Source organism: Pempheris klunzingeri, chromosome 7 (genome assembly GCF_042242105.1).
Source record: "Pempheris klunzingeri isolate RE-2024b chromosome 7, fPemKlu1.hap1, whole genome shotgun sequence".
Taxonomy (NCBI): Eukaryota; Metazoa; Chordata; class Actinopteri; order Acropomatiformes; family Pempheridae; genus Pempheris; species Pempheris klunzingeri.
In genome coordinates, this window is record NC_092018.1 from 19,080,263 (window position 1) to 19,353,857 (window position 273,595).

The 273,595-nt window shown below is 42.9% G+C and overlaps 14 protein-coding genes across 16 annotated transcripts; 8 read left to right on the top strand and 6 right to left on the bottom strand.

The window, feature by feature from the left end:
- The first annotated feature begins 10,429 nt into the window (after positions 1-10,429).
- On the top strand, positions 10,430-17,888 carry myo1ha (myosin IHa). Its single transcript, XM_070833138.1, has 31 exons — positions 10,430-10,576; positions 10,660-10,775; positions 10,910-11,108; positions 11,207-11,287; positions 11,806-11,985; positions 12,073-12,171; positions 12,258-12,371; positions 12,463-12,534; positions 12,641-12,760; positions 12,846-12,913; positions 13,121-13,226; positions 13,339-13,419; positions 13,504-13,595; positions 13,912-14,006; positions 14,102-14,148; positions 14,407-14,487; positions 14,909-15,014; positions 15,101-15,218; positions 15,318-15,431; positions 15,522-15,598; positions 15,682-15,750; positions 15,853-15,937; positions 16,029-16,191; positions 16,281-16,364; positions 16,462-16,555; positions 16,633-16,688; positions 16,768-16,903; positions 16,992-17,062; positions 17,353-17,450; positions 17,531-17,630; positions 17,737-17,888. Exons 1-31 carry the CDS (start codon positions 10,454-10,456, stop codon positions 17,761-17,763), a joined length of 3,072 nt encoding a protein of 1,023 aa, XP_070689239.1. The 5' UTR covers positions 10,430-10,453; the 3' UTR covers positions 17,764-17,888.
- A 263-nt stretch (positions 17,889-18,151) lies between these two features.
- On the bottom strand, positions 18,152-22,588 carry kctd10 (potassium channel tetramerization domain containing 10). Its single transcript, XM_070833450.1, has 7 exons — positions 22,505-22,588; positions 21,163-21,376; positions 20,900-21,069; positions 20,164-20,250; positions 20,001-20,053; positions 19,608-19,803; positions 18,152-19,491 (listed from the first exon to the last, which is right to left on the bottom strand). The coding sequence occupies exons 1-7, from the start codon at positions 22,505-22,507 to the stop codon at positions 19,273-19,275; spliced, it is 942 nt and encodes a 313-aa protein (XP_070689551.1). The 5' UTR covers positions 22,508-22,588; the 3' UTR covers positions 18,152-19,272.
- A 259-nt stretch (positions 22,589-22,847) lies between these two features.
- Positions 22,848-31,685, top strand: ube3b (ubiquitin protein ligase E3B). The gene is made up of 27 exons (XM_070833572.1): positions 22,848-23,396; positions 23,592-23,760; positions 23,948-24,065; positions 24,260-24,319; positions 24,410-24,514; positions 24,607-24,703; positions 24,813-24,898; positions 25,018-25,100; positions 25,233-25,338; positions 25,444-25,564; positions 25,695-25,872; positions 26,215-26,381; positions 26,491-26,658; positions 26,756-26,927; positions 27,013-27,131; positions 27,235-27,349; positions 27,472-27,571; positions 27,653-27,772; positions 27,871-28,047; positions 28,145-28,255; positions 28,363-28,500; positions 28,595-28,660; positions 28,748-28,806; positions 28,906-29,088; positions 29,274-29,385; positions 29,475-29,567; positions 29,682-31,685. Exons 2-27 carry the CDS (start codon positions 23,600-23,602, stop codon positions 29,871-29,873), a joined length of 3,207 nt encoding a protein of 1,068 aa, XP_070689673.1. The 5' UTR covers positions 22,848-23,396; positions 23,592-23,599; the 3' UTR covers positions 29,874-31,685.
- A 940-nt stretch (positions 31,686-32,625) lies between these two features.
- Positions 32,626-36,248, top strand: aldh3b4 (aldehyde dehydrogenase 3 family, member B4). The gene is made up of 10 exons (XM_070833571.1): positions 32,626-32,684; positions 33,277-33,472; positions 33,560-33,670; positions 33,958-34,078; positions 34,169-34,254; positions 34,907-34,988; positions 35,083-35,472; positions 35,571-35,737; positions 35,846-35,945; positions 36,049-36,248. The coding sequence occupies exons 1-10, from the start codon at positions 32,626-32,628 to the stop codon at positions 36,246-36,248; spliced, it is 1,512 nt and encodes a 503-aa protein (XP_070689672.1).
- Positions 36,249-36,644: 396 nt separating this feature from the next.
- mmab (metabolism of cobalamin associated B) lies at positions 36,645-38,306 on the bottom strand. The gene is made up of 9 exons (XM_070834217.1): positions 38,180-38,306; positions 37,934-37,992; positions 37,747-37,840; positions 37,590-37,647; positions 37,421-37,493; positions 37,227-37,324; positions 37,071-37,135; positions 36,906-36,965; positions 36,645-36,822 (listed from the first exon to the last, which is right to left on the bottom strand). The coding sequence occupies exons 1-9, from the start codon at positions 38,281-38,283 to the stop codon at positions 36,738-36,740; spliced, it is 696 nt and encodes a 231-aa protein (XP_070690318.1). The 5' UTR covers positions 38,284-38,306; the 3' UTR covers positions 36,645-36,737.
- Positions 38,307-38,530: 224 nt separating this feature from the next.
- On the top strand, positions 38,531-47,037 carry mvk (mevalonate kinase). Its single transcript, XM_070833750.1, has 10 exons — positions 38,531-38,824; positions 39,133-39,280; positions 39,530-39,674; positions 41,192-41,347; positions 42,150-42,253; positions 42,419-42,464; positions 42,560-42,650; positions 43,057-43,176; positions 43,392-43,545; positions 45,371-47,037. The coding sequence occupies exons 1-10, from the start codon at positions 38,747-38,749 to the stop codon at positions 45,520-45,522; spliced, it is 1,194 nt and encodes a 397-aa protein (XP_070689851.1). The 5' UTR covers positions 38,531-38,746; the 3' UTR covers positions 45,523-47,037.
- A 43,171-nt stretch (positions 47,038-90,208) lies between these two features.
- Positions 90,209-135,614, top strand: fam222aa (family with sequence similarity 222 member Aa). The gene is made up of 3 exons (XM_070833838.1): positions 90,209-91,061; positions 115,900-116,042; positions 132,151-135,614. The coding sequence occupies exons 2-3, from the start codon at positions 115,946-115,948 to the stop codon at positions 133,638-133,640; spliced, it is 1,587 nt and encodes a 528-aa protein (XP_070689939.1). The 5' UTR covers positions 90,209-91,061; positions 115,900-115,945; the 3' UTR covers positions 133,641-135,614.
- Positions 135,615-143,441: 7,827 nt separating this feature from the next.
- Positions 143,442-156,029, bottom strand: trpv4 (transient receptor potential cation channel, subfamily V, member 4). Its single transcript, XM_070833640.1, has 17 exons — positions 155,862-156,029; positions 154,686-154,767; positions 153,780-154,228; positions 153,031-153,206; positions 151,755-151,907; positions 150,311-150,451; positions 148,170-148,468; positions 147,895-148,074; positions 147,500-147,658; positions 146,954-147,046; positions 146,748-146,821; positions 146,208-146,373; positions 146,050-146,116; positions 145,544-145,848; positions 144,143-144,270; positions 143,949-144,070; positions 143,442-143,824 (listed from the first exon to the last, which is right to left on the bottom strand). The coding sequence occupies exons 2-17, from the start codon at positions 154,692-154,694 to the stop codon at positions 143,724-143,726; spliced, it is 2,622 nt and encodes an 873-aa protein (XP_070689741.1). The 5' UTR covers positions 154,695-154,767; positions 155,862-156,029; the 3' UTR covers positions 143,442-143,723.
- A 2,889-nt stretch (positions 156,030-158,918) lies between these two features.
- Positions 158,919-162,192, bottom strand: gltpa (glycolipid transfer protein a). The gene is made up of 5 exons (XM_070834481.1): positions 162,090-162,192; positions 159,723-159,781; positions 159,504-159,637; positions 159,244-159,394; positions 158,919-159,101 (listed from the first exon to the last, which is right to left on the bottom strand). The coding sequence occupies exons 1-5, from the start codon at positions 162,190-162,192 to the stop codon at positions 158,919-158,921; spliced, it is 630 nt and encodes a 209-aa protein (XP_070690582.1).
- Positions 162,193-163,438: 1,246 nt separating this feature from the next.
- On the top strand, positions 163,439-168,372 carry tchp (trichoplein, keratin filament binding). Its single transcript, XM_070833085.1, has 13 exons — positions 163,439-163,543; positions 163,911-164,105; positions 164,925-165,135; positions 165,226-165,282; positions 165,627-165,695; positions 166,051-166,224; positions 166,312-166,424; positions 166,518-166,584; positions 166,685-166,857; positions 166,948-167,029; positions 167,127-167,312; positions 167,445-167,588; positions 167,688-168,372. The coding sequence occupies exons 2-13, from the start codon at positions 163,915-163,917 to the stop codon at positions 167,718-167,720; spliced, it is 1,500 nt and encodes a 499-aa protein (XP_070689186.1). The 5' UTR covers positions 163,439-163,543; positions 163,911-163,914; the 3' UTR covers positions 167,721-168,372.
- A 123-nt stretch (positions 168,373-168,495) lies between these two features.
- On the bottom strand, positions 168,496-184,083 carry git2a (G protein-coupled receptor kinase interacting ArfGAP 2a). 3 transcript variants are annotated; one of them, XM_070833084.1, is made up of 20 exons: positions 183,750-184,083; positions 180,159-180,292; positions 179,710-179,822; positions 179,448-179,553; positions 179,246-179,332; positions 179,003-179,133; positions 178,801-178,895; positions 178,492-178,537; positions 177,934-177,985; positions 177,772-177,844; positions 177,509-177,606; positions 177,285-177,396; positions 177,043-177,185; positions 176,801-176,950; positions 174,602-174,850; positions 173,617-173,706; positions 171,945-172,027; positions 171,558-171,749; positions 170,587-170,650; positions 168,496-169,942 (listed from the first exon to the last, which is right to left on the bottom strand). In XM_070833084.1, the coding sequence occupies exons 1-20, from the start codon at positions 183,799-183,801 to the stop codon at positions 169,730-169,732; spliced, it is 2,283 nt and encodes a 760-aa protein (XP_070689185.1). In that variant the 5' UTR covers positions 183,802-184,083; the 3' UTR covers positions 168,496-169,729. The 3 variants fall into 3 exon arrangements, with proteins under 3 accessions (XP_070689185.1, XP_070689181.1, XP_070689184.1); XM_070833080.1 differs by lacking the exon at positions 174,602-174,850; XM_070833083.1 differs by lacking the exons at positions 168,496-169,942; positions 170,587-170,650; positions 171,558-171,749; positions 171,945-172,027; positions 173,617-173,706 and having other exon boundaries at positions 174,203-174,850; positions 177,934-177,982.
- A 965-nt stretch (positions 184,084-185,048) lies between these two features.
- ankrd13a (ankyrin repeat domain 13A) lies at positions 185,049-192,130 on the top strand. Its single transcript, XM_070833922.1, has 15 exons — positions 185,049-185,524; positions 185,906-186,041; positions 186,394-186,518; positions 186,626-186,671; positions 186,973-187,116; positions 187,221-187,410; positions 188,372-188,438; positions 188,556-188,637; positions 188,792-188,853; positions 188,955-189,085; positions 189,184-189,341; positions 189,437-189,568; positions 189,672-189,832; positions 189,946-190,010; positions 190,175-192,130. Exons 1-15 carry the CDS (start codon positions 185,417-185,419, stop codon positions 190,371-190,373), a joined length of 1,806 nt encoding a protein of 601 aa, XP_070690023.1. The 5' UTR covers positions 185,049-185,416; the 3' UTR covers positions 190,374-192,130.
- Positions 192,131-198,164: 6,034 nt separating this feature from the next.
- Positions 198,165-205,023, bottom strand: slc6a4b (solute carrier family 6 member 4b). Its single transcript, XM_070833672.1, has 13 exons — positions 204,798-205,023; positions 203,648-203,782; positions 203,272-203,491; positions 203,000-203,138; positions 202,747-202,881; positions 201,396-201,499; positions 200,075-200,202; positions 199,886-199,998; positions 199,498-199,629; positions 199,208-199,307; positions 198,998-199,098; positions 198,336-198,503; positions 198,165-198,245 (listed from the first exon to the last, which is right to left on the bottom strand). Exons 1-13 carry the CDS (start codon positions 205,021-205,023, stop codon positions 198,165-198,167), a joined length of 1,782 nt encoding a protein of 593 aa, XP_070689773.1.
- Positions 205,024-208,921: 3,898 nt separating this feature from the next.
- sgsm1a (small G protein signaling modulator 1a) lies at positions 208,922-235,033 on the top strand. The gene is made up of 25 exons (XM_070833929.1): positions 208,922-208,970; positions 209,112-209,155; positions 217,940-218,015; positions 222,593-222,755; positions 223,014-223,166; positions 223,263-223,330; positions 224,216-224,361; positions 224,939-225,076; positions 225,444-225,568; positions 226,126-226,193; positions 226,358-226,521; positions 226,932-227,067; positions 228,008-228,137; positions 228,655-228,719; positions 229,490-229,635; positions 230,471-230,599; positions 230,686-230,868; positions 231,352-231,423; positions 231,699-232,847; positions 232,956-233,080; positions 233,561-233,643; positions 233,787-233,896; positions 234,049-234,145; positions 234,570-234,737; positions 234,886-235,033. Exons 1-25 carry the CDS (start codon positions 208,952-208,954, stop codon positions 234,972-234,974), a joined length of 3,846 nt encoding a protein of 1,281 aa, XP_070690030.1. The 5' UTR covers positions 208,922-208,951; the 3' UTR covers positions 234,975-235,033.
- Positions 235,034-273,595: the final 38,562 nt, after the last annotated feature.

The following is a 273,595-nucleotide window of genomic DNA, read 5'->3' on the forward strand; positions in this document are numbered from 1 at the left end:
AGTTGTCTATTTCTAAAACAGATTTTATCACAATCTCTATTATCTGATCGCTTTCATTCGAGTATTTCCAGGAGTGTTTAGAGGATCCCCAAAAATGGAAAAAGTTATATTATATAAACAAGAAGTTCAGTGGATGGTCCTCCAAATTATACATCTCACTTTAAACAGTTAGACAGGACATCAGCTTAGTGAAAAACATCTCATTCAGCACAGACTTCTTTTAATGTGAAACCTGTTGGAGATGAACATTTTGCGGCCGGAAATTAAAAGGGGAATTCCTTAAAGTGTGCAGGGAGACCGCAGTGACAGCAGTATCAGCCCCATGGGACCCTACAGATGGTAAATCGGTCTGTCACAATAGGCACAATCAATGATTACATGCATGAACGTAACGGACAAAAACAAGACCATCCTCAGAGAGCAGACTCTGAAGGTCCTAAAGCCCGCGGGGTTGTGATCTGGAAACCGGGAGGCTCTGATTGGCAGGCTGAGCTCGTGCTGTGTGAGAGACTGTAGGCCAAGACTTGGTGGGGAAGATGCTGATAATAATAATAATAATAATAATAGTAATGATGATGATGATGGTATGATTTGAGTAGCAGCTTCACCTCAGCCAAAGTGTCCTTGAATAGTTTATTCATAAATTAGGATCTGACTAGTATCTGAGTACCAGCTGCAGGGGCTGGACAGAAAACATTTGACTTGTTACACCTTAAAAATCATCTGCAGCTATTTTGATTTCCGATTAATAACTTCAGTGATTGTTCCACTGTGTCATTTGTGGGGAGATTCTGTTTTTTTCTCCGTCTGATGTTACAGTAAACCAAATATCTTTGGCTTTAGGACTGGGCGGAAAGAAACTAAGTACTTTTACTCAAGAACTCATGAAGTAGTTTTTCTATTTTATGCTACTTTTTGCTTATACTTCAGGGAGGAATGTTGTATTTTTCAGATCATTACATTTGTTGAAGAGCTATAGTATGTTATGTATGTAAGTATGTTACTGAACAAACCACCATGAGTATAAGAATGAATCAAAATTATCTCCACTGTGGCAACATTACAATAGCACCTCATAATAATGTGTTACATCGTTAACTATAACAGTGTAACACTGACAGTAACCACTCTGCATAATGAGTTCATATACAGTGTTATTGCTACTTTTACTGAAGTAAATGATTTGAGTACTTCCTCTTTTTTAGAGTGTTGCTCTGAGAAAAAAAAAATAATAACAGGATAAATTGATGAATGGAGAAAATATCTGATTGAGCAATAATAGAAATACTTTTTAGGTGCAGCCCTCTTCAAAATACAGTACAGTAGCAGTGCAATTTAAAAAAAAAAAAAAAAAAAAAAACACCAAATTTGATTTTCTGTGGCTTTTCGTTCAACTTGGTTTTTGTAGTTCATGTTGCATATCTTTCAGACCAATGTGTGTCTATTCTAAGTCTCTGCCGTGTACTATTCACCATGTAAAAGCAATTTTTTGGATTAGATATGATTAGTTACGTCTTAGCTCCACACCACACTGCCTAGCTCTGTAAGGGTTTTGCAACTTTTTTACATCATTTAGTTCAGACGGCAACGGTTTATAATAAAACTTACATTCACTGCTAAGTTGTTTCTAACTTGATATGACTCCTCAGCCATGAAGTACAGAAAAAAATGATGTAATGTAAAGAACATTTAACTGGACATCTACATTAAGCACGGCCTCAGTAGAAGTGGCAGTTTCAGAATATCTGGATATATTATGTAACACCATGATAATATTATAATACACAATAACAGAAACACCTTACAATAAAACAGTGAGATAGAAAACAACTCATACGTGTATGATGTTACTTTTGTAGGCCTTTAATATGGAGGAAAAAAGCTGCAGAGGTTTTGTGGCAGGTCAGTGTTTCAGATGTACTGTACTGTACTTGTCTTTCTCTTTGTCAGCAAAGTCTTCTTGCTTTCTGGCCTGGCCACATTACATCATTTGTCATGCAATGGAAAAGTAACATTGTGAGATTCTGAATATTCCAATAGTGTCATTGTTTTATTGTTCTGTATACTTCTGTGCAAGCCTTTCGTGAACATCAGCATAACGGTCATGTTGCATGGCTGCATTTACATGGTGCTTTTATCCATTTTGCTCTTTATTCACCCATTCACACAGTGTATGCAGTGAGCTGCCACGCAAGGTGCTGACCGGACCATCGGGATCAATTTGGAGCTCAGTGCCTTGCCCAAGGACACTTCGACATGTGGATAGAAAGAGCTTGGGAATGGACTGCCCACCCTGCGAATAGTGGACGACTTGCTCTATACATACACTACTCACAAAAAGTTAGGGATATTCAGCTTTCAGGTGAAATTTCAGGATGAACCTAAAATGCATCCTAAACTTTCCAGGTGAACTTAATGTGACCTTCTCTAAACTTTTGAATGCACATGTCCAACTGTTCAGTGTCTCAGTACTTTTTGCACAAGTTGCTGTTCTCTAACAAGAAGCTTAACAGCAACATTCACAACAGGTTTGATCCCTGAATCCACCAATACATTTCCTGCTTCAGTTAGAATTGGTATTTAAACAGTCCTCCTCATCCTGCTGTTCACATTCTGACATCATGAGACCAAGACGACACCTAACAGTTGATCAGCAGCACCTCAACACTGGGGGCTTCAAACAGGAAGTCCTCAGACGGAGGTTTTCACTGAGCTTAGAGGGTCACAGAGTGTCATCAGGAGGTTGTAACAGTGATACAGAGAGACTGGAAGAGTCACAGAAAGGAGAGGAGTGGACGTCCTTTGGCCACATCCCAATTTATTGAGGCACTGAAAATTTTTTGTTGTGGTATACCCACCACTGATTTTCTTTCAATAAATTGTTTAAGATGAATAAAATTACCATTGCATGCTTCTACTTAAATGTCCTACTTTCATGATATAATATCACTGTAGCATTCACTTTTTACATTTTCCATATATTTCACCTGAAAGTTGAATATCCCTAACTTTTTGTGAGTAGTGTATGTGTGATTAAATATTTATATTGGCCAGGTAGTGGCATATTTACTGTCTAGTTGATTGAATGACTTGAAAGCTTCACCTGGCAGTGTGCGATGCATTCAGGAGAGAGCACGAGGACTCCCTGCAGCTCTGGAACACAGAGTGACGGCTCTCCTCTCTCATGCCTGTCCAGGAGTAATGGGGAAACAATGGGATCACCGCCTGAGGGTTGGCCTGTGTTTGTAGCCCGTGTTTTTGTCTTGCACCAAGTGTTTACTCAAAACACATCGGCCCCTCTGAGAACGGGGTCAGTTCATCCCTCTAATCTCCTCGGCAGGCAGAGACACAGTGTCCCCCCAGAACAACATGTCACCCAGAGTGACCCTCCGGCCACACAGAGGAAGCTGCTGTCAGCCGGGCTCAGCTAAGGCGCAGAATCGGTGTCCTGCCAAACACTTTTCTCACTCAAGCTTCAACCTGGACGGAGCAGAGTGTTCAGGCCGTCGGGCCTCGGTTTGCCCTGTCAGAGGTCAGTCAGTCAGACAACTTACGGCAGGTTTCAGTGTAGCTACACCTGTAGTCTCACAGAGGGACAACATGACATAACAACAATGAAATGAGCCAACATCAGCATTAAGGAGTTAATTTAATCTCACATCAAAATTCGACCGAGAATTAGGTTTTTTTCTATATAATATCATAAATAATGCTATCTATCTATCTATCTATCTATCTATCTATCTATCTATCTATCTATCTATCTATCTATCTATCTATCTATCTATCTATCTATCTATCTATCTATCTATCTATCTATCTATCTATCTATCTATCTATCTATCTATCTCACTACATTCACAGTGTCCATCTGGATAGTAGTTTTGATACTTCCAGTTGGTTTTGCTAATATTGTTAATATATATATACAATCTATATATATAATATGTTGCTAATATTTTTCTATATTGTAAACTGCAGCTGGACAGAGTTCAGGAAAATTTCCCCACGGGGAAAATAAAGTATATCTTATCTTATTTTATCTTATCTTATAATAAGGACACTTTCATGTAAGTAATAAAGTTTTTACAAGTAATGCAGTATTATACAATGTTGCTGAATATTTATTTTTCCACTGCCAGACTTCAACACCACAAGTTTTCACTATCAGCCACACAGTATCTGTCAGTGTTGACCCTGCAGGTCCTATAATACCATTTTCTTCTACGGACAGATCGCTGGACTCCTGTTGTCCAAACGGTTTAGAGAGGTCAATGGCGTTGACCTCTGAGTGACCTGTGTCAACACCAAAGCCTCTGGTCTGAGACGAGGTCAGTCCTTTTCAGTGCCCTACAGGGTAAAGATGGAGCAAAAGTCCTCTTCTTTTTCACAGCCAATTGAGTGTAAAAGAGCCTCCTGTCCAAAAGAGCTCTCAGTAACTTTTTTTATGTGTCACAGCAGGCACACGATGTCCCCTAAGGATGGCACTCAGACGCCCCCAAGTCAAGTTGTCTGAATTACTGTGCATTTAGTTTTTGCAGTGACCTTTGAGAGTTTATCCAAGCTGACAGATATTTCATTCCTGGTGTGTAAGCAGGGATTGTGTAAAGAAAATTGTCAAATTAAGCGTAATGCAATAACATATTTAAAGGTACAACACATTAAACAACAGGACAAAGTGAAAAATCACAATCACACAAGGAACAAAATGATGCTACATATCATTCTCTCTCTTAAGCAAGAGAGAAATAATATCTAATGTCCAATGCGCGGTATGAAGTAACCTCCCTGACCCAGCATTTTACTACTGAAATGATGACGGGGCCCGGGCTTCGTTACGCTGCTCTGAAAAATTAGAATAATGGACTATGAAAGAAGGAGAGATGCAAAGAAAGGGACAGGGGAAGAAAGAAGGTCTTTGGGAAAAGAAGAATTAGATAGGAAGAGAGGGAGAAATAAAAGGGAGGGAAACAGTGAAATGGAGACAAAATAAGGGCAGAAGAGAGAGAGAGGGGGCAGTAGCGGTGTGATGTGAGTGTTATCATCAGCTCTCATTCTCAGCATGGAATCTATAATGGGAAAATCAACCTCTCTGACTCCTGTGTAATTGGATTTGCCGGGTCTCGTGCTGAATCAGAGCCCAGTGGGTAGCACAAAGCTTGTTAAGATTGGACAAGCATTGCTGGGCCGCTGGGCCGGGGGAGAGGTGGGGCGACGGCGGAGGTAACCTTGACAACTTTTCTGGCGTGGAGAGTGAATAATTCAAATATGTTGAACACTCAACTGGTCACCTGTCACAGATATATGGCTGAAAGCTTTCCAAACATTAATCAATCCATTAATTGGGTGAAACCTGATCTTTTCTCACATTTGGGTCACCAGAGCAGAGAGAATAGACACCTGTGATGCCTTGGAGGGAGTGTGTTTTCTAATGGTGGTTACCAGGTTACAGAAGTAAACACATTTTTTCTCACACTCTCCCGTCAAGGTGCAGCTACTTTAAGGAAGGGCTCCATTTTTGTACGCAAAAGAATTAAAGACATTCATTCCTGCACCAAATCCTCCAGTTTAATAGTGGTGTATCCATTTATGTCATCGTGTTGGTGCATATGAATAACCTCCACTGTTTCAGCTAGTCAGAGAGTGATTAAGCATTATGTGTTTAAACTTCTCACTGGAAAAACCAAGGCTGCATTTTTGTTCCCTTTCTGCCACTGTGCCAGCTTTATGTGACTGAAATATCGGAACAAATTCTGAACAAACATTACGATAAATCCTGATGACTTTGGTGATCCCCTGACTTTTCCCCTTTCGTACCTGCTAAAATAATGACGTTTTATGTTTGGTGCTATCAAATGTTAGAATGCTAACACGCTAACATATTATACCCGTGGACCGTCAGCATGTTAGCGCTGACCCCTTTAGTCTTCTTAGCACTGTCAAATTCAGTGGCCGTGCCAAAATCTTTCTTTTCTGTCATTTGCAAAAGTGTTATATAGAGTGTGACCTTGTTTTAGCATATATTTTACATAATTCTTGTATTTTATCATGTTTCATGTTTGAGGCAGTAAACACTGCAATAAAGTTGAAGTAGACAGTCGATTATAAACTTAAAGGCACTGTGTCGGCCTATGGGTTTAAGGTGCTGACCACAAATCTAGGTGTGTCCAGATTCTGTTGTTGCCCTTTGTCATTTGCCATCTAGCCAGCTGATATAAGTCTAAAATGCCCAAACAATACTCGGCGCTGTTATCTTGCAATTGTTGTCACCCAAGCCAAAAATGAGGTAATTGCAACTGGGCGTCAAACCAGTGGCATTTTGCAGAAGCACTGAGCATTGGCAGCTCAGGCTACCACTCGAAACAATGGTGCTCTTTTGACCAGCATTGTTGTTCTGAGTAATAAAACAGGTGGTGATTAGCCTGCAATGTATCCATCTAATCAAAGATCAGTAACCAGACCTAGACTGTACCAGCAGGGAGAAGGGGACTTGGGGCTTTTTTGCTGTTGGCAGTGATGTAATGGAGCTGAGAGAGACAGAGATAGAGATACAGAGAAGAAGGAGAGAGGGAAAGGGGGATGGTTGGAATGGAGTGGTTTGGATCTTGTTTCTGTATCGTTATGTTACACTCAGTAGAACAGTAGATACTCAGGTGAGCACTGAATAAGATCTCTCTGTCCCTCCACCTCCCACGACATGAATGATTAAGCATCCAGCCCACAGTGCCCTGAGCCTGGGTCAGGATGATGTGCACACAGGCCTCCACACAGCATCACCAACACTACTCTTCCAGCATATTGGATGAATGAGCCACTAGACAAACCAACGGAGAGGACAGTAAATGTGTTATTTTATTAGTATTTCACAAGCTGGACTTTTGCCAACTAACTGTCAACAATCCAGTGTTTACAGGTTCACTGATTGTCTCCATGCAAGCAGACACTGGAGGAAAGCCTATTCTCATCTAACTTCTCTGGAGAGAAGGGATTCCCCCCCAGATTGGATCCTCATTGAGAGTCAGCATCTGACAGCAGAATAATTCAACTTCAGAAATGCAGGTTTGAATTTTCTTTTGTGTTGTAAAAAAAATTGCAATGTGCTCTTTTTGTCACAAGGCTTAATTTTGTTCCATTTCAAAGTCTAGTTGGGTTATCCTACTATAGTTACTGCCAAAGAGTTTAAAAGCCAGTACAGGAGGCTTGACAGTGGTGTTGAGACCTTGGGCCCATGATAATAAGTTTATGGTCTAAGATGACTGATCATCGCCTCAAAAAGTGTCAAATATGCCTTCAGCAGCCGGTTAACATATTCAGTTTGAAGGTAACAACTTACCAGTGCCTCTATTGCTCTCTAATTAGCACATTTTAACTCATTTGTTTAATCTATGCAAAAAACAAACTTTAACAATTTGCCATTTCCCTGTTTCCAATCTTCCAACCTAAGCTAAGCTAATCAGGTTCTAACTATGACTTCACATTTAATGGACAGACATGAAAGCGATGCTCTCATTTAATTTTCCGCCAGAAAGAAAATAATTATTTTTCCCAAAATGTTGGACTATTGCTTAACGATACTATCGGGAAACAAGGCCCTGGTCAGTTTAACCTGAGCTGAACCAAAACTAAAAAAAGTGTTGGATTCTTGGTTGCTGGGTTAAGTGGAGATATCACCAACACATGAGATAATCAGACAGAATCCTCTTTAAGAGGGAGATAAAGTTCCTGTCACTTGGTTGGTGAATTGCTGTGTCTTAGCTCCCCCCCTCCCTCCCTCCCTCCCTCCCTCCCTGAAGCCACCTCTACTGCTCACACAGATGAGGTCAGTCTGTCTCAGGCAACACTGACACTCTAGACCAAGATGAGGGACCATCTCTTAATTAAAATACAATTGGCTGTGCACTGAGGTAGCAAGGCAATTCACCTGATCTGACAATGGCTTAGCTGGCTCATTACGTAATTATTCTTTCCGCTATGCATCAGGTTGGGCTATTGATTGTTTAATTATAACTAGAATTACAATCCACTACACTTGGTTTGTATTATAAAAACTACAAGTAGCACATGCATCGTTTTCTATAGTCAGGTGCCTTCTTCAGCTGACACGTCCTTGTCCTTCTGGACTGAGAACGCCCATTCAATGTTCAGCCTTTCTAGCACAGTGTCTTTAGAAACACTTCTGCATGCTGCAGACAGCTTTCTTAAAAAAGAAATACCTGCAGGACACCAAAGGAAACCTGAATGGAAAACAACAAACCTTTAGAATTTCTCAGTGCTCTGAATGAAAACCTAAAACATTAGCATTATCATCGCCGCTGAATTCATTAATCCTCCCCTTGACAGGAGCTTATCTGTTCATGTTATTACTTGTAATACTGTATGGCAGATCCCTAAGTCACGCTGTCCCACCATATTGTCTGCTTGTGCTGCCCTGAGAGAAGTTTGTTCCCATGAAGAAAGGGGGTGTCACAGATACCCCACACCAGCACCACTACCATCACATCGCCAGATTGATTCTGACGTCCAAAAAAGGGTTCCTTCAATGATATTGTTCACCTGTCTCACTGGCTTAAAGTGGGTGGCTGGGAGGGGGGGCGGCTATGGGAAGGGGGTCGGGTGAGGGTTATTGGTGGGGACACGGGGTGAGGGGTATTGTTGAGGAGAGGGGTGAGAGCATTGGGGGTGCGGGGCTGACAGGTGGAAAAAAACACTCTCATCTGACTAGCCTCCTCTATCTTTCCATGGGGCCCCGTGTGAGCAAAGTAATGAAGTCCAAATTACAGCACAGGATTGCTAAGAACAAGCCTCTATTGTTTGCCCTTGGGGCACACTAAATGAGTGTCACAGCAAGCAGCGGGGCACAGACCGTTACTGCACTATTTAGTCTGTCCCGTTGTCTCAAGACGGCCCCGTTTCAGAGGTTCTCAGATCAGACAAATACTGCTCCCCTGCTACCCCCTCTTCGCCTTCACCCTTCCTCTGTACAGCCAACCCCTCCCCAACTCCTCACCCCAAAATAGGCCAAATCTCCTCTATTGTGTTTCGACTGCCTAGTGTGAAATTCACTGTGACGTTAAATGTTTTCTAATGAATAATTACTGAATAGATATGCAGGGGGAATTTGTGTAATGGATTGTAGACTGCATTTTAAAGACGTCTTTTTTGTCTCTGCTCCGTGGTATTTACAGGACAAAAACACTTGGCCTTTCTCAGAAGAAATGAGGGCCATAGGCGGAGGATAGAGGCAGGGGAGGAGGAGGGGCGGAGGGCTTTGTGTCAATTAGATCCAATGGATTATCTTTTTTAATGTTTTTACAGAGAGAGTTGAGAATCAAAGGACTTCTGCTTCCAAAGGAGAGAGAAAAAAAACACAAAACCAACAAAAGCTGTGAAAACCTTTGGTCTAAGTGTTGGTGCTGAGAATGCAAAACAGATTGGTGGAATTTTTCCCACTATGCCTCTTAAATGTGCCGCTGTTTTGGGCTCCCCAAGTCCATTTGCACAGTGTGTTGTGTTTGGTCGGTGCGTCAGCTCTAGCAAACTACGGGCTGCCAGCCAAGGTCCCTGTGTGCTGTGTAGCGATCATTAGCTTCTGTCTGTTCGTCTGCACAATCACAGAGCTTTGCTTAAAAGACACATAGGACCTCTAGACCTCCTATTTCAATAGAACTAACAGGGACCATGTTTGTGCTTTTTCTGCTGCTTTTTTTCTGCTCCGTCCTCCCCCGTGGAGACATTTATTCAAACATTCATTCATCCAGCCGTATTTGTCAAAATACATGGCTGAGAATTTTGAATATCATTGTTATGCATGCAACATGTGTTACACTTGTTATTGTTGAGTCTGCTTCCTCTAAAGTTTAGAATTAATCTCACTAATAAAAAAGGAAATCTTTAGATTATGATGCTTAACCTCTAAAGACCTGGCGTACACATGCGTGGACATCACATTTTGGGTTATATTACCATAGTAGTTAATTCTGCTTAGCTGGGGCCGTATGGACATGCATGTGGGCAAAATTGTTGATATTTCATATTGTTTTTTGCACCGTGATTTTCAAAACATGTTCAAAATATGTTTTGTATGTGTTATAAATACATGCAAAAGCAGTCAGGAAAAAAAACTGCTATGTTCAGGGTGGAAATAAAGAGTTTTGCACAAAGGTGACTTTATTGTGTTTTCTGGAAATTAAGACCGATTGTCCACATATGTGGACATAATTTTTCTCTAAAACTACACCATGTAAAAAGATGATGCTTAGGTTTTATACTTATCAGGGTCCAATAAGCCCAAATAGCAAGGAGAAATAAAAAATGCATATCAAACAAGAGCTCGGGTCTTAAGAGGTTAAGACCACAAATTTGGATTTAGACTTTTAAAAGTTATTCCCACTGCTCTTAGGGTGTACATGTTGATGCCTTACTGATCCAATTTGTTGCACAGGGTCAACTGGACATGGAGGGCGCCCTGACTGCCAGGGACCGGGTCGGAATCCAGGATTTTGTCCTCCTGGATGAAACCACGGACGCGGCCTTCCTCAGCAACCTCAAGAAACGTTTCAGCAAAGATCTCATTTACGTGAGTCTTGCGAAGGACTTTGTAAACCCTGCTGTCAACAAGGGAGTGTGCATTTTAACTATCAATATAACTCATTCTTTTAGACGTACATCGGCACATTGCTAGTGTCTGTCAATCCCTACAAAGAGCTGGACATCTACAATAGCAAACAGATGGATCTCTACATGGGGGTCAACTTTTTTGAGCTTCCACCACACATGTAAGTGTATCTGTATCTGTATGGAAACCATGAACATTTGAACATGTGTGTCTTTACTCAATGAAAGGCACTTGATAGTAACTTGAGGCGTTCTGAGGTTCAACTGTGAAATATTCTGATTCCTCTCCCTTCAGTTACGCCTTGGCAGACAACGCCTACCACACTATGCTGACAGAGTTCAACAATCACTTCATCCTCATCTCTGGTGAGAGTGGAGCGGGCAAGACAGAGGCCTCCAAGAAGATTCTGCAGTATTACGCTGTCAGCTGTCCGAGCACCGCTCTACTGAACACCGTCAGGGACAAAATGCTCATGTCCAACCCCGTCCTCGAGGTCTGATGGTCACTCATTGTTATGTCATTGTGATGGCACACCAAAAAGCAGGTCATGCTAACATTAATGAGTCTGTATGGTATGCTGTTTTCCCACAGGCTTTCGGCAATGCCAAAACACTCAAAAATGACAACTCAAGTCGGTTTGGGAAGTATATGGACATTCAGTTTGACAGCCAGGTAAGAATCAAGGGAGAGATTCAGAGAGAGGCTTCCAAGAAATGCATCAATTAATTCTGATTAAGGAAGAAAAAAATCAGGAAGTTTATGAGAAGTCGTTTCTGTTCTAAAATCTCAGCATTAGTCTCATCCAAACTGCACCGAGGTTCTTACAAAGATGCCTTCAGATGAAAATCTAACCTCTTCAACTGCACCCCAAAAATGAGAGTAAAAATTAGTCAAGATATATCTAAAGAATGAACGCTTGTATGTAACTTGGAGGGTTGACATATGTGAAATAAAAACGACAAGCTAAGTTTAAAAAATAAACAGCCAAATTTGAAAACAACTGCAAAAATTACAGAAAAAAGGTTCAGTCAAATACTTGATGGAAAGTAACTTTCTTTTCATAGGAATGAAAATAATAGCCTTCAAAAACAAGATATTTTTTCCCAAGAAGATCTTTTTAAGTCTGAACCATATTTAAGTTTTTTCTGCAAGTTGTCGAGCTGCTGTCTTTAGGATCATAATGCCCACAGGGGGATGCTGTCGGAGGCCATATCCTGAACTACCTGCTGGAGAAGTCGAGGGTTGTGCATCAGAATCACGGAGAGAGAAACTTCCACATCTTCTACCAGCTGGTGGAGGGGGCAGAGGAGGACCTTCTGCACCAGCTGGGCCTGGAGAGAGACTGCCAGCATTACAACTATCTAACTCAAGTATGTATAGCTGGGTGACCCTGTTTTAATAAAGTATATTTATTAGACAACAGTGAGCTTTGACTATCTGTTTGCTGTTTCTGACAGGGAGAGTGTGCCATTGTGTCTTCCATTAATGACAAGAACAACTGGAAAACAGTCAAAAATGCTCTGCAAATCATCAACATTGATGAGAATAACACGAATGTAAGTTGGATGCTGAGGCTCTGATTTAAACCACTTACTCTTTCCTAATAGTTTTGCACTGCCTTACAAAATGTAATTCTGTGCAGCACTTGTTTGGGATTGTTGCAAGCGTTCTCCACTTGGGGAACGTTACGTTTGACTCCAACAGTAAAGGTCATGCCATCCTGAACGACAATGCAGAGCTGCGCTGGGTCTCAAATGTAAGGAAATTAAAATGAAACGTCTTTAGATATCCAGGACTATTTCAAAAAGTTAAAGAATGAATTTACCTAATATTGTTTGTCCCTGCAGCTACTGGGAGTTGATGTTCACGGCCTCCAGGAGGGACTCACGTACAGGAAGATAGAAGCCAAAAAAGATCAGGTGCATGCATGTTAAAATGTCCTTTAGCTTAATTTAAGTTTGTGTTTCTACTCAAACTTTCTATGTAGTGTTTGAAATTTAGATGTTATTTTTTCTCACTGTAAAGATCCTCAGCCCATTCACCATCGATCATGCCATCTATGCCAGAGATGCCCTCGCTAAAGCCATTTATGGACAGACCTTCACCTGGCTGGTCAACAGGATCAATGAGTCCATGGAGAACAAGGTGGGAAGAAGAGTGTGTGACAAATGATAAATCCCAGGCAGTGGGGGACGTGTATTTACTGACTTTCTGCTTTTTTCTTTGCCAGGACCCTTCTAATAAAACTGTAATTGGACTTTTGGACATATATGGATTTGAGGTTTTCTATGTAAACAGGTGGGCAGAAATCTTTCCCATTCTTACATCGTAGCACTGCTCTGATTATGTTTGATGCCCTCATGAAGGCTGTTTTATCCAATAATGGCTGTTTACTCAATACTAGACATACTTGACAAACTGCAAAAACACAGTTTATAATTTCAGTGATTCTGTGATGATTATTTTTGCTGAGCTTGACCTGTTTGTCATGACCCATGTCCCCAGTTTTGAGCAGTTCTGTATAAACTATTGCAATGAGAAGCTGCAGCAGCTTTTTATCCAACTGACACTCAAAGCTGAGCAGGAAGAATATGAAGCCGAGGATATCGAGGTAATCCTGTAGACCTGAAACAATAACTTAATGAATCAATAAATCTATGAATCTAGAATATGTTTATATTGCCTGGTGTTGAGTTCATTCTGTTTTTATCACTTTCCCACAGTGGGAGCCGGTTCAGTTCTTCAACAACAAGATCATCTGTGACCTGGTTGAGGAGAAACACAGAGGCATCATATCGATACTGGTGTGTATTCACTGGAACTGAACTATACTGGACTTTCATATACTGAAGCTGAAGTATTATCACATGTTAATGACAATCCTGCAGGATGAGGAATGTCTCAGGCCAGGGGATGCTACAGATCTCACCTTCCTGGAGAGACTGGAGGACAAGATGGGAAATCACCCTCATTTTGTCACGTGAGTTTAAACCAAACAGTAATCTAGCACACACTCCCGCCGAGTATTTCATTAGTAGGGTGGTGTTGAAACTAGCTTTCCTAAAAAGATGTTTAGAGTTGCACAGTTGATAATGAACCATTTGTTTTAATTAAATATGAATTCCATCTAAATGATATTTGTAATTCTCAACACCGAACTCCAGTCATCAGCGTTCCTCCGGCTGGTGTCTTGCGAGTGAGCCGACAGTGAGGCGATAGAGACGGAGGATTAGGATTGGTCTAAAAAGCCTCTCACTCTTCATCCCTCTTGTCTCTCTCCACCTCTTTGACTGCAGGCACAAACTGGCTGACAAAATGACACGTAAGACTCTGGAGAGGGGAGATTTCCGTCTCTTGCACTATGCCGGGGAGGTCACCTACTGTGTTGTGGGTAAAAGAAACCACAATGTCAGGTCGTGTAACTCAAACACCTTTTTTTTTTCAATTTTCAACTGACTAACAGACCGACTATTTTTGACTTTCTAGGTTTCCTGGACAAAAACAATGACCTATTATATAGGAACATAAAAGATGTAAGTCTGCAAATTAACATTTTATATTATATGAGGCAAAGAATGGCAATATGGAGGAAACTATCCTATAGTAAAACAGTGGTTCCCAAACTTTTCTTGATGGCCTTGCTAACATCAGGGCACTCTTATTTCTTATTGCTCCCAAATGAATCTTATTCATAGACCCTTTTCACTCGATATTATCACTTGTTGTAGCAGAAACTGCACAACTTTAGTTTCATAGTTATAATCTGTGTGTGTTATCCCACCTTCTCATAGCTGATTAGTCAGTCCAAAAATGCCATAGTGAGAGAGTGCTTCTCCACAGTGGATCCAGACAACAGGCGAAGACCAGAGACAGTGAGTACTCACCATGTTTGACCCTCCATGTTTTTGACAGTGTCACTTAGAAAGCTGATCTTATATCTGTTGCATTGACTCAAATATGGCTCCAGGTTACAAGCCATGTATACACGTCACATCATTTTTCCCTATGTAGCACCCGTGATGCACAAATCACATGGCGTACTGAAGAAAATACACTGTAGCCCAAACAGCAAATTCTTAATTTTTTTTCAATTTTTTTCCTAAAGATAAAAAACTCTTTAAAAGTAGAGATTATCAGTGAGAAGAAACAAATTGGTAAGCGGTCCGGATAGAGTGAGCACTGAGACAACGACATTTCTTCTCTGTCAGTGGCAGTCTGACTGTGTCATCATTAAGCCATGTGTATCTGACAGATGAACTGTTGGGGATTATGACCCTCATGTTGTGTCTGTAGGTGGCGACCCAATTTAAGAGCAGCCTGCTGAAGCTGACAGAGATCCTGATGGCTAAAGAGGCCTGGTACATACGCTGTCTAAAATCGAATGAGTCCAAGCAGCCAGGTACTTCAATTAACAGAAGGTACATGCAGCTATTTTGGTAACAGGTTGGAGATATTTGAATTTGATCTTATCTCACACAAACACAGGCCAATTTGACGAAGCACTGATCAGGCACCAGGTGAAGTACTTGGGCCTGATGGAGCACCTCAGAGTCAGACGAGCTGGTTTCGCATATAGACGCAAATTTGATGTCTTCTTAAAGAGGTATGGAGGCTTGATTTTTAAATTAAAAACTTTAGTTTAAGTAGTTCCTCTCCTGTGCATTTAAAACATACTGAAGGGGTTGTTTGCTGCATCTTGCAGATATAAACCCCTGTGTCCGGCCACTTGGCCTCACTGGAGAGGAGTGCCCGCTGATGGAGTGGAAGTGCTGGTTCAACATCTGGGCTACTTGCCAAATGAATACAAAATGGGACGGTGAGGACGGCACCTCCTAAATACAACAGAGCAAGCACACTTAAAGCCAGGACTAACCAAACATTTAAAAAATTTTCCCCTTTGCTTTAGTACCAAAATATTCATCCGTCACCCGAGAACACTTTACGCCACTGAGGATGCTTATGAGAGATGCAAACATGAACTGGGTGAGAGCAAATCAACTGCTTATTATGAAATGTCAGTTGTTACTAGTTGCACAGTGGTTTAATATTATGTCGTGAATTTGCAGCAACCAGGCTCCAGGCCAAATACAAAGGATACAAAGCGAAGGGAGAATTCAGAAAACAGAAGGAAGCTGGTAAATGCCATAACGCATTGTGTAGACCGAGTACCATGCTGCATTATTATGTGATTAAAAGATAATTACACACACATATTGATATATTTTTTGCATCCTCAGCCACTAAGATTGAAACTTGTTGGAGAGGGGCCCAGGCTAGGAAGGAGAGAGAGAAGAGAGCATGGGCCGTAAAAGTCATCAAGCAGTAAGAAAGAAGCTAAAATTCTAAATCACTGCACGGCTTCTCTCAGGGTCACATTTTCAGTCGTATTACGCTATTTTCTGATTTATTTCAGATTTATCAAAGGCTACATGACCAGAGGGCAAGCAAAAACCACAGATAACTCCGAGTATCTGGCCTTTGTCAGACAAAATTATTTGAACAGACTTAAAGACAATCTACCAAAGACAGTTTTGGACAAAACAACCTGGCTATCTCCTCCACCTGTGCTCACAGAGGTACAATAATTAATCCGCTACATTGTAAAACAGCTTAAATACAAGCTTACATTTTACTTTGACTGCATGCCCTCTTTTGTTCCTGTCAGACATCAGAGATACTGCGTAAGCTTCACTACCGTCTGATGGTGCGGAAGTATGTCAGAGGAGTCACACCCCAGAAAAAAGCACAGGTAACACACATGGAAATACGTTATATGAGCCTGGATTATCACATGTTTTTTTTTTTGGTAGTGGTCAACTTCATTATTATTTTTTTGGTCCTTTCAGTTTCAACTCAAGCTTCTAACCAGCTCCATCTTTAAGGGAAAAAAGGACAGTTATCCCCAAAGTGTCGCTCAACCTTTCGTGGACACCAGAATCAGTAAGAAATCGCATACGTTGGCACAGTGCTATTTTCTTTTAACTTTTAAATCACTTTACATGATTTAATATCTCCAGGTGAACAAGACATAAACATAAGGGTTGTCCAGATGATTCGCAATGAGCACATCAAGGTAATAAACTGTCATTATATCTTAATAAAGTCAGAAATACAGCAAACAACTCACCGTGCTGTAATGTGTGATTCTTTAGTACAGCGTCCCGGTCATTAAATATGATAGAAATGGTTTCAAACCAAGGCCACGACAGCTCATCCTCACCCAGACAGCTGCATATGTGATAGAGGAAGTCAAGATCAAACAGAGAGTGCTGTACACTTCTCTCAAAGGTCAGGGCAATATCATAATATACATTTCACCTGCCGTTAAGGATGCTTTCATACGGGGCTAAAAGCGTCTGTTGTTTACTTACTGCAGGTATTTCTGTCAGTAACTTGACCGACAGCATCATCGTATTCCACATAACATGCGAGGACCCTAAGCAGAAGGTACGTGGATATATGTAAGACCCAGGAGATATTTGGGCTTGTCAGAAATGCCTCTTTTTTTACTTGGACGACAAACACGGCGCTGGGAAAATGATCAGATAGGGTTCAGCAAATCAGACCTTTATAAAAGTTTTTGATGCTCTGTTTATAGTAGTAGTGAGAAAGACAACGCTGAGTAAATTGTTGAATCATCATCATTTACACAGAGAAGTCTTCAGAGAGTTCCTAAAAAAGCCACGTGCTTGAATGACATTTTGTAATGCAGGTGTATTATATTTTGATTGTTTCAGGGGGACCTTGTAATGCAGTGTGACCACTTGTTTGAGTTTTTGACCAAACTCAGTGTCATTGCTAACAAACAGAATGCAATCAAAGTGGTTCAGGGCAGGTGAGACTGCGTTTACATCACAACTGAAGAGGCTGGATTTGATATGCGTGTTAGTCTAAAACACTTGTGTTGATTTTCAGCATCAAGATTGAAATCCAGGCAGGTAAAGAGAGTGCGGTGGACTTCGGCACTGGACAGGAACCCATGGCGTACAAGGCCAAGAACGGACACCTCATGGTGGTGAGATGAGTGTGTTGTTATGATGAAGAGCGTGCTTACTGCTCTGGTTTAAAATGAATCTGCACACAAAAAGGCAGAGCATGAATTAAGCTGTTTGTCGCTGCAGGTTGCCACTCGGGCGAGGACACGGTAACATGCGTGGGGTTGAGAGGACACATAAGAAGGTCCTGCATATTTCATCAGGAGACCCCTAAGGGGAGATCAACACTGACCAGAAACAGCTGCACTTAAGAAACCCTATATGAGCTTGTTTTTTATTTATACCTACCAAACATGAATTTCACTTTCCCACCATAGAATAAGGAACTCTCATGAAGTGTTTAAGGAAGGATTTGTCTCTGCTTGCATTGGACTGCAAATCAAACGTTTAAATCTACAAAACTATTAACACTCAACATTAGTCATAAACTGCTTCAAAGAACGTGTTATGATGTCTGAACAATGAAGCCATATGTATCATAATTTTGTATGTCAACTGATAACGGAGGAATTAAAAACAGAACAAAAGAATATCTGTAGAAATTTATTTGTGATAAAGTATGTATAAATATAAAACATACATATATGTTCACTTCTGTACAACAGATCTACGAGTACTGTGATTGTTAGACATATTTCAGCTCAAACCTATTGTGTGCAAAAGGTACATTCTTCGATGAATGCAGCGATGAAGGACAGGTCTAATTTCTCTCCCTGTTGTAGAGCTTGTAGACAGGATTTTCTTCCTGCCAGGGAGATCTCTGGTTACAGTCATTCACTTCAACCTCAGCATCCATCATTCAAACACTTCAGTACATTTAACACCTCAGGTCACAGCTCAAGTTCCCTTCCACTGAAAATAATGATCGTTTAGTGGAGTTCAGGGATGCATAAATGTTAAAACTAAATATGGCAGAAGCACTACAGTGAAATGTTGCGTCCACCTGTGATATCTTAACTATCAAATATCATTACATTTTTAAAAAAAAAGGTTTAATTGCTATTATTTGCAGGCTAAAAAACAGCCTTGGTAACGTCATCTAAGAGTAAAACAGTGCCGCCATGTGGGCCCATTGTGTACAACACCTGGTTAATCCACTGATGACTTCACAGTGGACCCGTCAGAACCACGGGAAGGAGAAGCAAAAACTTTGTACATTAATATTTAGTTGCTAACATGATATAATTTTTGTTCTCCTGGATGTAATGGAGTTAGGTCCTCAAATAACAAGGTTTATACTGACAATACTCTTCTTTTGTTCCCCACACAAACATACTGTGGGCACCTGCAGTGCTGAATGCAAAAACCCACATGTATGGGTTTCTGCATGCTAGCAGAAAACAGTGATAGAAGTTATCATGACTAACAAACGGAAAACAAAACATTACAGCCATTCAGACGACACAAAATAGATGACAAGTGAACACACAAAATCACTTCACCACTACACACTGTTGTATGACACTCATCTCATAGTAGTCTTGTGGAGGAAAAGCTGGTAAAATAACGAGTGGAGATGGGAGAGAGAGAGAGAGAGATAAAGAGAGAGAGATAAAGAGAGAGAGAGAGAGAGAGAGAGGCGCTGGGTGATCTAAGGCACAAGTGCGGTGCAAAGACTGTCCAGGGTCAGAGACACAGGCTTGACGGGTCGAGGGAGAAAGGTCACTGGTGGTGATGTGTGCGGTCATCTGGCCTTTTGATATGAATCCTACGAACGCGCTCAATTCGTTCTCGCTCCTCGTCCTCATCCAGATGATGAGATCGTCCTGCGGCGCCCCCTGTGGCCTCCAGCAGGGCATTGTCTGGACCCCTCCCATCATGGGACTCATACAGAAGGATGTTCAGGGTCTCCTCATAGATTCGAGCCTCAGGGAACTCCACCTAGGACAGAAGAAAGAGTGTTACACAAGAGACTGGAGACATATTTAATCAAACTATGCTTACAAAAGACCAAAGAACCCGTGGTCTTTATAGGCACATTACAAATACATTCTTACCTTTGTCTGCTTCTTTTCTGTGGCATAAACAATAGAGGTGCAGCACACTTCAGCAATCTTGCGCCCCTGACCATAAAATGACCAACAGCAGATCTCATCCCCAATCACATCTTTGATGAAGAGTACTCTACCGTTGAACCGCAATGACAGCTTGTCAAACAGCTCAATATTTTTCAGCATGTTGTCATCAGAATTGCTGGGGGAAAATGTTGCAGGACAGTCATTTATTAAGACAACTTCCATAATCAATTATATTACTTATTTAACCTTGAGTGTCATGAAAGGCGCCCTTATATAAAATGTATCATTATTATTATTAATAATAATAATAATAAAAATTATATAATAATTAAATAATAATGAAGCTATGTGTCTCCTGTTATGAGGACTCACCTGGTATATGAATATTTGTTGTTACTTCTGTTATACAGCAGTTTGACAGTAGGCTGTGAAGACAAAGAGGATTGTATTCTAAAAGAAAAATCAAATCAACAAATTTCTCTTGATTTTGGACAATAGAGATTCAGGACATTATGTAAAAAAAACAACCACCTACCTTATTTGAGGTTGCAATAAGCTTCTGCTCTTCCTTTGACGATGTCATCAGAGGCACTTTACAAAGGGGTTCGTAACTTTCTTTGTTCTGGGACGGACAAAAAAAAATCCATTAAAAAAGAAAATTCCAGCTGCAAAGCAGCAACAAACAGCACATAGTATGTGGAAGGATGCCACCTGGTGGACCAGAGTAGAAAAGAGAGATGGAACCTCTACCTCAACAATAACTTTGACTCATTGTTTTAGTTACTGTCTCAGAGAAAAGGCTTTTTTTGAAGCACTCACAGACTTAATGTCCTTCGTAGTACTTGAAAAAGATTTTCCCCTGTATTTCAGTAAATCATTTCTAATATTCATAATATGAATGTTTTTAATATTACTTATTATAACAGATAAATGGAGGTTAGATCTTTTTTTTTTTTTTTACAGAAAACAAAAAGTAAAAATCATGATGAGACCTCACTATTATCAATAGTCGGGTGGGAGATACAGAATGGTTTAAGAAAAAAGTAACTGGACAAAGTTGGTCAGATATACAGTGCAGTCAGCTGAAATTAAGACTTAAAACTTCATCAATACTCTAATTAAAACTAAAGTGCTTAAGTATCAGAAATGGGACAAAATATGATTCATTCTGTAGAGCAGAGTTCTGTGTATGAAAACTCTGATGACATGATGATAGATGAGGTATTAATCAATTGGCCTGCCTAACTGACAGCCCTCTGTGGTCAGAGTACCTGCAAGGCAGCTGTACACTCATCAGCGAGGCCCTGGACAAGGTAATACTTGGCTTCAGCCAGCAGCTCCTCGGTTTCACGTCGGCTGTCTGGGAGCGGCACTGCCCCGTCTCTAAGGTAGTTAAGGATTGTTCCAAAATGTTTCCCACAGCGATCAATCAAGATCCAACCTATGGACAAGAAATTGTGAAACATTAGATCAACCACTGCCAATGCAGGGAGGATAGAAACCCTAATAATTAACATGTTCACCAACAGCTCACCTTCGCTGTCTGTGAGGACCTCCATCCTGCCACTGAACATAGCTTTGAGCATTGTGTCCTGCTTGGTTAGTGTCTGCATTGTAGTGTAGTACAGTGCCCCACCCACATTTAACTTGACATATTTGGAGCTGGGGCTGGAGCCCTTGAAGGATGTAGTCCGGGTTGTAGCTGCTGGCACTGCCGAGCTCACCACACTCTCTCCTGACATCTCTTCCTGCGACACAACAACATAAAACAAAAAGTGTCACCTGACTCAGTCAACTGCATTATCTTGGTTTTGTGGAAAAAAGTTATGATTATTTACACGCAGAACGTTGTTAATGCAGTTAGGTGTTTTTTTAAGGATAAGGTTGGTGTTACACTATAAATATAAATTAAATACACTATATTTTTCAGCCAACTGCACTCTGGCTTCCCCAACCTGTCTATGGCAACGGCTCAAAGCCCATTTGTTGTTACTAAGGAGTCAATTCTTTTAAATCAGGCCACAAATATAGTATTTCATTGTTTTTAAAGGCGCAAGTAGTATGCACAGTGTATGCAAGTGTTGACGCTCATGGTGATTAAGGAACCTGCTGCTAAGGTGTGTCTTATCTATAAGATTTTAATGTTTTTAAGACCACAATAGAGGTCTATGGATCAGACGAATAAACCATTTGGCTTTTGCTACAGACAGTAAGATCAATCCATTGTTGATCGTGTAACGAAATTTGTTCAAACTCATAATTAAGTACATGAAGTTACAAAATGTCTGCAAAATAAAACGTGTTTTTAAATTCTGACACTTCAGCGCTTTAACTATACTACTCCAATTCTAAGACCAACATAAAAACTGAGACAATTGTCTTGTTAAAATATGGGCCAAATGTTTGCATAATACAAACGCATGTTATTCTTCATGTGACTGTAGATGTGTGGTCACAATATGTCAATGAGAGAAAGAAGCTGTCGTTGTCCTGCGGTCTTTCGTTCTAATAGTACAATCATAGGAGATGTTTCTCCTTTCATTAGTATTTCTCTTCAGGTTGCCACGATTAAGTTATGAAAAAGCTAGAAGCAGGCTTTTATTTGCTCAAAGCGGTAATAATGAGCGTTATCACGTTAGTACGAAACACCAAACCGTAAGGTTATCCCTCAATCCATCCAGAAAGTAATAATTTGATTTTAGACAGCACGGCTAATGAACTAGCTAGCTAGTTAGCATTAACTAAAGTTACGTATTAATTCAACAAATTTGACCAAAGATATACACATTATGACACTAACTATTCAAACAACTTCCTCTACATATCGTTAGTAGCATGTTAATGGTTGGATTTTGATAAAACATAAGTAAATTTACCATAGAACCCGTCGCAGACTTGGTACTTGTAGCTTGCTAACGTCAGTCAGCTAAGTCAGCTACACCCACTTCCTTCCGGTCCAGCGCTGCGCAGTTATAATAATGACGTCAACGTTCATGCGCTCTGTTTAAAGGGACAGTTCACATTATTTTGTTATCCGTTACATAGTGTTACAGGGTGTTCACTGTGAGGCAAATGATACCCAATGATCAATGACCATTTTCTGTCCTACTACTCTTACGTCACACCATGAAGAAAATAACTTTAATTACATTAGCGTTAGCCTGCACATTTCCGCTGTTGAAGGAGTAACAGTGAAAACAGTCCCCCGCACCACCCAACCAACACACTGGACGAAAGCTTCATGCTCCCCCAGAAATAAAGTTCCTGTTGTTACAACACGAGCAAATATGGTTTGGCATATGTCACACCTTCTATGGATAAATACTCTCATATAAGGATTTATACACGTAGACAAACACTACCCGGACTCATTTAATGCGACACAGGGGATTAATGGCTGCAGTCAATGTACGGATCTCCTCTCATTGTTTACATTTCGAAACGGTATGTCCTCTGTGTTTTTAAGGCTGTCAATGGCACACGAACAAACCTAACACCACAGTGATGTTTAATACCGCTAAATTAACGTGAAAAGGTTCTCCCTGAGACGGTATCAAGCCGACCAGCGGTGAACTAGCCCTTTGTGCTAACTATCCCAGCTCCATTTTCACTGTAGCGTCCGCTGCTCCAGCAGAGATGACAAGTTAGTCTTCATCTTTCGATTGACTTTCCTCCTGCTTGGATCTCAAGGACAACCAAATGACTTTGGTATATAGCTTAAGGTGAGCCTAAAGGCGGGACAAAATCGTCATTTGAGGAATATCGCAGGTAAATTCACTATTATGTCCACTGCAAACAATGTGATGATGTGCCGTAGTTAGGATGCTCTAGTATCGCAGTCACAACGTTCACAACGCGAAGTTAAATGCTCTAAGTCAACATCAAAATGTCATCCATGCAATGACACTGCGGATGAACAGTGTATAGTTTTGTGAAACAGCGGGTTAAAGTCTTCCTCTCCAGGGTGCACGATGTTCAGTGTACCTCAAAGCTCCAAGTCCGAGTTCCTGGACAAAGCCAGGCAGGCCAGGGAGGAGAGGAAGGGACACAAGGACAAGGAGAAAGCAGCAACCAACATCCAAGCCCTGGTCAGGGGATTTCTCTGTCGCTGCAGACTCCAGAAGCAATTAAGGTACCCCCTACCTTTATTAACTGTAGGTTTACCAAGTCACATGTGGTTTCAGGAGCCTTGAGTTCAGCATGTTTCCCTTAAACACCATGAGTAAAAGAATAAACATGTGGCTGAAATAGAACCGTTGTTACTTAGTTTCACGTTCATGTAATCATTGGTCCAATGTTTCCTTTCTGTGTCTTACCAGGAAAGAGGTTGATGACTATTTTCAACCTTCTGAAACTGGGACATCAAAAAGAAATGCATTGTCAATTTTCAAAATTGCTCGGAAATTACTATTCATATATCGCCAAGATGACAAGACGGTGAGTCTGTGATGTTCAGACTGTTAGCAATTAATAAACCAGTAGTACAAGTTAGTTTACTTCTTCAATTATGTTGTTTCTGATACCAATTCTTACTTTTGTAAAGACTTTTGAGGCTGCTGCAAACTTTACACTAGTAGGTTACACACTTGGGCTGTGTGACTCAAATTACTGTAATCTTGTTTGTCTAACAGAGGTTTGAGAAGCTCTGTCGTGCTATTATTGCCAGCATGGAGGTTGAAAATGAACTCAAAGTGAGTGTGCATGTGCTTCTACTCTCCACATTCCAGATATTTTTTACATGTGATTTTTGTCTGAGTGACTGTTCTCACACTTTGCATCAGGTCTGGTATGTTTCCTTGGCTCTCTCCAAAGACCTCACCATTCTGTGGCTCAAGCAGATAAAGGATGTGCTGTGGCTCTGCTGTCAACGACTGAAAATTTTAAAGGTTAGTTTTGATTTAAAGCTGGAAAATGTTATCTTGATATTCATTTATTGACTTTAATTGTACATATCACTGCCTTCTTTTCTGATTTGCAGCCTGATATACTTCAGGACAATAAACTGGTAACGCTGTACCTCACCATGCTGGTGACCTTCACGGACACCTCAACCTGGCGGATAGCCCGAGGGAAGGGTAAGTCTCAAGTCAAGCTGAGATTGTTCATCATAAACACAAGTTTTTTCTTACTGCAGGACTTTGTTTCTGCTAAGAAACACACAATATTTTCCTCTCATTATTTTAGGAGAAGCTCTCAGACCCCCTTTGATGAAGTTTTGTGAAAATATCATGGGCCATCTTAATCAAAAGGGCTTCTATTCAATACTGCAGGTTCAGTATTACTGCTCACATTCAAATTAAGTAGCGTTTCATCTATTTTCTTCAGCAGTGTCAGTTGTCATTTTTACTAAAAATGAACATTGTATGTCATCTTAACTTCTCTTGTTTAGATCTTGCTGACCAATGGCTTGGCCCGTTCTAAACCGTCCCTCTCCAAAGGCACTCTAACAGCTGTCTTCACTTTGTCATTAAGGTGAGTTTAATATATGAGGTGGGGGAGACATGTTCAGTCCAATTCTCTTATATCTATATATTTGCTTTGTATTTTTGTGGTTTTATTTTGCAGGCTTTTTTTTTTTTTTTAACTAAATCTAATGTTTTGCAGGCCAGTCATTGCTGCGCACTTCTCCGATAACCTGTTGAGATCATTCCTCATTCACATCATGTCAGTTCCAGCCATCGTTTCCCACCTCAGTGTGCTTACCCCAGAGGTAAATGCCCCGTCATATACCACACGTTGCTGTTGGATAGTGGTACTGTATATAATAATTTGGACTGTTAGACACAAGGTTTTAATATGTGCTGTGTCTCAACAGAGTATTGCATCCATCCAGACGCACGACCTGCTGCGGAAGTTCATTCTGTTTCTCAGCCGGGAAGAACAGTGTTCGGACATCTGTGTGTGTCTCGAAGGCAGCCACACGCTTTGCTTACTTGGTATACTATTTTGGATAAATATGGGCTTACACTTTGATTGATGTGGCCTTGTTGTGTACAGATGAGAGAATCGTTGCCCTGCGGACTGTGATTTTTATCATTGTGACCATAAATTTCTCTTGTTTCATAGCCAACCTGATTCACTTGGGCTACCTTAATGAGAAAGTCCTTGAAGAGGAGGCCAACCATTTTGTGAAGGACCTGACCGACATGCTGTCCTACTGCCAGAGATATGTATCCCAAAAGAAGTCCAACCTCACCCACTGGCACCCTGTCCTGGGCTGGTTCTCCCAAACCGTAGACTATGGGTCAGTGGAATACTTTCTATTTGCTTGAATGAATTTAACAGCTTAATGTGCACCAGAAAATAGAAAAGTGAAAAATACGCATAAGAAAGGTTTGAGATCATTTATAGACTTGATAAAAGGCTGCCTGATCCTTCCTGAAGCTTGAAATTTGTTGGCTATGTAAACTGCATATTACACCATCATGTGCTGAAGGCATTTAAAGCATAATTATTTGTGTATCTTTTGAACCAATTACAGTTTTACATTTGAATTAAAGTAGTTTCCTTTGTTAACAAAATAATGCCAGACACACATGCTTGACTTTGTCTCCACTCTACCATGTCTGTCTCCTGTTTTCTGTAGTCTGAATGAGTCAATGCCGCTGGTCAACGACCAGCTTCAGCACCTGTGGGGCGTTTCTGTCATTCGGACGCTCTTCAGTGACGTTCTCTCTAAAAAGCTGGAGAGTCAGGAGCCCACTCCCCCGCCCCCACAACCTAGCACATCACAAAACAATCTACCAGTTAAAAGTGAGTTATGAACACAAACTTATTCTAATATTTTAAAATAAACACAATCTGTTTGAATGTTCTTGACGGTTCTCTGCTTCCCCGGTGTGTTGTGTTTGTGTTCTGACAGACCTCTTCAAGCGAGCTTTTCAGAAGTCAACTTCTGTGCGTAACATCCTGAAACCAGTCGGTGGGAAGCGCGTTGACTCGGCTGAAGTTCAGAAGGTGTGCAGCATCTGTGTGCTCTACCAGACTGCTCTGTCTACACTAACGCAAATACGACTCCAGATACTCACTGGTCAGTACCAGAGTCATTTTTCTATCATACAAACATACAGTGTTTTGGAAGCATCCTGGAGTAATGCCTCAATGTGTATTCTCTTGTTTTCCTGCAGGTCTGACACATCTTGATGACCTTTTGCCCAAACTCTGGGCCTTTATCTGTGAGCTCGGTCCTCAGGGAGGCCTTAAACTCTTCATGGAGTGTCTGAACAATGACACAGAAGAGTCCAAGCAGCTCCTGGCTATGCTCATGCTCTTCTGTGACTGCTCGCGGCACCTCATCACGTAATCTCCGTAATTTTTACTGTGTAGTGCATAAGGCGCCCAATGTGACCGCAGAATTTTATGACACACCATTAATGTGTTACAGAATTCTGGACGACATTGAAGTCTATGAAGAGCAAACGTCTTTCAAGATCGAGGAACTCATCACTATCTCCTCATTTCTGAACACATTTGTGTACAAGATGATCTGGGATGGCATCTTAGGTGAGTGTGTGTGGCCTCACTGATTCTTGAAATTTATGGTGCTTGATGATGGTGCTTAATTCAAAAGGTACATGAGTATTGTTTTGTGTCTTGTTTCTAATAGAAAATGCTAAGGGAGAGAAGCTGGAGTTGTTCCACAGTGTTCATGGCTGGTTGATGGTGCTTTACGGACGGGACTGCAGGCGACGATTCACCCCTGATGACCACTGGCTGCGCAAGTAAATACAAACATTTAAAAAGTTTTGATATCCTAAATGCATCAAACTTCTGTTTGAGGTCATGCTGCTTCGTGGTTACGTTTAAAAGCTCGCCTTTTAAATCTTTGGGGTGTCTCACTCAGGGACCTGAAGCCCAGCCTCTTGTTCCAAGAGCTGGAAAAAGGCAAGAAAAGAGCCCAGCTTTTACTGCAGTACATCCCACATGTCATTCCACATAAAAATGTGAGTAAACAGGAACCTCTCAATGAAGACAGAGTGTGGCTTTCATTTTCAGCTGTATAATTACTTCCCCTCTCATTTTAGAGGGTGCTGCTGTTCAGGAACATCGTTACAAAGGAAAAAGAAAATTTAGGATTGATAGAAACAAGCTCTGCTTCACCACATGTCACCCACATTACCATCCGTCGCTCACGAATGTTAGAGGTATGGTATAACAGATCAGACAGACTTTTAAAAATGAAAATATCACACTACTCTATGTCAGTTGTTCCGTAATAACACTTGCTTTTCTCTGTCCTAAGGATGGATATGACCAGCTCCGCCGACTGCCAGTGAATTCGATAAAAGGCGTCATTCGTGTGAAGTTTGTCAATGATCTGGGAGTAGACGAGGCTGGTATTGATCAGGATGGTGTGTTCAAAGAGTTCCTGGAGGAGATCATTAAGAAAGTGTTCAATCCTGCTCTCAATCTGTTCAAGGCAAGTCACGCAAACGGAGAGCCGTTTTTAATTCAACACACCCCCCGCTGCTGACATTGATTTTTTTCTGTTTTGTACAATATGCTTATTTTTTCAGACTACAAGTGGAAATGAAAGGCTGTATCCTTCACCTACATCGTACATTCATGAGAACCACTTACAGCTGTTTGAGTTTGTGGGGAAGATGCTCGGGAAAGCCATCTACGAGGTATAGTTGTGCTCTCTGATTAATGCCCCCATTTGCTGCTTTCAGTCTGAACACAGTGTTTTGGGCAACCTTAGGTGAGTGTGTAACTTTCACTTCTGTCTACCCAGGGCATTGTCGTAGACGTCCCTTTTGCCTCCTTCTTCCTCAGCCAAGTCTTGGGTCACCACCACAGCACTTTCTACAGCTCCATTGATGAGCTGCCCTCGCTGGACTCTGAGTTCTACAAGAACCTCACCTCCATCAAAGTCAGAATTACACTTGGACAATTTTGTTCCTCACTAATTTGTCACATTTTCATCTTCATCTCACATCTTTCATTGTATTTGGGTTTTTTTCCAGCGCTACGATGGTGATGTAGGAGATCTAGGACTGACGTTGTCCTATGATGAAGATGTTATGGGGCAGGTAAGAGTGAAAAAAGTGGAAGATATGATACAGTGAAGTTAAATGCATGAATTCCATAAGTTAAAAGCTTTGTATGTTCCCCTTCAGCTTGTCTGTCATGAGTTAATACCAGGGGGAAAGACCATGCCAGTCACCAATGAAAACAAGTATGTAAATTCACATCCAATTGACAATTTGTATCTTAAAATGTTGCCCCTTTCCAGCAATAGAAATCACTGTCTGACACTGTCTCCCATTTCCTGCAGGATCAGCTACATCCACCTCATGGCTCACTTTAGGATGCACACGCAGATTAAGGAGCAAACGGCAGCTTTCATTCGGGGCTTCCGTAGCATCATTAACCCGGAGTGGCTGCACATGTTTTCCACACCTGAGGTTCAGCGCCTAGTCTCGGGAGACAATGCTGAGATTGACCTAGATGACCTCAAGTATGTGACTTCTCAGACATCTTTAATGAGCAGAAGGACTAAATCCTTCCTCATTTGCTGTGCCACTATAACACTTATACTCAATTGTCACTGAGGTTTCCCCAATAAATGTGCCTCTAACATGGCAGGACCATCTGATTTCAGGAGGAAAGATGCTCATCCTTGTCTTCCTCTCTCTTTCTCAGGAAACACACGGTCTACTACGGAGGTTTTCACAGCAGTCATCGTGTCATCATCTGGCTGTGGGACATCCTGTCCAGTGACTTCAATGCTGAAGAGAGGGCTATGTTCCTTAAAGTAAATTATTGTTTGTTTGTTACAGCCAAGAGCTTTACATTTCTACCAGAAGGTGGTTTGTCATTGTCTAATTTATTGTCTTTTTACAGTTTGTTACCAGCTGCTCAAGGCCGCCTCTTCTAGGTTTTGCCTACCTCAAACCACCTTTCTCCATCCGCTGTGTGGAAGTTTCAGATGATCAGGTGAGAATAAACAAGGAGGAAAGGAAATGAATGCTGCTTATAAGTTGTAGTGTTTGTGTTGTAGCTGGCATCTATGTGTTGCCGCTGTACTAACAGAGCATTCCCTGTATCCAGGACACTGGAGACACCCTTGGCAGTGTTCTTAGGGGCTTTTTCACTATCCGCAAGAAGGAGCCTGGAGGTCGACTTCCCACTTCATCGACGTGCTTCAACCTGCTGAAGCTGCCCAACTACAGCAAGAAGAGCATCTTGCGTGACAAGCTGCGCTACGCTATCAGTATGAACACAGGCTTTGAGCTCTCCTAACTCAGTTGCATCAGGACAATCTTCACAGGAGGGTTGTGTCAAGCATACTGAACCAAGCAAGAGGCTGGGCTTATCTGTACTGGAGCTTGTCACGTCAAAGGGGGCATCTACTAAACTACAGGGGTATCATGAAGGATCTACAAACTCTGCTTTTGGCTCTTTTTATAACTGGATGAGCTCTGCTCTACTGCAGCCCACTCCCTGAATCACAGGGGATGCTGTTTCTGCAGCACAATCCAATTTTTAGCATCTCCCTTTGCCACTCCAAAAATCCAATATGTTGTGAGTTTAACTTGATGAGATACGGATATACGGTGGCTAGATCTCTGTTTCTCAGGCCTAACAGAATCATTCTCGGACCTAACACTCCCATTTTAAGCGAACTGGAAAGCAATACAGATGCAATGCAAGCCATTAGACACGTGATCGACTCACTCCAGTGAAACCAAGCGATGCATTGTTAATATACTTACAAGCTTGGAGTCCATTATCCCAGCAACTTTAAGCTGATATTGGATGAGTCGTAAAATGTTTTGCAGATCATAATGCATCTTTTATAAATGGAAGACAAATCAATGTCTTGTGTTCAACCTCCGAAGGAGGAGAGGCTCACAATGGTGATTCTGTGTCGATTACGTTATGTCTCATTTCGAGGAAACCCATGCTGCCCTTACTCCATTTCTTCCCACTTAATGATCCTGCAGCCTCCTGAGAGATACGTTGGCCCTCCTTTTTATCCTCTGAGTACATTTGGAAATCTAACATCTGCCTCAGTTCTGGTGACGCAGCAGAATTTCTTGACATGGAAAAAAATCAGATTCTGCTGTTGTTTGATGTCCTTGCTGTAGCATTTGACTCTTGAGTTAACAAAAACTGGAAAGTTTTGTCACTATTTGTATCCGCCCAGTAAAGCAGATACAGTTGTTCATTGTCACACATCTGTGCTTGACCTCAACTCCAAAAAAGACGAGTGAAGTTAATCAGTGTTAGTCTTTGTACCCAATACTAGTAAAACTGAAGATTTCTCACTACACCTTTTGAATAACGCTGAGTGCCTCATACAATGCCATCCCCCTTCTTCTCACACGTCTGTACTTCAACTGTAACCAATAACCACGTATATTGGAAACAAGCCATAGAAACGGGGGCTATGTTCCTGGACTTACTCTCTTGTCCTACTAACAAAAAGCGCAGAAACCCAACCACTCTACTATCACTACAACAACAACAACAACCGAGGAGGGTTGAACTACGATGCCCTCCAGTCTCTGTGGACTTTTTAAGCCATGCGGAAAAGAATCAGAGGTTTAAAAACCTCTCAACATGATGTCATGGACTGGTTCATCAACCAAATGTGACTGCTTGATTTGATGTTCCCTTGGATGGAAATGTTGCACTCCTGTCTGCTGTTTGTGGGGAAAAGGGACATGAGGGTGAATGTTACCTTAACATTAAGGCCTAAGTATGTTCAGCCTAAGTATTACTTCACACAGGGTTCAATTACATCTTAAAAAAAAATAAAGAAGAGACTTTTTGGACTCCAACTTTCCAAGAAAGAGTTAAAAGAAAAATATCAAATCATTACCAAGTTCTTTATTATGCAAAAAAATGTTTGCTGTCATGAATGAGAATGGATACTTTTGTTAATAAGTAACACAAGATATAGAACATATTGGTCATTATTGCTATGTTTTTAACTAATAACATTATGGCCACTAATTTGTGTGGAAACAACACAAAAGTGATAATTAAAATTCAACCATTATATATATATATATATATACATATATATATACATACCTACATATATATGAATAACACTGGTTGGATTGGATTTACCTGCAGTCTACTAATGAGATTAAAACTTTAAAATTTTAAACTCTTGACAAATCAGTCGGGAGGATTTCCCTTCAGCTCTCCTCCTTTTAATCTATTCAAGCAAGAAGTGGAAACACTGCGAATGGATTCACACGACACACCGCACAGGAGTGTGTGTTCAGTGTGCAAGAGGGATGAAGATACCTCACAAGCTTGTCTGTCTCGTCTGATGAGGTCACTCATCTGTTTTAAATGATGTCAAGAGTAGGCTAGGCTTTAAATGTACCAGTGGACTGATGATGCTGACTTTGAATATCCTTTCTTTTAGTACAAAAAAACAATAAAAAATTATCCTGGAAATGTTCCCACCCTTCCTGTGAAAGTTCTGATCATTTTTTCCCCCCCAAGTGTCTTTGAATCTGACTGCACCACAGTGTGGAGTGTTATTGTAAAAGGGAGCATCCTACATGTGTAAAACTCCTTTTCACCCCTGTAATGTTAAATCATGTACATCAGTATTATATAAATCACTTTACTTTAAATCATTTACAATACAAAGAGTGTTTTTTCCTCTCCAAAGGCACTGACTGACCCTGATCACTTAACTTTGAATTAATGAGTGTATTACAAACACCTGCTGACTCTGCTAGGACGCCTTGATCACACAGTGAAGCTACGGATGGGACTGGAAACACGTCTGAAACAACAGGATCCAGCGGGATTCAGAGTAACACCTCATCTCTGATTCCCCTGGCTGAAGTGCATGGCGGATTACGCGGTAAATGCGCACCTCTGACTCAAACCCTTGGCACTGAGTGCACGGTCCCCGCGCTGTGTGAGGCTCCTCCATCAGAAGTGCTGCTGGGAGGATTTCCGCACCACTTGTAACTTCCTCGGCTGCCAACCTGCGTGCATCCAAACCTGCTGATCGACCATGAGCAGTCCGAGTGAGCCGAGTCCTTCTCCGGCTCGATGGTTCAAAGCGCTGCGGAGGTAAAGTAGCATGGACACAGGGACTAGTTTCCCTTCTTTGCGCGCTTTGGAGGGAGGTGAAGTTGTGCCAGAAGTCCATATTCTGCTTCTAAAGTGATATCAAGTAATGTTTTCTAAAAGTAATGATCCCGTTTTGGCTTTAAAATAATCAGAATTTGCACAAGAAGCTGCCAAATGAAGTCATTTTAATGTTTTTGTGTCACTGACTGGAGCCACCGTGTGAGATCAGTGTGCTGTCCCTGGTTCACCTCTACGTGATGCCTTGTGTCTGGGTAAAAGATTATTAGACTCCAGCTTTGTTAGTTTATTCTGTGCATCACCTGATTGGCTGGGGTTGTTTGGATTTCCACTATCCTCCTCATCAGTGGGGCTTTAACTGGTGCACAGGCTTAACTGCACACTAACTCCATTCACAAAGGCCAGCAGTGGAAGTTTCTTGACAGGACCAAACATGAGTGTAAAAATAAGGGCGTGCAATGCTTGTCAGAGGAACGGCCGGTTAACCTGCAGAAGGTAAAGTGGCAAGCCATGGGGTGATGTCTGTTTTATTGCCCTTGCGATGGTGAGACTTGCGATGTGGCTGCTGTTTCAGGACCAGGCTGGGGGAGCCGTGCTTGAAGACCTACCCTCTGGAGTGTGTGGATCTGCTGAAGAGGGCGAGAGTTGCCTTCAAAGCTGGACGCACCCTCAAGGAGGACTTCAGGCTGGCCCAGCTGGACGCCATGGTGCGGCTGCTGGAGGAACATGAGTGTGACTTTGTGGACGCCCTCGGAAGGGACCTTCATAAGGTGAGGGGTGAAACAGTCGCCTGGTCCAAATAGTCATTTCTTGGCACTTTTATCTTCATTCTTTATTTATTTATTTTTATTAACCAGCCACGGTTTGAGACAATCGTGTCAGAGCTGATTCTCATAAAGAATGAGGCTCTTCATGCCATCAACAACCTTAAGAAGTGGATGCAGCCGCAGCATGTGGAAAGAAACCTGGTGAGACAAAAACATCCTCCTACTATTAGCGTTGGGATTATTTTGGACTTGCACAACCTTTTTAGAGAGAACATTCTGTCTCGCTGCTACAAAGAAATGTATTGTGCCTCCAAAGCAGATTAAAACTTAAGTTGCCTTGCCCTTTGTGAAAGAATGAAGGGGGGTGGGCTGATGTTTTTTTCTTTTTCTTTTTGTTAGTCAACCGATTAGTCACCGATAAACTCTGCTCACTTCCACTCATGAGAATTCTGTTATAACCTAACTTTGAGCTTGACTAATTGGTGTAGTCCACCACACTGGACGAGTGTCTGGTGGTCAGTGAGCCGCTGGGAGTGGTGTTCATCATAGGGACCTGGTGTAGTCCTGTCCAAATGTGTCTGGTGCCGCTGGTAGGGGCCATCGCAGCAGGTGCACAGACTCACTCATTTGATCAGTTTTAAGTTTGCTATTATTTTCCCTCACGCAGACTCACTGATGATATTTTATGAACTTGTGTAGGAAACTGTGCATTCATCAGCCCCTCTGAGTGCACCGCTCACACAGCAGAGCTGCTTCATCGTCTCATCCCCTTCTACTTGGACAATGTGAGTAATTACATAGCACGGAGGATGGTTGGAGTATTTTCATTTGACAAGTCACAGCAGACTTTTTTTGTCTTGAAATTTCCCAAAGGTTGACTCATTGTGGGTTTTTTTCATTCAAATTGTGTGGTTGAGGAAATGCTTAGTATGTACTTTGACAGAAAAGATAACCTGGGAATATTACTCCCCTAACTCATTTGTATGAATGTACTTAAGAGGACAACTTTTGGTCTGGATGCTGCAAAAGAGGGCATTTGTTCAGACATGTGCATGGTTCATCAATAAGGCAGCTTGCCTGCTGGCCCAGGGCAAGTAAAATGCCACATTGGGCTAGTAAACCTAGCAACTCAATCTACCAATCAGGCGGGGTTTTTCACATGAAACCTGATTAATAGTTATTTATGATTTTAATAATTTTTTATTGTTATTTGATAACTGCTAATAAATACAAAAATATATAGGGGCAAGTAAAAGTTGACTAGGGGCAAGTGGATTTCTGACCCATCTGGAAAAAACCTTAACGTTGAACCTTGAACTTTAGAGGAGCATCAACCTTTTGGCTAAAGGCATGCTTCATTTATTGGTAGACAGTAAGGACTTACAACGCTACAGTTAAAATGTTATGATCTGATCTAAAATTCTTGTTTTCCTCAAGGAATGCTTCCATGTGATTCTTGCAGGCACGAATGACTTGCCTGAAGTTGTAGAACTTAAATTTGACCATGTCTTCTTTACAGGTAAAACCAAGCTTTACTATAAAATCACATTGTGGTTATTTATTGATTATTGTAATTAATGAATACATTCTTAAGTTTGTCTGTCAATTCCCAGGAAACAGGGAGGAGGGAATCAGAATTGCTCAGGCTGCAGCTCGCACACTCACACCTGTCACGCTGATTTTGGGTGGCAAGAACCCCTGTTATGTGGACAAACACTGTGAGATTACCACCACCGCACAGCGCATCACCTGGGCATGTTTTCACAATGCCGGCCAGAGCTTGGTGGCTCCCGACTACATCCTTTGCCACACAGATGTGAAGGCACGGCTGGTGCAGGCCCTGAAGTGCTGCCTGATGCAGTTCTACGGCTCAGATCCCAGAGAATCCCGCAGCTATGGCCGAATGGTCAACCTAGAGGTCTTCAACCGTACGAGAGACTTGCTGTGGAGATCTGGCAAGGTGGCCGTGGGTGGGCAAGTGATAGAAGCAGAGAAGTATATCGGTGAGCATCCTCTGTGGGTGGGGGTCTCTGAAACAAAGCCAACTGTGTCATGTGTGTTACACTTAATGCTGTTGTAAACTTTACTTTTCTGTCTGAAGCCCCAACAATTTTGACAGAGGTAGCAGAACAAGATCCCATCATGCACCAGGACATTTTTGGCCCAGTTCTTCCTATTCTGACTGTAAACAACCTCGATGAGGCAATTGCCTTCATTAACAAGCAAGAGAAACCGCTCTGTGTGTACGCATATTCTAGCAACAGCAAGGTACGTGAAAGTTAAGACACTCGTATTCGTGTGCACTCGTGTTCACTGCACAAGCCTGGTGAGGCCGCTGTGTATTCTGATCACGTTTTTGCCTTCCTGACAATGCAGGTCATCCAAAGGCTAATGAGTGAGACCTCCAGCGGAAGCTTTTGCTCCAATGACAGCGTCCTGCAGAGTCTGATGGTGAACCTGCCTTTCGGCGGAGTCGGTCAGTCAGTGGCAGCAGAGCACAAATTATGTCAATCATTGTGGGGTAATAACATTACCTATAATATCTCTCCTTACACTTCTATTTTTTCCTTTTTTGACAGGTGGCAGTGGAATGGGTTCCTACCATGGCCGCCACAGTTTTGACACCTTCTCTCACAGGAAATCATGCCTGCTAAGAGGCACACGGTTTGAGTGTGTAACATATCTGCGGTATCCGCCCTACGAGGACCGCAATCTGTCTCTAATGACATGGGCCAGTAGCCTGTCCCAGAAGAGCCAGGGCTGGTGCCAGATCCTGTGACTGTGTGGGTGGGTGACAACAGAGCCACGTTGGAAGAAAGCTGAGTGCCCCCTAAGTCCTGAACAGTCCTGACATGCAAATGTATTGTTAGTGTATTAAAAATGGATAAGAACAAAACCTACTGGGGCACAGCCACATGTAACAGAAGAACAATATTCATAGTAGTTGTTTAATCTCTGGGTGATGGCAATTGTAAAACAAGCAAGAGGTACTCTCCACATTTTATAGTTTCTCTGCTGCAGTATCAAATGTACTTCAGTTCGACTGAATGTATGTTCTTTGAAGTTTTGGCTGAATGGTTCAAGATTTAAGTTTATTACTGCCTATATTATCCAATATACTAAGAAGAAAGTGGCATCAAAATAAAACAGTTTTGGACCTCATTTATATTTATTAGTTTAGAATAAAAATTACATATCTGTATCATCAACCCCCCCCAAAAAACAAAACAAATTAAGCCTTTGTTGTCTTCTTCATGTAAGAATTTGGTCATTCCGGCCTTTTGTAGATTGTCTCCTGGTTGCCTTCTTTCTTGGCTGCATATCTGGCCACAGTGAACAGGTAGTCGCTCAATCTGAGTGAAAACGTTGGAAACGTTTAGCAGATGTGTGATGGATTAACCACGTTTGCATAATAGTTCTAAAGCACTGGACCGACCTGTTCAAAAACTTGGCAACATCTGGATCTGCCTCGCCTGACCGCACAATAGGAGCAACACTATGAAAAGAACACAGATCTGTCAAAACCAACCGTGCTGGAAAAACAAAGATAAAGGAAGGAGGTAATTTTACATCGTTCAAGGCAAGGAACGCTGCTTCTGACCTGCGCTCTGCTCTCCGACACACTGTCCGAGCTAAGTGCAAAGCCGCGCTGCTCTTCCCTCCAGACTGTGACATGCAAAGCACAAGCGTTAGTGCAACAGGAAAACCTGGACTCTCATAAGGGGTCGCTGTCATTCATATGCACAAATAGGCTTACAGGTAAAATGAAGTTGGTCAGTGGAGGGAGTTCTGCTGTAAATTCATCAATCCAAGTTTCCAGGTCTGTAATTGGCTGAGCAGTAAATTTAGTTCTCTCTTACAAAAAGAAACAGATAAAAATAAACCCAAGATATCCTCAAGCACACAAGGCAATATTTGACTGTAATTGTAGACTAGCCAGCTAGTGCATACTCATGTGACTTTCTCTTGCTGATGACCGAGGGGTGGCAATGTTGGAGCCCACGTCTTGTAAAATGCACTGTATCTGCAAGGAAAAAGCACACTGTCAGAAATCTTCTATCTGGCCAATGTAAAACCTCTGCAATGAAGGGGGTCAATAAATGCAACATGAAAATCAAACCTTATCCAGCTGATATATGAATGTGTGACCTTTATCCAGGCAAAACTCTCTGGCCAAGCTGTAACGTGCAGTTTAACATCGGTCACTCCAGGTGAAGCAGATTACACAACAACTGTGACATCTGAATAGTTAATTAGTTGTTAATTGTTTTTTTTACCCAATAACTGATGACAACTCATCTGTATTTCCTAAGGCTTCAAAAACATGATCTTCCTTTGGCCTCCTTTCTCCCGTAAATGTGCTGGAGAAACCTTTAAGGGGGCACAGCCAGAGTCAAGTCAACTTTAGTTCACATCTATTCACTGTTAAAGTGCTGTAACATGTCTTTGTCTCAATAAAACAACCTTTGTCTCCAGTTTTAGTGTATATTTTGGGTATCCTGTCGTCTCCCTCAGTGGCATAACTGTTGGGGGGAGAAGAAAGACAGTTAAAAAAGGGAATGACGTTAATAGTTGTTTTCAATATAAACTTCATACATACCAACAGAGCGTTAATGTATCCCTGTGTAGCAGCTACCTAGCCTACATTTAGCTGTTACATATGCAGTTACATGTATGACACTTTGACAATGAACACGGATGTACAACTACCTTCTTTCTAAACACAGTGTTTTCCTTGTCCGACACTCGCTTAGGAGCCTGCCCGTCCTTACAACACAGCGCAGGTGAGCAGGTTTGATGATAGACATGGCCATGTTTGATATTAGACGCTAGCAGCTAAAGGTGAAAAATATCGGGTAAAGTCTTTTGTCCCTCCGTGGGGTCCGTACTCAATGGGCGTTTCGTTTTCATCGCATGATTGGTCAACTCACCGAAAGGTGGGCGGGTACTTGACGCTGATTGGACAAAACAGTATATGTTCAACTTGCTGCGGCGCTGATTGGATACTGAAAGCTTAACCAATGTTCGTCACTCCTCCTGTGTGTCAGCTGTGTTTTTAACATGTTTTTATCACGCCGCGTGTTAGGCAGCCTGTCCCTCTACGTTGACCAAAAAATGCCTCGTTAAACTCTTTGTATCCTCCGAGTCTTCATGACAAGCGCGGAACCGTGGGGCCGCTTTGCTTGTAGTTGTTGCTGAGGATTAAGATTCGCTGAGGGTGGCTAAGCTAGCTAATAACTTAATAACACTGTCAGTGTCAACTCTGGAAACTGAGAAATGCAAGTCAAGGACTGCTTCGTGTCTGCTCCAGGGAAGGCGATCCTCCACGGAGAGCACGCAGTTGTGCACGGAAAGGTAACCTGAAAGATCATTCAACTGAATGTATGAGGCTTTAAAGTGGAGCTGGGTCAAGAGAAATCTTTTATGCATTCAGTTTTAAATGCAAGTTTTTCCATCTTCCAGAGGCAGTCATTACTTTGCATTCATTGAAGGACACTTCTGGTTGGGGTGATTTCCCCACTGTACTGTAAAAAACATTCAGTAGCCAGTAAGATATAGTGTTACTTGAAAAATTAATGTAAAATATACATACCTGTACACTAACTGGGCTACAACTTGAAGTCTTACCATTTAATCACCCTGTGCTCTCTGCTCCGTTACAGGTGGCTCTTGCTGTGAGTTTAAACCTGAGAACATATTTACGGTTGAAAGCCACCACGACTGGAAAAGTTTGCATCAACCTCCCAAATATTAACACATTCCTCTGCTGGGATCTGTCTGAACTGAAGCCGCTTGTCTCTTATTCCTGTGGTAAGGCATGATGCAGCACTGGGGACCATTAGCACCAACATACACTGTAATCTTTACTCTTGCATCTGTATCACATATCCCATAGTCCAGTTCATACAGGGACGATTCAGTGTTGGTACATTATGCATGTCGTGTCAACATATGTGACTTGTTGCCTATTGCAGCATTTCTCTCTATATACACTGGTCAAAATGTGTGTTTTGTGGTGTTATTTCAGTGATTTTGATGGTTGCCCTGTCTTGTTAACAGGCAAGAGTGAGGAGGTGAAACGTCTGGATGCTGAACTCGTGTGCAGGCTGCGTGAATTTGTCGGTGTAAACAATGGAGACTTGGATACTTGCAACATGGCCACCTTAGCCTTCCTCTATATCTACATCTCATTGTTTCGATCAGGGTGAGAAAGAACCACTGCTCTTCTCAGCATTTGTCCATTTTTATTATTGCAGCTAGTCGGCTCAAAGGTCCAGAGACCGGCCCCCGTGATTATCATCTGTTTGCAGACCTGCAGTTTCAGTCTGATCTAGGACGTGACAGCAGGGACACATGAGAAATACATTGGTAGACATGCCGATTTGTGTGGCACGTTCACCACCTGCAGGCAATGAGTGTTGGAGCCTCTTTTTATAGCTAATGTGAGTGTGTGTGTGTGTATTAAGGTTTAACATATTTAACTAACAGGTGGTACAAGTGTTAAACTATATAAAATCTCAAAGACACACTATCAAAAAATACAGTTTTTAAAAAAACTGCAGCTGTAACATTTAAAATGTCAGCAGCTGTTACTTTCGGTGCCTGTAGGTGGTGCACATCAAGTGTCTAAACTAGTCTGACAATGACAAAGCACTTCTATTTTGTGGAAAACTGAATTAAATCTGGCTTATTTAAGTTATTTATCATGTGTAGCATGGTGTACTGTACTGTGTCATGCTGGAGCTAACTTCCTTATGACATGTTAGCCTTGGCTCGGGGCAAATTCACATGCCTACACTGAAATACTGAGTGGTTCAGTTCTTGTCTCAACTAAATGCCGTAAATCTAAATGAAACGAGTTGAATGGAAGCTTGTTACATTAGTGCCTCTGCCTTACTGCTCTCATGAGGTAGAAAAGCAGAAGTCATTCCAGCTCTTTTGGAAATACTTTATCTGTAAAAACAGACTCGCTGTTGATGTAGACGTGTTCAGGGAGTTGAGGGCCATTTTCACTGCATCTGAAATATGTCCCTCTACCTTGAAATGAAGTTAGTAAAGAGAGGCAGACAGAAAGACCGGATGTTAGTTTTAGCAACTGCCGCAGCTGTGAACAGGGAAGATGCTCAGGAACATTAGCAGTGCAGGTTGTCGGGCGGTTTAATCGGCGTTGACACGGTGCTGCCGTGTCTGAGAGAGGTGATGGGTTCTGACAGGATGGCCACTAATGAGAGTCTGGCACTGGGCCACACTGCGGCCTTTAACAAGTCTGGATGTGTTTTTCCCTGGAGAGAAAAGCCGGACAATTAGTTTAGAGTATTCTCCTGTCTGCCCCAAAGCAGCTTCCCTGACAGACATCGACAGAAATGTCAAGCAAGTCTCTGTTGCATATAGGAGTGTATGCATTGCTATTTATACACTATAATTGAGCCAGTTAATGTGATTATAAACAAGGAGACATTATGTTTTTTTTGTTTTTGTTTTTTTTTATAAAAAATGCACAATAAGAGAGGAATTTTTTTTTTTTAACTCCAAATAGTAAGTCTCATAGGTTGTGTGTTTTTTCTAATTTTGGTACGGAGTTACTAATTCCTATGACCTGTGCAATAATCTTACCATCACAATCATCTGCAGTCACCTCTATGCAACTGTAATAAGTAAAAGATACAGTATTTAAGTGTTCATATGCAAAGAGAAGCTTAGTTTTTATGTGTCTTTTGTCAGCGAGCTGCCCAGCTTGACGGTATCTGTGTGGTCGGAGCTGCCGACCGGAGCAGGACTGGGGTCAAGTGCTGCCTACTCTGTGTGTTTGGCTGCAGCTCTGCTCTGTGCAAGTGGAACCATTCCCACTGCTCTCAAAGAGTGGGATCACACTGCCAGGTAACCGCACTATATTAAAGGATGGTTTATTTTATGAGCTGTGTGTTTAGATTTTGTTCACCACCGTCGGGCATAGACAAAATTATTCGGCCTGATGAGCTATAAAAGGGGTTGTTTGGTTTGAAGAGAGCATGAAAGACCCTAAATCTCAACATTATGCTTCTTAAACAGATGGTTTGGGTTCAGCACTATACCATGAATGTCCGTGTAATACGATCCAAAACAGTATCCTTCAATGCAATAAATAGATAAATAGTATCTTTGAGAGGTTTATGATGTTAGATTTTTGATGAACTTTTACAAAAACTATGTTTTTGCATGAGTGTTGAAGCTGAATAATTATGTCACACAAACCAACACAAAACAACCTACAGGGAAATGAGAGGAATAAAGAAAAGAGGGGGAAAAAAAACATTCTCAGAGATTAATCAAAATAATACACTTTCCCATTTCAGTCCTTTAATAGCCTGTAATTTTGAAATAATGCATATTAGTGATTTTAAATAATTGGAGCTCATTGTAAGTACATGGAGCTGCACACATGAATGCTCTTTTACCATGAACCACTGAGAGCAGAAAGTCCTGACCGCTTTAGTATGAAAACCCATCGCTTCTTGAGTTTTTATGTTAGATTGCATTTATGTTGGTATATCGTACCCCCTAGAATGACATTTTAGATACAGCCACACAGAAATTTGAAATATCTACTGAAGTATGAAATCTTCCTAAGACAAATCTGTCTGATGAAGAAACAGTTAGAGATGATCTACAAAGTTCTCCCTCAGCTTATGAATAATTGCAGGTGGTGTCAGGAGGAGCTGGAGCTGATCAATAGCTGGGCTTTCCAAGGGGAAATGATCATCCATGGCAATCCTTCAGGAGTAGACAACGCTGTAGGAACATGGGGTGAGGCCTGAAATTATCTGGCGTACGGTACCGTCCATATGGTGCCACTGTTTGTCTCTGTGGACACGGAGCACCCTGTAATGGAATCACCAGAGTATTGTACCACCACTGTTCATTATCATTTGATAATTATCTATTTGATGACTTACCTTTCCCTCTATGTAGGTGGCATGCTGAGATTCTTGGCCGGGAAGATCATACCACTGAGCAGGTATTGTCTCTTATTACTCACAGAAAACAAATGTCGTCCAGGCAATACAAACTTATACAGAATAGTGAACTCTGATTTGTCTCATTCACTTCCAGGGTGCCGTTATTAAGAATTCTCCTCACTAACACCAAAGTACCACGCAGCACCAAGGTTCTTGTTGCCAGGGTGAAGGACAAGATTAACAAGGTACTAAATGGTTTCTTCCTCCCCCGTGTGTTACTTGCAGACACTGTAATTAATATAATATGCGCCGCTTTTGCATGGCAGATACTCCAGAGCCTGGTGTTGAGTGCCTTCATAAAATATTGAAATTAAACTCTTAGCCAGCACCCCTGTGTGCTGTTGCCTTGGTGACACCAGCAGGTGTGCAGATTTCTGCCTCAGACATAGATAGGCCTGGGTGGTGTTGTGGCAGTGTTGTGATCAGGCTGGAGCACAACCAAAGTCAAACCTGTCATTTTACCATCTGCAGTTTTCAAACATGCGCACAAAGACACTTGTTGTCTCACACGATCTGCAGTAACGGCTTCGTGCAGAAACGCTGTCCACAAGTGACGTTGGTTCCTTTTGTTTTTGTTTTCCTCTCCTGTAGTTCCCTGCTATCATGACCCCAGTGCTGGACTCAGTTGATGGCATTTCCTGCACGTGTGAAAAAGTCCTCTCAGAGATGACCTGCGAGCCCATCACAGGAGAGCACTACAATATTCTAGAGGTACAAAATATCAGATTGCGTACCTCTAGTCTTCCATTATAAATGTATCAGTCAGATGTTACACAGATACGGTTGAATTCTTATTAAAATACACTACCATAGTTCTGTTGTAATATAAAATGTCTGAAACCACAGAGCCCATATTCACATCCATGTGACTAATTCTCTGTCAGTAGTAACAGGTGTTAACAACAGTTGTGTCATATCATTTGTAGGAGCTCATTGACATTAACCAGCACCACCTGAATGTGATGGGTGTGGGACACCCTGTCCTAGACACGCTGTGCCAGGTCACGTTGGCCAAAGGGCTCCACAGCAAGCTAACTGGTGCAGGTGGAGGAGGCTGTGGCATCACCCTTCTGAGACCAGGTACTGTAAGCCAGTTGTTCAACTGTGTATGTCACAACACTGTTCATTTAAAATGTTTTTGTAGTTAAGATTTTTTTGAAGCGGGATTGTATGAAGTACCTACCCATAGTCAGTCTATTATCTAAAATACAGTCAGCTTGCCCCCAGTTTTGAGAAGCAAGTCCCAGCACAGATGCTAAGCGATGTACTGCTGTGGACGGGGGCAGCAGAAAAATTTATTTTAGCCACCCAACAAAAAAATCAATATCAGACAAAAACAGTCCTTTTACCTTGCAGAACACTTGCATTCGCTGAGCTGCCGACACCTCATCCAGTGAAGTAATATGTTAGTTCTGATCCAAACTAACCATTTAAAACACCAAAGTCACACACTAACACAAGCAAACTAAACGATCAAGGCATCATTAGAGGAGCAGCTACTCTGGAATAAGGGCAGCGACCCAATTCGACACAGGTGTCAGATGGCCACAAGAGGCGAAGTGAGGGGTCAGAAATAGACACCCAGGCTTAGTGACTCAACAAACAAACAAATAAAAACAAAATACAAGAACATATTACAAGAATACAACCCACGCATCAAAATTCAAACACTACATGAAAGAATTAAAACTAAAACTATCATTAAGTGTTGAACCTTTTTACCAGTTATTAGATGTTTTAAGCTCTTAAAGTATTACATGGTGCGCACATCTTAAGTCACCTTTCAGAGAAGTAAGCCAATTTGAATGGTCAGTCTTGTGGAAAGATTTAAACAAATGATCTTTGACGAGAGGGTGACCTTCTGTAAGGGAATAGAGGTTTAAGTGATCTCCTGAAGCACAGCCTCAGCATACAGGATGTGCCAATGTTTCTGAGGTAGTTCCTAGTTTCTGCAGACCAGTGATTTAAGTCAATGACCAGTGGTTCATTTTGTTTCTCTGTCTTTTCATGGAGCAAACCTTCTCTTTCGCTTTTTTTTTGGCGCACTGAAAGGCAGCATCAGTCACCCTCTGTTTCTAAACTGCTCACACATATTTTATTTTGACATTAAGTCAGCAAAAGATGAGCAGTTTTTTAAGTAATCTTAAGAACTGGTATGAGTATGATCACTTGGTTTATGCTGGATAAAAGTTTGAATTGTTCTCCCCTAAAAATAATCTAACTTGGAACGCGCACTTGCTACCTTTTTTTGATAATTTATCTGCTGTTGTAATTAACTCTCCGGTTTCAATGACACGTATAATTGATTAATCTCTCTATTTGTCGAGGCTATGCTGCATCCTCCGTTGGATTTGTCTTATAATGAATTCAAAACGATGAGGGAAGTTTGATGAGCCAAACTGTCAGACTCCTGCTGACAATAAATGTTGCGTTTTCCACAATGCTCCCTTGCTCTTCCTCTCAGAAACAAGGCTTTGAGTGGCAGGAAATGATGAGAGGTCTTTGGTGTGCGGGTACTACCGCGCAGTTGGCTATAAGGAAACTTTCCATCAGCCACTCTTTAACAAAACAAACAAAGAACCTGCAAGTTCAGTTTCTGTTTATGCCTGCAGCCTGTAGCATGCTGAATTTTAATAAGTTAAAAATCCTCTAAATAGATTTCCAAATGCTCTCTATTTGTTTTCTTAGCAAGCATTTCTGTCCGTGTGAATTGCAGCACTATTGCAGCTCTGTCTGTCTCTCAGACGTGTGGAAGGGCCGCTCTGGCTGTAGAGACCTTATTTTCCTACATCTGTGAGATTACTGACTTAACTGACAAGGTTATGACAGCTGTCCCTTTTTTTTTTTTTTTTTTATGTCTCTGCATGACTGCCGTCCACCTTGATATGGCTTCTTTATTTTGTAGAATCCGACTCCTCCGTTATCCAGGCTACAGTGCAGGACTTGAGAGACTGCGGCTTTGACTGCTGGGAAACAAGTATTGGCGGGCCAGGCGTCCAGCAGCACTCTCCCCTCTCTGTTAAGGAGGAAGTTCTGGAGGCTTTAAACTATTACTGAGACTCACCTGTGGCTGAACAAGAGGACAGACGGGCTGTTGCTGTTGCTGTTGCTGTCGTCACCACACGACCTGAGACATGCTCAAATAACAGCGTGAGCCAAGTGGACCAAAGAGCGCTGGACAAAGCTCCTTAAAGTCCTATTGATTTTCATAACTGAAAAACACAATCCTAATCGGTTTGAAACTAACAACAAGGCAGCTGTGTTTTTGACAAATGACTGATTTTTATTTTGAACTGTGGGAAAATTAAGTGGATTTAATAATTTTGTGGAAGCATCCTCTTAAGTGTTTGCTTTTTCAACATACTCAAGCGTGCAATTATATGTGCTGAGCGCTTCGGCCACTAGATGGCATCAGAGTTGTACAAATGCTTTTTATGAAATAGGATTTGAGGTAAGAGGCTCTGACAAATTGTTTAATGTGTAAATGAAGCACTGGCAGAATTAATTTACAGTTTCATTAGTTTCATCCAAATGCATGAAGCGGTAGGGCCAAACTACCTTAATGGATAAAAGATGATCGTCAGACATTAATTGCTCACTCCCGGCATTGTAACATGCAAAGGTGTCGGATAAGAGCGGTCATCTGTCGAAATGATTTTTCAAAAATGAATTAAATAAGCAGAAAATGAAAATGGAGAAAAGGTTTGATGATTGATTGAATTGTTTTGTGGTTCTTTCACAAAACCCAGTGACTATTATTCAGATTGTTTTCTTTATTCTTCACAATTCTACAAAGAGGTTTATGAAAGTGATTTGTGTTTTAATATTTCTCTACATCATGAACAATGCTGGTGAGAATATGTCTGAGCACGGCATGGCCAGGAAATAGTAGCATCAAAAATATACTCTGAGGACTATTTGCATTTAATGTGACTCCGTGTTATTACAATGACAAATGTACAGTATGCTGCCTTTGATGCTGCAGCGCTCTTTTGTTGTACTCTACTTTTATCAGAAAGGTGCTTAAACGCAAAATGATGCTGAAACCAAAGGAAATTCTGTGATTTATTAATTGAATCCCTCAACGACTCATATAAAATATTTGCTAACAATGTTATTTCAGAGTACTGCACGCCATGCGCTGTTCATTTCTGCAGTTAAAGACCAACTGGCTGTGTTGTTTTGCTAACAGAGGATGGGGAGAGGGGGACAGCAGGAGTGTGTGGCCTCTCTGGAGCCTCTGGATTAGCGCCACTATAATGTGAATCAACAACAACCAGCGTCCTTCTGTGAGTCACACATTTGTGCTGACACATATGCACACACACACACACACACACACACCAGCTTTCCCAAATTCTTCTCCACCTAATTGCTCATCCTCCCTAAGCATTACAAAATATTCTGCGCATGCCGCAGATACAGAAGACTGATCTGTTTAGAATATCCCTGATTTGGGGAAAAGGTCATTGCGGGATTCGGTTGAGTCTGAATATCCATTTCATTTTCTGTTTTTTAAATGTCATGAAGATTGAGTAGTATGAATCTGGCAGTGTACGTGAATAAACAACATTTGTCACCCTCCCTCCTTTTCCGCCTGGCCCCTTCTGTCCTCTTGAATTGTGTCATCTTTATGTCAGGGCAGCCCCCCCGTCAGTGCGCCACACAGTTGCCCCTAACCCCTGCTGGAATTTAATTACCACTGCGCTTTTCAATTGAAATGGCATTGACGAGGGGGGACAAGAGGGAGACAACAGAGCCTGTTTCATTTGAAGCCCCTCTCTTTCTTTTCTGTCTCATTCTCTCTCACTCCTTTTACCCCTGCAAGGCACAGATGGTATTTTTTTTTATCAATGTCAGCGCCTGCTTCTTTCTGCTCTGATGAATAGAATCTAAAGAGGCCCTGAGATTATTTCAGATAACAGAGGGAGTGAAAAAAGGGGGTCAAGGATAGAGGGAGAATGTCAGAATCAGAGAGATTCGGTGAAAACCCTGTGCCATCCCAGCAGTGAGGAAGCAGACGTACAAATCATTTAACATTTAACGTTTAGGGAGTTTTGTCTGCATGGATCAATGTGGGAGAATCAAGGATGTATAATTCATTTTGTCCAAGCAGGAGGAATGAAATGTTAAATGTGAATTTGCTGAGTGGTCATGCTCAGTGTGGCACGTTCCCTCTGGTCTCTCAGTCGACTGGTGAAATGCTTGTCAGGAGCCATTACGTTTGAATACAGAATTAGACCTGACTGACAAGATATCATGCTGCTGTTGGCCACTGGTTTTACTAACAGGGATTCAGTGTATGACTTCCTACTGTGAGCATTTGCATTTACATACAGAGGCCTCTGGGTGACAATATGTCCGGGAAAGTTGCGTGTGCTTATTACAATTTATGTCATGATATTTGTGTCAAAAGGGGATGTGGGATTGGCCACAGCGGGGAAGATTTGTGCAACCATCCCCTCCCAACATTCATATCGGCACACTGACGGAGGCAACATCAACATCATGAGCTCTTCTCAGTCATGATGGGCTGTATGATCCTCCTGGGGGTGTTTGCCCTTTTGGTAAGTCGGAGGGTGGCGGACGGTGTTAGTAGCGGGGGTCCAATTAAGACAGCAGGGTACAAGGGTGCTGTCAAAGAACTTGCTGGATTTCGTTTTTCAGGGAGAAGACTGACTCGTTATTTTAGTCACAGCTCTTCATAATACATCTGTTTATCCAATGTAAAGGATAAACTGTCCTTGAAATATGCTGTTAGAATATAGGGTCATTATTTTATTTTTTTTAACCTGTTGTGTAGAATCCCCCCCCCCCGTTTTATTGAATTAATTTTTAGAAGCCTAAAGATGAAACATTATCCAGAAATGCATATATTCACAGGAAAACAAGACTACAGCTATGCTAGCTGCATAGCGAGGCTGCACCCAGGCATCGTCTTCGGAGCTAAATGTCAATGTGGTAAAATGCTCAAAATGACGGTGCTAACATGCTGATCCCCATCAGACTGTATGTCCACCTTGTCAGGCTAGCATGCTAACGGTTGCTAATTAGCACTAAACACAAAGGACAGCTGAGGCAGATGGGAATCATTCATTTAGGGTATTTGCTCATAAAGCGAAGTAAGAAGCACATGAATGTCTGTGCAATATTGTATGACACTCCATCTAATAGTTATGGTGACATTTCACTCACTAAAAATGTGAATCTGATGACGGCACTGGAAGAAAAGTCAGGGGATTCAGACCCGTCCTCTGGGGACCATGAATATTTGTGCTATAGATTTCACATACTTGAGTCTGGAAAAGTCTCAAAACAGTAACCTGATTTTGTGTGGCAGAATTTATTTATTTTTTTCTGCTTTCCTGTTCAGTTAATGATCTCATGACCTTTCATTTATTCTGCGACCCCCCCCGTGTGGCTCCCAGTCCTCAGAGTGGGAGCCTTTTCTTAACTTTCACCTTTTTAGACAAAACCTCTCAGCTGGGGTTTCCACCTGGGGGATCGGCTTGATCTGGAACTGGGCTTCATTCATGTTTATGTGATGGGCCCAAAGTGTATAGACCCGCTTGAGCTGTATTATTGTAAACATCTGAAACACATGACACAGAGCGACTCCCTGTCCACGTCCCATTTTCCATCATGGAATTGTATCATGTTATTGTATCGATCCTGTAATTGATTCTGTGAAGTCGAGGGCACCTACAACATACTCTGTCATTCCTCAGTGCCAGGAGTGCTCTTGTTTAATTGCAGGCTAAGGCCCTGTTTTTTCTTGTTGCCTTTGAAAAGCCTCATTGATTTTTATACCACCCTTCATTCTTGCTGTGCTCTGTTTTAAGAGCAAATCCCTTGTGTCGAAGTTGCCCAGAATGTAAAAGTATGAAATCTGTCAGCGCTTTTCACAAGGTTTCCAGGTGCAATACAGACACGTTAACACTGAAGTTTAAAAAAAAAAAAGCTTCTGTGGTTTTTTAAAATGTATGTTCACGCAGAAAATGGAAAAAGGGAGGCTGTGCTACATGCTGCTGGTCTCTGTCTCATATGAAACCAGCTGAATGTGAGGCTGCGTAGGAAACACCCTGATCAGACTGGGAAGGTCAAAGTTCATCGCTTAAGCTCTGCCTGATGATGGGAGAAAAAAAAGCCATATCCAGTATTATGGGATAAATAAGAAGTGTAGTAGTTTATTCCTTTTTTTTTTGTTTCCACAACAGTGTTAAATCAGTTTAATTCTGTTTTTTGCTTGTGTGATGTGTATGCATTCATGGCTCCTGTACAAGAAACACATTACACTTTGATAATACATTGCAGTTATTAATCTGAAGCCCGTAATCCAAACAGGGATTGCAAATTTTTTTTTTTCGTCAGGCTTTAAACTGCAGTTTAGAAACTGGCACAGAACTGTATTCAGTGCATTAGGGTCTATATAGAACAAAAATATCCTAAATGAAATTTGATTTGCATTAATTTGAGAAGCAGCTTATCTAACATTCATACATTGAACTTGCTTTGAATTAGAAATAGGTTTTCATCATTTCCCTGGGATAGCAGCCAATTTATTGGATTCAGTTTTTTTTTTTCCTCAGAGGCTCGGGGAGGAGGATGATCTCAAACTGTTATCACATGACACCACGTGATTGATGGACCATTAAAATGTCAGCCAGATGTACTTAAAACCACAGCTCTTAGGTTGATAAATCATGGCACAAATGGATACATAAAGCTGTTAGAAACAAATATTCCCATCTAGAGCTATCTGCAGTCAGATAGTAATGGATGTTCTATCTGTTTGTCTGTCTGTCTCTCTGTTTCTTTCTTCACATTTTCCCCCTCTCCCACTGCATCTCTCGACCACTGCAGTCATGTAATTACAATGGGACAGGTAGGAGTGTTCATATTTCATCTGCTGCATTCACGATAACATCTAATAATCCGAAAGCGTTGCAAAATTGGTATCTCGTTGCTCATGCATTATGAATGAGTCACTGATTGCTTTTTGCATAGATTAGCAATCATTTCACAGAAATCTTTCATATAAAAATGTGCCAGGAGGGTTCTATCTCTTTTTCTGAAGAGCTGAGGTGACACATCCCGCCGCTTTTTAAGATAAGACAGATCAGGTGATACCACTTTCCCCCCCTTGCCCCTCTGCTCCTTCTCTTGCTCTCCGACTTATTTCTCTATGCATATCATCATGGGGGGGATAAGTGTAATTTTCAGCCCACTTTGCAACTGATTGCTCACTTAGTGAATATATTCAGCATCTGCAGTGTTATTGTGTTTGGAGCCAAGTGGCTAAGTACCACCGAGATTCTCTGGCATCAAAGTAAACATTTGCAGACTCCAGAAGTGCATGGAGAGAGGCAAATCCTCTTCTTCAAAGCTCTAAGACTGTGCGCCCTACATATGGATTTCCGTGACCTCTGGTTGTCCTGACTTGTAGCCTCAGATTGGCATAGCACATAAGGGGCTCGTATGGTCTAGTGGTTAGGAAAATAGGCTGGTGACCAGGTCGCAGTGTAAAGTCCCCGGTGACGTTTACATACCACTTTTGTTTCCTGTCAGGCAAATACTGTTTCATAGATGCAATGATCTACAGCACATCATCCGATGAAATTTCAAGTCAAATGTATTAACTTCAAAAGAGTTTTACAAGCAGTGTGAGCAGAACCACTATGCCGCTCTGTTTCTGAGAGCGACATTTAGACGTAACATAAAACAGAAACTGAAAAGTTCTCATACGTAAAAAACCCTTAATAGCACTTATAATTAAAGCTTTTGTTCGTGTGGACGTGAATTTCAGCTGTGCTTTTGTGCTGATTGAATAGCGAAGGAGAAGTGTCAACAGTACAAGAGCGCATGAGGTGTGTGGATGTGTGGATGCCTGTGTTGCGTCTCCCATCGTAACCCCTGGCCTTTGCCCCCCTCCCCCAGATGGGCAGACTCTCAGCCAAGGCCCTGTGGAGGTTGGTGCCCTCTGCCTGACAGCCTGTCACTGTGCTATGGTGGTGATTTTTTTCTGCAGGAGATGGTGTCTGATTGGGAGCAGTGTGTGAATAGCCCTGTCACACTCGATAAGCCAGCAAGACGACCTGTGACGGGGACATATGGCATGTTTGACAGGGAGAGAGGGTGCGAATCGCACTGAATGATAAAATGGTGTTTTTCCCCCTTCGGCAATGTCATGCTTTCAGGCAAGCGTGTGGACCATCGCTCACTCAAGCGGCTGACTCCGGCCTCCTTGTGACATCTCCTTCAAGGTCCTGGGTTTCTCTGCCTCGTGTCTGGCCAACTCTGACACTGCAAGCCTATGCTGCTTACGGCTGCTCCGTTAACTTGTCGATGTGGGCAACATAATTGGATATCAGTTTAGTTTAGCGATGCAGACTGGGAAATTCATCTTAAGAGCCTGTTCGTCAGAGCTCCTCTTAAAGCTCTCTCACTGCAGCCCTTCATCCTGTCCCTTTTCAGCACGTCACACGCCTCACACTGTTGATTAATACACACACACAGTCTCATCAGACGACTCTAATTGATGGGTTCAGCCTCCTCGGGACCCTGATTTATTTAAAGGGCCATGAACACTGAAGAAAGGAGAAGAAAGAGAAAGGCGGAAGGAGACAAACAGGCTTGGATTTAAGTGTGTCGGGGAAATTATTGAGTTGAACTGCACGCCTCTCATCCTTACTGTCAGCTGGGTCTTGACTTCTGGTGTTGCAGCCTCAACTCCTATCCTGTCAAGTGTCACATTGTCTGTGTTTGTGGCCGTGACAGACAGCCCAGGTGTCACACTCAGGCTTCAGTGCACCATCAGGCACCTCTGCTCCAGTCCCCAGTGGCTCACAGTCAGAGAGACAGCACAGTCCAATAACCCCTCTCAAACCCAGCATGTCTCACTCCCCGGGGACTCCCCTGTGGAGTTTACTCTCTGTCCATTGGGCCAGAACTTAGAAACTCTGCCAATGGTCACATGGTCCCGCTTTCACTCTGAATGCTAATTATAGCACTCCAACTGCTACAGTGCAACTTCTCCCATTATCGTGGCTATTTCTGCTGCTTCTTTCTATTAGAAACAAAGAAGTAGGGCATGCCCCTGAATGCTGCGGTTGGCGTTGATGAGGGGCGGGGGGGGGGGGTCACAAGAAGTTTGGCATCAGCTGATTTTAGAGTGAGTCAGTTGGATGGGTCAGAGCAGCGAGCTCAAGTATTTTTAGAGCCTTCAGAAGGTATTTAAACATTTGATCAGCTGTTGAATTTATTCATGACCAAATATTAGTAATTAGTATTATTTTGAAGCAAAAAAAAAAAACTTTAATATTTAATCTTATCATGTTATTATTCTACAAATGTCTATTTTCCAAATTATTGATAAACTTTTATAGAGAGTCTGGTCTCATGTAATCTGTAATCTAAGCAATTAGGTGCATTTACTTCATTATTGTACTTCATTATAACTATACTTACATTTTCTGCCACTCTGTATTTCTATGCGACTAAATATCATCAGAGTTTTACTCCATTACCTTCAGCGATGTTTACTAATTTATTTGCAGGTAAACTTTTTACAGACAAGACACATTATCAACTTTTAAGATATGAGCCTTGCCTACAAATAAAACTATCCACCATGTTATAATGTAGTAAAAATCTGTACCTCCTTAACTTATTGTAACATCAAAATGCTACTTACCTCTGGATGCCTCAGAAATACAATACTCGGAAAGAGTGCTTTTATTTTTGAAATCTTAAGTTTGTTTTGCAGTAAAAGTCAATGGAGTCTTCGTTTCCACAATGTGATGCTACTTTTACTTTAGTGACATATCTGAATATAGTTCATTTCTTTGAATCAATTGGATTATTTCACATGTGATACTGCATACATGTACAATGTTGTAAATCAGAAGTTAACTTATTATTACCATATTGTGGTAATGGTTTTAACTATATTTCCCCGTCTTGGGTTTGTCAAATATGAAAACTGAAATTGCGGAAACATTTTTATTTGATTACTTATTTGATCAAATTCATATCTTTCTTTTTTGAAAGTAACTACAACGTATAAACACTCCCACTCCCTGTGAGCGTTTATATGTTTAGAGGGTGTTGTATAATTCAGTCACAGTTTGGCCTTGAGTCCTTGCATATCCATAAATTGTGTTGACGTTTTCCCATTTCTCAGAACTGCTGTCCGTGCCCGTGTGAGCACTTTGTGACAGCTGCTGTTCCACTGGACACAGTTTCAAGCTGAGCAGAGATAGGCCAGGACCTTCACTTACTGACCCCGCATCAAATTTTTTTGTTCTGGATTCCATCAATAAGGCTTGAGTGGCAGGCTGTTCTCTGTCGAATGCTAAAGCAGACTCAGCCTTGGAGCCAGAGATGACATCAGTGTTGTGATTGTAGCTCTGTACTGCCATCAGGGGACAAGAAGGGGTCTTCATCATCTGCTGCACATTAGTGGTGTGCCCTCTCTCAGTGTGATGATTGTTTGCCAGCCGTAAGGGTCCTTGCTCGTCAGAGGAACTTTAGTCAAGCGGCCATTTTAAGGATTACATCATGTTTTGTTTCATGCGTTTTCCTAGAGGATTATAGGTGGGGGCTGGCACTACAACAATATTCATAAATATGCATCAAACATTAGAAACACAAAAGTGGCCATTTTGCATGATTGCACTCACTTAGAAGAGGATAATACTGTGGTGGAAGCAAAGAATCGTGAAAGAAATCAGCTCTTTGATTAGCCAACAAAATCTGTGACTGTTATGAGAGAGAAGGTGGAAGGAAAGAAGACACTTTTCCGATGTAACAAATACACGAGTGTAACTGACGGAGGATGGCAAAGCAGTAATATAGAGTGTCGCTATATATAATATGGAGTCAGATTATAGTGCACAGATTATACACAAATAATGATGTGATTCTCCAATGTTAATGGAATGGTAGCAAGTCAAAAATGTGATTGTAGGAGATTTTCCGGATAACTGATAAACTTCTACTTAAGGAGAGACAGCGTGGTCATTTTGAATATCTTATTCCAATATATAATATTATTCCAATACATTTAAAATGATGCATTCATTGTCGTCTTATTGTAATTCATATTAAATGCCTTATAGCTACATCTATAAATGATTTAGCCTGCATTTAGATCTCATACTTGATGTCTCTCTCAGTTTATTTCATTGCAATGTATTTTGCTTTAAAATGTATTCATTTTTAAGGAAGTGATAATGAATTCAAATCACTTTAATACTTCAAGAGAGTATAACTGATTTTTGTTTTAAGCAGAAACTGATTCAGCACTCGCTGAACACATTTTAAAGTATCGTGTCCTTACTAATCACGTATTACATCCATATCAGGAAGCCAGTGATTACTTTTTTCTCCCTGGACTGATTTTCATGTACTTGTGATCTTTTCCATTAGATGTGTAGTAAGAAGGGGGGGAAAAAAATCACAAGTGCTGAGGATGAACACTAAAGTATTTAGTCCTCGTCTGTAGTCATGAGGGCAACAGCACTGATGAGCATGGTCAGGGTCACAGCACTTAACTCTCTAAAGGAGGACCAGTGCTTGTAATCACATAATATGTATGATCTCTCATTCAAGTGGAGCTGACATTCGGCAAATGCAAATGGTTCATGGGCTGTGGAGCTGTGAGAGTTTTGCTCTCTGTATGCTTGGTTTGACATGTAAATGCTCAATATGTGCGTGTGCCACATGTAGGCTATAATGCACAGGTTGGAAGAATGATTGACAAAATATTGACTATTATTTTTGGCGCACTGTGTGAACTGTTATGCTGCAGTAGATGTTCAATTTGCCTGTGTTCTGTAGTTAAGAAATTGAGCCCGGGGGGATCGTGCAGGAGCTGCAGCCCCTCACTGGGCTGTCTCTCCCCCTGTGTAATTAAGAACAACATTCTGTGTTAGATTATAGGGAGACCCATCGTGCCATTGAACTGGTCTGCCTGATTAATAAAAGGCAGCTAATTTCAGTGGAGGAAGGCAGCGCTCCAAAATGGCTCCTAATTACACATTAGGAGTGTGAAAGGCTCCTGCCGCTCCGGCCTCAATCCTCCACCCAATCCGCAACCCCTCCCCAGCCGGGGTGCATGTGCTGGCCCACCAGCACATTAACGCTGCTCCCAGGAGTGGCTAATTCCAGCCAACCCGTCGGCACAATCAGTGGCAGATGTCAGGAATCGAAGATGATGAATTATGAATATCCCGGAGATGTGGATAGGATACCAGCGTTGGGGGGGAAAAAAAAAAAGATTCCTTTTTTTTCTTTCAGCCAAATAAGCAGACAGATTCAGGAGGAGTGTGCAGTGGTTGGAGTGATTGATTTCTATTCGTCATTATAAATGGGGTCCGACTGAAATTGGATGTTTTAGTGAAGTCGTCAAGGACTTTATGAGTTGGAGGGGCTGTCTGGCAGTGTGGGGACTGTGCCTGACTGTGATAGCAGTAATGACTTCCTCTTCTCCCTCCCCTGGGTGGTCAACTCAAGGGCTCAGGCAGCTGGGAATGATGTCCCAGAGAGGGCAACATGAACCTCTTAGTGCACAGCATTTGCATGGCTACATGATTACAGCTGAAATGGAGGAGGTGTGGTGAGGGTCGGGCCGGGGCTGGAAGGTGGTGACAGTAACAGCTGCAGAGAAGAGGACAGGAAATGGAGAGCTGTTTTTTTTGTTGCCGTTGAGCTGCATTTACAGACACTAAATGGGAATGTTTTTATAAAAAAAAGAACTGATACCTCCGCTCCAGGGATTTAAAATGCAGAATGGTACTTGATGTAATTACATAACTCGTGGCTCTTTCCTCCTGATTAAGACTCAGTTTTAATAAAGACTGAGTTGAACTGAGCTTAGTTTTAATAGATAGTAGCAAACAATCAAAGGTATTTCTCTTAAGCAGGAGGCAGCTGCAGGTGCTTAAGCTGTGCCTGACCTTTAAACATACACTGTTTGTATGAGTGGAGAAGCAGTGGACACTATCTGCTGTATCCAGGGACCTTGAGACACACTGATGGAAATGGATTCCTTGTCAAAACAGATGTCAAACTGATGTTGTGGTCTATTAGTGACTGACCAGCCGACTGATGAGCTGGCTGCCGATATGTGAATGTACACCTGGACATCTGTGGGGGGTCACAACCACGGTGAGGTTCGAGCCTGGGGCAGGCTGCCAGGCCAGACTTCACCTTGCCACTTCCAATGAGCCCACAGCACATTTGCTCAGCCTTCCTGCCATTCATCACCACACCATGACAGGCAAATTCATCTGAGCAGGAAAGAGGAGCTAATCCTCTATATCTGAGACAGTGATAGACTTGCTGCTCCACAGGACCAATGAAATTAGGCTAAAACTGCTGTGGGGGTTCACAGGAAATTGGCCTTGCCAATCATTCGCAGCAACCCAGTGTTGTACCACAAGCTTCAAATTTAATGTCAATCTAGCCTGCATCTGTTCATTTACATTGCCCTATTTTCATAATGCAAATGTATCCATGTCTGACTTTGATTGCCCTCTCACTGAAAAGTTGCTGTTTTCCCTGGCGCGATGTAGAGATTAATGCAAAGAATGTTTTGATTGCATTATTTTGGACATCAGAGGTAAACAGTAGCCCTATGTCCATAGTAGGGGATCAAGTATATTTTATTTTAGATCTCTCCAACTCTCTATGTGGCTGTATTGATGTAATTTCAACCCATTTTCCTGATGAGTGCCTCAGTTCTGACGCCCCCACAGCTTCTCATAATCGCAGCGGTCAGCATATAAGTGGGCTCTCCACCAGCAACTCAGCAATATTGAAAAGTGAAAATCTATTCATCAACATGTTTTTCCGTTAACTACATCTGAATGCAGAGTGGAAGTCCCAATAGGGTTGAGTCATTACTTTCAATAAAATAACTCCATTAAATAAGAGCGAACACAAAACTGTCCCCCACACGCAGCCTCTACTTCTCCCCCGAGCTGTAGTCCCTCCTGCTGTCTCCCAGAGCTCTGGGCTCAGAAACACTAATACTGTCTGCCAGTTCAGTTCTACATAGATTTGTGAGGAGACCAGGGGTGATCATTTCTTCCCCCTTTTTTTTTTCCTCCCCTCAGGTGACACTCTGAAATATATTTTGTGTGCCCTTTCACTTCAGACGAGCTCAGTGTGGAGGAAGCCCAGAGGAGACTAATGAGAGAGCGCAGGGGTATGGCTCCGTCTGCCTCCATGCCTCATTTTTCTTGATTTCAGCCGCTCCAGTGTCGGCATGGGCTCCTGCTGGTCAGGTGATGGCGGTGCCAGCTGGTGCATCCAGCTCGGACGGACAGCGATTCATTTCCCCCAGCTGGTGATTTATGGCACGGCAAAGCAGAGAGAAGCTGGTGTGCATGGCACCAGGCAGCCTGAGTTAGTGCACTGTCCGGCCCCGTCATGCTTTACCACACAGCGGGCTGGACTGCCTAATTTACGCTGGCAGACAGTCACATATATCACACCCCGTCTGGCCAATGAAGATTGGTGGTGTTTGAAAGGGTCTGTATACACAGTCGATTTTACCCACGTGTTACTCCCTGCCCAGCATTGCACCAAGGAATATTGTTTTTCTTTTCCTCTCCTTCTTTGTCTATTTGATCTTTCATGCTTCATTTCTGCACCTCTTTTCGTTCTCTCTCATCTCCATCTTTCTCTGTCACCCCTCTCTCAGCGTGTGGACGTAATGTGAAGTGACTGTGTTGGAGGGAGGCCCTCTCTCACTGGACTGGCTCCTAAGGACTGTGCCCTTCTGTTCAGGGAAACTGGGGGAGGTCACAGTAGGTAGCTCCCTCGAGCCATGGCGTATTAATGCCTGGGCTGACCTCGGTGATAAGAAGGAAGCTTCGGGCGCATATTTGATTCATGAGTCCATCCTCAGTGGGCCCTGGGGGGCTTTTTCCACTGCTGTCCTTTTACTGGCAGGGTGGAGGGTTGCTGCAGGGGAGATCAGTCCTGTCTGTCACAGAGAGGTTGGGGTGTGATAAAGGCACAGGGGCTGGGAGTGGGCCAGAGCACACTGATCGGCCCCTGTGTCGGGCACAAGCAATGACTTAATGGTGGGTGGTGATGCGACAGCCAAGTGTTGAGGGATATTAGAACGGATATCAGCGATGGGGCCTGACATCATGAGCACCCCACCTGCCTGGAGGAGGGTTTGTTCAAGAGTGGAATGAGAAAGTGAGTTGAAGGGCACTTGGCAGCTCCACTACTGCTATCTTTTTTTCTTGTCTATATTTTACATTTTCTACCATCTCAAAATATTGGACGTGTCTGAGCGCTGGCAAAAAGGAGTTAGATGGCTCAGATGGGGTGGAAGATGGGGTTTGTGGGAGTAAGCCGACACAGTTTCAGTTCCAGCACATATCTCCAAATTACATCCTCTGGAGTTTGGTTAGGGATTACTCCTGTCTAATCCTGACAAATGCTGCAGAGTGAGACACATCTCTGACAACAGAGCAACTACACAGCCTGCGATGACCATGGTGATCGGTTTAAATAAGTGCAGGGTACAGGACGTACTCTCATGCACTCACAACATAAAAAGCTGCACGTGCTGTGATGAAAATTTGGACGTCGCCATTAACAAAATGAAAACGGCCAACAATGGAATCACAAATTCGACTTTTTGCCAAATTTTTGGGATTTTCTGCTCACTAAATGGTCAGTGAAACATTAGTCAGTGCAGACTGTGTGTTTTCTGGCCATGGTTGCATGCCTTCATAAGAAATGGTTTTTCTAAAAGCCCAGATCTGGGTAATTACAGTGCACAGAGAGAGAGAGAGAGAAAGAGAGAGAGAGAGAGAGGCACATCCTTGAACAACAGTATCTTGCCAGACACTTCAGAGCTCCTAATGCCAGCTGTTTGAATGTGGCTATGTAATACATAATCCTGATTTGTGTTCCTTTCAGTCACCAAAAGATCTGTACATGCCTCAAAGAAACTTGTCAAGGCTTTTCAGCGCACATTGCCTTCTCACAATCAAGTCGATGCTTGTCAAAGCTACTGCTATCAAAATAGTCACAGTAGGGAGGGGCAATCCACTTTTCACATATCCCATTGCTGTCACCTCCTTCTGCCCGTCACTAATCTTTAAAAGCTATTTGCAGTTTTAATATAGATCTCAAATCCTGTTTCCCTTTCTCTCCTCCGCTTGTACACACACGCACACACACACACACATTCATTGTTCTTCTTTTGTGGTTTTCTGAAGAGCTGGGTTTGGTGGTTAGTCCGAGCCTTCTCATTCCTTCATGCGTTCCCATGGTCGAGCTTTTGTTTTAGCTAAGCTGGTGCCCCCGGATTAAATTGAAAATAATCCTTCTCTCATTGTTGTTTTTGTTTTGAAAACCTGCTGAAAAGCGATCTGTTGATTTTTCTCTCATCTTTCACAGATTAAGTTTAAATTGAACGATGAAAGGAGAATTTACTGGTAATGTCGGTTTATGTTTGTGCGCGCTAAGGCGGGGGTAACATTGACTTTGTTTTTTCTGGTGATTTCATTTCAACGCGGTTGAGCGAGGGAGCTCTACAACCTTTTCCAATTTCACAATGTGTAATGCACATTTGCGGTGAAATGTGCTGTATGTTTAATTCATCCAATCTCTGATTCATATCCACTTGAATTATTGTCTGGCCCAGCAGCCAAACTACCCATTTGTGTCAGATGGCAGACTAATGGTGATATTAATGAAGTCATTGCTTTAGTCAGAAAATCAATAGTCACTCGAAACAGTCAATGCAAGCGAGTAGGCTTGAATGGTGACCTAGTTCCCATGTAATGACAGCTCCTAACCCATTCTGTATTGTTTGATGCACACAACATCTGCTACCATACGACCATACCATCATATTTATGCAATGAAACAGAGTAAAATATAACGCACAGCTCCGCAGAGTGTACCAACAGAAAATTGGGGCAACTGTAATGTCTTTGTTTGTATGTGGCAGTCAGCTGCCAAGAAAAAAACAAATTTGCTGATGCTTCACACGACTAGTAATACCAATATTATTCCACATCATTGGCTGTGAACAAATGACTCCAAGAAACATCAACCCAGCCTTCTTCTGGCCACAGAAGGCAGGGGCCAAGTGGGGCCAGGAGGTTAACCTGGATTTGGCATTAAACAGCCCGACTGTTATTGTCAGGTCTTCTGAGTCTGTAAAAGACCCAGCAGCGTTAGAGTTGGAGTGGGGCCACGCAGAGGTCAGCAGGCCTCAGTGGTCAACTGAGCAATGAGGCTAAGGTGAGGGGGGGGGGCCTGTATACCAGCTCTGGTTCCTGCTTACAGAAGCAGCCCTGTGCCTCACTGACATCAGTCAAAACTCATGACTGTGTTATTACTGTGTTCTGTTGTGCGCTCTGAGATGAATAGGCTCTGCATTCAGTCTAACAAAGAGCCTTGGCATGCATACAGGAGCAGGAAGTGGGAATTCTAATACTGCTTTATCATGGGCAGTAAAAGAAGACAATGCGAGCTGTCCCCTCTGAACTGGTTTAGCGAACACTCAAATCCCTATCTTCTGTAGAGAGACACTCCCTGCAAGTCATTTCACAGAGAGGACTTTTTTTTATTCCAAAATGGCTTACAATGGCATGAGCGCATACTTGTTCCAGTGCTGCTAGCTCCAGTGGGAGTCAGTCACCATAGCTGTAGCAGTGTCAAGTCTTATGTTATCCCTGGGGTTACCAAACAACAGTCACACTTTTCTGAACAGGACAATTATCTCTTTACACTCTTGTAACGGTTTATAATATGTTGTCATAAATTGCTCAACTTTCCGCTTTCCACATACGTATTATTTTCATGAAAACAGAAAATATACTTGATATTTGATGAAGGTTGAGTGGATGTTGACATCAAGCAGTCTATCGTGCATTTATACTATCAATACATCTATCCTACTCCACCAACCTTCGATTCCCACTTTCAGTTAAGCAAACAAAGATACGCTAAGGCTTTTCTCTCTTAAAATGCCTCTCTGCTGTGACCTTCAATGCCACTGCACTACCTCATAGTATCTTTTCATACAAATACTCTCTATACAGTTTCGGTATATTTATATATGTACGTAAATATGACTTGTATATACAACCATACTGCTCAAACCGGGTGAAATATAGTAAACATTGTTGCTCAAAACTGAAATTGTTCTGTAACAACGCTGAGGTTAAAATGTGAAGAGCTTAATAATAATGATTGTTTGTGCACAAAGGGCCATAATCTGTGTCTGTGGGGCTAACTGAGGAACAGCTACGCAAGTCAGCGTCTCCTCTGTGGGCTGCTGAGCAGATGCAACTAAAATGCTGTTACCAGAGACAGCCAGGTCCTCAGGCTAAGCTCAAATACCCAAATGCCAACCCCACACCCCCACCCCCTCACTCCCTTCAGCAAAACTTCCACATTTTAATCCAATAGTGTGCATAGAGCTCTGGGAAATGATATTTAGGAGACAATGAGTGCCCTGCAGAGAAAAAGAAGGGAGGGGGGATTAGAGTGTGTCTCTGAAGTGGCTTTGACTCCCCTACTGATGGAGAGTAATTAAAGCAGCCTACTGTGTTGTCGATGTAGCTAAAGGGGGATAATAATGAAACATCACAGCTCATAGAGTTCGGGCCTGCAGCACCTTACTTTACCCTAAAGCCCTGATTAGGAGCACAGCTACTATGTAGGTTGTTCCTAGACTCAGAACTTAAAACACACACCAACATGCTACTGCTTTCAAATGTTAGGTCTTGTTAGGTAAGCTAGATTCAATTAAAAAAAAAAATCTCAGTAAATTACTTGTAAGCAAAGGTAGTTGAAATGATCACAGGCTCCTGTGTTTCTGATTCATTTCGGATCAGATGATACCTCAGGCAAACGTACAGACTGTTTGGCCCCTTCATTTACTGCTGAGCTGAGTGGACATTAGTAAGTATTAACGTTTACTGTCACAGTTCCCTAAGGTCACTGTTTCCCCACAGGCCAATTACACACAAACTCTGTAAAGTCTGTGACTCATCCTCATTGTCAGATTCCTCTTATCTTCCTTTAAGATAATCTGGCAAGCCCTAAATGCCACTGCTTGCACCTTGAAAGATGTCAGTGGACTCAGCAAAGTGTATCTTTGATACAGCACGGAATAAAATGGATGACTGACTTACACATAAAGCCCAGACTGAGCTGTGGTGTCAACCAAACACCTGTGCTCTCCTGTCTTCTCTCTGCGGGTTACTGAGGGTCACGCCAGCTGAGGGGCCTGAAATCTTTACCGAAACCCATAAAACCCATATGGCCCTCAGACGCCTGACTACCGAAGTGACCATGTATGAATGTATTATTGAATTAGTAGTGTGTTTTTGTCAGGACATTGAGTCAGTCTGGGTGTCATCATTTTGCATTTGGCTCAAATCAATGTGTTGGTCATAGTGGATGTAAAGTTTGGATAAACAGACATTAAATCCACAAGACTTAAACTAAGAAATTTGTGCCTGAAATAATGATACTACTACTATTTGATTGATCATTCTATGAATAACACAACAACAGATCACAAAGCATATAATAGAATTGAAACAGTGGTCATAAAGAGATGTTAGAATAAGGTGAAACTTGTTGTTGTGAATTTGTTTTTCCCCTCTTTATAAGGGCACAGGGCCATTGTGAAACAGACAGGAGTCATAGCTGTTGCTGCTTTAATTCAACTGAAGTCAGCAACATTTAATTTCATTTGAGTTGAGCACAATATTACGATTCCAAGTTTGGAATAAAATGCATTCAATCCATTTATTCAAATGTATTCAGCCTTAGTGGTGTTTTTTTTGTTTTGGCTTGTCTCAGAGAAGAAATCCATATGTTCCATATTCATCAGGATCATGCTGATCAGGTCTGTACTTATGATTCTTTCTTTATTTTTATTTTTCAAATGAACCACAAAACAACACATTTTCTTTATCGCTTGTGGTGCTATTTGAATCATATAGATCAAACCAATGGAGCATGTAAAGGAAATATGCATTTGTTTCAAGATGAAAGCAAATATTCATATTCATAGGGCTGTCTCTAATTAGCATGTCTAATTTTGGACATTGTTTTCTATTTGCACCATGATATATTTTTTGTAGAATGTCATTAATTCACATTAGTCGGATCCTCTCTCATCTTTTGCACCTAGATGTTTGTCACTCTTGAGGCTCAAGGTAAAGGGTTAAATACAACATCTGAGCAGGAGGAGGAGGCCTGTTTCCTGTTGTAGTTTCCTCAATCTGTATAAAATATCTTTAGAAGATGATACCACACATTGTTGCACATGCATAGTTGTTCCCTGAAGGCATCTACTGTATGTGGATAAATGACAGATTCTATCAGTAGAGGCGGACTCAGCCAGAGTCTTCTCAACAGTGCAGTTTGGTTTGCGCATGGTTAAAGAGTGGAGAAGGGGATTGCAGATGAGAGACAATTGCAGATCTTTACCTAGACTATTTCCGTCAAGATCAACAGTTGCCTTCTCATCGTAAGTGGTTCAGTTCAAAGCGTGTTAAAGCAGAGATCACAGCTACAGAAAGGAACAGCTGGGATAGAGCTCACTCTGCCCAGACACATGTGGATAATGGATAATTTTCATTCCAACTCCCATGCGTTTACGCAAGTTAGGGGGCATAGAGCAGGGGTGGAGGAGTCAGCAGATGTTAAATTAAGCATGGAGTGAATACATAATGAGCTATTAAGGCTGGAAAACATGTTCTATATACGGTGGTATTTTGCACACAGATCCCAAATGGTCAAAGGACTCTATCTCAAAGCCTCAACCCCTGCGGTGGTCCTGGCAGGGGCGAGGATATGGGGAAGGTTGATTTTGAAGAGGGCAATTCTGGTGCTTTTTGAATTTTGAATTTCAGCATTTAGGTCAAACTTTACCTCGGGTCTTGCAACCATCTGCTCCTGGGATGCAGGCCAAGGCCATAGGGCAGGCTTCTGGTAGCAAGGAGGAAGCCAGCACCATCTCAGGCTCTATAAAGAGGCCCCATTGAGCTTAGCATATCCCTGTGATGTGCCCTCTCCCTACCCTGTGTTTCAGGTGTTTTCCCTTTTTAGCTGCATCCTCCAGGGAGCCAGCTTTAAAATGGATGATTGCCTGCGACCGTCGCATTAAAAGCATTAATCCCGCTCTTATCAAGCAGGGAATGATGAATTAGGAGCGTCAGCTCTGGGCTCACCTTTGTTGTCATTTGAACAGAATCAAAGCTTTAAATCACAGGGCTGCACCTGGTAATAGGAGGGGGGATGGCGTTATAATACTGTGTGTGACAGAGCTGCGCTGCTTCCAGCTGATTTAATAAGTCCAGAAGGAGGGGGTGGTGCTGGGCTAAATGAAAATTTGAGCAAGGTTTTAAAATATATGATTGCAGGATGAAATGACAGTTGCCCTCATTTCTCTTTGGTTAGTGTTCCTTTTCCCTTGCTGTGTTATACAAGTCAGCTGAATTTGAGCTGTCATTCAATCATTGTCAGGCCAGTTTTGATAAGGTTTGTAACAAAGCGGCACTGTGTGTGCTCAGGGTATGATACCTGCTCTGCCTTTTCTTGTTGGGGCCACTGGTAATTCAAGTCCTCTTTGAAAGATCAGACTGACTTGCTGATGTTTTTGACAGTTTTCCACCTGGAGAGGCCTTGTTATAATCAAGGTTGATTTGTTTAGTGTGTGACAGTGCAGGAGCAGAGAACACGCTCTACCAGGGGTTGGACATTCACTCCCAGTAGGGCTGAGCTGCTGCAACTATATTTGCAACTCACAACAAAAGCAGATTGAACTGCTCTTATAACACAGACTACTGATCTGATACAAAGGTGGTGTAAATTTTACTGATTGCATTTTATATTGAGGTGACAGAGTTCAGCTATTGAACATAACAAAATATATCAGCCCTCGCTTTTTATATGTACTTGTTTGCATATTTTAATGAAATTAAATTAATGTGTTTATGAGCAACATTTAAGCAGCTAACGGCTCGTGTTTGTGTAGTGCTGCCGTGTATTTATGATAAAAACATGTACGGAATTAAGCAAGTGCTTTAATGAGAAAAGACAATGCAACTCTATTATTAAAATTATTTTAGCACATTCATTTCTGTAAATTCCAACATCAAAGCAGCTCATTACATTTTGTTAATTAAACCTAGAATAATTGAACCTCACTTCAAAATGCAGGAGTATGAGAATAGATTTCTGTTGTTCATTGAAATATGGATTGAACTTCAGTAGCCTAGTTTTCTGCAACATCTGAGGCAGCTATAAGTGATTTTCCACTTTCTAAATTATATTATAATTCCCCTGTCCCCAACCTCTACTGTATACTCTTCCTATTTTTCCTCTTTTCTCTGGCTCTGTCATTTCTTTTCTGAACACCCACAAGGTCTGTAAAGCACTCAGCCAGCTCAATCCATACCCTTCAAGAAGCATGGAGACCACTCTCCTTTAAGTCTGTAAATGCTGCAGAGAAATATGTGAAAAGACAGTTATGTTGCAGTGAATATGAATGGCTCTTTGAGTGCTTGCTCCCTGGTAAACAGAAGGATTGAGTTGACATGTAGCCAAAGACATAATTTAAATCTGGGGAGGTCACAGGAAACATTAGCAAATTATCTACCCAATGCCTTCCAAGATCTCCCGGCAGATAATGGAAAAGCCAATCTATTTGGCTGATCGGTATCTTATCGGAATAGGCTGAGAAAAGCTCACAGTAATTTCACTTGATATGATAGAAGATTTCCCTTCACTTTGAGATTAGGTTTGCCTCGGGGGTCTGTGCTATAATTGTAAGCGTCTAACAAGGTGAAACATTGGTGGAATTCACAACTATATATCTCACGAAACATACAGAGGGAGGGCGGCTCTGTGTGAAATGTGCATGTGGAAATAAACAGGCACGTCTAAGGGACACGGCGGCTCGATGATTATTGTCCTTATGCCTCATTTAATGCAATGTAACATTTCATTTTCAATACTGGAACGCCACGTATATGTTTTATAATCATACTTTTCTAATTATTTTGACATTTTACAGTTATTACACTAATGAAGTAGACCCAGTACACGGGTTATTGAAAAGTTTCTTTAGTTATGATTATATACATATACATGACAGAAACATATATTTCGCTGAAGATAAGTTTTTGTCTTGCATCAGTCATAATGCCATAAGCTGTATAAAATAAGACTAAGGGCCCTATCTTACAGCCAGCGCAAACCGGCACACGGCACAGTGCAAGTGTCATTGCTAGTTTCCCACTGATGCAGATGTCTTTTTTTGTGGCCACATTGGATAAGAGGAAGATGCGCTTGCACCCATCTGTGTGCCCATGAGCATGCTGGTCTTAAAATGAGGTGTGGTCAGGGGTAATTCTGCAGAAAGCAAGAATTTGCAGCAGAGTGACTCTAAACACACCTATGGTTAAGAGACTAAATACAACCTCCATGCACCATTTAACAGTTGGGCACTCCCTAAATGCACTTATGGCACGCACTGTAGACCATGCGATATAAATATAATAATATCACCCCACGAGTTTGAGTGTTAACGTCAGCATGATAACACACTCACAATGACAATGCTTACATGCTGATGTTTAGCAGCTAAATTGTTACACTGTCACCATCTTAGTGTTACCGTGCTAACATTGCTAATTAGAATTAAACACAAAGTACAGCTGATGTTGATGTGAATTTCATTAGTTTTGCATGTGTTTGGTCATAAACCCAAGTTATTTGATCAAACGAGGTTTCTAGATGAAGGGGATCACCAAAGTCATACAGATTCTTCCTTTGGTGGGCATGGGTATTTGTACAAAATTTCACATCAATCCATCCAATAGCTGTTAAGATATTTCAGTCTGGACCAAAGTGGTGGACGGACCGACTGACAGCCAGACCAACATTCCCATCCATAGAACCATGTTAGCAAGGCTAAAAATTTCTAATCCAAAACAGATGGTTGCATAGATGGATGGATGAGAGGAGAGATGAATCATTAATTTAATCATAATGTTTTCCTTACTGTGGCCAAAATATCATACCAATCTGTCTAAATTATGTTTTACTACCATTATGGGGTCATTCATGGTGATAAATATTTCCAGTTGCTCTTGGTAAAAACTGCTGTCTACGACCTTAAAGATGTGGAAATGAGCCATCAGTGAACTTGAAGCCATCTGTTGCACATCTGCAGACTGTAGATCCATCCACTTCCAGAGGAAGAGCAGAAGAGAGAGGAAGACAGTGAGGCACAGACAGACAGAGGGGAATCTTACCTTAATCTTCTGTCTATCCAATCAGATTCCGTCAGAGTGGTTTCTGCAGCATATTGCTCTGCCCTCTAAGGTTTTGTTTTAGTTAAGCCCAGCTGAGCTTCCTTCAGAAACGGTGGTCCATCTTGATGGGAATGAGCTCTGACAGCTGTGGCTATAAAGTGGAAACAGATCTGAGGCCTTCTCTATGGCCTCTGGAATTCCAGAGCTCTCTGGAGCCAAATCAGCTGTCCTTTACACCTATCGATCCAAGACCATTGATTCCTCTGCCGATTTAATTTGCTTTCTGGTGTCTGATTAGTAATGATTTACAGAGGCCTTTGTTCTCTATGCAAAACCTTAAAACAATCCTTTTGATGAATTATCTATTTTTTCTGTGCCCTTTCATGTATGAACCTTAAAAATTCATAGGTTATGACCCCACCCACCAGAGAAGAGCGTGTTCTGCCCTCTGGTGAACAGTGGGAATTGGAGGAGCTTGTTTTCACCTCACCACAGTAAATCTAGTAGCAAAGGTCATCAACTCAAGTGACTCTCCCATGAAAAGGCAGGCGGACAGGTTTCTGCTGCTGGCCCACTAAACTATTGACAACCGCACAGGCTTAAAATGTGGGTAGAGACTGATTTATAATGACTATTTCTATTAATGTGTGTGGTGTATGTATGTCTGTCTCTGGTTGCTATTGAATGAGTAGCTATGGAACTGCATTTTAGTGAAAGGTGGTGTCAAGGAGTTGCCAGATATCCTGCAGTTTCAACAGCTCTGAATGTTTCTTATTGGTAAGAAATTACACACAATTTCATGCAGTTTCAAATTTTTCTTTTTTTTTTTTTTTTTTTTTTTTAAGCAAAGGGAGGTTTCTGGTCAGGTCATCTGACACATTTCAGTTATCTAGGTATGTAGGTAACCACTTACATTTTTACAAAAACAAATTAGCTATATATACAGTATGTTGACCTTAGGAATGCTAACCATATCTTCTTTACACACATACTCGAGGGGAAATGGTTCTCATTCCAAAAAGACATGTGCATAATGTCCATGATGTTGACAAGTACCATGATTTAAACTGGTGTCAGGAACATTATAGAATCATATTGGTGTCATTTCTGAAAAAACAGGGGCTGAAAGTATCATTGGTGAATGTACAAATATAGCCAACCAACCCTGCATGCCATGCTTTCCGCTCGGTGTAACCTCCTCCCACCATGGGGTGCAGAGAGACCTCTGAGGTCACAGCTGCAGCATGCGGGGGATGTTAGGGCAGGCTGGGTGGAAACCTGGGCCTGAGAGGAGAGGTTTTGTTGAAGGGAAGATTTAGAGACTCTCTCCTGCTGTCAGGATGGAGGGCAGGAAGTGAAACTTGTACCAGAGCTTCACAGCTGGAGCGCTCCCTCCAGCCCCCCCCACAGGGGCCTGGTGACTCTGCTGTGTTTACAGCCCAGTGATAAAACATGAGAACAACTTGCATAAGCAACAAAATATTGACATGAAAACTAGGAGCTACAGGTCCTGCACTCCTAGGAGAAGCTTTTACAGTGACCATGTTGGCATAAAGTCATTTTTCAGCAATTTTTTTTCAATTTGCGTCACAGTACTGATAAAGTTACTGACAAAGAGACCACATATTGTAAGAGATGAGTCGATACAGGTAATGAAATATAGTGAGATGAGGAGATGATATCAGTCATGTGTCTGTGCTTGAATTGTGGACCTGGAATCAGGAGGTTGGGCCTAGCATGAAGACTTGGGAAAACAGCCAACCAACACATCCTCCCTGAGAGCGCAAATTCTTGCTTTTGGAATTTCTCTTGGTGCATGAATTAAACAAACGGGCTAAGTGTTTTGAGTGAATTAGTTTTTTAGGTGCTGACAGGCCTTCTTTTTAGTGCTGTAGACGGGTTAGCTGTTAGCAAAGCCCTGTCTTTAAATATTGATACTCTTCGCAATATGATGTTGATGTTTGATTCAAAATGATAACATTGCCTTTAAAACCTAGCAGGTTTAATTAGATAACCACTGGATAGTAAAGAAAGTCTTTGTTTTATTCATATGCATTGTAATGATATCACCATTACAGTTTGAAAATTGGAGCTGACAGTGCTTTACCCAGCAGTGTGTAAGAGTCAGATTTCCATATGGAGCGTCGCTGATGTGAAATAAAGGAAAAGCACGTAACCTCTGGTGTGTAAATGTGAATGTTTGCCCCGAGTCATTTGCCTGCCAACAGACATGAAGACTCGGGGGAAATGAGGTGTGACACACGGGCCCACACACGCCAGGTTGTGGCAGTTGTTGCTTTGATGATCCTGCGAGCTTATGGGTCTCCAGGTGAAACGCAACTCCTTGTCCCAGACGTTGACTGTAAATATCCTACTGTTGTCTACACCACACAAGTAGGGGTTTGACTTTCCCTTCACACCCTTTCATGTTATTTCACCTTATGTGTTATTCACAGTCTTGCTGAGAACTTCCCAGATTTGTTGCATTACAAAGCAGCAGCTCAGTAGATTATTATCCTTTGTTTGGTGCGTTCTGGACTGTCTGCACGGAACAATGGTGGAAGATCATCTGTGATTATTTGCAGGCAGCTGATAATTGATTATGGTTTTTTGTGCCTCGTCTGCAGCAGCCCAGGAGACTGCAAACTCTGTTGAGCAACCGGCTTGATGATAACCCCACACCTGGCCTGATGGTGAGATAGAAGCAGAGGCATCCTTGATCAGCCCAAGATACCTTCAGATTATTTTTAAAATAATCTGAAGCACAACAGTTGAACAGTTGGGGAAAACAAACTTCGCAGAGATAAAAAACAGTCTGTGTTTGTGCATGCCTAAAATCAAAGACCACTTATGCCTCTTGGTATGTAAGATCATGTGCGGTGGCATTAGTAATAAAAACCAATTTGTTTTCAATCAAAGAGAACATCTTGTGCCGAGATTCCTCTGTGTTTCAGACACAGGCCTTGATTATTGTTCTGCCCTTGCCTTCAAAGATAGCTTCAATAACACTGCCTCACTCGCAGGTGTCAAAACTACAAGGCCTCCGAATACACACTGTCACATTCTCTCTTTCTGTCAAATGATCTCTCCCCGTCTTTGCACTTTGTTTGCCATCAAAAAAACATCAAGCAGCGACCGTGCTGTTTTCAGGCTTCAGTTTGTGTTTGTATATGTTATTGTGTGAGTGCATGCATTTTATTGTATGTGCACAGTTGGTGTGCACTCGAACACATAGCAAGCTGATGATGGTTTGTGACGGCCCAATTGATTTCTGTCCAAAATAAAGCAAGGCGAGGCTGTGCCGAGACAGCAGGTGGAGATTTCTGTTAATGGCAGAGCGGCCCAGCCAGACTCCACTGAGACACCTGGAGTGAGTGCAGCTCTCTTAAGGTCAGGGAACAACTGTGTGTGTGTGTGTATGTGTGTATTCTGCAAGTTGAAGACACACAAACAAAGAGATTTGCTAGAGCACGGCATAATGTTTGATAGAGGATGTGTTTCTCTGTGCTGTAGAAGGAGAGATACTAATTTTATCAAGAGTTCGGAGGGTGGTGTCTTTTTTCCAACCTCTCCAAAGCAAAAAAATCAAAGAGCGGGATTGGAAGGAATGGATTAAGCAGAGTTTGTGTGTTCTAACGCAAACGTAAATCTTGATTTGGTCCAGGATTTGGGGATGTTCACACTCCAGCAAACAGGTTATCTGAGACTGTTGCATTCACTAAACACATCGGTGAGTCCTCATCTTAACAGCCTTTCCTCTCTAATGACCAACTAGCGCTACACTGAAGAACAAGGGTGTTTCTTTATTGCAGACGATGGTGACTTTTTGACTGGGACTTTAGCTTCAGTTTTATTTGCCACTATATCATGTATGAAGCCATCATGAAGTTCTCATTTTAAAACTATCTACTGGAAACAACAAAAGAAATTCCAGCAAGACCAGAGAGGGCATTTTCAACTAACTCATGAAGCTATTGTTAAATATTTAGCTAGCTACAGCGAGGAAAGCCAGCGACAGTTGTCATTTCAGCCAACAAAATCGACAGTCATCTGATCAAATTACATTTGAAATTTGTGTGGTAAATCTGCCGCTGTTATCATAAACTCTATGTGTTGTGCGAGATCGGAAAACTTGGCGTGGTAACAGTAACTAAGACGGGGGTGGGTCTTAGCGAAGGTCAGATGTGTCTAAGAAGAACCCTTTGTGTCCTGTCTGTCTGCTGTGAAGCAGCTTCCTGCCTCCACCCATATTTTTCTCCCTTTTCCTCTCCCTTGCTGCGGTGGTTGTGGTCGGGTGTCCTCTCACCTCTCCTCCCCAGAGGGCCCTCTCCCTTATTCAGCTCCCCCTTATCTGCCACATCAAAGGATCTCATTACGAGCTGTGACACCAACCCCACCCTGAGCCAACCTGTTCCTACCATCACATTTAAATAGCATCACATTGTATTCATAATAGGTAATGTCATGCACTGCGGTCTCTGATGTCTCGCAGATCCCCGTTTCCTTTCCTTGCTTTTCTACTCCTCTCTCCCTATTTCAACCCTACATGCCCGACAGACGCCCCTCTATAAAATTCTCTTTTATTTATAGCTTGTTTGCTTTTTATAAGGCAGCTGTGTAGACCAAAGTCGCTCGTCTTGTTTGATGTGCACATCTCTCATCTGTGATTACGAAGTGAATCTTAAAAAAAAAGGACAGGCTGTTAAATGAAACGACTGGAGTGGAGCCTCCTTAGTGAAGATTATTCTGCATGCATTTTATTTGCCTTCTCTCCATCGACAGCACATAATTTGTGTCTGAGATCCTGTCTGAAGACCCCCAGCACTCTTTCCAGCAGACAGAGGAGCCTGGCTTGGCAGTCCCACCTGGAAACTTCAGTATCCCGGACCTTACCCGTGCTCATGAGTCCCAGAGCTGCAGCCGAGGCCATAATTAACAGGAGTGGGGTTCTACTCTTGTCACTTGCTGCCCTCATTTACCCACTTAATTTATTTACTAAACAGTGCAGTGCCATTGGCTCAGCTCCGCTCATGTTCCGGTTAACGCTCTCCACACCTGCAGGGCTGTTTAAGAACAGAGCTTTCCTTGTGTGTCGTAAATAATCTCCACGGCAGACTTTACTGGGGCCACTGAGCACAGCCAGAGATGAATCTGATTGTAATAGCGGATGGGGAGCTTTCGTGAGCAGCATTTATCATGACCGATGCGAAGACAATAGTGCCCAGCAGGAATGATGGATCTTTAACTTTGTCTCCTCTTTGTGCACACTAGTTTGACAGATATCACTCATTCGCCACCTACTGCCAGCCAATTAAATCGGTATACAGTGTAAGTTCTCACTCGACTGACCCAGCTACAGTATGCAGGTGTGTGCATGCACGCTGTGTGAGTACCGTATTGGTGGGGGAGAGGGCACATGCAGAGTTTAGGCAGAGAAAGCACAACTGCAAGGACAACTTCTCCATCTCTTCCAGACATTTATCTGACACTTGAGAGTAATAGATGAAGGTTGCAGCATTTTTGGAAGGGGATGCCAGAGTTTTATTTCACAGGATGTTTTGTTTTTCCCGTAGAGGATTTATTTTGGCAGGGCTGTTACTCAGAAGCGCTGCTCTTTCCTCCCTCCTCTCTTCCTCTCTATCTATCTCTGTCCTCTCTTCATCTCCATCCTTTATTTCTCTCTGAGGCGCTGTCTCTTTCTTACAGCCTCCCCTCCGTTTGATAAACTTTTGAGATTTTGTATAACAAAGCACACAAGAAACAGCAGCCACAAGAAAAAAAAAAGGACAATCACACTGTCAAGGTGCTTTGAAGAGCAGAGCACTGCAGCAGCAGATTAATGTCCTCATAAAGCGAGGGAGCTGATTTTGATGGAGGACTTTATAGATTTTGTAGGTGGACCACCTCCTTTGGGTGATATTTCTTTTCTCTTTTGTTCTACATACTTGAGGTAAAAGAGAGAGAGGGTGGGAGCGAGGACAGGGGTTGATGGTGACAGTGACAATAACCAGATCAGCAACACAGTCAGTCATGTATATGAAAATCTCCGCCTTGTGGGAGAATGGCATATTGTTTCAATGATTATTTCCTCTCAATAGAGAGCAACAATAGGCAGTATGTTTCGTCTTTAGCCTTGTCCTTCTAACAAGCACAGACTCTCTCTCTCTCTCTTTCTCTCTCACACACACACACACACACACACGCATAGACTGACTTTTCAGAAAGTTCAAAACTGCCACTGATATCGCACCATCAAGGGGCAATTGTCCAAGAATGATTGGCCCCTTACAAACAATGAATCACTAGTTACTATGGAAATGCAGTCCAGAAGAAAACAGCAGTGGCTATTGACGTGGGCAGGTAATGAAATGATAATACCCTGCAGATGGAACGGCTGTCAAGGAGTCATTGACCTTGATTCCTCCCAGAGTTCCTTTCTGTTCCCTCTGCTCAGGGTTGATAAGAGCAAACAAGAAATATCAAATCAATTGTCTCCTGGCACATTTAAAATATGATGCAAATGTAAGATGTTTCAGAATTTTACACACACTCGATGTGCCCAATCCTAACCTGGGAACCAAACGAATCTGCGAGCTCAAGTTTTATTTGCTCTGGCAGATACATCTGGTCCCCCAACCGTTCACACAGGTCTCAAGCCGTACTGGCCTGCGTTAAGCCAATCACACAACCTTTTACCTAATATGAAGCGGGCTTGATACTATTATAATGAAAGCATTTTCATAAACAATCAAGGTGGCTGTGTCTGGTGTGGAATATACTGTTAAATCCACTATCATGCCAGTATTAATCAAACTGGAAATTATATTTTTGTCTTAAAGATGAACAAACAACTGCATCAGCACTTTTGTAAGTGTAAGTGCAGTTGTAAGAAACAGTTGTTACAAAAGATATGTTTGCCATACTTCAGACAGGATTTGGTAAAAGTTTAATTTACACGCAGCACTATGTCACATGTTTTGTTGCTCTGATTGCGTCCGGAGGCATTTTGGGCTCTGTCCGTTGACAATGGCCCTTGGAAATCCAAAATTAGAAAGGTTCAAGACTAATTTGCATTTGCGAATAGTTCTGATGTTAGGCTCGGTCTATCCTCTACTGGTGAGCGAAGATCGTGTTTGCTTTTTATGAAATCAAAAGCAAACAGCAGCCTTAACATTTTTTATATGTGATTGCATGATTGTTTGGAGGGCAAGGAAAGAGTCTGTGGATTACAAAAGCTTTTTGCTATAAATCTTCCCTTTTCTGTTGAGACCTTTTAGATGAAATTCAATTTGATGGCCCAAACAGCAGTAAAAAGAGAGGCTTGATGGAGGAGAGTTGAGGCTGAGCCACGCTAGCCAGGGTAAGGAGACCTCCCTGTGGGCCTGGCAGCCCAATCCAGTTTATTGATTTTCTGTCCTCTCCTTCAACATCTGGAATGCGCCATACCCAATAGATTATGACAAACGTGCCCACCAGAGACCAACAATCCTCTAATTGAACTTGATGGAGTACAGTTGAGGATCAAAGGTTGGGAAAATTCAGTGACGTAGCAGGTTTCTGTACTCCTCCCAAAGACACTCCTTCAAAGTCTATAAAACAGACTGGGGTCTCAGGGAAAAATGGTGTGTCTTCCGTCCAACCGTCTCTCCTCTCTTGCCTCCTCTACGGCCGCGGACAGCTAGACTTTCACCGCACCGCTGAGCACAATGGAGTCAGTGCTTTACAATAACAACCTCCTGCCAAAAGCACAAAAAAACAAGGCAGGAGAAAAGCTCAGTGCTCTATTTTGATGAAAGTAACAAGCACAGCTTGTTGTAAATAGGCTTTCTGAAGCCTGAGGCAGCTTTTCTCCCCAGGGGACGTGCTTTCTGCATCTCTCCCAGGGTTGCTGTCGCCAAAAGGTTCTCTCTGTAAGGGAAAAAGGAGGCACAAACAAGAAGTTGCTTCAGCTCTTCTGGCAAGAGGAAACCATCCTCAGTAGGGCACGCTAGCTGGGATTTACCATCCATTCAGATTAAGAATAAGATGTTTGGGTTACAACGCACGATTGGGTATGGACCTTTCTGTTAGCTGCATTGTTAGGATTACAGTCCAGGTGCACAGTGAGACACATTGTTAGCTGAGTGTGTCGAGGTGTTGAGCTACTGAGGAAAGAGGTAGCGCCCTGTCTGCCTGTGAGCTCTTCCTCCTGATCCCTGATAACTCGGATGTGTGCTTATTCAAATGGGTTTTGCTCCGGGCACCCTCTTGCAAATCAGGTGCCATCCGCTCTGGCATTGTCACACAAATTAGAAACGGATGTTTTGGGCAGAGCAGAGGTGCAGAGTCTGTGGACATAGTTAGCTCTGGTTTCTTTGACGTGTTAGTGTCTCTCTTCACACCTCCACAGGAAGCTCAACCACAGGACCTAGTCTCTCTCTCTCACCTCTTCCTCCCTTAAAGAGGGTGAGGGGACGTAAAAGATGATTGTCTCCAACCTGCCACCCACATTAGAGAGAGTTTTTTTTTTTTCTTTTAATAAATCTCCTCAAACCTCTCTCTTCAGTTACCTTTCTCCCCAATGCCTATAAGCCCCTCTGATCCTTTCCAATAATAATGGCATTGCCAGCCAATCTCTCTGAAAATGGGTTCAGCGCATACCTAATCCCATTTAATTACTTAGACACACAGGGCTCAGGACACACTCCTCAGGCGGCGGCCCCCCCCTCTGTAAGCATGCCCTGTTTGCACCCCATCCACCTCTTCTCATGAATTATGGATCCCTGGCTGCAAGGCGAGGGGTGATCATTCTGCCTGCTCTGTCATAAGGCTCAGGGAGAGCCTTAGCTCAGTGTAAATATGGTGCCTGTCTGGGGTTGAGGTGCCCTATTGTGCATGGTATTAAAAGCTCACCACTCTCCCTCTCAGTCCCTCTACCGCTGCACTGCTCACAGCAGGGGGGCAGGGGTAATCGCACAGGCCTTCCAGCACTCTGCTCAACTGCAGCCCGGCTCACGCTGACCGGCATTATGGCTGACAGTCATCATACCTGAGAGGAGGGGAGAAATGAAAAGGAGATGGAAGCTGAAAACTGGAGAAATGGGCTGAATCAGCCCGGTTTTGCTGTTGATTTGTCAGCACAAATGCCGGTTTACACAGTGAGAAAACATCAACACTTTTAGTGTGATCGAATGTCAAAGTCCGCCCGACGCTGTGCTCTGGGTGATGTAATGGTGATATGACTTGAACAGACAGTCCCTGAATGATAAGGGTTTTTGAATGCCAAGCAGTGGCTGTTTGCTTTTTTAACAGGGGTATCTGTATGCTATCTGAACACTCTGAGTTGGTGCTGTTGATTCCAGTTGCTCCCACAACATTAGCAGCTGAGTACAGCAGAGGAGCACGCTGGATAAATCATGTTGTCCACTCCACATGTGCTCAGCTGACAGGATCAGACCTGCTATCAGATGCTTCAGCTACACACACTTCTGGGCATGAAAAACCATTAACTTGTGTCACTACTAGGTTGGAAACATGATGACATGTTTATTGAGAAGAAATGTCTATAAGAGCCTCCAACAGGATTGTATACATTCACAGAAATCACTAAATAAAGTGCAAGATGGCCACCTAAGGACTCTATAATTGGCAATGTCACAGTTCTATCCTTGCCCTAGGAAAAGAAAAGAAAGATGATGTCTGTGTCAGGTCTGAGATGGTTCGATGCTGTCTGTCAGGGCCCTGAGCACATTTCCCTGAGCTTGATACAGACAGGGCTTGTCTCGCTGCCCTCAGCAGCAGACAGACGTCTCATCTTTATCTCTCCAGATTTCTACCTAATCTGTTTCTCTCCCCTTGGCCTCTCTTCATGAATCTGTCATAAATCATTTTTGGATTCTGGCCCCGTTTGCACAGACGGTTTCATAAAGGGAGAGGAATGGGCATCAGATATCCAGACTAAATAGTGATCAAATTACACGGGATATGAAATGCTGTAGTTTGGAATCCATTATACTACTCAATAAGAATCTTCTCACTGTAATATGTCAGCTCTGGCCCTGAAGGGACAAAAGCACAGATGGTACTGTATATGTGCAATATGCATATGACTGAACAGTCTAATAACTATGGTTGACAGCTGAGTGAACAACATACAAGCTTAGTGTACACAACTTGTTCAAAATACAAGCCTGCCTCTGTATTAGTTTTACCGTATGTACATTAAAATTTGCCTGAAATGTATTTTGTATGTTCGACAAAGAAGCTGAGAAACACAAAAAGTTGGGGACCTTGAAAATTAGTTTGTGGTTGTTTTTAAAACGCCCACACCAGGTGCTCTTATCCACAAATGAGAGTTCAGTTAGCCTTCATCAGTGGTTACATTGATTCTGCAGGTTAATAACAATAACAATGTTTTTTTTTTCTTTTCTGATATTTTTCCATAATGAGGTTCACATGAAAACAAGTAATTAAATTCAATAACAAGCTAAAGTGATGATCGCACTAAATGGACTGGACCTATCTTCCTCCATCTGTTAAAGCGACTGGCTTTTTTAAAAGGGCTCTTCATTTTGACAAGTATCATTGAAAAAATCCATCGTCATGGCAACGACAGACTCATTACATTTAATCCACTAATTGCTAAGTAGCTCCACAATTGGCTGTAATTGCTTTGGGGACACAGTTAACCCCTTGGTTGGTATGCAGTGCAAGGCTACTTCTGCCAGCGTCTGACAAAGGCCAGAAATGAAAGATGGTGCAGTGGAAACTCCACCCGCGAAAATCCTACCCCCACCCCGCTGCGTGGATCCCCCCCCCCCCTCCTCCACAAGACAAAAAAATCTGTGCAGACTCCATCCTCATCATCCAAGCATTCCTAAATCTCCTAGCGCAATATTAATTAATGGGGATGGTTGCCATGGTGATTGATCACCATATTCACTGTCAGCAGTATTTAGTCAAATGGGCCCTAATGTTTGTTTGTTAATGGAGCAGTAAACAATACTGCTGGAAGTCTTTTATTACCTCCTCAGCAGCTCTGCTAGCACCTGGGCCATTCAACAGCACACACTGTACACCCGACATCAAGAGAAAGCGAGGAAATCTACTCGCTCTGATAAATTGCAATTCTTTTGGCTCTCATGGTTAGTGAGACTGTGAAACAGAGACTGATAGCTACCTAACAGGACTATTTTGTAATATGTCCAACAATATGGAAGCCATTACAGACCAGAAAAATCCCTGCCACGTGTGAAGACAAGCTACATTATAAAGGACATGGGAGTGCACGTGTCTGCCAGGCCAAACAAAGGATTCTTTTATGAGATCAGTCATCTTTCTATTTATTTCGGTAATGTCTTTGATGGTATCAGTGGCATCATTAAAATGAGTCCCACTTTGTGATGCTGAAAACATATAGGGTGACCAATTTGAGACTACTTTTAGGTTTGTGTGTGTGTGTGTGTGCGTTCACGTGTCGGTGTTAGAGTATGTTTTAGTGTGTGTGTATGAGTCAGGGCACTGAACAAACCCAAACCCCTTTGAAGAGCGAAAGGCTCAAAGGATGGAGAGGCAATCCGAGAACTTCACAGGCACAGAGGGGAAATTGCCTTGAACCTTGAGGTGTATGAAAGTGCAATTTGTGTCCCATCTGTTCTGCTTCCCTTCCATTAGGAGGAAGGGTGCTCTAAGGCCACCGAGGAGAAAATGCCCCTGTGAGGGTCTCTGGGTACACAGAGGCTCTCGTAGATTTAATTTGCCAGACTAGTCATTCCCTTTTCCACTCTGTACTATTAGAGCGTTGAATGTTATTACCTTCGTCCTCTTTGTAATTTAAAAAAGATAGAAAGAACAATACGTTTTGGTTTTGGACAATTTAAAATGTGTCTGACAAAAGTTGCTTTTGGATTCATGTCTTTGTGTGAGCCAATAAGTGATTTGGACTGTAATACTTCCACGCCATATTTGACCACCTTTCCAGAAGAGATGGGAACATTGGAGAGGAGAGAATGAAATGAGAGTGAGACAACCCTGCAGCTCTATTGTGAGAGGAGTCTCTTCACCTTCACTGACGGCGGTCTCTGTCGTACCACACTGCAAAGTGGCTGTATCGGCTTCCTTAACTTTTTGCCCTTTCTTCAGAGGGATTTGCATGACAGAAGCCAGCAGAGAACTTTGTTGCCCGGGCAACGGCTTGCCTCCATTTGCTGTTGGAGCAGAGGTGTTACTAGCGGAGTTGGAAACCATGGCATCAGAGATTAGATTAGAGGGATACATGCTTGTCAGAGCTAAGGTAGTGGAGTGCATTACTGGCACCAGAAAGAGCCGCTATCATCGATTCACATTTTAAATATAGCTTTGGAGAAGAGAATCTTTGAAGTATTGCTGGTGCATTAGGTCAACTGTTGACCGCTTTGGCTCGCAGGGACCAGCACAGACATTTACATTTCAATAGATATATCGACAGCTTTTACTTTAAATGGCATAAACTGGGAAATTTAGGAGATTATCTCTGAACAATGGGTGACCCGAAGGTTTGAGATTGGTCATAACAGTGAGTTTCAGTTAGTCCACATGATGCAGAACTGTTAGTTGTATAAACCAATTTAAAAAGACATCTAAATGGAGGATTGATTATTGTAGGAATTGTACTCAATTCTCTCTTTTGAATTCGGGAATCGGGAATCATAAAGATCTGCAATGAACTTGAAGTGGCCTCAATTGACCCATTAGTCATTTCTATGTCATTGTAGTCTACAATAATTTTTTTCCTGAGCAGCTATAACATGCCCAAGATACCGGAAACATACTTGAAATTGTATTTATTGATTAACAAATGAAAACAAGATAGAGAGTACATCCATTTCCTCTGAAAATTGGGCTCTTGCATACCAAACCAAGTCTCTGCTCTATTTATTTTGTCGTTAATGTTCTATTTAAATCAAAGTAAAGTCTTTAAAAATGCTTATTTCAATCAACATCTTCCTGTACATCATTCAGAAAACTTTTTCCGTAGACAGCACGGTGTGGTGCCTTTGGATGAACTCATTTAAAAGGAGTGAGGCCGAGGGTGCAGACACCTCAACCCCTTCCCTGCTGATATAGCGAATCCTAATGGCACCTTTCAGCGAAACGCTCGTCTCGACAAATTGATTTCCATGTGTGAAACAGAGAGTTGTCCCCGGAGACAACAAGCTCCTAAAACCCTCTTCACACTTATATGCTGCTAATTTAGAGGAAAAGGGCTCAAAATGAATGTGAAATAGAAATGGGGTTGCATTGTGAGGGAATATTAGCAGTCGAATGGGCGAGGGGGTGCGTATAGTTGACGATTAGAACCACAGTGTATACAGAGGAGAGTGCACACAGTCCCTATTGCCAACTGTGAAACAAATGGCATCTAAATTGAATAATTCAGTCTGGGGGAGAAAGACGTGGGATTTGCACACAAAGACTGACTGACAGATAGAGTGAGAGGAGAGGCAGCCAACCTTTAACAGAGCTGGAGAGAAAAGACAGTAAATGGCAAGTTAGATTAATAGATTGGCAAGGTCTCACAGAAGATGGGATAATAATTCACCAAGCAAAAGAAAGGCAGCTTTTTTGAGGTCAGAGTTGAGTGAAGAGGAATTATGAAGATGGAAATATGAATATTGAATGATGCAGATCCTTCCTTGAAACAAAAAAGGGATTAAGCGAGGTAGGAAGTGTCAAAGGTTAGAAGCAATTGCGGAGAAAGATAGAAATGAGTCAGGTGGGTGTGGAAGAAAAATCTGTGAAGGAAGTGAAGCATAGTGGAGACAGACCAGCTGGGGAAAGAAGAGCTTGCAGCACTAGACAGAGGTCAAAGTGTTTTTATAATCCACATTCAGAATCCATCATCTAGTTTGAGGGTTCACCTCTGCCTGTGCTCCTTTTAACCAGCGGCTGACGTGCAGACATGATGCGGCAAACGGACATGTAAATGAACACCTGGATTTCTGAGGGCTTCTTTGGATCCAGTCTCTTGCAGAGTAATTTTAGCTGAGCAAATACAAATCACGCTAAGAGTAATTTATGTCATGGTGAAATGGGAAATGGACTATTTAATTTTTACAAAGCAACCTCTAACTCTGGCTAATTGCAAGCAGCTTATTTCAGCTGCTTTCTCTTCCCATGTGAGGTGACTGCATGTTTCTGTCCTGCTCTGGCTCTCTGCCCCCAGCTTCTTGTTCTAAGATTTTCTTTGATCTCATTCATACTTTGTACTTTGAGATAAAATGTCCTGATGGGGTTGTTAACCACCTTCCAGGACTGACATTTAACATGTTGTCCAAACCCTTTATTTTCTACTCTGTCTTCTTTGTCTGCTTTTTTCTTGTCTGACAGTGTAGTCTGTGAACCAGCCCCTTAACTCACTCTGACATTTTTATCTTTAAAGCTATAATCAATATTTTTATATTATACCAAAGGATCACATGACTACTTCTATGTGAAAGGGGTCGCTGGTAGTGATTATGCAGTTTTTTAAGCACCTTTCAGCTCATTGTTTTGATTTTATGGCCCTTAACTTTACTGTTTTTGTTGACTCTCAGAGTTCTTGTAGTGTCGTTTCCAGTGAAAAAAAAACACGCTACTTGCTACTTGCGACTAGCTGATGAGCACAGTGGGGTATTTCCCTCAGGAGTAGGTGACCAAAACAGAGCTAAAAGCGAGTGAATGCAGATGCACAAATTCAAATGAGTGCTGATGGGTGTTGAAATAAATTGCTGCTAAAACGTTTGCAATGTCAACTTAACGGTTATATGTCAGTGTTATGTTTATAGCTTGTTTTCACTGTTTGTATGAAAAAAACATCCTAATTTTTAAGTGAGACTATGTGACAGTAGTGGATTGACAGTAAATGCTAGAACGTAGCGTAACGGTAACACAACCACAAGTAAAGAAAAGTCTTGAAGTCGTCCAGTGATTCACTCATGTCAGTCTCACAGCAATATCTATCATAGGTTTGCTAATATTAACTAACATTACCCACCATATTGGTCATACCAGACCAAGTAGAAATATAACAGCAAAACCTCTGAGTGTATTAAGTTAAACTAAGCAGAGTTTGACATTTTATAAACTTAACTTGTCATTTGTTAGAGACTGTGTTATTTCTTCTCGCTCTAAGTAACAATGACTTGTTCCATCTTTTCTGTATTTAATATTTTCCCAGTGAGAAACTGATTGAGGAAAAAAGGGTAAAAGGGCAAATGCATTCATAAAGGCTAAAAGTAACAAACTCGGAAAGCTAACACCGCCATGGTCATCATTATCATTATTATAATGATTGTCATCATTGTTATTATCATCATGTTTATGCCTCCTGCAGTTAGAACTTCTCAATTTATAGCATAAATGTCTTGTAATCATTTCAGCTTCTCAATTCAGTTGCATCGAGGATGATTTGTATGGAGTTAAGTAATTGGACCAAGAATCCAATGAGACAGTTTCAGCATGGTGATTGCTTCCAAGAGACAGCGGTGCTCGAGTGTTGTGGAGAGGTTGTCTCTAATGTGATTAGCTGTCTGTTTCAAATTAAACACAAGCCAATAATGAAACTAGGGACAAAGTATCCCATTGTCCTTATCATCCCTACAGATATCCCCACTTCTCTGCTTCTTTCTTTACTTTGACAGCTTTTGTTCCGCCTTTCATTTCCAGCCCTTGTCCTTTCAAAAGACAGACAGTAGGGAAGAGGTGAGTGTGTGTGTGTGTGTGTGTGTGTGTGTGTGTGTGTGTGTGTGTGTGTGTGTGTGTGTGTGTGTGTGTGTGTGTTTTGGGGGTGCTGGGTGGGTGAAAGGAGGGAGCACTCAAATCCCAGTGGCTCTGGGGAGCTGTCAGAACTGATAGTGCTCTATCACTTGCGAACGGAGGTGCAAAATTGGGCAGAGCTGAGCACTGCGCAAAGCAGAGGATGATGGTCCCTCTGTCCACTGGAGCCTGACTGACTGAGATGGAGAGACATGGAAAGTGTTCAACCAGCTGCCTCACAACTTGAAATGAACAAGCCTAAGCAATTCAAAATGCAACATAAGGAATTCACAATACAGTAACTGGCAACAGGGACAGCAAAATCCTTTCCATTTTCTATCTTTAATGCAAAAACTGCCTGCAAATAAGACTACTTTACAGTACGTATAATATTAATGCAACACTTGAACATTTTGTGAAATACACTTACTAATTTTCTTGCTGAGAGTTTAATGAGAAGATCGATAGCACTCTCATTTTTGTTGGGTAAATATGTAGCTGGAGCCAGGAGATGGTTAGCATAGCCTAACACAAAGACTGGAAACGGGAAACAGCGAGCTTGGATCTGTACCCGAATCCAGTTTTTATGCTAAGCTAAGATAACAGTCACCCTCCTCCATCTTCATTCAGTCAAGAATTACCTTTCAAATGTGCTGTGGGTGAAATCATAACAGGTACTGAACTCACATGTCAGCGGATTCATTTACACGACAACTGACCAAATGCCATTCACTGATTTAATACGACTGAAAACACCAGAAAAAGACTAGTAAGAACACAATGCTCCAGGGACAAGGGGAGGCAGACTCTGTGCTTACATCAGTGATGCTTGGTGCACGAATGTAGTCAAAGTTGATGGACAATGTTTCCCAGATGTCAAGCTTCTAGTGTCAGACTGATATGTTATCATCACTATCCTTTTGCAGCTTGCAACAAATTGTATGTATGTATCTGAATAACTGTATTTTATTTCTTATTTTAAGTTGTGTCATGTATATATGTTCTAGATGTGTAGCATGAAGGGACTCCAACCTTCATTTTGTTGTGAAATCCTGTGTTGTAAATAACACATAAATACAATATAATTACCTTGAGACTTTGATTTGCCTCGTCAAACCATTTTCCCAAAGGTTGAATACACTTTTTGTTTTTCAAGAAGACTTTGCAGCTCTCTCACTGCCATTCATAATTGACTTGATTTTTATTTTCCAGCTGTGAGAAGCTCCTTCAGATTTGTTTTGCATTACATTGTGGGACAATATTGTCCTTCAACACATTCGCAAATCGAGCGATTCAATATTTTTTGAGAATACTTCATTTTATCACCTTTCTAGAATGAACACATTACATACTTGAAACCCGGTTAGAATAAGTATATAGTGTGAAACTGGGACACAGTGAAGGACTTTAATCAACTTCTATTAAAATTACTGTCACATTTTCACAAGATTAAGGTATCTAATTAGTGCCGAGATCATCACAATCCTTCTTCGCTACACAGGGGAAATGTAAGTCAAGAGTTTGGGTGGAAATCTGGGATTTAAAAAGGACTTTCTTTTAGGTTTTATTATGTTACACACATGCATGTTTTAGCTGTTCTCTTGGGTGCATCACGTTAAAGTAGATCTTAACTAAAACAAAGTGCATTCAGTGGCCCCTCACCTGTCACAGGCACCAGTGCTGAGCTGACTCTGCAGTGTATGGAGAGAGGGGAGATGCAACATGTGAAGCTCTCAAACAACAGGAAGAAAAGCTGTGTTCTTGGCAGACCTGCCTGAACCAGCTGCTGTTCAGAGGAAAGACAACAGCATAAAAACACTGTGTGTGTGTGTGTGTGTGTGTGTGGTCACACAAAGACATCCTTCACAGACAAATGCAACAATGAAGTTATTGATACACTCACATATTATATATTTAGCATATTTACATTACTTGATTACTAAAAGAATATGGGTCTTTTTTTATTTGCTGCCGGGAGCTGCAGCTTGCATAAAGGTGTTGGTGAACGCTAGGAAGAGGTGTTAAAAAGTGCTGTAGTTTCTTACAGGATAGTGACAGCTAGATGTAAGAACTTCTGCTTCAAAAGCTTTTCAATTACTGGAACATAATTTCCTACATTTGATGTGGGTAATTCAAAGAGTCCGGGTGTCTCCACCCATGTGTCTCCAGTTTATATGAGGAGGAAGAGCTGCCGTGAGACTTAACAGGCCCAGGTGTGACAGAGGTCGTGCTGCGCCTGACCTCCCCCTGATCACTTTTATGAAATGGAGACATGTAAAGTCCTGCCAATGTGAGATTAACAACATTTCATTTCTGATCATCTGCATGTTTTGTCTGAAGTAAGTTTTATGTTTGAAATCAATGTTGCTCTTTCTTGTTTTCCGGTTCTGCTTTTCATCCCCTTGTGCAATGTAATTTTGCTATTTTTCTATGAAATTTGGGCCCGTAAATGGCAAGAGCAGTCACCACCTAAAAGCATACTAATCCCAAACATGAATTGCACCACATACCCTCAACTCAGCCAGTCTGCAAACAGTTTCCTGTGTGTGCGTCGAGGCTCCGGGTGGTGTCTCTGCAAGACATCTCTGACTGGTCACAGACAGGAAACCAGATGCTTTTGAGGGTTGAACCAAAACACTGTTGAAGAAAACAGCCTTCTAAGACATTAACATGTGACAATTGTTGTGTCAAGGCAAGTCAGCTTCACTTAAACTGCACCTCGAATAAAAAACACAAGGTTACAAAGCACTTCACAGAGAATCACTCTCAACTAAAACTCCTCAGGAACACCTTGTCCTTTTTAAACGTAAGCAAGACATGGACTTCCTGTCAACAACTACATTTCTATCACACGTTTAACATACACATGACTTGATAAAGTTAAGTGAAACATGAACAAAAACACTGAAAACAGAAAAGTGACCTCGCGACGGTGGTGTAGTACTGGTTTCAGTACTGGTCTTTGGGTTCAGTCAGTGTGTGTACCGAACGAATGCAGCGTTGCTTTAAATACTGCATGTGCAGGACTTTTTTTGTGCGGGCAGAATATAATTTAAAACCTTTACCACTGAATGTGTGTTTTCCCCACGTAAATTGGACATTTTCAGTAGTAGGTTGCAGTCAGACGTTTTTATTATTTAAGAAATAAAGTGTCACAGTTTGTTCACTAAACCACAGATTAATACCCATGCTGCACTAAAAACATATTGACGTACATACCGAATTGTGTTTTTTTTGTACCGTCTTACCTCAAGTGTTCACGATAGCAAGGCCATAGGAGAGAATATGTCTTTCACTAAAGGAGTTTGTCTGAAAAGGTTGCTCCACACCACGGGACCTCAACAGCAAACACAAGGTTCTCCCATAGTTTCAGTGTGGATGTGAGACTGCCAACAGACACAAAGGAGACAGAGAGATGTTGTAAAAATACCAAAGTTCAGGACTAACACTTCTTCGTCTGGGTCTGTGTGGCTGCTCTGGCCTCTGATCTCTGTCCTGACTTCCCCCTCTTCTCAACAACATTTGGCTGTCAGTATAAAGTCTCTGGGGAGACATCTATTTGCCAATTGCTGAGACTTAAAATATTGCAAAAGATGCTTGTCCTGTCAAGCACTTGCAACGGCAGGATTTGATATATGCTTACTCGTACTGTATTATTGTAGCCAACAGCTTTTGACTTCACACTGAATCAACTGGAGTTGGCCTACTGTTGTGCTTCTAAGTGTTGAAATAGGGGTCAGCTATGTTATGTTCTTTTAAGATGTTGATACTGTCAACAGGACAGATAAGTCTTGGTTTTAACTGGTGTCTTGGTTTATATGATGGTTTCAGCTTCAGGCCTTTAGCTCTTTCACTCAGCCCTCCGCTTTGATGCTGATTTCCTTTTGCTTCTGTCAAAGTCATTAAACGCAACACTATGGAGACTCAGCCTGGATGACTGGTGGTGTCATCCGCGCAACATTATCCCCTCTTATCAAGCCTTTCGTCTACCGCCTTCTTCTGTTTGATATTTCATGCCCTTGCTCCTTCTCCAGTCTACTCTTCCTCTCCTGCCACCTCTGGCTGCCCCCGATCTCATCCTCCACCTCTGTGTCCTCTAACCACTTGACACCTTTTCAGATTCATCCCCATCAGTTGGCAGACAGCGTGCATTTCACCCGGAGGGCACAATGCAGCGATCCTCGCGAATCAATGGCAGATAAATCAATGCTATCTCTTTTTTCCATGCCTCTGCTGCCATTGATTTTTTTTCTGTTACTTTGCTGTTTGTGGAGACTTGAACTTTGCTCAATTAAACTGAGTTCACTTTCAGGAACAAATTGTAACAGCGTAAGGCTTTCAGCTCAGAGACAGACACTAATGTTTGGTCTGGATGGAGTGCACAAGAGCTTTATTTATGAGATGCTCCATTCAAACAGAAGCTGCAGTGGTTTTTACTGAACTGAACCTGGATTTATTGGTATTGTGAACCCTCTTTCAGATGAGCCATGCTAAAGGCTTGCCTTGATACTGAGGTCTTTCATTTTGAACCAGAACTATCGTTTAAAATAAAGACAAAGCAAATATCCTTTGATCATATTTACCAAGAAAGAAGGAGGCCCAATTAGCATGTGAATAACCCTTGCTTTGGTGTTTTAGTAAAATGGTCATAGGCTTCTTGGCAGGGAAATATCTCATGTGATTTCATATCCAGTCTCCAGGCTCTGGATCCTGTCATTGGAAATGATTTCAGGGAAATGCACAGACTCAGACATATTATTTTGAAAACTACATTTAATATAGCCCACAGAAAATTATCCACTGTGATATTTCGCTAGTCTCCCCCATAAATAATTCATTGTTTTTATGTGCCCTCATGCTGCCTTGGGGATTGGAACAGCTGAGTGTTTTCACAACGTATTTGTGTCCAATCTTCTGCGTATTGGGCGCACTCTAATCAAACCACAGTAAACATGCCTTGAATGTTTGTTGAGTCATCTGCTTATCAGCTAATCAAATGGCTTATTTGCCTGCCTGCCTGCCTCACTGGAGCACAACACAGCTCTGGTTGAATATTTTTCAATTAATTGTTCATCTGTTTGATTGACTATGCAGCCGCTCGGCATAGGTGATATGATTGAACTCCACAGGCTTTAATGTATGCTCTATAGGTCCACTGAGGGGGAGATGTGATTGCGGCGAATAAATTTGAGGTTTTGACTAAGTCAGGCGCTCTATTGCTCTGGAAATTTTACCTCCCCAGGCACACTTTTCACTGTTTTATTTTTTGGTCATGTAAGTGTAAGGCCACATAAAAGAAGCAATATGTGAGTACAGTATGTACCTATTTTTCTGTGAAAGAACTAGCATGAAAGTGCAAGTCATAGAGAGAATTTCAAAAGCAGAAGCCAGGACAGCGACATGGAGCTGCCAGGGATTGGTGAGCAATCAGATAGGGCAGAATTGATGACCTGGCTCAGGATGGATTTCTTGGAGCGGGCTGCCAGACCGAGGTAATACTTTCAGGCTCTTATCAGCACTGGCATAAGCTGAGTGCTGCATCACCCACTTCCCAGCGTCAGCTTATTATGAGAGTCCATGATGTGTGATTGCTTGTACTGCCTTTGTGTGTCCCGGGGTCTGTGTGCACCGGACACAGTTGGCAAAAAGGAGAAGGAGAATAGGCCTACTAAGGGCGTCTGTCAATGTAAACCCTCCACTTCCCCACTGTTGTAATGACATTTTGCAAAAATAGGTGCTTTGTAAGGTTGTAAGGTTCCTGTGACTCATATAAGCTGGAGGTGTAAGCGAAGAAATTCTGCAAAGTTAAGTAGACGGTCACATACGTGCCATACTTTTTAAAAGATTGCCTTGCTGAAATATATTTAGGTAATTTCACATTTAGAGGAAGTCGCTGGATTCAAAGTAGACACTGTATGTGCATCCCTAGAACATTATAACCGTAGGGAAAAGGGCATCCTACAGTATAAGTAACTTACTAAATCTGAGCTTGTAAAGGACAATAAACTCTGTGTCTCTGAGGGTGTACCTGACAAACTGATTATTGCGAGGCCTAACTAATATGCACTATATGGAATGTTTGTCCTGTAGGAATTTCAGAACAATTAAGTTAAATAGCATTTTACAGTCTCCAATTCATAAACAGTAGATTCATTTTGCATGGCAATTACATCTAATTGCATTCTGGTTGCATAATAATACTTTATTTCTCCCTGTAGACCTGCCACAGAGCAGCTTTCCTGCAGTTTGAAGTGATTCGGTGTCTTGCTCGTGGGCACGTCTGAAGACTGCAAGTTTGAGCCCCGCTCTTCCCATCATGGGATGATGCCTTTGACCTTTAACTAGGATGCTGATAAGGACAAAAGAGTGATTAAAGATCTCAATCTGCATTCTGCCACGGCAATTTATATCAGACGGTTTTTTTCTTTTTCCGCGAATAAACAACGTGGTTTCAGACGCTTGGACGCCGAGCATCTCTATGGTAACAGTCCTCAATTACCGATGATTGGCTAACCCGTGGGAATGTTTCTATTCCCTCAGTGCAGTGATTGGTCGGTGGGCGGTCTGTGCAGCCTGACAGTCTGCAGCGTTCCGGGTTATTGTCAGTCTCGGCAGCTCGGCACAAGGGCAGGACCGCATCCCGGAGCTGCCTGAAGCAGCTAGCTCTTTATTCAGACGTAACCATTTCTTTTTTGGTTAATACACCAAAGAGAACATCTCGGAGCTTTGCTATCGAGGTTACCCCACAGCCTCAGCTGGAAATCTGAGTGTGAATCGGGAGGCAAGACATCTCGGAGAGGCTGCCGACACCACGGAGAAAGTGACGGACGGAGCAGAGTCTGATCACCGGGATTTTACATCGCACCAGTTTAGGATATTTCAGGCAGCTGCTTTGGCCCAGCCTTGATTTCTTTCAGGGTACCTTCACACAATATTGCCTAGATAATATTACTAACATTTGAATGAAAGATTTCACCTAAGGTCGTCTACGGTGAGCAGTCGGACCACTTTAAACCCATGCGTAACAGCGGTGGATTTTGGAGTACTGCGTAGCAGTTCAAGCATCCAGTCTTTCGACCAACAGATCTGTTATTTGGAGATACCTACAAGCAGGAAGAAGAGCAACCAGGAGCTTTTACTGTGTTCCGGAGGCTAAACGGTGAAAACCCGAAGCGCACTTGGTGCGCAATCCTTCCGAGGACGCTCCTGAAATTGCCGACCTGCGCTTTTGCCCTCGACAAAAATTGGCAGCCGAGTCGAGAAAAAAGGCAAAGCTTATTAACTTTGCATGCTAGAGGCTAGAGTGTGGAATCTAATTCGCAGGGTTACCGGTATATTTGCATACCATCGGAAGAGGAGGATAAACTTAATCAACATTTGACATCGACAAAGCGGCTGCTGGATGTTGGAGAACAGAATGAATCCTTTTTAATTTGGACCACAGAAGTATGAGGCAGATTGCTCAGTGAATACTACAATCTGCATGGAGTTCTAGTCTGCACTACGGAGCAATTTATGGTAAATATATTTCCTTGTAAATCCCTCTTTCTGTAAGTCTTGCAGATTCCGAATGGTCTGGGTCATTCTCTGTACCCATTAACGTGGTTACTGCCAGAGCCTCTCAGAATCCCTTTGGGATGATAAAGAGAGGAGCAGCAGAAAATAACGAATGTTTGTAAATGCCTCCCTTTTTTTCCCAGGATGCTGCTCACATAACGATGTCTCAGATTTAAACCCCTTTGTTTCCATGCGTGACCCACAATAAAGGAAGTGTTGTAAAAATCGACTTGTTAGAGAGCCGCTCCCGAATGGCTTCAGGAACTGCTTTGATGTGTAATATTGGTCTTTTCAAGTACGGGTAGCAATTAAGTGTATTGTCGAGGGTATCGCACCGCAGGCACCACAGGCAGGAATATGTGGCACTAGAGGAGTTGCGGCTCTGAGCAAAAGGTGCGAATTTTTCATCTGTACGCCCCCGTGCGTCACTGCGTGTGGGGAGGGCGATTATATTGTCTGCTGCAATTAGTGATTTTTCACCCCGGAGTGTTAAAGATATACAGTCCCCTTTTTATGGTGTGCCTGCATATTGTGACAGGCTTTTATCACGGAGCTCATAAAATTCATGGAGATGTGTGCGTAACACTGTAAAAGTTTTCACTTCGGGCTCGGCGACATGGATGATGCTCTTGTGCTGCATTCAGATGTGGAGGCTATTCGTCATTGTCCTATGGATTCTTCAGCAAATGTGTCCTCTACAGCCCTGGCCTTGCATGCAAATACACAAGTGTGATTATCTCGAATGCAACTGAAGTCCACGTTTTATTTGAATATGGCTGATAAACACTGGGCTGTTTCTGCTCCTGTGAACTTTGAGCCCTGTGGGTTGCTGAGGTTGCTTTGCAATATTTAGCTTCATCGCTCACACCGCACATAAATGAGCCTTGCACATTATGCTGACTGTGCAGTGAAAAAGCTGCACACAGTATGTTTTATCATTAGACTACAAGCGTCCTCAAAATTCATCTTCCTCACTGGCTCCAGTCATTCTCTCTCCAGCAGCCCCGCAGACAGGCAGTTCGCTGAATGTAATATGGGCCCCTACAGCAGGGCAGGCGCCCCCACAGTCAGGGCACCTGCCATAGAGCCTTCCTGGCTGTATTGAATAAAACATCCAGTGATGTATGAGGCAGGGGCTGCACCCGAGGGGGCAGAACTGCCTCATTTACTTCCTCCACTCTGCGCCTGTGACCTGCTGAGCAAATTGTGCCCATATTAGCTCTGCGGCTGCTCCTCACCTAAACAAATAGTCTCCCCAGCATAATGCTTGCCTTAACTCAACATGATGGTTGGACAAGGCAGGGGAGAACGGAATGGCAGAAAAAGCTTTAATATCTAGGTCACTGAATTACCTTTTGGAGTTTGTAGCTCTTGTTTTGCCTCTTTATTCTCTGGTTTGCTGTTAGATCTTTTTTTTTTTTCCTGTAACGTTGGACCTTCAAGTGTCCTGCTGCAAGACTTTACTCGCATTTCATCTTCCTCTGGCTTTCACAATGTTTCCTGTTGCTCCCTATTGTCAACTGTCTGACAAAGGCAAATTCAGCCAAATAAATTTGGAAAATATTAGCGCTTTGTAGGCGGAAAACTTGACTTGTAAAAATTCTGATCACACCAACAATGTATTATACTCTAGTGAAATAGGTTTTCACACTTTTATCAGAAAGTAAAGTAAAATCTGATCTCCTGTACTCATTTATGCTGCCAACAGTTGAAAGGTGGAGAGCATATTTTGGTATCATAATATTAAAAGTAATGCCCTGAAAGAAGCCTGACATTTTTATCAATTTGCAACTCAAATTGCATATCAGTTTGGTTGATTGATAGCGTTTGGGCCTTACTGTATTCTTTGCTTATTAAAGTGCCTGCCTGAAGTGAATAAGTGAGCTCCTCTCATGAATATCGTTAAAGTCGCTGAAGTTTAATTTCCTGCGCTGTGTATTAATCTTTTTTAATCCCTGCATGGTTTGATTGTCTCAACACCTACCCAGAGGCAGCAAAACTCATTTTGGCACTTATGATGACTAAAATAGTAGATACAGATGTGTGTGTGTGTGTGTGTGTGTGAGAGAGAGAGAGAGAGAGAGAGTGAGAGAGGTGTGTGTGTGTTACTTAAGACCTGCCCACCCCTGAAGTATTTAAGCCATGCATGTCCATTCTTGTGTGGACTCTATTAATGAAAGTGCTTCCTTTTATTCATGCAAATGAAGTAACATTTATGAAACAGATTTACCGTCCATTTATAGAAAAATATACTGCAGGTGTAAATAATCATGAAAAACATTTTCTTTTCATATCAAAGAAAAGAAAACACAACTGTTCCTAGAGTAGCTGACATCCTAGAAAGGGAAGAAGCTTCTTACTTGGAAATATCATTGGACACATGAACATTTCCTCTCAAAGCCATGTCAAAAGCAACTCAGGAGATAGCTGATCAAAGTGTTTCATCTCGGGAAAACATTCCTTGTTTTAACACTTTTCATGTGCAGGCAAACAAAAGAGAAGTGCCCTCTCTTGTACTTGAACAGTGTTACATGATTTAATAGAAACTCCATTGTCCTGGCAGCGAGATTTGTCTTGCACATCAGTACTCTGGATGTGGGGAGAGAGCATGAAAATGCAACAAACAAAAAGATTGCACACAAATGATTGTGGAGAAACCGACAGACCCTTTCAGGCAGCCAGTGCGAGTGAATAGAGGTGAAAGCCATGTTCAGTTTCCAGCACAGATTATGGTGATGATGGGATTTGGCATAAAATGTTCAGGCAGGATTAGCAGGGTTGGTTTTGGGTTTTTTTTATTTGGCGTTAGTGTTTGCAGGTAGAACTACAAATTCTTTATGCTTGACATTATTCTCTTGTTACATAGTTAGCTGCTACAATACATCAAACTGCACACTAGATCTGTTTTACTGCTGGAGGATTGACCCTCAGTCTGACAAAGTCAGCTCTCATTTTCTTCTGGTCTGTTTCCACAGTCTCAGGGTCAAATAATCAAACACAGTCTCTTTTAAATGGTTCAGGGTCACTGCTGGCAAAGGATTGGTTCTCAGTTTTCAAATGGTCTTTGTATGATACATCTGTAAATCAGCTTCTCTCACGTTATTGACCTTGTGCCAATGAGCAATATCATAGCACTTAAGTACAGTTTCATGAATAACTGTTCAGCCATGTGATGAGATTCCACTTGTACTGTATAACATAAAATTCATATCACACAAATGAATACAGAAATGTTGCGTAGACTGACTGAGATGTGTCAGTAATAGCACACAGTTCTAAATACAGTGCCCGGTACAAGCATTTCACTTCAAGCATGTTTTTGTTTGATGTTGAGTAGCTACACAAAAATAAACTACAGGCATGTGATTGCATAAATATACACCCCTGTGTTTCTGATGAGTGGTACATGTTAGCGGGACGCTGTGTGGTTCCTTGCTCGTTACTCCGCTGATGTTTTCCTGTTATTTTGGCTGCAGTAAAAGGTTCACTTGACCACCGCTCTGCTCATGTGATCTGATCTGCTGTGATGGTAGACGATGGCAGCTGTTCGTCAGGGTTATCTGCAGCCACTTAGTGCATGACGGACAGCGATGATCCTCTGACCTCTTCCCTCTCTTCCTGTCTCACCCCCCGTCAGACTGAATGGAAGTCACGTCTCACCAACCCCAGAGGTTAATGTATAGCTTTTAATTTGGAAAGGTTAGGGCGGTTACTCTATCTTTTTTTGTTTGAAAAATACTCTTGGGCATGTGAAATATAGTCAACAGGAACGGTGCAGTTTATCTGTGGTTAATGAGTACAGTAGTATAAAGGGGCTGACTGCTGTGCAGTTCATAGTTTGCTCCATAACCCAGCCAGAAAAGTGAGGGGAGGCATGCTCCTTCCAAAGTGTTCTTGGGGGAAGAAAGAGAATAAAGCAAATCTGACAAGCTCTCCAACAGCGAATTTGCTCTCCTTAAAAACAATGCCGCTCTTGCCTTCCTCATGGTCACATTGATTTGTTCTGGGTGACAGTGCAGGCTGCTGTGAAATCACCCCAGCGCCATTGATCTCAAGGAGAGGAGGAGGAGAGGGAATGAGAGCCTGGCGACAGTGAGCAACATGGGAAAATCCTCAGTGTGCCCTCTTCAACCTTAACCAGTAATAAAATGAAGGCCATGGTTACTATCAGATCAGCCCCTGCTGTACTTCTTCAGCCACTATATCGCAGTCTAGTCGGCGCTTTGATTTGTTTTGGAGGCCCGTACATGCTGTTTGATTTGCTATTGTGCCTCACCATGTTTCACATTATCAGCTGAACTCTTTATTGCCACTGTTTTCCATGCCAGAAGCAAGACTGTTTTTATCTCATGCAGGCCTCTGATTAATCTCTCCCTCTATGCTGGTGTACTTTAATCTTGAATGGAAGATATCTGATTCTCCTCGGCTATTGAGGAAGATCAAACTTTAATGGAACAAGGAACTGCACATCATCCTAATCTCCATCTCACTGCATTTTGGTTGACTGCTCTCCCTCGGGCTTTGTAGCTTTCTGCAGAAGCAGGAAATACATCAGACAGATAAGGTGTTTTCTCTGCATGCTTTGGTAATTTATTCCCTGTTGACAATGGCCACCACTTTACATCTCTGCTGTTTGATTACCTGGTTGAAGGAACAGCGGGTAAAAAGCAGGGGAGTTGACTGACAATTACAAATGGCTATCCTGGTTGACCCAACACGAGAAACTTTTCTAGAATCTTTAATTGGGGTCTCTTCACAATTCAGCCAGTCCACAGGAAAACATCCTATCCCTCTCTCTATTTATTGACATGTGAGAGACGGGACCATGTGTGACCTACGTCATCTGTCTATAATAGCCCGAGGAGCGAGATACGTTAGCTGCATGGATCTATTCACTGCGTTTGATTACACACTACAGTCAATCCAGGAATTAGCTGCTGACCACTATTTTCTCTATCCAGTTCCTCCATATCACTGAATAACAGTGCACATTATGCTGACCAGCATCCAAATTGTTACTGGATGGATGCATATTGTTGCAAATGGATAACACTTATGGGGTGTCACACCTCCCACAGACGGTTTGTGTCTGTGACAAAAAGAGGCTATTACCCAATTCTAAGGTGGTTGCTGCAAGGTAATGAAATTTCCACTGACTGGAGAAAACAATGTTGTCTGGTCTGGATTGTAATTGTAGAAGCCACCTCACCATTTTCCTGAGTTCAGCGTGAATGCAACACGATTTAATAAAACTCTGGAGATTTTTATCATTTATTGCCAGGCCTGGCAGCCGCATCAGGGAGAGTAAGCCGAGGCTTGCACAGATAAAACTCATTCAATTTACTTGTTGAATTTTAACCAAGCTGGAGACCATTTACACAAGAGCAGGCATATGACCCATAGGGAAACGTTTATGTGTTTGTGTAGGGCTGGTGCAGGTCAGATATATTATTAATATATAGCCACCATTTCCTTAATCTAAAAGGAGGAGTAGCCTGGAATTTCCGTCATTTTCTTCTGTGTTATTATTTGTGTCAAGAAAGGGTTGAAAATCCGTGGGATATTAGGCCCTGAGGCCAAAGAGCTTCTGTGTGCCTGCCTCCACTCACATACAAAAACATAGGAACATTGACATGAGGACATGTATGGACACACACACACACTCTCAGAGAAACACACACACACACGCACGCACAGACACACACACACTCCTAGCCCTGTTTTATTACCTCCTGCCTGCTGCTGGAATTGCTTTCCTCCCTCGAGTGAGCCAGGCAAAGCCGGCTTTATTGTGTTAACCTATTTGTGTGTCAAGAGCGATTGCAGCGTTCTTTATCTCTGTTTGTATTCGGACGGGGAGACGGCAGAGAGAGAGCGAGGAAGAGGGAGAGAGAGTGGTGGAGGAACAGAGAGAGGGGGGGGTGGGGGGTTTGCACAGGAGCCAGGCAAGCCACCGGAGTTAGACGGATGGCCGGTCACCTCGCTCCACTCTGGAGGATAATGACTGGTTGCTTAGCAATAACCTACCCCCACCCACTTTCAGACTTGCATCCAGAGTAATCACTTTTTTCCTCTAAAAGATTTCATATATAATTATAAGCCCACTGCCGGCATTTGAAATCTGCCTAATGGGTCTTTTCATTTATTTAGCTATTTAGCAGAGTGGGTTGTGCGAGCTGGAAATTTCGTTTGGAGGGGTGGGGGTGCGAGGGGCTTACCAGCTCCTGGTTTTTGTAAGTTGCAGTGTGTGTGTTTGTCAGCATGTGTTTATATCTGCTTTGTGTTGAGCAGTTGGTGGAGTTTGACCGGGATTACGACGAGGCCAAAGATATATTTCCTGCTAGATAGCTGCTGCTGTACAACCTTTGACCTGTGTAATGCTGCAGTGGCAACGCTGAATTCAAATACGTGCATCCACACAAGCTCACACATTCATATATTCCCGTTTTTTTGATGGGCGACCAGAGGCTATGAGTGCTTCTCCTTGTGAGCTCTTAGTTTTATTAACATTTTTATTGAGTTGAACAAATTGCTGACCTTTTGTGGCATAATGAATAGCCCGGCCTGCTAAAGAAAAATGAGAGTTTTGGCAGAAGTGACTGGCGTCAATCCAAAGCTGTTTAACTCATGATTTGCAGCGTGTTTATTCAGCAGGTGACAACATTTAATACTGCTGAGTGTTTTCCAACATTTCAGTTCTTTTTCAACTGTTTTTTTCAAATCTTACTCCTCAATCAGGACATTAATCTATAGGCTGTCTTTAATCTGCACTGCTCTGCAGTAGGTCTCTATAATTCTAGGTAACTGTGTTTTTAAGTGGCAGGATGAAGGTATAATATCTGAACATGACCCCAATTCAAAGAGCCTTTAATCACCAGCAGCCTCTTAATGTTGGGACAATGTCCAGAGTCAATTTAATGCCCAGCCAATTATCCTCTCTGCTTTTGAAAATAGTATTTTTTCCCCACCACTCTCTTATGAAGAAGTAAAAAATTTATTTGAAATTCCCTGTGAAGTTAATTTTAAACTTTTAGTTGTTCATGATGTTAAGAAAAAAAAGTTGCGGCTGCTCAAACAGACCTCATGGATCAAATTAAATCTTTTGACTTATGCCAGTGTAACCATTTGGTGTTGTGTTAGATTGTTCATTTGTGGATCCACAGACTACAGTTCACAAAAAAAAAAAACTTTTTTGTTATTGGAGCTTCTTCAAATAATGTCAGCCGTGTCTGATAGTTACCCATCTGTGCTTCCTCTCCATATCCTGTTCCATGCCATCTTTCCTTATCCAGGCTCATGCACCATTGCTAAAGCTGACAGCTATGCACGTCCTGGGAACTTCATACAGATAAACTAAACATACAGCACTATCCCCCACCCCCATCTCCGTGGCATGCTTCTGTGGCTGCGTCTATAGGAACAGCTGTCCAGCTGTCACCGCAGCCAGCCAGTCAGCCGCTCTCCAAGGCAACATCTGTAGAGACTGAACGCACAAGGGCAGCCTGCCGTTCTCTGCTCGTCCCCAAAGACCATGGAAGTGTGTCAGGCCTTTTGGCTGCACATTACCACTGACCACATCAACCGTATCACTGGGTTTTGATTGAACGTTATCTGCTCCTGTGCCACTTAAAAAAGCTCTGTGAGGCATCAAACTGTTACTTTTTATCATCGACTAACAGTGATCTGCTACTGAAGTGATTCATATCATTATCACAACAGTTCTTAAAAACATAACATGTGCTGCCAAAAAAAAGAACACAGCACATTATCGTGTCCATTAATAGTTGTCTACCTCTGCGCCTGTGTGTGTGTGTGTGTACGTACGTGTGTGTAAACAAAATCCCAGCGAGCAAGGTGCAATGGCCTGGAACTGACGAGAACCCACTGGGAGAGTCTCTCCTTGATGTAGCCCCCCGCTCCCTTTCCCTCACACACACACACACACACACACACACACACACCATATTTTCCTCCTGGCAGCGGAGTGACGGTGAGGTGGGTGGCGGGGGGGCACAGAGCCATGTGAGTGGGGATGTGAACAGAGCTGCGGTCCCCTCTGTCAGCCACAAACTAGGATCAGGGAGATCACATGGGACCCTCTCCTAGGATGAGCAGAGGGAAGAAGGGAGAAAGCAGCTGTTCAGTGTTTTTCTCTTACTACTTCACTGGATCACTTGTGGTTTTTTTCTTTTTTTCTTTTACACTCTCTGTCGCCATCTCTGAGGCTGTCTTTTTTGGTAGATTTGACTTTAAAGGAGGAAATGCTTTGAGTGCTGCCGTAGACATTATTAATCCTCTGCCTCTTGTTGTTGTGTTAAGGAACTTTTACTTTTGATTTCTTCATCAGTCCTCTTGGTAGCTGAAGGTCTCCCAGGCATACTGCGCCTCTCCCCACAGACAGCTGCACACTCATACGGGCTCTGGGCGAAGTTTGATGGATCCTGTTTACTGGAGCTGAGAGAATGCCTGGGTATCTCAAATTAAGTGTCACTTAAAGCTTGTCTTTTAGTCAGCTTTCCATTTGTTCCCCCATCTCTAGTGACAGCGCTGTGCTGCCAATTGTAACAGGGATTGAGAGGAAGACATTTGGTGATTACACATTCTGTCATGATTGAGGGGTGAAGCCAGCAACTCGAGGCAAAACCAAATTCCATATGGCTGTAGTGAAATTTCTCCACCCATAGTGAGTTACACTCAAACAGCCCCTGTCCTGATGACAGCAAAATCGCTTGCTCATGACTTATCGTTTTATCATTCAAATTTACCCCATTGATGCCTGCTGCTGTGATTGACAGCTGGGCTTGAAAGCCACAGCTATCTCAATTGAGCTGCGGCAGCCAGTTGGTAACCGTGACAATGGTCTCTCCTCTTTGCCTTGTTTTCACACTTTTTCTGCTGTCACAGAAACCTCACTGATTGCTTCTCTGCCAAGACAGCATCCTATTAATCTTTTAAATAAGGGCCACAGCCGAGCAGTATTGTTTGCAGAAAACCAAAAGGACCTTGTGAGACCACACTGAAAAGGAAAAAAGGGGCAACTGGGGCTGAATCTGTCTCATTGTGGTCAGAAAGCCGAGTCTCCTTAAAACCAACAATATTAGAAATCTAATAGCTGCTCTGGAGATGGATGGCGCTGAGGTCTGAATATAGCCAGCGCTCTCTGGCCCCTCCTGATAACTCTGTGGGCTCTCTTGTCTTCTGCCGCTCTCAGCCTTGCTCTCCAGGTGCATTCTGTGCTTTCATCTGCATCGTGGCACTCTGAATAAAAGCCTCTATGTTTATGGCCATTTTATTTTTCCATGCTCTTATTGATCCCTTTCAGCATGGTTGGAATAGGCTTTTTTTTTTTTCAATTCTGGGCTCAAACTGCATAACAGCGGCATATTCTGAAATGGCAAACCATTGATGTTTTGTGATGTGACCTAGGGAAGGAAGAAAAGTGTCTCAACCCTTCATCCCCCTGTAGTTAGCTGACAATTTGTTTAAGGGAAACACAAACATGAACGAAATAATGATGTGCTTGAACAAACATATGTTCTCATAACCTAGAAAAACCAAGCTCGCCTCCTCTTTGAAAAGGCACTCTGATTTCATGGACTAGGTTTTTGTTTTTAATCAGGTGTGATTTGTGAACATTTCCCAAGTGGTAGGAAGTTTTCTTTGAGTCTCTATACTTTCTTGTCAAGTGGTTGTTAATGGAGGATTGCTGCAATGCTGCCGATACCTTCAGCTTTGTAATGAGTGCCTTCCTGGGCAAAATTGCCCCATAAACCAAATCTTTCAAGTATGAGGAACATGTGGCGGCAGTATTCGGCATCTCAGTAGTTGGAGGTGTTTGCATCGTGTAAAGGTACTGAAGTTATTGGATAATTGTATACCTTCCTCATGTCTTTGTCCTGTCTCTGGCCATGGAAACCCAGTGAGGCAGGACAACCTAGATGACTAATTGACTCCCAGGTCAGAGCCACATGATAGCAGGACTGCTGGTCAATGGAAATTGATATACTTTCCCCTACAGGGAGCTACGACTGCTTTGTGATCATCTGCGCGATCATGCACCCGTGCATGCATCCTAGCATGAGAGTTGTTCATCCTCTGTGGCTCACAGTTGTTCCTTCACTTTGAAAATGCTGCAAATGAATCCAGTAATAACTACATCAGAGCGATATAACACTGCTATTTATATAGGTGTAGTCTGGCACTTCCTTTTAATCTCACAGTATGCTGCTGGGAGAATATTGTGGTAACAACAAGGAATATGAAGCATTTAAAAAAAATGATGTATCTTAATGACTTGAACAATTTTGGCCTGCTTGTGTAACATTTGACGCCAATTTTAAGTGTATACACTTCAGTATTTTATGAAAAAAATGTCCTCAGGACATAGCAACAGCTTTGCAGTGATAAAGGTTTTCTCTACACTCTGTGTATGTAGTGCCGCCGCAGTGCTTTTTATCAACATTAAAGATCTCTTTGCTTCACGTGGATCTTTTTTGTGCACAAAGATGAGCGAGTGTTTGTAACAGTTGGTCCTTGAAATGTGCGTTAAACCGCAAGTCTTTGTTTCCTCTGAACATGCAAATATGTGCACGCAGGGATGTCTTTTTGTTCTTGTTTGCAGGTTAAACACAAACACTGCTGTCCCAGTTTCACACACAAGCCCCCTCCACCTGAGTCTGATCTCCGGCAACGAGCCCGAGCGCCTCGCTTGCAGCCACGAGCCTCCTCCCCTCTGCCCGTCATCCAGAAAAGATTCTCTCAGTTCCTCCAGTTTCAAAGCGCTCGCATAGCTTGACTGTGTCGAAGCACGCCCCTCCTCCCTGACCCCTCCTCCTGGAGACAGCACTCTTGACCTGCTGCCCCATTGTTTCCAGCAGGGATGGATGAGGAGCCGCCTCTGCCGGCGCGATCCTTCACTCAATAGCTGCTCCATCTGTTGACTGCGTGACTCTGGGTTACAAGCGGGGATTTTGCTCCGTCTGTGCAGGGTGTGAAAGGAGCTATCTCAGGGGGCTTCCTGAATAGGGTTTTAAAACTGCAGTAGCAGGGCGTTGTGATGCCCCTCACACACCACCCCTCTCCCCTCCACCCGTCATCAGCCCAACACAGCCGGTTGGGTGTGTGCAGGATGAGAGGCCTGCATTGTGCCTGTTCACAGGCCCCTAGGCAACAGGGTCACCTTGTCCCCAAACAAATGCTGCCCTCAGTGGGATTGTTGGCACTGCATGTCTGTGTTTCTGTGTCTGCCTGTGTGTGTGTGTGTGTGTGTGTGTGTGTGTGAAGGGGGAGTGGGTATTTGAGTGTAAGAATGCATCATCAGGAAGAGGGCAGAGGCCTCGGCTGTGAGGACATTTATCTAACATCTCTGCCTTTCACATCAAGGCCTATTCAGGCAACCCGTCTGCGTCAGGCTTTCAAAGGACATCACAGACAGAGAAACACTCTGGGCTGCTTTACAGGTCAAACTGCTCTCACTGAGCATTTAGTCCAACAAAGCTGCTGATGTCATTTTCTATTCCTCTTGTACATTCAGCTTAGTTAGGGGAAAAAAAAGCATTTTGAAAACATTATCTGTATTTTGTCTCTCATTAATTTGAGTTCCCATCTCTTGGAATAGTGGAAGAGCAGAGGCTTAGGCTTTTGCGGCTGGTCTGTTCTCTGGTTCGTCCTCTTTAACAGAGCATTTGTTAAAAGAAAAATCTGTGGCTGTTTTGACTGCTGATTCACCGTCAGTAATAAATGTTGAAATTGCAGTGTGCCAGACATTTATGCTGAGGTCCTCTGTCTATCTGTGTGGGAGCTGTTATTTAGCAATTCTTCTTCAGAGGAAATAAGCAGGTTCCTGCCCTCTAGGATCCTCTCTGTCCTGAATAAACTAAAAGAAAAACCTATATTTGGGATTTATTTATTGCCATACAGGTTCAAATATTTGCACATATTTATCATTCCTAGGTTTTTATAATCTTTTTATAGTCTGAACTTGCTTTTGACAGCGTAAATCATTCAACTGCTATTCAATTCCTCGTTTTATTTCTATCAAATGGGGTGGTCCTCCTGGTTTGCTTCTTCTTGCCAGGAGCATAGTACTAAAGAGGCATAGCCAAGCACCCTCCGCCTTGTTTCCTGTTCTTTTCCTTTATCATAGAGCCACAGTCAGGCTCACTACTGCGGCCCGAACCCCGCAGCTGTCACAGGATGCCCCCAACGCATCTCAACCTCAGTTAAAGTGATTAAAGTAGCAGAATCAGCCCTCCTCATGTCTTTCACACACGTGTTTCACCTTCACCTTTCTCCTCAGGCTAAGAAAAGACAAAGTGAGCAACAGTATCAGACAGAGAATCAGGCGGTTGGTTCAGGCATGGAGCCCCCTCAACAGACGAGACAGAGTTAAAGGAGGAGGGGGATGTTGAGTGGAATGAGTGGAGGTAAAAAACTGCAGTGACAGCAGAATGAATAAATTGAAAAACTCTCTCATTGTAAATTGTCTTTCGCTTGTGACAAACGATCTGATAGGCGAGCGGCCCGGGTTTCCGACGCATCCGTCCCAATAGAGCTGTGAATAACTGGTCTATCTCCACACTGCTTAGCACTGGCCCCGCACTTAATAATTCATACAGTGTGAAATATTTTCCCCGGTACAGATATGCCAAAGAGCTGCCGCCAGCAGGCGGGGGCGGTGAGGGGGGTGTCCCTGCGGTGCTAATTTGGGGGATGGTGACGTGCATAGATTTCCAAGGGGTCTCTAGTTTAGAGGAGATGCCTCAGACACATTTGCTCTCCTGTATGCTCTGTCTGCTACTGGAAAGAGCTGAGCTGGAGATGCAGAGAGTGAGACTGAGAGAGTGCAGATGACATTTAACTCACGGCTGATCTGCCTGGAACCGGGAACAGAGAAGGAAAATACATTTCCATTTAAGCTGACTGAACACAGTTATCAGTGACTGTGGGGACAAAGGGAGGCTGTAAAGCCGCTAAGTAGTTTTTGCTGTTTGCCCCGGTGAGTGCTGTGGTCGCAGTTGACATCAGTGGCAGCAGGTGTCTGTGGACACCTGGTTTATGTCTCTTGTTTCCATCAGGTGACTCCTCCTGCCTCAGGCTCCTGCAGGAGCTCTGCAGCCAAAAGCGACTCTCATGGTCCCTGACCTTATTGTCCCCTTCATTCACAGTGCTGAGCGCACACCACCTTATTCCCCACAGTAATAAACCCAAAGCTATAATGGCCGTGCTCGCATGTACACGCACAAGCGCGTGCAAACGTGTGCTCCTCCGTGATATTGTCACGCCACGTGTGTCAGTTTTGTACAGTTGTGCTGTGTGGTTTTGTCTGGCTCGTTCCGCAGCGCAGTCCTGTACAAACTGAGTTTTTATGGTTCGCATTCAGGCCCTGATACCAATTATGCAAACTATTAAAAATTTAAGGAGGACAGTCTTTTATAATTTAATCCTAAAGTAATAGATTCTATTAAAAATGCATGAGAGGAGCTTTATAGATGGAGCTAGAATTAGTGTCTATCAAAGACTCCAGTCAAGGATGCAGGGGGAATGGGCGGCAGGAGTGGTGCTATTGCCTCATTATTCAAATAGGATATGATTACCATAGAGTAGGAGTTCCTCAGCGCTGAAGCAGAGCTAGATGGCCACTGTGATCACAAACAGGAGGAGCCTAGCTGGGCTCCTCAGGGGACAGGTCTCCCCTTTTCTGGTGAAATGAAACTAGTTTTAGATTTCCTGTTTTAACTTTCACAAATGGGATTTGAGGCGACGTGTGATTTGTTGTGGTTTAAAGCATTCTGTCGTTGAATTACTCTGTCTTCTCGGGTTGCTCCTCCCTGGTGTTTCACTTGAGATTGTTTAGTCTTGTCCTTGCTGAAAGCATGTAGTAGGTGTTCAAGCATGAAAACAGGAAGCCTGCAGTGTTGTAACTTAATGGCTCATGCAGCAAGCGAGCAGCAGACCTTTTGCTGGCCTCGGCACTCCTTGGCTTACCCCACAGAGTTTCCTGGACAGGTGGAAAGCAGAGTGACGACTTTTCACAGCATGAGTGGTGTTTTTAACAAACCAACCATATTTTCACTGTTTTTATTTTTGAACGTTTTAGTCATTTTGTACTCCACTTTATCCTACTCTGGCAGGGGAGGGAGCTAAACAGTTTTTCTGCATCACAGATTTTATGGAGCACAGATAGCAGTTGAATTTCACTCTGTTGTCATTGTGACTTGCTTCAGTAATCACAGGTAGAAAACTGCCATTCAGATACCATAACAGCCTCTGAAAGTGCTCTGTGCTTATTAATGTGCTGCAAGAAGTGGATTGAAAAAGCCAATAAAAATTGGAACCTTCATGAAGCTTATATGGATAGTAAGTTCTGCCTCGGAGGTAAATTCCTCGCCTTTTTGATGTAATGGTTCCCTGTTTATGGTATAAATCCAATGGGTTTAATCGATCATCTCCATGGAAAGGTCAAGAGGAGATTCTCTGGTGTTTGAAGTGCTTATCCCATGGAGGAGTGCCAGAAATGTGACACCTCCTTATGAGCGGGTGGAGGCAGGCAGATTAGTGACGGACAGGGTGGCCCGGGGGGATGATTTAGGGAGATTCAACTCTAAATACTCTGTGTATATCAGAGAGAGAGAGAAAATATAAGCCACCTTCCCCCAATCCCTATTTTCAACAGAAAAGCATATTAGTAGATTAAAAAGAAAAATTCCAAAAAGTATTAAGGAAAACAAGGGGGTCGCAGCTGGCGGTGAAAGGTGAACAAAAGTTTATTGGTTTTAACCTCCTGTCCACACTTTTTTGTTTAATGTTGCTTGAAGTTACCGGTCGGTTTCATCCCTCCACAGTCTAATCTAATCTGGAGTGGGTGGCGGTGGGCAGCATCTGTGCTCGGAGTTGAAATAGGGCTTTCTCTCTGCCTAATCCTCTATCCAGGGATCACTCAGTAGGGTGAAGACAATTACCAGCCTGCTTTCTCATGCTAATGGAATCTCTAACTAGATCTTACAGAAAGAGGAAAAAATAGATGGAGGAAGAAGAGAAGCAGGGACAATGGTGCAGAAAGATGACCCAACTAAAATGGGTTTTTAGATTACCATTTAATTATTGATAGAGACCCAGTTGTAAGGCCTAAGGTCAGGATTTGGAGAGCATTTTCTGACAATGAGATAGATTATCAAGTAAGTTTGGTGTGCGAGTGTGTCTGTGTGTGTGTGTGTGTGTGTGTGTGTATATGTTGGGGGTGTTGTGTCAGGAAGTTGCTGAGACAGGACTGATGTCACCGACATATCAGCAGCTGTGTGCCAGGTCTGCCTTTCACCTTTTTATCACCTGCCTCCAGCAAGGTGTCTGGAGTGGTTTTAAATTGCATTAATATGCAGGAATTTATAGATTGCCTCCCTTGGCATTTCTGCAGGGAGGGGAAGAGAGTATTACAGTCTCCATCTGCACTAATTACTGGGTCTTGGCAGTGTTACCTGTCTCTTGTGAAGGACAAACTAAGGCACAGAGCAGTAACACGCAGAGCAGAAGGAGCTCATCTGCTGGGGAGTCTTCAGGAAGAGGGATGTCTCCGGGGCATTTTTACCCTGATATGTTTGATGTGTTGAGAGCCTTGACTACCATAAAAAAAATCTCTGCTAGCAACATCAATAAACTAAATGACTTCGTCCAACTTCCTTCATCTGGAGCTCAGACAGAAAAGCTAACAGGCTTTGCACCTGATTTCAGTGACAGTGACTGTTGTAGTTAAATGTATCAGCGTATATCTTCTGTTAATCCTGGTGGAAACTTAAATTGACTGTCTCCAGTGTGTCAGAAGATTTAAAGTCATGGCAGCTCAAGAGTAAATCTTAACAGGTGCACACCAACCGTGTTCTCCTTGAAGTGTAGTTCTGAGACCTGAAACAGAAAGCACGTTGGTCTACCAAATAAATCACAGGAGCAACGAAATGTATCAAAAATCCTTGAGAGGGAAAAGATAATCAGTCTGCACATATTCTGTTATCTTGGCGATGACCTCGCCTCTCAATTCTCTCCCTGGCTGGTCAAACTCACTGATAACAGGAGCCCTTATCAGGTTTCTTTTGTCATGGAAAGCATCTACCATTTGAAATCATTACAACCTGCCCTCTTTTTCACTTTCCCCAATCACTGAGCAGTGACACCAAGACCTTGTCTGTGAAAACAAGCGATCAATGCTTTAACTCTTTGCACTACAGGTAGCTCACTGGCTGCCAGGCTGCCAGGTTTCTGCATCCAATCTGCATGTGGTAATTCCTCAGCTCGCTGTGGGTTTCTCGGGTTTCTGTGTTTGTCTGTCGGCCTGTCAGAAAGACTTCTTGGATTGCTGCTGCATGAACATCTTGCTGGTGTTTGTGCCATCTGTGCCTTTAGCCAGCAGGTGATTACCAACCACAGCCTCACCTCCCACTCTGTCCAATTGGATTCCCTCTGCTGGCATGGTCAGGGCCAGCTTTCAGAGGGAGCAGGATGACAACAGCTGGATAGCAAACATTACAGAGTAAAGGGATAGGCTGCTGAGTCTGAGCAATGGAAACTGCACTGAGGAGAAAATGTGTGGAGAAAAATGCCTGCTTCCTCTCCCAACTAGCTTAGCTGTGAGCATTTGTGTCATCCTCTCTTTTATAGTTGTTAATATCCAGCAGAGCAAAAATGGCTTTGTCACACTTCAAATATATCAAATGAGATCAGTGTCAACTTTTCGACAGTACACCGTTTGATTGCCTTGTGGGCTTCATAACACACTAATGATATGCATGACTGGCTATTGGATCTATGACACCCTCCAGTGAAAGACGGCGGAGTTGTCCCTTGGACCATGGGAACTGGGGTCACCTTAGGCCCTTGCAGAGAGTGTTGTTTGGAGTCAGGGCTCTGCAAGTGAGAGAAGAAATCACATTGTTTGAATTTAATTATATTCCATTGATTTATTGAACACCCATTAATAAGCATACATTTCTAGGCAGGGCCATTCTGCGTAAAGGTTTTTCTCTCTCTCTCTCTCTCTCTCTCTCTCTCTCTCTCCATCTTTTCACTCGCCTGCTCACTCCATTTCATCATAAATTGACATAAGCCTTTCTTTGAAGTTCAGGAGCCAAGCTGAGGAATGACAGCACAACAAACAATGAACAAAACACAAAAAAGACAATGAACACTGTTTGAATATTCAAGTGAGCCACCGAAGGATGGGTAGAGGGAAAAAAAAGAACCCTTGTTTTATTCTTGTTGTGTTAAGCCATGAATGGACCTGTCTGGGACAATAAAGGATTGTGTCACATTGGGATAAGAAATTTTGCTATATCAACAATGCTTTACAAATGGTGTGTAATAAGGTTTACTGTGAAAAATATAAATCCTAGCATGAAACTGAGGAAAGCACAGCTCATTTTTCACATTTGGCTGAAGTTGGTGTGGAGGTTTTGTGATTTATGCTTGGAAGCCCTGCCCGGTGAGGCTGCAACTGCAGCAAAAAGCTTAAAAATCTGTTTTTCAGTGGGAAATTTAGCTTTTATTGCAGCTAGATTTGTGGTCAATTAATTTTTGATTGTCTTTTGCAGTGGTCCTTTCTCAACAGCAGTCCTCTGGTGTATCTGTGAACAGTTTTGTATAAATTCCGCAGCTACTCTCCACATCGGTTCAGTATGTCACAACATTCACAGGGTTCTGTGTGAAAGTGGTGGTGAAAGATGACAATTGATGCCGCTGCCGTACAAAACAGTACAACAAAGGCTGAGGCAATAAGAGGAGAAGAGGATGTGTTTCCCCTGTGGTTTGTCTGACAATCTTAAGCCACGCTCTCATTGCTCAAAGTCCCTCGCTGGCATCAGCAGGAGCGCAGAGGCTCAGTCATGTTGTAAGAGCACCTTGGTTGTGCTGGAAATGAACGGATTTTTCTGAGGGGACTCCCAGCATGGGATTGCAAGCATGTGTTGTGTTTCGGCCGGGTGATTTGTGCACAGGATACACAACTTTTCAAATTTAAATCAGAAATACAAGGCTGCAAGGCAGTTATGACTTGTGGATTTTCTTTTGCACCTCATTGCTCTTCGCTCAATGTTAATTATGGTGCACTCAGGAAAGTGTTTGCTTGTTGAAGCTACAATTGAAAATGGGATTTTTTTTTTTTATGGTGCACTGTCTTGTTGAGCTTGAATGAGTTTAAAGTTGGTTTTGAATCAACATTGTTTGTCATACTCATTTTAGCTTCTTTTATTGTGAATAGATCTCATTTTTCAGCCTCTATTGGACCCTTCTGAAATAGTTTCTTTCCCACAGTCCTGGCATCTTCCTCCTCTTTCAAGTCTGTAGTATAACACATAAACATTTCTGAATGGCACTTTGATCATGATCGTATAGGTGGTGCTTTTAGGTGCTCGAGTCAGGAAAGTGCAATAAAAGAACACATAGATACTCATAAATAGTCAGAGTTTTTTATTTTGCATGTGTCAAGGTCAAGCTAATCGGTGCTTGGCTTAGTGTATACCCCTGCACAGTACTCACGTTCAGTGTAGGTGTAAAAAGAGCAGTATGCAGAGACTTACATAACTGATCCTTTGGTAAACCTAAAAGCTGCACATGTAATACTTCAGAGAATTTCCATCTCAGGTTGTTTCCTAGGATTGCAGTGGAAGATTGTTTTACTCACTAGCTTGAGTAGCCACGGTGTGCTACAGTGTTTCCAATATGTGGAGACCTTTTATTTATTTCAAAATCATACCACGAAGCAGAGCAGGTGCCAGGGAGTGGACAGAACCATTTGAGCTGGACCACATTAAGGGACCCCGTCTTACTCACTGGAATTGACAGACCCTAAATCAAACAAGAGCTCAATCCACCATAACCACCTACAGGCCAGTACACATTTATTTGATGTGGTGGGCTTTCTGCTCTAAATAACTTGCAGCACTACGTAAATACTATCTCTCTGGCTTAAATTTCACCCTCAGACTGATGCTCAGATATTGGCTGATAATTTATAGTTAAATTCAGTATAATATTCTCAATTTTTCTAAGAACCTTCAACAGTCCTCATCGCAGTATTTGTACACATCCACCCAAACTGAGTTTGGTTTACAGGTTCTGAGAATTGTGTCTATGTGAATCAACATTGGATTCATTTTCATTTAATTCAGCTCTTTGCATTTTCTATGTTTTGAATGTGGTTGCCACATAGTTCTAATGGCTCATATCTTTGGAGCCTGATATTTACCATTAATGAAACCTAGCCCAGCACAAAGATGCAGCAGTTGGCTGTGAAGTCAATTAGTCCTCATTGCTATTACAGGGTTGACATTAGTCTATGCAGGCGTGTTTTGATTAGAGATGACAGACGACTCGCTGCTATTGGATTGCCAGACATTCCTCACCCTTCATCCCATGGGTGAAGCTATTGAAGCTGACTGGAATATGGAGAGCTAACAGCTGACTGTTTTTGCCAAGATGCCCTTCATCTCCGGAGAAACCTCTTATAAACACGACTGTGCGGCCTACGAGGCTGTATAAGCCCCAATAACAGTGACATGCTGCATCGTATATATAAGAATCAGCTGCCAATATGTTATTCCAACACTGTATATCATGGCAATAATGTCTGAACTGTAGGCTTTTACACACAATGGCCTTTTGTTGTGCAGGTTATTTATTGTGCTGGTGTGAGGTTGTGCAGAGCTGGTGGGTGAGTGCATCCAGGGGCTTGTATTGTTAGGGAATCAGTGGCTCTTGTTTGTGGAGCTGGGAGGGTTTGTTAACAATGGCTTTTTTATGTCCCAGAGTGCGTGCCTGTCGGCAAACGTCCCCTCAGAATTTTTGTTTGTGTGTTGGTTTGTTGTTGCTGTGTTTGTATGTGGATCAGGGTCGGCGAACATAACCCTCTCATTGTGTGCCATGTCCACCCAGACCAGTTTTATATCAGATACATGTGAGCATTAGTGTGTGTGTTTTGAATATACTGTATGAGTGCAAATTATTTAGTGCGGGTGTGTGGAAAGTGCCGAGCTGAAGGGGTTTACTGCCAGTCCTTCCTAATGGAGCCTTTCACTCTCCCTCCATTCATGTGACGGCATGGTGACGGAGAAGGGGGAGCCGGGGATTAAGGGGGTAGAGGCAGTGCCTTGTTAAAGAAAAAGAAAGGGTTTGAGTGTGTCGATTGGATTAACTTGTTTGGGCTTATTAAGAGGGGAGACACAGCAGCTTGTTAAAAGCACTGCATGGGGCGTCCCACAGTGAGACGGCAGGGTCACCATTCAATTAGGCTGAAGCCCCACCTCCGCTCATTGTGGCGTCTGTCTGCCAGGCTCCTGAACCACGGCTGGTCCTACTCTGGGAGGGGGAGTTTCATAGGAGACACTCAGACAGTCAAACCTCTGTAGAAGCTTGATGATTGGTTTTCTATAAAAATCACTCAGGGATAATATTAGCCAGGGCTGGGGGCTGTGGGAACTAATGCTGGTACAGTACTTGAGTTTCAATTTCTATATCAAAATTATACCTTTACCAATCCGTTTATTTTAAGAAACATTAGTATGTTTTTAATACCAAACATCGCCAGACAAGTATGCCGATATGAGGAGATTCTTAGATTCTAGTATAAACGTAGATTACAAGATTTATGGCACTTGATTCTATTTAATGCTAACTTCTTGATTCTTTCTTTCTGCACGTGACAACTACAGTACGGTTAAAGCTACTTCCTGCATTAGTACTGTACATTGGCAGTGAATGGAAATCGCTAGGCACAACTTCATCTAAAATGAACATAATTCCTAGGATACTGGGCTTGTTTTTCTACAAAACCTATTTTTATGCGACAAAAGATGCCAAAGTCCACAAATGTTAACTGTTGTTGCAGCCACACAAGGACGTTATCAAGATAAAAGAGTACAGAATTGGCAAAATTTAGCTTTAAATCAGCACCATCTGATCAAGGACAAAGCAAACGAGACAATGAATCTGACCAAACGTTCAATACCAACTTTTGGTACTTAACAGTTTTTGTCGTTTTCAGCCCATTTCAAAAAAGTATTGAAGCTCAATACCCAGCCCCAGTATCAGCTGCCTCGCTCTGTTTTTCACCTGAAACATGTGTAGCTCAAAACGCACACATACACTCCGTTTATTCACCCATGACCACCCTGTTACACCCCGCACTTGGCAGGATGCTTATCTGGGCAGACAGCTTTGGGCGCGGGGAGCCATCTTCTCTGATCTCCTCTGCAGTTTAAGAACCTTTTAACTTAGAAATAGCCCTCTGCCAAGCCCACCGCCTCTTGATTCCGGCTTATTCCCTCATCTCATGGGACTGATCTTCCGCCCCCTTTGCAAACCCTGCAGCAGCGTTAGCAGAACGGGAAAGAGCCGATAGACATCCTGGCTTTTGAGATATCCCCACACTGGTGTAATAGGAGACCTGTGAGTGGATTTGATGAGTGAGTGAAGTGCAGGTGGTTTTTCTAGCAGTGTGTAGGGTAGTCTGTGTGTGTGTGTGTGTGTGTGTGTGTGTGTGTGTGTGTTCACACACATTCTCCAGTACCTCCACAGGCATTGACCTGGGCATGACGGGCTGTTTTAGGCCAGCTGAATGATGGGTCACAGCGTTTTGGTTGGGAGAATAATTTCCTGCCACTGATGGACATCTGCTAAGTAGTACAATAACCTAATAGGAGTTGAGGGGAAAGGGGGACATGACAAACAAGCCAAAGACTTGCTCCTTCTGCCTTGCTCTTAAAGGTAATAATGGGAGAAAATTGGTTCTTGAAATTGAATTGAAAAAAGTGGGTCTCTTTCAGCGAAGTATAATGCCTCAGAATACATTTGGTGAGCAGCAAATGGAGAAAAATGGAGGGTAGTTACACGATTGTCTTTCATTTCAGAAAGGGGAAAACTGTGGCGGTATCCCCTGTTAAGACTAGCTTTTAGTCCCTTTCCTCTCTCTCAACCACTATCTTTTAACAAATGGGCTGTGAGGATGGGCTTGTTGTGAAATTAGTATCCTCACAGAGAGGACACAGAGAAAGGATTATGTGAATAGCCAGTAATGAGCTCAAAGTGCCAGTGTCTTTGGGCCAGGCCTGCCTGTGTGTGAGAGGAAATGGCACTGCAAGCGACCTTTTTTACTCAAGCACCTGGCGAGAAATAGAGTGGCCCCTCTCTTCCATCTGCAGTGTGTGTGTTAGTGTGTTAGTGTGCATGTGTGTGTGTGTGAGAGAGGGAGAGAGAGACAGTGAACAAGAAATTCTAAAGATTTAATTTACTTACTTTTATTATTAGGTTTGTTGTGAACGCCATGTCTACACTGTCAGGTTTGTGCTAAAAGTGTTGTTTTGTGCTGCTTCTGGCAGGTTTTAATATGACACATTTGACTTAGAGTGTTAAGTGTGCTACACAAGCCTCGGGGTCTGAGGTCAAATTTAATGTCTTGTGAAAAATGCTTTATTTAAAAATGTTTTTTCCAAGTGAAAGACTGAATTCTCTGCAGGGATGGAGCATTTTTTTTGTAACACCTGCTTCTAATCTTTAAGTATTCAAACCAGGAAACTCATTCTGCCTTAATTATAGGCAGTAAATTGTGTTGTGTTTGTCCGTCATTCTTCCTCCCTCCATTTCTCAATCCATACTTTAATCAGGTTTTACTTTATCTGCGAGAAATGTTTTTTCTTCTTTAGTCGTGACAAACAGTGCAACTACAACAGTGGGAGCAAACATGGATCAGCTGCACTAAGTTCTGTTTTAAGAAGCTAGATTCTGTGCAAGGAGGGCTGTTAAAGTTTATACAAATACACCTATTAATGAAAATCTAGTAAGCTCTGATTTGAATTATATTTAAAATGGTAGAAGCTACTTTTTTATGCGCCCATCAACATTTAGTGAGTGCGGAATGTGAGCCATCGAACTCCTCTCAAACCAGTGACTGTATTTTATTTCATTTTCAGAAGATTTGTTGGCCAAGATCAGATGATTTAGCATGGTCTGAGTAGGCAGCCAATTCAATTTATCATATCAAAATAACTATGAGCTGGAGTGGATGTGGTTTCCTTGCTTCTGTTAAACATTCTTAGCACTAGCATACCACATATAAATATATTGTGTTTAGATCTATTAATTTAACTTAGTTTTGAATCATGGTTTTCCACTTTGATCAAATATTGCAATTGCATTTTGTCTTTTGTAAAGGTTGGCTTGATTGAATGTTTCTATTAGTGGTTTAATGTTTTGATGCTTTTCACTGTTTATCTATATTTTGCTTTATTCCTTAAATGAGCGAGCTGGCGCTCTATGGGCTGCCATTAATTTATCTCGTAATCATTGTAATTGCTTTCTTTCATATTAAAATGATAATCTATACAACTAAGTAATGGACTGATGGCAGGTGGCTAAATGTTCATTTAGTGATTCACTGAGAAAATAAATAACAGGGACAAGCCTGTGACAGGCGCATGAAAAATCATTTTTCAATAATCTGCCACGCATCATGGCAGGAGACGCTGGCGCTGACAGCATAGATGAAATATTTGCCTCTGCTCTTTGTTTTAATATGGAAGGAGACCGGCCCAGATGGAAATGATAGTGTTTCATATCGATGCATTTTGGACGAGACTCGTACACATGTCGAGCTAAGATAAAGGCCACAATGGCTTCTGTGCTTCTGCAGTTTTATACTCAGTACAGTAAGAGCACATTTTTCTTGGAAATCAAAGAATATCCGCAAAGTGAACTATGGAGGAGTGAATCTTGATCCTTATCATATAAAAACACTTTCTGGACGTAAATGGTTTGCTTCAGCTGTTCTCATCTGGAGCATAATGCAAGTAGAAGACTTTGTAATCAGTCATCATTGTGCTATGTGACACTGGTATGTTGCTGATGAATGATAGCCTCCATGCTACTCGATTGTTGAGGGTTCCTAGTGAGGGAGCTGTGGGTTTTCTTTTATATATATATATACATATATATATATATATATATACATGCTGTATATATAACTGTGTCCTGTGTCTCGACTGGGGCTGTGATGGGCTTTTTGAGAGGAAACTAGCAGCAACTCCCTCCCTGTTCCTGAGTGAAGGTGGCTGTAGGGAAAAGGGGGTGTGTAGAACTGGAGATTTATAGCCTAGAGGGAGATTGATTAGTGCCGTCACTAGCCCTGATGTACGGTTGGCAGTCTCCCCCTCCCAACACATCGCATTTGCTCACACACACACACATGCAACCATACGGTTCAACACACTGCTACACATACATCCAGACACCGCTCAGTCTCCCAGGCCTTTTCTGACAGTCCCCCAGAGCTGTTGCATGTTAAGTTGTAGCAGACAGACTGCTGTTTTCCCAGCATTACCATTTTTTTGCTGTCCATAGATAACGCCATCAATCACCACATACACACTGCCCTGGAAGGAATGTGCCTGAGTGTTGCTACTTTCTGTGTGTGCCTGTGTATTTGTTTGGAGGATGGTTTCATAGACAGGAGATGCGGTTGAATGGCTGAGTGGATGTGCTGTTTGAAGCTGCAGAGTGACTGGCCTGGACTGTGCTCTGAACCCGTGTCAACCGTGCTGCCCCAGTGCAGGTGTGTGTTTGTCATTCAGCACACAGAGCTGAGAGGCAGGCAGCTGTAGGCATGCTTTCCCCATTAAATCCTGGTTGAGAAACCTAGCCCATCTAGCCCAGAGCCAGCTCCTGACGGCTTACAGGACACGGCCATGGAGCTTTGACCTCGAATCATCCTGCTTAACTCACTCAATGTTCTTTCCTTCCTCTTTTTCTTGCTCTTGTTCTGCTCCAGGTTGGCCGCAGAACTCCCCCGGCTGTACTACTGTGCCCACCTCGCCATGCTGGCCTGTCTGCAGAGGAGGCAAAACCCTCCACCCCAGCACCCAGTGTGTGCCAGCAAGACCCTGGAGCCCCCACAAGCCCTTGGACGGAAATGTGAGTTAACAAAGTGACAGGGAGCGATGGAGGTCAGGAGTTCAGCTCGCCCAAAGCTAAGGAATGAGAGAGGCTTGTGTTTGTCATTTGTATTTAATCTGTCGCTCATGGTGAATGATGGAAATGGGTAGTTAACCCTGACTGTGAATAAGTGAAGGAAAATAGACTTTCCGGTTTCTGTTGTTTGTCACTGTGTTCCCTTCTTACTCGGAGGAATTCTAAACAGTTTCATTCGCTCTGCACTTAGACCTTGGATTGCCATGTTGTTTGGCTACTCATTGTGAGGGGGCTGTTTAGCTGTGCTGATTGTGCAGTCGTGGCAACAGGGCTGAACAGACAGTGTTTAACGTGCCTCACTGGCCCTGGGTGACCCTGAGGGTCTGTAAACATTTACAGTGTCTGGCCCTGGCTGTGCCGGCCGCCTGTAAAGCATGACAGCTGCTCTGTTTGCTCCCCGAGCACCACCCTCTGTCCACTCACAAAATGGTGTAAAGGGACAGAGATGAGCCAGGGCTGAAAACTGTTACAGAGCTGGCAAAACTAGTTCTAACCAGTTTGGGATTAGAGAGAGCTGTGGCAGTCGGGCATCTGGAAGGTGAATATTTCCGTAATTTTGTTGAAGTTTTCGAATAAGCCTTTTACAGTGAGTTTTCTGATGAGGGGAAAAAGTTCTTTCCTCCTCACTGAATGCTCCTAGAGCCTGTATTGGTCTTTGTTTACATGGCAGGGCTACGAGCTAGCTCAAGACGATTAAAAGGACCGGCGTATAGAGAGCAAGGGAAGCTCTAACCTACCAGTTTTTACCTCAGCTTAGAGAGGCTTAGTGGGAATAGCTGGTTCTGTGCTTCTTCATCAGAGGGACATTGTACCAGGCCTGTAACCAGCCCAGTGAAAGGCTTTAAAGAGACTCTGATTGGCTCTAGGTGAAGACATGAAGCACTGCCTGTGTTCTTTCTCAGCTCTTCACTGGCCAATTAGCTACTTCTCAACTCAACATCACACTCCAGTCGCATTCTACAGAGGAGAGAGTCACAAACAACTAGGTGACCGGGCGCTCGTCGTCCTCAGATCTGAAGTCGTTTTTGCTGGTCTGTATGGATGTTTCATATGGAGCTCTATAGGTATCTGCGAAACAAAGAGGGAGCGAGAGAGAGAAACAGAGCGACGGGTGCATTTGGAAGGGGCCGCTCTTCAGCTGAGCGGAGTTCAACTGGGCTCACTAATGAGGTTTCAGTGAGGGGTGAAGTGAAAGGGAGGACAAAGAGGAAATGTGCAAAATAGAATTAGAGAAGGTAAAGATGGAGAGGAAGGGAGAGAAATGGAGGGAGTCCTCAACAGTCGTCTTAATCGATTCCCTCCTTCCAATTTCGCAGGATTAGCCCACTTCCTCTCAGGGTCCTTTATTGAGGAGCAGCCAGTGGGAGTCAGGACTCAGATCAATAGAGAAAAAGAACAGTCTCCAGTCTTCCCTTTGCCCTCCCTCTTACTGACCCTCTCTGTCTGACTCTCCCTCTCTCCATCTCTCCCTCTCCCTCTCTTTCTTCACCTGTTAAACCCTTTGATTGAAAGACTACCACAGCGACTGACTTGAGGTTCATAATGAGGATGTTTGAACATAATAGTCTCCTTTCTGTCCTTGGAGGGGGAGGGGGAGCAAGTGTTGGATTTCCACCACTGTGCAGCTCTTGGCCTCAATAAGGCAATTGTTCGTCCAGGCCCAGAAGGGGTGCAGAAAGGCAGACAGTGGGTCTGGCTGCAGAAGTGGGCACACTCAGGTCACCATGCTGAGCAGGTCCCCATGATTGATTGTTTGTGGCTCAGTTTGTGCCAACATGGAAGGGGGTTGTGGGTAAGGTGACCTGGGCTCTCAACAGGAGGCTGAATACCAGAATACACCCCTCAAAGAGACAGAGTGAGTGAGAGCACTGGAGGGGGATTACCTGGCAGTGAGGTAGAGGTGAGCTGTGTCATTTGCATCTTCTGTCCTTTACATAAAAATTGTGTGTGAGTTTGTGTGTGTGTGTGTGAGTACTGGGGTGGTAGAGCAGTTGGGATGAGAGGGCGAGGAGGGTCTTAGAAAAAGCCCCTGCATGCAGATGCCGAGTGGCTGCACAGTTCATTGATGCGACTCCCATTAAAAATCCCTCATACCCTCAATAAAAAAGGACTTAACTGGCTCTACCATCAGCTGGAAGCGTTCAGATCGGCTCGCCAGACAATCAATTTCCCCCAAGCGCACAGAGCTTAGCGGGAGAAACGGGAGGCGGAGAGCGGGATGTTTCCATTATCACAGCCCGCTCTGTGTCTGGACTCGGGGGGGTTGGGGCGGGGTGAGGTACTGTAGAGTGGGGAGTGCAGGGGAGAGAAAGGAGGGAGCGGCAGAGGGAGGTGGGGAAAGACAGACAAGTAGAGAAGAGAGGGAGAAGCAGAAAGGGAGACAGAGAAGCTGGCTTTTCAAAAAGCCATTGACCGCCTGCCCTTAAAAATATCATATTGGATTAGCCTCACAGAGACGGCCTTTTGAAATTTTTTTTCTTTGGCCGTAGAATTAAAAGGAGTGCAGAGCATTACTTGAATTATAAATCATAGGCACTTGCTTTCACTGCGCCCAAATTCCGCGCATATGTGGCTGCACTCTCCAGCGCCAGCCCCTGTCATTTTTAATTAAATCCCCCCTTATGGGTGACATTTGTAGCTTGCCCCCTCCTCCGCCCTCCCCTCCACGTCTCTCTACCACTGCCCTAGATGGAGACATGAAAGGCAGAGACGGCAGCGGAGCCAGGGCCTCTCATCGTGTTGTGCCCCAGAGAGAGGGCACCCATCCAGACAGATGAGAGAGAAAGGCCCTGAAAGGGGAGAGGGGTGAAGGGATGCCGCTGACCCTGGCCACCCTCGGGCAGTTGCGACCTCCCTGACTACCCATCCCTCTCCTTGATCATCGTCCTCTACTGTGGCTCTGAAGGTAGCAGGGGTGAGTGCAACAGCCCTGCTCCTGGAGGGGAAAGAGAGTGGCACCAGTCCTGTGATGAGTAACACCGAGATAGCTGGACAGGAGGCCCAGCAGCCTCCCCCACTACCCTTCCTCCTCCCTGGCCCAGACAGCAATTACTCTGCCGCATGTCAGCTAAAGAATAACAGGTCCAGAATCCCTCAATTGAGAGGTTGATGGGGATATTTCTGCCTGGCTACTTTCCAAAATAATATCCTTTCAGATTTCAGCAGGTTTTCATTTGTTTATTCATGACTTAGCAGTTACATTTGTGTCATGGCATGATTCTAAGAATGCGACTGTCAAAGAGGGTGCGCACGTTTGTGTTCTTTATCCAGGCCTGCTGTAAATTCTCTCATTAACCACACAGCTGACTGCCACTCCCATATTTGTCCTGTGATTGGCTCAGACTTTGGGCTAAACCTGGGTGTTCCCTCCTGTATCTAACCCCAGCGGGGCCTGGCTGAAACTCATATGCGCACACGGTGATCTAGCATACTTTTGGCTACATTGCAATGACTTATGTAACCCTAATTAAGACAGGAACTATTTCACGTCATATTGAATGCATCTTCAGTGAAATCAAACTCAATCAATAGGTGTCCAGAATTTGTCTCCAAATGTGAGTTATAACGGAAACGTGCACACATGTACTCATTGATTCACGCAAGCACACCTGCAGCTGTAGCCCTCTGTCACAACACCCAGGAGGCCCGAGGTGCCAATCAGCCAGGTGTAGATGAAAAATTCCCAGAAGGCCTGATATCCGAGGTTCATGCCCTGCCAGACCAGGTTCAGCCTTTTTCCAGCTTGATCGACAGAGACAACCCGGCCATGTCACACACAGCCTTAGGACATGACATGGAGGTTCGCCTGGGGATTGTAGTTTTCCTAATAGCTCTGTGCCTCTACAGGCAGAGCTGCCAGAGCCATTAGTTTGCTTTGCTTTTAGCAGCTTCTCTTCCTAAGCCACACTTCCAGCGAGAGGGAACGTGCTCAGGTAATGACCTCCAGCCACCTCTCCTTCCCTGTTGTCTGAGGCAGAGTGAGATATAACAGGGGAATTAGCTGGCCATATCAAATTGCAGCACGTTACTGCAGTAGTTGTTATGCGGGTAAAAGAAATGGGGATAGCGTTTTCAGTTGAATATTTAAAAGTGGTCATGAGCAGCAGCAGAAATAACAACCTTTTTTCCTGATTGCCTCAGTACCCTGGAGGTGGGGGCATGAAGTGGAACTGGGGGAAAAGGAATGGAGACAGAGCGAGGGAGAGAGAATCTGCATGCACTTGACCTTTTCCCACTGATTGAACTACTTCGTTTCAAACTCCCATTTGGAATTCCACAGAGTGCCCACAGAGACTGTCATTATTCCACAGTTTGCTGCAGGGAAGCAGAGGTCATGAGGTATTTTTCATACTGAAAGGTGACTGACAGCTATCCACGGCGTGCCTCCTCCCGGATGCCTACTTATGCAATCTGATTTTGAGGATTACTGGGTTTGCATCGCCACATGAAATGTGTCATTCACACTTTCATCCCATTGTGATATTGCAAATAAAATGAAGAGGATTAGCAGAGTTTCGCTTTATTTAAGAGGGACAGCCATGTGATATAGGTTGTACTAGCCTTACCTCATGCAAACTGCAGGCTCTTCTGTCATGTTGGCGTCTCAGCGCTGGCACACAGAGGATCATTTCCGGCTGGCGACGTCCCACAGAGCCATGCCTTCCCTCTGCCCTCTGCCTTCTGCTGTGAACACAGGGGGCGAAGCAATCTTATTGCCTTGGGAGGTGAGCTTGAGGAAGAGGGGCTCTGCTTTAGTTTTGGTCACAGCGGGATTTGGGTTGAAAAACAGGTTCCTGGTTCCAAAGCCTCAGAGTTGGCATTTGGGCGTCCCAGGTGCAAGGCATCGACACCCTCTGTCTTCGCCTGCCAGAGAGTAAGGAAGGGTTGGGGGATGTGAGCGAGGGTACAGAGAGCGTCCAAAGTCCCTTGCTGTCCCACAGGAAATGACACGCATCCTGTGCCATCACAGAGCTGAGCCCACCACAGACTGACCGTGAGAGGCATTCAGGAGGTGCTGCTGCATGCTCCTGGCACGCTCATACTGTTTTTGTGTGGTCTCTTCATTACAAAATTTAAGATAAATATGTAATTTGGGTCCTGTGTGTGGGTGGGTGGGTGTGTGGGTGTGTGGGTGTGTGTGTGTGTGTAGGAGGAAAGGTTTCATTATCCTTTTAAATAGATTTTCAGCCTTTTATTATTCTACTCAGTCCAGTCACTCCATCCAAATCATCAAATCACCATGTTTCTTTCTGTATTTGATTTGTGGTCACACTGAGTTACAAATTGGTAAATTTGCCCACACATTGTAACCTCTGGGTCATGATTGAAATTCGCAGAAATTAAATATTGATGAGTAGGTTGTCTCCTGTAAAGAGTGCCATTAAGATGGAAAAATTCCTAAGAAGTGTTGCGTGAGTAAATTAGAATTACAGAGCCAACAACAGTAGACTTTGGTGTTTTGGTCTCAAACAGTTGTGTATTTCCACCAAATTTTAATACCATCCCTGGCTGTGGTTTTCCAGTCCACTCTAATAGTGTAGAGCGTTTGGCGGAGAAGGCATGGGAGTGCAAACTGGCCACAGCACAATGTTGAAATCATCGCTCCTGTGAGACTATTTACTACACTTTCTGTGGTTTGCTCGCCAGGCTCATTCTCATGAAGGCCATCTTCACATGCATCAGTTGTAGCATCATTTTAGGTTTGAGAATTTATTAATCACATTTGCGTGGGAATAGATTTTAGACCTTTGGCTGTTAGGTCTAACTCTGGACTTCTAGTCCTTTGGACAGACTTTCAACCGCTAACTTTTCACTAACCGTAACCTTCGAGGGAAATCTATAAACCCTGGCCTGTATTTCTAGCTCCACCACGGTCCAATACATGGATAAAATGAAAGTACATTAATTAAGAAACATTACAGATTTTAGCTTTAAGCAATACTTAAAATAAAACACATTGCTTCTGTTAAATCCCTGCCTCCACAACTCCATTGACATTAATTCTTTCAAAATCTTTTTTCATCTTACTTATAATGTACCCATCTCCTCTCCTCTCCTCTCCTCTCCTCTCCTCTCGTTGGCATGTGTACTGCAGCCCAGTGCCTTGTTGTCTGTGCAGTGTTAAATATTAATTGGGAATCAGTGGAGGACTTGTCTCCTAAATGATAGAACAGAAGGGCCCAGGCTTGCCTCAGGCAGCCTGCAGGCGCCTTTCTTCTTCCATTTACCTGCAGGCCCGCGCACCAGCACTTTCTCCAGTCTGACAGGCCTGCCCAGGCGCCTCCAGCCTCCCCTCATCTCTCCCACACTCTCCTTTTCTTCCTCCTTCTCTGCTCTCTGCACTGGTTCCTTTTCTTATCTCTGTGTGTGCTTACAATCTCTACCTCTGGGGTCCTTTACTCCAAACCTGTGTGTGCGTTTGTGTTATTGCTGTGTCCATTTGAGTTTGTGCATGGCTGTGAATGCTGCTAGCTCTTGGCTGTACATGTAGCCCTTTGAGAAAATAATGTCACAACGTGACATATTCTCTTAAAGACAGGACGGGGAGGGCACGGCATAAATCTTTCAGGTCAGGATTTTAGCTCGTTGTATTTCTCTCTTGGCACTGTGTCCTGTGCTGCTCTCTGCCTCATCACTGAATAGTTTAATCTCTGTTTCTTCTTCCTGATGTTTCCCCATAACTGGCCTCACAGTCTGTCTTTCTTTCTTCTGTGAGCCAATCTTTGTTCCTTTTTATCAGCCTTGTCATCTGTAGAGGTGTACCAAGACAAAACAACCGGCACCAGCTGCTTCTCGGTGCACTGGCTAGCTCTAACTTGTGGATGACCCTCCTGCACTGAGCTAATTAAGCTGCGGAGGCTTGTTTTGGAAATCATACCAGTCTAACCTGTTGTTGTATTTCGACTCTATCTGTTTGCACTGGAGCAAAGCTTTCCATAGTGTTCAGTGAGGGTATATTGTAAAGTGGCAGGGCTGAATGTAAAATGGAAAAAGCTAGAGAAGGAGGAAAGGGGAGCAGAGAGGCAGGGATATAACTGGAGGAGAGTAGGGGGTGGGGTTGACTTTGATGCCATAGGAATGAGTTCACAGGCTCATGAACATAGGCCTAATCGCACATGACAATATCGGCTGGTGTGCCAGTCGCAACGCATAACCACCCCGTTGCTTGTGCTGACTCGGGGTATTTGCTGATAAAGCTCTGCTTTCTAGACCATGCTGTATGCACAATGAGGGTGGCCCAGGCAGGCCTCAGGGTTGGCTCGTCACAGGCAGCCCACAAACCAGGGGCTAGGTCCCCTCATCTATACAGAACCATGCACTCTATTAAGCCCTTTGGCCAGACTTGATTATTAAACAGAGAGCAGTTTTGTGATGAATATAGTTATTTTTTCCATTTATAATCCATTATGTTGCCCATCCAGGGCCATAAATTATTGCAAATGGAAAGAGCCTGGTGAAATGAGGTCGTGGTGGGCTCTGTTCATGGTGTGAAATATTCAGGATTGATATTTTTCTATTCAAATGCCTTTTTTTTTTTTGGTCTGTCATGGGAACAAACATGGAGGCCGTTCCTTTTGTTTAGCCGTTTTGCTTATGGAGTGCACTGTGTAGTGTGCGGTAAACATGTTGCCCCAGTTTCTGTATTTGTTTGGTGCACGAGTGTCTGACTTGGCTGCTGCTGGCCTGCATTCCTTTGTGGCTCAAAGTGGACATAAACTACCCACTGGTGTTGTTTTTGCTGGACAGTCAGCTAGATCGTCAGTAATTAACACGTGCAGTGATCTTTGAATTAAAGGGGGATCCGATGCTCTGTGGTCTTTCATGCACGTTTTCTTGCATTAAACTCAATATAAGGCCAACAATGTAAGATATCTGCTTAAGTATTTCTGTTGTTTATTTTTGTCTTTTCAAATGCTATCCTCCCAAAGGTTAGTGTTGAAAATAACACTTTTAATTCCAGAGAGACGCAGTAGGTCTGTTGTAGTGCCTGTGGTGTTAATGGGGCAGGAATGCAGGACGAGTGCTTTCCCACGCTGTTAGTTTTCTTCTGTCGGGCGTGTTTGAGACGAGGCTCTGGGCTGGCTAGGCTCTGCTAATGCAGCCAGAGTGCAGACAAATGGAAAGTGACACTTGTGTGTGTAGAATGGTATTTGTGGTGACGCTTTGACTACAGATAATAAAGTGTTCGCCCTGAGGTGATTTCACCCGGCAAGCACCCCAGATGAAACTCACTTACTCAGAGAGGGAGACGGAAGAGACAGAGAAGGGGGATGAAGAGAGAGGGGGGAGGTGGAGAGACAGAGAGGGAGGATGAGGAGACAGAGAGAGGCGATGGAGTGAGAGAGGAGACAAAGAAAATATAGAGATGAGGTAAAGAGGATGAAGAAGATGAACAAAGCAGCAACAAGATTGCGAAGACATTCAGAGGGAAATCCAATGCACTAGGGGTCAGGAGGTCAGAGGTGTTTCCCTTTGACTCCACCTGGCTTTTTTATATTTCTTAATTTTGATGACGGTTATTGATGTAGCCCTAAAAAGAGAAAGGATGTCAGGTTCAACTGGAGGCTAAAATGTTTGGATCAACTGTTGTTAGCAAGATCTGTGTGTGTGTGTGTGTGTGTGTGTGTGTGTGTGTGTGAGTGTGTGTGAGTGTGTGTGAGTGTGTGTGAGTGTGTGTGAGTGTGTGTGAGTGTGTGTGAGTGTGTGTGTGTGGCCATGTGTACAGAGGAGTCCTTCAGGATCAATCAATTCTCAGTAATTTCCCCTACAGCCCATAAAAGCCAGGTCTGTCTGGAAGGAGCATGAGGTTGCCACATCAAACCAGCTAATTAATTTTCATGGCTGATTCAGTAACATCTGGCTTTAGAGATAAATTCTAACGAGAAAATGTAAACATGACAGTGTCCTGGTGGTATAATATTTCACATTTCATGGGAGAAAACCTCCATATTAGAAATCTAATTAGCTGTTTTGATCTGAGACATTGTCAGCCATTACATTATGCACATATGTGGAACTATATAAGAATTATAATAATAATAGATAAACATTTTGTGCGGGAAGTGAAAACGGATCTTGGTTTTCTTCTGCTCCTTCCTGGTGTTATCTATACCTGCGGAGCTCATCTGCGTCTCAGCGTACTGTATTAACTGCACACGTGTACCGCTCACTGCAGACTAACTAAATGACCTCATGCTTCAGTCTGGGTGAGGAGGAAGCCCAAATTAGGCTCTCAATTTGGTATTTCTTCCATCTGCTTGTGCAGGAAATAGATAGATTAAATCTAAGATGAGATTGGGTTTAATGAAATGAAAGATTAGATTTGGGAGTTTTGTCCAAGTTTTTTTTTTTTTTTTTTTTTTTTAAATCTCTTTTAATGATTAAATCCATTTTTGACATTGTGCCATGTCTGCGTGCTTGTGAAGGATCAGCGTACAGATTGCTTTAACATTCTCATTATCCTCTTTGCTATTTGTGAAACATGCTGGCAGGTTAAAAACCCAATATGTGGTTGCAGTATGGCACCCCCTATTGAAAAATGTAGTCCAACCACTGATTTTGTTTACACAGTTTTCCATTTGATTAAATAATTTTCTTGCTATTTAGTGTTTGACAGTTAACTGTGAAGTGCAAGGTGTGTTTACTTCTTATAATACAGATTTTTGATTTTAAAGGTTGCACCAAAAATTTCAACCAATAAGTCATCCTCCTCAAAAATAAATGTGAAGAATTAAGAGAAGACAGAGAGTTAGGACCACATTTTCTTTTCCACTGTCTTACAACATGCATTTGCTTGATGATTATGATGACACAAGCAGCCGTGAATTCAGACAGCTCTATCCTCTGAGAAATCATTGCAGTTTGATTTTATCTTTGCAATTATAGATAGCAAAGGCCTGGCAAATAATTGCCTTGATTTTTTTTTCTCTCTGTGTCTTGTTGCACAGAAAAACAACCTTGAGATGAACAGAGGGAGATGAGTGTTCCTAAAAATGGCTTTTCTGATATCAAGAAAGCAGCAGGGTTCCCTTTCCCCAACGTGCACTTGAATTGATTAGTACTCTAGCTGAGGGCATATTCAACATGTCTGCCCCCTGCAAGGCTGCTCTACCCTGTTGATCACTGACTCATACATGTGCTTCCCCTGCTCTCGCTCTCCTCAGGAAGCTCCTGTGGGGCACAGAGTCTTTGATTGACTGGCGGCCGAGTCCACAGGACGCCTCTATTATTATCATCTCTACCTCTGCGGAGGGGCGGGGGCTACGTCCAGGGGGTCTGGCCAACAGCCCCTGCTTTGTGTGCCCGATAGTCAATTAGAGGCATCGCACTGCCGGAGACGAGTGGGATGCAGGGTTAATTGCAGAGGACCAAACAGCTGGCTCTATCAGGGCCCATTGTGTTTGCAGCAGTTGTCACGGCAATTGAGGCCTGGCTGTAATCGCTGACTAATCAGCCCTGTGCCAGATGACACCTCCATTAGCACAAGGCAGGTATTGTTCAGGACGCAAAGCTGCCTCTGGCTTCCCCCCGCCTGCCCATCCTTTTAAAGCAGGCTAACAGAGGTGGGGAGAGGATGTCATAGACCCTGATCCTATCTGCTAAGAGCTAAACAATAGCCGCAAGTCAAGGGTTCCTCCATGGAACAATGCTGTTGAATCTGCCCTTTCTAGGCCGCCACACATTTGACCTGTCAAACTCCTTCCAGGCTGAGGGATTCTGACGTGAAACATTTGAAGAGTGTTTTAGCCATGAATTATTAATTTGAATAACTTCATTACAATTAGGGCGAAGTGTCCATTAGTGGTGGAATGTAGTGAGAGTCTGTGGGGAAAAAAAGGGGCACTCTGATGGCCCAGTGGTCTATAACGTGTACCACATAATTGAAGAATTTTGCTTTGAATCCTTTGTTGCATGCAACTCCTCACCAAAATAACGAAGAAGGGACCCGTAGCGGCATGTAAGTTAAAAGGACACACGATCAGCACAGCAGCTAATGTTCCCTGTTGGCTCACACACATTTAACAGGGACTGTCCCTCTCAGGGGAAATGGCTCCCAATGACCGTGGTTGATGTTGGACTGAATCTGACCCCATGTTTTCTTTCATCTCTCTGGTAATCTCTGCTCGTGTTGTTTGCCCTAACCTCATCACAGACGGCTCTTGTTTGTTTGTCCAAAGTTAATGTGCACTATGCACTCGGTGGTCTGTGAAAACTTAATTGCAGTTCACCCAATCAGGCCTCTCCCTTCATTTAAACAAGCACTTTTTTCCTCAGCTCACCAATGTACATGGTCAGAGGGGATCAAAGCGTGTGGTAAGTAGGGATACAGGCTTGCAGGAGTGAGTGAGAAGCCGTCGAGGGCTTTTTGATGTGTTGGAGCGTTTTCTCCACTAATAAGAAGAAACTTCTCCAACCTGCTCATAATTTTACAACACTTGGAACACTAATAAATGGGAGCAAGGGCATCTCAGGCAGTTCTCTCAGACTTTTTCCTCTGCTTATTCATTTAAACCTCTAATTAAAATGCAAAGCATTCTCATGGTCCTCTGGATTTGGTGCTGCTCTCTCACACAGCCTCTGACTCCCTATCTCCTCTCCCTTTTTCTCCATTCCCCTGATCCCCACCCCACCCCACCCCCCTCTTTCCACCTCACCTAACTCCCTACTCTCATACTCCCTCTGTCTGCCTTTGCTTCTAGTGATCAACACAATTTGACCTCTCACTTGGAAGAAGTGCACAGAATTTAATGGATTTTTTACAGTCTAATCTAACCAGTTCCCTCTTTATTGCTGTTTTGTACCCAGTGGACCTCATCTTTACCAGGCCTCCCCCTCCACCACCTCTTCCACCCTCACACCAAGAAAATTAGTTCATCAGAATTCAAAATGTACTGCTCGCTAATTAAAGGAGTGTTAATTGAGTGTTCAGAATTGGGTACCCCCTTCACCAAATGCACACAGACACATTCACACACACACAGACTCACACACACACACACACACACACACACACACAAGCACACAAGCATGCATGCACACGAGCACACATGCAATCACAGTGACAGCACGGGGTACACCAAGGACGTTGCGCTTGGGGAGTTTCATGCCAATCAAAAATGGAGAGAAAGGAGAGTGCCCATCCTCCAAGTGAAATGGGATTTTGAGATCATATCATGGCCTACTGCAGCTAAGTCCAGCTCTGTGCTGCCATGTTATCCTATCCCATCCTTGCTATCTCTGTCTGACCGCTGGAGAGTGTAACACTACACAGATAGCCTCTCTCACTGCGTGCATCGTGCTAATGAGGGGTGGCATTTAGAGATGTGCTTCTCTGACACATGGGCATTGTGTGCCAGGCACTGGGTGATTAAGGACGAAGGTCAGCCCATTAATTGCCTCCCTGCCATCTTCTCTCCCTGGCGCGTGAGCTCTCAGAACTAATGCATGCGTTTGCCTGAGCTTTTATGTCATCTCCAGTGCAGTTCATTCATGTGCTTGCTTTGTTTACATTCTTTTTATATGAAAGTTTTTTTCTTACTTATTGTAAAAGGAGTGCTAGCCCAGGTTTCCCTGTTCATTTACTACAGGCTGTTTCATGTGCTTGTGAGTGCACATAGCCTCCTGCTCACAGGAAGGGAAAAGGCATATTCTTCCATCCCCAGGGGAAATAATTAATCCTTACAAGGCTGTCGCATGTCGAAATGAAGCGAGTGTGAAGCATTTAGCCCAGGAGGCATTGCAGGCTGTCGCCCGCACAGGCACCTGTTGTTGTCCCTGCCCTACATTTCATGAGAGAGCGCTGAGCAGAGGATAACAACATGCTCCACTGATGGCAAGTGAGACACACAACTGCAGTTGCAGGTTTGTGTGTGTGTATGCATGTGTGAGCGTATGTTTTTTGCCTTTTTCCCCTTGTTATCATACATTGTGTTTTCATGCACGACCACGCTGCTAAAGACTGTGCACAGGTGCAGGAAACCCCCTACCTTATGAGGAGGTGAGGGCTCACACAAAGGAGGCAGTGTTGGCTGCCTCAGAGGGTGTTTATCAGCCAGCACCATCTGTACGCTGCTGCTCATAGCTATGATCTACTGCAGCCTAAACCAATAAGTCACAGAGCACCAGCCTAAAAAGAGACTCTCTCCTTTAACCTCCATGTCCTCACTTATAGACTTACTGCTCTGAAGGAGAGAGATGTGGAGACCCTGCACATCAAACACACAGTGTGTATAACAGTGTGTGTATGAGAGTGAAATTACACCCCGGTTTGTGGCCATACTTACTGTAATCAACTTTGCTATAAAATTTATACCATGGAACTTTTTAAAGAGGAAGCTGGAATCAGAAGCATCCAGATGCTCATTTGCCTCCTCCTCCTCTTCTTCCTTTATGCCCGTGGGTTCTAATAACCGGAAGCCTTTGTGGAGCTGAGATGGGTTTTGTAGGCCTGAAAGGCCTCTAATCCCTGTGGCCTGTGAAGTGTGAAACCCTTTGATGCCAGGTTGGTGTGCCAAAGGCTCTGCCTATTGACAAACAAGGGCCAAGCTGGGAAAAGACGGAGGGAGAGGGCTTTCGCGTCTCTCTCAGAAGAAATGCAGGCTCAGGCATGGAAAATATGGACTCAGTCAGTGAGAAGGAATAGAATTAGCCACCCTTTAATGAATTGCCTGGCTGTTTTTATAGTTTTTTTTCCTCATGTGGCAGTAATTAGGTGGAATGATGGGCATATTGCAGCTGGGGGCTCATAGGGGCGGCAGGGCACAGGCCCTTGATATGCCTGAAAGCCAAGTATCTTTCCTCATTTAGACCATGTGATGATCAAAGACTTTTTTTTTGCCCTTATGTAAAGAAGATCAGAAAAAATGCTGCCATTCCATTTGCATGTGGATCAGCAATGTGCTTTGAAATGAGCATGTTTTTCTCTTCTGAGCAAATGAAATAAGTCTTCTGTCAGTTTTCCACTGCAAGTCAGAACATCAAAGCAAATGGCACTGCTGTCACCAGGGAAGCAGAGTTTTGCCTCAGTAAGGTTGGTTAGATCTTAGATAGACTGGACTGGCACCCTCAGCCGAGCCCATTAGGATGGCACCAGGTCGCCTCAGTCTGATTATAACTAAGTCATTAAAGCTCGGACCTGTTTACTAATTTAAATCCAAATTTGAATTATATTGTTTCTGATTTAGAAAGCATGTTGTCTGCAGGATGAACCTAACTGACTTGAATAGGTCTTGTACAGTATTTGGCTTGGGATTTTCACAGTCTCTTCCCTCCGCTGTTAAATTCCCAATTTATTTCTTTTATGATATGGATCTTGTAGATTTAATCATTTTCACAGTTGGAGACCCATAGGGTTGTTGAAATGAACTCCTCATGCTATCTGTAATGGGAGCAAAGAAATGAGAATTGTGACTACTTGGCTGTGGAGTCTCTTTAAAATGATTTTGCAATCGGAAAGGAAATGGAGTGAGTCCTAGTCACAGCCCGCACCCTGCAGACTCCTTAGGTCGCCAGGACATTTGCTGACGGCACAGTTATGGCAGTTAATTTTTGTGCATTTTGTTAGCTTTTGCATAAAAATGTCATTTTTGAAGGGGCTGCAAGTCATTTGTGGCAGCTGATATATTGCTTGTAAATTGAGTTCTTTTCCCCAACCCCCCACCCTTTTTGTTACACTGAGCTAAGTAGCCATGAAATTGCCTGAATAATGTCGTTTAAATCCAATCTCACCGCGGCCCCTCACCTCCATGCCCAGCCCCCAAACAATGACACATGGTGGGATTTTAAGAAATTGCCATTTTCCTGTTTGCCACCTCAATTCACAATGGCCAAGCCGTGGCTCATTGAGCGAGGACCATTGCTAGACTCACTCGCCACGTTTACTGCCGAATTGAATTTTGGGCATTGTAGTGGTTTCATATGGTGGCACAGAGCATTTACATTGAGATGTATATTCATCTTTGTACCTGCCTTTTGTCTGTTCTGTCATCTTATTTTGTAAATGTAAAGGCGCATAATAACAATCTACAGTACATGAACAACACATAAAAGTACACAAACATAAAAGCCATCTTTTTGCTGCTCTTTACCAATCATTGAGGTATTTCATAGTCAGACAAGGTCAAATCATAATTGATTTATTTGATCTCAATATTGGTGTGTTTCTGTCTTTTTAAGTAATTTTCAGCATGCGCTCAACTGCAAACCAATTTTTCAGTTTTATCCTTGACCAAATTGCAAATAGCAATGCTCTAGCATTCTTGACTCGGCTCTGGTCGGATATAGTTCACCTTAACCAGGCTACTAATTCCCCTGAGATGTTTAATTGGGTTTTTTTTTTTTGAGAGGGCCTCTTCGCGTACTCTTGGACTGAATAAATGTGGAAATTCTGTGGCCAAGGGTAAGACCCAGTAAGTGATACCACTTATAAATCTCAAATGTGCCACTGCAATTAAACAAGCTTTTATCCCCTCCCCTCCGTCCCTCCTTGCCTAGTATCCAAGGCTAACCCAATTCAATGCTAAAGAGAGTCCGAATTAATTTCACAATGGACTGATTTAACAGCGCCTAAGGTACCAGGCTTTGACAGAATGAGTTTTTAAAAAGATCCATTTGTCTAGGGATGAACTTCCACAGGAGGGTGTGAAAATGAGATGGGAAGAAAACTGAAATGGAGGAGGGGAGTGATGGAACATAAATGAATGCCAGTCCTGATTTACAATTTGAAAACTCTGTTTTCTGTTTGAGTCTTTTTCTGCTGTGTGTCTGCTCTTTACATCTGGTTTTATTCACCTGCTCTTGTAGGACACTGACATTTTTTAGTCCGTTTTAAATGTAGTCGCTGCTGCCAGGTTTTACTCTTGTAGCAGAGTGGTGGTTACTGCAATTGATTGATTGATCTGACTTTGTGGCTGCCATAGCTGTCGGCTCCTTCAGTATTCCTTGTTATTAAACCCCTCGTCTGCTATTCTGTTCCTCTGCACATGCAGCCATCTGTGTTTTCTTTTATTGCAATTGCTCATTTCAGTCATACTTTTTTTTTTCTGTCTTGTAGGTGAGCTGGTGGTGCCCATACATTCCCCACGCTACCCCACAGCAGCAGAGCTTGATGCTTATGCTCAGAAGACGGCCAACAGCCCTCTGTCCATCAAGATCTTCCCCACCAACATCAGGGTTCCTCAGCACAAGCACCTTAACCGGACTGTGAATGGATATGACACCACAGGGCAACGCTACAGTCCCTACCCGCATGTTCACACAGGGGGCTACCAAGGCCTGCTCGCCATCGTCAAGGCCTCCTCTTCATCATCATCATCGATATCCAACTTTGGCCCTTCAAAAGGTGTTCTCAAGAATTCTGAAGGCAGACGGACTAAGCTCTCGCCAGCCCACATAGCTGTTGCTCCATACCCACCCCCAAGTAGTAGCACTTTAGCCAGTGGCCATGGCCAAATGGTATACCATACTGGGCCCTCAAAGCCTCCAGAAGGACCCGGACTGTCGGTTCCCCCAAATGTCACTGTAGCTGGCTCAGTGATTCCTGTAACAGGGGGCCGAGGCCTGGCCCTGCCCGCACAGTCCAACCTCCCCTCCATCCAGAGCATCATCTACCAGATCAACCAGCATTGCCAGGCCCAGGCTCTGCAGCAGGTGTGCCAAGGGGCTGCCACTGCACCATCAAATTCCAGCCCCTCCAAGCAGGGCACAACTGTCATGGGGCTCTCTTCTAGCTCCTCAGGTGGAGGCTATGTGGTAGGAATGGGTCCCCAGGCTAATTTGGTGTACACAGGGCCTGGGCTGCCAGCTCAAAATGTAGATGGGATGAAGACTGGTGTGTACGCAGATGGTATGGACTATATCCTGTGGCAGAAGCAACAGCAGCAGCAGCAGCAGCAACAACAACAACAACACCAACAACACCAACAGCAGCAGCAGCAGGCTGTGCTCCGCATGTACAGCGGAGGTAGTGGAGGTGGGGGCGCCATCAGCAAATCCCCTGAAACTTGTGTTCCAGGGGGAGGGATTATGGCAGCCCAAATGTCCTCCTCTTCTTCCAGGCCTTACCACCTGACAGCGAGTGCCAGTGGAGGAGGCGGAATGGACAAAGTCAGCTCTTCCCCTTTGAACTGTATGGGTATGCATGGAAATTTCTCAGTGGGTCAATACTTTGCCCCACCGTGGAACAGTGTGCTAGTGACTCCCGACAGTGACTGCTACAACCCCCAGGAGCTTTTGGGTAGCTCCACAGGAGGGCCAGCCACAGGGCACAGAGAGATGGGCTATCCCCACCATCACCACCACTACCACCACCATCATCACCCCGCTATAGACAGCGGGGGAGGTTTGTGCTGCAGCCTGCCCAGTAAGAGCATGTGCAACACGTCGGTGCTGAGCAGCAGCTTACAGTCTCTGGAGTACCTGATCAACGACATCCACCCACCCTGCATCAAGGAGCAGATGCTTGGCAAAGGCTACGAGACTGTATCTGTGCCACGTCTGTTAGACCACCAGCATGCACACATCCGCCTCCCTGTTTACAGATAGAGGGGGAAGAAGAGGAGGAAGAGAATCAAGAGTTGGGAATTTGTGAAGAAAATCAAAGTTAAAGAACAGAGATGTTTTCCTGGGTACAGATTGTCAAGTGTGGCACTGCTTTAACTAGCGTGGGAGCTTAGAGAAGAGCAGTTGTTGTGCTGTGTGACCCTAGATTTGGTGGTTTCAAGGCAGGCTGTGGGAATCCCAAATATGAAAAGGTGGTAGTGAATGCCAGTGGGAGAGAAAAGGGATTTCAAGATTCTCCAGATGTTCCATTGTGTGGTTTGCCAATAGGAATTTTGGATTGATTTATTTTTTTCTTCAGTTTTTTTGTTGTTTTAATTGCCTGAAATTTTGTGATGAGAATCAATAGGTTGACATGAAGTGCATACGCCACTTGTATTCCCCCTCCAAATACTATGGATGAAGCTACTGTGTAGGTTGTCACTGAAATGGTCTCAAAAGGGCCAGAGTTTAGGGCTGCTCTCAAAATCCAAAACTCTGTAACACACATAAACACACGCATAGACAAACGCATACAGATATGCAGAGGTACTGATACAAGAGGAAACTAAAATTATAGGCAGTACTCAGATGGGTATGTACAAGGATCATAAGGTTGAATTTAAAAGGATAGTACAATATTAGTTATTATTGCTGTTATAATTGATACATAAATTGCACTGCTTGAATCTTGTTAACTTTGAAGTTTGGAATTGGGTAGTTTGGATATGATATATTTAAGAAACTTGAAAAACTTGAACCTATTTTTTGTTGTTTTATATATTTGTAGGTATATTATATGCATCGGCTGCTATGGGGAAAAGTGTCTCAAATGCTCTTTTTATTTTATTTTTTTCCCACTTTTGTTTTTATGGTTTAATAATTCCTCCTCAAGCTGATGTGCAGTTTCTTATGTCCTGGTGTGAGGCATAGTCGCTGCTTTGGTTCTGTAAGAACCTGGTCGGAGAGCTCTTTTTCCTAACCAACACTGGAATCTACAATAAATCTTGAAATACTTATTTAAAAAGAAAATGTTGCAAAAAAATACAAGAAAAAGAAATGTTACAATGAAGAATGTGATTGGGAGGTTATCTACATAACCTTACGTGTATGTTTATGCGTGTATGTGGCTGAGTGCATGCGCACGTGTGCATTTTAGTTTGTGTTCTTCAAAATCCTCAGACTTTTTTTTTTTTTTTTTTTTTACTGTGTCATTACAATATTTTTACCACCAAGACTGAAAAGCTGATTCACCAGTCCCATGAACATTATATCAGAGTAATATACAGGAGATATTTTGTGCTCCTGTTTTGGAGGCTTTAGATATTCTCTGGAGCTAGAGATCAAGTTCTCACATGACTCCTGTAGTTACAGTGCTACATCCCCTACTTCTGTCAAATGTTATCATAATGACAGCGAGAGGTGGGAATAAATGGGAAGTCCTATTTTGGGGGTACTGTTCACCCCTAATCCTTCAAACTAAAACAAAATGAAAACAATCATGCCCTGTCCTCTGGTGCAGATGAAATGCGACAAAGCTCACTGCTTTTCCTTGTCCATTTCAGCCCCTGGTTGGGATGCATTTGGCCCAGGCCAGGCTTAACTTGATGATTCAGAGCAGTGAAATATTTATTATGACTGTGAGATTCCCTTGAATGTACTGCACTTAAATTACTGCAATGTTTTATTGCCTTGTGGGACTCAAGTGAAAGAGAAAAACTGGATCAGTGCAGCAGTCCTCTGGTCTTAAATTAACATTTCTTTTGTCCGTCAAATTTCAGTGGTAAATTGAATTTAGTAACTGGAGAAAGAGAGCCGGAGCTTTGTTGTGGGGAAATACTGGCATCAGTCTAGATTTATGAAGTGCAATTATTATGACTGTATTAACATTTTTTCTCTGAGCTTACACCAAAAAAATGTAAACTACAGTTGTCAATACATTCCCAATGTACCACATCCCTAATCCCTATCCTTTTTTGTTTTGAGGTGTAAAATAAATTTCTTTAAGAATATATTCAGAAGCCACATCTTGGCTTTGAAGTCTGTCATTATTTTTTAACATATGTCCTCTAGAAGTCAGTCGGAAATTGGGCCCTTGTTTCAGCAGCTCTGTGAGATGCAGAGTGGAGCGTGATGTGTGATGTAGATGCTTTACTGTACTGGAGCTATAAAACCTCTGCCACTGAGAAAATCAAGTATGTTTAATTGATCATCTTTTAATGTTTACACTTTGGCCATCCAAAGATAAAGGGCAGGCAGCATTGTTGAAAAGCAGGAAATAATGTTCCTTTGGTCACTGGCACTCCATAAATAGATCTGTCTTTCTCTTCAGATAACCCTTGCTTAATCTTAACTATGAGCCTTAAATTTTGAGCTGATGGCGTTTGTAGACATGCCACTGTCTTTGAAGGCTGACAAAGATTTCAGTCGAAAGAATACCAAGCCCCTTGGCTTAAATTTGCACAGTAAGCCTCCTTAACATTCCAGCGAAAATTTTTCATGTTGTTTCAACAGCTTAATACCCTAGCCACAGTGTGATCCCAGCATATTTTCTGTCTTGTAGAAATATTTTGACAGATTTACAGATACATCCCGTCCCTAAATCCCCTCCGTTTGGCTTCTGCATCCAAGCATTAAACCCTGTCACATGATGTTGAAGTGAAGAGAAGACACTTGAGGCAGTGGAGTTTCTGGTGTCTGGCCTTTCCCACCAGTGGAGGTCTAAGGCACCAGGCCTCTTTGCTAATGGGAATATTGGGTGACGCCTGGCTGCTGGACACCGCCAGTGGAGAGTATTCATTCGCTCAAAAGGGTTGAAATCAAACCCTTTTCAAATAGCAAGGGATTTCCTATTAGGTAGTGAGAGGAATCTGGCCATTTTGAGCCAAGTTCAACTGGAACAGGGAAAGGATGATAAGAAACAATCTCAGTTTTTTTGCAGAAATGTTTGACTTGATTCCCATGTTGGATTAAATTTAAGGTGGTATTTAGCTGCTTTTATAAGCTTTATGGCTACATTTTCTACTGTACAGGCTCCAAACTGTCTGCCCCCCTGGTCCCTTACACACATTAATGAGCTCCTATTGATGGGATGCATCTTTCCACAATTCCCGATTTGGACAATGGACGCTTAGCCCATATTAGGATAATAGAATTAAATTTCAAATAGATTTGTGCCTGAGCTGATCCATGCACGGCTCACTCAGCTGCAGAGGCAGAGTGGCATATGGCATGTCATTATCTAAGCCCACCCTCCCCCTGTCCGGGGCCAACAGGGTTCAGCAGTGCTTAAACAAACTGAAGGTTAGGACTGGCTGGCTGGCGTTGAAGGGGAGGACAGCGGGGTTTGTAGAAGGGGGGTTGGTGGGGGGGTTGGTTGCTAAATCACAGCCTCCACAACGTCTCAGAGGGCCTCGGCACCGCACCATGGCGCCTGTGCTCAGAGGCCTGCTTTAAAAGCTGGGCTGTGTTTGATCGAGGGGATTTGTTTTCTGTTGGATTATACATGGTTGCTCCCTGCCTGGCTGAGGGGCCCTGTGCAATGTGACAGATCTTAGCAAAAGACAGAGAGAGAGAGAGAGCGAGAGAGAGAGATACAGGGAGGGATTTTGGGGTCAGAGAAGCCTCGAAGCATCAGTAATCAGGATAATTGCCATGTTCCTGGTGCTGGTTTGAGCCTCCCCTCTTTGGCTCTGTGGCCTCATATTCAGATTCAAGCTCTGAGGAAATCACATTCCTCACCCGAAAAACTTATTGTGCCTCAATTTCTAAGTTCTAGTAGGTGAAATCTTCATTTGTTTTTAATGCTTGGAAAAATATGTGAAGTTTTTTTCCCCAGGAAATGATGAATTACACCATCCAACCGCCCTCTGAATGAAGACATTTAAATCTATAACTTATCTCTGTGGCAACTGACTATCGACTGTTAACACATTTTCAAGGGCAATGAGACGCTCACGAGAATGGCTGGAGGGCAAAGTGGAGGGGAATTGACTTATGCAGGTTGTAAAAATCCCTTAGTAAATCCCAATAAGTCCATGAAGACCTTTACCCAGTGCAAAGGTCTAGTCGCATATTATGCACCTTAAATACTGCTGAGAAGGAAGGAGAGCAGAGGGACCCGATCAAAGCAGGGTCAGCTCTTTCACTCTCACAACAGAGGGGACGGGAGGGATAGAGAAAATAAAGGCAGCTGCTCTCTCTGTAGAGTCTTGGCGCTGCTTCTCTAACCTACAGATGACAGAGGGCTGTGGGTGGGGGGAGTGATGTCCCCTCCGCACCGCCTTGGTCAACCTCAGTCCTGTCCCCTGGCTGCCCTTGGGCCCCTGGGGCTCTCATCTTAGAGTCCTTCCCAGCATCCCTCTTTAACGTCTGCAGAAGATAAAGTCATGAGGCCTGTCCTCGCCATTTGGCTCCTTCCTAGCAAGAAAATACTTAAATCAATAATAGTGATGGTCCAGAGAAGGCTTTTATAGTTAACCCATCAGCCTCATAACTGTATTGCACAATTTCATTTAATAAAATGCTGTCTTTTGCCACAGAGTTGGAGCAAATCGCCATCTCTTTAGTGCTCCCAAATAAAACACAACGGGTCACATGTGAGCACCGTACAATTTAAATGTTGTTTTAAGACTTCATTAAATGCAACACAAGGTAAAAATCAGCACAGATCACAAAATATGTGAGGATCTTCTTCCAAAGGCACAGCCCCAGAGCCCTTTTCTAAAAGGCAATGCAGCAGGTTGTAACTCCAGGAGCTTACAGCTTTTTATTTCTTCAGCGTCACAACTATGTATGTTCAGCTGAAAAAGCTTATGGCCTCCAAATATTCATCAAGTTTATGTGGTGGGTATATTTCTGTATCCAATCTAAACACAAAAGTCTGGGGATTTTGCTTTCTTTTTCCTTCCTGTTTCCTTTTAATGTTTGTGTGGCTCTCAGAATGTTCCTGTGGACAAACAGGGCTGTTTTTCCCAAATGATCTCAAATGCACCAACGCTGCCAAAGTCTGAGGGTGCCGCAACCTTGAGAAAATCATATATATGGAAATGGGAAATCTATAAAGCATCTCTCTTATTGTTCTCCCTGCAGTGTTGTATTTATGTTTAAAAAATGATTTTGTCTCCTCAGGATGAAAAAATGTAAAGAATACCTTGCTTTTTTTGAAAATGATAATATATGAGTCTTAGATTTCGAAATAAGAAGTCTGAATATAAAAAAAGCTGTAAAATCCTTTAGTCGTGGGGTTTTCAACTTTTGAATGTGCCTACAGCCAAGCATCCCAGTGATTGCTTACCTTCTACCCCCTCTCCAGTTCCGCAATCTCCCCCTAATCTCCCCACAACCATCATCTTCAATTTGCTGAAACTGCCACTGTCCCCCCTCCATTCCAACGACCACGGTAGATATTTTGTCTGTTCCCTGCTTTTTGTCAATCTCAGGACTGAAGTTTCTTTATTTTAATGTAGATGGTTGGTTTTCATTTGATCTCTCCTCTCTTATGTATTATTGTTTGACATAAGTAAATAAAGCAGATGACTTCTATGCCTGTCTTGTTGCTATACTTATTCATAGTAAATATCTCTTTCTGTCTTTCTTCTCTCTCTCTCCTGCTGTAAACATCTTCTTAAACTATTTTTTTAAGACTCTGGACGAGACCTTACTGTAATGAAGGTAAGCATATTAGTCTTAGGATTCACTTTGCACATCACCGCCATATGCCAGCCTCCACAATCCTGTTGTTCACTTGACCTTTTTCACCTTTGCAGCAGTATATTGTGGCACCACTGACTGTAGGCCTCATAGTTTATGAAAGATGTGTCCTCCGTGCTACCACTGCAAAACAACCTCATCTTAGGTAATCAAAAAACCAAGAAAGAAAGAAAAAAGGGGACAGGACCCTTTTATACTGTGTTTTTTTTTGTTTTTGTTTTTTTTTGGATGAAGACTTATAGAAACTGTTCACAAGCAGAAGCAAGCTAAGTCTATTTACCTGCAATTTACCAAAGTGGCCAAGACAAGGTGTCCTCCTCTAAAGTCAGGACGTTGAAGCCATATAATATGCTGTCTCAAATAACCATCAAAACGCAGCCTCTGATCTTTGTCTCTTAGTGCCGGCCCTTTGCTCCCTACGCCTCCTCCAAAAACACAGAAAAATGACAAACATTAGTGCTTTAGGTCTGCGTTATATCTTAATTTAATTGTTGATTCTAATGCCAAGCCACTAAAAGAAATGATTTTCATGTCATGAGGGATTTTTCCAATAACACATGGTCCTACTCTTAGTCCACTTTCTGAAGATAAGGAACAAATCATACACCCAATTTAAATGTTTAACAACACAGCTACCTTCAAGAACTCAATATTGACGCTTTTTCCTCCTGCCTCTCCTCACTCCCAACCTCTCCACCCACCTAAAACATCAGATAAGCCTTAGACTGATGAGCCAGCTGCCTCCACCAGAGCGTGTGGTACTGGGAGACTGCACACTGATTTCATACACGCTCGCTCAGACAGAAAAAGAGCTCTGTGGAGCAGAAATGCTTCTCTTATTAGCAAAACTCATTCACCTGCACGCCACATTGAGTCCATGGCAATTTCACAATAAATCATGAGAGATGCCTATAGAGGCTGGGCAGCAGGCTGGCGCTGTGCCGTGGCCGTGCCCTCGGCTGTCAGTTTAGACACTCAGAATCATTTCGGGTTCAGCAGCCTCGTTTCATCTTAGATGAACTGAAAGGTCATCACACACGCCAACCAACTAATATGTCTCCGGCTCCTCATCTCCCAGTGATTCCAGTGGTTGCTCATTCCATTTAGAAATACCACACCTTGGTGAAATATTTCACTGGGGATTATGGAATGAATTTCAAGGAATTATTTCAAGGAAGAAAATTAGCACTGACATAAAACTGTGAGAAGGCTGCTCCTGGAGTTTAAGTCTTTTAGGTCTTAACCTGACTGTATCTATTAGCCTAGACAAAGATTCAGTGATGATCCAGCCACCATTTTTGCAATAATAGTTGGTAAAATGATAAGTGCGTGTGTGACCAGTACGTAGGGAGGCTTCCCCCTCTGTATCAGGTTTCTGCACATCAGGCAGACAGTGAACGTTGTACTTGAAGTCATCAGATTGTCTCGAGTGTTGTTTAGTGAATAAAGAATTGAGCTGGCCCAAGTCCAGCCCAGTGTCCGCTTGAGACTCATCAGCCTAAACACCTTAAAGCTTAACTGGCTGGACAATAGCTGAACAATTTGTGCTGCCAATATCTAAGCTAGTTAGTTTACTTAAGACCTTCGGCTGAGACTGTCAACTTTCCCTTATGTGTAGTTACTAAATGAGGGCCGTTACAACATGATCCTGCTTGGCTGTCGCTTGGTTTGTTGAAACACATTTGTGACAGCGAGCACACACATGCTGCAAGCAAGCGAGCCATTTTGTTAACAGCTCACACTTCCTCTGCAAGTGTGCGGTTCCAGAGTTGCTGACAGTGACACTTGCAGGACCAAGTCCTGCCCTACTTAACAGGCTGCAGGGAGGAGGGCAGGCCAAGTTGTCAGCAGCGCTAGGTGCTCACTGCTTAGATAAACCTGGAGGATTAGTGGCCCAGTTAAAGTTGGGGCAAAGAGGATTAGCCTCTTCTCTGAGGTGGTGAGAGATTCCCTGTGTCCTTCAGCACTGCCGGCCTCAGAGAGGAGGAGGAGGAGGAGGAGAAGGAGGAGGAGGAGGAGGAGGAGGAGGGAGGGGGGCAGGAGGAGGATGGGAGGTTAAGGGTGAGGGCATAGTTATCATAAGTGAGAATCATGACTATAACATTTTAAAGAGGAAAAGGGAAGGTGAGATGTAATGTTGAAAGGTGAAGGGAAATGAATCAGTTCATAAATTGTTGCCAGCTTGTGGTTTCATTAGGAAGGCAAAAGCCCATAATTACTGACCACAGTTACAGCGAGGTCAACGAGACCTGAGATCCACAGGATAAAATATTTCAAAAGTGGACTTCATTCCACAAACTATATCTTATTATAGCAATGACATGCAATATTTACGCCCATAATTTAAAATTATATTTGTGCCCTACAGTAACTGCCTGTGAAGACATGGCCAACACTTGTCTGCCTCAGCTGGGATCTCCACATGCAGCACAGCAGAGGAATCCAGAGCTCTGCAGCCATCAGCAGGCAAGAGAAGGAACTGCAGACAAAGATCCAACAAAACTCAAAATCCTTGTAATGAGTTTTTGAGAATTAGGTTTAATGTGGAGTGTAAAGAATTTACATTTTGTAGGAAATACTCTGAAAATCAAAAACAACATGTTTTTCACCTGTAATGTTAAAACCTGCTGGGAAGGATTGTGTTGATAGTCACCAAAAATGTAATTCTTTACAGAACAATATTGTGATATTAGTGGTAGTATAGTACATTTTCCACATGAAACTATTCTTTCTTTATTTCATTTTAATGGCTAATATTTTCAGCACCTCCCCAAATTTGACCTTTCCTCCCAAATTCATATGGGACACTGTGTCTATTCAATCATCAAATAATAAAATCATATTAACAAAAGTTACATTTCTGGTTGACAATGCTCATGAGCAATTGTCTAAGGATAAAATAATTCCATTAATAACTTAAGAACTGATAGGAAAACATCTGAAAAAATGGACATCATAGATATGCAGAACTACTGTACAGACTGCTGTAAGGTTTATAAAAACAAATTCAGTGTTTATTGTTCTGTGCAGCAATGTACAAACAATATAAAAATGGAAAGACATGTCTCTTTATGAACGCAATGTAAACAGTGAACAATGACCTGCGACCTTCAACGGTAATGAATCAGTGAAGATGAATTGTATGGTCTATCTGCTCTTAATCAAACGCTCTCATGTAGTACAATAATACAAATATATGCATACATACAATAGTCGCGCATGAACAACATTCTATATAGGGCAAGGAGCCAATTGCAATGAGAACACTGCAGCACATAATGGCAAGGCCTGAGAGTTGATTATGCAAATTCCCCAGCTGCAAAGGAACAATAACTCTGGAAATTCAAAGACAAACCATAACACGGAAAGCTATTGTCTTGCATTTGCATATTTGCTTGACAACTATAACCTGCTCATCAGGCCCATCTTGTTCATAACAATGTCTTTGTGTTCTTACAATAATGCACACATCAGAAATTGTCATAGTGCATTGTTTCAATTTAAATGAAAGCAGAGCTGCCTGTGCTGGCAGTCCAACACTAACACTTTCATAGTTTTTGAAACTATGTGATTATGGTATAGAAAATGTAGAGAAAATACACTTTATAAAATAGATATATCCTGTTTCTATACACTGAAGCCCCATGGCCTGAGCAAAAAACATTCAAATCAGCATATACAATATAATCTTTATGATACATCATATAGGGACCTCTTCAATATAAAGCAAGCAAATAAAAGCTGACTATTCTAGACGTCTTGAAAAATGTATTACAATATTTTCTTGAAGGAATATCTCCCATTGTGATTATATCTGTAGATGGCATTTCAATCAAAGCTTTTGTTTACACTACTAATGTATTAATACAGTAATTATGCCTCTGCTAGCTATTAAAGAACCCATGACTCTGTTTTCTGTAACACTGTAATGAGTCTGGAAAAGCTGAAATATTTTGACTCTATAAAAGTAAATCCCTGAGTGATCAGCTGCTGATTACTGTGCATTTATAATACGTTTTCTATTTTTCTGTGACACAATTAAAAAATTATAGCTAATTTTGACATTACTTTTATCTCAGGGTTAGTGTTTTTTTTTTTTTTTACTTTATTTGGTGATTTAAACTGTTCAGACATTGTATATCCAGTGTCTCTATGTGCTCAGTACTGTACTATTTACTATATTTTCTGTGGATAAAAGACACATGAGATCTGTGCAAATTAGTTCACTTATTGGTCAAATGGTACCCTGAAGAGTGATCTCACTGATGCTGATTGCTCTCTGCTGTCCTCCTGCTGCTGCAGCACTAGTCATCTGCAGGCGTCAGTGCCTAGGCGTCAGTGCCTAGGCGTCAGTGCCTAGGCGTCAGTGCCTAGGCGTCAGTGCCTAGGCGTCAGTGGCTCCATCTCTAACACCAGATCACGAGGCCGTGGACCCTTACTTAACTCCACCACCCGAGGAACCACTGTGGACCAGCGGTCTGGAGGGGGATAAAAAAAAAAGAAGGATTTTCTTTTATCTGTATGAATAAGTAAGAGTGTGATCCATATGAATTAGTATTTATTTGTCTATGCATTTATTCATGAGAGCACAGTGAGCCTCACCTCGTCTCAAGCCTCTGACGCTCTGCTGCAGCCCGTTGGCTTGGCAGATCTCGTTCTTGCCTGGATCCTCGTTGATTATCGCCAGGTTCTGATTCCAGTGGCACCAGTTCACCTCATCCACCCTGATACAACAAGACACCATTGGCATGGGCATTTTTCTACAAGTAACTGCGATTACGTGTCATGCAAAATACCTGAAGCACCAGCGTCGATCGGGTGTGCCATCCCAGCTCTTTCCCACAGTCACCATCTCCCCGACTCGAAAAGACCTACGCAGGCAGACTGGGAAAGAGCGCTCGATGTCCAGGATGGTCGTTGCCCACTGAAAGTGTACATGGTGTAAACACGTTTTAAGTCACTCAAATAACTAAAATGCATTTCCTCACTCAGCCATGTAGGTAGTTTTATTTTTACAGGTTGCGAGACATCTGTTTTTGAGATTTCATCCTTCACCCAAAATTTAAAAAAAAGCCTTTCAGCAACATCTAAATGCACTGCTTTGAAATTTGGTACATCCATGGTGCTTGGAGGAAGAATCCTGATGACTGATGTGATCCCCTTGCTTTTTATATAGCACCATCAAGAAGTCACATTTTTAATTTGTCCATTACTTTGGTTTATGACCACATACTGAGCTGCCCCTCTGGAGGAAAAAGGAAAAAAAGACAAATAAAAATAATAACAATAGTTTGATTTTTAAATGTTTTATACTGAATGTGATTTGTCCCGCATTTTTTTTTGTGCACTGCCTACTGTAACGCATACACTCATTTTTCACATGCTTGGAATGACATAAGAAATAACAAAACCAAAAGAGTTTCATGACACACAGCTGAGACGTATTAAATCAGAGTGACTAGCAAGCTGTCTGCCATTCATCGCCATCGTTGCCCTGGTCGCAGATACTCAGATGCATAGTTTTTTCTTTAAATTGTCGGCGAGTAGGCCTACCTCCAGCTGAAGTCGGCTCGTAAAAAGAAAGAGGCTGCCCCGAAACAGATCAAAGTGGCAGAGGGACCACAAATGGATCACTCCTGTCAGTGGGAATTAATAGTGTACGAGGCAAACATAGTACAGTACAATCAGTTTCCATTTTTGAAGCAATATTCAGCAGGGGACTACCACATCTGAGCAGTGCAAGGGCAGAGGATGCAGATAGAAATGCCGAATGCAGAAAACGATGCATCTGATGCTTAAAATCTCATTGAGGAGGACTTGATTCGTGCCCCCCCAGGTCACAGAGCAACAGCCCCCCCAAATGTCTGTGCATGTACATGCAAATGTTAGCATGCTAACACATTTAACTGAGATGGTTAACATTGTAAATATTAGACCTGCTAACATCAGCAAGTTAGCACGCTGATGCAGTACAGCCTCACAGAGCTGTGAGCATGGCAGGGGGCAAATGTAAGTTTTCTAAACTAGCAAAATGGGATGGACCTCTAAACCTGGCAAACTTAAACCAAAATTATCTGCATGAGTATCACAAGAGGTAATCAGACACAATGTGTTTTCATAATTTGTGACAATCGACCCTTTAAAGCCTTAGACGATGTTTGATTGACACTGTCAACACAAAGGCACTTCCAGCTCACCTGAAGCTTCCAGATCTTCTTGCTCTCCTTCGACACCTCTCCCACCGTCTCCCCCATCAGAGCGATCAACATGTTCAACAGCAGCACAAAGGTGAGGATGATGTAGGTAACCAACAGGATGAGGAAGACCGCAGGGTACTGTGCACTGTGGATCATGTCCAGTTCTCCCATCCCAATAGTCAGCTTAAAGAGGTCTAGTAGGAAAGTGCTGAAGGTGTCTGGGTCCCTGCACTTGGGGTAGGTGGGACAGCCCCCGTCACACTCTGTGCCCGGCGGAGGACACACTGTCAGCAGGGACACCAGGGCTGTGGGGTGGAAACAGAGGAAGTTGGCTTAAGTGTCTAAGTTAAAGTAAGCTAAGCTATGCCAAGATAAGCTACGCATCCCCTGGCTGTAGTTTTATATTTACTTTAATGGACAGATGTGAGAGCTTGGCCAAAAAGTGAATAAGCATATTTCCCAAAAAGCTGAACTATCTTTTTAAGTTATGCTGATGCATATCCCACCTGATGCATATCCAATCATGAAGAGCACGTACACCAGCAGAAATCTGAAAAGGTCTTTGTAAAGAATCTGAGATCCAAAAATAAAAGGAGTGTTAAGACACATAGATGGTGATGTTTAAGGTTAATTCATTTTCTGCTCATTTTCTCCATTATCTAACCTTCTGTATCATGATGCTGTAGGTGCCAGTGAGCTTCAGGCCTCTGGTGAAGTAGAGAGTGTTCATCCAGCCCAGGACAAGTGCAAACACCATCACGGACACGTAGGCCTCGATGCCAGACAGGTAAAGAGCAGCGGTGACTACAATCAGTACAGAGTAGATGAGGCTAGAAATGATAAACAAAAAGTTTGTCAAGGAACTGGTTCCAGTGCAAAAGTCTGTGATACTGAAGTGATACATGAAGGCGGGAGCATGTGATTACTGGTGTTTGGCATTTTTAACAGAATGTAGACATCACAGCCATGTTACTAAATGATTTAAATCAACACAGTTCAAAGAGGTGCTCGACATCCTCTGCTCTTTATTTGTATCATGGGTTTAATTAAAGATGTAAACTATAAAAACATGCCAGGGAGGCAGCAGAGGAATTAATTAGATGACTCAATTAAGAGGATGCAAAATTTGCCTCAGGTAAAAATCATCAAGAGCAGCGGCAGAGGTGAGGAAGAGGGGTAACAAGGACGGAGAAGGGAGACTTACTACAGCAGTTGAAAGGATCCGTCAATAAATAAAGACTTCACCCCGGGGCAATTCTTCAAGAAGAGGTCCTTAATCTGCAAAGAACAGGGGGAACATTTCCGTAATGACAGCAACACTGTTGCTACATGTTTTAGTTTGTTGCAAGAGACTGGGAGACCGCAGAGAGCAGCCAATGATCAAAACCAAAGAGAGGCGAAGTTACTCACATTGGTGAGGAAGAAGAAGATCCCTGATGCCAAGGTGAGGATCTCCCCCGCCATACGCAGGTAGTCAGAGGATGTTGTGTAGGGGTACGGAGGCTGGAAGGAAGGAAGACGAGATTTAGCAGTGACATTCAATTAATCCAGATTCAGTTACATCTGAATACCTAGAGCAATCAAACATAAAACAGCCCACATCACATGGAGAAATATCAGTCGACAAAACCAAACAATAGGTTAAACAAAGGGTTAGTTCAACATTTTGGGAACTACACCTATTGCCGGTCTTGAGTTAGATGAGAGGACAAACACAATAGAATGTGTACAGTGCGTGCGTACACTAATGTACAGTACACGTGACCTATATAAAAAAATGCTGATCATATATACTAAATGGGCAAAGAGTTAAATGCCCGCCATGGTAAAAACAACATGTAATGTCCTGAAAATTCAGCGCCGCATGGGCAGCTTCAACAATTTCACATCATGAAGCGCTGATCATTTCCGATGCAATCTGGTCACGCTGTACTTTTTCAGTAGTTTCACACCCACCGTTCCCTGTGTTGGGTGGTAATAGGCCACTAGGGTGAAGATGATCATGGTGATGAGGTAGGAAACCACGCTGATGTAAAAGGTGACAGCAGCGAACTTCTGCCATTTGGCCCTCAGCAGCTCATTGATGGGCTCCACTGCCAGCATCTCATGTCGGTTCTGAACACAGGAGCAGAAACATGACGAGGATACGATGTAATAAAAATGAAATGAAATAAAAATATCATAATCTTTTCACATTAAGAGAATCTTATATTGCAGTCAGGTTTTTAATGCACCCATGCGTGTTCTGCCTTGTGTTTTGTTGCTCTTGATACTTTGATCTGCACAAAAATAATATTCAATTTCAGCTGTGTTTTGCACAGTTAGAGTGACATTTAACTTTACTTATTCACCTCGTTGCGACTGTTGTAGACGAGGATTTCCAGCACAGACGGCTCCTCTCCACATGTGTCCAGTGACGACAGATCGTAGAGGGAGGAGTACACTGGCCCATAAGCCCAGTCCTTAAACTTACGGGACAAATGACGAACCTCCTCATACTTGATCTCACGTCGGATAATGTGCTGAAAAACCTGTGGAAAGATGGACAAGCTAATGACTTACTGACCTTTGACTTGGTCTTAATACAGTGAGAGGAATGCGATGATGAGCGCTTCGTTATCCATACCCCTATCTTGCCCAGCTTGGCGGCCATCATGAGGGGTGACATGCCGTCGTTGTTGAGCACCGTCTCCAGGGTGTAGTCTGGGTAGAGCTTGGCACTCTTGATTAGCAGAAGGTCGTACATCTTTGTGAGGAAACGTGTGTTGTCCTTGGTGTTGTCCGCGATGTGCACAAGGGCGTGCAGCACCGTGTTTCCACGTGAATCTTGGCGCCGCAGGTCGGCCTTCTTGTGTGGATTCTCAGTCAGATAGTGCACTATGTCAGGCTGGTTAGTGCATGCAGCCAAAGAGAGAGGAAGCTCACCTGGGCAAACAGAGGGAGAGAGAGTGCACTGACTTCATACTGAATTCACAGGAGATTAAATGAACTGTATTTGAGATTAGAAACAAGCAAATCAACAGGAGGGTTAATTAAGAACTGTAGCTGGCGTCTGTATGTTTTAGCAAGGCAGACTAAACATGGATCAAAGATTTGACTTAAATCCCCACTATGAAAACAGCACAATTAGCAGTTGTTTGAGGGAGGGGCGCAATGGGGCCACAGTGCCAAAAGCAGCTGCTGAAAATGAGCCGTTGCCATGGGTGACAGATTACTTTGTCACCTCACATGGAAACGCTCCTCTTCATGGATTTGCACGGGTGCATGCAGAGTGTTAGCGTGAGTCTAAATCCCATTAGCCATCAGCCCTGCCAGGTTCCTGTTCACCTCTTTGCAAAGCTCCGCAGCAAATTACTCACACTGTGCCTGGACACGCTGAGATTTGGGAATGACAACCATGCTAAGTGCAAATAGAAATCATCTCCTCTGTGATGGGTAAGGAATATAATGCAGGAATATAATCAAATAATCAATTCTTTAAATTTGGTTGGGTGAAAAATAAAGTCCATGAGGAGCCAGGTCTACCTTTCTCTACCTTTCTTTCTTATCAATTGTATCCAGCATAATTATCACAAGAAGGTTAAAAGGACTGTTATATATAAAAACATATCATTTTCTGGGTACCACATACTGTGATGTAGGATGTTGGGCCTCAACACACCCCAGCAGAGGGCAGTGTTGAGTTAAGTTCACAGGCTCTGATTTAACCATCTACTCTTAGAGGTCAGTGAAGGCCAAAGGTATGGAGGATTTGAAGGGCCAAAACTAAATAGAAATAAATACATAAATAATTTAAAAAATGTATAAATAAATACACAATTAAATGTATAAATAAATGAATACATGTATAATTGTATGATTAAATGTGCACATAAATGTATTTATCAATGTATGTTGTATAATGTATACAAAATATATGATGTATTTATGTTTGTGATTTACTTGTGATAATTATGCTAGATGGCATTGATTTTAATGTGGCTCTCCAAAAACCCTGAAATAAATAAATAAATATACATATGTATGAATGTATAAATAAATGTATAAATAAATACATTAAGAAAATGAATTATTCATTTATTTGCAAATTATACATGTATTCATGTATGTAAATATTTAATTAGTTATTTATTGATACATTTATTTAATTAATCAAGTATTTATATATTTTGTTTTGGTCCTTAAAACCCTCCATACAGCACAGGATGTTGACTTTTCTTAACTGCTGAACACTGACACCTTTCACTGGACACGCCTTTTGAATGTATGACATAATGCTTGTCTTTTCATGTGTTTTCGAAGCACCACTAATGATGTTTTCTCGTACGATACTTCAAATACCATTTTGGTGTAAGGTGGACCACAGTAGCATCCTGACTTTGTTTACTCAGCCAAAACCTGCCACGTTAAAAAAGTGTCTTTATTAACTATTTTATCTTGGCAGCTGCTCTAGAACACATGACAAAACTTTGATGTCATCTCTGCGTTGTAAAAGGCAGAATAAAGTGAAGCAGAAACTCAGAGCCAGTCTGGAAACTGAAAGAGTGAGCAGTGAAGTCATAGAAACCACAGACGCAACACATCATTACCACCATATGAGGCAGAAAATGCGCTAACAGTTTTCCAGAAACTCTTTGTGCAACCGTCTGCCTGCAAGTGTTTCATCATCCAAGGATAGAGAATAGGGTTTGCTAAAGACAGAAATGCAAAAGCACAATGAGCTCTTTAGTTGCCAGACTAGATTTATATGGTGTCAAAGGTCATTACCAAAGTAGAAATAGCCCCCCTCGTCCCTGGGCTGGAAGAAGCGTCCCCTCGCCTGGGCATGGACATCAGCTCCCTGCTCCACCAGCAGCTCCACATACTGCTTACAGCGTCGCTCTATAGCAATGTGCAGCGCTGTCTGGCCTGACAACGGAAAAAAAAAAAAAAACAGAAACATATAGAAACACTTCATGTTTTTAGTATTCCAATCTGCTTTGCTCTGTGTGAACAAATATCAGTGGAAGAAATAGTTTTCCAAATGGTAATTACTGAACTGAGGTGTAAGGAGATAATCATGCTGACAGCCATTCAGTATGCAAAAAAAGCTCTTTCTGCCATTTGTCTACACGATTTCTTCTTTTGAGAACCTCATCCCCAATTATGAGCTCCAGGGTAATAAACAAGTTTCTATGGGGTCAAAACTCATAGAAACCAACCCCTTAAACATTTTTATGCTGTCACATAAAAAGTGTTTCCTGCATGAACAAAAGAAGCTGTGAATGTTTTTTTTTTTAAAGCAGGCTACTTGCCTATTTAGCAAATCAGGTAAACCATGGAGAAAACAATAAAGAGCAGCACCACATTTTGTGTTATGAGTCTTAAAAACTATTTTCGGCAAAGGCGAAAAGACTTCACTGTTTACATCACAACAATATCAGGGATGAAAGCTAAACAAATGAGGTCCTCTTATTTACAGAGCAGTAAACGGTTGCTGCAGCCATACATACTATAAAGACAGTCCTGTTCCCCATAACTGGGCCTCAAGCTGCAGTAACTCAACAAAACACTGTCTCTGACAGCTTCAGCTCAGTGGAAGTTGAAGGGATCACTACGGTGGCCGGGAGGTGCAAAACAATTTTACAATACGAGAAACACTTTTACAAAGCTGGAGACAAATTTACATTTTAGAAAACATTTTTACAAGACGTGAAACACTTTTACAAACGCAGAGACAAATTTACAAGTAACTTTTTCAACCGGAAAGGGAATGTACCGCGTTAATCGGCTCATATGTTCGCCACAAAACGGGCAAAAGACCACTTGACTGCCGTCCATCGTGGGTCACCATGAACTCCTTATCACTTCCGGTTCTACTCGACAGTTGGTACATTCCCTTTCCGGTTGAAAAAGTTACTTGTAAATTTGTTTCGGCCGCTTGTAAAAGTGTTTCACGTCTTGTAAATTTGTTTTCTGAAATGTAAATTTGTCTCAGGACTTGTAAATGTGTTATGGCAATGTAATTTTGTTTTCTGATTTGTAAAAATGTTTTCTAAAATGTAAATTTGTCTCCAGCTTTGTAAAAGTGTTTCTCGTATTGTAAAATTGTTTTGCACCTCCCGGCCACCACAGATCACAGCCTTGAAAATTAAAATTAGACGCCTGTTTCTTCAAACAAGTAATGGGTTTTATGTAACTGCATGTTATCACTATAAGGCAATTTCCATACCTCTGTAGTAGACGTCCCTGAAGGGCGTATTTATGAACTCTCTGAGGTTTCCGGTCTTCTCTGCTATGTCTACCAGCAGCGGGATGGTGACATTCTGCCCACCGAAAAGGTTCAACAGGGCTTTAGGCAGACATGTCTTACCCGTGGATGGCTCTACTCAGGAAATGAAATCAAAACAGAGAATGGTTTTAGGTTAAGTACACCCATTTATTTATTCATCAACAATACTCAGCATGTTCCAAGTGTGTTCATTTTAATAACTTTTAACCACAATCAACTGTATAGAGGTGGATATTGTTAGAACACTTTTTTCATACCGTCGAGCTGTCACTGTGTAAGCTGGTGTGATCCAGTTTGCATTCATACTAATAATGGCAGACGCTGACATCTAAGCCATTGATCCAATACGAAATTATTTCAACCATTAATCCAATACTTTTAATTAACTATTTCAAACATTTATTCATTACTTTTAGCTGAATTCAACTGCCAAAACGTCTCTCCCTGGAGGTTAGGTGTTACAGCTGAAGCAACATGAGGATATATATATATCTTTAAATCTAATGTCACTGAGCTGGTCCACATCCTCTCCTCCTCTTGGATCCTGGCAGCTGAAGCTGATAGATTGGTCATATAAAATATGACTTCCTGGCGTGTTCCCCTAAGTGTACTGGGTTTGAGTACATACCACAATGAGATAGCCAGAGTTTTGGGAAATGTCACATACAAATAATTAAGTATTCTGGGTTTATAAGATCAAACTGTAAACGACAGGGGTCAAGTGAGCCCTTCAGTATTTTTAGTCCCTCTGTTTAAAAAAAAAAAAAAAAAAAGACTGTAAAGCCCTGTTTAACTCTCTGAAGGAGTTTACAGTTTGCTGTGATTTTTCTCTGCTTCTTGTTATAAGCCTAAAAAAAACTTCTCAGACACACAGAGGAAGCCTTCCTTGGATCGGCCTTTGGCAGGACAAAGGATCTGACATTACTCCACCTTTTCCCTCTCACATCCTCTGAGGCAAAAACAGCAGAGCGAGAGAGAAGGGCAGGGGATTACAAAAGGTCAAGGAATACATCACAAAAGTTTCCACTTTAGAGCAAAGGCAGGTTGGAGATTGAAGAGAGAGGGAATTTTGAGAGACAGACTTAAACTCTGTCATCTGCGACATAAAAATGTCCCTTTTAGTTCCCTTGTAGTACACCTTTCAGTGCTTGTTTTAGGCCAAAAAGCCGTACAGAGATATCTGTTGCGAGGGACAACCTACAGCTTTTAGTCTCACCTCTGAACTCCTCATCAGTTAACCTCTTTTCGTGACTTTGCAGGTACTCCAACAGGCCCTCAAGGGCCCCAGCATCTCCACGTGACACACAGTCGAAGAGGAGAGAGCGGTTGAATATTTTCATTAGTTTTGGTGGGTCTGAGCTTTGTGCATCATCACAGGACGTCTCAGTTTTACTACGGAGACACAAAAACATGACATTCACTGGACAATACAAACTGACTTTCACGTTGAATACATGGATTCTTTTTACATTTCTCTGACAGAAAATCAAGAATTGAATCGGTGTTTGATGCACAAACCCACAATTAAGTGATCGCCTACATTCTCGGGTGCTCCAGTAAATAGACCTCTCTGTGTGTGTATGGGACAGGTAGAGCAGCCAGGAACAGGCAGTAGCCTAAATATTACCTCAACGGCTACAGAGCACCAACAACATGCTCTCTGTTAGATCAGTGAATGAATGGGCTGAATGAGGGACTGCTTAGCTCACAGTGTGTGTGTGTGAGTGTGTGTGTGTGTGTGTGTGTGTGTGTGTGTGTGCATACTTCCTCATGTGGCACACCTCTGTCTACAGAGTGGCAGTTGTAAGAGGTTTTCGTTTTATGATTTTTTTCCAAACCAGCCTATTTGTAGGTTCACTTCTGTTAAAGACAGAAAAGTAAACCAAACTAAGAAGTCTAAATGAGCGCACAGTTATTAGAAACACGTATCCACTGTAGTTTAGAGACAGCGAGGCCCCTTCTCACCCTCTTGGGAGCTTCTTCCTGCGTCGCTTCTGGTTGCTAGTGTTCCTGTAGGTACCATAGTCAAAAAGCGAGTCCATGGGTGCTTTTTTGGGGTTGGGAACCACATTTGACTCATATATGGTTGATTCCAATAGGTCCATAGGGTTGGAAATGCCCTTTTTGAAAGCACCCTGGAACTTCATCCGCAGGTTCTGTCTGCCATCAGCAGGCTGGCCAGGCTGAGCCAGCTCAGAGGCCGAATTCTGACTCGTGTCGTGAGTTGACGGGGTGCCATCCTCGCTCTCAAACAGGTCTGAGATCTCACACAGTGGAAACGCTGCATCGCTCTCAGGCTGAGCGGCCCCGCCATCGCCCGAGTCCATAGAGAGGGCAGCCCTGGCAGGAACAGAGCCAAGGGTGTCGGCCTTGGACAAGGCAAGGTGGCACCTTCTGAAGAGAGCAGAGCGGCCCTGGAATAAAAACCATGACAAAATGTTCTGAGTGAGCTGCATGGCCTTTAGGTAGTCAGGAAACTCGTGTACAAATGGAAAAAGAAGCGTGAAGTGGAGTTTTCTTGTCAACAAACAGAATTTATGATTCTGACAAATGTGTTTCCTTCCTCATGAGACACTTATTTTTTATGTCCAAAATTGTTTACGTTCATGCCAACTGTCTTCTTCTTATCTGCCTTTACTGGTAAAATGCATTAATTTTGAAGCTGTTAGAAGAGGCGGCCTTTGCTCCAAGCAAGGCCCACCTGAGCTACTGCACATAAATCCTGGTTTTTGTAAGCAAACCACTACGATAAGGGCAAGTTGAAGAAAATAATGAAACAATTCAACTAATGAGACAATGTATTAAGACTACAGTCACCAAAGGCATGAAGTAGATTTTCAAGTACACATTTGAGATTTAACTCCTCAGTACCTCATTCATCCCTTCTGTCACAACGATGTGCCAAATTCCTCTTCAGGGGAAACTGGAAATGATGCTGAAACATGTGGGCGTCCTGTAGAAACAAAAAGAGAGTAACCATCGTGTGAATAACTGGCAGACAAAAAGATATCTGTAGGTCCAGGGGACATAAAAAGTGCTCTGTCGTTTGGGGTTGGGATATATGGAAAAGCTAAAAAAGGACTGATGCCAACACCAATAACATGACTGTGAGCCCGGCCTCTCATTGGTCAGAAGGGTATGTTTTCTCTGGGAGGCAGAATCACACCACCTGTGCATTTAACACAGCACACACACACAAACAGTAAATCAGTGCCCTTCAGGTTTACTCACTGGTGTATAATTTTAAGTTTCCCAGCTGTACAACGCGACATCCTCATGTCCCCCCGCAGCTTCCTTTCAAATCCTACGAGTTTGTTCATGACACTGACAACCTATCTAAGCCAGACTGTGCTGCAAAGGAGCAACACAAACAGAGGAGCAGGGGTCCCGATAAGGGAGAGGCATGACTCACAAAACCTATCTAACACTCAGGATTATCATGCCTTTACACTTCAGTGGGCATGGGATGGTAAAAAGACGGAGGAACAAAGAGAGGCTGCCTTTGAAAAACTATTAGAACAGATTGGGAGCAAAGGATTGAGCTGTTTAGTGGAGGTGTGTGAAGGCAGAGAGGACAGGATCATAAGATATCAAATAGACCCACAGCTCACATATTATTCACTTATTGGGTCAGGGAATGGATTTCTACCAGTGAAAGTTTCTAAATGTGGGTGACCCTGATGTACCCTCAGAGATGAGGGACTTCCTGGTTTGTCACTGCTGATGTGACATTATCCAGAGCCACAGAGGCTGGGGGCTCAGCCTGGAGCCAAATGGCTACTGGGAAACAGATTTTATATTATAGATTGAAAAAAAATAATCAAATAAAATAAACTGGATTTACTGGGCATATTTAAAAAGAGACATACAAATTAAATAATAACAGATCCTGGCACACAACAAAACAAAATCTGTGTTAGCAGTGTTCTCGACCAAATTCTTCACTAATCAATAACAAATACTACGGTCAGTCAAATATTTTGCATTCATACTAATTGGTTAGATCTAATAGTGTAATGGAGAATAAGGATCAGAGGTGTGACTTACCTTGAACTAAACTGTCGATCTTATCTTGTGTTCCTTAAAAAAATCAACTACTTCGCAGCTTTTCTCCAAAGTTTCCAAGCCTCTAAACTTATTCTCTCTCGAGTGTTGAGGGCTCCCCCGCTGCCTCCACAGGTTTACTGTCACTTCTGCCAGGTGACACAAAATGCTTTCTTTCTAAATCACGGTGTCCCTCGGATCCATGTGTCGGCGAGGTCCACCAGAACAACGGGTGCTTTCACACAGATTTTGGGTGGGACAAAGTGGCTGCTCCCCGAGCTGCAGTACCAGTGATGGCCGCCAGGTGCCGGCTCCTAAAACCCCTGCATTAGAGGCCTGTTCAGTTCAACAAGGTGTCCAGTGATGACAAGCCTCTCACCTCTTCCTGGAAATACAGGGACGGGTTTGTCAGGATGTAAAGGTCTGAGCTGGATGTTTCCCTTCTGCTAGTGAGTGTGTTGGATTAGTCATTTCAACTGTTGCTCCATTCATAATAGAGAAGAGCTGATGACTTTTAGTCAGTTTAAGTATCCCTGTACTGCCACACTGCAAAAATACTGCACTGCAGAAACATGACCCTATAAATGTCATGCTGTAATATTTTATGTCATTATATTAATGTTACTCATGCATTGGTGTAAAAGCAGCTTTACTGTTGTAGTTAGTGGAGTTAGTGGAGCTCGTTTTGACATAATTCACAACAAAACACCTATTTTCTAAGCTCTTTGTATGTTTTGTGTGCAAAAATGTAATTTGTTTAGTAATCAAAGCAGTCAGATTCAGTACTTTGAATGTAGTGAAGGAAACAATGTGGTGTAGTAGAACAAGAAAGTGGCACGAGAGGAAAAGAGTACTTGCTTAAATGTACTTTATTATATTCCGCCACTGCTTGTGCGTGACCTGTTGCTGCCCTTTCCCCTTTTTTCCTTAGATAGAAATGGAGGCCGTCCATCGTAACAGTCAAAGTCGAGGAAAGAATCCCACCAGAGGGTCCGTTGAGTAGCTGTTCTGGAGCTTTCTATCATATCACAGGATCTTCCTCAGAGGACCAGTTCTCCCTCTTGACATGGAACTGCAGTTGTTCAAATATTTATTTTTCTAATCACCTTAAAGCCTTCTCTTCATGTTGACTCAAAGCTGAGAGTGAAGGTTCATTCGTTTACTTGTTTTCTATCCCATTCATTGCCGAATAAACTCGCCTGCTGGGAATAACATTTCACAAATACTGACACATTTTTCAGCTATTCAAAAACACACAATTAAGGGGAGTAACATTACAGTTAAATTAGCCTCTGGAAGTAAGGAGTGGTGAAGCCACTGAAGTGAGAAATGATGGTAACTTTAACTATCTTATATACTATCAGGTAGTGTAATTTATAATGATGAATGAAATTACCCCATGAGTTATATATAAAATGCTGATCTTCAAATACATAACAACTTTTATATATAACAAACTTTAGAGGGAAAGAAAAAAGGAAATCAATGTTGAACACATTAATTGTTGCATATATTTTTATTGCAAATAATGGGTTACGTTACTGAAAATCAGGATTTGTTGTGTACACACACTGCAATATAGTTTCAGCCACAAGAGACATCAGCCAGTCATTTTAAAACACACACTCAAAACAGTATTGATTAACCTAAGGCCACCAACATAACCTCTTTTCAAGTTTGGTTGTCAAAATATCACATTTGACATCTAAACTAACTTTGCCAGTCATCTGAATTTCTGTGTAACAACCGTGTAGAAGGCAAAAGGTCATAATGTAACACTTGATATCCCCTCGACAATGAAGTTTAAAGAAAATACACGTTCAGTTTGACATTAGCACCTGAGAGCAGAGACAGACGAGCTTCAGAAGAATATAAAGATGTATATCTAAGTCCTGCATAGCACAGAAGTATAAAGTAAGTAAAGAAGGTAGATCACACCCTCCATTATAATTAACATTTTGTTCTTAATTAGTTTTCCTGGTTTACACAAAATGACTGACATGTAAAAAAAAAAAAAAGAATAAGATAAAGGACTAAAGGCAGAAAAGCTGGCATGGTCATTTAAATCCTCTGTACCTTCAGCTTAAGGCACAGACGGGTGTGCAGTGTTAGAGGCAAGCAATGTGCATACATCTTCTATTGTGTGAGTTTTCCCAAAACAGTTAAAGCAGCAATAAGTCAGAGAAGTCACGTTGATAGATAAAATTTATAATAAATAACTTAGGACAATGTGATAACTTAAAAGTAAAAACCTCTAATCCTCAGAAAACCTGGACAATTATACAGTATTTGCTGTGTAAGATTAAAACATATGGCTTAATTTCCAATGCATTTGTAAATCATGTAAATTGTATGTTTTGAGTTTTGATTATTGATATCACTATAAGCCATGATTGTTTATTTGTATCGCATCTTTATAGGTCATTTTGCAATTGCTTGTATGATTGCAAATAAACACAACACTAATTGTTCCATAATTTCAAATTTAAGAAATTCAATATCTATGGCATTAATGTGGTTGAAGCAAAAATCACTATACAAATGATCATAGCAATGACTGGATTTTTGCATTATATTAAGTTTTGATAGTGATATGGCTGATTAAATGAAAGTAGCACTTTGATTCTTAGAGTAATTATCACACAATTGTTAGAGTATTTATGCACACGTGGAAATACTATTGTTTTTAAACACAACATGTTTTCATGTGAAGAAACATATCTCTTCAAATGATGACCAAAGAAATACAGTTTAAGTGATCGTTTAAAAATCAATTTAAAAAAATCGAGTTTAAAAATCGGCACCTGCGTTGCCCCTGAATCAGACATCAGCGTGAAAAAAGTGAAAAAGTGACAGAGAAAGCCACAACAGGCACACAGACGACTCGGAGTGCACAAATGTGATATGTAACAACGGTGCAGAGTATTATAAATACACTCCGACTGTGAGCTGTCATGTGACCTGAGGGGAGCATACCAAGATGTAGACTGCAGAGCTGCGGACTGTAAAATGTAAATGTAAACTAAGTGGATCACTAGAGGAAAGAGGAACGTCCTGCAGTCACACTTTATAATCAAGATCAGCATTCATCTTATTGTACATCTCATAAATAGCATCAACAGTGGCAGAGAAGTTGATGAGGAATTTTCTGATTTTTTCCAAGCATTCCTCCTCCTTGACATCCCGACCCTTGGAGAGGGCCTTCAGAAAATCTGTCTTATATGGAGCAGCATAAAGAGCTGCCTGAAAGGGCAAATACAAAGGCAAAAGTTACACACAACTCTATGCATTTTATATGCTCAGTTGTATATTTCTTTACAAATAACAAAGACTCGTGCATCTGCACTCTTAAAAATGCATCTCTTATAAAAGACCCTGAACTTACCCTGAAGAGCTGTTGCACCAACCAGCCGTGATACCTCTTCAGGGCTATTTCATAGGCTTTGGTGACATTGACTCGAATGAGGTTTGGGTTGCTGTCGTCCTTTTCGCCGTCCACCAGGCTCTGAAGGAAGACCTGAATAAATCGCAGACCCCTGGTAAAGAAGACTTGCACAGTCAGTGTGGCAGCAGACCTTGGTCACATCTAATGAACACACACAACCCAAGAATCTATAAAAACCTGAAATGAAAATGTTCTCAAACCTTTTTAGCCACATCAGAGCCAACGTCGCTCCAACTTTGGGCCATTCTGCTCCATACATTTCCTTCTCTGCTTCCACAATCTGGTGGAGTGTCTTGAACCGTCCTGGGTTGGTATCATAAACTGCCTTGATTTTCTATTAGAAAAAACACTACATCTTATTGTATTATAATGTTACTGAGAAGCAGAAGAATACACTAACTGACTGAATTCCTACTTACTGTGATGTTACCAGATATGTCGGCCTTTATTGGTGCAAAAATGGTAGAGCCCAGGCAGTCTGAGGAGGAAGATGTGCACAGGGTAAGACTGATATTTTACACATAGGACATGTAGAGAAAAACCTTTGAGCCTATAGCGAATACCGGCATTCTTTAGAGCCTCTCGTGGTGATCATCAACCTCTACCAATTAACACCGAAGCTAAAATCTGTGAAGACTTGACATGATTGCAGGTCTGTATTCGCCTGGAAGCGTTTTAAATTGCTTTTATAAACGTACAATCATGAAACTGTTAATATTTAAACTTGTCAATGACCCATGAAAATTTTTCCATTTTAAGCACCACTGAATTGAATGAACCATGAATTGAATTTTCAGTAGTTACAGGTTCACTTAATGCATAAATGTGCTACATACAGAAAAACCACATTTCAAAAGTAATGACTATGATAATCTTGACAATTGTAAATGCGACTACACATTGAACTGGAGCACAAAGCTCTTGACATTTTTAAACCTCACAGGCTCTTGTTCTGCATGTTGGCTGAATTAAAGTATAAAATTATGGATTTAGATGTATTCTTTTTTTTTTTTCCAATTGATGAAATTGTGCAGCTATAAAATTGCATCCTAGATCTGAATATTTGAATTTGTTTGCATTATGCATGATATGTTTTTAGTTAAGTGCTGGATCAAGCATATAGGAAAGCACTGTAAATTTAATGTTGTCAATAAGATCTCCAGCTTGTTAAGTTAAGTGACTATTAAAGTGGAATACTTGGATCGTACTAAAATGGTTAAAACACTCTTTTGGCCTACAATAACTTTACAATACTTAAGCAAATCCACCTGAACCAGGCCTCCAGTACCAGTCCTGTTTTCAGAGGCACATCATCACAGTATTATCCTTGGGTGTCCTTTAATTAGGCTACCAGACGACTTGAGTATTTGGTGACGAGACAGCGAACAATGAGACCACACATGGCTCCCGGTTGACCCACTGACACAGACAGACAGCTTTCAGCTCCTGAGAACTGTTAGAGGAAACTGCTCATGACAAAGTCGACTCTATTGTGCTGATGTGATGCATCGCCACGACTCTGACGGCAACATATCCTGTGTCTGAGACATCTTCGTCCTCATGTGTGTCTCTGTCTATCTTTTCCATTCTTCACAAGATTTTTGTTACAAATACACACAGGAAACAACAGGCAATCAAACAACTCGTGAAAAAGTCAAATCTATTTAACAAAAACACCGAAACACAACTAAAATATATATATTTCTAAACAGAATGAGTGCTCGAACAGCATCATTTTCATCAGTTCTTGGCTCATTAAATACACACACAGGTGTTAATTATTCTGGCTAATTAGAACTCTTCTCAGGTTGAAGCCGGGCAGAGGCATGCTGGGACTTCACTGAGGTCACTAAACCACTTATACTTAAAAGAATCATAAAAATACGGGCTGTGCTGCCGAAACAGGTGTAAAACCATCAGGAGAGTCAGGAAGTATTACCCACGCCGTCCTGAAGAGGAGGTCTAATGAGGCAAAATAATTTAAAACACCTGTGTGAATGTACTATGAGAGTGTGCAGGACTTTAATGGCTTGTAGGAAAGTTGGCCAAGAAATTTCTAGGTCAGGAAAAACAATGGCGACAAGGAGGAAAGAGCTTAATATCGACATCGGACTTGGTTCCTCTCAAGGGTTTCACATGGCAAATTCAATAGAGGGCCTTTGGCATATTAATACAGAATGAAGTTGCACAAAGATGCCCTGGTGCACCGTGCCGCTGCTGAATGGGCAAGGGGAACTCAACACCGTACTAATCAATTTTCACAACTTAAAATCCAGGCCAGTGGATTAAATTATGCATGCTAAATGATTGTGGACAGCTTGATGGAGAGAAACACGATCCAAAAAAGATTATCATTTGGAAAGAGCAAGATCATTCCATTAGGCTTGACCGAAGTGTTGTGACAGATTTCCCTCACAACAAGTTTTGTGTTTATTAATCAAAGTTGAACAAATCCTACATGTTAAAAGAAGGAGCGTGGGTAAAAAGTCCATTTCAGGGGACCTCTGTCAGGTAAAATCCTACATTTTTGTGCGTGGTCAGCCAATTTAACACCATACGGCACTATAAATCTATGTGCTTAAAACACATTGATACCGCTTTGTCTGGCCATTAGCGTAACTATGACAACTCAGATATAATAAGCAGTGTGCATAGGGCTATCCCTTTGCTCAGCAGACACTCACATCTGAGAACTGTGTTTTTACATTTATTTCCACATTACTTCATATCCAAGAGTGTCAGTGGTACCTACACACACACTGTGTCACACTGGAAAGTTCACTTACCAAAGAAGGGTGGAAGGTATGACACAGCCTCCAGAAACGGTCTCGTTTCCACCTGCCTGTCAGCTGGCAGCTGTCTGAACTGGTGCTCCATTAGCAAAGCCATCTCTTTAATCCGGACACACTCTTACCTCTGAAAAGATAGTAACAGGCTGTCAGCCCTCTGCTGCAGATTTACAGTGACACCAGGGGAAGCTGTGTGTGTGCGTGTGTGTGTGTGTGTGTGGGGGGGGGGGTGTTTATGTGTGCCATACCCCACCCCGAGAGAACCAACACACACTCACACACACACACCCCCACACAGAGAGAGAGAGAGAGAGAGAGAGAGAGAGAGAGAGAGAGAGACCTACATTGAACCCAGGTGGTGGTGGAATATCCAGCCGACGGCTCGTGTGATCGACCTGTTACTGATAGATCCGGGTCATCGCCACCTGTCGGGTAAAAGGGCCGATAAACGGCGCTTAGACAGAAGTCCAGAACAGGCCAGAGAGCGGCAGCTGATGTGCTCTAATCAGCTGACACCAGTGCTCCTCTGGGTTTAATCACATGTGCCGCTTTACTGCCGACTAACGGAGTTTTGTGGAATATCTCGAAATGCACCGTTAACAATGGGCTGGTGGTCGCCTGATATTCACACTGAGTTGTCCTGTAGTTACTATATAATAACAATAAGAAGAAGAAGAAGAATACGTATAGGTATTCAGATATGTAACTCGAATAGTGAATAATAATAATGATAATAATGAATAAGTATGTATTCAGGTATGTAACTTGAATACACTTTAAAACCAAAAAACATTTTGACACCAAGATATAGATTACCACAAGTGAAAATCATTATGCAGAATGGCCGATTTCAGAATTTTATGTATCTAACAGGTGATGTATTAATATGTATTCATCACTTTAATGTTGCAGCTGGTAATGTGGTAAAGCTCATTTTAATTACTTTATACTGCTGAGTAGTTTAATCTATATAATATTACAGAATCATTCACTTGCTGATATATACTTTATACTAATAATCTAAATATGCAAAGTAATGACAGATAAATGTAGTGGAGCAAAAAGCATAATTGTGGCTTCCAAAATGTAGTGGAGTAAAGGTTTGACAAACCAAATTATACTCAAGTGCAATATTTGAAAAATTGTCCTTTTAGTGTCTATGAAATAAATGTAAAAGCTTCGTAAACTAAACAACGAAGAATACATTATCAGCTTAAAACACCAAAAAACGTATTTGTATACAGATGTTCAAGGAAATACGTTTCGCGTTTTCACCTGAAAGCAATTTTGACCTTTACTTCATCCCGTAGCGTGGGAGTAACTAGGAAGTGTCTCTGTAACTAAGGAAAGTTGAGGGGTTGAATAAAGACGATTTTTCTGTGTAATAATGCAAAACGTGGACTTATTTTAACAAACATCAAGAGAAGGCAATCCACTTAACCGTCGAAAGGGTAAGTACGTAATATTCATGGAGCTATAAAGGTCTTAAACCACGCAGTTAAGTGTTTCTAGGTAGTTAGCGGTGTAACATTGAGGCTTTGTTCATACTGTTTTGATTTTCCTTCATTATTGTCCTAAAATGATAAACACTGCATGGCCGACAACACATATTACATTAGCAAAGGTAGCATAAAGGTAGCTAGACACTTTCTTTTTGCGTGAATAACTGGGCTTTAGCATCGACTTGACACACACGAACAGTGTTTGGTTTAGACTGTGTTAAGTTGTCCAGGTTGATAAACCAGCAGCTTTAGTTAAGAGTAGGTTATGGTAAATGCTGCTTATAGTGTATTTTAATAGTTTTATTACTGTGATCAGGACTATGGCTCTGCCGACCCTCTCGGCCCATGTGCCCAGTCGGTCCCGGGTGCTGGCCGGTCAGCTGGCCCGGCAGCGGGAGCAGGAGGCCCGGTGTCGGCAGCAGTGGGAGCTGCATGCTCGGTACTTCAGAGAGCAGAGTGTCCGCAGCCAGAGGCAGGCGGTGTGGAGCTCCCGGCACTCCTACCAGCAGAGGTAACTTCTTCTCATCCACCGGAGCTGCACTGACACGGTTACCACATGAATTCACCAACAACTTCAGAAAGTCAAAGTACACTTATTATTACTTTATATTGTTTATGGTGGTATTTTTTTGTGCTTTAAGTAATATAAAGGGTCAGAGGCTATATATACACAAGGTATATCACAAGATCACAAGAAAGGTGGTTTTCAGATTGTTTACTTAAATACTGAGGTGAAAGACACTGTTGGTGCACAGAATATCATTGGGTCTTTCCCATGTATTGTCCAATATTGTCCATTTACAAAGTTCTCTTTTGAAGCTCTCTGCTCTCTGCCCCACATCTCTTCTACCATTTCAATCCACTAGCTTCAGTACACGATCCAGTGCATAGCTAACTTTATTTATCCCTTCTGTCCACAAATGTAACAAACTGCAATCTGACCTCAAACTTGAGTCATTGATAAACTTTGGAGACTTTAAAGCCTTCTTACCTGATGTCTTCATTGATTCTTGTAACTGTTCCTTTTAAGTCCCTCTTTAATTCTTGTTATAGTGTAATTGTATATTGTCTAAATTCTGACTGTCTTTGTGAATATTGCTTATTCTCAGGTCTTGAAGTGAGAGATCTTAATATCAAAGTGATTGCCTGACTAAATAAAGATCAATAAAATTAGTATATAAATAAACAAAGAAGACACCGTACAGGCATAATCTTGTTGTACTTTATCTCTAGCATATCCTCTGTCTTCTGCCAGTTTCATCAGCGGACTAATGGCAGAGAAAGATGCCGGAGAAAGACAAATCATGTTTTTTTCCCACTATTTTGTCAGTATGTCAGCGTACCACAAACAGAGACTGAAAGAGGAAAAGAAGGCCAGCCTGGAGCAGCGCAGGAATCGGCTCAGGGCCATGCTTCAAGAGGAGCAAGACCGGCTGGAGGCAGAGCTCAGGGACATTGTCCCAAACAGAGGGACGTTGGCAAATCAGCTGGTGCAAAAAACTGAAGAGCTTCGTACAGCAAGAGAGGAAAGGAGAAAAAAGGTGATTGTATGGAATTAGATGGATATTTTCTTTTCAATACTGCTTCATGGTGGCTCCGCTGTAAGTGTATAACTTTTTTTTCATTCCTAGCTTGCACAAGAGCTGCTGAGGGAACACTGGAAGAAAAACAACCCAGCGTTGCGAGAGGTAGCTTTGTTTAAACTATTAATGCAAAAGTAACAAAGTGCTAGACCTCTTACCTCAAAGTCTGACTGTTGATGAAGCGATAAAGGGCCTCAGGAATCTTGTGACCATCCTGTGCGTCTGAAGAGCTCTGCAAGTAGAGAAAACAGACACTTTTTGTTAAGACAACCACTTGATCTGGAAACTAATAGGGCTTGTGATGCAGATATTCCATGACTTTCTGTTAACCTGAGTCCAGTGTTGACTTAAGAAAATAAAACGTTGTGGTATCCCTTCCGCTAAGGGTCAAGTTCATCAGTATCTTTGTTTCCTCTGTGTCACTACTCACTCTTTTAATCTGTCCATAGGTCGAGTCGACATTACATAAAGATCATGTTGTCAGTCAATGGCAGGAGCAGATATCTGAGAGGAAGCAGGTAAGACGGGTACTTTTCATGTTTTAGTAACCATCAAGGGATAAGAAGTTTTGAGACCTTGATGAGTTGGTGTTCAAAACTCAATTTTATTCAAACCACATCATTCTGTCTATGACCCTATCACCTCCATCAAGCCACTGATGACACAAGGGACCCACAAGGTGTTAAACTTTGTCATTATCCTTTTACATGACAAATTATTTATGTAACAGATACATTTTTAATGAAATGGTGCTTATGTCATCTGTGAGCACAGTATCAAGTCTGAAATCTACTAGTCAATCCCCTCAACATGGTACATAATTGAGAAAGTTTAGACACCTACTGTAAGTGACCCATCTCTCTAAACATGTAGCAAGAAGTGGCTGAGCAGAAGGAGAAGAGGCGCTTTGAGAATGAGTACGAGAGGACCCGAAAAGAGGCTCTGGAGAGGATGAAGCAAGAGGAGGAGAAAAAGAACATGGAGGAACGGAAGAGGGCGGAAGAACTTTGCAAGCAAATGGAAGAGCTGAAGCTGAAGGAAGAGGAGGTATTTTGAACTTGGACAAAATATTTCTACTGTGAAAAAAAAGTGATATCGCAGATGGGTTTTTAAAGCCTTTTTTTCATCTCTCAGGCAACTCGTCTAAAGAAAGAGCAAGAGGCTCTGCTGATCGAGCAATGGGAGCTGGAGAAGATGGAGGAGGAAAGGAGAGAGGCGGAGGAGAGGCAAAGGAAGAATAAGATGGGGTAAGGGAAGCTCTCTCTGCAGATAACTGATTGAAGTGAGATGATACGCTGCTCTGGTGAGGCACTGGGTTCATTGGATTTGTGCTCCACCAGGCATTTCTTGATTCGTCAGTATCGTGCTCAGCTCAAGAGGAGAGCCCAGCAAGTGCAGAAGGAACTGGTTAGTCTACTGCAGCTTGTTTTCATACAATATATTTATCTACATCTAATCCAACTTGCGTGGCTTTAACACACTCCTTGTGCTCCTCTGCACCCATCAGGAGGCCGACCGGAAGATCCTGGCTGCACTGCTGGAGGGAGAGCAAGAGGACGAGAGGATGCAGACTGCACGAAAGGAAAGGGCCATCGCTGATGCTGCCTGGATGAAACAGGTGATTGAGGAGCAGCTTCAACTGGAGCGGGAGAGGGAGACTGAGTTTGAGATCCTGCACAGGTGAGCACCAAGATTCAGCAAGTTCTGACTCTGCAGGAGGGGACTCCAGCATCTCCTTAACTACAAACCAAAGTATCTCGTTCATTTTAGAGAAGAAGCTCAACGCATGTGGGAGAAGCGAGAAGCACAGTGGGAGAAGGAGAGGAAAGCCAGAGAACGGCTAATGCAAGAGGTGAGTTGGTTTCAAATCTAAACGAAACTTTACTTGAGTGTAATTGAAAAGACAGGACTCTGTAACAACAGCTCCCTTTTTCTTCCTTTTTGCGAAGGTGCTTGCGGGGAGACAGCAGCAGCTGGAGACGAAGATGCAGAAGAACCGCAAGGCCCAGGAGGAATCCCTGAGAAGAAGAGAAGAGCTGATCCAGGAGCTAGAGCTGGAGAAGGAGATGAGACGCCGGGAAATGGAACAAGAAGAGGGCCGTAGGACAGCAAGGATGCAAGAGATAAACGTTCAGGTTAGCACACTGTATTTGTGTTTTCATCACACATATTTTTATTTAGAACTTGTCTCCAGCATGATGCCACAATAGCAGCTTCCTTGCTGCAAATACATTTTAAACTGTTTGTATGTGTGCGTATGTCTGAAGGTGGAGCAGCAGCGCCAAGAGCAGTGGGAGGAGCAGTGCAGGATAGAGCAGGAGGAGGAGGAGGACAGGGAGGCTCTTCAAATCCAGGAAGAGGAGCTGAGGCTGGAGATGCAAAGGATGGCCAAGAAAGGTTACCAGGAGAAGGTAAAAGATGAAAATCGACCCGCAGGAAAACTTATGATCATGAATGTGCATATTCCAGGTTCCAAAATGCTAAAACGTGATCTAAACGGTCTCTTTCAGATTCACAGCAGACCTCGATCAGCCTGGACATGAGCAACATACAAGACTGAAATCACAACAGGATTGCCTATTTTTCTACAAGTGATTAACTTTATAATTAGCTCATATTTCTTCATGCGTCATAAAACTGTACTCACATGCTCACATGCATATATGGTCACTGTAGTTGGTCCCCTCCTAACGTGATTGCAATGTCATAGATGGGGGTAAAAGTTCACATGTAAAAATGTGTTCTTAAGTTCAGCCAACGTTAATATGAGGCATCAGCTGTCTGAGTTGATCAAATCACGCGGGTACTTTGGAATTTACACACTTGATTTGAGTAACGCGTATTATCTTTGTTAAACCTTTTAAAATGCATTTTTACAATGATAGAGGACTGATTTTTTTCCCATCTGTCTCACTGGAGCCGCGTTGTGAAGGGATCTTCTCACAATCAGTATGGAGAGGGTGAAGCATTTCATCAACCAGTAATTCTTTAAATGTACATGTGGACGTCTCAGTATTGTTTTAAGATTGATTTGAAAAAATGTGAACCTATCCTTAAATGCCTTTTAAAGACTGAAGCATTCATGTAGTTTATGAGGACATATATTGTGCCATCTTGATGTTAATTTAATGTCGGTTGTTTGCATATGTAGAAAAGAATTTATGGATTTTTTTTTAGAGCTGCATATTTTCTATCCTGAATCTATAGACATTTTAAATAAAATAAATACAACAAATTATTTCAGTATTTTGTATAAAGGCAACAAAAAGTGAAATGTGATGAATACACAATGTAGACAAAAAAAAACCCACAACAGGCTATAGTTATAAATTAAGTTTATTTAGAAAATAATTATTTTTCTGAAGTGCAACTTAACAGCTGCATCACATACATCCCTGCACTCCTTTCAAGTACAGAGAGGGACATTATCTTAATCAGATTTCAACATGACAATGAACTCTGAAACACTTGGTGAGGATGAACGTGGGGCTGCACAGTTATACAGGAGACGACTAGAGTTCTATCCCATATGATGCACATTAAATACAAAACTAGCAGCAACGGAACAGAGCACAAAACGCATGGACATACATACTATATGGCTATTAGCTCTGAATAACATCAACACTGCAATGGCAAAAGAAGACCACAGAATACAGTGCAGTGTGGAGCCTGTTAGAAACACTACAAATCAGCTCAACTTAAAACGACGTCTTGCCGCTGGTGAGGAATATAACTTGGCCCCTGAACAAGTGTTATTTGCAATCACTGACTTGACAAATGGGCATACACAAATAGCTGCAATAAGTGCACCGCAGACTGGGTTACACTTGGACAGGGGACAAACCATATAAATAGCTTGTTCGATGCAACAATCATTAGCATTGCAGAGCTACAAAGTGTGCACAAATGAAGTTCCCGACATTTAATGGAAGTCAACTAAATGGTCAATTTGTTTTTGAAGATTACACTTAACAGTCTGATGATGCTTGCACTGTGCAATTAATGAGAGGAAGCCCCATTAGCTACAAGAGTGTTAGCAATAGCATTCAATGACAGTGGATTCATGACTCATTTATGGCTTTTCAGCATCCATGTCTGGCTTTGGACTGATAACATTAATCGACATCATCGTGTGGATTTACTGTACTGTGCTTAATTCCTTCCCTCGATAAAAGGTATTTACATTATGGACTGATTCCAGATCATGTGTAACCAAGAATGAGCTTTACTCTAATTGTTAAGAGTAATCTAGAAACCTTTACAGTTCCATCCTAGCTGCTGCCTTTTGTCTAAACATAACTTATGGAAGTTATTTCACCTCGAGAGAAATTGTGCAATTACAACAGCTGGGTATCCCTAAGTAAAGTTGCTTTACCCTTAACACTCGGATTTTGTCCAGAACTGGCTTTAAATATATTGTCAATATTTATTCATAAATTAAAAAAAACAAACAATGCATGCATATACCACAAATACAAAAATCAAGAGAAGTATTAAAAAATATGAACAAAACTGAGATGCTGATGGCTTTGCAGCCCTATAAGTGCTGTTAGTTGGTATTCTCCTTTGTGGTGATGGTGACAAGCTGCTTGGCTGCCTTGGCAATGTCATAAGCACATTGGATGACCTGCTGGGTGACCAGCTGCATGTCCGGTCCTGGGCAGCCCTCCGAAGGCACCGCCTTCCTGCACTCGCTCTGAAGCCGGTACGCGCTGGAGGTCAACAAGCGCAGAGAGCCTCTCACAGTCTCTGAGCGTGGCTTCTGCAGAGGAAGGTTCAAACATCTTATTACGAACGGACAGTGTCTGTGCAAAAGTCAACAGATTTGTGCAAAGAGAGGCGGTTTAGTGCAGATCCTTTAGGGCCACATTGATCTCTGCTGGCCTTGGAATGAATCTGGCCAGAATCTACTTTGTTCAGTCTACTACACGGTCTCCTCTTTTCACAGTTAGACACACTTTAGAATATTCAAAGTGTTTATTGTCATGTATACAGTGTAGAAACAAGTTTCCCTGTACAATGAAAATCTTGCTTTGCCATCCGCACCGAATGCCAAAGAGTGAAAAAGGAGAGGATAGAATAGAATATAAAACATATAAATATAAACTGTAAATATAAACTGCTATTGCTAAATATAAATATATTTACATGTGTGATAAATATATTTACATGTTTAGAATATGTATATTTAACACACAAAAATATACAAATTTAAAAGTAATTCGTTGCTTTTTAATGTGAGAAAAGAACCAAGTAAATAATACATCAGGAACTTGAAAATTATGCTGTATTTGGACCTTGAAACTCAGGTATTTTGTGCCTGTAATACCTTCAAAATAACAAATATAAAACTAATCCGACGGATTATTCTCTTCAAGCTAATTATATACAAACTTGTTTCCATACCTTTGGAAAGAGGGCAGCCATTTCCGTTACAGCCACATGTATTCTTTCTGAGCAGGGTATGAAGCTGTGAGAAGGGATTTGTCGATGAGTTCAACATATTGATGTCACATTCATATAAATCTCAAAATGACACAATACATTTTGCTAAAATATGAATTAACCAAAAGCTCTAACATGCAAGTTAACCAACAGGTTGTGGCAATATGTATTATTCCAAACACACCGTGCATCATCTTCAACTTCAGGTCAACATCAACTACCAACAAGCTATTTAATACACATTTTTATCATTTGAGTGTTAAAAAATGATGGAGACACAAACCCATCAACCTGAAAAAAAACTGTCTTCTAAATGTCAAAGGCAAGTCACATTCACATTGCATAGATTTAACTTCAACTAGCTGAAGCAAGTTCAGTCAGTGCTTGAGGAGACCAAAATAAATGAAGGCAAGTTTTGAACAGAAAATTCAAGCACTTAGTAGAACATTAAGGAAAAAGAGCTTGTTAGTGGGTGAGACAGGAGAAAACGGTTAAGACAGAAACTGTGTGAGGGAGAGGAAAATAAAACTGTGCCTGGGAGGCAGGGACAGAGGCCAGAGTACCAGGAGGTGGGGTCAGGGGACCGGAGGCTGAGCGGCTGAAGGGGAGGGGGGGCCTTCTCGGCCCAGGGCACCAGAGTGCTGAAACATCCCAGGCTGTGCCTGAGCCGACGCACACCTTCACGCTCACACGGTCTGCTCACAGGTGTGAGGGACGGGGATACCGCACCACCCAAACAACATGATAACAGCAGAGCAGTGGAAGTGGAACAAAGGGGAAGAGTGAAGATAACGAAAAAGGGGAAATGATAGGACATGAATGCAACTAAATATATCAGAATAGTGATGAATGTAAGAGGAACTCAGAGTTTAAAATGGCAAAAAGGAAATGAAAGCTAAAACTGAAAGAGCCTTTTCTCTTCGGCTTCTGACCTGTCATGTTTGTTCTCCTGAGCAGCTCGCAGCAGCTCTTGGATATTCTTGGTGATCTGCTCGGTCTTGCGGATGACGTCCTCTGTGCTGGGAAGCGCGGGGTCTGACTCCATCTCCAGATCATCCAGCTCAGGGATAGAGCTGCCCTCCCCCAGCCAGCCACTGCTCCTCAGCCTCCCTCTCCTGCATAAACTGCAGAGGAAAAAAATGTCAGCAGCCAAAATTCAAGTTTGTTTTTACTCCAAAAACAAAAAAAAAACAATCACTGTTTCACATGCTTTTTCACTTTCCCTTTTTAACAGTAATCAGGAGTCAGAAAACTTTTTTTCTTTTCGCCTTCATTTAGTACAAACCATCATTCTGAGTGAGTCCGAGTGATGCTCTTACCCTGAATCATCCAGCTCAGAGTCATTGAATGTGTTGTCATAGTCGCTTTCTGGCATGCTGCTTTGCTTCTCTAACTTTGAAGCCTAGAAGGAGGAGAGAAGGCAAAGAACTGATGTGTGTGTCTCAAGATGTCCCACGCCGCTGACGGTGTAATTAAGCTGCGGTTGAATTACAATTTTAATGCTACAAAAAACAAAAAGATACATTGGAAAGGTACTCTTTCTGTTTGGTGTACGATAATAACAATTAATAATTAAAATAATATAAACAAGTCAAAGTGATGCAGATGACTCTGAGACAAGGCAATAAAGCTGTGAAGCAAGAGCACATCATCATGTTAAAGCGTTCAATACGGGATTAGTAAAACAGATTATCAAGAGTTTAGATTCACATCAGGATGACATAATCACTAATGCTGACTTGCTTACTCGAAATTGACCGTAACTTCTTGACTTTTGTGCCTGAAAATGTCTGAACTCCCAAAGTAAGGATGGATTCATGGATGACATTTATCAAAAACACTCTATGTTCATACCCAGAAACATATGGCTCGAAACATTACAACAGAACCATGACACGCAGGCTTTACTCATCCTCCAAACTAAAGGGAAGTAGACCCCAGAGGGTCATTGACGCTCTCTGAGGCCGGGAGGTCGAGGTTCAGATGACTTCATAAATAAAACTAGATCACATGGAACACAAGTGCATCATACAAAATAGGAATGGCCTTAATCTCCACACTAGATAGCGTTAGCTGCGACTTTATCAGCCTCAAAGCAACATTAATGAACATTAATGAACAGGAAGCAGAGACAAATAAGGACACTCGAGCCAAACAGAACTTTTTAAAAATGTTCTCCCCCTTTCAATCTAGGACCAAGAATCTTCCTCCTGTGTGCAGGACAAAATGCCACACAGCACACGAGCTTGTCTCAGAAAAGGCGATTAGCTCATACATGTTTAGATAAATCTTTGTTCTGCTGTAACACAAGATCAATCTTTTTACACAATAAGCAACTCCCGGATCACTACAATGTTTGTGTTACTAGAGGACAGCTGCTGGACGCTCAATGTGTGTAAAGGCCGAGCGCTTGTTAGAGACAAAGGACAACTGAAAAGAACTTCATACTGAGTGTTTGAAATGAAAAACATGATGAGTTTAACAAGTCCAGAGGTATAAAATATACATTTAACAAATCTAAATCACAAAATACACAATTTATTCCCCATCTTTTTACTGACAGGTGATTGTTTTATAAAAACGAAACAAGCACTGCCAACAACTTTGAACAATGACACATTTTTGACATCATCTGCTACACAGCTTTCTGGAGCAAAGACTGAAAGCATTAAAATTAGCATGTGCTGCATCGCAAGCGCAACTTTCAGCTCAGAGTTCAGCGGTCAGCGGTCAGGCAGAGGTTTCGCCTTCACAAAACTACACAGTTCCAGTTGTTTAGTCGCGCAATGAGGACGATGCTGATGAAGGCAGGTATGTGACAGTCGGGGCGGTCGATGGAGGGGTGGCTCATGCAGCAGGGCGGATAAGGAGCAGCATATGCGGGATAGAGGAAGAGTGAGGAGGGGGCGGGGAAGAAGTAGAAATGGTAAAGGGCTCCGAGTGGATTTGCTTCGTCCCACAAGAGGTGAAGCGAGTGAGGATGTACTTAACCTTTTGAGCACTTTCGTCCTTCGACCAAGACAGGGTGGATGGAAATGAGGGGAGAGATGAAGAGGTGGTCACAAAAGCGCCCCTTTCCGTCTAAAGACAGGGTTCAAATCACATTTAAAGGACACAGATTCCTTGAATTAAAAGAGAAATGTTTATACAAACTAAAACGTGAGATGGAGATTATTGTCTCAAAAGTGTCTTCAAGCCAATTGTGGCTACTGCATGCTGAGAATGGAGTTGTGCAATGACCATGACCATTAAGTTCAGGATTAAAAAGTTGTATTATTTAAGAGGTGAGCCTGAGATAAATCAATGCTATATAGACAACTTATAAGAGCTTAGTTGTTTTTACAGATCATCCTTCTACATTTAGTCCCCGAGATCATGAATATTTCCATTCTGAGCTCAGTGTCCTAGAAAAAAAATGACTGGGAGTTAATCCATCGAGAGAAAAGTACCACAAAACCATGATTCATGTGCTCAAATCTAACTGCATGAATGTCTTATTTGAATCAAAGAGAGGATCCAAACATATGAGAAGATACGGTGAGTTGGTGAAAATGTCATGCATTACAAAAACACAGAGTATTTGTATGGTAGTTTTAATGCTTCATCAACATAAAACACAGTACAAACCTTCAAAGTATATCATAGTAACAGCATCTCCTTGCATGTACAACTACGTTTTGTCTGACAAACAAGCAGCACTCCAGTAAACAACAGATATATGCAGATATAAGCTTTGAATATGTATCTGGACAATAGGAGTGTGTTTAAATGCATGGCATTGTGCTTTTTGATGACTCTCTTTGATACTGCAAAAACCTACCCAGTGGCAAGGAAAGAAAGGAGGAAGGAAAAACAAAAAAAGAGGCAGAGAGAAAGGATGAGGATTGCAGACAGGATGAAGACATGAGGGACAGTTGTGGAAACAGGGCAGTGGAGAGGAAATGGCAAAGGAGAGCAGGGAGCGGGTCTTACTTACATGAGGTGGGAAGGGTTGCAGGGTGGGGATACCCTCCTCTGGGTAGGGAGTTTCCCCTTTAGGGAGATAGGGCTTCAGGCCTGAGCCGGTCTCATACATAGACATGGGCCGACTGGCCCGCGCAGACTGACGGCGTTTCAGGGCTGAGGGGCTGGAGGGGTCAGGGTAGTCTGAACCGCTGGGGATCTGATAGATATTGGTTGTGACCTGCCGCCTGAGAGAGATGTTCTCGCTTTGCAGAGATTGCAGCTGGAAGACACGGTCAGCAACACACTAAGAGGTGCTCTCAGCAAAGCAAGCTATGCTCCATATTCTGATCCACTCTGTCTTTATAGCATGACATTTCAGCTTTCATCCCACTATTGCTCAGAATATTCAAATTATATGCTTAGAGTTTTCAACTCTGCCAAAGTATTCATTTGTCAGGAATAAAACACATCTTTGTGGGTATCATATTATAAAATTTGCAACGCTACCCTTTGAGTTGTTATTCCCATGATATAGAAAGTTCAGTTAATATTTAGATAGCGCTCTCACAAAAATAGAAGCCAGAGTACATAGTTTCAAATATGTCACCGACAAAAAAAAAAAAAAAACACTGAATGAGACTGTATTACACAGAAACTCGTGTCTCATGATTATGAGCTTACAGAACGCCTACTGGAGCTCAAGTATTAGCAGTCAGACCATCAGGGTGATTGTTAACAAACCTCCTAAAATCAAGGGAATAACACGAATTTTGCTTTAGGAGGGATTTTCTCTTGGTCTAAAAAAAAAAAAAAACGCAAAGCAAGTGATAAGCAAGCAAAAGATTGTTGCATAGGTGCAGTTTAAGTCAAAGATGTAGCCACAGTACAGACGGAGCGACTCAAGACTTATAGGAGGATAAGAGGCATTAAAGAATGAACAAAATCAAAAAGATTTTGCCGAGGACAAAACAGTTTGGGTGAAGAAATACTGGTGTTAATCAATGCAACTACTTGCATTTAGTGCAATGTAAATCTGGTCAGTACTGATCAGAACAAGGAGTAGTATGGTTTAGTTACTGCCATGAAGACTGACTAACAATGTTTGGTAAAGGCCGTCACTCCAATTAAAGTTAAAAGACATCTACGTTCACATTATGCTGTGTCCGCTCTTTGAAATGATCGTTTTTGAAAGACTACTACAATATCTCATGACGAGCCACCTGCCACGTTTTCTCCACATCTTTATCTTAATGTGGTCTCTTTTTTTTTTTTTTTAATAATCAGTTCAAACACAAACCTAAATCACATCATCAAAAACAGTACAGTACGCTACAGAGCAGTATGTTTACTGCAGGGGGAAGTCACAATGACCTTGTGAGAGCAACCGAGAGTCACACAAATAGAATTAAGAGAGACAAATGATCTGAGTGCTACTTCCAAACAGCCAAATTAAAGCAAAAAAAATAAATCAACCTGAAAATAGTTTGGGTTTAGCAAAATATAGATTGCTGAATTGAAGCACATTGCATACATTAGGGCAGAATCTCAAACTTAACAGTGTCGCATCTATAAATCAGCAGTTTGAAGTAGCAACGTAACAGTATTCCAGCTTGGTGTCAGCTGAGGAGTGTGCTTTCTATGAAATGTGACCACTAAGAAAACATGTCAAACAATAAATTCATAAAGAAATCATCCAAAAACATTCTATGCAGTAAACACAGTATATGTGATGAAGCAAGGCACGCACATACAATTTCAGTTAGTCACTATGTGCTATGAAGGGATTAAAACAAAACCCTGTCAATTATTTCATGCTTTTTCTTATACCATGCTTGTTAGTAACATTAGACAGCAGAGCTTTCAGTCTAATCTATTTATTACAAAAAGGGAGACTAGACTGTTTTTGTTATCAACTGAAGCAAGGGTGCATTTCTTCTCGAATCCAGAAAACAAACCAAAAAAAGAAAAAGGATCTCCAGTTTACACTCAAGCTTTGAAATTGAGCATGCTGGCCAAAACAGAGGGTGGACCAGCAGGGTGTCGCAGCAGCCTTATCTTGCAACAGAGCGTCCCTACTCAGATAGCTCGGCCCTCTTTATAACCCACAGGCTGGGCCTCCGCGCCAGACAGCGATCACGCTGGGCAGGAGAAGAGCTCTGCTGACCACTGTGGCCCCCCCTCAGTCCGGCCCCCGGTGTTAGTGATCTTATTGGTGGAGCGCGGGGGATACCTTTTTCTGCATCAGCCTCAGCTCATCACTCAGGCTGTTGTTGGCTTTCATGAGGTGCTGGATCTTGGCTTCAGACATAGAGAGTGCGTTTTTCACCTCCATGTATTCTTGCATAGTGATGGGGCCGTCTGAGAGGTCAGAGTCCAGGCTCTGGAGGAGAGGAAACAAAACAGTAAAGCGACCTAGGGAGAGAGAGTGACTGTCTTTCAGTGTTTTCATTTGGGAAATTGGCGCCACTATACCTTGGTCCTATCTCCTTTGCTGGACGGGAGCTCTTGATCTGTATCCTCATCAGACGCCACACTATCGTAGTCGGGCTGGTCATTGTCCTGGCTATCACTACAATGCCTGACAGCCACATTCTTCAGGATAAATTCAACATTGTCTGGAACAAAGGGACACAAAGTTTAAAAGTTCCTGTATATCTGCGCTGCACGACGGAGTCCATGAGATTCTGGGATAAGTAACAACAGAGGGTGCTGACCTTTGGGACTGGCTATCGAATTCCCTTGTTGTCTGCGCTTAGCATCACTTAATATGTCAATCACAAGAGTTGCAAACTCATGTGCATTAAATCGTGCAAGCTTCTGTCGTCCCTAAATAAGAAAAGCAAGGTCACATCAGCAGTGTCCAATCTAACTTCAGAGTTAATGTGTACAGAGGGAAATAATGCAGTGTTTGGATGGGAGTTCTGTAAAGCAGACTTGCCTGGTTTCGTGTTGATGAATACTCTGGATTCACGGGGAGGAAGGGCACCACAGTTGTCTCTGTCACCAGGGTGCTGTGATTCTGTGTAGCCAACCACACTACAAATAGTAGGAGGAGAATGAGATCAGTAGAGTCCGGTTTAGAGGTGTGTGTACAGCTGCAGCACCAGCTGAGGTTTTGATGCATCAGCGTGAGGGGACATCCCAAGACACATGTCCTCTCTGGATACAAGACGCAGATTCTGCCGGATGACTGTACTGTACCTGAGTCAGTCTCTCGTCTGTCCACCTCATCGTACACGTCCATGGCCAGCTCCTCAAATAAATGATTACTGAGCTGCATGAAAATCAGGAAATTGTACACAATCAGACTTAAGCAAAAGGAGAAAAGCGAAGTCAGTACATTGACTCTGCAAAAGCACTTACAGACTGCAGTTTCTTCTTCGCTGCCTTGGCCAGTTCTGATAAGTCTAAACTGCTACGAACAGAAAATAACTGTTATAAACATATACTGATGAACTGTTAGATCAACATAATGCACACCTCAGTCTGATAGATACTTACATGTTCCTTATCCATCGAAAGAGAGCAATAAAAAAGATAAAATGTGTCATTTCAATTGGAAAAACACAAGTAATTGTGTTACAGTGGCCGCTCTGCGTTTTTAGAGTTGGGGTTGAAAGTTGTTTGGAATAACATTTTGACTATTCAGAGCTTTTTTTGGTATGTCAAGTAATCCACTGGGTCTGTTTCCTCTAACACGGATAATGAATGCTGCAGTGATCTCATCAGCGTGTCCGAACAGGCCGCAGAGCAAAAGAAAACAACCATAAACAACCGCCTCGCTCGCTCGCTCGCTCACTCACTCACTCACTCACTCACTCACTCACTCACTCACTCACTCACTCACTCACTCACTGTGGCTCCATTCAAGTTAAACCCACTCACTTGGTTACGTTAATTCAAAGACAAATCACTTCTTACCTGTCAGCCATTTGTGGAACGATGAAGTGCTGGCCGTTTTTATGATCTGAAAGGAACGACGGGAACGATCTGGATGACTGCCAACAGCATCATCAATACTTATGGAAAATGTAAAACACTTTCTATTGATCATGGTTTAAGAACAGAACATAATCTGCATTTACAAAGCTGATTAAAGTTGTTTTTGTGCGCCCGAAGCGCCACATGACTGAAATCTGTCATCAGGTATGAGGTCACTTGCCAATCACACAGAAGCGTACCAACTTAAACACACAGTCATTTTAAAAGCAGATCTGTCTCACTGCATACCTGGCTTCCTTCCGCACAGGTAGAACGCCAGTCGATCAGTTAGTTCATACTGAACCTCCACCAATCTGTCTGCCAGGTCATGGTGGCCAGCTTCCCTACAGAGGCACATTTAAAAAAAGCAACACTATATAATAACTCAAAGGGTGAAATTACAGGTCCGTAATATTTTGTGTTTGTACTGTAAAAGATTAAAATGGCTAACCTTGCATAGTCAGTGGGAGTTTTGCCGTTGCTGTCTGGTGCTCCGGGATCTGCCCCATAAACAGTTAACAGCTCAGCCTGAGATACTTGTCCTGCCTTTGCAGCTACATGCAAAGGAGTGTTTCCTTTCTCCTACAGGAGAGGTTGATTAATATGACAAACCATTATGATGATGATGTGAGATAAAGAAAAGTAAATGCAAAAGATGAAAATTCGGGTTTTAAGCACAGACAGTGAATCTCACTGGATGAAAGAAATTAGCTTGTGCTCCCAGCGATAGCAACCTCAGACAAGTCTCGAGGTTCCCGGTGCGTACACTTGAGTGAAGTTGCTAAAAGAAAGAAAACATACAAACGACTATTACTATGATTTGATGAAGCTGAACAACAGGGCTTTTCAGCTTTCAGCTTTCTCTTGATCACTGTGAGCAGCTGTTTCCCCCTCACCTTGCTTAAATCCTTGGCGGTCAAGCTGTCATCCTCCCGACAAGGCATGCGATGGACAAATGCCAGCATTTGATATTTGGCTTTTATAAACTCTGATTTGTTTGGGCTTTTGAGAGAACGTGAACCATTGAAGTTCAAGCAGAAAGAAAGAGGAAAATAAGTCAGTGGCACATACTAAACTACGAAGCTCAGAAAGTTTCTTTTATCAAATTAACGTCTAGTGAAGAATTATCATTAATTCAGTCATTATTTGATGACTCACTGTAGTTTGTCCTGAGGGTTGGCCTTGCGTTTTCCACTCATCACAGATGCAGGGTCCAGAAGAGAATGCTCCCATATTGAATTTGCACCATTGCTGTATAACATCTGAACCATCTAGGGTGAAATGAAAAAGAAACCTGTTAAAAGTGTCCCGTTGAGTTGGACTGCAGAGTGCTGACTGGCTGTTAGCAGCTCCCTTCCTGAACAAACGCTTTCTATATCTGGACAAAATCAATACACCTTAGTGGGATCTGATGTTGTCTGACTGTTGTCTACACTTTGCCGACTTTAAAACTGCAGTAATACGTATTCTGTGCAAGAATAATTTAGACTATTCAGATTTTGTGTGCTCATAAGCTACAAAAAACACTTTCAGAGCCAAAATACAGAGATATGTAGATTTTCACAGACAAATATAAACTTTAAAATGTTCCTGTTTGGGTTTACTACCTGTAGCTGCGTCGAAGGCCATGGTGTGTGCGTCAGGTGGCGGACTTGGGAGCTGTGTCTGCCCAGACTGCGATGAACGCTGCAGCACTCATCGCAAATCAACACGCCCCTGTTCACCGAGGCCCAGCGAGGTTCTGAGAGAGAAGAGAAAACCACAGTGAGAATCGACATTTACAGAAACTGGGTCGGGACCCACCCCGGGGTCACAGGAGATTTTATTTGGGTAGCCAAATACATTTCCAACATTTCTTCCAAAATCTTATATTTAAGATTTATATCTTTTGAGCCATATGGGAAAGCTTGTTGGCGTTTCTACTAACGTTACGTTTCACAGCTCCTGCGGCTGCCGTCCTGCAGATGAGTGCCTTCAAACTGCACCTAAATGCTCTTATTTTGTCTCAGTTATTAAGTCTATAAAATGTGTGTTGTTTTACTGATGAGAAGAAACAACAACAACGCGACAGCCTGTTCACACTGCCTACATGCATTTACTTTGTCTCAAATATAAAGTAAACCACATGTATAAACACATGTGGAATTTTCTTCAGAATAGCCAGTTTACCTATTCGAGATGATATGAGGGTTCCTGTATTGGTAGAAAAAAAAATATTGGGTCAAGAACGTTCATTTATGCACAAATTCGCTCTTCTCATAACTTACAGATAAGGCCTGTTGAGCATTGTATCATAATGGTTTATCATTTTTCAAAAGAGGGTCTTCAGGAAAAAAAAAAAGTTTGGGAAACAATTTAAGGAGCTCCAGAAAATCCAATATTGTATCTTATGGCTATCATAGGTTTGATTTGCCTTAACTTTATCTGTGGATAGTCTAAGCTGAGTCAGATCGAAATGCACCACAAATCATCTTCTCTCTCCACGTTCGGTACCACTATTCAAATCACTGACGGGCTTGGTCGCACCACCACTTCTCCTTTTTCTCTCTGTTCCTCACTGACAGGACCCTGCACAACTCTTACTTTTGGTTTGCTCTCTCTAAAGGAGAAGGCTGGCAAAATAAATATATATATATATATCGATAATTAATAGATCCTAATATTGTCTGATCCAACTTTGTTCTGTACCGTAGACCTCCACTGTTATCCAAAAACTCTTAAAAGCACATCAGAGAGCCACACCGCTGTACTCGGTGAGCTATCATTAGATGACGGACTAGGGCATTGTAGTTCACTTAGAGTTAATCCCACATAAAGCTTTCCTCTACTAGAAATACCCAGTAGTTTGAGTAACATTTGCTAAAAACTACAGTGTCCCGCTGTATTGGGAAACTGTTCATACATTTGATCTGATTTTAAAGATTTAGGTCTTCATGAAGATCAAATGGCCTTGAGGCTGAGTGCCACAGACAGAGATGGAAAAATAGAAAATCCTGAAAGATGGACCAACAACCTGTTTTTTTAACAACAAGGAAAAAATAGACTGATGCCAGTGTTTCCTTTAAAGCCCCAGTGTCCAACTCAGACTGCTGGATGCGTGATTCAGGCTACTGTCACCTGAACACAACGCAGGGTACAAATATTACTCGAAGAAGGGAAGAAAAAAGCCGAGCTCGAGAGGGCCTTCAGAGCCTTTTTGATCCCATGTTTAGGAAAGCCATGCATTGTGCAAAAGGGAAATAAAGACTGGCAGTTGCAGGTTGAAGCACCTCAAGCTCATTGTTGAGCAACAGAGCAGCTTCCTCTTTCAAAACATAGTGAAAAATACCAGACGAATGCCATCAACAGCTTTAGTGCTGCATATTCAGTAAACGCACGATGTTAGCAATGACAGAGTGCGCTTACAAGATATAGTATACAGTGTGACCAAAATAAACACGTTTACTTAACCTTGACCTATTTTCTACCCTTCATCCAGTAGGTCACAGAGCTGTGATGTCCTCCGTTTACACTGAGACTCTTCCGACAACAAACATCGCAAGACTAAAAATACTATAAATTCATTTGACACTCCGATAGCCAATAAACTGTTAAGCAGATTGAGTGTCTGGCGCTGAGACAGGACAGACAGTGCAGGCTGTCGCTGTCTTAGCAGCAGCTGAGGTGAAGGAGGAACAGCTGCAGGGGTTGCTGGTCAAATCCTGGCACCTGGTCCCCAGGCTCTCCTCCTTACTTATCCTCCACCAAGACCTGAGAGGTGGTGATGACATGCCTGTTTTACCCTTTCCTCAACAAGTGCTGCTAAATTTAATACCACATCTTGAAACTCTAAAAATATTCACACCCAACAACTGGTAGCAGTTGCATGGAAGAGCAATCCAGGCCAGCTGCTGTGGACACCGGATGGGTTTAACTAGCCTGGATGACACGATGAGAAGCAACGTACTAAATCTTCAGTCATACTGAATATTTAGCAAACCTGATATTGTTTTTCTGGGTTTATTTTATTTTTTTTGTGCAACAGACGAGTAACCAGATTTTTAAAAATATATTTGTTGACCATTTTAAACTATCCATGTTCTACTCTTACAGTATGTCACATTTACAATACCGTGTGGCGCCACAATAGGGAAAAAAAAAAATCTACTTTGCATTGAAAGCATGCGGTCAATTCACTCAGCATCCTGTTTTGCTTCCTGTGCCTGCCGAAAAACATCACGTCATTTCTATATAAATGGGACTTCTGAAAGTACCTCACACACACTAACTATCACTCGTTCAACTTTCACAAGAATGTTTTCTTGTAAAAGCTTCATCCTCAGAACAAAAGATATACTGCTCTGATCTCAAGCAGTGGACACTGGAATGAGTTTTTCCATCAAGATTCAATAATTCGTCTGGATTAATAAATCTACAGCTAAATAATGCGGATGTCTTACAAAAATGCACTTGGATTCAGGATGTAAAGATGTTTTGCAAACTCTTTTCACCAATCAATATTCAAAAAACACTTATTTTTCTATAATTTAGGGTAAGAACCAGTGGAGGAACAATCCAGACCATTAAAAGTCCCTTCGATCCGTCATTCCTCATCAACACAGTTAGTTAAGTCCAGTCACACGACAAGTCGACATGAGGCTTCCCCTTCACCAGTATCCCAGTGTGGTGTACAAAAGCACCACGACAGGAGACGACTGTGCCCACTGACTTTGTCATGAATGAGGCAGTCATCCTAATTGTACTTCAGACATGACAGGGAGCTCACAGGGTAGTTTCCTGCTGATCTAGGGTGACATTTCATTAAGGGTGATTACATTTCAAATTAGCCGGAAACTTATAACTCATAGCATTATTTTCAAATACACACATTGTTTGCTAACTATGCAAACAATGCAGCCACACTGACACACATCATGAATACAAGCCTGATTATTGGTAGTATTGGAAACATTTAAAAAAAAAAAAAAAAACACAGCTGCCTGGGGTCTAACTTGATCCTCAACGTGGTGACCTATCAACAAACCTGCCCCGTCTAAACAACCCCATACCCCACATATCCCACTCACTGTGAAGAAGAAAGCAGCGTGGGCCAGCACACATAATCTGACTTAAGCCACAACACTGAAGTGCACTGATCTTTGAGGGACCAAATAAGAGCAAACAGATCAACACTGCAGGGATGGTCTGAGTTTGCTTACCCGGAACACTGCAGTCAGCGCAGAGCTCAGTGTTTCGCAGGCGCTTCGACATCCTTTACTCAGGAAGAGACGCCTTTTAAAACGAGCAGACTATTTTATGTCCGTTATGTTATGCTAACCATTGATTACTCTGCTGGGGGTGCCTTCCGCGTTAGCCAGACCTAGCTAATTAAAAACAACCCCAACCTGCTACTTCATCTAACTGTTGTTAGCCTTTTCGTCTGGGCGACGTTACAACCATTATAACGTTATAACCACAGGAGGAAGGTACAATGCTGCTTGCCTGCGAGTTAGCTGACTTAGCCCCTGATTAGCTACCTAGCCTGTGTCCGGTTGGTAGCTCCTCGGTCTGTGGCAGGCAGACGGCGGGGCAGCACGGAGCTACAGCATCCCCAGTGGCAGCTGCCACCGATGGTCTGAGCGTCCTGTGCCCAGAGTTTAGCCTCTCAGGAGGTTTAACTCATCCCCGCCGGCATTGAAATAACATCTTATTGTCTTCTTTCGCAAATCCAAAACGTGGTTCTGCTTTTTTCAGCCACAGTTAAGAATGAAACCTATATAAAACACAAATGTTTGGTTGAGTTCGCTGTGGATTTGTGTGGTACACAACCTTATAGTCTAAACTGGGGGCAAAAATTCACACCCCTCTTGACTCTGGAGGTGAGTTTGATCTATGCACCTTCGTGACGCGGCACAAAAAGATCAATGACGCTTACTGGACCTCTCGTGAGCTCACCACTGTGCTGTTATACTACACAAACTGACGACAGAGCAATAAATAAGTAATGTTACAAAACGAATTGAGTCAACAGACCCCGTGGGACGTTGTTGTGCTAAAAAAAAAAAAAAAAGTTTATCCGCAGAACATAAACAGTCACCATGCAAACATTTATACAGCAAACCGCCGTGTGTTATGTAATATAACCTGTGATCACCAGTTTAAAACTACTGAGTGTACATTTAAGACAAAACTGTGATCTGGCAGCAAAGTTTCACATTTTCAACCTCCCCGAAACGTAAAGGGGACGATCTCATTTTGACGTTGTTGGCATAACGGTCATATTGTCTAGATGTGATATTTTGTGTTGTCGATGTTTGTAGTGATAAATTGCGTTAAAAGTAAGTCATGTAATACAATCAATCTAAAGTGTGACACGGGCTGACATTTACATAGAGGTTATATATTGATTTAAAGGTTTTACAACCCCCCCGTTGGGGACACGATGAATGGTTTCGTCCAAGTGGAACCGTCTATCTTTTCCCCTCGAGGCGATGTCAAGATTTTATTTACAAAACATGTTTCTGTCGAGCATTAATTGAGGAAATACTTTGATTTACACAACCAAAAAGGTCCAATTTAAATGGGCTTGGAAAGCAGTTTTAGTTAGATGGTATAACTTGGACTGTGAATCAATTTCTACAGAGGACACCCCCGTCGTTACTGGGTACTTTTCCTGGCACTTCCTTGTTCAAAAGTTTTATTTACTGGAAGGCTCGGAGAAAGTTAGACAGCGGTTTCCATATATCTACGTTGCCGTTGTGAAAAATTAAGAGTATGGGTCATGTTCATCGCACATAAAGTAGCGTGTAGGTGTCGCAGTTTTTCCCATGGCTGTATTTGTTAGGAGCAGGCTAACGTTGCACTGAGCGGCTCCACAAAGAGGAAGATGTCCACGGCTAACGTTAGCGAAGACACCAGGGTGAAGTTTCCCCTTCACTCCGCGGTGTGGGAGAATGACTACAGGAAACTGGAAGAGCAAATAACATTACCACAGGTTGGTGAAACACCGAATAGCTTGTAAACATACACACTTAACGCTTGCTAGCTGGCTGAAGCCAGGAGCGAGATGTTAAATCTCCGTAGCCACCCAGTTAAAGTAGGCCAGTCGTGTTGACAGATGCGCCGCAGTGTCACACACAGATACTGTTTGGAGAATAAAAACAAAAAACATCTCTGAGGACACAGTGATCAACAGGTCTGGAGGTTTACTTTAAAAAGATGGTTTCTAGCACAGATGGTTTATTACAAGGCCACGCTCTTTTGTTCATATAACATACTGTCATGTCAGTACTGCAGTATTTAGCCTAATTGCGTGTGTAGATTTATCTACACAAATGAAAGTGCAAGAGTGTGGGTTTCTCCTTGTTTTTCTCAGAATGACATCGAGGTTGTGGATCCCAGAGGTCGAACACCTCTGCACCTGGCGGTGTCGCTCGGACACCTGGAGTCAGTGAGGGTCCTCCTAAGACACGGTGCCGAAGTGACTAAAGAAAATGCCAACAATTGGACAGGTGTGTTACAAAACTGACTGTATGACAGACAACCAATGTTATGATACCGCAGATGTTTCCTTCACTTGTTTTGTAGATGTGCTTTTGTTTTTTGTGGATCTGTGGGTTGTTTGATTACTTAGGAGCCTTCTCACATTAACCTACTTGTCCTCTGCTGTTAATGGGGATTCTGGTACAAATGCATGTCCACTCTTCTGACAGTCCTACTGTCTGCAGTAAAACACTATCACTTTCCTCGGTTAGTGTCGTAATTGATGAGGTTTTTCTAATGGATAGTTGCCCCTCCTGGGGAACAGATGCTGTAACCTTAAAAGGTTTAGTGGTTTGTTCATACGTGTCTGTCTCTGTTTAGTGCTGCAGGAGGCAGTCAGCACCGGAGACCCAGAGATGGTTCAGTTAGTGCTTCAACGCAGGGACTACCTCAAAGCTTCCACCGCTTTGGGAGGAGTGCCTGAGCTGCTGGCTAAGATCCGAGAGGTTTTACTTTTTACAATTCCCTCTTGTGCTGTCATCCGTCTGCATATGTGCCTGGAAATATTTACCTGCAAAGGAAATGATTACTTGGCCTGTCTTTTCATCCACAGTCTCCAGACTTCTATATGGAAATGAAGTGGGAATTCACCAGTTGGAGTAAGTTTGTTTGTTTGTGTGTGTAGATCATATCATGAAACAGTGTGTGCATGCTAACCTGTTTAGTGCAGGCTAGTTATCAAGAAGAAGTGTTTTCTAACTGCAATTAAATGTCCACGTAAAATACATGGTCTTAGTCGGCCAAAAGGTTTCACCTGCTCATACAGGAAAAACCACATACCTGGCTATTTTAAGATGAAACATTTGTTTTGGTTTTGTAATGTGTCACATAGTTGTTTTTTTTTAATGTGCTGATTCATTTCCTTCCGTTGTAAGACATTCATGTGCTGTTGCTTCACAGTCCCTCTTCTGTCCCGGGTTTGTCCAAGTGATGTTTGTCGCATTTGGAAAAGTGGCGCCAGCCTGCGAGTGGACGCCACTCTTCTCGGCTTTGAAAACATGACTTGGATCAGAGGCCGTCGAAGCTACATCTTCAGAGGCGACGGTGAGTGTTGTTAACTCTCTTACACACTCAAAAGGTTTGCTGAGTTCTCTCTACGGTTTGCACAATCTCTGTAAAATGATTAAAGTCTATTCCTGTCTAATCAGATTCATATGCAGAGTTGATGGAGGTGAACCATGATGATGAGGTAGTGGACACTGAACGCTTCAACATATCCCAAGAAATGGAGGATGTCACCCTAGAGTCAATGCAGCCAGCTGAGCAGGAAGTTGCTAAAAGGTTGACGACTTCTATCGTCAACACCTACTTGGACACCAAGGATATTGCTTTTGAGAGGCAAGAGTCACAACTTTCTCTTCTGTCCCTTTTCTCACGGCATGCAGACATGTTAAGTCCTTTGATCATCCAAGAACGAACTGCACAGCGACAGCATTACATGAGGGCTGACGTCTCATGGCGTTTTCACACTTGTTTAAATGTCATTACTCCCTGAGTGAGGTTACTGTGTGAACAGTTATTCCATTAGGCCCGTTAATCATCATTCTGCACTGAACTCTCGGTGATATTTGCAGGATCATTCTAGCATTGCTAATTGTGTAAAATGCCATATCACACTGACATATTCATTCAAGGGTTGTCTGACCGTAAATGATCACTTTAAAACAAGTGTGGCGTGCAACCCCACAAACTAACAACTTCAAGTAACAACAGATATTAATAACGTTAACAAATGTAATGAGGCGTGTCAGTCAATAGCATGAGGTAATATATCGCCATCATATTATTTAGCTACGCTTCATCTGGATAATTCCTCAAACACAGGTGTCAGTTTCACTTCACAGATAACTGTGATTATAGTTGTCTTGTCAAACACAGCTATAACTAACAACACTAATGACGGCCGAACTCCATTTAGCTCTTCAGTGGCACAGCCTTGATGTACTGTGTAGTGGCTCAGCTGCATAACTGATTGGACCACTTAAAGGGAACTGAGACATTGTTGATGTTATTGATGATAGCTGTGTTTTTCCTGCCTACCATGTCACCATGGCTGATGAGAGGATATATTTCTTAAGATGAGAAATGGTTAACTGAGGAACATGTGCAACACTGCTAAAGCCTCTAAAATAAGAGAACAATCACAGATTAGTGCCAATGATTGAGATACATTTACAGGCTACTTAAAACATCCCATACCTGTAGCTTGTATCGCGTCATGTGTTCTCTGTGCTGTGGAAGTTCAAGCTAAAGGATGTGATGGAGGATTTTGCCTGTAATGATGCTTTTGTTTTCACAGGAGCAAGTCTGGGATTTGGGGCTGGAGAAGTGACAAAACCGAAGTGGTCAACGGATTTGACGCAAAGGTTCACAGATGTTATACATTTTGTTTTTATTATAACTAAAGTGTAGTGCTCCTGAAAACTACGGGGCCCATTCATCATGACGCATGACATCAGGTGCTGGTTTGTTTGTTTTTTCAGGTTTTCAGTGTGAACAATGTAAACGTTGTCATCAGGACACGGACTGAGCATCTTACAGATGAGGAGAAAGAGAGGATAAAAAGTAGGTGGAAAATGTTCATCATGTATACTTTTTGTCCTTCAGTATAGATGTTTTCAGCATATATATAAATGGTAGATTTTTGTCCATATGAGTAACACATCTACATTTGATTGAAACTGAATCAGAGTACTGAGGTTATGCTTTTTGTTCTAAGGTGAAAGAAACATCTTGGAGTCTCTGCTGGGGACTGTGGAGCAGCACATAAGCGCACAAGGGGTAATCAGTTCAGCAATTACGTTAAAATGATCTACGTTCACTCTTATCTAGTAGCTGATTTCATGCGAGTGCTCGATTTAATTTTTTTTTTTTTTTTTCAGGATCTGACACTTGAGTATGCAACTGCCACCAATCCCACTGCCATCACTCCAGATGAATATTTTGATCCTGACTTTGACCTGGGGAACAGAGACATCGGCCGACCCATTGAACTGAGCATTCGAACACAGAAGTACAACACATAGCTTTACGTCTTTAGAAATCTCATACCTAATCCCTCACAGTTGTGCGCATTTTTACCACATTTTTCTTTCATCTTGTCTCACACAGATTCAAAGGTACATTGTGGATGAGCGAGGAGCATCCTCTGTCCCTGGTGGAGCAGGTGACCCCCATTATCGACCTCATGGCTCGGACCAGTTCCCATTTTGCACGACTGCGAGACTTTGTGACGCTGAAGTTCCCTCCTGGATTTCCTGTTAAAATAGGTATGTGTGACATTCCCGTCAAGCTTTATGGAAACTACAATCAAGTACAAGTATGTTTTTACAACTAATCCGTTGTGGTTTCTTCTCTCTTGCAGAGATCCCTCTGTTTCATGTGCTGAATGCCAGGATCACATTTGGTAATGTCAATAAATGCAGTACTGAAGAGGCGGCGAACACAACGCCAGCAGCCACACCAACATCCTCAGGAGAAGATGACGAAGCTGCAGGTAGGAATGCAGCCAGTTTAGCCACCAAATGTGACCATATGTTGAAATAGTTACACGTCTGTGACTTCTAAACCAATTTCTCTTTCGGCCTCCATCTGCCCAGCACCGCCTCCGTTTCAAGTGTGTCCTTCAGTGTTTGAGGTGCCAGTCAGTTACCACCGCCGAGGAGGCAGCCGACACACACACATGTCCAACAACGACGAGGAGCTTTTGCAGTACGCCATCCATCAGAGTCTCCTGGAGTCCCACAGGGTCCCAGGCCAGGTCAGAGCAGTTGTCACTTAATCCGCTCACAAGCACACAAATGTGTCGTCATCATTCTCCCATGTCCAAATGGCTGCACCCCTTAAATGCTCCTGATGTTTGTGTCATTACAGGAGGGCAGTTGGGATGATGCTGATGCGGATTCCACTGATGTAATGCACAGTAGCCAGAGCGACAGGTAGGAACACCGGTTAAGGTTGCTGGCGCAGCAGTTTCATAACTACATGTGGTAGAGGGAACAGCAAGTTGCTCATCCTACGGGGATTTAGATGACGCTGCACGTGTCTTCACCTCTCAGTCAGTAAAGCTGGTTCTCACTTTCTCCTGTCCATGTCATTCTAGGAGCATCCCAGAGGGGGTGCTAGTGGAATATGGAGACACCCCCAGCCCTGCCAGCTCTCCCCCTGTCTCCAGCCCCGACTCAGACCTCCGTCTGGCCATGGAGCTCTCTGCGCAAGCTCAATTAGAAGAGGAGAGGATAAGGAAGCAGGAGGAAGAGGAGCTGGAGATGATATTGCAGCTATCGCTCACTGAGAAGTAAAAGGAATAAGAGGGAATAATAATAATAATAATAATAATAATAATAATACAACCTTTCCAGATCCAGAAGCAACCACCACACCTCAATTTTCCTTCCTAACCACTGTAGTCATCTATGCAAGCGCAGATTTCGTTCTGAAACGGCTCATTCTTGCACAGGCAATATCAAACTGTCAGTATCCAATATTTTCCAGAAGGTATTTTTGGTAAGAGCATACTCCTTTATATATTTCTATCTCAGCATTGCGTGTCTCCATCCTCAAGCATAATTCATAGACTCTTTGAGATCATTTTGGGTCGGTTCTTCTTCTTCTTATTTATTTATTTTCTTCTTTTCCAAATCAGAATCGCAGCAACATCCAACATGTGTTGATCACATTGTTGTCTGGAGTGGGGTCAAATCTGTGTAATTAACGTTCTATGACTAAAAATGATGAAACTATTTAAGGTGACTTCACATAGTGGTAGCACTCAAATGTGGCACTTAAGGTCCAGAGCACTGTTTCTACTTTCGCGTCAGCCCCTGATTATTAGAAGGCTCGAATGAAAACAGCCGCGCTCAATGGAAAGCTACTTGTACCTTAGACCTGAAGAGACGTATTTGAATGTTTCCACTGTGAAGTCTCCCTACAGAGTCACTTTGTCGAGGACCATGGGCTCACTGAAAAACAGAAATCTCAGGGTTCCAATTTTACACGTTTCCCTTCACTTTGCAGTTAGTTTGTTAATCCGTTGTAAAAACAGTTGGAAATTGTAGCCTGGTAAATATTTCTTTAGTGAAAAAATGGTATCGCTCATTCATATCTATGTCATATCAATATTAGTTCAGAAAGTTGGGTTGATTGAGTCAAAAATGCATAAGTAAATACATTTTCTTGTACTCTGAATGTACACTCTACAGATGGGCAAACAAAAGCATGTTCCTGTGAGAGAAACTTAAAATCAGCTGCATGGCAACATTATCTCTTTGCTGCAACAAGGTCGGGGGTGGGGGATCTTTTTTTATTGAACATTTTGTCAGATTTCGCAGTGAGGAGGGATGTTTTGTCGTTAGCCATCACTGAGCAACTTCATCACCTCAGTTCAAAAACGCAATAGCAGAGACCAGTCTGTCTGTGGATTTACAGCTGTCACGCAGTTAAGGAGCAGTCGCACAACCAGTGCTGCAGAGATTATTCAGATTCCTAAAGGCAGTCGGTTTGCCTTCCGTAGCCACGAACAACTCTAGACCTCTGAGCAGAAGAAAAGACAGCACAGCCTCAAAGATCAAGCACGTCTGCCATATGTAGGATTAGTTTCTTCAGCATGTGCCAAGGGATTGCTTTGCTCTGACAAGACTTTGTCCGAGCAAGAGGTTGTCACAATTTTCTGTGGTGCCACTTAGACTAAACTTTTGAACAGATTTTGTAACATTTTGTAACTTTAAAAACAAGACGAAGAGGTTACAGTTGTACTACGGTGATGCTGAGACACGTGCATTAACCACTATAGTTGATTTCACTGACAAACGACAGCGAATCAAATATTCTCTCTGTGTTGCCGCATCTGACTGTCAGGGGCTTCAGCTGAAAAACTACTAATTATAACAGTCAAGTTTCCACACTTAAAAAAAAGGCTAGCTTTGATTGATTTAATGCAGATCTTTGTAATGCACCGTTCCAGCTGCAAAGGTTTTGTTTTTTTTGTTTTTTTAAGGTTAAAATTTTAAGAAAATGTGTTGGTTTGACAAAGTTTGTAAAATAAAAGCACTTTATATCCATGAGGATTAAACATGACTTTGTTAATTCGCTTTATTTACTGAAAAACACAGCTGATAACAAAGACGACACCTTTTATGTGCTTTTCTATCATGTGATGAGTTTGATTTGTCCGTGTTTAAAACCAGAGAGTTTCTCTACATTGTTTTCACCACAGTCATTCTTGTCCTAACGTCTGCACTCTGGATACAGAACATAATCCAAGTATACTTTTGGTCCATTGAATCATTCAGGATACAATAGTACTTCCTAGTAAGACTGCTCTAAAATGAGATATTATTGTCTAAATTATTACATTTAGAATAAAAAGATTTCAAAAGCCAGCCCTACTGCCCCCCATCTAATAGTACAGTATTTTTATTTGGCAGTTCCTTTGTAGAGCTCCTTTACCACAAAATCAAGTGCAAAGTATGCAGTGCCCACCTACATCAGACTAATCAATCACAGAACAAAATGATGATAGAAACCCAGTTTTATTTCAGTCAATTTAAACAGATTTCCAGAGTAATTTCTCAGCATCACTTGATTTAATCTGCACAGAAGCTCTCGCCAGCATTATTTCCACTTGTTTAATACTGGCAGGGCTCTGTGCTTGTTAACAAAGTTTCTTATAAAAAGGCTAAGATGACAAAAACTCAGCTTTAAAAACCAGCATGTCCTTTAGAAGTCCTTCTGTGTCACAAAGTGAAATAAATAGATTTTATTTTTTAAAAGCACACAGACCTGCAATTAATTTCAGAACATTGACGAGCAGATTCCCACATTTAGAGAAATGAACAATGTGAGCAGAGGTTTAACTGATGTATATTTCAGTAATGACAGCTCACATCTATTCTCCTTTATCACTATAATTTATTAAATCCAGATAGATAAATAAAAAACACAACATGAGGCACCTATAACACAGACTATGTAATAGCAGTGATCACTGGGAGGGCAAGGTAAACATATCAATACTGATAAGCAGTGTAACCCATAAATAAGATGGATTCAAATTACCCCCCCCCCCCCCCCCCCCCGCCCTCCCTTGTAGCTCCTCGGTGCTCACGTGTGTCCCCCTGCACCGGGAGGCTTTGTCTCTCCGCACAGTTTTCACCGACGAGGCAGCGGCTTGTAGACACAGACAGCCATGATGATCATCAGCACCAGCAGGACTCCGAGGACACTCCCCAGAGTGACTGTGAGGACAAAAGCACACCAGCTGATCACAGTCAGAAACACACACACACACACACAGAGGCAGTCCGACATGGTGGATTTATTAGTAATTACTTGTCTCTCTAGAATAACAACTACAAAAACGCCTCGTGTGTCAGCAGCATCCCTGCCCACACAGAGAGGCCTTCATCACTCTCCAGTCCAGCATCACTTCTTACCCAAATTCTGCTTCAGTAAAACCACATAGGCCCTCTCGCCCAGCCTGGAGTCCTCCAGCTGCCCGCTCACTAACACGCTAAAACACAGCAGTAGGGCCGGTGGGGTGAGAGGCAGCATCATAGCGGTGGATGTGGAGGAGGAGGAGGAGGAGGATGGTGGTGGTGATGATGAGAGCGAGGCGTTCCTTCTTCCGCTGTGCGATCTGGGTCCTAAAGCCGCCGGGTTATTGTATTGAGTCTCATAGCTGGAAAAAAAAATTAGCCGATTAATCGATTTGTCAGTTCACAGAAAGTTAATGGACAACTGAGAGGAACCAGTTTAAGGTGATTTGGGAAAAAACTTTTTTACTACTATTTTACTGCTCGATGTTTTTCTCCAAAGAACTGTATATGTTGCTAGTTATAGAGTGAAATAAAGAGGTAAAATAAAAGTAAATATTTATCAATTTATGATTGGACGTTATATTCTTTATGAATATTGAATTATGTCACTTTTGTTACCATCTTCAGCTGGTCTACTGACTACCTGGACTGAGATGCTTAGTATTAAATAGAAGTCTACCCACTGGACACGGTGTCTATTTACTCTAATTACTTCCAAATATATAGTTATTTTCAGAAAACGTCCTTTAGGGAAATGCTTCTGAAGTCAGGAACTTGTAGAATAAAATGTTTTATAAGGCAGAAAAGCAGAAAAGCACTAGTTCTGACTTCTATGATTATTTGTAAAACCTAAAGATATTCAGTTAACTATTAGAGGATTAAGAAAACAGGAATAGTCACTTTTGTGAAGCTTAAACCAGTGAATTTCTTTGACATTTTTGCTCGAGAGATGACAATTATTTTATAAAAATTGCCGCAGATCATTTTTCTGACGATTGACAAATGATTAATGACTTCAGCTCCAGCTGGTTGATGATTATACTGCTGGCTGCTGAAGTAAAATGTGAGGGCCTCTCTGCAGCCTTGACTGCACTGAAACCTCCAGGTGTTTTCTGGTGGTTTAACTGTGCAAAAAACAAAGTGCATGAAATGAAATCTCTTCTCTTACTGGTAACCATCAAACAAGTGCGAGGCCTTCATCACATTTCCCATTTCTGAAATGTCAAAGAGCAATGAAGAATAGATATAAAGGTCAAGCTCCTTGGGGTTATCTTCTTATGTAATTACTCTGCATGACTGATGTATATGGCCTTTACCTTCATCCTCTATAGAACTTAAGAGTGCACACCATTACAAACACTTACTGCTCTTAATTATATGCCAAAGAAGCTTAATGAGCATCAGGAAATGTCACTCACGATGACTGAAATTAAAAATGGAGGCTTCCTGGATCACAACAAGAAAGCATTTCATTACAGCATGAACTCAATGATTCTGTTTTAATTGGACATCCGACGGCATTTAAATGGAATTAGGCAGATTTTTTTATGTCAGAGTCTGAGTAAGCAATAGTTTGTACAGAAGCTCATTAAGAAAATGCACTCATTTTTGTGATAATCTTATAATGACTATGATTCTATTCCTGGTCAGTGATGGCAGCAGATATAAGAAAGCATTATATAATCACAGTTTAACTAACTGCTCGATGTATGATGTCACTACATCAGGTACAGCACACTGACTTGAAGGGCATTTATTAACACATCAGCGACAAAACTGTTTTCCAGGTCTCAGCCCAACAACTGGTTCTGCAGTCTGACTGACTGTGGTTCCTGACTGATTGACTAATGACAAAGAGTGACAATTTCTGCACGGAGGGTGATTTTGCTTCCTTCCATCGTTTATGCAGGTTTGCTGTTTCTCCAAGACTCCATGCTGTGAACATTAGCATCTTTCGTACAGTTTGTACTGACATATACTGACATTTTTTGAGACTGATATTGAAATTTTAGAGTTTTGAAAATAACAACATATTGGCCAGTTGTGATTTTTCTTAATAAACTCAAACAACCATTCTTAATGCAACGTCAAAGAACTGTGACAAAGACATACAAACTAAATTACTTCTAACCTATCGCTTTGCTCTGTACTATAGGGGTGGTTGATAAAGATATCTGTTGATTTTTGATCTTTATTTTATCTATAAAGTGTTAGGATGATGTATTTTTACAACATAAAAAGCACAATGTGTGACACTTCCAGATACTGTATATTGAAGGGAGAGATACCATCGCATAAACGTTATGGAAAAATCTCTGTTGTTTTTTTCTACAAGGTACATTTTCATATATGTGTGACAGACTGACAACCAAAAAACACATCTGGCAACATGTGCACAATTTGAGGCCTGAATGTGAATAAGAGGGTTAAAGAAACAACAGTTCTTCCTGCTCTCTGCTGTGAGCGGATTTCACAGGAGTAAATAATCATTCATATGCAGAGTAAAGCATCCCTGCAGGTGCACGTGTAGCCGAGGTCAATCTAAAATGGAGCCTGTTGCCTGCAAGGGAGCTCCTTCATAAACTTCTGACAGAGAATGTCAGCACATTGAGCCATAACGTACACAGTATCTGTGCACTTACCTTGTCCATAATGCACTACTGCTGAAGCTGTTTATGTCAGGTATAGGAGAAATCGGCTATTTAGCAGCGTCTCTTTTATGTGCATCCTTTGCTTGCCTGTTCTCTACTTCAATAGCAGTCAGTGACACAAAGGGACTTTGATGTGCCATGTCCATTAACCAGCAGCTCAATACGGAAACATATGTCCCAAATCACTTTCTTCTCTCGTATACATACATACCTGTTGTCCTTGAAGTGATTGGGCCTGGTTTAAAAATCAGTTGAATAAGTAAAGAACTCAAGGGTTTGTGTGTGTGTGTGTGTGTGTGTGTGAAAGAGGCTGCTCTATTCCCTTGTATGTTGATGGGTTCTGGATATTGCAAATTAGCTTGTTAATTAAAATATCTAATAGAGGTGAGCAGCAGCAGCCAACAGCCATTACAAAGACATGAAGATCACCATATGGAGATTTACAAGAACAAATCTCTCATATGATTTCCTACATATACACAATTCAGAAACAAAAATCACTTTTAATTAATTAGTTTTAATACGGACAGTGGAATTTAACTGCCTAAAAGATTGTATGACACTTTGTTTGTCCGCTCATATTCATGTTTAATCCCCAGGAATGAAAAGAAGCACAAAGACGAAATATTCATGGTATACTGCAATCGATTTATACACATCTGACAATTACATAAACTAGGTTGAAAGGGACTGAAATCGCACAACAATCGTCACCTTATTCTCTGAATATAAAGAAAGTATAAAGCGCTTTAGATAGATTTAACACATGTGATATTATGCTGTGTGTTTGCAAAAACAGTTGAACAGTCTTAAATTGGAGAGTGAAAACATTGGAGAGGCACAATATCAATACAACCTTTACAATTTTTGTAGATGCAGTGTAATATTCAGGCAGATTAAGGCAAAACGGGCTATCTGGAGTTAGATTAATCCATTAGATGAAGACTAGAAAAAAACAGTTGTACCTGTGCACATTGTACTACATCTCCAGGAAGTACACAGGTTCTACTTTCTATAATGTCAATACTAAAACAACACTAAATTCTAAGATTTATGAATGATTTCTGAAAACACTGATGCGGTCTTCATCTGAGTGCCTCATTTATCTCCATTACAAACACTTGTAGGGAAAAACAGAACATTTTTAGCGGATATGTCCAGCAGCTGGCATGAAACCATGTATAAGCACTGGTTGCAGTATAGATCTACTCTATAAATATTAAATACAGCATTGACAAAGAAAAGGAGGGACTGTAATTTACTGTCAAGCTGATTAAGGTTTGGTCCCATTTGATCTCCTCGTGGGCAGAGAAGTTCTGTTAAAAAATAAATAAATAAATGTCCAAAAAATGTCAACATATGTCCAACACCAACATCACACAATATCTGTTAAATTGCCACAAAAATACAGCAGAGCTGATAACACTTGTGACAAACATTAGCTGACATACTGTTGAGTGAATTAATTTTTATTACATGAAATTACATGCAGAACACTGTTGCCATGATTCTTCTATCGGTGAAAATTGCGTTAACCTCACTGTTGCTCCTCTGGTGCAACTCTGGTGTTTCCATTGTTGCTATAGCTGAGCATGCAGAGCTGATGTCATTTTAACTTTAACAAACTACAGAAAATACACAACTTAACAAGAGAAAATGGCCCCACACAACAGAAATGCAGCAGATGTGCTGAATGTTACATACGGAAATACATGTTTTTATTTTCCTTGGCATATTGTTCTGATGAGATGGAGACAGCTGATTAAGGTATAAGATATATAAATATGACTCGTACAACCGCACTAATGCAACATCTGAAAATGGCAATATGTGAGAGCTACATACTGTCCTGGTGACGCAGGTAGATCTGGATACACACAGACCGTGTGTAAGGTATGAGTATTGCTATCTCAGCTCCTCTTGGAATAAAACATTTAGCAGCATTTACCATTTTACAGAGTGTGCATGTGCACTGAGACTTGACACGTTCAATATCATAGATAGTAGCAGGTAACAGTCATGATGTCAGATTATGTTCAGATCCGGTCACAAGTAACTTAAAACTGTGGTTTGAATAGAAAAACTACAAGCAGGGGATGAGTGTGTTTTTCATGTGATTTTCCCTCTATGGCACAGTGGCCATGTTGAGGCTGTCAGGGTGGATGTCCGGTATGGTCCTCTCTGGTCTGAGACACACCGCCAACCTCTGTGGGAACAAGACAATTGGAGAAGAAGGCTCATTTAAAGGAAAATGTGTTGAAAAATTCATGTTTTCTCTCTCTGTTCATCCACTGACCTGCTTGAGAGATCCAGGAGTCCACACCAGCTTATAGACCATGTAGATGGGGATCCACATGAAGGAGGAGAAGCCAATGATGTATCCCACTGTGATGCTCCAGTCAGGGTACTTATAGTCAAACAGCGTGAGGGGCGGTGCTTTCAGCAGGGAGCTCACTATAATATACTGAGAACAGTTCGGATACATAACATTTCCAGATTTGATATTTCCATATATGCTAATGTAACTTTTGCATTCTTGCATAAGACATCATATTGGGGAAGGGTAATACACCTGTCACACTACAAAAGAAATATATAAAAGAAGTCATGATGTCAAAAGGGAAAGAGAGATGGATCCAAGTAAGAGCAAGGATATTAAAATACATGTAAAGGAGTGTTTAATAAACGTGCAGTAGAAAAGGGTTTGAGTGAAACATCTCAGATAGGGGTGGGGGTCAGCTGTTTGGTGACTGTGGCCTTCAAAGGCCACTGGTCCAGTCATATTTAATCCTTAGTCCAGTCTTCCTTTGATCTTACACCAAGCTTTCTGTCGCAGTCGACTACTGCCCAATGATCGGACTTAAGTGGATGACACTCATTTGATCTTTTTCAGGAACATGTTCAAATATTTTTATTGCACTTTATTGCAAATGTCAGTCAGAATATTTCATATCTTACCGCTAAAAATGCTGGACTGATGGCAACCCAGCACACCTTCCAGAATAATCCCGGAGCTTTGCCCAACATGGCCTGAACATCACTGCTAAATCTGTTGATACCTGAAAGCAACAAAATAAACACTTGCTGGTAACATGATTGATTCAAAGGGACTTCACATTACATTGCAGGTAGAAGAAACCAGTCAATCAATAATAATCTCTTGTTTACCGTAGAACCATGAAACCGCAATGGCCTCTAGGAAACCCACAGCTATGATGGAGCATCCTACCCCGAATTCCTCCAGCAGCTTCACCACATAGGCGCCACCCTGTCAATAATATTTTACACTGACTCATAACATCGTCAATCATCACTCATTTTTGTCATTCATGTTAGCAACAATGAATTCAGAAGTACCTAAACCTTACAGCAAATGTGATTGAGGATAGCTGTTTGAACTCACGAGGCTCTGAATCTTTTTCCTCTTTGGATAACAGATTTAACAGTGAAAAACTTACATTTGTAAGGGTGCTTAGAGAGCCCAAAAAGCAGACAACAACCAAGCACAGCACAAAAATTTCCCGCCTGTGAGAGAAATGATCTGGGTATTCGTCCAGTACAGCAGTGATGATTGCCTCCAGCCCACCAAACTGAAAACACACAGAGAAAGTTCAAAGTATGGAGCATTACGTTGTAGCCTGTAATGTTTCAGTCAGCATAAGTTATTTAATTGATCTGGACATTACTACAGAAATGTATACAAGCCTACATTTGCAAATTTGATGTTAATAAAGAAACAAGAAGATGATGTTTTTGTAGAAATGAATTTTGTAGAAATTATGAGCCTTACATGAGTGTTTCTGCTATTAGTCACTACTGACTTTATAGTATTTAATCAGTTTGTACCGTGCTGTCCAGTCCCAGCGTGATCATCATCACAAAAAAGATGATTGCAAAAAAGGTTGAGCCCATCATGTTTGCAATGGCCTCTGGGTAGGTGATGAAGAGTAAACTTGGTCCTGAAAGCATGAGAAGATTGATTATAAAGGGACTGTTTTCTGTCCTTTTCATGATTTGTAATTATAAAAAGCTAACCTTTATCCCTTGCTACATCCTCAACCTCCACATTCCTCATCTCCGCCATGTGTCCCAGCACCGTGAAGATTACGAACCCGGACACAAAGCTGGTCAGACAGTTCACCAAACTGGTAACAATGGCGTCACTGTTTAGGAAGAAATTAAAACCTGTTGGAGGACATGCAGTGTAATAAATGCCATTCATATTGCTTCCACCCTAATTTTTCATTTCTGTGACCCTTCTGACCTTTGTTTAATGGGTTTCTTTGTATTTCAGGTCTTCAGGTTTGTGGACACAGCTACTGTAGCAACCATAGACATACTGCAACAATACTAATGAGGAATACTGACGGATGTGTGTTCATTAGAGATATCTAGCAAATGTAAACAGTCTTGGAGTGATTACCAAGTGTCCGTCAGCAGAATGCTTTTAGTAACGAAAAATCTTCCATCTCCAGGAAGGCTCCACAGAATTAGCCATCAATGATTTTAATACATAAATATCTAAACATCTAACATTAACACTCATTCTCGTAAAGGACTTGCAGCACTAACATATGTTTCTGCTAAGTACTTCTTCTTCTTTACATTAGAAAACACACTGATTTGAGGCAGAATTGGCAGTTTGTCAGGTACTTTGCACTGCAGTTGTAATGCAATAAAAAGGAACATTTAATGGTAAAGATACATGTACTATTTATTTCGTCTTCCAAAACAAAATCCCTCACTAATAACTGTAAAACAACTGAGGCATTTATCTGGAAGTCTGTATTGAAAAACATTGTTATCACCCACAGGAAGAGGCACATTATTTCATTATTCAATTTTGTTTTTTTTTATATGTCTGTGGAATATTTTTAATGGGTCTCAGAGCGAAGAAACAGCAGCATTCACTTCCATTCATGATCTGCGTGTTTACTACTGTTTCCTCACATGCCACTCTGCTCCACTAATGTCATCAGCCGCTCACACTATTAGTCATACTGGGAGTGTACATTTCAATTCCTCCTGTGTGCAGCTTGGCATTTATATCCACCATGTACTATTCACCACTCCTGCCTCTGATATCACTGTCTGACCACACCATCTCATTTCATACATGAGCAATAAATCCCACAGCTGCTCTTAGAGAGTTTTGACCACAAACTGGACGCTCAAGTCATTCAATCCAATACTGAAATTCAACAGGAGGTGTGATTTCTTATCACACAGTGCAAAGAGTGAACAAAGGTCTTAGCCGTTTTATTTTGGACCCTTGGCCTCCTCTCGTGTTCAAGCCACAAACGCAGGTTCGCATGATTCAGCGAGTCGTAGGTCCACATTAAAGCTCAGTTCTCACCGATAGCAGTTATTTGTGAAAGGGTTGTAGCTGGAGAGAGCCAGGAGCACCCCGAATCCGGGCCCCAGAGAGAAGAATATCTGAGCGGCAGCATCCACCCACACCTGGAAAAGACAGAGAGAGAGAGAGAGAAATAGACTTTACCTGGCTGGAACTCTAAACTGTACTTCTGGGATACTATAGTTTACTATGGGCATATACACAGCATCAGAATTCAGTGTTCTTATACAGATTAGAATACATGTTTTCCGATGAGTGATTTAACGTCACCCCCCAAATCACATTAATAAGACCTCTAAATTTTCATTTTCTAATTTGTGTTCTAATCCCTCAGCATTAAATTTCCCAAGCAGAGAGGTGTTGTATCAGTCGTATAGAAATCTAGTTGCCACGCAGCTGTACGCAGGGAGATCTGAAGAGGAGCATGCGTTCGGCATTAAAAAGGAGAGGGCAGCGCTGGATATTGGTGAGTGAGACAGAAAGGGAGGCCTTTGTTAATGGGCAGAAAATCTAAACCAATTATGCATCTTATTATCCTGCTCTGTGGCTTATTTATGCATCTCATTTCATCTCATCCATATTCCCCTCCAACCAAAGCACTCAAACAGGTTTAGCAAACAACCGCAGTGAGCCAGAGAGAAGGATGAGGACGTTTAATAGATCTGAAAATATATATATATATATAGGCAGACTCTCAAGGGACTGGTGGGTAGAAATTAATGAAGGCGTATATCAAACACATCTAGATCTGCTGACATCCAGACCTACAGCAGTATAGTAATCAGGAACATATAAATGTTGGCAGCCAGAGTTGCATTAACCATACATTTGTACTTTTGGGAGAATTCACTGAGAGGAATGGTGGACAGAAGAGATCAGTGAATGTAACGAACATTAAAAGTAACTGCTTTTTGAAAAGGATTACAAAGACATGGATTTACACATCTGTCAAAATAGGTAAGAATAACAACAACTCAACTATGGAAAAAATAACATACAAGCATGTCTTTGTTGTTAAATCAACATGCAGTGATAAACTATTTCCCCACCGGTTCTTTTATATCCGTATGTATATCTGTGTCTGTGTCTTTTCTCTCATCTTCTTTCATTTCTATCTTTTCTTTTCATATGATTGATCTACATGTCGGGCGGAGCACCTCTCACGACTGAAAAACGATTCTGTAATTATGCACATTGCTTTTAAATGAATGATTTGGATGATTTAGATTAAGAATACAAAGTAAGATTCTCAAGGCACCAAACGTGTGGGGCATGTTTTTTCTTGTTAGAGATGAATGGGCTGTGTCCTTTTCTCACAAACAAGCTGACTGGCCAACTTTGTACAACTCACACTGGTCTCCAGCAGCTTCCCCCACTGTGGTTTTAGGTAAAACACAACACCTCTCCAGGCTCCACGCAGAGTGGCGCCTCGAATCAGCAGGATGAAAAGCACAATGTAGGGCAAAGTGGCGGTCACCCAAACTACCTGGTGTGGAAACAGAGAGATGGGAGAACTAGAGATTATGAATATGTGATTAAAGTAAAGAGGATACGCAATAATCTTCTTTCATTGTTATGGTATTAAAGCAGCTCCAATGCGTTACCTTCCCTGAAGTCTTCACGCCCTTCCAGAGGCTGAAGTATACAATGGTGAAAATAAGAAAAAGGCAGAGCATCAACTGCCAGCGAACACCCCCGACGTTCTTCAGCCCCGAAGACTTGTGGATCTCAAGAACATTCCTCCTGTGAGCATAAAACACATCACACTTTCAGCACACAAGAAAGCATTTCCCGTACAAAAACCTATTTGTGTAGAGTCTTACTGTAAAGCTATTTATATATGTGGTCTCTGTTACTCACACTTACATGCACTTACGTGTAAAATTCCTCTGCTGGAGACCTGGAGGAATTCGTCCAGGTGATGTTGTCCTTGCCAAAATAGTTTGTGCAGTCGGGGGTATTCCACACATTGTCGCAGTTTGTCCAAGGCAAGATGCTGGAGAAAGAGGAGTAGAAGTAGAAGAGGGCCCAGGCGATGATGGTGTTGTAGTAGAAGGACACATACAGAGCGATGATACAAATGGCATATCCTATACCTGAAACAGAAGAGAAAGATGTGAGAGGCAGAAGTCACCTGCTGTGAAATGTCTTTGGAGGTACATTTAAAGTGATCAGACAACTGTATTGAGACACAGATTTCTCCTGGTAGCCAGATTTCATCTGAATATCAGCTGCACAGTGTGAGGCCTTACCTTTGAAAATGGGACAGATGTGTTTCCATATGGATATGGCTCCAGTTCTGTGGAACTGCCCCAGTGCCAGCTCCATGTAAAAGAGCGGCACGCCACCAAAGATGGCCATCAAAATGTAGGGAATCAGGAAAGCACCTGCACAGAGATTTATGAGGGTACATGATATGTAGGGTTTTTACATGATGACTGTTAGAGCTCCATCTCATGTGCAATGACAAAGTGGGGACGTTCTTAAACTCGAGCATGAGGACTTGAACATGAATTTAAAAAATGAAATTTGAATGAAGAGTTTTAAGTTTGCTAATTAATCCGCTGTGTAAATTGTGGTTTACATTATATTTCAGCTCGAAGGAAGAATTTAGCAGGATGAAAAGCTTTGTTTGATCAAACTGTGTACATGAACACGACACTGACTCACTTCTGAAACTCTTTCTGTGTATTCCCACTCAAAATAATACTCACTCATAATCCTCTATTTATTCAGTTTTTTAATGTTGTTTTTATTTTATTTATGCTTCTGTGTTTTTAATTGTCTTCAGTTTATTCCAAATCTTGTCTTAACGACTTTTTTATGTGCAGAACTTTGAATTGCCTTGTCGTTGAAAGGTGTTAAATGAATAATACAACCCCATTGGCTGCTGTAATGTAAATATGACGCTTAGTTGCTGATGAAGTGTTGAGTACAGCACAACCTATTCCCATCAAAATACATTACGATTTAACCAATCTGTGCAGAAAATAATCATTATAAAATAGATATTTAGAATATGGTATAGACAGTTTTCTGTCATAAAAACGTTGTCCTGATGAATTTCTCAAGCTCCTGTACTATAAGAAATATTTGACAAAAAGTGACTAATGATAAACAGATACAGACTTTGTCATAGGAAACTTTTTAGTGGTGCGAAGGTTACAGATGCGCACTTCAGCACCATGGACAGTTTCTGCAGCCAGATGCGTCACTTCAATCAGTTTTCTCATTGATCTAAAATCATCTCCAGCAGAAGTCGCGAGACTTAATTGATTTAACGAATCTTTAAACATACCAAGTGTTTGCCAAGTGGTTCCACATATTAGATTTCGATTCACACAAATCCTGAGTTATAAAACAAGACACACTGGCCTGGTTTAAAACCTCTGAACCACTTACCGCCACCGTTTTGATAACATATGTACGGAAATCTCCAAACATTTCCCAGGTCCACCGCAAAGCCAATGACAGACAAGAGAAAATCCATCTTTTTGCTCCACTTGTCCCTGGAGTCCGTCTGCGTGATGGCCGGCACTGGGACCGCGTTGTTGGAGGTGTAGCCGGGGTTCGGGGAGCCGTGGTGGGTCAGACTGCCGGCCATGACTGCTGAGTCCTGTCGGGGCATCGGACTGTGAAAAGTCAGCCAGAGTAGCAGCTCCACGGAGAGGAGGATGTTTCTCCTGTGATGATGACAGGAGCGAGTGGGAGGAGTTGGCGGAGCTGCTGCGGACACTTTGGGATACCTGTTTGTGCAGAAAGACAGCAGAGAGGTTTTGTAGCTACTGACAGCAGCCTTGAACAACCCTTTCATCCAAAAAGTTGATCTAGAGGCCCCATGTGTTACTGCTGATCAATAACATTGACCGTTTTATGGCAGCTTTGTAGTTTTAGTGGCATATTGGCATAGATTGACATTTTCACTACAAACCAGTGGGTTAACCAGCCTCTTAAACTGACATGACTGCAGCTTTGCTCAGTTTTACGGTTTTATTTCACTTTGATTAACATATGAGTCTTTGGCAAAGCCCCACTGAATTAAAGTTTACCAGTAATTTTAACAACAGGATGTCCTGCAAAGTGACTGCGAATGCACCATTTTGCAGAAATCATCTTCATTGCTTATTTCATTCACACAGTCACAGAACGTATCACGTTATCAAATGGCCTTTTTCAATGAGATATCTTAGTTCAATTTGGTTTCTGATACCATTCCAACAATATGTGAAAAATACTGATCAATATTCTGTGAAATCCTTTACCTGTCCAACTGGAGTTCATGGTATGACATAATTTAAGTCTGTTGAAGCAACAGGTTGCCCAGCAAAGTAAACACTGATGGTGCAGTATAATGGTTACCAAGATGTACCCATCTATGGATGTATGGTCGGCTTTTCATCCGTCAGTAACATGATGTGACATGTAGAGCTCATTATTCACACAGTCACAGCTGCATTTTTGGCTCTGCAGTTTGTAATTGGAGGCTAATATATGATTTTCAGCTGGGTTTATGTGCCTTTTTTCAAAGGAGCTTACATTCAGACATGTTTCAGGATCAACTTGAGTTCTGGCACTGTTTGAATAATATACAAAAAAAGATGATTAGAATTGAGAAAGGAATCTCACCACAAGATCCATTTAGTAGCTGTTCTGCAGCTTTCGAACTTTGATGATGATGACAATCTTTTGCTGCTTCTACGAGCTGCCAGGCCTCTAAATGTAAAGCTGGCTTTTAACATGTTTAGTTTCAGGGAACATCTCCATTTTTCAATGTATGTTTCATAAAGTAAAGTTTATATTTGAAGCACCTTTTCTGGATCAGACCTCACAAACTGCTTCACAATAAAAGACCAAAGTAAGATTAAAAAAACATGACATAAAAGTAATAAATAAAATCGAGACACAATAGATAAAAGAAAAACTAGAGAAAAGGTCACATTAGTAAAGAGGTTAAGATCCTGTTTAAACCAATGAGCAGGTAGTCCATCTGAACTTCTAAAAGTTCTAAAAGCTAAAAATAGCAGCTTGAGCCATCTTGGCTTCCTGATCCCATGTTAATATAGTTTGGTGAAGACAGTGGAATAGAATCACAGCAGCTTAACTGCACTCATTAGGAAAAACCTGATAAAAAAGACATTGTAATCAAATCCACCGCTTTTAGCATTGAGCACTTTGAAGAGGCTGCTAACTAGATATTCAGAGAGCAGCCGTCACGCTGGTCTGCGAGCGGAGAGAGTGCATCAAATGGAGTTACTCTGGTAAATGGATATGACACAGAGATAGGACATCGAGCGCCATTGTAAAATTGTCACTTAAGAGTCAAGTGGCAGCCAAACTGTCCTGACCCGGTGTCACATGACCTGTTTGCCTCATCACCTGAAGCTGGGAAATGGTGAAATGAAGATTGTTTGATAACTGTTATAAGATAGATAGATAGATAGATAGATAGATAGATAGATAGATAGATAGATAGATAGATAGATAGATAGATAGATAGCCAGAGCGAGGGTGGAGAAGAGTAAACAATCAGCTGTGGTTGCTCAGCTGAGGTGGGGGGCCCCTGGGGGCCCAAAGCCTGACAACATAACAACAAACCATATAGCACTGGCCTTCTCTAACATACAATCCTGTCAATCTGCATTGGCACACATGGGCAGAAGAACATCAGGCTGACAGGAGCCTCTTCCACATGCCCTGGTGCCTGTTAGAGCATGTCGACTCTAATCACACATGGACATGTGCATGTTGGCCCTGCCCTCAAACTCCACCAACGGGCAAACGGACATGGATATGACACAGCATTTTCATTTCTGAAATGTATTATTTTATTTACTTTTGAATTCCCTGCACCCTGTTGAGCCCTTTGCTAATTCTCCCTGCTCACGTTCCTGCAGATTATCGATTTGCCTCTTCACTGCGAATAAATGCTTTCGTGTGTTTGTTTTGCGCCAGCACTGAACTGACAAACACATACAAATAAATGCTGTTGTTTTCCCATTGACAAGTAAGTAGCAGGAAGCTGCAGAGGAGCTCTGGTGTGCTGTTTACTCAGGCAGAAATCCTGGTATGGCATTTAACAAGACATGTTACCATCTCATATTATCTAAAGCCACTGCAAGGTGTGAGTCACCCCAGCGAGGGAATCCTGGGTTGTTTGTGAGGAAAATAAGGGAAAAAATGGATCCATGCAGTCGAGAACACATGAACTGCTTTTATATCATCATTTTAAGAAATAGTAATATGTCAGGTCTCAACATGTGATTAGGACTCAGGGTTTAGGACTGGGACGAGGAATCACATCTTGACATGTTCATGGATTATTTTGGTTCTGAAACTATGAGAGGAGCTTTGGGGTGGGAATGGGGGGGGGTCCACTCCTGCTCCTCTCAGTCTGTCATCCTGTGTTATCCCTCCATCTTTTCACCACCCGATCTAGCTGACAGCTCAGTCCTGCAGGCAGAACTGGACTTACGGCCCAAAGAAACTCCACACTCCAGTGCACTGAAGCCCACCGACGCCTCCTGCCCATGTTCTGACTCAGATGCTGGTTTTCCTGAACACATTCTCACTCATACGGCTTGAACACACTTGAAAACTGCTACAAGATGAGGGTTCTTATTTAAATGAAAGCTGAAAAATCATAGTCCATATGGGGTTATTCTTTCAGAATCAGACATGGCATGGTTGCCATCTTCTGGACAATATGTGATATAGCTTCTTTTTTTTTAACCATTATTAGGAATAAGTAGAATTAATCATAAAACAGATCAAATGTCTTTAAAAGAACAAACTAATTTATTAAACTCATTATTCATCAGTGTTTATTCTATTTTAATGTAGAGAAGCATAATAACTCTGGTCTCAACATATCCTCACCATTGAATTTTCACCCTATGTGCCCAAAGTTTAGAATTTTTCCTGAGCTCTCTGCATGTGGAACTGGGACCGTATTGGCTTTAAAATCTAGTGTGTCCACAGCATTGTTACTGAATCACATTTTCTAGGACTGCAGGCACACCGAGATCTGCATGATATTCAGATAAAGTATCTGGTTCAACATAAGATTTTTTTGTCTCCCAATCTTTCCATATCTTGACCACAAGATGGCGTAAATATAAATATATATATGTATGTATATATATAGTTTCCATGTCAGGGAAACACATGACTCTGATCTCCATGTATATATTTGTTTTCTGTTCAGGGATGCGTTTTTTTCTGCTTGTATGTAATATCTTGATAGCATTATTTCCATGTAAACAAAACAGCATCCCAGCAATAAGTCTCATTCAGTGAAAGTTATACTGAAGTTAATAGTCAATCTTGTGGACGGCTACTTTTTTAATGTAGGCAACTATATTCAATGGAGAATATGCTCATATTTTGATACTACAGAGCTCATCTCATCTCCTTGTGCGTGGACCACCCAATGGAAGCACTGCATGTGTCTTTAAGAGGCGTGTGTGAGAGGAGGAGGAGTCGTGATCCTCATCGCGGTGTAGGAGCAGCACTCAGCTGATGGGAGGGGTGCTGCCTGCAGACAGGAGACAGGATCCATGGCAACAATCATGGCAGGTGGGAGCTAAAAAAAAAAAAAAAACATGAAGAGAAACGTCTCTAAATGATTTATGTGTTTTTAAGAGAATACAGGATAAGAAAAGTTGTGATAAATTGCTGGAAAAAATGCGCTGTTTGTGCTTTGTGCTGTTGTTGTAGAGGCAGAGACCCGTCAGAGGCTGCTGCGCACCGTCAAGAAGGAGGTGGGTGCGTTTAGCTCAGCTGTTATCGAGTTGGAAAAACAAACACGTTGGTTTGTATGAAGCTGTGTAGTTCACACCGTGCACAGGGAGGAGATCCCTGACAAACAGTGGCTGGAATTACTGTGTCTGTACTTGCTGTTCTGTCTTCTCCTGATCATGACACCTGAGACAGATGGCTTGTTGCTCATCTGATTTATCTCACAAAGATGAGAAAACAAACCTGTGTTAAATATTAGAATACCAACAGCAGTCTTCAAAGTATGGCTAAATGTATTTTCTTAAATCTAGTAAGTAAATGTAGTAAATCTATTTATCTGATCCAGTGCTCCCTGCCTGAATGTTCGTGCTGCAGCTCTAATTATTCGGGTGGAGAAGCAGCATGATGGAAACAGATTGTCTGTAGTCAGTGTTTGTTTGTGGTGTTTATGGCAGAGCAAACCGTCAGCCTTCTGCAAAGCCATTTGGTTAGACACAAACTGTGTGTGTGTGTGTGTGTGGGTGGGTGGGTAATGCATGTAATGAGTTATATGGTGATGAGTGGAAGCAAATATAGAAGCAGCTCAGGTGGTTTGTTCAGCTGGTTTCCAATACTTCGTGTCACTCTTCATCATTTGCGGTTGCTGCAGTGACAAAGAAGACCAGAGTTCAACAGAGATCAGATGAGGCGTCACTACCGTTTAGGCCGTCTGACATTCAGCTCTCGAGCGAGGTTTCTTCTGACATGTCGACGTCCCAAACGGTGGTGAAAAACAGACATGGAATTAATTAATGTTTGCAGAGAGAGAGAGACGTCACCATCGCCCATCATCACCTTACTTGGAACTTGTGTTGATGCTGAGATGCTTAAGTTGCATGAGCGTCCATTTGGAGGAAGAAGAATGAGGATTTCTTAGCTTCTTCCTCATTGTTTTGAAAACTGCTTAATATTCAGAAAGTCCAAAGCAGAGTCACTCCAGCTAAATAACCTTTTTCTGGACCTGCTTATTGTGACTGAATATTATCATGATTTTAGAGCCGGCTGTGCTTGATCTTATTCAGATGAAACTGCTCTACAGCGTTCCTCTGATATGAAGATATGAAGTCCACTATGTCTGGACTGATCTGGACTCCAGCCATGGGCATATACTCAGTTTCTATCCTTGGTGCATCACTGAATTCAGCTTTACTGAAGTAATATACAGGTTTACTGAAGTAATATACAGGTTTACTGAAGTAATATACAGGTTTACTAAAGTAATGTACAGGTTTACTGAAGTAATGTACAGGTTTACTGAAGTAATGTACAGGTTTACTGAAGTAACGTACAGGTTTACTAAAGTAACGTACAGGTTTACTGAAGTAACGTACAGGTTTACTGAAGTAACATACAGGTTTACTGAAGTAACATACAGGTTTATTGAAGTAACATACAGGTTTACTGAAGTAACATACAGGTTTACTGAAGTAATATACAGGTTTATTGAAGTAATATGTAAATTGGTTGCTAAGAAACAGCAATTAAGCAATTAAGAAACAGGAAGTCACTGTAAGATAGCTGTAGCTGTAAGATAAAAGATTTAGGTGACCAAGAGATATATTAAGCTTACCAGACAATTCTCTTTAAATGTAGGTATGAATCTGTTTTGCTTATATATGCTTACATGGAAACTGTTTGTGTTGCGTGTGAGGAAAATATCAGATTAAGCTAACATAGCCAACGTTGTTTGGCCATTGTAGGCTAACATTAGTGGCATGCTGTTCAGTAGTCTGAGCAACATCGTGTTATTTTTATGTGAAATATAATGTAAAGAAGGTTCACATCATCGTATAACAGCATGATACTTATTTAAGCCTTCTGTCTAACCTGGCTAACTTATGCACTCTACATTAGCATGCTAATGTAAGCTCTGTCGGTTGGTTCAGGAAGCTATGCACCAGTTGGCTACACCTGACAGTGTAAATATTTGGGTTAGTGATCATTTCAATGTAAGAGCTAGTTTGTGTGGTGAAACCTGTTTTAATTTGGGAAGCGTAATGTTAAATCTCCACCTCGTCAAAACACTTTTGTCAAAACAAGGTTAAGTTTGAACCTGCAGCTGGCAGGAAACTGAAATTCACCTCAGAAAATATATATTAATACAATAATTAAGTATTAAAAGTTGAACCAATTAAGCTTCAAACAAACTAACTATGATAATATCCACTGCATTCTACTTAGATGATAGTTAATTTGTGTTCTTATAAAAGGTGAGTATCAGCTTTTAGCATGATGGTGCCTCCATTATACCTCAGTGATGTTACTTTTCTCCTGTTTAGGTTTTTGTTTCCTTATTTTGTTCAGGGAAGGTTTCCAAGACCCCACTTAACATTTCCACCTTTATAGTGAACACCCTCAACCCTGAAAGCTTCTCAGCATGTCCTAAACTCTTCTGCTATTGTTGGTAGTGGTCACTACAAACCAGAAGTGTAGCAGAGAAACGCTAGTTTACTCCAGTCTTGACCAGTTTAACCTCCTTGTGGTAGCAACTGATGGATTTATTTCATTATTTTCATCTCAGATTTCCAGACTCAGACTTTATTATAAACTTCTACTTCTACTTTATTATATATATTAAATTCTAAGATTTCATTTCTGTCAAACTAAGATAAATATCACATCCTGGATCTTGTGAAAGGAGGAATGTAGAGACTTTGTTCTGTTTTCCTCCGGGTCTTATCAGTGGAGACCAGACCCTTCCCATGATTAAACCTGCCTCCTGTGTGCCGATACGGCCTCGTCGAGATTCATTCACAATCGCTCTTTCACTGTTTCCCACAAATACAGACTGATGGAGTCTGTGGATGGACGAGCACTTCATGAAAATCAGCTGAGGAGTTAACACTGGATTTTTATTTATTTGTAGGGGTGTTTTTCAGATCTGCGTATTTCCCCTAAATGAAACATCTTGTTGTTTGTACTGTTTTCCCATTAGTTTATGTTTATTATCACTCCGGGCTATACCATATGGCGTCTCTATGCTGTGGGTTCTTGCACTTGCCTTGTCCAGCTGGTTATGGGCCACCAGCCTGCTCAAATATACCTGGATGTGGGCCATTACCCAGAGAGTGCAGGACGTCTGTGGCAGCAGAATTACCTCCTGGCACAAAATTGGTTTAAATTAGATCTCTTATTTGCCTTAGCTTTGATACGGAACCCATCTCAGTCTGTCTCGGTCTCTTTATCTTGCTCTGATCGTGCCTCTGAACTGCGCTCCTCCTTCTGTCTTTTTGTATATCACACATGCACAGAAACACAAACACACACCTGTGTTTGCTAAAGGAGAGAGAGGGGAGGGTGGGGTGGTGGTGTGTGTGTGTGTGTGGGGGGGGTGTTGAGAGACAATTAGAAAACAGGCCACGCAGATCTTGCACCATTTACTTTGCTGTTTCACGTTTTTTAAAAGGCTGAGTGCTTACTCAGGATATGGTTTCATGCAGCGGAGTGTACGATAATCCATCTGTCTTGTTCTGTGTTCTCTGCTAATAGAGATCTTCTGATTCCTGATAGCGTGTTGATAGAAAACACTAAAACAGCGTGGATTCTTACTGCAGGAACAATCTGAAATCTGAAATACTGGCAGAGATCTTACACTGAGACTATTACACAGATTTTGACCTTTCTAGGTGAATGTATTCATAATCGGGTTTTGGTATGGATGAGGTAGGATTAGGCTGTAGGGGCAGAAGTATGATACACACCATGGCTTGTGTGAATTTGCACACCACTTATCAAACTGAATTACAGTAAAGGTGATGCTTAATATCCTGGCTGGTGTTGTGAATGTTAGGGTTAAGCCAACATGGACAAGAAAAGCTCAGAAAAACTGGAAGCATCACAGTTCCATGACAACAGGGAAACTTCCTCTGCTGAAAAAGATCAGGCGATGTGATCAAAAGCTCAAGAACAGCTACTCAATGGACCCTATGATGAGATTGCCATGTTAAGCCGTCCACATTTGAGCCTGGGTCTGTTCGAGGTTTCGTCCCGTTAAAGGGGAGTTCTTCCTGCCACTGTTGCTCAATATAATATCTGATGCTGCTCATGTGGGGATTCTTGAATCCTTAATTTTGAATTCCTGAATCATTGAGTCTCTCTCTTAATTAAAGAGTTTGGTCTAGACCTGCTCTTTATGTAAAGCGTCTTGAGATAAAGCTGTTATGAATTGGTGCTATATAAATAAAGATTGATTGATTAATTGATTGATTAATTAGTTCAGACTGTGTTGTGGTGGAACCGTGTTCACTGCCTCTTACGTTCTTTATTCGTTGTTTGATTACTCAAATACTAAAGTCTTAAAGCCTTCAGTACAAATGTGAAATTGTGATACCTAACTTTAAATCAGATGTTTAGCTCTGCACACATGGATTAACCAGTGATGATTGTTCATATTTTTTCCCCTACATTCATCAGCAGCCACAGAGATGATTAATAATGAAGGGTGGATGTTAATGGATGGGGCTTTCTCTCTGGCTCTCATTTCTCGGCTCTGCTGTTGCAGGAGTTAATTGGAATACTCTGAAGATCTTTTATCACTCTGGCTGATGCCTTCAAGCTACAGCTTTTAGTTAGAGCAGATTCATCAGGCTTTGCCACCATAACAGAGACATTTAATGGCTGCTATCATGTCACGCACATCGTCTCTCTTTAAATTCTACTGAAAAAATACTTTATGTTGTCATTTAAGAAGATATGGCTAATCTAAATTGTAAATTGAGGATTTGATTTGGGCTTGATTGATACCAAATTAACACACTAGGACGCCAGGGAGCTGGATAATGTATGAAACGACGACAGCGCTGTACATTCAGACATAATTAGTTACTGTAGTTAGGGAGCTGCAGTCGTTTATTCCAAAGATGAATGAATGTTGTTGGTGCATCTTCTTTGGAGGAAGTGATCCACTGTGCGACACGTGCCGTCTCCATAGAAACCTGCAGGTTGTCTGTGCTTAGACGCTTCATCGTATTAAATTCCTCAGAGGCCTGATCTGTAGCCCAGATGAGAGAGATGAGAAAACACAAGGAGTCTGCACCCTCAAATTGGCAAATCAATCAGCTTTTGTATGTCAACTGCACTCAGAAAGAAAACGTGTGTGTGTGTGTGCGCTGGTGTGTGCACGTGAGCAGAGCGGGTGCGCACCACATCAGACTGACACTGATGTGTTGGGAGCATGAATCATTTCTGTTGATGCTGAAGATAACAATGCTACCAATGTGAACAGGCCAAATAAATGCTGTCTAATTAGTGAACGTGTCTTTGTTTGACATAAATGCTGTCAGGGGTGCACGGTTGTGGGCACATTTTGTTTTCCAAGTGCGTTCATAAGCCTTTGTAGTTTTTTCACAAGTGAGAGATTAGTCACATTTACGTCCTCGTCTTGTATTAACAGTGAGGGTGAAATCAGTGCTCAGTGGGCAGATTTTTCTCAGCAGCATCACAGAAAAACTAGTTGTTTCGTGTCTCACAGTTAAATCTGAAATCTTGGTGTTTCATTGTTCTACCTTTATTCAGATGTTGCTTCATTGTAAAAGAAATGAACTGCATATGGACTGATGGATGTGTATGCATTTACATATGTGTGTTACTTCAGTGTACATGTAGGGTTGGACAATATGATGAGTAGAAAAATTTTCTACACTCTCTATGCAGCGCTGACTGGATTATAGTATCTGTTTGTCAAAGTTGTTTCTTTGCTTCTTTTTTTTTTAAACTCTTTATTTATGTTTTTATTTTCTACAGACATAAAGAACCGACAAAAAACAAAAAGATAACAAATGTAGTGGGGTGCTACTGTCAGAATAGAAACCTTACAAATTCAGTGAGTTAGGGGTCTCCAACCTTTTTCAAGCTTTGAGCTACTTTTACACAGCAAGAGCGTCAATGAGCTACCCTCATCTCGAAAACTCCTGTGTAGCTGTGTGATCAAGGATGCGTTTACCTGCAGATAGATATTTTCAGCCAATTTGTAGAAAGTTACAAAAGATTTGTTCTTCTATATTACTGAGTTTATGTTAATGTTTGCAGACTGTATAAAAATGAGACAAATCAAGCAAATGTGCATTCAGAGAAGGCTTTTGGCAACCCACCAAGAAAGAGCTTAAAAAGTACTGGTTGGAGATGCCTGAGTTATATAGTGTGACCATTTTTCCCATCTTTTCTCAAATTTGCCCATAGTCAGTCTTAAATAATGAGTCTTCCTTTCCATCACATAGATTTTGTTCATAATTTCTCTCCACTGTGTTACAGTTAAAATGTCACTCTTCATCCAGTTTCTTGTAATAGTTTTCTTACAGGCCAACAAGATCACTCTGTAGAGGTAGGCATCCTCCATACGTACCTCCTCTTTTGCTGGCAGTCCAAAATACATAGTCCCTGGATCGTTTGATATTTTGTAGCAAAATATTTCCTCAATTACTTTTGCAATATTCTCCCAAAAAGGTCTTACATTTGAACAGGTCCAGAATATATGAGAATGACTGGCATCCATACTACCACATAGTCTCCAGCACGGTTGTAAAATTTTGAGCTGCTTACTTTTGATATGTGGTGTAATAAAATATCTAATTATGTTTTTCCAGCCATATTCCCTCCACTGTCTGGAGCTAGTTGAAACGTGCTGTAAAAGGCAAACAGAATGCCAGTCATCCTCTGACAGTTTAAGTTGTAATTCAGCTTCCCACTTTTGTTTTACATATATGGAGTTATACCCATTACTATTGTGTAGACATTTATATAGTTTGGATACAATTTTTGATGGCAATCTTCTTAAAGCCCCTGTCACCATTTCAATTAGTTCACTGCCCTCTTTTGAAAAGTGAGTCCTTATGTCTGAGTTGAAAAAGTGTCTTAATTGGAAGTACCTAAACAGGTCTGAGTTATTTAAGTTAAATTCGACTTTTACTTTGTCAAAAGATTTAAACATTCTCCCTTCAGTTAGGGTACACACGGCTGTGATTCCCTTTTCCACCCATCTTTTAAAGGTATCGTCAAGCTGACCACTTCTAAATTTAGGGGAATGTAGGGGCCATACCAACAGTTTACAGTCTCCTTCCAACTTGGATTTATTCACTATGTCCCACCAAATCTTAAGGGTTGTTTCAATTATAGGATTTACCTCTTTAGGCCGTGCACAATCTTTATCACCAAGTCTCGATTGAGGTTGGCATGTATCATAGTTAAGTTCGATATGTTTCCATTTGGAATAATATTCTTCTGCGCACCAATTAATCACATATCTCAACTGAGCAGCAAGAAGTATTCCTTTAAATTTGGGAGAGAAAGACCTCCTTTCTTTTTCTCAAGTTGAAGCGTTTTAAACCTTACTCTTGGTTTTGAACCCTTCCAAATAAACCTACTCACTTGTTTATCCCATTTAGCGAACTGTGCATCTGGAATATGGACTGGTAAAGAGTTGAATAAATACATCAACCGAGGCAATACATTCATTTTTATCACCTCTATTCTTGAGCTGAGATCTAGAACCAAGTGTGTCCATTTTGTCAAGTCTTTTTGGATTTCTGTATTTATTTTGCCATAATTAACTTCATATAATGTATTAAATTCTTTAGTAAAATTTACCCCTAAATATTTTATTTGATCTGAATCCCATGCAAGTTTAGTTTCTTTGCTTTTATTAACCTTTTACCTTTGTATGTACAGTATTTATAAATGGCTGCCAAATTCAATTCAATGTGTTACATTAAACTACCCTAGATATTAAAATTATTGGTCCACAAAATTGAGCTGTGGTGTTAAATCTAATCCGAAGGCAGAACTTCATCTTCTGGAAAATGTTAAGATGAAGCTGTAAATATCCCAACATGAAAGCTAATATTGTTAGACAGCTGGTTGCTTCGTGACCACTGAGCTGCCTCTCAGACCAACGATTTGCTCACACCACCAAAGGACTGAATCAATGTGCAGATTGGAAAATGTGTAGAGCAGAGGGAACCTCAACCACTGGAGCGAATAGCTGTGTGGTTCTGTGTCTGTGTGCAACATGAACTTGGCAGTGTAATGTGGTCGCTGTGGACAGACTCATTTCTACAGGAAATTACAGCTATCTGTGTGGCTGTGTCCGGAGGTTGATATTCCCCGTGCAGATTGCAGAGTGGTGCCCACACAGGGGCACGTCTCCATAGCCACGGAAGGGATTGACTTATCACTCGTCTCAGCTATTGGTCTGTAGCTACTGTCGAGTCAGCGAGGGAAAAAAAGGCACATCGCCGTGACGACAAAGCCTAACTAATGAGCATTGCACTTTGAGCATGTGTCTGACCTTCTCCGTCTTTTTAAAAAAGAAATTGGGTTCACTTGAAAAGGACGTCAGAAGTCTTTGACGCAACAATTGAGTCAGTTGCTCCCACTGAGGATTATAAAAAGAAAAGGGGGTCTGTGATGAACGGGCTTCCCTCCCTTTATTCTCCCCCCACCCCTAAATGCACCACTTCCATTTCCCAGTTGAGGTCCTTGGGATGAGAGCTGGTGACTCATCCACCAACTTAACATGCACTGTTCCCACTCAGTGTAGGGTTTTTTTTCTGTCTCTTTAACTTTTTAACTCCAGTTCATGTCTGAGCCCCGCACTCCTTTCCCATCACTTTACTCTCTTTTCTTATATACAGCCATGTTTTAATTTCCTAAATTCTCATAATTATCTTCATTTGTTGTCAAACTGTTTTCAACAAGCTCCTCACAGACTGCATGTATGCCGGTAGTGGCATGTTAATGAATGAGTCATTCAGAATCTGTTTTGTCATTGACAGGTGAAGCAGATTATGGAGGAAGCCGTCACCAGGAAATTTGTTCACGAAGACAGCAGCCATATTGTGTCCTTTTGTGGTGAGTAACCAAATACACAAATGAATCACACAGCTTATTTAAAACCTCTTCAGGATGAAAAAATCTGCAACGCTGAACAGAGTCTGAGTGGGTTTTCTTTTAAGCTGGAATCATTCCTGATATTGTTTGCTTTAGTTTATTAAAGTCAGTGTGCAGTTACTGCTTTATCTTTAGTTATTTATGTCACCTTTATGTTGTCCTAAATCTGTTATCTTACAGTATGCTACCATTTGTAGGTAACTATATCTGAGGTGAAATATTTTCTGGTGATTTTCTTTATATGCATTTCTTTCTTAAACCTCACACTAATTACCTTCTGTTCATTCACTTTCATCATACTGTTATTCATCTACTTAGCCTTTGCGGGTCACAAATGACGCAACTACCTAGATCTAAATGAATGAGTGAAAATTACATTCATGATGAAACAAAGCAATACTTGCAAAGGCATTTAAGCGTAACAAATCTGGAATGGAAAGCCAGTTGATTAGCACACTGTAGTTTTGGTACCGTTCCCCTTTCTTATAATTCTGCTATGCAGCCATTTTAAGAATAGAGGTTTCACTTAAAGTTCAAGTTTTCCAAGCAGACAGCATTAATCCTCTCTTGTTCCTTGTGAGAAGGCAAAAATCAAAATACAAAGAGGATAGGGTAAATTTGGTGGTGCTTATCATTGGATTAGTTTTTCTATAACAACGTATATGTCCAACAACAAGAATACATTTGCTTCATAAAACCTCTTAGATATGGAAGGAAGCTGAGATTTCAGCAGCTACATTAAAAACAGACAGTCAACTCTCTGATGCAAAGAGCCACATCATCAACATAACTTTTGCGGTGTATAATTAGTTTTAAATAGAAATAAAGGGCATTTAAAGTTCAGTATTTGGCAAATGTTGTCGTTCTTGCCTCCAAATGGCACTAATAAAGTATGATTACTGTGAGAAACACACTTCCCACGTGCAGACGCTCACACCAGTCAGATGTCTGGCTCAGTCCAGAACTGTATTCAGAAACAAGATATATTTGGAGATTTCAGTGTGAATAAAATGACTCTCAGTTTGCAGAAAAATATGATATTTTTACTAGCCGGAAGCTATGCGTGCAGACACAAACTGTTCTTAAGACTCTCTTAAAGCCGTGAAATGTAGGAAACTGTATTTATGGTATAAACATGTGAACAGTGATAAACCTTCCCTTGGCACAGACTCTTATTACCACGGAGGAAAATGGGGCGAATAAATAAGCTGTCTTCATCGCACCATTGGGTAAATGTGTGCGAGGAGCTGCACCAACAAAAATATGTCAATACTGTTAGGTCTCTATTGGCCCCGCCGGCTATTTTGTTGTGAAAATGTAATTGCACACTAATGTTGCACTGGATCAGTGTGGCAATGGGCGACGCAGCTATATTCAGCTGTCTTTTCTAGTAACCTGTTTTACTGGTATCATACACCCAGTCACCCTCCTCCTCCTCCTCCTTCTCCTGTGAACCTTATAGTGCCTCTTGTTAGTATACATCCTCTTTCAGTTGTGGTCTATTTAGAGATTTGAGTGTATGGGGGATGGAGGAGGAGCTTGGCAAGCTCACCAGGGAGCAATTAGCCTCCACCATCATGGCTACAGTGATGAGCTGCCCAGGCCGAGTCTGTAATGTAGATGCTGTGGAGGGAACGTGTGTCAAAAAGCCACTATTGACTTGAGTCAGGACGCAGTGAAAAGTAGCACAACAAAGTGTATAACAAGCACAGCTTTCCTGATAGAGTAGAGGCTCTGATTATTTCATTAGTTTAATAGTTAATCCTTAGCCAACCCAGTTACATGTTGAACTTTCTGTCTTTCAAAAAGATACTTCCACTTTTGCCTGTTAGCGGCACCAGAGGTAATGATGTAAATTTTCAAACAGGCGTGTTAAAAACTTGTGAATCTACTTCAGTTTTGATGGCCGTCAGGAAAGTACAGCTCACGTCTTTTTCTGTCGTCGATACCGAAGTCGTTTGCATGTCACATCTGAATGACCTGAAGAATCAATTAATCATTGTGGTTAAAGCGTCCAATGGTTTTCCAAAGATGCAATTGATTTGATTGACTTTGTAATGTAAAGGATGGTAACTGTTCCTTCAACCTGTACAAAATGTACATTTTGCTCTCTTTGAATATGATTCAACTTAAAAATCTACAAAAATATTCACTAGAAAATAGTAAAGCATCATATGTATGTTGGTAATGGCTGTTTTTATTGCAGATTAGTCTAGAGATCATTTTGAATCAACTGATTCATCATTCTGTCTATGAAATGCCAGATAATAATAAACAAACTCAATCACAGGCACTAGAGCCTAAAGTCATTTCTAAAAATTGTCTATTTTGTCTGAACTGCAGTCAAAACTCCCCAAAGCCATTCAGTGAGAATTCAGCAAACATGTGTTTTTATCACAGTGGATAAATAACACAAAATGACAAACTGAACAGAAAACGTCATCAGATAATATTATGCGGGTCCACATATTGACTGATTGTCTCAGCAAGTCCTAAGACCTTGTGTTGATGCCTCTGGCTGCTCTGAGTGAAGTATTGGTCAGCTGTGTGTCCCCGTCCAAGAGTCTCTTAATACACTCAGTTGCCCCAGATACAGGATGATTAGAGGCAATTTACTGTGTTGGATGTTTTTACCAGGAGGGACTGCACAAAGGCCAGATCACACTGACATGATGCTACTTTCATCAAAGCACATTTAATGCTGTGTGTTATTGTTGTTGTAGAAAAATTAGTTAGATAAAACCTTTTCAATTTTACAGACTAATTTGGCACTCCTGCTTTCTGTTTCATGTTCCGTCGCCCTGCCTTGAGTCTCAATATGAAAGCAATGTGTTTTATTTTATACTTTATTTATACTGTATGTGTCTCTACAGTGATAAACATATTTCCCATGTGTGAGGTGAACAAAATATCATTTGCAACGCTGCCAGTGATGCAGTTGTTCATTTCAGAGACGCTTGTGGCTGCAGACTTTGAGGCACACTGGGGATTCTCTCTGTAGCTTGGTTGATAGACAGTGGCTATCAAAAAGTGAAAAGGTTTGGGAGTTGCTTTTTTCATACTTGTGCCGCCTGAGACTAGTTAGCAGAAATGATGAGAGACTGAGGAGGATGAATTATATTTGGAGACCTTTTAATGTTGAGCTTTGTTCTGACATTTAGCTTCTTGCTCTTATAATGATGTGGGGGGGGGCAGTATGGAGAGATAAGGAGCAGGGTGCAGAAGGACGATGAGGGCATATTGTGATTTAAAGTTTAAAAAAAAACTGAAAGTTGATGGCTGCGATGACGTTTTTATCACCTAGGTCGAAGTAAAAGCCTGTTGACAGTGATCGTAGGAACATCAGTGACAGATAAAGTGACAGACTAAGAGTGACAGGATGGAGGCAGGAGAGAAGCTGCGTTTCGAGGGAGAGAGGATGATGGAAAGAGAGGGATCGCGATGCTGATGAGTTGCCGCCGCCCCTCCCTCCGCTTGTCTCACCCAGAGCTCGATCGCTCCATCAACAGGCGTTGCCACGGCAACCCCAGCCTTCCCCCTGACCCCATGTGAACAGAGCCACAGGATTAGTCCTGAAAGAGAACTCAAATGTCAACACAGCTCCAAGCGATGCCACGTAGGCCTGAGAGAGAAGAGGTGTGTCTGATTTTCTGCGCAGTTGAGTGAACGTGCAAGTGTGTTATCTTGTCATCGACCTCTGTGTCCACTCCAGCTCACTGGAGCTTATGCAAAAATTATTATTTGAAGGCATTAATTAATTAAAAATGTTTATTTTATGCACCTAGGAAATCCATTTAGGAAATGTGCAGTCTTCATTTGAGCAAACAGTGACGACAAAACACTTGTCCTTAAAATGCAGCAGAATTAATTATAAAGCCGAAACCTAAATCCGACAGATTTAGATGATGTGGCACTTAGTAATGTTGTCTATTCAGACTCATTTTCAAGATATGGATATACAGGTGCTTAAGGCACCAGCTTCCACAGTTATTGAAGTTAATGTATGACACGCTATCATGCAAGACACATTTTTTGTGCCACAAAACCACATTTCTTGGATCTAAATGCTCACAAAATTATGAACATTTTGTGCCACAAACTTTTTTGAGCCATATTAGATGTTTTATAGATTAGATTTAGATTAGACGCATTTTTCATTACAAATTAAACATGTACTACTCAATATTTTTATATCATTAGTTAGCTGAAAGATACCAAAGCAGCTTTCACGTTGATTGTTTTGGTCCTGCCGCTTGCAAATTTATTGTGTTAAAAGCCAGATATTTTCCTCAGCAACTGACGGAGACCAAAACAGCTAAAAGTAGAATATGGGACTTGAATTTATCATAGATCCAACTCCAAATGAATGCTAGTGTTGCTCCATCTCTCCTGGATGTATAAATAGACAAGTAATAACTTGTATACCACAACTGCCTAATATGCGAGTGTTTTGTTCGTACATGCAGTTTTAGTAAAGCCCACTTTGTTAAAGAACATATTTTCGTTTTTTCCAACCCTGTGTTTGCGTCCACACACAGCTGCAGTGGAGGCATGTGTGCTGCACGGGCTGAAACGGCGGGCAGCGGGCTTTCTGCGTAGCAACAAGATAGCGGCACTCTTCACAAAGGTGGGGAAGAGCTTCGCCCCAGCTGAGGAGCTGTGCAAGAAGGCCCAGGAGCTGGAGCAGATCATTGAGACAAAGTGAGAGACGCACAGACGTCGCAGATCACAGCAGACTTCAAAGCGCACATCAAAGCCTTGTGCAAGCAAAAGCACTGAACACAAATGGCTGTCTGCTTACTTGAAGGGCTATTTTCTATTTTGTAAAGCCTCTAAATAATTCATGTTTGTAAGCCTTTATAAATCATGCATCACTGATGCCATTAGCTGCATGCAGAAACAATGGAACATGTTATATTTGTTTTGTTTGAATTAAAAATTATGACTCTGCTTCTGCAGACGAAGTCAAAGCTTACAAAGTCAAGACAGCCTTCGCAAGATGCCCCGACTGCCAAGCCTCACCCCACAGGGAGTGAAGAACCTGTGGATCCGGACGGCTCTGTTTGAAAAGGTGCTGGACAAGATTGTCCTCTACCTGGTGGAGAACAGCAGGTACTTTCAGAAGGGCCGATGACAGTCTGTTAAACTGTTTGTGTTACAGGAACTCAGTGTCCCCTTAAAACTCCCTCTTTCATGTTTTTCTTCCAGTAAATACTACGAGAAAGAGGCTGTTCTAATGGACCCAGTGGACGGACCCATCCTTGCCTCTTTGTTAGGTAATAATACGTGACGTTGTAAGCTTTTGTGTCTTTTAACAAATCACCTAGCAACATGTGCCCCACCCTGGTTTAGGCTTTAGGCTCATGAAAATGTGTGCAATCGTGGTGGTCTTAACAACAAGTGGAGCAGACTTTTACTTTTCTCCCACTGCAAAAGGTTACCTCTGGAGCAGTGCCCTATACAATGATATCATGGTGCCATCTCTATGCCTCTGCACCAGCAACACAAATGTCTAATAGGATAAAATGATGAAGTGATGACATTTTGTATCCAAAAGGTCAAAGGTCAACTTCACTTCGACATCATGATGTTCTGCAAATACTTTTCTGGTTATTAACAGAACAGAAGGGGAGGTTGTGACCATTTGGGCAGGTAGTGAGTCAGTGACACTAATCTTGCCTACCTTGAAACTGTGGAGATTGTACAGATCTTCAACTTGCCTGTTAAGTGCAGGTGTACAACCACAAGGAGTATTCCTCCTCCTCCTGCAGTCTTTCTTGTTGCTAACTCTTTACTGGAGGACATTGTAGACTTAAGCAAATAGTGCTGACAGGCTAACCAATAGAAATGTGGTCTTCTGCCACAGGGACACAATCCCTCACTGGCTTCCCACCACTGAATGCTGACTTTTTTTCAAAGGGTCTGACCCAGAAGCACCGCTGCTGGGGATTAGACTTGCTGGGGGTCTGAGCAGGCACCTCATTGAATGTGCCAGTAGTTGTACCTTTTAGATTAAGCTGTTGCTGTTTTGCACTGTTGGCAGTGGTTCCCAGCCAAAAGAGTAACAAGATAAATCTGAAGGGTCATGGGTTGATTAACTAGACAGGAAAGCAGAAAAAATATCTTTATGCACTATTTGCTATTCACCTTCATTGTGATAGTGGGACCTTGTGCTTTGGAATACACAAAGATGAAGACAGCTGACCACTTCTGGACAGACCCGTCTGCTGACGAGTTGGTACAAAGACATCGCATCCATGGTGGCCACTGCAGACAGGATTCTCCCACTAAGAGGCCTGCACTGTGTGTAAGTATTAAAACAGTAATACAGTAGGTGATGCAGAATTAATGCCAAACTCCTTTTATTTTATCCCACATGTCTGTATCATATATTTATTCTGGCAAAATAGCGGGAGGGCAGCAGAGCTTTAGTGGTACATCTCATCTGACCAGCCACACTCCTTTCTGAGATGCTGTCTGTTTGATTAAAGAGGATCTGTTAAGATTACTTAAGTGAAGCACAGCGCATCCCAGGAAAAAGAACGTGCATATGAGTGTATCTGAGACCTTCACACCTCGATTCAGTCTTCAAGTTATCAGTGAACCAGGACAACTCGGCCTATCTTATAACACCACAATACTCCTTACAGTTGTGCGGTACAGTTGAATGGATGTATTCCGAGCAAAAGTAGACTATAGTTTGGCATCAGAAACGAGGGAGGGTGCATTGGTGCATATGAATGAATATTTCTCATTTAAAAACCTCATTCGTGGAAGATGGCTATATGACTGTTCAGCTGTAATTCATTCTGCGAAGATGGTCATCAATTTAGCACTGGTTTACAGTGCTCTGATTTGATATACTTGGCGTCTGCTTTGTGCAGATCCAGAAGCGGCACTCCAGCAGCAGCATGGATGAGCGCCCTTCCCCCTCACCATCAGCTCGTGAATATGTGGAGTCCCTGCATCAAAACAATAGGGTGACCCTATTGTTTGGCAAAAACAACGTGCTTGTACAACCGGTAACTATCTGATTCCCCCTAATCGCTCATGGATATATAGATATGAAGTCATATTTCCATTTACAAGTTTAACAATTTTACAGAAGAAACATATCCTTGGCATCACCTGTCTGCTCTAAAAATAGCAATAGCAAAATGTTTTGGTGAATGCATGTCCTGAAAATCTTCTTCTTGTGCTTTCATCCTTTCTTTTTTCACAAAACAAGTTATTTCTTTGTATATTTATGTTATCAGTGTAAATATATGGACAAGACAGCTTTACCTAGCATTTTCATCTCCACAAACAATACAGTCTTCTTCAGGCTAATATATACTGACATATCCTCGATTATTGCATCTAATAAAAACATTCATGTGGTTGTTTCAGAGGGATGACATGGAGGCTATCCCAGGATATCTCTCTCTGCACCAGAATGCTGACATCATGACCCTGAAGTGGACCCCCAATCAGCTCATGAACGGCTCCGTTGGAGACTTAGACTATGAACGCAGGTGCAGAATTATTGTCTACATAGCTTGCTTTAGGATAATATCAATAGTCCTTCTCATATTAAGAATATCCAACATGAAGCCTCCTCAAAGACATGTAAACTGTCTGCTTTATTTCTTACCGTCTTCTCTCTGCTGTTTGTGTAAGACTCGGGTGTTACTGAATAATGCAGTTTCTTGTGTGGCTCAGAGGCTCAGTATGCAGCTGATCTGATGAGGCTTATTTTCAGTGCACCAGCAGGCAGCAGATGGTTTATTGACTGAGACACTGTCAGACATCTCTCAAACTAGCAAACCGTGTTATGTCCCTGTACCTGTGCATGGTTTCTATCACCAAAAAAATTGATTACTGCATTAGCTCTCTGTGCCCGCTCATCTGTGTGCACACTCCTTACTGCTCTCTTTATTATCCATAAAATTAATGATCCTTGAGATTTCGATATGCACGAGTGATACATAAATATTCCCTATAGATTTATATTTCACTGTTTGCTGGTGATCCACCCAATGTGGTAAGACCAGTCTTGTTACTTAACTGACCAGTGTTTGGTATCTTTCAGTGTATACTGGGACTATGCCATGACAATCCCTCTAGAGGAGATAGTTTACCTGCACTGTCATCAACAAGGTGGGTCCACACAAACCTTTACCTTTACACCACAATTTTAACTCAGCGTGTGTTATTTCTGCCTCTTCTATTTATTATCGTGTCTGCAAGTAAACACAGCTGTCAAATAAAATGCCATCATGAATGATCAAATAAAGAAATTATTTCCTGTACATCTCCTGTAGTTGACAGTGGGGGGACGGTGGTGCTGGTCAGTCAGGATGGGATCCAAAGACCTCCAATTCGCTTCCCCAGAGGAGGCCACTTGCTGCAGTTCCTCTCCTGCCTGGAGAACGGTCTGCTTCCCCATGGCCAGCTGGACCCTCCGCTCTGGTCCCAGAGGGGAAAGGTCAGCTCAGGAGGTCTTTTCTTTGGGCTCGCTCCCTGGTTCCAGATGCAGAACACAAATTGCATGTAATAGGCATTCTACTAGAAAAAGAAATGCTGAACAAGCCTTATCTGATCAATAAATCAATAAAAAAGACATTTGGGTGTTGAGTGGTGGTTGTATTTATTGGTTCCAGTGATAGTGATGAATTCATGGCTTAGTGTTCTCTCTGCATTCTGACTGTAAATGCCATTAAATCTGCAGCTAAACTGAATAATGAAAACCACCCACTCACGTTCAGCCACTATTAATAGGCTTAAGCATGCAGACACTCTTTATCTTTAATTCTCACGGATGGCTTAGCAGGGTTCTAATTGCTGAGATTTTTTGGGGTTTGTGTTAGTTTAGTAACAGTAATATTCTCCTTGCAGGGAAAGGTGTTTCCAAAGCTGCGGAAGAGGGTTCCTCAGGGATCTGGATCCTCAGACTCGGTCTCAGATAAGGAGGAGGACGAGGCCACAGACTATGTCTTCCGCATCCTCTTCCCAAACAGCCAGTCGGAGTTTGGTGAGATTCCCTCTAGAAAAGCAAATTAAGATGAGCAGTGACCACGAGCGTCGCCAGATTGTTGTATTTTCATGAAAATGTTACTCGTTGTTTGTTACAGTGACTGTTACCCACCCTCCCCATGTGACTTCTTCCCTCTCCCTTCCACTGAGTGGAGAGTCTTCCTCCAAAACAGGGACCCTGGTTGTACCCAAGAGGTCCTGCAGCTGTCCCGAAGAATCCCCATCAGTCAGAGGAAGCAGCTGTAAAACTGTCACAACTCGGCTTGTCTGTCCATCTGTCAGCTTGCCTTGCTTTAATTCCCTGCATCTAATATCCTCCTGGCCTGTCCTGCGCCTCTGGCAAAGTTTACTGATGTGTCCCATGATTAAAGCCCCTCCCATTCCCCGGCACCTTTTTTACTGCATTACAGCGCAGTAACCTTTTAACAGCCGATGTGTAGACAACTGATCAATCGATCATTTCTCTGAACTGAGAAAGGCTCTTGTTCAATTCTTCTCTCCATGATAATGTAACCAAATATGATGGCTTCATGCTTTCCAACAGCGCATCAGCATCCAGATTGCTTAAATGGTTTTGTTCATATGCTTTACCTTTGCTATCAAGCCGGAATCAAGCACAAACAAATTGTGCTCTGAAGTGCTTCTAGCAGATCACAACTGATCAATGTAATTCTGCTTATGCAAAATGTTTACAGCTGTGTGCAAATATAATTGTTCTTGAAAGCCTGAGCAGCATAAGGCTTTTTAAGTGACAGTGATAATGGTTTGTTTGTTTGTTTGTTTGTTTGTTTGTGTGTGTGTGTGTGTGTGTGTGTGTGTGTGTGTGTGTGTGTGTGTGTGTGTGTGTGTGTGTGTGTGTGTGTGTGTGTGTGTGTGTGTGTGTGTGTGTGTGTGTGTGTGTGTGTGTGTGTGTGTGTGTGTGTGTGTGCATGTTGCAGTGACTCCTCCAGACTTGATGGATCAGGGAGCTACAATGTGGCATCCCACTCTCAGGAAGTCCTCGTGTTCCTCTTGTTCTCAGGGGAGCTTCTCTGATGGGGCGACAACCAAGGGGTGCAACCATGAGAGGTGAGAAATGAACACACGTCAATCTAGGCTGACTTTTGTTAGACCATGACCATGAGTAACTGCTGAACCCTTCAGAGACACACACAATTACCTGACATCCCTTAGTGCCAAACAGAAATCCTCAATCACAAATACGAAACTGAAAAAGACGCAAAGATACAAGAACCTAGCAATTACCCAGAAGACAATTATGTGACATTTCCCTCAGTGGCATGAGAATGTGTGGGGAAAATGAGGTGATAAGCAAGGCAGATAAAATGGTTATGAAAAAGGCAAGCCGCTGGGCTAATTTATTCCCTATGGCAGCACAATAGATTATCACTTGAATGATAAAAGGCTAGCCTCAACACTAATAAATTCTGTATTAGATACACTATGTCATACATTCACGACAATATGAATAACTTCTCATGCACAAAATGAATAGTTTAATGATAGTCTTTTAAGGAAAGGGTAACAGAATAGTGGCATGTTTCCTCCACGTAACTGAAATGCTCTGTACTGTATCTTCCTGCAGGGCTCCTCTGAAGCTGCTGTGCGACAACATGAAGTATCAGATCATCTCTCGAGCATTTTATGGCTGTATGTGATTGCTTATTATGTACACTGAAAAGCCTTAAATATACGTATCTGTTTGCATTCACTATGCTAAATGTCAGGAAGTTGTACATAATGTCCTCATTTTAATTATCAGTAACATCTGCAGAGCCGTTTAATAATTAATTGTATTTTCTTTTATATTCTTTTTATTGAGTTTTATGGTATGTGCAAATAATAATAATAGTAATAATAAGAAGAATAAACTAAAAAATAAGCAAACAGGAAGGCAAGAACAAAAACAAAACAATCCCACCCACCACAAAACTAACTTCATGCACTGCAATACAATACACAGAATTTTCCAGAAATAAATGCAACCACATATACTTATCAGACAGTATTTAAAAAATAAAACATTGCATCCTTCAGTGAGATACTGAATTATTATGCTATGGAACTACAGTCAGGGTTTTTGTAGAAAAGTATGCAGAGGTGTCCAGAGTTTCCAAAATTTTTCTGATTTGTGATTCAGATCGTGGGTCAATTTTTCCAAAGGAACAAGAGCCGATATCTGAGACATCCACATATTGACCGTAGGGACCTGGGGGGCCGACCATCGCAGTAATATGCATTTCTTAGCAAGGAATAACAGGATTGTTAATAGAGACCTTGTATCTGTATCAAAAAGATTACCGGGTGCATGGTTTAACAAATAGAAAGAGGATGACATTGTGAAACGTTTACCAGTCACTTCCTGGATAACAGAGTGTACACCTTTCCAAAACATTTTGATTAATTGTATTTTCAACCAGGGCTGGCATACTGCCGTCACCTGTCCACTGTGCGTACACACCTCTCTGCTCTCGTCAATCACACCATTGTGGCGCCCGATGTGCCGCGTGATGCCTACAAAGGGCTCACCACAGACGTGTGGCAGACGTTCCTCCAGGACTGTACAGTAAGCATCGCCGGTGTCACAGCACTGCAACACAAGCCTGACGTTGCTGCTGACAATATGCCGTCCAGACAAACGCATACAAACACATACAGTCACACGCACACTTTCACTCAGGCTCTTCCTTTCACTCTGTCACTCTTCTGTCTCATCCATCTTCATCCTCTGCTAATCATGTGGCTCACACCATTAGTCTCACAATAGTGTGCATGAAGCATGACTAATGGATCTGTCAGCCACATCTACACACATCTACTGTTCATTTGGACATTAGTTACATTTACCTGCAGTTGTGGAGTTTGACATGAACATAGTGATAATTAATGTAATGTTTGATCATTGGCCACTCACTGAGCCCATCCTTCACTCTGGAAACAGTAGTTTGACAAAAGAAGATCCACTTACATGCTTTTCCCAGAGCTTTCAACTGCATCTCACAATAAGCAGAGTTTCTTCAAGTGGTTTGATTACTGTTTTACTCTTTGACTTACCTAATAAAACCCACACAAATCTGTAACACTGTGGACTATATATGAAGGTACACAAACACAAACAGATGTGAACAGATGTTTTGGATTTGGACTTACAGCTGAAGTAGATTTTTATTTATCTTCCTGCAAAGAAAATTCAAAATAATGAGCACACAGTACAAATATCACCCTCATTACCTGCACTGACAGAGTAACAGCTACTTTGATGTCATGTTGTTAAGGTTGTTGTTTTAAATCACGGTTGAATGTTTCCAACATACGGTGAGAGATAATTGTCTTTCTGGATGAAGGGGAAAATCCAAATATTAACTTCTTGAGTTGCCTGAAGGTATGTCTTGTGTCTTCAGGCGTACGAGGAGAAGGAGCTGCTTCGCCTGGTCTACTTCGGCGGCGTGGATGCCTCGCTGCGTAAAGAAGTGTGGCCTTTCCTGCTGGGCCATTATCAGTTCGGAATGTCAGAAGCTGAGAGGAAGGAGGTTTGTTGTTTCCACAGTTTTGGCCTTGCTGCCAAAGCATTTCCCACCTGAATCACTGATCCTTGATCCCTCACCCCTCGCCCCAGGTGGATGAGCAGGTCAGAATGTGCTACCAGCAGACCATGCGCGAGTGGCTCAGCTGTGAGGAGATAGTCCGCCAGCGGGAGAAGGAGTTGCATGCTGCAGCGTTAGCAAAGTGCTCTTCTGGGGCGAGCATGGACAGTTCCAGTCAGAAGATGACCCACCACGACTCCACCGTCAGTAATGAGGTGGAGCAATAACACACAGAATTGTTTATTCACAAGGTGGCTTTACTCTTAAGAAAGGAACCGGCTGTTTATGTTGTGTCCCCTTCAACAATAATGTTACAGTATATAAGACTAAATGTGTTTTCTTTTACAATTTTACAAATAAAGGACAGTTCTAGTCATGAATAGTTGTTTAACGTCTGTAGCTCTGAAGGGATCTTTCTGTTTGATAAAAAATTATATCATAATGTGTCATAAAAGATGCACTTTTTAAGATATTTCTATTTCCTAAACTTAGAAGTTCTAATAAAAAGCTATTGGTTGCATTATTTACTCCAGCATTTTTGGAGTGTGCCCCATTTTAGGAACTTTAGGAAATTTTAAACTAAATAAATAGAGTAGCCATTTTTTTTTTGTGAGCAGAGCACATGATCCAACGCACAATATGATTGAATTTTTATAATATGATATTAATACCTGTGTCTGAATGTATTTATTACTCAGTCCCAGTCCTCCCAGAGCTCAGACAGACAGAGCCTGGCTCGCCTGCAGAGTGACTCCAGCAGCAGCACACAGGTAACAAAAACTGACCACATTACAGCCTGCAAAGTTGCTCTTTCAAAAACAATCTTTGAAACAAACTGAACAGCACTTATGTTAGAGTTTTTAGAATGCCAACATCTTGGTCCCGATCTTTGATGATACATTTCTCAGTATAAGGCAAAAGTAATCTGATCTCAACTCTTTTGAACCAATATTCCTCATTCCTGCATTCTCTCTCCTGCTAGTTGTTCACATCCTCCCATCCCTTCCCCTGGAGTAGCCTGCTTCCCTTTGGCTTGTTCTTTCAGGTGTTTGAGTCCGTGGAGGAGGTGGACCAGATCGAGACAGAGCCCAAGAACGAAGAGGCCAAACAGGTGCCGAAGATGCCCAATGGAGCGCTGCAGAACGGGACAAGCTCTCCCGACTCTGGACATCCTTCCTCCCGCAACTTCTCTGTCACCTCCGGCCTGTCGGATGGCTCACTCAGCACAGAGGACAGCGGTGCACCTGATTCGACGAGGCCTGGAGCTGTCCCTCAGGCGCCACAGAGCCCCGTCAAACCTGCAGGAGTAGAGAGTGAGGGTCTGACAGAGGAAACGGAGAGTCAGGTGGAAGGTAAAGTGAAGGACAAAGAGGAGGAGGAAGAGGAGGAGAAGGCACCTGATGTGACCAAAACTCCAGAAAATACTAAAACTGAGGTTATAGCTGGGAACCTGATCCAACCGTTGGAAGAGGGTGTGAAGAAAGCCAACAAAGAGACAAGTCTGCTACCCAAAACACAAGAAACTGTCGAGGAGTCTGGGGCAATTAAAACGAAGGGGCCCGAGTGTGAAGATAAAGACCTGAATGCACTGGAAGGAATTAAAAGAATTAAATCTTCAGAGTCAGGAGAAATGCAACAAGTAGAAGTGGGTATTGAGGGAATATCAAACCTCATGGAAACTGCAGAAATAAATAAAAAGGAGAAAGAAATGAGCAAATCAAAGACAAATAAACCACAAGAGGTTTTACTGGCAGAAGGGAAAGAAATTATATCCGTTGATCCCACGGCTCCTGAAGTTGAAAATAACCTCATCTTCTCGGCAGACAACAGCGTCTCCAGAGCAAGAGAAGCCTACTTTGCCTCTGAGAAAGACGCGACTGAGATCATGACTGATGAGTCTGATGAGTCTCCCTCAGCCATAGAGATGGAGGAGATCCCCAAAGCCAAAGTTTCCATGGTGCCTTGGAGCAGAAAAGGACGTTGCGAAGCAGTATCTTTCTCTGAGGACTCTGCCCCTTCCATGGAGCTCAGGCAGGATGAGAAGCAGGGAAAGCCCAGTCCAGAGGGCACAGAGTCCATCCTGTCTGAGGAGCCGGAGATGGAAAGCCTTTACCCTAACTTTGACTCTCTCGTCGGGTCTGAAAGCACAAAGAACGAAGCGACCTCTCATGAATCTGCTGGGAGTACCTTCTCTGTATGCACACATTTTTTCAAGTTCAAATTAATTTACCCTTTGGCAAATAAACCCTACTATGTTTACTTGTTTTTATTATATATATTTTTTTTATTGTTTTTGTTTCAGCAAGAGCTTTTGGACTTGTACACATTAAATCTGCACCGCATTGAAAAGGATGTCCAGCGATGTGACAGAAACTATTGGTACTTCACTCCTGCCAATCTGGAGAAACTGCGCAACATCATGTGCAGGTAAAACACTTGACAGCATCAGGGATGTAATAATGTGTAAACATGCTCACTTTACCTACGTTTACATAGAAGGAAAATGGCTGACCTGCTGTTCAAAGCTGACAGTATCTAACTAAAATGGAAGGAGTCTCTCTTTCTCTGTCTGCCTGTCTGTCTTTCAATTTTCTCTACAACCGTTCATCTGATCCACTTCACACTTGGCTGCTCTAGTGCTGAGGACTGAAGGAAGTGCAGTGTCAAGTACGAGGTCTTGAGAAGTTTGCCTTTACGGAAAAACTGTCTGACAGGGTTATGGGTTAAAGGTTACTCTAAGGTCGTCTGGCAGAAAGTGCTCTCGAGAGCTTCGGCAGTGTAACTTTCAGAACGAATTAATAAAAACACCTCTCAATCTGAACAGCAGCGTAGGCTATGACTCATATTGGCAGATAACCGTACTCGGCTGTTTCTAGTTTTTAAGTCGTCTTGGTTGTATGTTTACAGCTATATCTGGAGGCACCTTGACATCGGCTACGTTCAGGGCATGTGTGATCTGCTGGCTCCGCTTCTAGTCATTCTGGATGACGGTGAGTTGACGCTCTGAGTCACTTCTTATTTTCCCTCCTCTCTGACATTTGGTGTATTTTTACAGCTATTGATGGAACAACAGAGGAGAGTTTGCCCACTCACTTTCTCACTCCGGCTTCCTCTCTCTGTCTCCTGCTATCAGAGGCCCTGGCCTTCAGCTGTTTCACAGAGCTCATGAAGAGAATGAATCAAAACTTTCCACACGGAGGAGCTATGGACACTCACTTTGCCAACATGCGCTCTCTAATCCAGGTGACACAGCACCAGTAAAGTTTTTACACAAACTGTAGCAGTCAGGCGCAGCTAAATCCATTCACTGCCCACAAGCTTTTTCACACTTTTCCTCCATAACCGGCCCCATTATTTCTTTTCCTGAATCCCCCCCTGATCCCCATTCTGTTAAGATCCTGGATTCTGAGCTGTTTGAGCTAATGCACCAGAACGGAGACTACACCCACTTCTACTTCTGCTACCGCTGGTTTCTCCTTGACTTCAAGCGAGGTAAAGTAACAGCACTGTGAGAAAGAGTTTGTGCCAATTAGAGGAGTGGGAGATTTGCTCCTCCTTGATCCCTGTTTGTGGATAAAAAGCCAAACCACTTGGCAGTTTGCTAACAATGTAGGATTTAGAAGTCAGTTACATTTGGGGAGCCTATTCCTGGGAGTTGCTTATGAAATAATTGGCATGAGCAGCCGCTGCTTGGATAGGTTTTATAATTAATTATGCTTCATACCGACAGTTCAACTATGAACTGTGATGTTTTCTGTAAACTTTCTCACCAGGATATCTCAGTACATCTTCTCTCCCACTCCAGTAATCAGCTGCTTCCACTCTTATCCCCCTCCACTGATAACTCGCCTCCCATCCAAGCCGGCAAACACAGACGCGGTTTGACAACCGTTCCTTTATGTGCTTTGTCTTCCAGAGCTGGTGTACGATGACGTGTTTGCAGTCTGGGAAACCATCTGGGCGGCCAAGTGTGTGTCCTCTAGTCACTTTGTCCTCTTCATTGCCCTCGCGCTGGTGGAGATTTACAGGGACATCATCCTGGAGAACAACATGGACTTCACCGACATCATCAAGTTCTTCAATGGTAAAACATGCAACTTTACAGCTGACGTTACTCACATGTATGCCCTCTAAGTTTTGTTAAAGGGGCACTCCGCTGTGCTATGTGGCCCGTTTTGACATACTTGGCAGTGGAAAGAAAAACAAAGTTAACGTGTGTCCTTGTCTTTCAGAAATGGCTGAGCATCACAACATAAAGCAGATTCTGACCATGGCCCGAGATCTGGTGTGCAAGGTGCAGATGCTGATCGAGAACAAGTGATTTCAAGCGCTTTTCTTCTTTTCCTTCCAAGTAAAGTGTGAAGTGCAGCACAAGAGTAAAACACAAGTCTCACACACACACACACACACACATGCGCGACACAAAGCCTTTACAATCGCAGTTTGCTGCTATGAGCCTTATCCACTGTATCCACAATGATGTTTGTGTTGTCAGCAGCTGTGTGAGAATATTATGCTTCATATTTGTCAGTATGTTAAGTGAAACAGATGTATCTGAAAAATTGTTTCTTTGATTTCTAAATATTTTTGTCAGAAATCCCTTAAGTGTCAATCTTAATCCGAGTGCACTTAATATTTTGAGATAAGGATGGTTTTAGTTTGACATTTCAAACCAAAATGCAGAGCTGAATTCAACCAGAGACTATATTTATGAGAAGAATGCATTGTGATAGTACTTTATAGGAATTATTTTAATAGTCAAAGTCTGAAAGATTAAACTTTAAATGTATCAGCAAGTTATCCCCTGTTCCTACCTCTCAATGACGAAAAAGATGTCAGCACACTTGTAATTTCCCCCAAACCAAATTACTTTTCACTGATGACTGACTGAGAACACTGGCCTGCTGTCCAATATGACCCAAACTCTCTTTATGTTTACCACATTGACAATAATTTAGCTTTTAGCTCCATGTCAGTGATTTAGCATCAAACAGTGTTTTAATGTCCTTGAAATGCCTTGTCTGCCAAATATGTCTTTATTTGTTACCTGTGAATTGTACTGTCATGAGAGAAAAATGTGTTTTACTTATGAGGATTATATTATGTTCACACTTGTAAAATCATAACCTAACATTTAAGTGACTTATGGATGTCTGGACGGTGATTTATATAAAGCAACAAGCCTGATTTGATAGTCCTATTAAGTTATTTTTCATTATCCAGTGAACAACTGTATATTTTGTAAATTGTGCAGGTTACTTACCTTGATTTTTGTCTTGTACCGTCTGCCGCCTGTTTGTTGACTGTTCATTTCAGCTCGAGTATGATTAAGAATCAGGAAGGTCGGGTAAGACAGTGATAATATTTAGTCCCAGTGACCAAATGAAATGTTTTGTGGTTACACATGTTGTTCAAATTCTTCAGCGTGAGAGTGACTTCAATGGAAAGATGAAAATGAAGGGTACAGTATGACAAAGTTTCAAAACGAACTGCAAATGACCTGACAATTTGTGGGAAACCGTTTTGATGTTTTGGCAGATTCAGGGCTTAGGAGGACATACGATACATATGCTTTTAACCCCTTAAATTAGTGCTAATGTTGATCTGCTAAGAACTTCACTCCGTTGATCTTCAAGTGTTGCTTCATGAATGTGCGAAGATGAATTGCTTTTAATATTGGTGTTTCTTTGTGAACGCTACCTGCTGTCGGAAAGCCTATTTTTAATTTATTGTAACATTTGTTTGCCAAAGTATTTATTTATTTATTTATTCAGTCACTTCTCAACTTCTCATTCAGATGCTGCTTTGTTTGTAAGGCTGATAATTTTTATTTTGTGGCCAGTTCTAAATGTGTAATGTAAAACAATCAAATTCTATACTAAGAGTTCATATATATATATATATACAGTATATTAAATGGTATATGTTCTTATAATAAAAAATAAAAATGGAATCATTATTTTTCCAAAACATATTGTACTGTGCATTTTACTATACTAAATCAAACTGAGGTGAGGGATCAGTATATACATGAGTCTTAAAAAAGTAACAAAGTAGTTTCATCTCATTGAAAAACATAGATATATGCATGAGATGGCAATGTTTTTGGTCAAGACAGAAATATCACAACAGCTTTTGGGTGGATTTTTGTTGAAATTTTGATACAATACTTATTTTACATCAAGGAGTAAAATACTGATTCACCACAACTACTGGATGGATTGTCATGAAATTTGGTGCCAACTAAACCAATGACCCAATGATTTTGGTGCCATCATTGGGTCAAAACTTAAAGTTGCCTTGTGCTTCACTTTACTACTAACACATAATACATGGCATTAGTTTTGCGAAACATCAGCATGCTCTTTTCCTTGTGAACATATTAGCATGGTGTGTTTGGCATGTAGCTCTCAGTGCCTCAATGGGTGCTGACGGCCATCAGATGTTATCACCCGAAGGGGGACTTGAATATATATTGTTTCTATTGTTTATACTTCCTGTAGCTGTACATATTTTTATATCTCCTCCTGTCTGCTGTGACATTATAAATTTCCCCATCGTGGGACTAATGAAGGAATATTTTAGGAGGAGCCATGAGATGAAGAGCTGGTCCAGGCGGTAGGTGACACAGAGGAGTGTAAGTAGTAAGAATATTATTCATGCACCATATTGTTAATATAATAATAATGTTGCCAGTCACCTGTCCAAACATCACTAACAAGTACATCTGTAGAGTAACATTTTGTAACAGTGAAAAGTAACATTATTGTTATAAGTCCATAATATTTATATACATATATATGAAATAAAATAATGTCCTTGTCTTTCACTCTCCCCCCTTGACCATCCCCTGCCGGTCTCCTCCTCATTCCTTCCTTCAACTCTTTAACTGTCTTTCTGCCGGTAGTGGCACAGTACGCCACACCTGCTATGCGAGTGTGACTGGTCTCTAGTGTTTTGGACTGGCCACACTTGCTGCAGATTTACTGCACCACAGGCCGGCAGACTTGCAAGGGGCCCCTGCCTTGCAGCAGCTGCCTCAGCCGCCTTCCTCTTCCTAAAGGCAGTCGTCCATGGCATCTGGGGTGGAGCAGGAAGAGGAGGCAGCTGAGCAGCAGGGGCAGGAGCCAAACTTGAACCCGGGAGAGGAGCTGGAGGAGGAACAGGAGTGATGGCCACCAATCAGAGTGGAGCAGGAGCTGGAGGAGGACCAGCAGCAGGAGGAGGAAGACCCCAGTCCCTCTCACTGGGGTCTTCCTCCTGGCTGGTCCTCAGGGACGTGGAACTGAAAGGGCCACCCCCATCCCACCTGAACTGAGGACAGCCCTTTAGTTGGAGAGAGAGGCTTGGTGGCAACTGCTGCTGCAGGGACGATGCCAGTTCCCTGCAGCAGCAGCACAGCGCTCCCCCCTTTTTTTTGGCGCCGAGAGAACCTGGAACACAAACAGGCTGTTTCACAGCTTCATGCTGAACTCTTACCACTGGGACAGGGTCCTCTGGTTGAGCTCAAAGAGCTGAAGGTTGGTCTGAGCCATCAACCTCGTCTTACATGAACTGCACATTTGAGATATACCCAAAGTGGCTCAATGATATTGAGGTCAGGAGACTGATGGCTACTCCAGAACCTTCACTTGTTTCTTGTTGGAAAGTCCAAGTGTGTCCCATGCGCAGCTTCTGGGCTGATGAATGCAAATTGTTTTTATTTTCTGATAACATGCTGCTTTCATTTTGCCATCAATTTTGACCCTGTGACGCCCACAAAGTACTAATGATGATGAAGGAATGATACGCAGTACTTACAGTCTTAGAGGAGAATCTGTAATTTCACAGATACACAGTGTCTGATTCATTTGAGCAGTTTAATAACAGAATCACAGATGTTCGGACATCTTTGTTTATACTGTAGCATCCCTGTTGTTGTTGTGTTAAATGCTGTTCTGAAAAGTCCCACTGTTCCTGAATGTGTGGAGCTAGGCATGTGAGTGGCTGAGAGTAGGAGGAGGGCGGGGCGGGAGTGTGTGCGGGTGTCGTCCTCTTGTCGAGAGTGAGAGAGCTGCTCCGTTGTTTCGGTACTGTTATTTATGTTGGCGTGGTTATGGCCGACAGTAACCAAAGATTAGTAATAAATCACATTACTAACAACTTGGCTCGTTATTCCACCATCCTGTGAATGTTACAATACTGTATAAGTTCATGTCATAAAAAAAACCCTCAGTTATCTCAGTCTGCCTAAACGTCACTCAGATGTGTGACTTTTTACACTATTTTACGTGAATATTTCCTGAAAATCTATAAATATTTCACTCACTCACTTACAGTTGTATTTAAACATTAAGCATCCGGGGACCAAACTCCTCACAGGGCCAGAACACCTGAGGAGGTGGAAGGTCCGGTTTGGACGGTACCGGAGAAAAACCTCCCCCCCGGCACCTGGAGAGCGACGGGGGTACGGTGACTATCTGGTAGAGGAGAGAGGACAGAGAGGACAGAGAGGACAGGGGGGAGAGGGCCTCAGTCCCCTCTGATGGCCAACAAGGAGGAGTCCCAGTCTGATATTCATGCAACATGAACACAGAACAATAATAAATGAAGAGGGTGGTTTTAGCCTCTGCTTGAACTAACTTTATGCCTTCACCTCCTCAGTGTACCCTGACTGTGTGGAGGCACTCAGGCTCCACTGTGTGTCTGAGGAGGGGCAGGTGAAGCCCCTCCGGCCCGGTGAGGAGGAACAGGCCCTTGATGGCTTCAAGGACTTCAAGTTAGAGACCCTGGAGAGCCCAAAATAATCCGGTAAACTGTGAAGACATTAGGTTTATAATATAGTTCCTGTTCTGAGCGTCAGTGATAAGAATAATATGACAAATTGTCTGATTCACATAGATTTGTCAGCTCTCTGCAGAGGAAGGCTCCAGATTTTGTCGGTAGTTGACTAATTTGCAGGCAGAGGTCATGATGGAACTGATGGAGGCGCCTAAGTCTGCATTTCCAGGCAAACTCAAGTCCAGTTTACACTAAATATGGATTTAAACGTTGTTGCTCCTCGTGTGCTCACTGAACATATTCTTAGTTTCTTCCAGTTGCCCCCATTTCTCTCTCTCTCTCTCTCTCTCTCTCTCAGTGTTCTGGAGTCCGACGCTAGAGCAGCACCCTTGAATGCAGCCCTCAGAGCGGTCAGACAGCGACACCCAGCAGCAGGTTGGTGGAACTGCAGCTGCTGTTTTTGAATGAGAAACAACAAGCAGGGAGAAGGTTTCCCTTCCTGCTTCTAACCAACAACTGAGCACAGAAAACAATGGCATTTATGGCAGATTTCAGCCCACAGACATTCGGATACACATGTTTAATGTTCAGAAGCACCAAACACCGAGAGAATAGAAGAACATGTTTAAATAAATTCAGTCCTGTTAGGTTCTTATATTGGCAGCTCAAGAACTCAACGGAGGTTTTCAGTCTGGTCTCACAAGCAGTTTATTCTGGTCACAGGTAAAGTACTCGCAGCGCTGGGCTCATGACGGACCCCGAGGGGCCGGTCAGAGGAGCCCCCTCTGGTGTGTGTGTCCCTCTGGTGTGTCCTGTCCTGTTTCGTCCCGTCCCGTCTCTGTTTCCAAACATCTCATGTTTAAATGCTTGTTGGATATCATAAAGTACGTAACCATTTCTGATTAACTGTTTAGGTTCGTGCGTCACAGATAGCACGTTCCTGTAGTGATGTTATGGTAATCTAACAGTTGGATGTTGGTTGCAAGGCGTGTATCTATAATCAAACTTCAGAATATGTTTTGCACAACAAAAGCACTACAATCAAGGTCTGTCTGGTACATTCTGGAGGTCAGATTGACATATTCTGTTCACTCTCATGAGGAGAGAGTAACTTTATTTGAGAAGGCCTGAAACATTCTATGGTCATATTAAATTCTAATTCAACAATTCCCCTTTTGACATGATTTTATCATGTCAATCCAATAAGAAGTAGGAATGTTGTGTGTATTGTACTGTATTCTTCAGCAGCGAGTCGTCTAGCAGGGCCTCAATCTGCAAACAACCAACCACATCAGAAAGCAGCACAATTACATGGGAGACTTGTCGGCGTCCCTTTTTGGTATACCTTTACTACAACAATATACAATATGTAGGAAAGGCAGTGCAGATTAATGTGACCTATATGTGGGCAAATATGTGTAAGCTGATCTTCAATTGCAGTTAATAGCAGCAAGCAGTCTTCCTTGTACAGTGCATGTGGAAATTTTTAAACAAAGTGATTAAACCATGTATCTAGGCAGCAAGCAAAACCTTTCTTCCAGGAAAAAGCATCTTTGTACCAGGAACAGAACCTCTTTCCCAGGAGTGTATAACCCTCACATCTCAACTGGTAACAACTCTATGAAAAGCACAATAAGCAACAACATCTATAAGTATCACGCCTCTAAGTGTGTGGATAGCTATATATGGGTATGTATTAAACGTTAGCAGTTTATGGTGTGTGCAGCCAAGGGCGGGATCCTCTTCATCCTGAGAGAGAAATCTGTGGAAGAGCTTCATTAGAATAGTGGAGTAATTAATAAAGAGGTGGTGGAAATTTATCATTGATAGAAGCTGTAATACATTTTAGACAGAGGTGCCTGATGCAAGGAGTACAGCAACAACCACAGAGTTACTGAAAGAGTTACTGCAACCACTAGACTAGACTAGATAAAGATAGAGCTAATCAGTGTTTTTCATGTGCCAAATGTTTTATCAAAATAAAGTACAAACACCACCTCTTTCTGCTAAAAGAAAATCCAGGGTCATTTTTGTAGTATATCAGAGTGGACTTAGTTAATCATGTCCACATTTTTGTTTATAGTGACCCATCAGTAGAGGAATTATTCAAAACCAGCGGCTAACATGTCGGCTAATTTATATTCATCAGGCACACCTCTGAGAATGTCAATTGCATCTATGTGGGTGTGTGAGTTATAGTAAAGGTTAAATGTACTTCTTTGGGTGTGATAGTGGTGGTGGGAGGTCATCCCCAGGATCAGGGTCAGTAGTAGAGTCTTAGGTCAGGTGTAGAGGTTCTTAAGTCAGTCTGAACCTCAGTCAACGTCCTGTCTTTTTAGGCCTTGTGTCAGGGAACAGTGAGTCTCATGGATCCAGTCATTCAGTTTGTCTGTCAGTCCTCTCTTTAGTGTGAGGCAGCCTTTGCTACCATGTGGGGTCCCTCCCAAAGGGGTGGGAACCAATTGAGCTTGTTGACCTCTCTTAAGGTCCAGTCCCTTATCTCTTCATGCTTGTTTTTATCGTTTATTCATTCACTTTAACATAGTGAAATATTGTATGCGTATCTGTACAGAATCAGTGAATGGCACAGTGCCCCGTGCCCAAGTGTGGACCTAATCAAGAAGCTTCTACACAGACTCTTATTAGTCTTAGTGCTTGATCGGTAGGGTTTCCCCCAGTCTCACCACTCGTTTTAATTCACAGTAATTCTGAAACGCCCAAACCAAATTGTCCCCTTACTAATCCATTGCCCCTACAGAGCTGCTTGTTGACCTGGATCAGGTGTTGGGATCCCCAATCAGTAATGACTGATCAATGCCAGACACCTCATTCAGTTAAAACATCATCCAAGCAGAGGGGTTCAGCAACAAAGAAGAGAGTTACTCTGTAGTTCTTAAATGTTCTGCACACACAATTCCCTCTGTGACTTGTCAGCAGGGGTTATGTGAATCATTTGTTTGTTGGGGTTGTACCCTACTGTTGTCCTTGCTGCCATATCTGACAGCTTCGTGTTCACAGAGTCGGTGAATGGCTTAATGCCCGAGTGAGGACCCAAACAAGAAGCTTCTACACAGATTCTATTAGTCTGTGCGCTTGTTTGCTGGGGGTTCTCCCAGTCTTATCACTCGTTTTAATTCACAGTGACTCTGAGACATCTTAGTTTATGTGTCCCGTTATTCAGTTACAATATCATCCAGGCAGGAAACTGCCCACATTGTCATGGAAAATAACAAACTTGTCCCTGTGTCCTTGTTTGTTTATTATTTTCATCTTATTTACTTGTTTATTTTTATTTTAATTTTTTATTTATTTATTTATTTATTTTTATTTTATTTATTTATTTTTTTTAATTCCTCACTCTCATCAGTGGCATCGCGGCATCACTCTCATCAGTGGCATCGCCCCTTGCGGCATCGGTAGCTACCCGGAAAATATATACACTTATATACAGTAAGAGAAAAGCAAAATGTCCTGCTCTAAAATTTTGGGAGACAACTCTCAATGGTTATTTACCCAGTGAGTTCTATGTCCCTTATCAGGTCAGATTAGCTGTGCTTGGACACTCTCTTTTCCCTCACATGGGACTATGTGATTTTGCACTTTACTTGTGACTAAACAACATTTCAATGCAATTCTGCTGTACTCAGCTTGATTAACACTTTAGCGGTTGGAGCAACAGCATTATTCAGACAACTTTGATTTAAATATAGCCAATATGCAGAAATCTCAAAAGGTTTTCTGCTTACCATTATCTCAGGAGCGCCTTGTAGTTGTCTGAAAAAGTTTTCTCTCCAATCCCTCCGGGGGTCCTCAACAGGACACCATCTCAGAGTCTGCCAATCCGGGTCACGGCACCAAATTGTTCGAAACTTTTTCGTCCGGTTCTTATATTGGCAGCTCAAGAACTCAACGGAGGTTTTCAGTCTGGTCTCACAAGCAGTTTATTCTGGTCACAGGTCACAGGTAAAGTACTCGCAGCGCTGGGCTCATGACGGACCCCGAGGGGCCGGTCAGAGGAGCTCCCTCTGGTGTGTGTGTCCCTCTGGTGTGTCCTGTCCTGTTTCGTCCCGTCCCGTCTCTGTTTCCAAACATCTCATGTTTAAATGCTTGTTGGATATCATAAAGTACGTAACCATTTCTGATTAATTGTTTAGGTTCGTGCGTCACAGATAGCACGTTCCTGTAGTGATGTTATGGTAATCTAACAGTTGGATGTTGGTTGCAAGGCGTGCATCTATAATCAAACTTCAGAATATGTTTTGCACAACAAAAGCACTACAATCAAGGTCTGTCTGGTACATTCCGGAGGTCAGATTGACATATTCTGTAACTTTATTTGAGAAGGCCTGAAACATTCTATGGTCATATTAAATTCTAATTCAACAGTTTCATTAATTAAAACACACAGCAACAAAAATTACAATCATTTACTGATAAATAATAATTCTTCTTCTGTCCTTCTTCAGCGACATCAGACGTTAACTTGTTTGGTTGCTAGGCAACAGACAGCTTTCAAATCATAATCAAAGACCGGAAATATACGTTTTAAGACGCCGTCTTTGTCATGGCAATGTAACAGATCGACACGGTGAACTATATTTAGTATTTTAACTGGACTGTTTTTAGCAAGGATTATTTGGGTCATTTTTTTTAACGTGTTATGAGTGTTACGTTCATTTGTACGTTATTGTACGTCGCGTTACTCTGGAGGAGATCGATCTATTACCATGTAGAGAGCAAAACTTAGACTGAGCAGGTCGGTGGGGGACACGGGACTCGAACCGCGATTGCTAACGGATATTTTGGCAGCTTGTTACTATTTATAGTAACGTACCTCGACCAGAGGTTTCACAGAAACCGATGTTCGGTGTTCCAATTGTTACATTTCCTGCGAATTGACCAATGACTGTCCACAGCTCTGGTCCCGTCAGAGCCAATCAGATGGTTCTGTTGTTCCAATTCTGAGAATCCAACTTTTCGCCGACCAATAGGAGAGCCGGGTTGTTCCAATTTCCAGCCATTTTGGATTAACGTTATTTACCGTCTGACTGACAGCAGTGAGCGAGTGAGTGAAATATTTGTAGATTTTAATGAAATATTCACGTAAAATAGTGTAAAAAAGTCAAATGTCTGAGTGGTTGTTTAAAGCAACATAACATGAACTTATAGCTTTTCAGCTCCTAACATGTTAAATGTATTTTTACAGTTTGGAATTGATTATATATTCGCTATTTATCATTGCCCTGTCTCTCACAGTGAGTCTCTACCAGCACACTCTGACCTTTGACCAACCCCCACCGACCCCTGAGGGGGTCACAGTCCCTCCAGGAGGAGTGTCGGAGGAGGGGCATTGAGTCAGCCTTTTGTTCTGGCGCCTTCAGTCATCCAATCCCCGTCGTCTGATGTAAGCCCTGCCATGCCTAAATCTCCCATCATGCCTCTGCAAGCTTCACGCGGCTAAACTGAACCCGAAACACCTCAGACTGAACCGGACCGGGTCACACTGAGCCATCATGTCTGATTAAAGATAAATAACCACCAGCACAGCAGCCAAACCTCTGTGGTGTTTTGTTGTATTGATTAGAAACTATCTCAGTCCTCACGTACCTCCCTGTGACCTCCAACCCTGAGAGTGAGGAAGTTCCAATGGAGAGTGTTTCAGCATTGGGAATGATATTGACAGGTAATTCTTAATGACTTATTTAATTACTTTCATTGTGATTATGGTTAGATGTAGTGGTGATGATGATAAATGATAATAAACGAATAATAATCCAAACATGGTGCTGTTGCAATTTATTATTATTACACCTACACCAGGATGGAGAGGGATCCAGGATTGGATAGATTCATTTATAGAGATAGTTGTTGACAGTTAGTTGTTTAATTAATGAATTAATAATTATATTATATTATATTATTATAACTTATAGTTTCATTATGGTGATGGTGAAATGGTTAGAGTGATGATTTGTGATAGTGATAATATGACGATAAGCGATAAACAAATAATAATCCACACAAAGAGCAGTTGCAATTATTCTATTTATTATTACACATATTATATACATATATGAAATATAAAGTAAATATACAAATTACTATACACACACATATATATATAAAATATTAAAAAAGTAAATAAAAATATAAATAAAATGTCCTCCTTCACTCCCCCCCAACCGTCGCCTGCTGCTCTCTTCATTTCCTCCTTCCACTCTTTAACAGTCTTTCCGCCGGTAGTACCACAGTACGACATACCTGCTATGCGAGTGTGACCAGTCTCTAATGTTTTGGGCTGGCGACACTTGCTGCACACGTACTGCGCCACAGGCTGGCGGACTTTGCTCCCGGCTCAGTCCAAGTTCCCTAACCCTAACCCTAAGTCTGAGTCTAAACCTAACCCTAAGTCTGAGTCTAACCCTAAGTCTAAGTCTGAGTCTAACCCTAAGTCTAAGCTCTCCCTCTCCATTACCCTTACCTTAACCACACTCCTTTAGTGCATGCCTAACCCTGAAGTCCTCCTCACCTTGCAAAAAACACCCTCCAGAATAGCCTCCAATCCACTCCAAATGGCCTCAAATGTGCTCCTAAACACTTTCTGGAAACACCTTTTGACAAAAGACACTTGTTCAAATTTTCACTCATCAAAATTTATCGAACTTAAGTTCATAACTCGGCCTAGGAATGTCCCACAGGCGCCGTTCAAGTATGCCTAGAATCCCTCTAACCCAAGCTACCCGACTCTATAATTTCAGCTCCTTAGCACCTAATACTGCCGAGCTACCGGTCAATCACTTTTCAAAACACTCAGGTTAGAGTAGGCTCCAATCCACTCCAAATGGCCTAAAACATGCTCCTAAACACTTTCTGGACACTCTTTTTTACAAAAAACACTTGGTCAAATTTTACAAAAAATCTAATCGATCTTAAGTTCATAACTTTGGATAGGAATATCCCACAGACACCATGACTACCTGACTCTATAATTTCAGCTCCATAGCGCCAACTACTGGTCACTCACTTTTCCAAAAAAACAATCGACTCCAACATGCTCCTAAACACTTTCTGGGGGAACTTTTTAAAAAAAAAACACTTAGGAAAATTTTCACTCCTCCCATTCAAATGATTGGGGAATTTTCAATCGGCTATGACTTTCCAACGGAAAGTTTCCTTCTGAACACGCCAGGCTTGGTCCCGTTTCTCTACAACCTTCCGTTCCGGAGATACAGAAAATATAATGTTTTTTTTGCTACTTACGCCCACTTCCCGACGTCACAGCGGATCGGAGGTGGCACCAATCGAAAGCTAGCCTATGGAAATGGGAGGGTAGGACCCACTTTCAGCTCTCTAGCACTTATGGTTCTTGAGTTACCGCCAAAATGATGATCGCCATTTCGGCGCACCAGTAGGAAAATTCATGACTGGTCGATTACAGTACAGAAACCTATATTAATCATAGGTGACTCTAACCTGTCAAGAATACCCGCTTTCTGGGATGAGGAGGTCAAGGTGGACAGCTTTCCGGGTGCCACTTTCCATCACCTGAATAAAGTTTTGGAAAAAATTGACCCCAATCCGGGCACCCGGAAAGTGGTCCTAGCGGCAGGCCTGAATAACTGTCTTCAGACACAATTACAATTAACAACATGGAAACAGCTGCTACAGCTGAGGAGGACGGCGGAGAGCAAGTTTCCCAATGCCACTATTTATGTGCCTGTAATTAACTTCTCCCCCAGGCTGGATCTAAAACAGCAGGACCTCCTGAGGGCCCTGAATGGCTCCATCTTAGCCAAATGCAAGTTTTTACCTGAATTAAATCCCCTTCTCTTAAAGACCGAGCCGGACGATCCCGTACACTGGACACTGGTAACCGCTAAGAAAATCCTCCGCATGTGGCTAGCGGATTTAAACATGTGAGGGGGGCCAAGTGTGACAACACAGCCCCCCTCGGCAACATAACCAATCTCTCTAGGTCCTTCGAACTCAGCCTGGAGCAGAGTGAAGTCTTGGAGGGGGGGCTGACATTTATCCCCACTCCGAGCCCCTGGAGCCGCGCGGAACTGAGGAGGGATCTCCACACATACCACAGGAGGCTGAAATTACTTGATTATTTTAATTACCAAAGTAATAACACCTTTCAACCATTTACAAACCCCTCCACATGGACTCCACAATTAAACTCAGTTTCATATTCAATTCAGTTACTTATCCGTAAAGACCTAGATAGCCTCACCCATTATAGACCCAGATTACCTACTCAGTACAATCTCACACCAACACAATTACAGTTAATAATACAGTACAATTAATCTCTCAGGTCCAGATCAACCCCACCCCAGGATTTTTTATCTGCTCCCCAAAATTCACAAGCCTCCTGTGGGATGGACGGTCCCCTCTGAAGTTCCGTGCGGCAGACCTATAGTAAGTGATTGTGGCTCAGATTCGTGTCGAGTGGCAGAATACATAGACCATTACCTCAACCCACTTTCACAGAAACACAACAGTTACATCAAGGACACATACGACTTTGTCAATAAACTTAAAGGACTATACACACCAACTAACGCCTTCTTGTTTTCAATAGACATTAACTCACTCTACACCAACATTGACACGACTCTGGGCCTCCAAGCCATCAGGGAGGCCTTCAACAGGTTCCCAGACCCGGGGCGCCCGGATGGGGATATCTTGGAGCTGCTGGAGCTGAGCCTCACCAGGAACGATTTTCAGTTCAACGGCAAAAACTATTTACAGATTCATGGGACAGCTATGGGCAAAAGATTTGCCCCGGCTTACGCCAATTTATACATGTGCCTCTGGGAAGCTACAGCCTTCACAAAATGCAGAACCAACCACATACTACAGTGGGGCAAAAAAGTATTTAGTCAGCCACCAATTGTGCAAGTTCTCCCACTTAAAAAGATAAGAGAGGCCTGTAATTTTCATCATAGGTACACTTCAACTATGAGAGACAGAATGGGGGGAAAGAATCCAGGAAATCTTTAAGAGGCTCCTCTGTCCTCCACTCGTTACGTGTATTAATGGCACCTGTTTGAACTCGTTATCAGTATAAAAGACACCTGTCCACAACCTCAAACAGTCACACTCCAAACTCCAGTATGGCCAAGACCAAAGAGCTGTCAAAGGACACCAGAAACAAAATTGTAGACCTGCACCAGGCTGGGAAGACTGAATCTGCAATAGGTAAGCAGCTTGGTGTGAAGAAATCAACTGTGGGAGCAATTATTAGAAAATGGAAGACATACAAGACCACTAATAATCTCTTCGATCTGGGGCTCCACGCAAGATCTCACCCCGTGGGGTCAAAATGATCACAAGAACGGTGAGCAAAAATCCCAGAACCACATGGGGGGACCTAGTGAATGACCTGCAGAGAGCTGGGACCAAAGTAACAAAGGCTACCATCAGTAACACACTACGCCGCCAGGGACTCAAATCCTGCAGTGCCAGACGTGTCCCCCTGCTTAAGCCAGTACATGTCCAGGCCCGTCTGAAGTTTGCTAGAGAGCATTTGGATGATCCAGAAGAGGATTGAGAGAATGTCATATGGTCAGATGAAACCAAAATAGAACTTTTTGGTAAAAACTCAACTTGTCGTGTTTGAAGGAGAAAGAATGCTGAGTTGCATCCAAAGAACACCATACCTACTGTGAAGCATGGGGGTGGAAACATCATGCTTTGAGGCTGTTTTTCTGCAAAGGGACCAGGACGACTGATCCGTGTAAAGGAAAGAATGAATGGGGCCATGTATCGTGAGATTTTGAGTGAACAATTGGTGGCTGACTAAATACTTTTTTGCCCCACTGTATCTGGACAACATATTTGGGATCTGGGGGGGCTCCGAGACTGAGTTCATGGAGTTCCTCCAGATCCTAAACACACACCATCCATCAATCACCATAACTCACAACATACACCATGAAAAAATAGAATTTCTGGACACACAAGTTTTCTTGTGCGTGAGATCGACAGGCGGATCGGTGCAGTGTCTGCAGTAATACGGTCGCTGTATCGGTCCGTCGTGGTGAAGAGGGAGCTGAGCCAAAAGGCAAAGCTCTCGATTTACCGGTCGATCTACGTTCCTACCCTCACCTATGGTCATGAACTTTGGGTCATGACCGAAAGAACAAGATCTCGGATACAAGCGGCCGAAATGAGTTTCCTCCGCAGGGTGGCCGGACTCACCCTTAGAGATAGGGTGAGTGTCACAATCTGCTGTGCTGGTCTGCTGCTCCTGGTATTTTTCCACACTCTCTGACCTACTTACCTGGCCACACCTCCCTATCAGTGGCAATCACCCTCACCTGGTTCCCCAGCTGCATTCAATTACACTCACCTGCCTATTTAGGCTCAGCAGTAGACTCATTCAGTGCCAGATTGTCTTCGCTCCATGCCTGACCTTCCAGCACTCCTGTTCGGACTGATTTCCTGGTTTCGACCCTGTTTGCCCCTGACTACAGTTCCTCGTCTCTGCCCTGGTAATTACCAAAGCCTTCTGTTCCTGACCACGAGCTACGCCTGTGTCCTTCCTGTCTTCTGTCTGCCTGCTGACTACCTGACCTCCCGCCTGTCATCGATTCTCCGCCTGATTGCCGCATTTGGGTTTGTTTGCTTCGCTGTCTGCCTGCCTGTTGCTGACCCTGATTCTGGATTTAACTACGAGTCTAGCCTGTCCCTCTCTGGTCCAGCTGCCTCCCATCAACCCAGCCAGCAGGTAGTCGTCTGCTCTTCCATTAACTGTGCTGCTATTAGGTCCTGCATATACCCGTTACAGTACAATCTGGCCAGAAATGGACCCAGCGCACAACCCCTCTGCATTGGATCGCCTGGAGGCGGTGGAAGGCACCCTCCAGAAGCATGAGGCGCTGTTGGCAGCAGCTGTTGCTGAAACCAGGCAGGTGGCTGCGGCTAATGGGCAGGCGTTAGCCACACTAGCCTCGCAGCTCCAGCAGCTGACCACACTCCTTTCCCAGCAGGCTGCTCCCCCACCTTCTCCTCCAGCTCCACCTGGGGACGCGCCGGAGCCGCAGGTGGGAGTCCCTGAGCGCTACAATGGAGATCCAGAGACTTGTGGGCCATTTTCCCTGCAACCTCGCACTTTCGCCACGGAGGCAGCTAAGGTGGCATTCGTTATCAACCACCTGACGGGCAGAGCACGGTTGTGGGGAACTGCCGAGTGGGAGAGAGAGTCTCCTGCCTGTGTGTCATTCCAGTCTTTTGCTGAGGAGCTGCGAAAAGTGTTTGGGCTAGGAGCATGCGGCGCAGAGACGGCACGGGGACTGATGAGCATGCGACAGGGGAACAGCACAGTGGCTGACTACTCTATTGATTTCCGCACCAAGGCCAGCCGGAGTAGTTGGAATTCTGCTGCCCTCTGTGATGCTTTTCTTCATGGACTGGCCGACTACGTGAAGGATGAGTTGGTTTCACATGACATCCCAGTCACGCTTGATGAGGTGATTGAACTTGCGACGCGAATCGATCTCCGAGTCCAGGCCCGCCGCCGGGAGAGGCAATCGATCCCCGTCCATCCTGCTCCATCTGTCCACTCCCGCGGGGCCCTGTCCAGCACCTTTTCCACGTCGGGGTCGCCAAGGGGGGATTCCGAGCCTATGCAGCTGGGCCGTACCTCCCTCACCCAAGAGGAACGGGATCGTCGGCGCCGAGCTGGTCTTTGTATGTACTGTGGTCAGGCCGGCCATTTTGTCTCAAGCTGCCCAGTAAAAGCCAAGGCTCACCAGTAGTCGGGGAGATACTGGTGAGCCCAACCTCAACCCAGCCTTCCCGCCAGAGACTGCTAGTCCAAGCCCAGCTTCTCCTGACTGACGGCCCACACACATTGGCCACCCTTATAGACTCTGGAGCTGACGCCAGCTGTATGGACGGGGAACTTGTGCGACAGCTGGGGCTCAAACGGGTGCCACTTCCCCTTCCGGTGCCTGCCAGAGCTTTGGATGGCCACAAGCTGGGGACTGTAACTCACCAGACCGCTCCAGTTCCCATGTTTCTGTCAGGTAACCACCATGAAACTATTCAGTTCCACATTTTGAACTCTCCCAACCAACCCGTCATCCTGGGTTACCCTTGGCTCCGTCGACATAATCCCCACATAGACTGGTCCACTGGAGTCATTTTGGAGTGGGGAACCTCCTGTCACCAAACCTGTCTGAAACAGGCTTGTTCTCCAGTCCACTCTCCCTGCTCCAGCGCCCCACCTGACATCTCCAGGGTGCCTCCTGAATACCATGACTTCCGCCAGGTTTTCAGCAAAGCTAAAGCGATCTCTCTGCCTCCACACCGGCCGTATGACTGTGCCATCGACCTTCTGCCAGGCACATCTCCTCCGAGGGGGCGCCTCTACTCTTTGTCCGCCCCTGAAAGAAAAGCCATGGACACCTACATTAATGACTCTTTGGCGGCGGGAATCATCCGCCCTTCCTCGTCCCCTGCCGGAGCTGGATTCTTTTTTGTGGATAAGAAGGATAAGACTCTGAGGCCGTGCATAGACTACAGGGGCTTAAATGACATAACTGTAAAAAACCGTTACCCCCTGCCACTCCTGTCCTCTGCCTTTGAACTGCTACAGGGGGCAACAATCTTCACCAAACTTGACCTCCGCAACGCCTACCACCTTGTTCGCATCAGAGAAGGGGATGAGTGGAAGACGGCGTTCAACACCCCTACTGGACATTATGAATATCTGGTCATGCCCTTTGGGCTCACCAATGCTCCTGCTGTGTTCCAGGCCCTGGTGAATGACATACTCCGTGACATGCTGAACCACTTTGTCTTCGTGTACCTTGATGACATACTCATCTTTTCAAAGACTCGAGAGGAGCACATCCACCATGTCCAGTCAGTCCTCCAGCGCCTGCTGGAGAACTCACTGTTTGCCAAGGCAGAGAAGTGCGAGTTTCATGCTGAATCTGTCCCTTTCCTGGGCTACATCGTGGGGCAGGGCCACATGCAGATGGATCCTGCAAAGGTCTCTGCCGTCTCCTCCTGGCCTGTTCCTGTGAACCGTAAGCAGCTACAGCGCTTCCTGGGATTTGCCAATTTTTACCGTTGCTTTGTCCGCAATTACAGCTCAGTGGCTGCCCCTCTCACTGCCCTCACCTCCTCCAAGGTTCCTTTTCTGTGGTCAGCTGACGCCCACAAGGCTTTTGAAACTCTGAAGTCAAGGTTTACCTCAGCCCCCATTCTGCAAATGCCTGATCCAGAGTGTCAGTTTGTGGTGGAGGTAGACGCTTCTGATTCAGGGGTAGGGGCCGTCCTGTCCCAGCGTTCAGCCTCTGACCAGAAGCTCCACCCCTGTGCCTTCTTCTCCCGACGTCTGTCCCCTGCGGAGAACAACTATGACATTGGGAACCGAGAACTGTTGGCGGTGAAATTGGCATTGGAGGAATGGCGCCACTGGCTGGAGGGAGCTAAGGAATCATTTCTTGTCTGGACTGATCACAAAAACTTAGAGTATATCCGCACAGCCAAGAGACTGACCTCCCGGCAGGCCCGGTGGGCTTTATTTTTCACCCATTTCAATTTCACTCTCTCGTACCGACCAGGAACCCGCAATGTTAAGCCTGATGCCCTCTCCCGACAGTTCCAGAAAGCAGAGGACTCAGCTGATGGGTCCTCGACCATTCTTCCGTCTCCCTTTGTCATTTCCACACTTACCTGGGATGTCGAGGAGAGGGTGAGAGCCGCCAACGAGGGCCAACCTGGCCCCAGCACCTGTCCCCCTAATTGCCTGTTTGTTCCTCCTGGTCTGAGGTCAGAGGTGCTTCAATGGGTCCACACATCCCGGTTTTCTTGCCATCCGGGAGCCCAGCGTACGCTGAATGCTCTTCTCCAACGGTTTTGGTGGCCATCCGTGGAAGAGGACACTCGGGACTTTGTTAAAGCCTGTCTTGTCTGTAACCAACATAAAACCCCCCCGTCAAGCTCCAGCTGGTCTCCTACAGCCTCTTCCCATCCCACATCGCCCCTGGTCCCACATTTCATTGGACTTTGTTACTGGTCTTCCCCCCTCTGATGGTCACACAGCCATCCTAACCATCGTGGACCGCTTCAGCAAGATGGCCCACTTTGTTCCTCTGCCCAAGCTGCCCTCAGCTAAGGAGACAGCGCAACTGGTCCTGGTCCACGTCTTCCGCCTCCACGGCCTTCCAGTGGATGTGGTCTCTGACCGAGGACCACAGTTCTCTTCTGTATTTTGGAGGGAGTTCTGCAGTCTGCTGGGAGCCACTGCCAGCCTTTCTTCTGGGTTCCATCCCCAGTCTAATGGTCAGACTGAACGCAAGAACCAGGAGATGGAGACTGCCCTGCGCTGTATGGTCTCCCAGAATCCCTCCTCCTGGTCCCAGCAACTCCTCTGGGTGGAGTACGCCCACAACACCCTAACCAGTTCTGCCACTAGCCTCTCTCCATTCCAGTGTGCCTATGGTTACCAGCCTCCTCTGTTCCCTGCCCTGGAAAAGGAGGCCTCCTGCCCATCCGTGGAGGCCTTTATCCGGCGTTGCCAACGGACTTAGACTAGGGCTCGCTCTAACATTCAACATTCTGTGGATCGCTACACTAGATCCGCCAACCAGCGTCGTTCCCCAGCTCCAGTATACCTGGTTGGCCAGAAGGTGTGGCTCTCTACCCGGGACCTTCCCCTCCGGGTGGAGTCCAAGAAGTTGGCCCCCAAGTTTGTTGGTCCATTCACCATCGAGCGGGTAATCAGTCCTACAGCGGTGAGGTTGAGACTTCCTCGCTCAATGAGAATTCATCCTACATTCCATGTCTCCAGAGTCAAACCTGTCCATGAGAGCCCTTTAGCACCAGCTACTCCTCCTCCTCCTCCTCCGCCTCACCTCATCGATGGTGGTCCTGCCTTCACCGTCCATCGCCTGGTCTGGTCTCGTCGCAGGGGGAGGGGTATCCAGTATTTGGTGGACTGGGAGGGCTATGGTCCAGAGGAGAGGTCCTGGGTTCCAGCTCGTCATATCCTGGATCCGGACCTCATTGCTGATTTTCACCGCCGCCATCCTGATCAGCCCGGCACTACAGCTGACAAACCAAGGGAATCTGAGTCTGCCCCCTCACAGGAACAGGAGGGGTCTGGTCTTCCCTTGGAGGGCTTGCCTGATGGTGAGGATTCCCACCACCCTGACCCCTCCACCCACCTGGATGAGGACACTGTGACCTCCCAGGAATATTAACTCCACCTCCGACCCCATCGACTTGTCCAACCTATTTTTGCCTGTTTTGGGGACGTCAGGAGCCGTCCCTTGAAGGGGGGGTTCTGTCACAATCTGCTGTGCTGGTCTGCTGCTCCTGGTATTTTTCCACACTCTCTGACCTACTTACCTGGCCACGCCTCCCTATCAGTGGCAATCACCCTCACCTGGTTCCCCAGCTGCATTCAATTACACTCACCTGCCTATTTAGGCTCAGCAGTAGACTCATTCAGTGCCAGATTGTCTTCGCTCCATGCCTGACCTTCCAGCACTCCTGTTCGGACTGATTTCCTGGTTTCGACCCTGTTTGCCCCTGACTACAGTTCCTCGTCTCTGCCCTGGTAATTACCTAAGCCTTCTGTTCCTGACCACGAGCTACGCCTGTGTCCTTCCTGTCTTCTGTCTGCCTGCTGACTACCTGACCTCCCGCCTGTCATCGATTCTCTGCCTGATTGCCCCATTTGGGTTTGTTTGCTTCGCTGTCTGCCTGCCTGTTGCTGACCCTGATTCTGGATTTAACTACGAGTCTAGCCTGTCCCTCTCTGGTCCAGCTGCCTCCCATCAACCCAGCCAGCAGGTAGTCGTCTGCTCTTCCATTAACTGTGCTGCTATTGGGTTCTGCATATACCCGTTACAGTGAGGAGTTCGACCATCCGGGAGGGGCTCGGAGTAGAGCCGCTGCTCCTCCACATCGAGAGGAGCCAGCTGAGGTGGCTCGGGCATCTGTTTCGGATGCCTCCTGGACGCCTCCCTGGGGAGGTTTTCCGGGCATGTCCCACCGGAAGGAGGCCCCGGGGAAGACCCAGGACACGCTGGAGGGACTACGTCTCTCGGCTGGCCTGGGAACGCCTCAGGGTCCCACCGGATGAGCTGGAGGAGGTGTCTGGGGCCCGGGAAGTTTGGGCATCTCTGCTAAAACTGCTGCCCCCGCGACCCGACCCCGGATAAGCGGTTGAAAATGGATGGATGGATGGATGGACAAGTTTTCTTCATTCCTTATAACGACACACAATAAATTAGCAACCAGAGTACATTTCAAGGACACTGACAGACACACACTTTTACACAAATCCAGTTTTCACCCAAAACACACCTATAGAGGACTCATAAAATCCCAACTCATCCGGTTCCACAGGATCTGTAGCTTCCCAGGGGACGTTGAGCGAGCCACATTATTCAGAGCCTTAAGACCCCGGGGATACTCCAAAAGGTTCCTAAGAACAATAAAAGGGGAGGTTAAACTAATATTTCAGAGGGGAGGGCAATATACCAGGGAACAGGACAATAAAATCACCATACCTTTTGTAGCCACATATTCACAGGACCTGGTGAGGCTCAGTTCCAAATTGTGATCCCACTTCCAGGAGGCCCAGGCTGAGGAAGGGGACCTGGAGGGATTCAGAATTATTTCGGCCCTCAGGAGGAACAAAAACCTCAAAGATATGCTGGTGCATTCCAGCCTGACAAGGGAGGAGGGACGGTTACAGGCACATCACAAATGCCTTTTAAAACCCAAATTTGTTTTTAACAACAGGTCAGGGGTAGGGGCTCCCATAGGGCAAAACATTGACCTAAATACCACTAACGTGGTCTATGGAATACAATGTAAAAAATGCCAAATCATATATGTGGGAAACTAAAAATAAACTTTTGGAAAGACTGAAACAACACATTTACCACACACAAAAAATGGACAGAGATACAGCGCTCTATAACCACCTCCACCAACACTCACCAGACAATATAACCATATTTGGACTGGAAACCAACATAAACTGGACCAAAGAACAACGACAGAGAACAGAAAGGAGGTGGATAAATAAATTAAAAACATTCACCCCAAACGGACTCAATGAAAGACTGGGTTGATTGGCAGGATGGCTCCATCTGGTGGACAAACAGGGGAACCGCGATGGCCTCCCCTGTAGCCTCCACCAGCTGCAAAACAGGAAAAAGAACAATTAAAATGAAAGAAATCAGGGATGTGGCCATATGAATTATTCCTTTTTATACCTATTCTCTTATTTATTATATTTATTAACCCTGCTTGGTTTTTTAGATGTGTGGTGTGTCTTTTTAATGAGCAGAATCCTGCTTTTTAGCACTTATTTTTATGCACTTTTTAACCTGACCAAGTGTGTTGTGTTTGTTTATTTATAATGTCAGCAGTCTAGTGCACTATAGCACTTATTCCTCATGCACTGACTGCCACTTTGACTAACATGAGATTTTATTTATTTATTTATATACGGTTTGTCTTTTTAATATCTCTTACTTGTTAGCCTACATCCCTGAACTCTCTGGAGTGACCTTTCACCCTGCCGCCCGGATGGAGCCAATCCTTCAGCCCCCTGGCAACAGGCTTTCCACCAGGGGGCTACATGAACACTGGAACATAAACCAGAGAACAGTCACCTTTTAAAGAACAGCCAATTTTATTCTGCCCTCTTTTCTTATATGTTTGTGGCTTTTATTATTGAGTGTATATTGTATATTTTATGTGTTTTTTATCTATAGCACTTACTTGACATTGCATGCACTTATTTTCCTTTTTGTAGACAACCTCAACAGCACTTACCTGGGCAGATCTAATTGTTGTTTTTTGGTGTCACTCGCCCTCTCTCTGGCCCTCCCCCTGGCAGATACGTTGCCGTTCCAGCCATCCATCATCCTCCTTCTTCCTCACCTCCCTCACCTCACAATACTCTCCACACCATTTACCTACCCTGAATGAACCTGACCTTTGACCCCTGACCCCTATCCTCTTTCCCTTACCTTAACCCCTACCCACACTGTTTGCCCTAACCTTAACCTTTACCCTCACCCTAACCCTAACCCTAATTGCAGTTTCATGCCCCTGGTACTCTAATGTAGGTTTCGTGCCCCTGGTACTCCAGTGGAGGTCTCGTGCCCCCGGTACTCTAATGGAGGTTCTGTGCCCCTAGTATTCCAGTGGAGGTTTCGTGCCCCTGGCACTCTGATGGCTGTTTCGTGCCCCTGGTACTCTAGTGGAGGTTTCGTGCCCCTGGTACTCTGATGGCTATTTCGTGCCCCTGGTACTCTGATGGCTGTTTCGTGCCCCTGGTACTCTAATTGCAGTTTCGTGCCCCTGGTACTCTAATGTAGGTTTCGTGCCCCTGGTACTCCAGTGGAGGTCTCGTGCCCCCGGTACTCTAATGGAGGTTCTGTGCCCCTGGTATTCCAGTGGAGGTTTTGTGCCCCTGGCACTCTGATGGCTGTTTCGTGCCCCTGGTACTCTGATGGCTGTTTCGTGCCCCTGGTATTCCAGTGGAGGTCTCGTGCCCCTGGCACTCTAATGGAGGTTTCGTGCCCCTTGTACTCTGATGGAGGTTTCGTGCCCCTGGTATTCCAGTGGAGGTCTCGTGCCCCTGGCACTCTAATGGCTGTTTCGTGCCCCTTGTACTCTGATGGAGGTTTCATGCCCCTGGTATTCCAGTGGAGGTCTCGTGCCCCTCACCCTCACCCCCAGCAGGGAGGCCTCCAGTGGGGCTTTCAGCCCTGAGCTCAACCCACTCACCCCCAGCAGGGAGACCTCCAGCCAGGCCCCTGAGACACACACACACACACACACACACACACCAAAACCTCCCGCAGGCCCCGTGACCTCCAGCCAGGCCCCCTTAACCCCAAGCCTGACCATAGCCCTCACCCTCACCCCCAGCAGGGCGGCCTCCAGTGGGGCTTTCAGCCCTGAGCTCAACCCACTCACCCCCAGCAGGGAGACCTCCAGCCAGGCCCCTGAGACACACACACCAAAACCTCCCGCAGGCCCCGTGACCTCCAGCCCGGCCTCCCGACCTCCAGCCGGGCCCCTGACTCACTTACTCTCACCCAGGCTCCAGCAAGCCTGCACGCCCCCTGCCTCTGCTTCCTGGACCCCAGCCGGGATCTTGCTATCTCCACTTACCTCCACTCCCAGGAACCTTGACCCCCAGCCGGGCCCCCTGACCCAGCAGGGAGGCCTCCATTCAGACTCCTGACTCACTCACTCACTCACTCTCACCCAGGCTCCAGCAAGCCTGCACGCCCCCTGCCTCTGCTTCCTGGACCCCAGCCAGGCTCGTGCTATCTCCACTCACCTCCACTCCTAGGAACCTTGCCCACCAGGCGGACCCGTGTACCCACACTTAAGCACCCCTCCCACCATCCTAAGAGCAGTATTGGCCGCCGCCAAAGTTTCGTGCCCCTGGTACTCCAATTGCAGTTTCGTGCCCCTGGTACTCCAATTGCAGTTTCGTGCCCCTGGTACTCCAATGGAGGTTTCGTGCCCCTGGTAATCCAATGGAGGTTTCGTGCCCCTGGTACTCCAGTGGAGGTCTCGTGCCCCTGGCACTCTAATGGTTGTTTCGTGCCCCTGGCACTCTGATGGCTGTTTCCTGCCCCTGGTACTCTAATGGATGTTTCGTGCCCCTGGTACTCTAATGGAGGTTTCGTGCCCCTGGTACTCCAGTGGAGGTCTCCCTGGTCTTCATACTTGAACTCGTAGCCCCAGGATCCTTCAAGGCCCCAAGGACTTAGAGGCCAATCCTTTTTCAGCATAGCTCTGGGCTCTGCCTGTACCCGCCACACGTAGATCATTCTTCTCCTGGGAGCGTTGGTAACACCGGGCGTTGCATGGTAGATGCTGACCGGGGTCTCACTGATGATTTTCGGGACAAAGTCCTTTTCTGCAGGCTCTCGGATGCTGGATCTGTTCTCCATAGTTCTCTACTGCTCACAGCTACTGAGCCGTGAGTTTTTAAACCCTACCTCCACAGTCTTCATAAACCTTTCACCTCATTACAATTAAGAATAGTTTTAATTTCATTCCTTTAACAGCCTATGATGTCACATCACTTGTATGTGTGTGCGTGCCTGCGTGTGCGTGTGTCTGACGCACACAGAGTGCCCCTGGTACTCTGATCGAGGTTTCGTGCCCCTGGTACTCTGATGGCTGTTTCGTGCCCCTGGTACTCTAATGGAGGTTTCGTGCCCCTGGTACTCTAATGGAGGTCCTGTGCCCCTGGTCTTCCAGTGGAGGTCTCATGCCCCTGGCACTCTAATGGCAGTGGAGAAGAATGATCTACGTGTGGCGGGTACAGGCAGAGCCCAGAGCTATGCTGAAAAAGGATTGGCCTCTAAGTCCTTGGGGCCTGGAAGGATCCTGGGGCTACGAGTTCAAGTATGAAACGAGTGAGTTATACTTTTTTCGATGGGGCCCGGGAGAAACAGCCTCATCCCTGCCTGACATGGCGGCCTTCTCCTGCAACGACTGGGCAGTGTTGTGTGAGGTGATGCCTGAACCATCTCACCGGCAGACTTTAGCCGATGGAGAATACGACCCTGCTGCTGCTGTTGTGGCTAAACAGCCGAGAGCGGATATTCTTCAAGAAATCAACGACTCTCCGGGCAGCAAGTCTCTCCCCTGCGCCGTATGGGAATCTAAAAGCTCGGCCTCGGGGCGTGTGTACTTCAGAGCTAGCATCAAGGGTAACGTGGCAGAAACTCTGGATGACTTTGTCTTGGAATGTTTCAATTCAGAATGTGGTGTATTTCGTACGATGCTAACCATCCCGTATCTGATATGGCAGGATCGGATGAGGGTAGAGGGAGGGTGCATCACGTCCCTCTTTCATACTTGTAGGGAATGGGTGCGTGACACGTCAGTGAAAAAAGTACTATCTTTCTAAATCCCACCCCCCTCCACGCCCTCTCTGCTGAGAGGGCACAGCCTCATCACATCGGACCCCGAGCGAGAAAGACATGGCAGACCTCCAGCATAAATTTCCGTCAAGGCGCATCATCACCTTGTGGACCCCATCTGATGGTCCGTATTCACCACCATCATGCATATCAGACTCCGATACTGAGAGTGAGACTGGAACCCCTGACCCCAGCATGGACACGGTGACGGTCCCGCTCCCATCTACGCCTGCTAGAGACTCTGCAGTCAACCTGGACACAATGGAGGAGGAGGTGGAGGAGGAAGGGGAGGAGGAGGAGGAGATGGATGAGGAGGCAACGGCTACCCCCACCTCACAAATCCCCACCCCCGTTGCTGCTCCTGCTGCTGCTGCTGCTCCTGCTGCTGCTGCTCCTGCTGCTGAGAGTGGTCAGGATGGCGTTGACGAATGGCTGGTGAACGGACTGATTGGCCTTGTGAAATCAGCCCTACTCCATTTACTCAACGATGTCGTCCGCAAGCACCTGGCTGAAGAGTGCTACGGCTGTCAGACTGATCATCCGAGTCAGAAAGAACATCCATGCCTGGAACCGCCGGAGGACTGGTACTACATGAGGCATTATGACCCTCTGATGAAGATCCTCTACACACCCCGTCTGATTCCTGCCATTCAATGCCTGCTGCGCTTGCACAACATTAAAGCGTCCACCTCCGTGTCGAGTGTGTGGCACAGACCCTTCTGTACGAGCTGAAATCGACCAAGAATCTAGCCAACGTTGTCATGAACATGTACGGGCAGATGGTTTCATTGCATGGACTGAAAGAGGTGTCAGCGTGCTGGGCCGGGTGATTTCAGGCTGTGTCTGTTTCATGCTTTGTCATACATTCCTTACCATTTTATAATCATGTATTCTGATGCTATATCCTTACCATTTTATAATCATGTATGCTGATGCTATATCCTTACCATTTTATAATCATGTATGCTGATGTTATATCCTTGTATTATAGTCTTGCTATCGTCAGGTTTTTTTTTTTTTGTTTTTTTTTCTTGTTTTAAAAAATAAATAAAAAACCGTTGAATATAAAGACAATCCTCTCATGTGATTTTTTTCAGTAAAACTAGAGACTAGACTACATGTAGGATGGCAGAGAAGCGGGTGCTGAAAAGAGTGTATTACAACCCTGTCCATCCTGGGAGTTTTGGAGGAGTGGAACGACTCTGTAGGGCTGTGCAAAATGAAATGGGGAAAAAATATCAAACTTGAAAAAACACCTACACTTTACACAAACCAGCCAGAACGCATTTTGTCAGAAATAGAGTTTTTGTTCCTCGGCCTTTAAACCAATTCCAGGCCGACCTTGGCGGAGCATAATGATGGGTTTAATTATTTATTAACCGTCATTGATGTATTCTCCAAAAAAGCCTACGTCCGTGTTTTGAAGAGAAAATCTGCTGCTGAGGTGGTGAGAGCTTTTGATTCCATTTTTCATGACAGTCAGATCCCCGACAAGCTACAGACGGACGCTGGTAAAGAATTTTTCAACAAGACTTTCGAGGCTCTGATGAAGAAACACAACATTATCCATTTCTCCACAGCCAGCGATCTTAAAGCCTCAGTGATAGAAAGATTTAACCGCATGTTAAAAACTAGGATGTGGAGATATTTCACTGCAAACAATACCAGACGATACCTCGATGTGTTACAAGATTTAGTCTACAGCTACAACCATACTTTTCACAAAAGTATAAAAATACCCCCAGGTCACCTCAGGAAATACTTCACAAGTATTTAAGAACCTGTACGGCACATTTACCTCTCGACACAAGACCGTCCCCCGGATGAAGTTTAAGAAGGGAGATGACGTCAGGATCTCCAAATTGAGAGGAGTGTTTGATAAAAAAAAATGAACAGAGTTTTACGGATGAAGTGTTTACAGTGACTGCAGGCCTTCCCTGGACTCCACCCGTTTACAAACTGCAAGATTACGACGGTGAGCCTATTGAGGGATCCTTCTATGAGGCAGAGCTGCAAAAGGTCAAAATAGATAGGGAAAAGATGTACGCTGTGGAAAAAATATTGAAAAGGCGCACAGTGCGGGGAGTGAAACAGGTGTTGGTGCAATGGAAAAACTGGCCAGAAAAATTCAACAGCTGGGTCGAAGCCTCTGACTTGAAAAATATTTTAAAAAGCCTCAGTCGGGCCGGCCTCACTCAGTATACCATGGACGCCAACAGCAGCGAAGGGTTTTATGTGAGCCTGCCCTCCAACGCTAGTAAAGACGTGTTTCCAGATAACACCAGCTCTAGTTTCACTGTAGATTTAGCCAAGGCTATTGAACTGAAGGGGAAATGGGTGGTGGGTCTGTGTGAAATCATTTACCCACATACATGGTATACTCTGCCTACACAAAACGCTTTCAAAATCATCAAAGTGGGGAATGACCCGCAACCGGTGGTGGTTCAGAGGTTTGACAAACCAAAAGAGCACTTGGAACAGCTAGTGCCTTACAAAGTGGTGGATGACACGCAGCCGATAGTGATTCAGAGGTTTGGTCAAGGCGGGCATTTAGATCTGAATGACACTCTGCTCCATCTTTGAGTTAAAATCACAAACGTAGACGGCTCAGCCCTGGCGGATGATGCACCCGTATCACTGATCAATTATCCACTAAATACAATTTTCAGTCAATGCGACGTCACCCTGGGTGATAGATTGATTTCCCAATCTAGCGCCACTCATCCTTACCGGGCCATGATCAAAACCCTCCACAACTATTCCCAGGACACTCTCAACAGTCAATTCAGCGCTGGGCTTTTCTACAAAGACACGGCTGGAGCGATGGACTCTATCGCCCTGGACGGTCCTAACCAAGGATTCAGAACCAGAGCAGCTCTCTGTGGAAACTCAAAAGAAGTGCACCTGCTGGGCCCTCTGCACACAGACGTCCTTTTCTGCGAGAGACTCCTTTTAAACTCTGTGGATCTGAGAATCAAGTTCCTTCTGTCTCATGGGAGCCGCAGACTCCACATTCCGTTTGGTCATTCTGGGAGCGTCCCTGTATGTCAAAAAGATTAGCGTCTCACCGGCCATACGTCTTGGACACGCTGCGGCCCTGCAGAAAGCGAACGCTCTCTACCCCCTGTCACGTGTCACAGTTAAAACCTATTCCATCCCAGCAAATTCCAGGATCTGTAATCAGGAAAACCTCTTTCTGGGCTCCATGCCTAAATACGTGGTGCTGGGAATGGTGCATCATGAAGCCTTCACCGGAAGAAGAAACCTGTCACCCTTTAATTTCATTCACAACAATGTGGAATACCTCGCTCTTTGCAGAGACGGAAAGCAGGTTCCGGCTAAAGCCTTTCAGCCTCACTTTGGACAGGGGATTTCAGTCAGAGAGTTTTACAACATGTTCACCGCCACCTGAAAGACCTCCCTCTGAGTATCAATCGTCAGGAATTTAACGAGGGGTACTCATTGTTTGTGTTCAATCTTGAACCGTGCGAGGACAGCGACGTCCTGTCCCCCGTCTCCAGCGGGAATCTAAGACTGGAAATGAGATTCAGACACCCCCTTCGCCATACCACCATCCTTATAGTCTATGCTTGTTATTCCTCAATCCTCGAACTGAACTCAAAGAGGCAGGTACTGGTGGATTACTACTGAATAAAAATGAACAGTCATCAGCTGGAGAGTCTTTTGCATCATCTGTTGGGTGACTCTTTTTGTGGCGTGTGGGCCTCGGATCAACTTTGCTTTCTAACACGCTCCTTCAAAACACCTGCTTATTTTATTGTAAACACACATCCGGCTCATTTACCCGGTGAGCACTGGCTAGCCTTGACTTTGGAGGAAGATGCGGCCACCTTTTTTGATTCTTTTGGCTTCTCTCCGGACCGCGGCCCCTATCCCGCAGACATCACAGAGTTTCTACAAACCCGCTGCCCACGCATATTCTACTATAACCGACAGCTGCAACACACCCTCTCATGGGCGTATGGCCAGCACTGCGTTTACTATCTCTGTCATAGAGCATGCGGGCTATCTTTGGAGCAAGTGTTATCTCTGTATCAGGACGATGGGACAGAAAATGATCTTCTCGTTACCCAATTTGTTAATAAATATCAGCGCTGTATTAGAAATCACAGCTCCAGTAATGCTGGAACAAAAACTCTGTAACTCTGTAAAATTGAATTGTGTTAAATAAAAACAAAACCTTTATTGAAAACGGCATCAGAGTGTTTTTTATACATTAGAATAATTCATTCAGCGGCTTTGCTTCTTTTTAGACTGTCCCAGGGGGGCGGGAGACATGCTTAGAGTAGTTCAGGTGGGTGACATGATGCCTCGCCGTACGGGCCTTCGTCTCAGCGCAGGGACAGCTTCACCCTCCTCTCCTTGCTCACTGGCATAGTTCATCCCTCGACTTTGTATCTTTTTAGTATGTTCCAGGGGTATAGTCCAAGTGGGTGACATGAGGCCTCTGCGCACGGGTCTTCGTTTCAGCACAGGGACAGCTTCACCCTCCTCTCCTTGCTCACTGGCATAGTTCATCCCTCGACTTTGTATCTTTTTAGTATGTTCCAGGGGTATAGTCCAAGTGGGTGACATGAGACTTCTGCGCACAGGTCTTCGTTTCACCGTAGGGATAGCTTCTCCCTCCTCTCCATGCTCAGTGCCAGCAGGTGAAGATGAAGGGTTCATTTTTAGAAGACGGTATTGCTCTCTGGCACGAGGATTACTCACGCTGGTTAGAGGGATGTTGAGGTCCGTCAGAGTTTGTAAGAAATCATCCCATCCTCTAGGAGGCGGTGAATGGGTTTTTTTGTATTGTGATGAAAGGTTTTTAAATAAATCAATCATATGGGATCCCTTCACCACCTGCCCTTGGTGAACAAAGTCACCCTTAGAGGTCCATCCTCTGTCGCCTTTTGTCATTTTTTGAAGGATGTAGTCGGCGTTCTTACATGCATGGAGTGGGAGGCTTTTTAATACCTCACTCACTGTAACATCATACTCCTCCGTCTCACGCGGGGGTTCAGTCTCCTGCTTCTCCGGAGTGCTTGAATCCTGCTGCTGCTGCTGCAGAGTCAGTCACCCGCCGGTCTTCTTTTTGACCTTGCTTCATGAGCGACAGATATCTTTGCAGCAGAACGTCATACTTTTTAATTTTTTCATAAGAACTCAGTCCCGGTTCATTTAATATTTTTCTCATGCTTTCCTCCAAACCGTCCTCGGCTGTCTGTCTGATGGAAGATTCTGGCCAAGTCAGTCGATTAAGGTGATGGGGTGAGATGAGAAACATTTTCTGTGACATTATTATCTTCTGATGATTCCTCCCAGAAGATTACCCAGGATAGGGACCGCCGCTGACAAGAGAGGGAGGATGAATTCCCCTGATTGTTTCATCAAAGTCTGACGCTTACGTTTTACAGCCGTCTTTTTATCAGCCAGCAGTCTGATCTTTTTGCTGTACTTTTTTAACTTTTTGTATTGAGAAGGGGAGAGAGGGATGTTCCCCTTTAAAACATTTAAAGCAATCTCGCAGAGAGCCTGAAGAAAGTCCGGAGAACTGTGGGCAAGGATATCTCTGCGCTTGAGAGGCGTAGCCCAGTAAAGAGCCTGGATTAACGGAGCGTTCCTTCGTATCAGGGTCGACATGATGAATGAATGAATGAATGAATTAGCGCGATTTAGGCATGTAAACGGCGGGCCACTGGTGAGGTAATATACCCGTCCTCAGTCTGTAGCTTTCTGGGCAGGAAGGCATGAGGTCGACGATTAAATACCCACGGGGGTCCTTGGTGGCGTCTTCAAAACTTTCCAGAAAAAAGTTTTTCTGGGAAGGGTAGATCTGATGAGCTAATATTTTCATCTGTAGTTTATCCCGAGGGTTTTTAAACAGCACCAAGTGGTTACTGTTTAGACTTATGGTGCGGCTGTGTCTACCCTGCTGAAAGACATTTTGGGTTAACAGGAAGACGCTCATATTTCTATGATGATGATACTGTGTGAAGATTTTAACCACTCCAGGATGCTCAGAGGCTTGGAGAATCACATCGTCCAGGATGATCAAATGGGTTTTTTCGGGGGGAAACAAATCTGGATCGTCAAAAGAATCAGGCAATCCTTCCACAAAATAGATTTTTTTATTCCACTTTTGCATCTCAGCGTACATAGGTTGATAAGACGTGTAAATCCATACAATATTTTCAGGTACATTGTCCATCACATGTTCAGCATTTTCTAATACATTTTTTACAAAATAGGTTTTTCCAGACCCGCTGGGTCCGACGACCATACATGAAAACGGTGTAATGAATCGTGGATCAAACATAATGTCTTGCCGTCGCTAAAGAGACGTCTTTTGTCATACACCACTCTGAACTTTTTCTGAAATGTGGTATTCTTCATCCAGAAACCCTTTTTATCGCGTCTGATATTGAACTGAGGGCCTTCAATCACGTCATCGCGAGAGCCCCCGAGATAGCCTTCAACCAGCTCCCTGACACTGTCAAAATTGATGCGTTCACTACACTCGTGGGTTTGAGTGATCCCCTTGACACGCAGCACTGTTTTCTTTTGATTTTTGGTGCGATAAGCATAACTTTTAGGACCAGCGGCTGCAAATTCATCAACAGTGTCACCATCTAGCTCATCGGTCAAAACGCCCAGATAATTACCCACTTCCAGCGGAGAGCCTCTTTTACTACATAAATCAAGCTGTCGGTATCTATGTAGAGAGCATTCTCCCCTACCTGCTCCAGATAGCTGTACAATTTCAGGCGTGCATAAGCGGTGGTGAATGCAGCAATGAATATGTTATCTGTTTTACCCGGAGGAGATAGGCAGCACTTGTTGTAACTCCACTGGACCATAGCAATCTCATCACTCAGAAAGCCAAAGTATTTAACATCATACTGTCCCGAGAATAAATAGGGGAAAAATTTGTCAGGATCAGAGACCAGAGCGGTCTGAGTCTGATTACTCCTCAAAAGCTGTTGAGACATAGCTTTGCAACTTGTCTCTTGGCCGGATTTACCTCAATGCGGGCCGGGTCCAGTCGGATACCCTGATGGGTTCTGTAGTCCTCAATGTACTTTTCTCTACTCTCCTGACTGATGGCTTCGGGAGGGTATCCTGAAGCCTCCTGCTTATCCTTTAGGAAAGTATGAATGTAGCCCTGAAAAATGGTATCGCTACGTCTGTCAAAATGCCACACTTCTGTAATCCGAGCCACTCTGTAACCTAGCTCTAAGGCCTTGCTGAATTCAGCAGTAACCCATACACCCGTTAGCGCTCTATCATCGTCTCCGTGTCTGCACGGACCGGCCTGATGGTTGAGCTCAGCACAGGTGCGACAGAGGGTAAACACTAGCTTCCCACTCTGAGTCTTGTAAGGCAAAACTGGAAAATACAATTTGCGAGGTGGGTAAACTACTGCTCTGATGAGTCCAAAGTAGTTTTGGGGCGCCTCAAAATCATCGTGGATGATAGTGGGATGCCCTAACGGGAAGGACCGACTGCAGTTAATGTACGGATACAGCCTAGTGACGTCTACATAACGCACAGACTCGTTTGCCGCAGCTGTGTGCCTCAGTCTGAGGGCCGAAGTCCTGCCTCCAAAGAGGGCTTCACGGGGTCTCAGAGGTTCTGGGAACTGTGAGGTCTGCAAGAATAACTTAACTCCCTCGTCTGATTTCTTCATAGCCGCCCACTCGCGTTCCCATAAGACGACGGTGTTGATCCCGTACCTGGATCTTAGCGTCTGCAATTTCTTTTGAGTGGCAAAATGCAACTCCTCATAACGAACGCCCAGGAGAGGATTGAATGCCCGGGGTTCAAAACAGGAGGGACAGCCATGAAAAAAGCACCCAAGGAACTCCCAGTGTAGCGTAACCATTGACAAAGTAAGATCCAATTTTTTTCTCACCACGGTTTTTAGCATGTTGAATAAAGATGCCTCTAGCGTCCAGCCACTGAATGTTTGAGTGGGAGAAATTTTTGGATTGCCGTCTATAATCGTCGGGTGATGGTACGGCTAGACTCTGTGGAAGCAGAAAATTGGTACGGAATACTTTAATGGACGCAGATGCTATCGTGATGCAGCTGAAAGGATCCACCCCCGTGTCCCTGACAAACTGTTCTCTGAATCTTACACATCCCTCAGCTAAAATGTCAACGTCCAGACGACAGTACTTTAGAGATTCCTGCTCAAAATCAAAGATACCCCCGCTCGAGCCTCGATACCACTCAAAGAACGCATTCCTATCAGCAGTATTCATGCGTCCCAACCCATAATCCTTCACTGGGGGGTAGGCTCCTACGTAGCCGAGACGCTGTAGTGAACTGAAACCGTGAGGAAAATATCCTTTGCTCTGATTAGGGAACCCCAGTGCTTTCGGAAGATTACTCAGTCGCATGGGCAGAAAAGACAGTGAGTCAATGTATCTCAAATCAAAGTCAGGATCCGTAAAGTTGAGGACTTTGCTACCCTGCATAATCACTGAAACTTGTACGCCCATTTTTACCAAGATGTTCAGAATCAGGTAGCTGTCAAAACCCTTCGAATTATGCGCTATGAATGTACTGCCCTGAAACATTCGCCGTCTGAACCGTTTTACGAACTTTTCCACACAATCCACACCATAAGACCACCAGACATTCCCCTTCAACGCCCTTGTATACACCAGGTATGCACGGTGTGTGCCATCCTGATCGAGCATCGTTTCAAAATCATAGAAAATAATTTTATCAGTGTGCCCTCTGGCTGGCTGCAGACGCTGAATGTAGCATACATGATTATTGAGATCATAATCAAAGGCTACATGCTCCCCACAGATGCGGCATTTCTGACACGGGCATTTATGATTCTCGTTCACCCCGTAAACCTCTCTGCATTTTGAGCATTGTTTGACAGAATCACAGATACTGCCCTGTTCGGCGTTCCTCGATCTCTTGCCGAGAGTCACAGTCAACTCCCTCTGTTCTTTGTGCTTCTGAAAACATAGAGGTGAGCAGCATTGTCTGTTACAATTGGAGCATAACACGGGATTAAACTCTTGTTCGGTGCAAGAGTAGCCCCTGCAGACTGGACAGTACCCATCACATCTATGTTTGTTAGGGTGAACATAACCGGCGTAGCAGAAACTACAAATGTAGTCATAGCCAATCAGACCCACAAGATTTTTTATGCCGTAGTAATGATTTTGGAATAAAAAGAGGAACAGAGGGTTGGTGCGGTCTGTAAAACCAGTCTCATACCGCTGGATGGCTCTGTGATTACGATTCCTGTAATACACTACAATTTTGCGTTTCAGGACCGCTTCAAATTTGCTTATGTCTGTAAAGTTTACAGGTGTATCTTTACTCAGACCCGCTAGACTCTGTAAACTCACCCCTGCAGCTTCAGCATGTGCATTCGTGCACCCCGGGGTTAATACATGTGCTAAGCTAATTGCAAAACAGAGCTGATCCTCCCTCACACCCACCATAAACAGATGCTGTGTCTTACTACTCAGAACTTCACAGTCTAGGAGGTGATCCAGTTTAACTCTATGACCACCTCTGGGATTGTGCACCACCTGAGCAATGAGTTCTAATCTCTCATCCGCCGCTATGTCAAGATTAGACTGAATCAGACATTCCAGTAAACCCTCAAAGGCTGGTAGTATAGCATCACCGTCATCATCCATCGCTACCTGAATGTAATTTTGCACATTTTCACCTCTCACCTCTAACTGTATCACATCACCACGATGAACCTCCTCCCTGACCTCCTCAGCCATCTCCCTGAGAATTCCTATCACATCTTGATAAAATTGTGAGACATCAGGAGATTCTCTAGAGGGAACTGTAAACGTTCTCCTCATTTCCAAACTATTGAAATGATTGCGGTGCCTCGTTTTAAGTTCATTCTGAGGGGCGGGATCCGAGGAGGAGGAATGGGCCTCCTCGTCAATGTTTCCTCCCCCTTGCTGAATGTCTTGAGGAGGCAGATTAGCAGAGAGTGCCTCTTCTAACAAGTGAAAATAATTGTCAGGAGCTGCAATAGGAGGAGGAGGAGGATTTTCATCTGGAATGTTCTCAGGGTATACACTTGGAGCTACAACTATTGGTTGTACACAAGGAATGGAGTTTAATTGCTCAGCAAATAACTCTGCAGCTTCAATTCTGTATGGTTCAGGGGCTGCATTAACAGCTGGAATTGAGTTTAATTGCTCAGCAAATAACTCTGCAGCTTCAATTCTGTATGGTTCAGGGGCTGCATTAACAACTGGAATTGAGTTTATTTGCTCAGCAAATAACTCTGCAGCTTCAATTCTGTATGGTTCAGGGGTTGCATTAACGGCTGGAATTGAGTTTAATTGCTCAGCAAATGACTCTAACACAATTCTTCATCTGAAAACCTATCCATATTGTAAATGTTACACCAATTTATTGATCATATACAATACTAGACACTTTTCTGGATCCGAGGATGCTGGTGATGTTGGTGAGTGTCGCTAGGAGGGCCTTCACATTTTGAGGATTGTCGGTTGACTCTGGTGTCCGAGGAATGTTTTCGGAGAGACGCCAGACGTTTTCTATGAGGACTTTCACGTCTTTGGAGTCGTTGGGTGATGGCTCTTTCCGAGCCGGACGGGTGCTGCGACTTCCGCAGCTGGGAGAAGGATCTGAAAGATTAAATAGAAATGAACATAGTGACTGTGGACAATAGGCTACAAACAAGTATAGTAAGTAAATAATAAATAGTATTTACAAAATCATTTCAATAACCATGACAAAATTGAAGTTTAGCTTAACTCCCTCGAAGGATTTAAACACATTTTGTACTCTGAGGCGTGGTAAATAATAAATAGTATTAACAATCTCATTTCAGTAGCAATAACAATATTGAGGATCTTAAAAATACATTTTGTACTCTATTACTCCCCCCTCATCCGGCCTGATGCCCTAAACCTCCAACCCTCTAGGGGTCGCTTTAAAGCTGTATTGGATCAAGGAGGGAATAAGCACTTCCTGTACAGGTCTACCCGGAAGACGAAGGAACAATCCAATAGCAGGACGGGGTTCGATTGTATACGGAAGACCTTGAATTTTCCCCCGCGTTGAAGTAAATGTTACTCACCGACTGATGTCCTCTTTATGGGCCGTTCGGGAGCACGCTGATCTGAAGCTCGTTTGATCCCGGAGCTTTCTCCACGGGTGTTCGGGAAAGGATTCCGGTGGTGCTTTAGCGGGTTAGCGCTGGATTTCCCAGATGACGCGACTGAAGATATCAGGGGCGCTTTAGTCAACGCATCTGTAAGTTGAAAACAACATTTTAATGTTTAACTCATATAAGACGTACCTATAGTCGTCTGAATGAGGATGGTTTCACTCACCCGCCGTGGTTCTTTTCATTGAAATCTCCGCCTGCTTGTGATGTTTCCTTCCTAGAGACAGTTTGGCCTTAACCCGCAGTGCTGGCGTCTGGACTAGACGGTCCGAGCTGGCCAGGAAGTCTGTTAATTGAAAGAAACAGAAAATGAGAAAATGAAACTGATGTTTTACACTGACATTACTCTGACACAAACAGAAGACTCACCAATGTCCGATTGTGTAAACTGAATGTTTTCAAATTCATCAGCCGTCACTTTTTAATTCAATTCAATTTCAATTCAATTTTATTTGTATAGCCCAATATCACAACAGAGTGTCTCATAGTGCTTTACAAAGTTCACTGAAATAAACAAGTGTAAGCGAACAAACAATCTAATAAAGAGTCCGCCAATGGATCAGTCCGGTGGATCAGTCCGGTGGATCAGTCCGAGGCATCACCTGCCCTTTATGACCCTCCTTCTTCGGGAAGGAAAAACTCAAAAAACCCAGTGGGAAAAGAGAAACCTCCGGGAGCACCACAATGAAGGAGAGATCCAGCTCCCAAGGACGGACAGGCTGTAGCCTTGGACAGACGCACATCCATTGGCTGGTGGAGAACCACATCAGCGGGACCAGGACCAGGATCCATAGGAACCAGGGAACCACATCAGCAGAACCAGGACCAGGATCCACAGGAACCAGAGAACCACATCAGCGGGACCGGGACCAGGATCCACAGGAACCAGAGAACCACATCAGCAGGGCCAGGACCAGGATCCACAGGATCCACAGGAACCTGAGAGATGAGAAAGCACAGAAACGCTCAAAGGAAAAGGAGTGTTACTCTATGTATTAGATTAGATTAGTCTTTATTTATCCCACAGTCAACAACAATTCACACATAGTAGGTAAAAGTATAAATATACTTAAATAAGTTATATATGACTGGAGGAGGAGGTGGAGGAGATGGAGGAGGAGGAGAGGTGAAGAGGAGGAGGAGGAGATGGAGTCAGGTTTTACTGCTCTAGTGAGGACATTTCTGCTTTGTGAGACCGTTTGCAGGTTCAGGTTTTGGGTCAGACTTTTAACCGCAGTAGAGTGGTGTGCTGTCTGTTTATTCTGGACATGCCTTTCTCACAAGAGGAACGAGAGGTCTGACTGTTTGATGCAAATGAATGTATGTTTGGAATGTAGTGAGTTAATTTAGATGTTGACTTTACTGCATATAATGCTGTGTTGTCTGTAAGACCTGTCTAATTGACATTTTATGACACGTTCACACCTCTACTACCGCCAGACACAGAGTTTTAAAAGGTCCCCCACATGCTGCGTCATCATTAGGGTTATAATTAAGAATATCTTTAATTTCATTCCTATAACAGCCTATGATGTCACATCACTTGAATGTGTGTGCGTGCCTGCATGTGTGTGTGCGTGGACAGGGGTCAAAGATCAAGCAGATAGCCACGGACGGAGGGGGCTGAGGGAGTGGGGGAAAGGGGGGGGGTCTGGCTGGAAGGGGGGGGGGCTGAGGAAGTGGAGGGGGGTCAAACAAAGTTCAAGGGGGCATGGTTCCTGTCAAAATCTAGTTTGGGCCTCTGATGGAGGTTTCGTGCCCCTGGTATTCCAGTGGAGGTCTCGTGCCCCTGGCACTCTAATGGCTATTTCGTGCCCCTTGTACTCTGATGGAGGTTTCGTGCCCCTGGTATTCCAGTGGAGGTCTCATGCCCCTGGCACTCCAATGGCTGTTTCGTGCCCCTTGTACTGTGATGGAGGTTTCGTTCCCCTGGTACTCCAGTGGAGGTCTCGTGCCCCAGGTACTCTAATGGAGGTTCTGTGCCCCTGGTATTCCAGTGGAGGTTTCGTGCCCCTGGTACTCTAATGG

Bases quoted from the DNA above. Each gene is read 5' to 3' on its own strand.
- myo1ha (XM_070833138.1), top strand. From the start codon at position 10,454: ATGGAGGGCGCCCTGACTGCCAGGGACCGGGTCGGAATCCAGGATTTT. The intron at 11,288-11,805 runs GTAAGAATCAAG...TAATGCCCACAG, and splicing joins ACATTCAGTTTGACAGCCAG to GGGGATGCTGTCGGAGGCCA. The intron at 16,904-16,991 runs GTCAGGGCAATA...TACTTACTGCAG, and splicing joins GCTGTACACTTCTCTCAAAG to GTATTTCTGTCAGTAACTTG.
- kctd10 (XM_070833450.1), bottom strand. The intron at 21,070-21,162 runs GTGAGCTGTTGG...TCTTGTCCATAG, and splicing joins GGTCCTCACAGACAGCGAAG to GTTGGATCTTGATTGATCGC. The intron at 19,804-20,000 runs GTGAGTCCTCAT...ATTTTCCCCCAG, and splicing joins AACAAATATTCATATACCAG to CAATTCTGATGACAACATGC.
- ube3b (XM_070833572.1), top strand. From the start codon at position 23,600: ATGTTCAGTGTACCTCAAAGCTCCAAGTCCGAGTTCCTGGACAAAGCC. The intron at 26,928-27,012 runs GTAATCTCCGTA...AATGTGTTACAG, and splicing joins TGCTCGCGGCACCTCATCAC to AATTCTGGACGACATTGAAG. The intron at 29,089-29,273 runs GTATGTGACTTC...TCTCTTTCTCAG, and splicing joins ATTGACCTAGATGACCTCAA to GAAACACACGGTCTACTACG.
- aldh3b4 (XM_070833571.1), top strand. From the start codon at position 32,626: ATGAGCAGTCCGAGTGAGCCGAGTCCTTCTCCGGCTCGATGGTTCAAA. The intron at 35,473-35,570 runs GTGAGCATCCTC...TTCTGTCTGAAG, and splicing joins AGAAGCAGAGAAGTATATCG to CCCCAACAATTTTGACAGAG. The intron at 35,738-35,845 runs GTACGTGAAAGT...CTGACAATGCAG, and splicing joins CATATTCTAGCAACAGCAAG to GTCATCCAAAGGCTAATGAG.
- mmab (XM_070834217.1), bottom strand. From the start codon at position 38,283: ATGGCCATGTCTATCATCAAACCTGCTCACCTGCGCTGTGTTGTAAGG. The intron at 37,325-37,420 runs GTATGCACTAGC...TCTTTTTGTAAG, and splicing joins AGCAAGAGAAAGTCACATGA to AGAGAACTAAATTTACTGCT. The intron at 36,966-37,070 runs GTCAGAAGCAGC...TTCTTTTCATAG, and splicing joins TGTCGGAGAGCAGAGCGCAG to TGTTGCTCCTATTGTGCGGT.
- mvk (XM_070833750.1), top strand. From the start codon at position 38,747: ATGCAAGTCAAGGACTGCTTCGTGTCTGCTCCAGGGAAGGCGATCCTC. The intron at 39,675-41,191 runs GTGAGAAAGAAC...GTCTTTTGTCAG, and splicing joins ATCTCATTGTTTCGATCAGG to CGAGCTGCCCAGCTTGACGG. The intron at 41,348-42,149 runs GTAACCGCACTA...GAATAATTGCAG, and splicing joins GAGTGGGATCACACTGCCAG to GTGGTGTCAGGAGGAGCTGG.
- fam222aa (XM_070833838.1), top strand. From the start codon at position 115,946: ATGCTGGCCTGTCTGCAGAGGAGGCAAAACCCTCCACCCCAGCACCCA. The intron at 116,043-132,150 runs GTGAGTTAACAA...TCTGTCTTGTAG, and splicing joins ACAAGCCCTTGGACGGAAAT to GTGAGCTGGTGGTGCCCATA.
- trpv4 (XM_070833640.1), bottom strand. The intron at 147,047-147,499 runs GTGGGTGTGAAA...CCTTCCTTCCAG, and splicing joins ACCACCCAACACAGGGAACG to CCTCCGTACCCCTACACAAC. The intron at 146,822-146,953 runs GTGAGTAACTTC...TGTTCTTTGCAG, and splicing joins TCTTCTTCTTCCTCACCAAT to ATTAAGGACCTCTTCTTGAA.
- gltpa (XM_070834481.1), bottom strand. From the start codon at position 162,192: ATGGCTTTGCTAATGGAGCACCAGTTCAGACAGCTGCCAGCTGACAGG. The intron at 159,638-159,722 runs GTAAGTAGGAAT...TTTTTCTAATAG, and splicing joins ACATATCTGGTAACATCACA to AAAATCAAGGCAGTTTATGA. The intron at 159,102-159,243 runs GTAAGTTCAGGG...TTGCCCTTTCAG, and splicing joins TGGTGCAACAGCTCTTCAGG to GCAGCTCTTTATGCTGCTCC.
- tchp (XM_070833085.1), top strand. From the start codon at position 163,915: ATGGCTCTGCCGACCCTCTCGGCCCATGTGCCCAGTCGGTCCCGGGTG. The intron at 165,283-165,626 runs GTAGCTTTGTTT...ATCTGTCCATAG, and splicing joins ACAACCCAGCGTTGCGAGAG to GTCGAGTCGACATTACATAA. The intron at 166,585-166,684 runs GTTAGTCTACTG...TGCACCCATCAG, and splicing joins AGCAAGTGCAGAAGGAACTG to GAGGCCGACCGGAAGATCCT.
- git2a (XM_070833084.1), bottom strand. From the start codon at position 183,801: ATGTCGAAGCGCCTGCGAAACACTGAGCTCTGCGCTGACTGCAGTGTT. The intron at 177,845-177,933 runs GTAAGTGCTTTT...ATTTTCATGCAG, and splicing joins CGAAGAAGAAACTGCAGTCT to CTCAGTAATCATTTATTTGA. The intron at 177,607-177,771 runs GTACAGTACAGT...TACTATTTGTAG, and splicing joins CAGACGAGAGACTGACTCAG to TGTGGTTGGCTACACAGAAT.
- ankrd13a (XM_070833922.1), top strand. From the start codon at position 185,417: ATGTCCACGGCTAACGTTAGCGAAGACACCAGGGTGAAGTTTCCCCTT. The intron at 187,411-188,371 runs GCAAGAGTCACA...TTGTTTTCACAG, and splicing joins AAGGATATTGCTTTTGAGAG to GAGCAAGTCTGGGATTTGGG. The intron at 189,086-189,183 runs GTACAACACATA...TGTCTCACACAG, and splicing joins CTGAGCATTCGAACACAGAA to ATTCAAAGGTACATTGTGGA.
- slc6a4b (XM_070833672.1), bottom strand. From the start codon at position 205,023: ATGCCCCGACAGGACTCAGCAGTCATGGCCGGCAGTCTGACCCACCAC. The intron at 203,139-203,271 runs GTAAGTGCATGT...TTATGCTCACAG, and splicing joins CCAGCAGAGGAATTTTACAC to GAGGAATGTTCTTGAGATCC. The intron at 198,504-198,997 runs GTAAGATATGAA...AACTGTTCTCAG, and splicing joins TCAGTCCAGCATTTTTAGCG to TATATTATAGTGAGCTCCCT.
- sgsm1a (XM_070833929.1), top strand. The intron at 233,897-234,048 runs GTGACACAGCAC...CATTCTGTTAAG, and splicing joins ACATGCGCTCTCTAATCCAG to ATCCTGGATTCTGAGCTGTT. The intron at 234,738-234,885 runs GTAAAACATGCA...CTTGTCTTTCAG, and splicing joins CATCATCAAGTTCTTCAATG to AAATGGCTGAGCATCACAAC.